General features: G+C 43.5%; 7 protein-coding genes, 2 long non-coding RNA genes, 1 other non-coding gene and 1 pseudogene across 20 annotated transcripts; 6 read left to right on the top strand and 5 right to left on the bottom strand.

Annotated features, from left to right (window-relative positions):
* Positions 1 to 1682: 1682 nt before the first annotated feature.
* Elapor1 (endosome-lysosome associated apoptosis and autophagy regulator 1) lies at positions 1683 to 85117 on the bottom strand. 2 transcript variants are annotated; one of them, XM_048443511.3, is made up of 22 exons: positions 84790 to 85117; positions 46898 to 47018; positions 44859 to 45051; positions 28248 to 28395; positions 27703 to 27783; positions 27124 to 27229; positions 26836 to 26985; positions 17801 to 17889; positions 17320 to 17497; positions 16568 to 16696; positions 15872 to 15962; positions 13972 to 14077; positions 13619 to 13756; positions 11995 to 12258; positions 9898 to 10071; positions 7622 to 7802; positions 6756 to 6852; positions 6174 to 6275; positions 4955 to 5081; positions 4698 to 4876; positions 3086 to 3251; positions 1683 to 1973 (listed from the first exon to the last, which is right to left on the bottom strand). In XM_048443511.3, exons 1-22 carry the CDS (start codon positions 84940 to 84942, stop codon positions 1905 to 1907), a joined length of 3042 nt encoding a protein of 1013 aa, XP_048299468.3. In that variant the 5' UTR covers positions 84943 to 85117; the 3' UTR covers positions 1683 to 1904. The 2 variants fall into 2 exon arrangements, with proteins under 2 accessions (XP_048299468.3, XP_085533944.2); XM_085677818.2 differs by lacking the exon at positions 46898 to 47018 and having other exon boundaries at positions 84790 to 84925.
* LOC125406510 (U6 spliceosomal RNA) lies at positions 8646 to 8741 on the top strand (annotated as a pseudogene).
* Positions 85118 to 85496: 379 nt separating the features above from the next.
* On the top strand, positions 85497 to 93378 carry Cfap276 (cilia and flagella associated protein 276). Of its 3 annotated transcripts, none has more exons than XM_085677819.2 (5): positions 85497 to 85821; positions 90769 to 90885; positions 92164 to 92279; positions 92694 to 92818; positions 93230 to 93378. In XM_085677819.2, exons 2-5 carry the CDS (start codon positions 90853 to 90855, stop codon positions 93298 to 93300), a joined length of 345 nt encoding a protein of 114 aa, XP_085533945.2. In that variant the 5' UTR covers positions 85497 to 85821; positions 90769 to 90852; the 3' UTR covers positions 93301 to 93378. The 3 variants fall into 3 exon arrangements, with proteins under 3 accessions (XP_085533945.2, XP_048299470.3, XP_087753754.1); XM_048443513.3 differs by lacking the exon at positions 85497 to 85821 and adding an exon at positions 85943 to 86134; XM_087897628.1 differs by lacking the exon at positions 85497 to 85821 and adding an exon at positions 86956 to 86975.
* A 15808-nt stretch (positions 93379 to 109186) lies between these two features.
* LOC125406507 (small Cajal body-specific RNA 2) lies at positions 109187 to 109608 on the bottom strand. Its single transcript, XR_007233928.2, has one exon.
* Positions 109609 to 111233: 1625 nt separating this feature from the next.
* Positions 111234 to 117567, bottom strand: Tmem167b (transmembrane protein 167B). 2 transcript variants are annotated; one of them, XM_048443516.3, is made up of 3 exons: positions 117409 to 117567; positions 115213 to 115401; positions 111234 to 113783 (listed from the first exon to the last, which is right to left on the bottom strand). In XM_048443516.3, the coding sequence occupies exons 1-3, from the start codon at positions 117416 to 117418 to the stop codon at positions 113617 to 113619; spliced, it is 366 nt and encodes a 121-aa protein (XP_048299473.1). In that variant the 5' UTR covers positions 117419 to 117567; the 3' UTR covers positions 111234 to 113616. The 2 variants fall into 2 exon arrangements, with proteins under 2 accessions (XP_048299473.1, XP_048299472.1); XM_048443515.3 differs by having other exon boundaries at positions 111234 to 113779; positions 115270 to 115401.
* A 13661-nt stretch (positions 117568 to 131228) lies between these two features.
* Taf13 (TATA-box binding protein associated factor 13) lies at positions 131229 to 143067 on the top strand. Its single transcript, XM_048443524.3, has 4 exons — positions 131229 to 131364; positions 132564 to 132642; positions 138549 to 138646; positions 142007 to 143067. Exons 1-4 carry the CDS (start codon positions 131338 to 131340, stop codon positions 142175 to 142177), a joined length of 375 nt encoding a protein of 124 aa, XP_048299481.1. The 5' UTR covers positions 131229 to 131337; the 3' UTR covers positions 142178 to 143067.
* Positions 143068 to 146203: 3136 nt separating this feature from the next.
* Positions 146204 to 154916, bottom strand: LOC148119376 (uncharacterized). The gene is made up of 2 exons (XR_015735329.1): positions 154801 to 154916; positions 146204 to 147818 (listed from the first exon to the last, which is right to left on the bottom strand). It is a non-coding gene; the product is annotated as an uncharacterized LOC148119376 (long non-coding RNA).
* Positions 154917 to 155113: 197 nt separating this feature from the next.
* On the top strand, positions 155114 to 204818 carry Wdr47 (WD repeat domain 47). Of its 5 annotated transcripts, XM_048443519.3 has the most exons (15): positions 155114 to 155280; positions 167753 to 167919; positions 170774 to 170857; positions 172204 to 172309; positions 177709 to 178511; positions 183201 to 183327; positions 184741 to 184919; positions 186484 to 186741; positions 189013 to 189088; positions 191180 to 191337; positions 194155 to 194324; positions 195199 to 195369; positions 195989 to 196120; positions 201572 to 201790; positions 203524 to 204818. In XM_048443519.3, the coding sequence occupies exons 2-15, from the start codon at positions 167762 to 167764 to the stop codon at positions 203664 to 203666; spliced, it is 2784 nt and encodes a 927-aa protein (XP_048299476.1). In that variant the 5' UTR covers positions 155114 to 155280; positions 167753 to 167761; the 3' UTR covers positions 203667 to 204818. The 5 variants fall into 5 exon arrangements, with proteins under 5 accessions (XP_048299476.1, XP_048299479.1, XP_048299480.1 ...); XM_048443522.3 differs by lacking the exon at positions 155114 to 155280 and having other exon boundaries at positions 172204 to 172288; positions 183204 to 183327; XM_048443523.3 differs by lacking the exon at positions 155114 to 155280 and having other exon boundaries at positions 172204 to 172288; positions 201572 to 201774.
* Positions 204819 to 215732: 10914 nt separating this feature from the next.
* Positions 215733 to 240873, top strand: Clcc1 (chloride channel CLIC like 1). 2 transcript variants are annotated; one of them, XM_048443528.3, is made up of 12 exons: positions 215733 to 215857; positions 223197 to 223335; positions 223749 to 223850; positions 225739 to 225846; positions 230646 to 230867; positions 231288 to 231428; positions 233448 to 233541; positions 235786 to 235883; positions 236246 to 236392; positions 237311 to 237652; positions 239098 to 239372; positions 240555 to 240873. In XM_048443528.3, exons 2-11 carry the CDS (start codon positions 223207 to 223209, stop codon positions 239344 to 239346), a joined length of 1632 nt encoding a protein of 543 aa, XP_048299485.3. In that variant the 5' UTR covers positions 215733 to 215857; positions 223197 to 223206; the 3' UTR covers positions 239347 to 239372; positions 240555 to 240873. The 2 variants fall into 2 exon arrangements, with proteins under 2 accessions (XP_048299485.3, XP_048299486.3); XM_048443529.3 differs by having other exon boundaries at positions 239098 to 239377.
* A 225-nt stretch (positions 240874 to 241098) lies between these two features.
* On the bottom strand, positions 241099 to 286203 carry Gpsm2 (G protein signaling modulator 2). Of its 2 annotated transcripts, XM_048443525.3 has the most exons (15): positions 285972 to 286203; positions 273814 to 274099; positions 263688 to 263909; positions 263017 to 263152; positions 262414 to 262556; positions 261393 to 261516; positions 261171 to 261286; positions 257570 to 257725; positions 257157 to 257265; positions 256503 to 256632; positions 250343 to 250413; positions 246376 to 246552; positions 243858 to 244011; positions 242595 to 242812; positions 241099 to 241814 (listed from the first exon to the last, which is right to left on the bottom strand). In XM_048443525.3, exons 2-15 carry the CDS (start codon positions 273867 to 273869, stop codon positions 241590 to 241592), a joined length of 2037 nt encoding a protein of 678 aa, XP_048299482.1. In that variant the 5' UTR covers positions 273870 to 274099; positions 285972 to 286203; the 3' UTR covers positions 241099 to 241589. The 2 variants fall into 2 exon arrangements, with proteins under 2 accessions (XP_048299482.1, XP_048299484.1); XM_048443527.3 differs by lacking the exon at positions 273814 to 274099.
* Positions 275301 to 277117, top strand: LOC125406491 (uncharacterized). Its single transcript, XR_007233923.3, has 3 exons — positions 275301 to 275565; positions 276479 to 276548; positions 276683 to 277117. It is a non-coding gene; the product is annotated as an uncharacterized LOC125406491 (long non-coding RNA).
* Positions 286204 to 287003: the final 800 nt, after the last annotated feature.

Raw genomic sequence — 287003 nt, 5'->3', positions numbered from 1 at the left:
TGACCCCTTCCTTCAGTGCTCATTGAATCAGTGTGGTCCCAGGACGCTTGGGTGGGGGCCCCACTCAATTCCAGACACCCAAATAAAGAAGCCCAAAGAGATGGGCCTTTTCCTACATCTTGAAGAGCAGTCTAAGTATCTCCTGTGATCTCCATGATAGGAAGCAGCCATTCCACAAGGAGCAGAAGCCCAAGGGGCTGCAGGAGACTGGCTGTGAGCTCATGGCCTGTGGGTACATATCCACGCAAGACTATCCCAGCATGGTCAAAGTCCTGAGATCACCCAATGAGGGACAGCTTGCAGGGTCAAAGGAAAGCTTCTACCTGCACCTGGTCACCGTGGATACCTTTGATGGTCAGAAGCCATGGCATAGCTTCATTTCTTTCTAACTCTTTGAAACCATCGCCAGGGCAGCCATGGATAACCAGACGAGCAAGCCACTTTGTGGCCGACAAACCACTTGGAAATGCTGCTCTGTTCTCGGCCAACTGCCTGTCCTTGGGGAAAGGGCGTTGGTGTAGGCCGTGGGGCAACTGGGACTCAACCAAGAGACGGTCATTCTGGTATGGGATGAAAGAGGTAGAATTCTCAGGAGTAAGAGGAAAAAGTTAGCTGAAGATTCTTCTAGATACTTCATCAGTTATAGCTGGAGTAAATGGGAGGAGGGGGGAGAGGAAACCACCCTACCTGTGAGTTGGTAGCTCTACTCACCTTTCAAATGAGTGTCACCAGAAATGGAAGCCAGGAGTCTTTTAGATTTTTAGCACACAAATGAAATGAGAACAGGACAGAGGCTTGGGGGTCACAAGTGCCCAGGTCAGATGCAGACCTTGTAACACGTCCCTGCTCTTCCTTCCTGAAAACTGGTCCGTATCTGCCTTACCTGCAGCCCCTTTCTGGTCAATCTAGAGGTTAGCAACTCTGTAACCTAGCAGACATCATGGCCATAGCTGATCCATGCCATTGTGTGCCCGAGTCCCTAGTGCTACCCCATTAAAACCCTGGTCTCCCGTGTTCTTTCCAAATAAGATGTTCCTTCTCATGATGCCCTAGGCCTCGAGGACTGAGGTGCTCTCAGATGGGCGTTTCCCAGTGGAGCCAACAGAAGATAAAGCTGGACTTACCTGGTTCTTTCCATGCCCTAAGGACATGGAAAGAACATTCTAAAACATCAGTTGTGGGAACAGGTCTACAAGGGCTTTGGGCAAGTTCTTGATAAATGATCTCCTCTGTCATTAGTGAAAATATTTATCATTTAAGAGAAGGAAATGAGGTTTCAGGTTATAAAACAGAACAAGCAAAACCCCTTCTTTCTTGCCTTTCTTTGTGGTTTTTTTTTCCAGTTTCTCGTGACACAGGCTTCAACTCACCTTGCCCTCCGACTGTCTGCGGCTCCCTGTACAAGCTCATTACACAGAAGGAATGAACCCAGGCTACTATGAAGACTGTCCATCAGTCCCCAGCCTCCCCTCATCCACAGCCTCTCTCCTAAAGAGACCGCGAGTCGAAGGCCTTTATCTGACCGAGAGAACTCTCAGCTGCTCCTGCCCTCAAACAGAAGGCCACAGGTCAATTCTATACATCAAGGAGAACTCTTTGCATTTGAGAGCTGTAGGAACTATGGGTGGATGAGTGTAACTCCGGTGGGTGGGCTGTTTTCGGAGACAAGATGCGAGCAAGGAAACCATACACAAAGTGTGGGTATATTTGGTCAGTTTGAGGCAAGCAGAGAGAAAGGTTTGGGCACTCTATAAAAAACAAGGGTCTGAAATCCAAACTTCTGATAAGGCCACAGTGAGGAGATTCCCAGCAGTGGGGAGTCCAGGATGCTGGCACCTAACTTGCCACAGGCCTGCAGGGTGGTGCGCCCAGGTGAGAGGCAGGCGAGGCAGGGCCTGCGCCTCTCACAGGTCCATGTCTGGGCCTCCTGAAGATGTCTTCAGCGGCACCGAGTCAAATCCGTCAGGAGTCCTCTGAAAGAGAGATGGGTGACAGGAGCTGGCTGCTGCACAGGGGCAAATTAGGGGACAAAGAGGAGAGCCGGAAACCAGGTGACAGAAGGAACCCTCCGGACTTCCCGCTCTCTGGGGCTTTGTGGGAACATAGGAACAGGCATGAGTCGTTCTCTGGTCCTGCTGCCTACAGGCTCAGGGAAGAAGAAGATCTTGGCTCCTGGTTTGCATCTTTGCTTAGTTCTAGAGATCCTAGACGGACCCAAGGGGTCTGTCTCCCTAACGCCTAGGCTTGCACTGGTTGGAAGGGAAAACCACGAAGAGCCAAGTGGGCCGCGGGAGTCACCCTGACAAGTCAGCGCAAAGGATTAGACGCAGGCATTGGACACCTACTGCCACCCCTTCTTCTACGCGCTTCCTGCCTCCTCCCGTCCTCTCTCACCCGTCCCACTCACACCTGTTTGAAAGACTCCCTTGTGCAGCAGTCAGGTGTGTGTTCGGCCCCGGAGGAACTGTTTGGGTGCCCTCTGCTGGCCCTACGCCCAGAGACGGTGGTGTCTATGTTGCGTTTATGAGCTTCACACTCACCAGACCCACCCACACAGAGCCAGCCAGCCCAGTTCAGAATTACATACCGGGCGCAGTTTAGACTTGGCTATGACTCAGCCCCTCAGGACGGGGCCCACACACTGTGGGGATAGCACCCTCCACTGGATAAAGGCTCTGAGAGCCTTGTTTCTATCAGAAATTGACTGAACCTGGAGACGGCCTCCCCTTCACTCAAAAAAAAAAAAAAAAAAAAACAACCAAAACCAACCTCTCCCCCCCTCTCATTGTGTGTGTGTGTGTAAAACACAGGGACTGTTCAATACTCCTTCTGGAAATTAAAAGGCCCTAACAATCTATCTCCTAGAATACACAGGAGGAACGAGCAGAGTGAAGCCCTGGCCCCAGGGAGGAGAGTATTGACATGTATACAGAAGGAAGAAGGTGGTGTTTTTTTTGGAGAGGCTAGGGCAGTGCTGGGAGCTGGGATCAGAGCATAGGTCTTAAATGGAGTGGGGCCACTCAGTGTCCCAGTGTCCTCTCTACCCCTCTAGCGGACCCCCAGTTCACTTCCAGCCCCTCTCTACCTTAGAGGTAAAGGATTTGATCTTCCCGAAGAGTGTCTTCTTGCTGGTAAAGATGAGATCGTCTTCCACGTCCTCTCCTTCCATGATGGCACAGCTGTCAGCTGCTGGCAGGTCGCAGTCTTTGAGGGTAGCATTCATGACCAGTTTGGAGTATTTGTATTCTAGTCTGTGAAACAAGGCAAGATACGGGAATGTAGGAGTGAGGGGAATGATTGGGCTACAAAATGATAGCCCCTCCCTCCCTCCCGTCATAGGTGAGGAGACGGAAGCCTTATGAAAGGGTGTGAAGGATATAGGTGAACAGAAGGAATCTCGGCTTTTTCTTTTTCTTCCTTTCTTTTCTTTTTTAAAGATTTATTTATTTATTATGTATACAACATTATGCCTCCATGTATGCCCGCACGCCAGAAGAGGGCGCCAGATCTCATTACAGATGGTTGTCAGCCACGATGTGGTTGCTGGGAATTGAACTCAGGACCTCTAGAAGAGCAGGCAGTGCTCTTAACCACTGAGCCATCTCTCCAGATCCCTTTCTTTTTCTTTTTTAGTTTTTAGAGACAAGATTTCTCTGTGTAGCTTTTGGAGCCTGTCCTGAAATTTGCTCTGTAAACCAGCTGGCCTCAAATTCACAGAGATCCACCTGCCTCTACCTCCCGAGTGATAGGATTAAGGGCGTGTACCACCACCACCACCTGACTTGGCTTATTCTTTAAGGCTGGCTGTTTCTCAAAACAGAAATATCGAAATTATAAAGTCATGCTTTGTTTATTTGTTTTTGGTTTTTATGAGACAAGGTTTCTTTTTTTTAAAAAAATATTTATCATGTATACAATATTCTGTCTGTGTGTATGCCTGCAGGCCAGAAGAGGGCACGAGACTCCATTACAGACGGTTGTGAGCCACCATGTGGTTGCTGGGAATTGAACTCAGGACCTTTGGAAGAGCAGGCAGTGCTCTTAACCACTGAGCCATCTCTCCAGCCTGAGAAAGGTTTCTTATAGCCCAGGCTGACCTGGGGAATTGATACATAGCTGGAGGATGACCCTAAACTCTGTCCTCTTGCCTCGACTTCCCAAGTGTTGGGATTAGCGGCGTGTAACTCTATATTTTTGCATTGCTAATAAACACAACAAATTAAAAACATTGTCCTTTTTTTTTGTTGGATTTTTGAATCCTGGTCTCTTGCATGCTAGGTAAGCACTGTCACTGATCTATAACCTCAGCCCAAGGATACTCCTCCCTTCCTTCCTTCCTTCCTTCCTTCCTTCCTTCTTTCCTTCCTTCCTTCCTATCTTTTTTCTTTTTGAGACAGAGTCTCATTATGCAAACCAGGCTGGCCTCAGACTCACAGAGATCTACTTGTCTCTGCCTCCTAAGCACAGGCATTAAAGACCTGCACCACCAGACCTGGCTTGGATTTTCTTTAGCGAATTTTAGATAGCCATCCCTGCTAGATGAAGGCCTACAACGGATGAGAGTCTTTAAAAGTCTCTGGCCAATCATAGGGTCAATCGCCAACTCCAAAGAAAATTCTCAGTAACATCCTCAGATGCTTTTCCTGCTCAAGGGTCCAACCCCGACGTCCCCCGGACTCCAACCCCCCACCATGTACTTTTGATTCTTCTTCCAAAAGTAGCAGGTCAGGACGGTGAGCAGGATGGCAGTGCAGGTGCCCGCAGAGATGCCCACTTTTAGCCAGAAATCTATTGTCTTGCAGATGGTGACTCTCTGCTCGGGCAGGGAGATGCCCCCGGAACACAGCTTTGGTTCCCGCCACATGTAGGTCGTCTTCTGTTGGGGAGAAAAACGGGAACCTCAGAACTCGCCATCTCTCCACTCCGGGATGTCCCCAAGCAGAGGGTGACATACCTGAATCCCAGCCACACAACTGCTCACAAAAGTGTGATAGTCAGAGGCTGAGCAGAGGGGACAAGCAGCCGCACTCTCCCATAGGAAGTGGAAGTTACAGCCGTCGCAGGTCCCATCGGAGCACATGCTAGCAAAGCAGATAGGAGATGGCGGCGTTGCCGCATGAGGGGTTGGTGGAAGGTCTGGTTGGATGCCCGTTTCACTTCTTGCCTAACTCATCTTCTCTCTCCCCCAAATCCTTCCCTCAACCTGCCCTTGACTCAGGTGTTCCCTCTTTCCCTCCTCCTTCCCTCCCTTCTTCCTGCCTCCCTTCCTTGCTCTCTTCTTTCTGAGACAGGGTCTCACTCTTTAGTTCAAGCAGGCCTTAAGCAATGCCGTGTCTTGGCCTCCCACATGCTGGAAATGTACGGATGAGCTACCATGGCCAGCTTGCGAGTTTGGTCTCCAGTTTCCCCACCTGCTTCTGCTGACATCAAATGAGCACTCAATTGGAGATGCCTGAGTCTAGCACACTCCCAACTCCTAAAAGCCTCCTGTCCTCCCCGTGGACATTTTACAGTAGCCACTTTCCTACAGCTCCCTGGCGGAGGGATTGTAGTTGAGATGGAGGCAATGCACTGGCCTAGACAAAATAAATAAATAAATAAAATAAAATAATAAAAAAAAGGGACCTCCTTCAGCGAAGGGAAGTCTATGGAGATCCTTCATATTTCTCCCTGCCCCAGCTCAAACCGGCCCCAGTAATATGCAAAAATGTCTTGGTCCCACGCCTGGTTCCTGGATAAGCTCTGTACTTTGCTGAGTGTGATATTCACATTGATAAGGAGCCTTTCTTTCTCCTTGCAGACCACCCAATGGTAAGGAAGCTCTTCTTCTCTGCTTCCACATCATCCGCAGATCAAACTACCCTGTCCCCTCCCCAGCTCTGAGACAAGGTCTCACCGTGTCACCCCAGTGACCTGAAATTTGATACGTAGATCAAGCTAGTGTCCAACTCAGAGATCCACCTGCCTCTGCCTCCCAAGTGCTGGGATTAAAGGCGTGTACCACCACCACACCTGGCTTATTTTTTGAGTTAAGATCTAGGGGCCATGACTGTGTCCCCAAGGGCCCATGAATGTCTCTACAATAATTTTTCCCCCTTTTAAATAATCTCCGGGCCTTGGGATGGAATGAGTCCAAGGCTGTGGCTTGTTTTGCCTCCCTGTCCAGGGATTACCTGGGGAGCCTCAGGGTGCCAGGAGCAGCTTTCATGGGGTTGCACCTGAGACGGATGGTAGTTGATCTTCCGGAACTGCAGGACTGGGTCACATCGTTGGATCTGCAGTGAAAGCCAACACCATGAGGGAAGGAACCATGCCACTGTAATTGGGGAGCCACAATACGGAGTCAACATGGGTGATCCTTCACTGGCCCAGTAAGACCTCAGGTGCTAGCTTGACAAACAGGGAAGGCCAAACTTTGGTCTTTATGTGGAGAGAGTGGGGACCAGGGAGATCTACTCAAGCAGGCAATGCATGGCTGGCCTAAGAAAGAAAAGGCTAGTGCATGCTGGGACCTCCTTCAGGAAGGGATGTCTGTGGAGACCCTCCATAATTCTTCCCGCCCCAGTGCATAATAACCCCAGTAAAATACGAAAGACCCAGGTCAAGTTACAGCCAGCATTTACTCTGATGACTGGTAGCCCTAGACCTCAGACCTGCTCAGACTTGACAAGTAGGAGGTGGATAGAGAGGGAGGGGTGCAGATTTGTGAGAGGGTCCAAGGTTTCACCGGCCTCAGCCTGGTCTCTCATCCTCACCTGAAAAAGAAGATCACGTCCGGGATTCCTGAGGTCTCTGGGCGGAAGAGTTCAGCTGGGGAGTCGATTCCTTCCAAAGTCATGTCTGTCGACACCCCTGTCAAATCAGAGCTTCCAATTAGCTCTCTCTTGTAGCATTAGCTGGCAACTACTTCGGTGCTCTCAAGGGCTGTCAACCACCAACCTGCATTTCATCATATCGCCGAGTAGCTCACATCAAAGTGAACCCAAGGCTAATCAGAGAGCCAGGGGCACGTGGAATGGAGTTGAGTTGAAAACAAAGGGCCATGTGCATTTCAGTCTGTCTGTCTCACATTCTCTAACACACACACATACACCCAGACAGAGACACACAAGCAAACACACATACACACATAGAGACATACAAACAAACATACACACATAGGGAGACACAGAAACAAACACACAGAGACACACACAGAGACATAAACAAACACACACACACAAAGAGAGACACACACTTTTACACAGACACACACACATAAAAACACAGAGAGTGATAGAGATACACATATATGCACAAACACACAGAGAGATACACACAGAGACATACACATACACAAACACAGACACAGAAAGACACACTCACACAAAGACATATGGACACACAAACGCAGACACACACAGAGAGAAAGAGAGACAAATAAGACACACATAGAGAGACACATAGAGAGACACAGACAGAGACACAGACACAGACAGAGACACAGACACATGGGCACGCAAACACAGACATACACAGAAACACATACACACAAACAGACTCAGAGATAGAGAGGCATACATATACACATGAACGCACACACAACCACACACACAGTTAAGCAAATCTGGAGGCTACTCACCAATAAGTCGGTCAGCAAGACTGACAGGCTGTGAAGACACCCCGGCCTTGTAGCCGGTCACCTCCGAGGGGATGATGACCACCTGGCAGACGTAGGCTGTGATGGACTTGGAGAAACCGGCCTCACCTTCTGGGATCCGGAGGTCAGTGACATTGTCTGTGCACACAGCCATTTTTTTCCCCTAGTAGGGAAATGTGGGGGAAAGTATATGGTCATAGGCAAGTACCAAAGGGGACCTTTTTAAAAACCACATAAGAGTTAAGCTTTCCCGTGAGGTGCTGCAGTAGAATGGCGCTAACGAGAAGACTGAAGGCGGGGAGGGGCTGGGGATGGTAAAGATACGGTCAATGTCCCAGTTTCTGGACACTAGTCACCTGTTTCCTTAGGTCACCTAGACTGTGGTGGCGGCAGCTGCTTTGGAGTGCTAACCAAATGGTTAAGAGTCCTTCTGTATCTAGGTCCATACTCTGCACAGAAGCTGAGCTATGTAACGATTCCTGAAGCCAGTGACATTTCCTGGACCATCTGGGATGACTGACATCCCCTTCCTGTCTCCCTTGGTGCTGTGCTTCAGCTGCTTGTCTTAGGAGCACTGTCTAGACAGAGACTCCCAGGGACTCAGACGGACCCTAGAACCTTGAGGCAGGACATCTAATCCCCCGACTTTTTTTTTTTTAATGAACTTTTGCTAAATAACCCAGTTGGATCTAGAACTAATGATCACCCTGTCTCAGGCTCCCCAAAAGGTGGGATTGCTAGACACTAAAGGCCTCAAAATGGTTAAGTCTGTGTCTTAACTGATAAACTTTTGGGGGGAGGGAGGTTCTGGGAGAATGAACCCAAGGTTAAGCCGTTCAGCTACGCAGCTACGTGCTCAACCTCTCCCTCTGTTCTGTGAAAGAGCAAAATAAAGCGAAACAAAACATGTATTGAGAGAATGAAATTGTTGCCTTCCTTCCTTCTGTCTCTCCCTTCTTCCCTCCCTCCCTTCTTTCTTTTCTTCCTTTTTTTTTTTTTGAACCGTGTACTACATAGCCTGACTTTGAAATCCAGATCCAGAAGATTAGCATGGCCCCTGTGCAAGGATGACACACAAATTCGCGAAGCGTTCCATATTTTTTTAAAAAAAAATTGAAAAAATTTATTTTAAAAAAAGAAAAAAAAATAATGATACATATAGAGAAACTAAGGGCAGCTTATTCTATCCAGCTTCCAGAAAACAACGTATTGCTACCAAAGACTGCTTCTTTAAGGCTTCTCTTCTGCCTTACGTTGTTTTAAAATTACATTTGTTCATTTAATTTGTGTGTGTGCACACGGACAGAAGTGGAAGTGTGAACCTGTGTGCATGTGTAGGGAGAGCAAATATCTTACAGGGCCTCTCCTTCCAACATATGGATCAAGGGGATCTCAGGATCTCTTTATGTTACCCAGGCTGACTTTCACTTCCTGGACTCAAATGACTCTCCTGCCTCAGCCTCTTGAATGGGTGGGACCACAAATGTGTGGCACCGTTTTTGACTCTGCCTAGTCCGATGTGGGGTGGTGGTGACAGACGGCTGTGTGTCCATGAGTGTGCGTCTGTGTCGATCTGCATGCTTCTGAGGCCAAAGTCAGGTGTCTTCCTCAGCCACGTGCCATCTTACTTCCTTGGTGTCTCGCTGAACCTGGAGCTCACCAGTTAGCTGGCTAGAAAGCCCCAGGCGTTTGTCTGTCTGCCCCCCAACACTGGGATTGTGGGCACAAGCCGCCTTGCCTGGCTTTGACGTGGTGCTCAGACTCTGAATTCGGGTCCTCTGTTTGCGTGGCCAGTGCCTTACCAACCGGGTCCCAGCCCTCCGCTTACTCTTGTGTACTGAGCGTGAGTATCCGTTATCAGAAATAACTGGAGGCTGGAAGGGTTTCTGCGGTAAAGCTTTTCCGGTTGTGTGATGGTTTCATAGACCCCAGCCAAGCATTCCCAGTCTAAAATTTAAAATGGGAAATGCTTCTAACATCTGAAAGTTTTTGAATATCTCTGAGGGAAGTTCAGGTAACAGTAAACAAAGATCTTACTTTTAAGACTTTTTTTTTTATTTCCCTAAGTATTTATTGCACATTTAATTTTAGGAATAAGAGCAATCCTCAGGGGGAGTTGCTGCTATTTAAACCTCCTTACTTCTCTCATCCCTCTGCTGCCTGGGGGATTCTATGTTTGTTTTTTTTTTTTCTCCTGCGCTCACCTCCGGCCTCCAACCCCCTTTCCGGTTCTCACGCCGCTAGCCCACACAGCTTACCTGGTTTCCACAGAGACTCAGAGTGAAATGATGGAAATACTTCAGCCCTTTCGAAGTGAAGCTCGGCGCTCCTGCCAGAGAGACAGTGCCTGACAGAGCAGAGAAGTTGTAGTTGAACGTCCTGGTGGGAGAGTTTCGGGTGAAGGTGCAGTCATTGTAGCAGAGGGAGTGGATCTGAGGGGAGAAGGGTCGGGTCAGCAGGCGGTCTGAAGCCTTCAGGGCTGCAGTGGGGTGCAGTGGAGTGTAACAGATCTCCCCAAGTTGCTCCAGACTGAGTGGAACAAAAGAGGAGGAAGGGAAGAAAGGGCTGCAGTGGACATTATTGGAACAGACGCTGAGAGGATCTACCCTGCCATTCAGTTAATGGCACATCTGAAAGGGGGTTTGTATACAATCGCCCATGGTGGCTGTCATGAAAGACGCTGACAGAACCACCAGCGTTAATATTCCACAAGGACGTCCCTATATAACATATACATATACATACATATATGTATATATATCTATATCTATATATAGATATATATACAAAGGATTTTGACAAAGACATCTGCCTGGCAACTGTCCACACAGCCTTGGACTAAAGCCACTTTTGTATTAATTATGGTGTCCAAGGATCCCTGTTCTAATATGTCTGACGATTTTCATTCAAGTTCATGAAATGTCCTCTTGTGTCAAAGTCTTTGAATAGACCTATGGTTTATTGTGGCGTATATATATTCCACTGCAGAATTCTGAGGTTCCCAGACCCCAGTATTCACTGGAGAACTTCTGAGTTTGTTTTTAATAGTGCTAGGAATTCACCCGAGAGCCTTGTGCAGGCTAGGCAAGTGCTCTTTGACCAAGCCTCTCTTGCAAGCAGAAGACAATGGGGCCCTAACAGAAATAAGGGTTCCAGAGGTTTCCATGTGCAGCACATACGTGGCCATTTAAAACACTGAGATTTGCTTCCTCTTTCTGGGATTCTCTGTAGGAAACTGAACTGTGGGAGGGGCTTTGCTTCCTGTTTCTTGTTGTGTGAATCTAATCCCCTAGGCCATTAGATGCAGCCTGACACACTGCCATTCCCTCCCTCAGCAGCAGGGGGAGCTCCTGGGGAAGAAAGCTAAGGAGACTGTTCAGGCACTCCTAAAAGGTCATCAGGGGTCTGTATGACAATCATACACACTTTGCAGATAAACGAAGCAGAAGGCCCTGGAATCTGAGGTCACCCTCGGGACTACACCGTGTTTGGAGTCAATCTAGAATACACAGGACCTGATCTCATAAATAAATAAACAAATTTAAAGAAATGAATAAAATCTCATGGGCGGCTACCTGGGGTGATCAGCAAAACACAAACTGGTTATGAGTGTTAACGCGTATCTAAGACCCTTTTAGTCACGGGTACTGTCTTTGGGGTTTTGTCATGTTTTAGGTTTTGGTGTTTTGAGACAGGATCTCGGTCTCCTGAGTTCTATGCTGGCCTCAAGGTTGCTATGTAGATAAGAGTAATCTTGAGCTCTACCCCGCAAGTGCTGGGATTACAGGTATGCGCCACCATCACGCCTGGCTCGTTCAGGTCTGTTGTGGACGTGAAACTTCAGGGGATGATAGCACTGTTTTGCCGCGCTAGATCTTTGCAGAGATCTAGCAGAGCAGAGCAAACCCTGCGTGGAGGCCAGCGATGCCAGTGTATATGTCCCTCAAAGGTTGGACTCACCTTCCCAAGAGAGAGGAGGTGGATTCCTGTGTGCACAGGCTGGATTGAACTAGGTTGAATTTGAGCCACAGACCCGGACCCCACTATTTCTTCCCTTCAGGTGTCTGCACAGAGGCCAAATAGCCCTCTGGATCCCAAGGTCACTAGCAAGCTCTCCACCAGCTGAAGATGAGACTTGTCTACTACAGAGGGAAGACGAGACCTCCTGCTATGAACTCACCACCCACGGCCGCACCTTGTTGGTGTCCTTCACAACAACCTGAGCGTGGGATGGGGCGGGTGTTGCTAGGGAGAGCATATGGGTATCAGGTCCCCCCCACCGAGAATCCCATCTAGAACCCAGCGCCCATCCAAGCAGAGGGCAAAGGTCACCGTGTGTGGCAGACCGCTGGTACCTTGTTGCTCTTGGTCCCGGACCTACAAGCCACACAGGCTTCTGCACCGTAAGGCTGGTGGGTTTTCAGGATGGTGTTGGGGGGGCAGAGGTGGCAGGTTCCAGAATCTCGGTCAATGTAGTGGCCAGCGGGACAAGAGGTACAGGAGGAGCCCACGTCAGAGGCTTCTAGGGCGCAGGGGCGGCAGTAGGCGGCCACGCCACCTATGACGTTGGTGACGTTGATGGAGTAGATCTTGGCAACATCGTTGGTGTACTTTCTGCCCTGGAGAGGAGAAAACAAAGGCTGAGGAAGGAGAGGCCTGAGCCAGCAGCAGCTATTCAAAGTGCAGAACCTTGATTTTATTTTTACTTATTTATTTGTGTGTACATGTATAAATGTGCATGTGAATGTGTGTTCACATGTGTGAATATGCATGTGGAAGCCAGAAGTAGACACAAGACCACCACCCTTCCTTTTTTCCTTCCTTCCTTCCTTCCTTCCTTTCTTCCTTCCTTCCTTCCTTCCTTCCTTCCTTCCTTCCTTCCTTCCTTCCTTCCTTCCTTTCTCTCTCTCTCCTTTCCTTCCTTCCTTCCCTCCCTCTCTCCCTCCCTCTCTCCATCCCTCCCTTTCTTTTTTGGTGTTTCTTTTCTTTTTTGGGGGGGGGATTGAGACAGGGTTTCTCTGTGTAACAGCTCTAACTGTCCTGGAACTCACTCTGTAGACCAGTCTGGCCTCGAACTCAGAGATATAGAGATCCTTGTGCTTCTGCCTCCCAAGTGCTGAATTAAAGGCATGACCACCACCGCCCAGCTGATACCGGACACTCTTTTACCATCCCCACCTTACTTTTTGAGACAGGGTCTCTCATTGAACTGTCTCATGTCCTGATTTTCACATAGGTGCTCGAGATCAAACATGGGTTCTTCAGGCTCATATGGCAAGAGCTTTTACTGACTGAGCCACGTCCCCAGCTCTTTTTAAGGCCTATCCCTTGACGCCTAAGAAGAACCTGAGAAGCATCTTTCTCACTTTATTTAGTGGTGATCCTTTGTATGCTAATGAAATTAGTAACATTAGAAATAGTGGATTTAACTTTAAAAAGACAATGGCTTTTTTTTTCTTCTTGGTTTATTGAGACAGGGTTTTTTTTGTTTTTTTTTTTTTTTTTTTTTTTTTTTTTTTTGTGTAGCCTTAGCTGTCCCGAAACTAGCTCTTGTAGATCAGGCTGGCCTCGAACTCATAGATATCTGCCTGCCTTTGCCTCCCAAGTGCTGGGATAAAAGGCATGCGCCACCACTGCCCCGAGAAGCCAGGTTTGGTAATCTAGCTCTGGGAAGGGTAAAACTGGAAGATTGAAAGTTTCAGGTCAGCCTGGGTTATGTACCAAGACGCTGTCTCAAAAATGAAAGAAAAGCAGGGGGGGTGTTTCTTAGAAATAGCTGCAGATCTGGCTTCACCCATGCTGGCGACTGCAAGGAAAGACAGATGATTGCAGGGATGCAATGCTACCTTCCCTGGGAACCACGTAGAGAAGGCTACAAGCCCTCAGCGGGCTACGCCAAGCCTTTTCAAAGCGCGTATGACCTCGTGCCGGGATCCCTCCTGTGCGCACAGTCTACCCCAGGGATGGAGAGGGACTCACAGTTTTGTGCAGAGTGGTCCTCTGGAAGGCCCATGTGAAGCTCACAGTAGCATTCTCCTTGATAATGTAGGTGTAGGACTGCTTGCCTTTGGGGCCTTTCCACGTCTCCACTGGAGTGTTGGTCCTAGAATTCATGCCCTGAGCCCAGGAGAGACAAGTGAGTAAGGTGTCATGGCTGCAGGAAGCAGGCACTACCCTGTGGGCTGTCACACTCGTCAGACCTGTTCTAAGTCACTCTGGGCTCGTGCTCGGCGGAATCACCATAATGCTTGCCCATCACATCGTCTTACCGCTAGGGCAAGCTGGGCCCACCCTCCGGCAGAAGCCCCCAGCTACTGAGAGAAGAAACATACCACCATGAAGTAGAGCTCACAGTTCACAGAGCACACGGTCTCGAAGACAAATGTGATCCTGGCCACCTCTTTGTTCTCTGTGTCGGCCATCACTGACTGGGGAGGTCTGTGGGACATCAACTACAGATCATCTCCGAGGCCAGGCAGAGCTACTTAAAGAGTCTAGACAGCAGAAAGGGTCAGTTGAGGGTTTGAGGGACCTGGGTGAAGAGTTGGAAAGATTGAGACCTAAGTCCAACTACGCCATCCAAGCTATCTGACCTTCACCTGGTCAATGCGTAGCTCCCTTGGCTAGGGAATGGAAGTGATAATTATCTTAATTTCTCGTTATAGTATCGCTGTCCAACAGTATTCAGGGTGGTAATGTACTTTATAAAATGCAGTAAGAACCATCCTACTCAATCTTCTTGCCTCAAGTAACAATGAACTCGAGAGATGGCTCAGTGGTTTAGAGCGCTTGTTACTCTTGCAGAGGACCCAGGTTCAAATCCCAGAACCCATGTAGTGGCTCACAAGCATACACAGCCCCAGTTCCAGGGCATCAAACTGACACACACAGGGTGTATATACACATCTATGCAAAACATCCATACACACAAAGCTTATTAAATTGTCTATTAAAATTTCACTAAAATGAACTGTAAGTGGTACTGTGGCCTTATTTTTCTCTTTAAAATTTTTTAAAGATTTATTTATTTTATGTATACGAGTATTGTGCCTGCATGGACGTCTGAATGACAGAAGAGGGCATCTGATCTTACTACAAATGATTGTGAGCCACCATGAGGGTGCTGGGACTTGAACTCAGGGCCTCTGGAAGAGCAGCCTGAGCCTTCTCTCCAGCCCTGCTGTGGCGTTATTTCTAAGTCTCTAAAACTATCACTGCTGTCGTGAGAAGGAAGGATTGATGTGGCCGGCCAGTGAGAGACGCTGGGCAGGTCCTGCATCAGTTTGCTTCACTGCTGTGGTAAATCACTGAACAGGAAGCACCTAAGGGAGGAAGGGCTTATCCCAGCTCACAGTTTAAGGGGATACAGTCCATGTGATGGGAAGCAGGGAAGCTGGAGCATGAGGTGACCAGGTGCGTCCAAAGTCAGGTAGCAGCAGATACACGTTGCTATTCCACTTATTTCCTCCTTCCTAGGCTGAGGCCTAGGACCCCGACCCACATAGACAGCTCTTCCTCCTTAGTCAGACCTCGACCCGCATAGACAGTAGTTCTTCCTCCTCAGTTAGACCCCAACCCACATAGACAGCTCTTCCTCCTTAGTTAGACCCTGACCCACATAGATAGCTCTTCCTCCTTAGTCAGACCCCAACCCACATAGACAGCTCTTTCTCCTTAGTTAGACCCCAACCCACATAGACAGTTCATCCTCCTTAGACCTTTCCAGAAATTCCCTTCTCAACATATGTAGAGATATGTCTCCTAGGTGATTCCAAATCTCAAGCCAACATTCAAAATTAACCATCACAGGCATGGGGGTGATCTACAGAGACTGCTCAGCGATTCGGGGTACTAGCTGCTCTTGCAGAGGACTGGGGTTCGATTCTGAGCACCTACATGGTGGCTTGCAGTTGTCTGTCACTTCAGCTCTAAAGAATCTAATGTCCCCTTCTGTCCTTTCATGGGGCATATACATACCCACTTCTCATGAGGGCATACACATACATGCAGGCAAACACTCGTATATGTACAAAATAAAAATGAATAAAAATTAACTAAGAACATGTCCTGGTGCACAGTTAACGTGGCCATGGTGTGCTCTTCTCTGTTCTGGATCGATACTTAAGTGAAACAAAACTCAAATCTGGAGGCCTCTCCACGTCAGACTCTCAAGGACGTGGGCTTTGGAAGAGGCTGGGTTGGCCTGGGCTCCCCTGGTTCTGTCGTCCTCACCTAAATCCTGGCACAACTAGAGTGAGAATCATGAAGTCGTTGTCTGAGGCTCCAACAGCTGTATAAATGTAGTCACCAGCCACCTCCCAGCCTGGAAAAGGAGAGGGAGGAGTCAATGCTCTCAGGTAGGGGGATAATGTGATAATAACACTGTCCTGCAAGGTATCCAGACCTGATGCTTATCCGGCAGCTAACTTACTACTAGCTTCCTTTCTTCTATCTTCTTTCTTCTCTCTTTCTCTCTTCCTCCCCAACCCCCTTTCTTTCTTCTCTCTAGATCAAATCTCACTCTGTAGTCCAGGCTATCCAGGACTTGTGGTAATACTGCTGCCTCACCCCCTTTTTCTTTCTTTTTTAATATTTTTGTTGTTTTGAGAAGGATTTCACACTAAGACCAGCCTGGAATTCACTATTGCCTTATATTTGCAGTAATGCTCCTGCCTCAGCCTCTTGAGTGCTGAGATTATAGGCCTGAGTCACCAAGACTGGCTTGTATATGCTTTTCCTAGCTCCTTTCTCTCTCTGAAACTAAATGATGGTGGCATGTCCGTGGAGGGAGTGGAACTTTCAAGGGAGTCATGATTCCCAGTGGGAGAGCAAAGAATGACAGCCCAGGGGACAGGGTGGGGGGTAGGCAGTCACGGGGTGACGGGGGAGAGGCAGTCACCGGGGTAAGTGTTGGGGGGAGGTAGTCACCGGTCAGGACTTTGTACTCGAAGTTGATTCCGCTGAGGACAGTAGTTTCCATGTTGGAGGGCAGCGTGTTCCACCACTTGTATTCAAATCCCACCGCAGGCTCAGTTCCCGCTGGGCAGCGGGTACAATCTAGGGGAAGCACAAGACTCGTTCAGTGGCTGAACCTGCTGCCAGACAGACAAGTGGCCGCCAAACAGTGGACGGCGCGGTGCTGCCGCCCCAAGTTAGGTCAGAGGTCCCCCAAACAACACGTTCAAATTAGACACGCTGACCAGAACTCCAGCGGTCCCTACTGACCAAACATTCGCTTTGATGCCCCTTTTAGCTCCCTCAGGTACATCCCAGGATTCCCATGTTGTCACCAAATGCATTTGTTCTCGCAGGTACACAGCCCTCCTCCTCCCCCAACTCCCTTGTGTCATGTAACTTATAGGTTGCCATTATGCCCAGTTGGTCGTCTTAGCCCCATGGACTCCCTAGTTAGTGTCTTTGCCGCATCCTGGACACCTCTCTTGTGAAGACTGAGACTCTCGAGGCCTGAGTCACACTCGCAGAGACAGTGAGGCAGAAGACAGGGCAATTGTTAGATCTGACCCTGACCTACAGATTCCTGAACCTGGTCCTCAGAACTGACCTGCCCTTCACTGCCTTCAGAGGATGGGCAGAGGGCACTCGGCTAGCTCCTCTGGGCACCACCAACCCCCAATATTAGGATGGAGAGGACGGAGGAAACAGAGCAAGGGTGCTGTTACCGGAGCCGTTGGAGTACGAGCCGTAGGGGCAGGGTTCGCAGGTGCTGTTGTTGGTTTTGAAGAAGCCTGGGTTGCAGGGCGGGCATTGGGTCTTCACACCAGAGGCGGGCAGCTTCACTGATCCCTCGAGGTCCTCACCACAGATTTTTGGCACGGCCCATTTGTACATGAGCTGTGTCTGCAAACATGAAGTAAGCAAGAGTCAACATGGGTGGGATTTAGGCCATGTTTCAAACCAGAACACAAGCAAAAGAAAACGGAGTGGGTTTGAAAAAGAACACGTGTCAATGCTGAGCGACACACGGACAGAAAGAGTGTCCGACCTGAACTTGAAGCCATGCCCTTTGGCCCCCCCACCAGCCTGGGTTCATCATGCAGGTTGGTGGGGGTTTCTCCAGTGTCAGTTTCACTGACCACTGGAGTTGGAACAGTGGTCAAGTCTAAGGACCAGGGAGCGGGGGGCTCCAAGTGTGCTACCCACCTCTCCATTAGCATCACAGGCTGTGTGGGTATAGAAATAATCCTTGTCTGTGCAGGCTGGGCGCACTTTGCAGGTGGAAGATCCTTTTTCTGAAGGACCAAAGGGAGAAAAAAAAATATTTCAAGTTAAAAAAAAAGTATTTCAAGTTATACAAGAGAGCAGCCCAGCTGTCTTACACAAACACCAGCCACTCGTGGCCACTGGCTAGTGACCCAGGCCATGGGTGTGTCACTACAAACTTCCAGAAAGGGTTCGCTTTCTGTTTTTATTGTTTATTGTTTGCCTCCTCCTCCTTCTTTTTTGGGGGGCGGGAGGGAAGGGGGTGGGATAGCCCGACCTGAAACTCACCCACTGTGAAGTCTAGGCTGGCCTCAGACTTGAAACAATTCTGCTTCAGCATCTTGCAGGGCTAGGATTGCAGGCATGAGCCACCGTGCCCAGCTAGGCCCTTTAAATTTTCGTCTTATGAAGTTTTTCCTTAAAGCTATTTTTCTGTGTCTGTGTGAGGGTGTTTGGCCTGCATGCGTGTCTGTGTACCACGCGTGTGCCTGTGCTCAAGGAGGTCAGAAGAGGGTGTCGGATCCCCACCATGTGGGTGCTGGGAATCAAACCTGGGTCCTTGGGAAGAGCAGTCGGTGATCTTAACCCCTGAACTCTCTCTCCAGGTCCTATCCTGAGACCTTGTCTGAGTGTTCTCTTAGTGTCTGACCAGCATGAAGAAGGCCTACTGTTACTTCCCCTTCTCCGTGAGACCACGCTACACAAATAAAGTTGGAATTTCCAAGACCTCAAGACAAAGGCACCTCTGACTTTCCTTGGCCTGGGCATCCTGGCTCTGACTTTCGCCTTGACCTGCTGAGAAACACTCAGATTCACCCTACACTGGCAGTCCTGGGAACTGAACCCAGGACCGTGCGTATTTTATCACTGAACCCCGTATTCTTAGCCATTTTATTGGGCTCTTTGTGTTCCCCTTATCATGATATAATGTTGCTTCAATACCATGAACCTCTGTATAAGAACTATTCCCATGAATTCTCCTTAAAGTAACAAATTTCGTATTTTGTTTTATTTTGAATTTAGAGACAAGGGTCCTAAAATGTAGCCCATTCTGGCTTGGAACTCATAAGCTTTATGCCTCAGGTGCTCGGAAAACAAGTATATGCCACACACCCAAGACAAAAAACCGTTTTGAAGCTGGGTAGACTGTTACACGCCTTTATTCCTAGCACTCAGAAGGCAGATGCAGACCAGTCTCTGAGTTTGAAGCTAGCCTGGTTTACATAGTGAGTTCCAGCTACGGCTACAAATGTCTCAAAAGCCCAAATAAATCCTTTTTGAAAAAAATTTAAGAAAAAAAAGATTGGAGATGGGAAGGAATATGATCAAAATATATTGTATGAATTTTTCCTAGAGAAACAAAGCTGTTTCTTTTACCAAGAAACATAGGTAAAATTCATGCAAATTTAAAATTTCTCATAGGATTTTCTTCCTAACAAAGAACACCAAGGATGGACAGATGGTCCAGTGGTTAAAGTGCTTACCACACGAGTGTCAGGGCTGGAGAGCTGATCCCCAGAACCTGTGTTAAATGGCAGGGAGGTGTGAGGACCCTCCTGTGGTTCCAGCACACAGCAGGCAGATAGAAGAGCTCAGAGCAATCTTGCTAGTGAGATACTGAGTCCGTATCTCTGGGTTCAGTTGAGGTACACTGTCTCAATGAACAACATTGGAAAGCAATGGAGGAAGACTCCCAATGTCAGACCTTGGGCCTCTACATGTAGGTACACACAAGCCCGTGAACCGGCATTCGCACATGCCTCCACACACATGCGAACACATAGACGTGTGCGCGCACACACACACACACACACACACGAGAGAAAAAAATGAGTAAAAACACACTGCCTATGGGATTCCCCATTGTAATTCCCCTAACTGCTGCATCCACCACTTCTAATATGAATGCTGTGTCCTCTGCAGAGAAGCAGTTCATAAGGGTGAGGCAGCCTCTCCTTCCGGATATTGAAAAAGGGCGCTTAAAAGAAATCCCATATTACTTGACAGGCACCATGGTGTCATCAAATGAGATTGCAAGCGAGGCAGGTCTAGGTTTGGATCCTGATTCGTTGTTTAGTAGCTGCGTTATGTTAGACAAATTACTTAACCTTTCTCAGCTCCCTCATCTGAGGAGGAGGAGTAACAGTGTCTACAGGGATGGAGCCAGCACATGCCTGGCCCGCTGTATGCAGATATTCCCAACGGCAGCTGAGGGGATGGCTCAGCAGTTCGAGCACTTGTTCTTTCAGAGACTAGAGTTCAGTTCTGCCCACACTGAGCAGGGAATAACTGCCTTCAACTCCAGTCACAGAGGATCTCCTCTGACCTCGCTGGGAACCTACATGTAGGTGCAGATACATCCCCAAACATACGCACACATACATATAAATAAACAATAAATATTTTTATATAAAAAAAGAAATGGCAGTCGCTATTATGGCCTGCAAGCCTGCACATGCTTTTTATTTAAGATCTGCGCATTAGGATAGTGCCAAGTGTGGGGCTGGAATTTCCACATAGGGCCTGAGAAAGCTGGAGAAAAAAGGGGGGGGGAGAGAAAACAAAAACAAAAACGGATACAGCACCTTTGAGAGGCGCTGCTGTTCACAGTTTCACAGTTAAGTGAAAAATGCTTATTGTATATAGTCTTACTATGTTAATGCTAAAACCTTTCTTTTTATTTAGCCAAAAAGGGAAAATGTTATGGAATATTTGTTTAACTATGGAAAGCTCTGTTGCTGTTTTACCTTGCCCCCCTAAGGCACCTGACTGATCTAATAAAAAGCTGAATGGCCAAAAGTGAGAGAGGCCTTCCCGGCAAGGAGAGTAAGAGGGGGAATTTAGGCTCTAAAAGGGGAAAGAAAGAAAAAGACACCCCAGGAAGACAGCAAGGGCCAGACAGGCAGGGAGGGAGCAGGAAATTAGGGCATACAGAATGAAAGCAAGGTAAAAAACCCTGAGGCAAAACATAGATTAATAGAAGCAGGTTAAATTAAGTTAAAAGAGCTAGTGGGTCAAGCTTAAGTTAACATCAAACATTCGTAATTAATAATAAGTCTCCGTGTCTTTCTTTGGGAGTTGGTTGGTGGTCCCCCCCAAAATTCCAACAAACCAGGAGATTGAGTAAGGGTTAGGAGCCTCTTCCCCACCTTCTAAAGAGGCCTCACTCCTCAGCTGGTCCCTTCCTTCTCCCAGACAACTTCCTGCATCAGAAACTCTGCAAAGGGTGCCTTGTTGGCCTGCACTGGGAGTTCCCCAGACTGAACATCTCCCCACCTCTTCTGTCCCTGTCTCATTAGGCAGAGCAAGAAGGAAGCAAGGGCTGGGAAACAGCTGGAATCTTCTCAGTTCATTTATTGGGTAAACAAGCAGGAGGCCCAATTCAGAGGCTGTTGACTGACTTGGCCAGGAGAGATTTGGGGGGAGGTGCTGAACGCGTGCCAGTTCCCAGGGCCTTGTGTATCAAGCCTGGCGGAGCACAGGGTAGAAGGTGTATCTGGCACAAAGACCTTTGTTCTGCTGGCTAAACATTTACTTAACCTGACACCCCAGGTCTGTTTTAGCAGAAATGGTCCAGCTGTTTACACACAGACCACTGAGAAAATGCCTTTCATAAATGATCAACCGAGTGCTGAGACAGACCTCACTTTCCTAGCTCAGGTTTAAACCAAGGGGTTTAAGTTGGGCACTAGTCAAGTGTGAAAAAGTCACCTAGATGCTTGGTCGGCTGAGGGAGTGCGCGTGGCTTGAGGGGCACTGCTCTTGGGGAAATGCAGGAAGCCTTTACCTCAGGGCTGGGGGTCCTCTTTCTGTGCCCCCCTTCTCCTGCCAATATTTCTACTCCACTTCCAGTATGGTGTTCTCTCTGGGACCCATTTTATGGAAGGAAAGCATTTCCTCAGCAGACACAGAACCCAAGGCACATTAAGGCTCAACTCCTACCAGCTCAGACTCTTGGCGGGCCCTTCTGGAAACTCACCTCTCATTTGTAAATGGGGAGCTCACTCCCATGTCAGGCTCTGAGTAATAAATGAGATACTGTCGCATTGAACTTCTATACACGTGACCTATTATTGTAAGCTGCGGTGAGAACATTTTCATACTAGAAGAGGCGGGTATGTGAACAGGCCTTCACGAAGCATGAATTAATAACATTAATGCTCAGGGGTCAAGGCGAGTAGGAGACTGCAGAGGGTAAAGGGGTCCCTACCACCAGACTGACAACCTGAGTCTGATTCCTGGGATCCATATATCAGGAGAGGATGGACTCCTTCCTGAAAGTTGTTCTCTGACCTCCACATGTGTGCAGAGGCATGCTCACATGTTCATGCACATGCCTCTCCCCGATAGATAGATAGATAGATAGATAGATAGATAGATAGATAGATAGATAGATAGGTAGATCAGTGCTTAGGGTTAGAACTCAGTAGAGGAGGGCCTGCCTAGTATGTACACAGTTCTGAGTTCTATCCCCAACATTACACGAAAAAATTGAAAAATAACAACTACACAGCACTCAGGAGGCAGAGGCAGGCAGATCATTGTGACTTCGAGGTCAGCCTGCTCTGCAGAGTGAGTTTCACAACAACCAAGGCTACACAGAGACATTCTGTCTTGAAAAACCAAAGAGAAAATAGCAATTACAAACTACTGGGCCCATTTCTAGATCCTTCCCTGTAGTAGCCAGTCCCCACACTATCACCATGAGGTAGATATGATTATTGTCACTTCTATCTTAGAGATAAAGAAATGGAGGCACAATTGCTTCTTGGGCTTCCACTAGGAATGCATATAGAAACTTCAGCAAAGATAAGCCACAGTCCCTAAATGTTGGGTGAGGAAGTATTGCTGTGATTTGTTTGATAAAGAGCTGAATGGTCAGTTGCTAGGCAGGAGAGCACGGGAGGGCTTTCCCGGGAGAGAGGAAAAGGAGGAGAAATTTAGACGCACAAGATTTGCGAGTGAGACGCAGGGAGAGCGGGATGTGCAGTGCAGACAGAGATGAGGTAACAAGCCATGCGGCAGAATAAAAATTAAAAAATATTCGTTAATTTAAGCTATAAGAACTAGTTAGGAACAAGACTAAGCTAAAGCCAAGCTTTCCTAATGAATAATAAGTCTCCTTATAATAATAATAGGTCTCCTAATAATAAGTCTCTTATTTGTGGGTTGACGGCCCTGATGAGAAAGTACCACCGCACCTAGGTGAGTGGTGAAGCTGAGATTTGAACCTAGTGAGTGTGTTCTGGAGACCCTGCCCTTAAACCTTATGGGCTTCGATTAGGAAGTGGACAGCTAGCATTTAACACAGCACAAAGGAGCTGACCGGGGCTATCATGCTAAATTACTCCATGAACCTTCTAGTTCGCTTATGTTCCCACCCCAAATATCTTGTCCCCATGAAACTGCAGATCTTGGCTCTTGTAAGATCTCGGCTAGTGAAGGCTGAGAGTCAACCACTTCTCTTTTTCTGCCTCCATGGCATGCTACACTCAGCGTTCCTAGCCTGATCCCCACTGCACCATGGAGAGTGAGCACATTCGTGTGTTTATATAGTCAGATTTCCACCTTTTGGTTCAACCTGGAGGACAGGCACCAAGGCCAGCCAAGGTGTGTGTGTGTGTGTGTGTGTGTGTGTGTGTGTGTATGTATGAGTGTAAATGTGTGTGCATGTGTGTGCGTGTGTGTATGTGCGTGAATGTATGTGCGTGTGTGTGTATGTGTGTGTGTATGTGTGGGGATTTGTGTGTGTATGAATGTGAATGTGTGTGCATGTGTGTGTATGTATGTGTGAGGATGTGTGTGTGTATGTGTGTGTGTATGTATGTGTGGGGATGTGTGTGTATGTGTGTGCGTGTGTGTATGTGTGTGTATGTATGTGTGGGGATGTGTGTGTGTATGAGTGTGAATGTGTGTGCATGTGTGTGTATGTATGTGTGAGGATGTGTGTGTATGTGTGTGTATGTATGTGTGGGGATGTGTGTGCATGTGTGTGTGTGGGTGTATGTGTGTGAATGTGTGTGCGTGTGTGTATGTGTGTGTATGTATGTGTGGGGATGTGTGTGTGTATGAGTGTGAATGTGTGTGCATGTGTGTGTGTGTATGTGTGTGAATGTGTGTGCGTGTGTGTATTGTGTGTATGTATGTGTGGGGATGTGTGTGTGTATGAGTGTGAATGTGTGTGCATGTGTGTGTATGTATGTGTGGGGATGTGTGTGTGTATGAGTGTGAATGTGTGTGCATGTGTGTGTATGTATGTGTAAGGATGTGTGTGCGTATGTGTGTGTGTATGTGTGTGTGTGAACTGGTCTTCAACCACTTTCCATGCACGTTTCATGTTGGGCTTGTCTTAGACTCTCCGCATCTTTCCCAGTAAACGTGACAGATGAGAAACTGGAGGCAGAAGACTAACTTTAAGAATTCAGCTCCTGGATTAACAATTTCAGGGCAGTTCTTGGACAGACATCAGCTTATACAGCATTTATCAAAACACGGTTTTCTACAACCACCTTGTCATTCAAACCGTTGCACAATTGCTGAGCTAGAAACCGAGCCAATGAGAGACCAACAAAGACACCATTGATAGAGGTGGAGAAGGGAAGAGGAATAAAAATTAAAGTGGAAAAACAGGAATTTAGATGTTTGGCTAGAAACTTCCTCCCAGATCTAAACTTTCTTGTCTGGCTGAAAAACTACACACAGTTGGCAAGATCTGTGCAGAAAAGTAGGGCTCTTATATCAGGAGCATAAAAGCAAGCAAGTCACAGGTCAGCGGCCGACCTGGGCTAACAACCACACATCTTACCACCTGTGGGACACATGGGGATGTCTATGGAGGGTGAGGAGCTATGCCAATGGCCTTGTGCTGGGCCTGGACATGTTTCTGTAGAAGGGGAAGAAAGAGTTGGGATAAGGGTTCTTAGGGGAAAGAGCAGACCAGACCCCTTCCCCTTCCTTCTTGTTTTACAGCCAGTTCTGGAGTTTAGACCTGGTATCCATCACTTTGGGCTGGGTAGGCAGAGTGCTCTTTGGTGATAGGACCTATTTTACAGCAGTGTTTTGACATATCCTTACGTGACCAGGTCTTGTCTTTTCCTTCTCTTAAAAAAAAAAGATTAAATTAAAAAAGATGTATGTTTGTGGGTTGGGATCAGTGATCAGGAAGACCAGAGGAGTGGTGTATCAGATTCCCTAGAGCTGGAATAACAGGTAGTTTTGAGCTGCCCCACACGGGTGTCAGGGGCTCTGGAAACCTAACTCAGGTCATATTCAGGAGCAGTACACACTTTGAACCATTGAGCCATCTCTCCAGCCCCAGGTCCTGTTTTTTCAAATCAGGATGTTTTTTGGAGGCTTCTCCCCCCCACTTTCCTTTAGATCAGTGAGACCCGTCTCAACAAAACAAAAGAAACTAGTGAAAAAGTCTGCCTGGTGTTCAGTGGATATCACTTAGACTGGCCAAAGATCCAAACTTCTTTTTTCAACCTTTGTTGCCAAAATGGTGACGATTGTGGCCTGATTTGATCACTCCACAAGGCAGGCATATATTGAAATATCACACTGTACTACACACATACTCTTAATCCCAAAGATTCAAGGAGAAAGAACACCGCCCCATCATCATGCCAAACTAATTAAAGCAAGCTTTTAAAAATTTGGGTACATGGGTTAAAATCCTAAGGTGGGTTTTAAGAAGTCAGCATTGGACATGGGCAAAATAATGATTATAGCTCAGGGGCAGGGGGTTTTCAGATGGGGAATTTGGTAGGCAAATAGGCAGAGTTACAGAAGCAGACTATAACATGGCGGTCATAACAACAGGTGGTCATAACAACCCTTTGATCAAAGGTATACTTGCAAGGTGGTCTAATAACTTTTGAAACAAAGATGTGGTTGTCATTTCCTGGATGAGGCAGTACAGAATCATTGCAGTTAAGGTTATAGGTGGGACAAAGCCCAATCTTTGAGAAACAGCAATTTAATCATGAACAGGAATGAACCTAGTTTATCTTTATTATAAGATGACTTTCAAGTCCAAGATGGAAGCAGGTTGGTTCATTGATACATATGTAAATATGTAATTACTACTTATCATCAAAAATAAAAATTGAATAGTTTTTTTAATATACCTATTAGGCATGGTGACTTTTGCCTATAATCTCAATACTAGAGAGGTAAAAGTAGATGGAACAGAAATTCAAAGGCAAGCTGGGCCTTGTGGCACACACCTTTAATACCTGCACTCAGGAGGTAGATGCAGGTGGATTTCTGTGTGTTTGAGGCCAGCATGGTCTTCAAAGTGAGTGCCAGGCAACCAGTGCTCCTGTCTCAAAAAAGGAAAAGAAAAAGAGAAAAGAAGGAAATTCAAATCTAACCTCTGCTACATACTGAGGTTTGAGGTTAAAGCCAGTATGGACTAAACAGACCCTGTCTTTCATGTGGGACTCCCCTCTGTATTCTGTGATTACCACTAATGAATAAAAAAAACTGCTTTGGACCTATAGCAAGGCAGAGCAGAGTTAGGCGGGGAAAACTAAACTGAATGCTGGGAGAAAGAAGGCAGAGTAGAGAGATGCCATGTAGCCACCAGAGGGGAAAGATGTGAGCTGCCAGGTGGAATCTTGCTGGTAGGCCACGACCCTCATGGTAAAATATAAAATGATGAAAATGGGTTAATTCTAGGTGTAAGAGCTAGTTAGCAATACACTTAAGCTATTGGCCAAACAGTATTGCAAATAATATAGCTTCTGTGTGGTTATTTTGGGAGTCTGGGAGGCCAGGAAATGAACAGGTGGCCTCCAACAATATATCTTAATACCCCCTTCCCTACCAAAGCAAGCAAGCAAACAACAACAACAAAATACAACAAAGAATTATTGTCTTCAGTAATAGGCCAGCAGGATGGGTCTCCTGCTTTCCTTTGCGTATTCACTGGTACCCACTCCTCCTCCGTATCCTGCTCCCCCAAACATCACCTGAGTATTTGTCAGGATCACATGGATGGCAAGAAGTTTCTCCTTTATTTGAGTAAGAGTTGACTGGACAAAGCTTGCAGAAAGAGGAGCCCTGTTTGGAGGCGTATGTGCCAGGCTTGCAGGGGAAACATTCCGAAGTGTAAGCCACACCTGGGGAGAAAGAATGGCATAGAAAATCAAGATTGATCCAAAACACTGAGGCCCTGGGGGCCAATGTTCACCCTTCCCTAGAAGCCAAGAGTCCAGGAAGCCAGCAGCAGACCCCAGATTTGAGCCTTTTCTCTGTACCTGTTATGGCAATGTTTCTCACAAGCACGGGCTTGGACACTTTGGACCACACTGAGAAAGCTGTGGTTCTCCAATAGAGGACATTATTGCCTCTGTTTAGCTCAACCTTAAAAAAAGACATAAGGTAGGTGTTAATTCGTCACAAAAAAAACGGGCACTGTTAATTTGCCTCACTGGTCTCTCGCTGAGTAGGCAGAGCCTATTCTGACCCTTTCCTTCCTCTTCCTCAGTGTGGCCTCTTGAGGCTTTGCCTTTCAAACCATCTCCCACACTTCTCTGGTTCTCCACATATGATCTTTGCAGCATATATACTACAAGCACCTCTTATAGGACCAGCGGGATTGACAGTAAGGGAGACTGGCATTCGATCATTCTCTGGTTTTACAGAAAACCCAGCCCCCAAGCTGGAAAGGTTTGGCTCCTGGGAATAAGTCAGAGGCGCAAACTGGCCACCCTATGGCCTAATCCATCAACTACAAGGAGAGGATGTCTCCTTCCATGGGCACTGGAGCAGAAGCTCCCCTTTAGGGCCCTCGGCCCCTCCTCCGGGATGGTGGGGGTGGCTGGTGTGGTACTCACACTGTGGAATTCCCATCCTTTCTCCGTAGTTTTCATCCACCTGGAGTCATCGGCATTGGGCTGGCACTGGTCATTCTGGACCTGAGGCAGAAGGGGTTTGGGATGAGAGGCTCGGCCTCCTGAGGAGATGAGGACCTCACTCCCTGCTTTCTGATGCTCTACAACACTGATCTCTGGGAGAGGGGCCGCCAGTTCCCAAACCAAGAACAGATAAGTAAGCTACACTCAACGATGTCTGAACATTGACCCCGGAGAAAGAATTTGCAGTTCAGTCACTTGCAAGTCATGACAAGTCTGAACAGGATGGAACGTCTAGGAAATCCACAAGCTCTGTCCTCACCACCTGTGTCCTTCGCCTTGTGCCTTTTCCCCTCAGCTCCCCAGGCCTCTGCCCGTTTTGCTCACAGCTTTCTCTAGAGTGAAAACCAAAACACTTCCCCAACATGGCTATACTTGTGATTGATTCCTATAAATGAATCTGAACCTCAGAGGTTCCTGACCTCTCTGGAAACCCTCTCCTCCCTTTCCCCAGGCTAGGTGCTTACAAAAAATTCAAAGATGATGCTGGAGTCCGGGTAGTAGTATTCAAAGTTAACCGTGCCGGACTGCTTTAGGTTGACGGCGTACATCAGAGTGGCTGTGCATTCGTCCGTGTTGGAGGCGATGTAGTCTCCTCGGGGAACCCACTTGGACCTGGGAAAGAACAAGGACTGAGAGTTACGGCAGCAGGACATCCCACAAGGCTTTGTGCCATGTGTTAGGTTCCATGTTCTCCTGTTAGGGATTCTGGGGATTTCCAGACTCAGGAGTCAAAAGCTGGAACTTGTACCTTGTAGTGGTTTGAATGAGCACGGTCCCCAGATGAAGGCGTAAGTCACAGACAATCCCACACCAGTTTGGAATTATGATTAATAGAATGGTTATTTATTCAAAGGGGAAAAAACTTACAGATTACCGTCCCAGACAACAGCCCCTCCGCGCGAACAGGAAAGGAGTCCAGGGGCCGGAAACGGAGCCGGAAGACAAAAGGAGAGTGGAGGACAGCCGCTGCTTTTTTTAAAGGGAGAGACCACGCCCCAATGGGCTGGTAACTCAGCGGCGATTGGCTGAAGGAGCTGAAGGAACTCCCACAGCATCTCCCCCTTTTGTTTAAGTAAGAGAGTTCTAAGCCTACTACGCAATTATATACAATAAGTACAAACCTACGAAATTATATACAATAAATACAAATATCCTATTCTAACTAGCTTAAGTCTTGTATAACAAATAACTTGGCCAAGTCATGAAAGGAAAGTAACTACATTTATATAATCTTCAATCCCATCGAAGATCTGAGAAGGGAAATAATGTTATCTGAGTAATTAGGAAGTGCAATCAAACAACTTCCAGAACATGTACCAAATCGCAGAGACAACTGGCTACCTGGACAAACACCCAAAGTCACATTTGCAGCGTTGAAGCAACCAACTTTGGCTAAGGCCTGATGTAACTGACATACCATTTTCAAAGGCAAGAAACTTCAAAACTATCTTACCCTGTCTTGGCAGGATATGACAGTCTTGTTTTATCCATTTACGGATATTCTGTAACTCTGTCAGTAGTTGAGGTATGAGCATTTCTTTACCCAAAGGCCAGTTCTGCCAAGAAGAAAGGCTCCAGGTGGAGTGTCTTTGGTGCTCAACATTCTCTCGGGCATAGATCAGTGTTGCCAGGAGTGATTGTGTCTCCCTACCATAGAACTCTGAATTAGATTAAAGGCCATTTTCTACAGCTCTTTGAAGAGGTTGAAGATTATCTATCTATACTGAATATAATCTCTATATATCTAAAGAACCTGATTAGTCTAATTATAAATGACAAACTTAGATGACTGTTGATCTATATAATTCTCAATATCTATCTAACTTAAAGACTGAGATAATAAACAAGTGTGCAATAAATGAGGACAATGAGACCTCCAAATATAAACAATGTGCAAGTATACATTGCAATATGGTAAATATATATCAATACATAAACAATATATAAGTATCTTAATCAGAGGTAGAAGTGTACAATGCAATATGGTAAATATACATATATCAATACAATATATATATACAAATACATAAAAATGTTTTAAACAGAAGTAGAAGCATGAAGCATGCATGCATAAAATAGTCAACATAATTTAACTTTGTATCAATATATAAGAATCGATACCAATATGTTTGTCTAAAAGCAATAACTCACAAGTACAAATCTATTTATCCCATAATCCAATTATCCCTCCTTTTTTTTTTTTTTTTTTTTAAGATTCCTGTGCTTATAAAATTCCTCCCCCAACCCTCAACCGTATACTAATTATAACCAACCCCTAAATGATGTCCCTAAACCCAAGGACAAACTTTATTGGGAGAGGGGACGTCGTTCTCTAGAATTACTTCCAGCTGTCATGGGGGCGACGTTCTTTCTGGGGGATCCTGTGAAAGTAAAATGATGGTTAAATTTCAAGATCAATGTCTTTTAAAATTGCAAATAGTCTCTGAGTATTTTGTGGAGGTCTGGCCAGAATGTTGTACAAGATGTGCACCATTTCAGCACGTTGGAACCGTCTTGTGCAGCTGGTACCCAAAACAGGTCTTGTAGTAGCGCTATCAGTATCATGACGTCATATCAACCAGGTGGAGTTGTTGTTATGGGGCCCCATCTTCTTCCTGGAAACTTCAAATGTCACTGTAGGAAAAACTCATTGTTCATTGTGGAAAACTTAAACATTAATTATATAGACATATACATGAATACCTATATTCAATGAGAGACATGATAGATATATTTAATGAAGGTATGATAGATATGAAGAAAAGTAAAGATGTTTTCTAAACTCATATTTCTTTCTGTCCCATATCATGGCTCTTGACATGAGACAGAAACTCCAGAAACTCTGGGTTTTTCTTTAAACAACAGGCTTGGAATTAGAGAGGGACTGAGCCAGAGTCCAACTCTAAAACCAGCTCTATAAATTTAGAAATATGATTTAGTATATGGTACTTACAGAACCTATTCAGTTTTCTTGATAGTCCCTATTGGGCCGTTATTTTCCATCTGTCAGTATTCAAATATCCAGGGTCCCTTGAACTTTTCAAAGATCAGTGTTTTCCTGTGGAGATAAGAACAGAACCCTGCCCCCATTCTATATGCTTTTCTTACCACCTGTATGGTTATCATCATTGTAGATGCTGTCATTTCTCCTTTCCAAGAGGTTTCTCCTCTTCAAATCGAACCTTTATTAATTTTGATGGTATCCACAATTTTTCTTCTCCTGTGGAAACAAGAGCAAAACCCCTTCCCCAACGTAGCACATCTCCTGGCTTCCATTGAGAGGTCAGCACGTCTTTGAAATAAACAGGTTGGTTTAGTTCAGAAGTTTTTTCCATTATCCAATGCCTCTCTGCTGCTGTTGTTCCTTTCTCATTAGCATTAAGAAAATTCAAGGTTAATAAAGCATTATGCAATCTATTTCTGGGGGTATCTTTCATCCCTTTCTGTTTGTTTAGCATATCCTTTATAGTACGATTTGATCTTTCTATAACTGCCTGACCTGTAGGATTATTTGGTATACCTGTAACGTGTTTTATATTATAATAAGCAAAGAAGCGTTTCATTTTCTTAGATACATATGCTGGACCATTGTCTGTCTTTATTTGTGCAGGTATACCCATGATGGCCATAACTTCCAATAAATGTGTGATTACCGAATCAGCCTTTTCTGAGCTCAGGGCAGTTGCCCATTGAAAACCTGAATACGTGTCTATGGTGTGGTGTACATATTTTAATTTACCAAATTCCATAAAGTGGAACACATCCATCTGCCAGATTTCATTCCTTTGAGTACCCTTTGGGTTACTCCCTGCAGGCAATGGTGTTTGATTATAGAAAGAACAAGTAGGACATCTCTTTATAATGTCCTTAGCTTGTTGCCATGTAATGGAAAACTCTTTCTTTAAGCCTTTACTATTGACATGATGTTTTTTATGAAATTCTGAGGCCTGCAGAACGCTTCCAATCAATAATTGGTCAATTTCAGCGTTACCTTGTGCTAGAGGCCCAGGCAGACCGGTATGGGACCGGATGTGTGTTATGTACATTGGACAAAGCCTATTCCTAATTATGTCCTGTACCTCGATAAACAATGAAGTCAACTCTGTGTCATCTGGTATGAATTCAGCGGTTTCAATATGCAAGATAACTCTTTCTGCATATTGTGAATCTGTAACTATATTAAGAGGTTCTTTAAAATCCCTTAGCACCATAAGAATGGCATATAATTCTGCCTTCTGGACAGAATTATAAGGGCTTTGTTCCACCTTACTCAATTCTTCTGATTTATAACCTGCTTTCCCTGATTTATTTGCATCGGTATAAAATGTCCGAGCTCCAGTTATTGGAGCATCACGTACAATTCTAGGAAGAATCCAAGAAGTTCTCTTTATGAGGTTAAGTCTATCACTTTTGGGATAGTTGCTGCTAATTTCTCCCAAAAAATTAGCACAAGCTCTTTGCCATGGTTCATTATCTTCCCATAACTTTCTTATTTCCTCAGTAGTAAAAGGCACTATAATTTCTGCTGGGTCTATACCTGCTAGTTGACGAAGTCTCAGTTTACCTTTTATAATTAATTCTGAAACCTTTTCTACATAAGTTTTTAATTTTTTACTTGGTTTATGAGGTATAAATATCCACTCTAAAATAATATCTTCCCTCTGCATTAAAATCCCTGTAGGAGAAATTCTGGAAGGCAGTATGACTAGGATGGAACTAAGATTCGGGTTGACCCTATCCACATGTGCCTCCTGTAATTTTTCCTCAATCATTGTCAGTTCCTTTTCTGCTTCAACTGTCAATTTTCTGGGACTATTCAAATCCTTATCACCATCTAAGGTTTTATTTAAATGAACTATTAGATCAGGTGTTATCCCAACAGCTGGTCGTAGACTGGAAATATCTCCTAACAATCTTTGGAAGTCATTAAGAGTCCGTAACCGGTCTCTCCTAATTTGTGCCTTTTGTGTTCGAATTTTCTCTAACCCTATTCTGTAGCCTAGGTAATTAATAGAATCTCCTCTTTGAATCTTTTCAGGGGCAATTTGTAATCCCCACCTAGGTAAAACTTTCTTTACTTCTTCAAACATACTTTCCAAAATATCTTTATTTGAATCAGATAATAAAATGTCATCCATGTAATGATAAATTATGGACTTGGGAAATTGCTTACGAATTATTTCCAGTGGCTTATTAACAAAATATTGACACAATGTGGGACTATTGAGCATCCCCTGTGGGAGGACAGTCCATTGATATCTCCTAGTAGGCTGAGAATTATTATAAGTAGGCACTGTGAAGGCAAATTTTTCTCTATCCTTTTTTTGCAAAGGTATAGTGAAAAAACAATCTTTCAAATCAATAACTATAAGAGGCCATCCTCTTGGTAATAGAGAAGGCAAAGGAATTCCAGATTGTAGCGGACCCATAGGCTGAATTACCTTGTTGACAGCTCTTAGATCTGTCACCATTCTCCATTTACCAGATTTCTTTTTTACAACAAACACAGGAGAATTCCAAGGGCTGGTTGATTCTTCAATATGGTTAGCATCTAGTTGCTCTTGTACCAGCTGTTCCAAAGCCTGTAACTTATCTTCAGCTAGAGGCCACTGCTTGATCCATATTGGCTTCTCAGTTAGCCATTTTAAAGGTAGGGCTGTTGGTACCTCTAAAGGTTTGCTATTGGCTGTGTGTTCTTGTACAGCCTGAATGGCTGGTGACCTTTTTCCATAATACCTCATTATATCCTTCCCAGAATTGTGAGTTCCTGGAACTACAGGAATGTTAATCTGGGTATTCCATTGCTGTAGCAGGTCACGGCCCCATAAATTTATTGCAATATTTGCTATATATGGCCTTAATCTTCCTATTTGCCCTTCAGGCCCTATGCATTCCACCCATCTTGTGCTTTGTTTTACACGAGATAGGGTTCCAATTCCCAGGAACTGAACATCTACCTCATGAAGAGGCCAATTCGGATGCCAGGATTCTGGAGTAATTATACTTACATCCGCACCTGTGTCTAATAAGCCTTCAATAAAAATGCCATTTATACAGACTCTTAGCTTTGGTCTTTGATCGTTAATATACGTTTGCCAAAATAAACGTTTACTCTGTCCTCCTGAATTTTTTGACTCATTCTCCACATGTAATTCATCATTTAGACCAGTATTACTTTTTACGGCAGACATTGGAGTTTTTAATTTTCTTGGTGAGACACATTTTCGACTGTAACTGGGAATGACTGGGCCACTTTTGGCTTGGGGGCCTGCGAGAGGCCCCTCAAGGAGTTTCCCGATGGTATCGGGTTGCCTTGTCTGTCTGTTGTTGACCTGCATTCGTTGGACCAATGTCGGCCTTTACCGCATCTTCTGCATATACCTGAAGGCTGAGATCTCCTACTTTTGTCATTCCCAGAGGAGATATTATTCCTAGGATTTCTTTGCCTGCAATCCCTTTTCAGATGTCCTAATTTACCACAATTAAAACACCTGGTAGTTTGATGTCTCCTCATAGCTTTGGAAATCGCTTCTCCTACCCAGGATTCATCGTTATAGCTAAACATCTCAACATTCATTGTATGCTGTATCCATTCTTCCATTGGTGCTGATCTAGATCTTAAAGGCCCAATTATCTTTTTACATTCAGTATTTGCATTTTCAAAAGCTAGAGATTCAAGAAGTATTCGTCTAGCTTCTGGGTCTGTTACCCCTATGTCCAGAGCCTTAATTAATCTTTGCACAAAGTCAGTAAAGGGTTCTCTCTGTCCCTGCCTAACCCTGGTATATGATTCGACCCTTTTTGCTGGATCTTGTATTCTATTCAAAGCATTCAAGGCTGCTTTGTGACATAAGGACAGCACTTCTTCATCATAAAGAGCTTGGACCTGTGGATCAGCATATGCTCCTACACCAAGAATTTGATCTTGGGAAACCTCCACACCTTTTGCTCTTCCTTGCCGTTCCATATGTTTGGATTCTTCTCTGAAATAAATTCCAAACATCAAGGAAGGCCCATCATCTAAAACTGCAGACACTAGCTGAGAGAAATCATGGGGGGTAGCTCTGACATTAGAAGCCCAAGTCCTTATCATTTCCTTAACAAATGCAGAGTGCAAGCCAAAGTTAACGACAGCTTGCTTAATTTCTTTTAAATCATTCATTGCTATTGGTGTCCATCTAGCTTCTTTAACTCCCTTTGAGCCTTTGGAAGTTAACCCTTTGTCAGAATAAATTACAGGGTATGTTGTTAGGACCCTGGGTAAGCCAGTTCTAACAACTGGTGGTGGCATTGTATCCTGTCCTTGTGCCTTCTTACTCTGTTCACCAGCTCCAATAGTTTCTTCAATCATTTCTAATCTTTTTATCATTGTATCCCTTAAATCCTGAATCTCCTGACCTACCCGTGTTTCTAGTAATTTCACTAAGGTATCAGTTTTTTGGTTCCCATTCTGGAGGTTCATTCTATCTGTTACCTTATCAAAACTTTGTGGTAACATCTGAACGTCAAATTCAACAGCCTGTACCCTTTCAGGTAACTTCCTAGTACCCTTGGACATGGAGTCAATTTTGTCTATCATAGTATCCACTTGTTCAGATAACCCCTGATTTTCAATAATTTTAATCCTTTCAACTAGTTGTTCAATATTAGTCCGTAAAAATCGTATCTTTCTTAATGATAAAATATTGAAAAGAAAACTGAAACCTAGCAACAAGTAAATTAATATATTCCCATAGTCATATAAACCTTGCATGACATAATCCATTGTATTAATAAAGAAAACAGTAAAATTGGCGTTGGAAACAAAAACTGCCATATTACCTCTTGTCTAGTTGGCGGCGCTGTTGCCAAGTTGCGACTAGAACCACTGCAAAGGTGACTTAAACAGGTCCTGTTTCAGTGTCTGCCTTAGTATTTGTTAAAAACTAGGAAATATAAGTTGCTCAAGAAAGAAAGTTTAATTAAATCAATTCCATACACGGAACCAGAAACCCAGAATCCAGGGGTAGAAAAGAGCAACCCGGAAGCCGCGTATGCCTCCACGTGACCGAGTCGTTCTGATTCACGCCACTAAAGCACCGCACTTACAAGGGAAATTTAAAAACAACTCAGAAAAGAGCAAACCAGGCAGGCAGAGACTGTCCCGAGCCTGTGGAGCTTGGGAGGCGTGGGGTTTAACTGAACTGCTGGCTCCACACACAGGGCACAGGCCGCAGCTGAGGGAGGTCTCGTGACTAGCCGAGCTGGTAGCAAGCAGTTGAGTGGGGGGGAAGGGGGGGTTCTACAACCAAACGTGGGGCGCCAGATGAAGGCGTAAGTCACAGACAATCCCACACCAGTTTGGAATTATGATTAATAGAATGGTTATTTATTCAAAGGGGAAAAAACTTACAGATTACCGTCCCAGACAACAGCCCCTCCGCGCGAACAGGAAAGGAGTCCAGGGGCCGGAAACGGAGCCGGAAGACAAAAGGAGAGTGGAGGACAGCCGCTGCTTTTTTTAAAGGGAGAGACCACGCCCCAATGGGCTGGTAACTCAGCGGCGATTGGCTGAAGGAGCTGAAGGAACTCCCACAGCACCCAGAGGCTCATATATTTGAATGCTTGGCCCTCAGTTAGTGGAGCTGTTCAGGAAGGATTAGGAGGTGTGGTTTTCTTGGAGGAGTGTGTCATGGGGGTGGGTTTTGAGGTTTCAAAAGCCCATGCCAGGCCAGTCTCTCCCTCCCTCTCCTCCCCTCTCTATCCCTCCCCTCTCTCTGCCTGTGGGTCAGGATATAAAGCTCTCAGTGCCCCAGTGCCATGCCTGCCTCTCACCATGATGGTCACGGACTAAACAAGCCCCCTGTTAAACAGCTTCTCTCTCTCTCTCTCTCTCTCTCTCTCTCTCTCTCTCTCTCTCTTTCTCTCTCTCTCCTTTGTTTTGTCTTTGTTTTTTGAGATAAGGTTTCCCTGTGTAACAGTCCTAGCTGTCCTGGAAGTAGTTCTTGTAGACCAGGCTGGCCTCGAACACACAGAGATCCACCTGCCTCTGCCTCCCGAGTGCTGGGATTAAAGGTGTGCGCCACCGCTGCCTGGCTCTAAATGTCTTCTCTTAAGAGTTGCTGTGGTCATGGTGTCTCTTCACAGCAATGGAACAGTGACTGATAAAGACCTGAACACACTCAGAGAACAGTAACAACAGGCCTCTGAGGCAGATCAAGGGCCCTAAGGCAAAGCCAACCAGAGGAAGACAGTGACGCTAGCTGGGTGTGGCTCCATGCTTCTCACAGCTGGACTGGAGGTGAGTGGCAGGTAAAGTCAGGCAGCTATGAGCTGCATGTTTTATATTCATGATTTATGCTCATCAGTAACAGGAAGAACGTTTTCCCCATTTAATAGATGAGAAAACCGAGGCTTGGAGAGTACCTTGACCAATACCATGAAGGCTTCAAGTGATAAGCCTGAGATTCAAATTAAAAACTGCTTAATCCCAAGGTAGTCAGAATCCATAAATATACTCGAGACCTCAGAAGCTCATCCAGGCTAATCCCACTCGTTTTTCCAGAAACATCACTTTTCAAGGCTACGTGCACACTGCTTTTCTCAGAAGGGCCTGGCAGGAAAACCGAAGGTGGTCAGTCTTGCCACGTTTGTTCCGGCTCACTCTGCCCACTGGCCCGACGGCTCCTCCCCACTCCCTACCACATTATCCTTTGAGTAGCCTTTATTTTGTCTCTGGCCCTGCATCCGACAGTCTCTCTCCACACCGTGGTTGGAGACATCCAGAAGGAAAACAAGAGCGAATCCCTTCAGTGGTCTGAACCCTGTGAGGATTCCCTGTTGTTCTTGGATTAGGGCATGCATTACTGGCCTACACATTATGGAATTTCTCTCAATTCCTAGGCCAAACTTTACCCCTGGGCTTGCCCTCATCCTCGAACAAGCTTCTTCCTCCTCTTTGGTTAATTCTTCCTCCAGTCTTACAGTAAATAATATGATAAATGATTAAATAAATGCCACTTAATGTTAAGAAATCAAAAAAGAATAAATAAAAAAAAAAAGAAAAGAAAAGCTGAGAGGTGGTGGTGCATGCCTTTGATTCCAGCACTCGGGAGGCAGAGGCAAGCAAAACTTTGATCTTTGTTGAGTTTGAAGCCAGCCTGGTCTACAGAGGACAGCTAGGGCTGTTACACAGAGAAACCTTGCTTTGAAAAACAAAAACAAAACAAAATAACAAAAAGGAAGTCATCCTTGTATCAAGCATAGCCGTATACACCTTTAATCCTGGTACTTCAGAGGCAGGGGAATCTCTGTGAATCCAAGGCCATCCTAGTCTACATAGTGAGTTCCAGGTAAACCAGGGAGATACAGCGATATGTGGTGCCCAAAAAAAAGAAGAGTCTTCCTTTAGTTTATCTGCTTCTGCAAGAACACCCTGAGCTTGGTCTGTTTCCTTTCCATAATTCCATTCTACCTTAAATTTTTTCATGTATTATCAACCACTTAGGAGCTATCATAGACAAAATAAGCACACATCTACCTACCACATGGCTCAAGAACTCCAACACAGTATAGCTTTCACAGTACTGGGAGGCGCCATGCAGGCTGGCGGGGGAGAAAAGTCAGCAGCGGTAGAGAGAGTCATGTGGATGTCCCATTTGGGGCGCCACTCTTGACCAGAGCAGCTTCCTTCTGCAGTGAGGAAGAATCTCAGAGACTCACAGCCATTAGCTAAAGGTGACGGCTGAATGCTCAGCCCTGAGGGAAACATCCACAAGACTTTCTCTACCCAGACTCAGGGAACTCTGTGGGAGCAGAGGCAAGCAAATAAGCAAGCAAGCAAACAAACAAATAAACACAACCCAGAGGATGGGGAGGGATGCCGTGAAAGGCTGTCTTTTGGACATGATATGTGTGTCAGTGTTGAACTCAAAACTCATGGTAGCTGTTCAAAAACAATCCAGTTGGGCAGTGGTGGCGCACGCCTTTAATCCCAGCACTCAGAAGGCAGAGGCAGGTGGATCTCTGTGAGTTCAAGCCCAGTCTGGTCTACAGAGCGAGTTCCAGGACAGTCTCCAAAGCAGCACAGAGAAACTCTGTCTCAAAAAACCAAAACCAAAACAGTTGGTATTATTATCAAAATGGAAAGAAACCAAATTCTTCCAAAATGACCCAGGTAACTTAAAAGTGTTGATTCTCTTGCCAAAAGAGACATTTAATACTGATGTACTCCATGGTATCAGCTATAAATAACTCTCGAGGTTTAATGAAAAATTAAAAGGAAACCCTAGGTGGGGTACATCTGCAAAATGCATGACAGTTCCGGTGTTTGATAGTTTGCCCCTGGTGAAGACACTTTATATTCATTAACAACGTGTTTGGTTGGTTTCTAGTGTCAGAGGCACCGCTCTAGACTCTTCTCGACCCCTCAATCAGTGCTGGGGATCTGAGATTGGATCCAAGGCCTTGAATGTGCTGGAGTGTGCACTACCACTGAGCTACACATTCAAAGCCTTTGTTTTCTTCCTAAAATCATTTTAGAAGGATTTATTCTTGTTTTATGTGTATGGGTGTTTTGCCTGCATGTACCGGGTGTTTTGCCTGCATGTACCACGTGCATGCCTGGTGCCCACAGAGATCAGAGAGGGCACTGGATTCCCTAGAACTAGAATTACAGATGGTTGTCAGCCACCATGTGGGCACTCAGAATCTAACCCAGTCTTCTGGAAGAGCAGTCAGTGCTTTTAAGTACTGAGCCGCCATCTCTCCAGCCCACCTTTGGTTCATTAAGACAAAGATACGCGATGTAGCCCAGGCCTGGAACTCTCTGTCCTCCTACCCCGAAGTCCCAAGTGCGGGGTTCAGAGGTATATGCCAGAACGCCTGGTCTCTTAGTTAAGGATTCCATTGCTGTGAAGAGACACCATGACCACGGCAACTCTTGTAAAGGAAAACATCTAACTTGAGCTGGTTTACAGTTTCAGAGGTGTAGTTCTTTCTCAGCGTGGCAAGAAGTATGTCTGCACGGTGCTGAAGAAGGAGCTGAGAGTCCTATATCCTGATTCGCAGGCAGCAGCAGGAGGCTGTGTCCCACACTGGGCACAGCTGGAGCATAGGAGACCTCAAAGCCCACTCCCACAGTGACACACTCCCTCCAACCAAGCCACACCTCCTACTAGTGCCGCTCCCTCCGGACCACGCAATCAAACACATGAGTCTATTGGGGCCATTCCTATTCAAACCAACACACTTGGGCTACAGCTTTTGCACATACACATTAAACTCTTGTTTAATCACTACTACACTCTTTAAGAATAGCCCTATTAGCTGGGCGTGGTGGTGCAGGCCTTTAATCCTAGAACTTGGGAGGCAGAGGCAGGCGAATCTCCGAGTTCAAGGCCAGCCTGAACTACAGTGTGAGTTCCAGGACAGCTAGGGTGACACAGAGAAAACTTGCCTCAAAAAACGCCACCACTACCACCACCAACAACAAGGACAGCACTCTTTTTAGCACCACCATTTGTTTTTGAGACAATCTCACTGTGTATCCCTGGTCTGCCTGGCACTAGTGTGGAAACCAGTCGGTCCTTGAACTCACAGAGGTCCACCTGCCTCTGCCTCTTGAGTCCTGTGATTAAAGGTGAGCACCATTGCACCGGGCTTTCCATCATTTTTAAGAAGAGGAAACTGAGTATAAGATTAGACTAACCATAGGCCAGTCAGCTGTGGTCTGCCTGCGTTTTCAGTGTTCACTGTGTTTAATGTCAACGTCTGCTTTTCTTTCATTCTTGTTCATGGTTACAGAACTTGGCTACTCTTTCCCACCCACTCACACCCAGCACCATACCCCACGCTGTGCTGATGGATGTGCTGCTTAGTTTTAAGAGCCAACTTGACAAACATAATATAGAATCACCTGGAAAAGACTCCGTTCTGCCTACATACATATTAGCACACTGTGTGTGCAGTGCCCTGGAAGCCAGAAGATGGCCCTGGTTCACTGGGTTACAGTTGTGAGCGCTCGTGTGGGTGCTGGGAACCGAACCCAGGCCCATTTGCAAGAACAGCAAGTGCTCTAAGCCACTAAGCCACCTCTCCAGCTCCAAGTCTTTTTTTTTAAAAAGATATATTTGTTTATTACGTATACAGTGTTCTGCTTGTATGTATACTTGCATGCCAGAAGAGGGCACCACATATCATTACAAATGGTTGTGAGCCACCGTGTGGTTGTTGGGAACTGAACTCAGAACCTCTGGAACAGCAGCCAGTGCTCTTAGTCTCTGAGCCATCTCTGCAGACCCCAGCTCCAAGTCTTAATGAGGAAGTGTCTCGGTCAGGCTGATCCTCGGGCATGTCTGTGGGAGATGATTGTTTACTAATGTAGAAGGACCAGATCGTTGTGAGCAGCACTGCTCCCTAGGCGGTGGGCCCTGCGCTGTGTAAGAGAGCCAAAAGCTAGCGAAGCGTGAGCAAGCGGGTGTTTGTTTCTCGCTGCTCTTGGCATGCTCTTGGCATGACTAGGTGTTTCAGGTTCCTATCGCCTTGCTTCTCAGAGACAGACGGCAGCCTGGAGCTGGGAGTAGAAACAAACATGTCTCCCCCGACCAAGTTGCCTTCTTTCAGGGCATTTTTAACACAACAACAGAACTGAACTAGATCAAACACTTCCTCTTTACTCTGATTCCCTCTAGCGACCTCGGTGTCTGATGACAGACTGTTTCCCATACCCCGGTCCTGGGACCTATACCCAGCATCCATGCATGACTCTTAAAACCTTGGGGATCCTGCGGACATGGCGACTGCACAGTTTCTCCTCTTCCTCGTGGTTAGTTCTGTGTCACTTTTGTGGCAAATGATGTGTTAGATGCTGGAGACACGGCCGGTGCTCTCCTGCTTAGGGCTTCTATTCTGTTCCTAGCTGGGGGGACAGAAACTTAACTAATACAATTAATCACATAGGAATAACTGTGCTAAGCATGGTAACAAGAATGACAAGGTGCCAGGGCAGGCTCCAAAGCTTAAAAAACAAAACAAAAACAAACAAACAAACAAACAAAAAATGACAAGTTGACACCAGAGTGTTTTAGGAGGCTCCTGATGCAGGGATGGTTTCTTTGAGGACATGACTTTTACTCTGAGAACTAAGAGCCAAGTAAGACAGTCGGGGACAGGCCTGTGGAAGGGCTACTCTAAGGTTTCAGGAGGAAAGCATCTGACCAGCTGGTGTGGCTGTGGCATGGCAGCAGCAGGGGAGATGTTTGGGAGACGCAGGCAAAATGGGCAGAGAACAGAGGAGAACAGCAGCCTGCCCGGGCTGTGGGAAAGGATTGGATCTCATCCCAAGAGCAATGGGTGGCTTCAACCCAGCGTTCATTCTGCTGGCTGCCGGGTGGAGTCATGACCAGGGCCTGGAGGAGGCAGAAAGGGGAAGCAGAAGAGCAACTGGGAGATTGCAGGGTGGATCAGGCAGGGGATGCTGGTCCAGTCAAATGGGAAGTAACGGGACTGCATACAGGAAAGCCAGAGCTAGGCTCATAGTATCAGCTCAATTAAAATCTCTCCAGGTGGCCATTTCTACTGAGAAGAAGTCCTCTCTCCCTCCTAGGGATGTCTCTGGATGCCTTAAGATTCAGGCTCCATGATGGTCTGTGCCTTGAGAACACGATCTGTAATTAACCTACGCACATCTTGCCTCAGTGAGAGATAATGATTCCCACCGCTCTCACTGCGGTCTCCAGGGAGGAGGAACCTTTCCTCTTCCAGGGCTGGGAAGTGATGGAGCGGATAGATGGATGATCCGCATCTCGTCCATCCCTGGTCAAACGACATTTGATATTCGGGCTTACACAGGACGGGCGCCAGATCGTTTTAACCCACGCAGCCTCTCCTTTCTCACTTGCATCTCTTCTAGCTCTATGTCTGCTCCCCCACACACATCAAGCTATCGCGATAGTGATTATGATATGTTAACTTGAACTCTAATGTTAAAATTGGATGACTTGCTGGGCATGGTGGCACATACCTTTAATCCTAGCATTTGGGAGGGAGGCAGAGGCAGGTGGAGCACTGTGAGTTTCCCGCCTGGTTTTCATAATGAGTTCCGGGCCAGTCAAGGTTTTAGAGAGACACTTTCTCAGTAAAAACATACAAATGAATAAAATGCAAGTGGATGATTAAATGTCTACCGTGTGGTTCAAACACTGGTCCTCCTGAGAGATTTAAGCACAGAAATGGGAGTTAGCATGGGTGAGGCCCCAGGTTCAACTCCCAGGACCACAAAAACAAACTTTGAAAAGAGGAATTCAAGCGTAACGCAATTCTTTGGTCCTGTTAGTACATTTACGTAGTGATATTTTGCTTATGTTTTAACAAATAAAGCTTGCCTGAAGATCAGAGTGCAGAGCTAAGTCACTAGAGACCAGGGAGTGGAGGCTCACACCTTTAACCCCAGGACTCCGGGGACAGAAGCAGAGGGATCTCTGTTAGCTCAAGATCAGCCTGCTACATGAGACTGAATCTGTCTAAAAGAGAAACAGAGTTCACGCAAAGGTGATCCCAGCACTTGGGATCCCATGTCTTTAATCCCAGCACTAGGGAGGTGGATACAGGAGTGATTTGGCTGGGCGGAGAGAGGAATATAAGGTGGGAGGAGACAAGAATTGTGCAGTCTGAGATTTGGTGGAGACAGACACAGTCTGAAGATGCAGCCCGAGGACAGGATTGCCCCTTCGGACTGAGCATTGATAGAGTTCTTTTACAGAACTCTCCGGTGGCTGGCTGCTCTGCTTCTCTGATCTTCAGCATTAACCCCTATATCAGACCCTGGGTTTTTATTGTTAAGACCAATTAGAATTCGTGCTATGCATTTACTTGCTTTGGTATAAGAGAACATTTGCTTTTCTGTCATATGTATTATCAGAATTGTTTGGTGTAGCTTTTTGTCCTGATGTTTTTCTCCCTGGAACCCACCACCACCTGGCACACAGTCATGTGATTTGAAGGCGGCAATGGGGAGCGGTAGAAACTTGGGACTGCGTCTGCGATCAGTCCCGCCAGTCTCGAGCTAGGAAACCAAGATGGAATGCTTAACCTCCAGGTTTTCACAATGCCAGTTTCACTGGGCTCCTGAGTAGGTTCAAGAAAAACCTTCTATGTAGGACATCCAGCCTACACCCGAGTCCCTAAAAGGCACATCTGGAATACATATTCAGCTGTCTAGTCCTGACCCCTTGGGGAGCGGGCACCGAGCTTTTCAATGACTGGCAAAGGTCTCCTTCTGAGCTGGTGATTCCTAGCAACTGGGATGTTGTGCGTCAAATGAGACTGGCCACGACAGACTCAAATCATTGAATCCTTGGTCCCTAGTTGGTGGAATTGTTTGAGAAGGATTGGGCAGTGTGGCTTTGTTGGAAGAGGTTTCAAAAGTCCAGTAGAGACCCAGTCTTGTGCTTGTGGATTAGGATGTAAGGTCTCAGCTACAGCTCCGGGGCCATGCTTTCCTGCCTGCTGCGTGGACTCACCCTCCGAAACGGTAAGCCAGCTCCCAATTAAAGGCTTTCTTTTATAAGTTGCCTTGGTCATGGTATCTCCTCACAGCAATAGAACAGTGACTAAGACATGAAGTCTCAAGGGAGTTAGAGGATCTCATTCATGATCCCTCCAAACCCACAACATGTCATACACAGTCAGTTTTAGATGCTTGGCACCAAAGCCAGCAAGACAGTCAATGCTTCATACATTGTGTTCTAATCCGGTTAATGAAGTTAATTTACTGACTCAACATTCCAAAGAGAAAATCCAATTGTGTTTTGCTTTAAACTTGCTGGTCCATTATGCACTTGTTGTTCCTCATCTACCTGCCTCTATTTCTTTAGGTGTTTTTCTCTCTCACAAAGGTCTGCCAGTCAGTGGTAAGCTTAGAATGGGTAAGGTTAGAATGGGTCAAAGGAGCGGTCACACCCATGAGTCCCCCATCCCTCACCCACCCCCAGGAAGTGTGGTGTCCTCCCACCTGCCTTAGGAGCAGCACACGACAGTGCCCAGGTTACCCCGCAGCCCCTTCCCCAGGAGACTTGGGTGCTGGCTCCCAGACTCACAAAGTGCAGTTCTCCGTGGACTCAGTGATGCTGTCATCGACTTCCAGGTTGGCCGAGAGGCTGGCAAAGCCGTGAGGCAGCTCATCCCACTCATCAAACCGGATGCCAGTGCCGAGGGAGTAGCGGCCCTCCGCGCAGGGCTTGCAGGACTGGTCCTTCATATCCAAAAACTCTCCGGCATTGCAAGAGAAAGCTGAAAAGTAGGGCAGGGACAAGGGAGGGGTGCTGAGGTCACTGTGGTCTCTGGGGGAGGGATGGGGCTGGAGGCAAGCTAGAGCCAGGACCACTGAAACCTAGGGCTAAGGGACGTTTTGTGTGATGATATTTATATGGAAAGACCACAAGAGTAAAGTCATAGAGACATAAGGCAGATTTGTGGTTACCATGGAGACTGAGGAGTGACTGCTGTTAAAAACTTTCTTTTCAGTCTCTAAATGCCCCAAAATGTGAGTGGTTAAGAGTTGCTGGGAACAGCTGGGTGGTGGTGGTGCATGCCTTTAATCCCAGCACTTGAGAGGCAGAGGTAGGTGGATTTCTGAGTTCTAAGACAGTCAGAGAAATCCTGTCTCAATAAACAAAACAAAACAAAACAAAAACAAGGGTTGCTGCAAAGATTCTAGCGGCCCTGAAATTTTCCAGATTAAGGGTGGGATTTATGGTCAGTAAGAGGAGGTATTGTAAGTTCAAGATCAGCCTTGTCCGCATAGCAAGTTGTAGGTCAGCCAAGCCTACTCAGAGGGCCTTTCTCAATTAAGAAAAATAAAACAACCTAGCCAAAGTAGTTGCGTCTCAATAAAGCCTATATTTTAAAAAAGAAAAAAATATTTTAAAGTCAGGCAAAGTGGTGACTCACCAGCAATCCTACCACTTGGGAAGGGAAGGTAGGAGTTCAAGGTCAGCCTCATCTATATGAGACCTGTGGAAAGAAAGAAGAAAGGGAGGAAGAGAAGGAGGAATAGAGGAAGGGAGGGAAAAAGGAAGGAGGGAAGAAAGAGGGAGGGAAGAAAAGAAGGAAGGAAGGAGAGGGGAAGGAGGGAGGGAGGAAGAAGGGAGGGAAAGAGGAAGGAAGGAAGGGAGGAAGGAAGGAAGGAAGGAAGGAAAGAAGGAAGGAAGAAAGGACGAAAGATTGGGCTAAACTGAGGTGGGAATTGAAAGTACTTAATCTCCTTTGCAACTTTTTCAATGATCTGTCATCTCTAATTTTTCTGTTTCCAGAAATCTGTTTCTGGAATTTATTGTTATGCCCTTTGCATTTCTAAAGGAACAGGACACAGGATATAGAAATCTGTGAGGAGTGAGTCTCAGAATTGGGATGGGAGCTGCAGTCACTGCCCTTCTGGTCACACTGCAAGGTTCTTGCTCCCTGAAGTGATGCCCAGTACATTAAAAACAAAAACAAAAGAAAAGAAAAAAAAAAACAGTATCTGTACAAGTTTATTTCTTCAGCTTCCTTTTCAAAAGAAAAGCAAATTGCAAGATTTCCCAGAAGACTGCTGAGGCTGGTAGGTGCAGATCAGAGAGAAATGCACAGACAGGCAGAATAGAAAAATGAAGGGTGTGGCACATGCACTGAGTGCCAGGCATTTAGAATTGTTTATATTGTACTCATTGGATCTAAATTAAAAAATAAAAGCAAATTCAGACACTCAGGTTGAATCTATTAAATAACATTTCTTTCTTTTTGTTCTTTTGTTTTGTGTGTGTGTGTTTTGTTTTTTGTTTTCTGGGGTTTTTTTTTTTTGGTATGGTTTTGTTTTTAGTTTTTTGAGACAAGGTCTCTCTCTCTATAGTCCTGGCTATCCTGGAGCTCACTGTGTAGACCAGGCTGGCCTCTAACTGAGATCCACCTGCCTCTACTTCCTAAGTGCTGGGCTTAAAGGCCTTTGCCACCACACCTGGCTAAATAAAATTTCTGCACCACGTTCCAGAAGGGTTGGCGGTGGACGAAAGATCTGGCATCTGTCCCATCAAGAACAGCCTGGCATGGAAGGCTAAGGGCTAAGGATCGGGGAGACCCTGGGACAGGAAGGGCTGCTTACAGCACTCGGTGCCCTTGACGGGGTCGGGGAGGCTGGTGCACAGGCCCGGGGTGTGTGGCACGGCGACCCTCCACCTGGAACCCATGCTGTCGCACGCCGTGTATTCAAAGTGGTACTCTGACTGCAAGGGAGACAGGAGCAGGCAGAAGGCCCATGGTCAGTGGCTAGACATCGACAGTTCCTGCCCGCTGTGGGGGCTACCGACACCCTGCATTACCATAACGGCCCAAGGACCCTGGCAAGGAGCAAGTTATCGTAGTACCCACAGATTAAAAAGCCCCTAGGAGAACTACAATAATTTCTCCCCCACCTCGCTGTGGTTTAGTCCCTTAGAAGTACATTTGTATGTGATTCTCTCTGATGTTGTATATATGTAATGTCCTGTGGAGGGGAGGGATGGCGTAACTAAAGAACGGACTAAGGCTGGCCATGTAACCCAGCTGGGGGAGTGCTTGTATAGCATGCTCAAAGCCCTCAGTTCAAGGGTTAGAAGTTCAAGGTCAGTTCCGGCTATCCCAGACTGTTCAGAAAACAAGACAGACGGACAACAACAAACCGCTAAAAATGGGCGTTTTTCTTGCCCCGACAGAAGAATTTAAGAACAAGAACATTCTAAATGAAGGGGCTGACCCATCAAAAAACAAACAAACAAAAAACAAAGCTTTATTTCTAGCTCTCCTTCTGCTCAAAAGATCAAAAGGAGTCTGAAAACTCTCATTGCACTGTATAAATACCATCTTTAGCCCAGCAGGTGATGTGCTGCGTCGTTCTCTCTCTCTCTCTCTCTCTTTCTCTCTCTCTCTCTCTCTCTCTCTCTCTCTCTCTCTCTCTCACACACACACACACACACACACACACACCTGTCCACACTTTCCCACACCAGGGCACTTGCTGTCCAGCCGCTTTCCCTGAAGTGGAACCCGGAAACAGCAGCATGGCCCACAAACCAAGCATGTAGTCCAACAACAAGAAGCACTACTCGAGCGAGGAGGCACAGCTGATGTGGCGAGCAGGACTCAGCGCTCAGCGCTCAGTTCTGGCCCTTCAAGCCTTCCTTTGAGCCACAGAACCGATTGCTGTCATTCTGAGAAGTGTTTCTCTGTCCTGGTTGCTTTTGTTCTGCCAAGTATTTCATGGTCCGCGCCTACAATTGATTGTTACTGTATCTACAAGCGAAGCAGAATGAATGTCCCCTTGCAGCCACACTGAAGCATGATCTGACAGCATGTATGACAGCAAGGAGCTGGGGCTGATCACGAGATAGTTGAGGTCTGCTAATCGGGCCTTTCAGAGCTTGACTTTGACAAAAAACACACTGTGCTATCTATCCTAAGATGCGTGACTTCCCCACTTAGCATCTATAAAATCCAAGTGTTGAGATGGCGAGGAACCCCTGTGTCGTATCTTAACGGTCTCAGAAGCAGCAGTATCTCAGGGTTGCTGGAATATGGTGAACTCAGTGCTTTCAATCCCGGGACTCCAGAAACTCAGCAGGAAGAAAGAACGATTGTAGCCTACGCCTTCCTTTTCTTCCTTTGTAAATATTTGCCAAATACATTTTGGCGGCCCAGCACACACAAATCCAAGCTGGACCAGCAGGACTTGGGTGGTAACCTGCACTCAGCACTTCCGGAAGAAGATACAGAACAGAAGGTCAGCGAATTTGTAACCGTGGTGCTTGTTTTCTCTGTTTGTTTGGGGTAGGGTCTCACACTGCCCGGGTTGGGTTTGGAACTGTGTGTATGTGGAGTTTGTTTTTGTTTGTATGAGAGCTCTGCTTGTCTGTCTGTCTGTCTGTCTGTCTGTCTGTCTATCCACCAAGCACATGCCTCATATCCACTGAGCCCAGAAGAAGGCATCAGGTCCTCTGGAATCAGCCTTACAGATGGGTGTGAGCCTGAGAATTGAACCTGGGTCCTTCAACAGAGCAGCAAGTGCTCTTAACTGCTGAACCATCTCTCTCCTGCCCTGAACGTTCTTTTTAAAAATTACACTGATTTGTTGAGTGCATATATGTGTGGGTGGCTGTGTGCGTGTGCTTGTGTATGTGTGTGTGTGTACGTTCATGCATGTGTGTACGTGTGTGCGAGCGGGTGTATGTGCTATGGGGTACATGTGGAGGTCAGAAGACAACTTCAAAAACTCAAGTTCTATTCTTCCCCCCTGTGGGCTGTCTTAGTTAGGGTTACAATTAGGGTCCTAAAACCCCGTGGCCCAAGCAGCTTTGGGAGGAAAGGGTTTATTTGGCTCACACATCCCTGTCGCAGTTCATCATTGAAGGAGTCAGGGCAGGAACTCAAACATGGCAGGAACCTGGAGGCAGGAGCTGATGCTGATGCCCTGGAGGAGAGCTGCTTACTGGCTTGCTCACCATGGTTTGTTCAGCCTGATTTCTTATAGAATCCAGGACCACCAGCCCAACGTGGTGGACTCATCCCTGCCCCTCAGTTGCTAATCAAGAAAATGCCCTATAGGCTTGCCTACAACCTGATCTTACGGAGGCATTTTCCTAATTGAGGTTCCTGCTCTCATAGGACTTTAGCTTGTGCCCAGCTGACATGAAACTATGCAGCACAGGGTCCCGGGGATCGAACTCAGGTTGTCAGGTTTGGCAGCAGGTGCCTCCTGGTGGCCCTACCCTTGGATATTTTACATAGCCAAGGATATCCACAAATTCCCAGATCTCCTTGCCTTCACCTCTCAGATGTTGAGATTTACAGATGTGCACCTCACCTCTGGAGCTTAATTTTATACCAGAATGTATGGCTTTGGATTTAAATGGCAGGTTCACCAAGGAGAGAAAGCCCATCAGGACAGTGAGGGTTTTGTGCCCGAGGTTATAATCTCTCTGGGCCTCCTTTTCTTCATGGTTTTAGCTGTTTCCTTGTCTCAGAGATAAATATCCTATTGTTGGCGGGGGGGGGGGGGGGGGAGATAGGCCAGCTAAACATAGCGTGATTTCAGTTCTAAAGAGGATACTTTCAAAGGGTCTTGTTGCAAGAATAGGGGTTAAGTGAGATCCACAGTATGCATATTCAATAGAGATTTGGCAGCGAGGCAGAAGGGATTCTATCTGTGAATCCGCTGGCCCTGGCCATTTGTGTGGCCGGCACAGTTCCCACCTCATTTGAGCTTCACAGCTCCCTAGGAGGCAGACAGAGCAGATGCTGTTTCCTTCATTGTCAAGTTGACTGTAGGTGGGATGGATTGACTAGCTTGTCCAAGGTCACACAACCTGTAAGTCACAACCTGAGCTGGAACTCAGACCGTCCCAGAAGGAATCCTCTCCCACTTTTATAGGCCTTACAAAACAAACACACACTGGGCCAAATTTCACAGCCAAGCCTAAAAGTTAAATACGATGCTATCAGTCATCCACGGAAGCCATGCTAGGTTCATTTCTGAGGCCCGAGAGCTGGTGTTAAAGTAGCTCATCTACTCAAACAGATCATTTTAATTCGCTCTAATTGCATTTGACCTTTTGAAGGCACACGGGGCCAAATCCGTCCCTTTGCACTGGCTTTCATTTGCTCTCTCCAGGTGCTGGGAGGCTAAGAGATTTTCTGGGAGAATGGCAGTTCTGAGTCTTCAAAAATTCCCTTTTAATATGTGTTAATTTTCTTCATGCCAACTGGGGAGAGATGCAGTGTCCAGAGTCGGCGGCTCTGCTGCAGCTTTGCAGACTGAACTGCGCTTTAAGATCACAGGGTGAGACGAGCTTAGATGGAGCTAGAGCAGGGAGTCCCTAGTGTGCGTCCTCAGTTCTGCCCAGTGTCCTGTGAGTACGTCAGCTCCCCGCGGTGTTAGTGACTTTTCTCGTTGGTATGGCCAAACAGCCAATGAAAAGCAACTGAAGGGAGCAAGAGCTGATTTGGGTTTGCGTTCTGAGGTTATGTAGTCCACTTGGGCGGGGAAGATGCGGCAGCAGGGAAGTGAGGCGGCTTGCTCCCACTTCAGTGGGCCTGAAAGCGGAGGAAAGGGAATGCCACCCCTCGTCTGGGCTGGTTTCTCTTTTTCCTTATTCAGTCAAGGACCCCAGTCTACGGACTGATGATGTCACATTCCGTGTGGGTCTTCCCTTCAGTTCATCCTTTCTAGATGTTTCTTCACAGACACACCATTCAGTGGTGTGCCTCGCTAATATCCTGGGCATTTCTTTTTAGATTTTTAAAAATATTATGTGCATAACTGTTTTGTCTTCTTGCATGTCTGCACCATGTGCAAGCCTGTGCCCAAAGAAGTGAGACAAAGACCTCAGTTCCCCTGGGACTGCAGTTCATGTGGGTGCTGGGAATCGAACCCAGGACCCCTGGGAGAGCAACAAGAGCTCTTAACTGCTGAACCGTCCCTCCAACCTCGTGTCCTAGGTATTCCTTAGTTCCATCAATTTGACACGATTCACCACTGAACCAACAATATCTCAATGACCCAATCATCTGCTTTTGAAAGTGTACAGTCAGCAGACTTCACAGATTAATACAGGACACACACACAGGAATCTGCCCAGCACACAATGTCTACTTCCTTCCACACACAGGTGTGACACATGTCTAAACTTCAATGTCAGGCACGACAGGGATTGGTTATTCCCTGTTCTTTGAGAATTAATGAAAACATTTAGAAACAAGGGCGGAGACCTTTAATCAATCCATGCCCCATCCCCCACCACCCAGCTAAGAAATGCTCCTGGGCCCTCATAAAAGAGGAGAGGAGGCCCTTCAAGCCGGAATTCATGTTGCCTAATGTTGGACTGTCTGTTGGTTGTACTGATCTTCAGCTTTAGAATTTAGTCACATAACATCTTTAGGCCTTGTCCAGGTATCAGATGCACTGACAGAAGAAAACATTGCCAGGTCAGGATGGAATTTGACGGGAATCTGTCCTCCCTGAGCTAGAGATGCCACTCAGTTGGTAACAGTTTTTGCTCTGGGATCCACCCCCAGTACAGCGTATACTGAGTGTGGTGATAAAAGTCTGTAATTCCAGAACTTGGGATGCAGAGACAGAAGGAGTATAAATTCAATGTCATCCTCAGCTACATAGGAATCTGAGGCCAGCCTGAGCTACACAAGACTCTAACGCAAACTAACAAAATCGGAAACCCGTTCTTTCCGTCTTCCCCTTTTCCTTTCAACTAGTGTATCTTACTTCTTCTTCTCTCTCTCCTTTTAGCACATGATGTTTCGGAGACTGTTGGTGATCTACAGATTGCATCCTTGCATGGTATTTGGTTGACAACCACAATGGGAGCTGGGGAAGGTAGATGCTGAAGAGCTGGTAACAGAAAGATACTGTTCACAGTGCAGGCAGTGGGGGGGCCCATAAGAGACCTGGCCTCTTTGAGCTGCCTTAAGTAAGAGGTAATCCTACTACCCCACTGCTGTTTCAGGACGCTCAGCTTCTCTAAGCTTCAATTGCTTCATGGAAAAACATGGAGAAATGACCTGGCGGGTAGGAGCACTAGTTGCTCTTCCACAGGATCTGGGTGTGATCCCCGGAACCCAGATGTAGCTTACAGCCATCTGTAACTCCAGCTCTAGAGGCTCAGAGCCCTTGCTCTGGTCTCTCCAGGCATCAGGCATAAAAGTGGCACAAAACACGCATACACATAAATAAACTAATGGCTAAGATGGTTACGTTTTGTTATGTGTAAAACGAAATGATTGCAGTGCTTTAAAATTACATTAAGTAATTAACTTATCTGTGTGACCAGTGTGCACACGCGTTAGAGGCCAGAGGATGACCTTCCTACCACCGTGTGGGTCCCAGGGATTGAACTCATGTCCTCAGGTTTGGCTGAAGGTACCTTTACCTGCTGAGCCAACACACCAGCCCTGTGCTGTAATTACAGTGGGAAAAAAGGTTTTGACTGTGTGTGGTAGCACACATCTATAATCTCAACCCTCGGGAAGCTGAGGCAAAAGGACTATAAATTCAAGACCAGTCTAAGCTATATGTTTTAAGGATTCAATTTCCAAAGGGTTATGCCATCAATCCTGGAGAACACACCCAGACTTCTGTTATTCTGTCAAATAGGCCTTCTCATGGAAACTTGATTTCCTGCAAGTCTAAATTCAAGAGACAGCGTCAATTGTTTTAGGGGGGAAAAATGTATTTTCAATTACCATTCAGTTGACTGAACTAAAAAAGTCACCAAGATTAAGCAGTGGAAGACAGCATCATGGCGTCCTACCGGCTGGTCCCCTGTCACAGGGTCTCCCTGAGGCTTACCCAATAGCTATTCACAGATTCATAAAGCATTTTGTTGTAACTGTGCAAAAAAAAAAATTAAGTGCTAAAAAAATGGTTTGTTTTCAGACATTCTGTTCCTCCTTTACAAATAAAATATTCAAACCCTGGCAATCTTGGTGATATGGAACATGTCAGGACTTCCACATTCTAGGGAGATACTCTCAGCATTAGGAGCCTTGAAGATCCTGGATCTGAAAGTGTCCCCGTTTCCACATCTCTGTGTTATGTGCTGATGAGAGCGAGGTGGGGAGGAGACAGATCATAAAATGCATACGAAGAACAAAGACATGAAACTGCCATTGCACATTCTTGTTTGCCCCCATTTTCCCAGCAGCGGCAAACAGGCCCCAGAGACACTTAGCTTTGCTGCTAAAAATGACACCTGCAATCGCAGACTAGAGGGGACAGATGGCCGGTGGAAACACCGAAGGGACAAGACTAGGTGACTCAGTGGCAGCACGGCATCCTATCCCAGTCTTCTTCCGGCCAGGGCATTCCTCCAGCCGCGCTGCCAAGGGTGCTGCTTCCAGATGGCCTGGTTTGGCAGCTGAATCAAAAGCAGGCAGGGGGTCTGGGGAGACAACTTAATCAGCCAAGTCTTTGGAGCGCAAGCATGGGGACCTCAGTTTAGTCCCAACAACACGCATCATCCAGGCACGGTGGCTTCTGCCTATCATCCCAGAACCGGGGAGCTGGAGTACAAGGGTCCCTGGGTTTTCCGGCTACTCCTCTAGATGAGTCAGTGAGCTCCAGCTTCTGTGAGAAACCCTTCTCAAACAAATGAGGTGGAGACAGACCAAGGAAGACATGCCAATGTCACTCTTTGGCCTCATACATGCACAGACATGTACATATGCATGTGTATACACATGTGCACACATGGTAGACAGACAAACAGGTAGATGATAGATAGAATGTAATGAAAATTTAAAAAATAGATCTGCTATAAGCCCATCCAGGAAAGAATAAGTCATCCAGCACCCAATTTTACTACGCTCCCTTATTTATGAACCTTTAGGCCAAGGTTGACTTCCGATTGGTCATAGCAAGAGAACTTACCCTGCTGGAGACCCAGAAGTGGGTTATCTATCAACGGGCCAAGTCCCCCACAAATGTGTGCTGTCTGCAGGGTGAAAAGTGGCCTGAGAGAATTAGTTTTAGTATTTCGCTGTATCTCTTTCCAGATTATTTTTCTGTGTATGCACATGCTGGGTGGGGCAGCTGGGGAGGTGGTGGTGGGGCTTGAACTCAGGAGTCTTGCCTATGCTCCACCCGGGAGCTGCATTTCCAGTCTTCTGCGCGAAGTTTCTAAAACCAAGTAAAGAACTGGGGCGTGGCTCCACGGCGGAGCAGATGGTGAGCCTGTCCAGACCTGGGCTTGTCCCTAGGATGGAGAACAGGTACAAAGAAAAGGTTGTGCACCATGCTGGTTTGAGCTGCGAATCTTTTGTTGGCTTTCAGGTTGTTTAGAATGCCTTCCCGTGCCTTTAATGATTGTGCCACGGCTTCTTTAACTGTTCTTCTATTGATGGATACTGGGTTTCATTCAAACTTTCTTTGTTTTATATTGAACTCCAATGATGTTTCCTGTGTCTCTCATGCTGTTTTCTTTGGGTGGATTCCCAGGAGTGGAACAATCAGGTTTAAGACAATCAGTTTCTTTAAGACTCTGGTTCAAGAAAAGAAGCATACAGAAGAGAAAAAACATTCCTGGTCTTTAAAAGTTTGTTGTTGTTGTTTATTGTTTTGTGAGACTGTCTTACGTAGCCCAGGCTAACCTTAAACTTGTGCTGGAGCTGAAGCTGTGAAAACTTAAGATTCACATTTATGTCTTTATAATTTTTTTTTTGAAACAAGGTCTTGCTATGTAGCCTAGGCTGGCATCAAACTCATCGAATGCCTACCTAGAGATAGAAGTATGAATGTATGCCACCATGCCAGGCTTTTATATATGATTTCCAAATATCAAAAATAGCACAGCGGGCCCTGTGTGCCCATTGTCCTGCTTTAATACGCCCCCCTTCCTGCCGTTCTTGCTTCCCCTACTGCCGATGAGCTTCTACTCGTCCTGTCCCCACTGGAGGCTCTCCTCCGAGCCTCCCGTTCATTTACAGGAAAATGGACACACGGCTGCGACCCGCACATCTCAGCCACGTCATTTTAGTGGACGAACGCCATTGGATGAACCATTAACAGCTTCTGAGAGGTTGCAGTGGACGAGGGCTAACTCCTGTCTCCCTGATCCCCAGGGAGAACCCAGAACCAGGCAGTAGGAGTCTTTGACTCCCAGTCACCCCAGGGAGCAGGCCGGCAGTGCCAGGGTTTGTCTCGGCTGGGAGGGGCGAGTCTCAAGAACAGGTTCTTAAGCAAACCTGAGTTTTAGCTATAGCCAACTGTGACTAATGCCTTGGGTTCTGGAGAAGGACATTTCCCACCCTCCCCCACGCACGGGCTCACCCCCCTTCTCCTCTCAGAGTCCCTGAAAAGCAGTTCCTCCGGAGATAATGTCTCCTTTTGGAGATTAAGCTGTTTCAGGTATCAAGTGCCAATGAGCTGGTGACACAGGTCAATGGGTAGTAGTGGTTTCTTGGCTCAGAAAGCACCCCTCTGAGCCTGGAGCAGAGCCCATGGGTTAACGCCAGGTGTGGGAAGCCTTTTGTCCCCCTCAGTCCCCCTCCCCCACCCTCTGTTAGGAGGACCTGCCCTTTACTTAGAAATAGGAATGAGCTCTACTCTGTTTATTCTCTGCTCAAAGAAATGGCACAGTTTGAACCCTCAGTCCCCATCCCGAGACTTCCAGGCACAGCCCTAGCTGGATGTTTCCGTGAGTGGGCATTCTTTATTCCTTTTGTGCTGGGATTTCTCAGCTTGAGTTGTGGTGCGTGCATGGGTTGAGGCTCTGGAGCGTGACACCCTTAACTCCCTTATCCGTTATAAAGTCAGTGCTGGGAGGAGCTTTCCCATTGCTCTCCAGCTTATCCAACTGGAAATGGGGGGGGGGGGTAAGCCATGTCTGCTCTTGCCTCCTGCCTACCCATCCTTATCCTTTCAGGACCACTGACACATCCATCCTGGCCTTCTGGTCCTCTGTCTGCTCATCAGAAAAGCCCTATACCCATCCTTGTCCTTTCAGGACCACTGACACATCAGCCCTGGCCTTCTGGTCCTCTGTCTGCTCATCAGAAAAGCCCTACATAGTGGTTGATAGACAGGTGACCTCTGCATCACCTCCCTCTTTCATACCCCAGTGTTCTAAGTATTAGCTGAAGGATTGGGCTCAGAGGAATGGATTCCCAGCACCCACATGGTGCCTCAAAATCATGTATAACTCCAGTTCTGGAGGTGGGGGGGGGGGGTCTGATGCCCTTCTGATCTCAGAGGGTGACAGTCACAAACATTGTACACAGAAATACACGCAGGCAAAATACCCACGTACATAAAATAAATAAAGGAATAAAAAATAACGATCTTTATCCCATTTGATAAACAAATTTCCCACAAGATAATGGTTTTTAGCGTGTGGTTTGCAGACGACTTTCTGTGTGCCCCACGATGCAGAATTAAGCCATCCATGTATGTTTTTCTGGGCAGTAGGTCTATCCTTTTCATTAACTTTATAACTGCTTCCTCTTTACCCAGAAAAACATGAAAACCCGTCACAGTGACTTAACAGTTTGAGGTCATTTAATATTTTACTAAATGAAGGCTATAATACGTCAAGAAATTTTCAGATTGTGCCCCAGAGCCCAAGGGTTTAGAAAGACTGCCCCATCAGAGGGAAGAAGAAAGCTGTCCTTTTAACAGAGTTCCATGCTTATACTTCCTCGGTGAAATTTTGTTTACACTGAAAGTTTCACTCTTCAGAACCATTAAGGCTGGTTAATGCCTGGGCTGGCCATGGACTCAGTTCTAACCCTCCTGGCTCCACTTCCCAAGTGTTGGGATTACAGGCACATACCACCCTGCCCATTTTTTCTTTCAGATTTATTTATTTATTATGTACACAACATTCTGCCTCCATGTATGCTCACACGCCAGAAGAGAGCGCCAGATCTTATTCCAGATGGTTGTGAGCCACCAAGTGGTTGCTCAGAATTGAACTCACAACCTCTGGAAGAGCAGCCCGTGCTCTTAACCACTGAGCCATCTCTCCAGCCCCCTGCCCGTTTCTTAATTCTATCTTACATTTCTATTTGTGTATACGTGTATATGCCTATGTGGGGTGGGGTGGGAGTGCCTATCTGCCATGTCATGCATACGGAGGTCAGAGAACTTGAGGAAGCCAGTTTCTCTCCTTCAACTGTGTGGGTCTCAGGGATTAAATTCAGACTCTCAGGCTTGGAAGCAAGAGCCTTTATCCTCTAAGCCTTGTCACTGGTCCCATGCTTGTTTTTTGTGGCGGGGGGTGGGGGTGGTGACGGTTTCAAGACAGGGTTTCTCTGTAGCTTTGGAGCCTGTCCTGGAACTAGCTCTTGTAGACCAGGCTGTCCTCAAACTCACAGAGATCCCCCTGCCTCTGCCTCCCGAGTACTGGGATTAAAGGCATGCGCCACCACCTCCCAGCCCACGCTTGGTTTTATGTGGTGCTGGATTGTTTCAAGCATGCTATGCAAGCATGCTACCAACTAAGCCTCATCTCATCCCAGAATACCTGAATCTTTCCTTGAACGTTGGGCACCAAGGGAGAGTCTCGGGGCTAAGGATGCCTTAGAGTTTTTCTCTGAGTGCCCCGGGTGACCAGTTGTTTCCTCCTCCCCTTAGAGTGGGCACCAGACCCAGCAGCCACCAGGCAACAGGCCTCAGGCTGCCTGGTCCCAGCCAGCTGTCCTCCACTATGTGAGGTTACCTAGCAACGTGGTGCCAGGAGTACTGGGAATCCCAGTCAAGGAGTCTAGGAGACTACTGGCCTCAAATTGCTGCTTCTTAGCAATGCTCCTTTCTACTCTTGACTTCCGGCTTCTCCTTTGACCCAAAACCAAAAGAGACCCCTGTCACTCATCCTAGGGACGCACTACACAAAGCAAGTATTGGGCTCCACCCTGCCCTGGGCCAGGCTGGATACTGTCCCCACTATCCGACTGTCTGTAACATGGACTGTCTGTTTGGTGCACAGCCTTGGCTCCTGGGAGACACTGAGCGGTCGTGTGAGGTAATGAGGCATTGATTGATGGGCAGTTGGCTGGGCAGTTGTCTGGGTCCTGGCACCCCATGCATCCTTAGCCCCCACAGCCCTCCTGAAGTCTTGCTAATTTTATTCCTGCTGTCTAGCTTTCCTATTGACAGTGACAGTCCCCTCACTTGGAACTCACTGAGCTGTATTGCTCCCTCAAATTCAGAATGATTTTTACCCCCTAGGACTTACTACCTTCAAACACATTTTATAACCTAGTTGTTCATTGCCTCGTCTTCATGCCAGATCAGCTGTGAGCTCCCCTGGACATGGCCGTGTATTTTGTTCATAGACGTAGCATGTGTCAGAATAGTGTCAGGCGTAGCAGCTGGCCATAGGATTTGTCAATGGCTGGACGACTGAACATCTCGAGCTATGCAGGGGGATGGAGCTGAAGCCCAGGGGTCTGGACCCTGCTCTTGGCCTACCAATCCACCCTGCAGGGTTGTGGGCATCAGAGCTCCCTGGTCTGCACATGGAGTACGTCACACTTTGCTAAGAGGACAAAACAATCCACCCCACACCCCCAGATCTGGGCGACAACACCCATCTCTCAGGATGATTGTAAGAACCTGTTCAGGAAAGGTCTTGGAGTCTGAGTCTGCACACAAAGCAGGTGCAGGGAGACGAAGCTCAGGGGTCGTAGAGTCCTTGCCCGCGCGGCATGTACAGCCTTAAGTTCACCCTTCCAGTACATAAAACAAAACCAAAAACCTGCCTATTGCTAGGACCTGCCAGAGGGGGTCCTTAGTGAGCACTCGGGCGTCTGGCATCCCTGCCAGAGAGCAGAAGCAAGTTAAGGAGCCCTTGGCATTGCGGCCCTTCGGCGATGACCTGCCTCGCTGCATCTCTGTGCCCTGACACGCCCGCCCGTTTAATCTGTCTTCTCATACATATGTAATAACACCTGTCCTTTCCCCCATGTTTTCCCCCCAACAACTCCCCTAAGCTAATCGCACAGAGACAAAGGCCGGCTGCTGACGTTCCTGACGCCCTGTAACTGCGGCCAGGTGTCAGGTGCAGGGGGCTTTTCAGGGTTGGCCATAAATATCCCTGGGCTTGAAAAGAAAGGCTTTATCACCAAGAAACAAAATGTCCCTTTAGATAATCCCACCGTTTTCTGATGGGTGGGAGGAGGGCGCACATCTGTCTAGGAGGCAGGGCTCTGTGAGACTGGATTTCAAAGATGCGTGTCGCTTGCTTTTTAATGAGAGCAACGTGTTCCATTAGATTGTTTTCACCCGGGCTCTTAGCCGAGCACGGGAAAACCAGGCCAAGGAGCGCCTCGCCCGTGCAAACCTGTCCGAGGACACAGCCCGTTTGTATGTCAGCTGTTTGAGACAGGACTTCAGCCTGGAGGACACACGTCTCCAGATATAAGTCAGCAGACAGGGTTTTAATTCCACTACAGGTATAAAGACCTCCCAGCCGCTATAGCTCCACAGTCTCCTATAAGCCTATTCTTCAGACTGTAGATCCTGGAGGACACCTGTATGTGCTTTCAAGAGTCCTACATTCTCAAAACTGTTAAAAAATTTTTTTTAATTAAAATTTAATTAATAAAAATTTAAAAAAATTTTAAAAATCAATCATGGGTTCTCAGGGCTGAGGATATAGCTTGGCAGATTGTTTGCCTGGAAGGAAGAAGGACCCAGGCTCAACCAAAGGTAAATAAGGAAAGATCAGAAGTTCAAGGTCACCTTGTATCACACTGGGAGTCTGAGGCCAGTCTGGGTGTGCTGGGTGTGCACACCTTTCATCCCAGCCCTCAGAGGGGCAGAGGCAGGTGGGTCTCTGTGACTTCCTGACAAGCCAGGACTAAGTAGTGAAACCTCGTCTCATAAACAAATGAAACAACAAAGCCCCAAATAAAACAATAATAAAAACAAACCCAACCGCAAGAAGCAGACAATTACAAGTTCTCAAAACTGAGAAGAAAATAGACTTTCTGGGTGCTCCCAAACTCCACCATCAACCTATCCAACCAAAGTGGACGAGGCGATGGTTGTTTCCTTACCTCTCCGATCCACTGTGCACCTCTTACGTTCCGTGGCTTTGGACAACTGTGTAAATGTTACGTGTCCGTTACATAGTATCACATACATGACACTGCGTTATACAGTGTGTCACTGTGCTGACTCTGCCCATCCCTTCCTCCCATTCCCTGACAGCCACCAGTCCCTCCTAGCATCATAGCTTTGCCTATTCTGGTCACAGAGATGGCGCCGCAGGGTGTAACCTTTCCAGAGAGGTTCCTCCACTCCACTGTGTGCGATCACATTCCCTCTGCGTCTTTTTACAGCCTGATAGGTCACCTTGGGGTAACTTAATATTCTGTGTCGTTTGTCATTTGTCCGAGGAACAAATTTGGATTTGATCCCTAGCGCCATATAAGCCAGACACCATGGTCACACACCTATAAATCTCAGCACTTGGGAGGTGGAGGCAGAAGGATCCCAAGGTCAAAGTCACCCTCTGCTATGTAGTGAGTCTGAGGACAGCCTGGGCTACATGAAACCCTATCTCCAAATTATTTTTCTTCATATAAACGTTCAAAAACTTCATTTATACTGTTTTTTAAAAAGCATATAATGCTTTCCACAGAGAGAAGATTCTTTAGCAGAATTTTTAGAGCTGGGAGAATGGGGGGATGGCGCTCCACTGAAGCAGCTTTTTACCAGCCTAGGCAGCAGCTGACCCCGAGCTGACCCTGCCTGCCCTGCTCTTCTCAGATGACTCTGGCTCACTGGGGTATCTTTAAAGGGAACATTGAAGAAACCCTAGCAAACTGATTGATGGGAGGCGACAGAGGCAGGGTCTCGGTCTAGCTCGCCTTATGAGGTTTTTATCTGAGCCTCACACACCTATGAAGAGTGAGCTCCATTCCGAATCTGAGGAGCTGAAGAGACACTTGTGTCTCTGGGTCCTATACAACAAAATCTGCGCTGGGGACTGCGGTGGGGTGGGGGGGGTGTCTCCATCATGTTTGTAAAAGAAGTTCAGAAAGAAAATCTGAGGCTGTTTGGTGGGCAACGTCATCCTCGGCCATTGCCAAGGGTCGTCCACTGAGATCTGGCCCAGCCTCCTGTGGGTCACCAGGAGAATGAGGTAGTTGAGCCTCCTGAGACGAGAGACTTCCTGGGACAGTTTTAATTGTCACCTTGACACAATCTGAAATCACCTGGGAAGAGAGCTTCAACAAAGAACTGTCTGGATCCCGTTGGCCTATAGGGATCTCTGTGGGAGATTGTCCTGGATCCCATTGGTCTACATTGATCTCTGTGGGAGATTGTCTAGTTAAGGGGTGATTGACGTGGGAAGGTGAGCCTGTGGGTGGTACCATCCGCTGATAGGTCCTAGACTGCCTAAGAGCAGAGAAAGCCATCTGGGAGGTCAGTAGGTATAAGCTCATTTCTCTCCATATAACTAGCTGTTTCAAGTTCCTGCCTGCTTGACTTCCAGGAAATGATGGGCTAGAACCTGAAACTGTCAGTCAAAACAAGCCCTGTCTTCCCTTGAGCCGCTTTGGGTCAGGGTGTTCCGTCACAGCGACAGAAATCAAAGTAGAGCACTTTCTCTGGTCAACCGCATCCAAAGGTAGACAGACCCCGCCTTTGCTTAAGCAGGTTCCGCTATGACCTGTGCCGAGATCCAGGTAGAGAGTTAGGCAGGCCTTCTGGGCTAGAGGAGAGTCCTGGAGTTTGACAAAGTTTCTGCACTCACAGAGTCTGTCAGTGTCTGGCCAAGCCAGAGAATCTAGTCTTCCTGTGTCCTAGCCAGAGTGATCTTCAATCTGGAAACACCTAAGAAACCGCGCGAGTCCACACACTGGTGAAGGCGAAAAGAAAGGACATATTTCTCATGCCGCGTTGGTGCTTTGACTCTGTTGCTATATGGAAATATTCCCTGCTTTAAAAATAAAAATAAAAATCAGATGTTTACCATTTACACCCCTCTCCCCCAGAGAGACTTGGGTTTCCAACTGGCTTTTGGTGAAGGTATCAGAAGAGAACACTGTATGCCACCCCACCCCCATTCTCTATGCCACCCCCATCGTCACCCCGACACCCAGCCCCACCTCAACTCTGCAGCACGCCCCGTTTACTCTCTCACTCCTCACATCCCACCAGCCCACATTGGCCCCTCCCACCAGCCCACACTGGCCCCATTCCCACCCTTCCTGATGCTGGCCCAGATACCTCAAGACAAGGAGAGTTCTGCCCTCCACAACACCCCAGCAGCAATAGACAGTGCCATATTGGCTTGCTGCTTCCGGGTCCATGCCTGCTTAAATAGAGGTGTCTTTGGCTCCTGTTTCTGATTGACAACCTCTGAACATCTGTGCTTGGCCTGCAGCAGACGCTCCACAGATATTTCGAAACATTTCTTATGGTTTTGGAACTGGCTGAGTTCTCTAACCCACTCTGACCCAGGGCCGACATCCCTGCTACACCGCAGATGGCAAAACTGCGGCTTCCGTGTCAGTGGTTCTCAACCTGCGGGTCGTGACCCCTACAGGGTCACATCCCAGATAGTCATATTATGATTCATAACAGTAGCAAAATTACAGCTATGAAGCAGCAACGAAATAATTTTATGGTTAGGGGTCATCACAGCATGAGGAACTGATTAAAGGGTCGCAGCTTTAGGAAGGTTGAGAACCACTGCTCTAAGGGATTAAAATATTTCGAGGACTGACCAGGGGTGCTGTTCAGAAACAGAGCACTTGCTCGGCCTATGGAAGGCCCTGAGTTAAATCCTCAGTACCACGAGAAATAATTAATTAATCCACTCCAAACAATAAGAAGATACATGGCAACTGGGCTAGAGAGGGGAGCTCAGCTGGTAAAGGCTGGCCTTGCAAACATGAAGACGGGAGTTAGCTTCACCTCAGAAGAGCTGAGTTTGGCAGCCTGTGCTGTTATCCCAGCCCCGGGGAGACAAAGACCGGTGGATCCCTGGTGCTGATGGCCAACCAGAGGCAGGTGGATCTTTGTGAGTTCAAGGCCAGTCTCAAAAGAAAAAGAAAGGAAGGAAGGAAGGAAAGAAGGAAGGAAGGAAGGAAGGAAGGAAGGAAGGAAGGAAGGAAGGAAGGAAGGAAATCATTTTGAGGACATGGTTGACCTCGTCACAATGTTCATGCATCAAGTTTTCTATCTAGACAAAGAAAAGCATGGTTCTTGGTCCTGCGCTGTGAAATTTAATGATGGCTTCTTAGATGGAAAAGAAGTAAAAAAACAACAAGATCAAAATAGAGGCAAGCATAGTGACCCGTGTGCCTGTAGCCCAAATATTCAGAGACGGAGGCAAGAGGACCTGGAATATTGTCTACTTGGAGTGGACAGTGGCATGGAGGGCGGGCACGGTCCTGCTTTTCTTTTGAGTATCGTATGCAGTTGCTCAAAACTTTCAGAAACTTTCCTTCCTCCCCTAGCCACTGTGTATGTGTCTTTAAAAATTAAATTGATTACATATATGTTGATTACATATGTGTACACACACACACACACACACACACAGAGAGAGCAGAGATGACCTTGAACTTCTAACCTTCCTGCCTCCACTTCCTAAGGCTGGGATCACAGGCGTGAGCCAAGACGCACAGTTTACGCAATGCCAGGATCTAACCCAGGGCTTTGTGTAGACTAGGCAAGCACTTAGCCAGCTACATCGCACGCCCAACCCCCGCAGTCGTTTTCACGCAGGAAATACATTACTCCTCTGTGTTCAGACGTTCTCACGCAAGCCCAGCTGGCCTCAGGCTTGATATGTAGTCTAGGCTGTCCTGAAATTCCTGATCCTCTTGCCTCTCCTTCCCAAGTGCTAGGACTACAGGGGTCACTATGCTGGATTTACCCTCCACTCCCCACCCCGTTCCCCCCCCCCCCCCAATAGCTAGAGATGAATCCAGTCTGCACCTTGGAAATGCTGCAGTTCTGCCTGAGCTACACCCTAGACCCCACACAGCACCATTCTTGAAACAGAGGAAAGGGAGACAAGAGAATCCTCAAACCAGAATTCCCTTCGGGCTCCTTCAGCTATGAATATGATGAGACCTCCTGGAAGGCAGCCCCGATGAGAGACGGGAATTCATCTTTTGCTCTTTAAACCGGGAGGAGAAAACTGGCTGGCCTGGCCTCTTACGGTAAGACTGCCAGGGTATGGGGCTGGAGAGATGGGAGGACCCGGGTTCGATTCCCGGTACCCTCTATGGTGGCTCACAACCAGCTGCAACTCCAGTTCTAGGGGATCTGAACCCCTCTTCTGGCGTCCTCAGGCACTGGCATGCATGCGATGCACAGACACACAAGCACACAAAACTCCCACACACAGAGAAACAGGTTTTAAAAGCAGGCAGTGAGGCAGCTTTTGGAGTGGCCGCAGCCTTCAGCCTGGTGTTGAGGAAGGGCTGGCTGGCCTCTGCAGAGATCAGCTACGTGACGGGGCAGCAGGTGCAGAACAGCCCAGCAGTCACCTGTCTTATCTGGGAGCAAACCTGTCGGGTCACACATGCCAGCTGCTCACCAGGCGGTTGCTCGCTTTGCGTTACACAGAGGGCTGGGCTCTGGGAGCCTTGGCAAGACTTTTTCATTTTTTTTTAGGAACCCAGGAGCATGTCATATACCAGGAAAGGCCTCTGCCACTGAACTGTATCCCCAACTGTTTTGTTTTGTTTTTTCTCCCTTCCTTCCTTTCTTTCTTTCTTTCTTTCTTTCTTTGTTTTGGTTTGATTTCTTGTTTTTTAAAGACAGGCTTTCACGTAGCCCAGGCTGGCCTTATGTTAGCAATGCAGCCAGGAATAACCTTAAACTCCTCACCTTCCCCAGACCGATGAGAGCTCAGATTATAGGGCACCTCTTTTTAGGTGGGTGTTGGAGCCCGGAAATCATGCCCTCTTGCTTGCATGGAAAGCTTTTACTGCTGGAGTCATCTCTCCTGCTCTTTTTCTCTCTTTAAGACCTCATTATTTATTTTTTTTAAGACAGGACGAGGGTATCTTCTGCACTACCGTGACTGGTAGGTACCCTGGAACTCAATCTGTAGACCAGGCTGGTCTCGAACTTGCAGCTATCCTGCCTCTGCCACCTGAGTGCTGGAATTACAAGTGTGGACCACCACCCTCACTCAAATAGCACCCTGACATGAGATCCTCGACCCCAAGCCCTTCTCAATTCACAGTCTTTGTGGCTTCTGCTACCAGGTAAAATGCTCCTTCTTCCCATGCTGAAATCGGTGAGCACACACCCCTGCTGCTCCCAGGTTCCCTTTCCACCACCAGGCAGCCCACCCATTCCCACCCTAACCCACTGAAGGTGCACTAGCACTTCCCACTTGGGTGGAGGGAGCAGAAGCGGCTTAGATCCAAGAATGAAATTTGGTGGAAAAAAAAAAAAACTAGGCAGGATGCCAAACACCCCTCATTTCCAGGACAGCTTCTGAGGATTGCTTCATGTTTCAGCCCTGGGAGGAAGGACAGAGACTGCCGCTCCTTTATTTTACAGCCACCATAAACAAGCCGCCTGGGCTTCCCTATGGCTCTGAGCAGGGCCTGCCAGCAGATGGTTAATAGATAGCAATGAAGCACCGGAGCCCTTTCTATCTAAATCTGAGACCGAAGAAATTATAGTGGTTTAAAAAAAATGCTCCATTTCTACAACTTCCAAAGTTCCGTTAAGAGGAGGCGTGTACTCGGATTCTGATAGGAACAAAGAAGTTTCTGCCTTGCTCATAGCTAATGGTGAAATTAGTAATTCTATTGTTGAAACGCTGATATGCTAATTCCATTGTTAAGGCATTGATATGCCACCCTGGTCTGCAAACTGAGTTCCGGGACAGCCAGGCCTACACTGCGTGTACGTCCGATGCCTATAGAGGGGAGAGCAGGGCATCAGATCCCCCTGGAACTCAAAATCTGGAGTTATGGATGATTGTGAGCCACCAGGTGGATGCTAGAAACCAAACTTGGGTCCTCTCTGTAAGCAACAGGGTCTTTTAACTGCTGCACCATCCCCTACTCCCCACCCCTTCTTCTGTGACATTCTCTTTCACACTCTAGTTTAAAGAAATGACTTTTCTGTTTATTCGCGTTAATGTTTTGTTCTTAGGGGTGTTCCTCCCTTAGACATCCCACCCTCAGTCTCAAGAGTTTTCTCTTTTCCTTAAGAAACCAACTTTGATGGAGCCCGGAGAGATGGCCTGACTGTTAAGAGGTCGTACTGTTCTTTCAGAGGACCGAGGTTTGGTTCCCAGCATCCACATGGCGGCTCACAACCTTCAGCAACTCCAGTTCAAGGGGTTTGGAAACCCTCTTCTGACCTGCAAGGGCTCCTCCTGTACATTTGTGGTACACGTAACATGGGATGCACATACAAGCACCTAGGCACACACATGCGCATCAGATAAAATAAGGGAGAAGTCTACATTGACTTTGCCCAAAGACATTTTTGTTAGTCTCTGTCTCTTTCTCTTTTTGGGTCTCGTGTCCTGGAACTTGCTATGTAGTCTAGAACAACCTTTGAACTCCTGATGCTTCTGCCCTGCCCTCACCACCACACCCAATTTACACGACACTGGGATGAACTCAGGGCTTTGCTGCTGATGGGCAAGCACTCTATATAAGTCCTATATAAGCAAGCACTCTATATGCCGAGTCCTATACCCCAGCCCTCATTTGCATTCTGCCCCTGGATAGTTCCCACACCTTAGGCTCGTATACCAGTGTTTCCACTAAAATTCTGGGCCACCTGGGACTTAGAGTGTAACCTTAGTTGAAACAGTGTCTTTGTAGATATAATTACTTAAATTGAAGCTATTTTAAATTAGGATAAGCCCAAATCTGTGGTGGTGCACACCTTTAATCCCAGCAATCGGGTAGCAGAGGCAGGAGGATCTCTGAGTTCGAGGCCAGCCTAGTCTACAGAGGGAGTTCCAGGACAGCCAGGGCTACACAGGGAAACTCTGTCTTGAATAAAGAGAATAAAATTAGGATGAGCCCTAAATTCAGTGCCTCATATTAGTTCCTGAGAAGACAGCAATACACATACAAGATTAATACCATGGCCTCAGAGAGGCTGCAAACCAAGGGACACCACGAGGGACAGTAACTACCAGAATCAGGGAAGAGGCAAGGGAGAATTCTTCCCTGTGGCACTCATGGGCACTCATGGGCAGCCTCCGCTGCCGTGTGGACTTGGACTTGTGACTTCTGGCTTCCGGTACTCAGAGAATTCCAGCTTTTTGTTTTGCTTTTTTTGTTGTTGTTGTTTTTCAGATAGGGTCTCACTATGTGGCTCTGGCTGGCCTGGAACTCTGTCTCCCCAGTGCTACGATTAAAGGCCTGTACCACCTTGCCTAGAAATTCCAGTTTTGTTTTTGAGACAAGGTCTCCCTAGGTAGATCAGGCTGGCCTCAGACTCACGGCTCTGCCTGCCTCTTCCTCCGGGAGTTCTGGAACTGATGGCATACACCTGGTTGTTTTAAGCCACCCGACTGATGGCATGCTGTCACAGTGCTAGAAACTGACTACAAAGGGACTGCCTGAGTCAATCACTGTGGGGTCGTGTTTTGTCCCTCTCACTCTTGCAAATACCTTTCAAAGGAAGCTCATCAGCTTCTTGGCTAGATGAACCCCTGATATGCTGCAACTTGCCTGAGTCTGGGAACCCGCTAGGCAGGGAGCTGACACTGGTCTCCAGTGGCTGCTTTGCCTGCTGCTGGCTCCTGTCTGACCCCATTCTGTCAAGCACTTCATTTCACTCCGTGGCTTCCTGCTACTGCCTGTTCCTTTCACGGTCGTGTATCTGCGGGTGTGGAGCTCATATCATCTCATGTTCGGTAAATAGCTTAGAGGCTGGTGTGGTGGAGCACACTTCAATCCCAGTGTGCCAAAGGCAGAGGCAGGTAGCACTCTGTGGGTTCAAAGCTAGCCTAGTCTACACAGTGAGCTCTAGGCCAGTCAAGGTTACATGGTGAGAGCCTGTCTCTAAAAACAAACAGAAAAATAAATAACTCGGTGCACACATTGGTTTAATTTTTGGAAGATTAAAGTTGTTAAATTATAAGAAGAAGCCAGTGAGTTGGCTAAGTGGGTGTTAAGCCTGACGACTGGGGTCCGAACCATAGGTTCTGTCTGTCTGCTCCTTATGGTGGAAGGAACAGACAGATTCCTGCAAGTTGTCCTCAGACCTCCACATTCATACTGTGACAAACTTGTACCCTCCCTGCAACTACACACGCGCGCGCACACACACACACACACACACACACACACACACACTACATAATTTTTAAAAATTAGACGTCGGAGAAAAGATTAAGTATTTTACAGAATAAGCAATGATAGCCCACAATTGGTATAGGAGGTCCTTCTTTCTATGTGTTGTTTGTGTTGGTTAATGAATAAAGAAACTGCCTTGGCCTAATAGGGCAGAATTTAGGTAGGCAAAGAAGACAGAACTGAATTCTGGGAGGAAGAAAGCAGAGTCAGGAGAAGCCACGGATCCTCTGCCTGAGAGGGATGCTGGTTAGAATCTCTGGTAAGCCACTGCCACGTGGCGATACACAGATTAATGGAGATGGGTTAAACTAATGTGTAAGAGTTAACCAATAAGAAGTTAGAGCTAATGGCCAAGCAATGTTTTAACTAATACAATTTCTGTGTGGTTATTTTGGGTGTAAGCTAGCCGGGTAGCTGGGACCAACAAGCAGCCCTCTCTCTCCCTGCAACACACCATTTCTAGAGAGAACCCGCTACTGACATTTTCAGTACTAAGTACTCTGATACATCTGTTCTCTGGAACCAGTTACTGATATGGAGAATATTTCTCAATAGTTCAAAGACGACAAAAAAAAAAAAATAAATCCAGAACCTGTATAGGTGGAGGATGAAAGCCACAAGCAAAGGGAAGGGAACATCAAGAGATCAGCTTTGCTGCTTGACTGGCAAGTGTAATACATCTCAGAGGGAGAGGCAGCTCCACCCCTGCACCAGATGTGTGGATCTGAAAGACTGTCCCAAGTTCACGGAATCAGCTCTCCTTAATCAAGGACAGCAGGCGTTGGTAGGGTACTCTTAAGGAACTCCAGCTGATGAATGTCCAAAATACTTTGTTTATGAAAGTTAAGTTCCCTTTCGGTAGCCCTGCTTGGCCTGAAATTTCCTATGTAGACCTGGCTGGCTCCTGCCTCCCTGGATCACAGGTCTGCTTCACCATGTCCCACTCTGCAAGTTCTTCGAGATTCTTTTCTACTGTCTGACAGTCTTCTTCGTGTTTTAACAGTTCACGGTGATGTGTTAGGAGAGATCTGCACTTCCTGATAATACAGTGACAGCAGAGGTTAATAACATACATATACATACGTGTGTGTGTGTAAATATGCACATGTGTATATATATACACAGTCTTCTTCGTGTTTTAACAGTTCACGGTGATGTCTTAGGCAAGATTGCACTTCCTGATAGTACAGTGACTGCAGAGGTTAATCATGTACATATACATACATGTGAAAATATGTACATGTTGTATATACACATATATATAATACTCTGACTTTTTTTCTCACAGAATGAGTCTTTTCTGGATCTCCCCTAATGTTCATAGCTCAGGTTCTCGATCCAACCAAGACTTTAAGAACCTGACAGTCCAGTACATGGCTCATGCTGGCAACACCAGCACATGGGAGGCAGAGTCGGGAGGATCATGCTGATATGAGGCCATCTTCATCTATTCAGCACGTTCCAAACCAATATAATGAGACCCTGTGTATGGTTGCAATCCCAGCACTTAGAGGTCAGAGACAGGCAGGTCCTGGACGCTGGTTCACCAGCTAGTCATTCTCCTGAAACAGAGTTTGTGCCCTCTGTGTCAGAAACGGACACACAGGGCATCTGCCCATATGTGCACAGTATGAGGAGTCTGACTCCTTAACGGACTTGACTCACTCACTATCCTAGAACGTGAATTGTGTTTTGATATCTCTCCCTTTTGTAGTGATTATGAGAGGAAATACTTAAAAGGAAGATCTAGCCCACCATGATTTGAGACAGAAAAGGGCTCATCTTACCTCACGATTGTGCTCATAAACATTCTTATGTCTTATTTAAAATCCATAATGCGCAGCCTACCAAGCTGCTCCCCATCTTGGGGCGCCCACTTCAATCTCTCTAGAGTCCCTGCTTTGCATCTCATGCTTTTTTCTAAATAAACTTATGCTCAAACTGTCTATGTCCCTTGACTGAACTTTTTAAAGATGAGAGCTGAGAGGATCCCCCACCACGCATGCCTTCTCAACATCCTCAGCATCCTGAAGGCACCCTGTAGATGATGTCCCTAGAACCAGCAGACCTGGTGACCTCCTTTGGCCTTAGGTTCTGCAGGTAAAAATTTCAGACGTGCAAGTAGGGTGGAGAGGTGGTTCAACAAGCAAAGACATCTGCAGCCAAGCCTGAAGATCTGAGTTGGGCCCCTGGGGCTCACACGGTGGAAGGAAAGAATGGACACTGTGGCACATGTACACACATACAAGCACACACACCAAAAAATAATACTAGTAAGTTGAAGTGTGTTGATGGCGTTTAAAAAAACCTTACATTTTAGAGTTCCCTAAAAGTGGAAGGAATGCCTTCTTTCACAGAGAGATTCCTAGGAACTCCTATTTACACTATGCCTGGCCCTGCCTTCACCTCTCACACCTGTGCCCAACACCCTTCGTTACTCCTCCCCTCACTAACAAGGAAGCATTAAGCAATTGTCTAAATTTGTCTTTTATCTGATAGCAGTAGTAAGATGCAGGTTTAGAAAACCATTCCCCTGAGCCGACACAAGATGGCTCAGCGTGTAGAGGCCCTTGCTGCCACATAGGAAGACCTAAGCTTGATCCCTGAGACCCACATGGTAGAAAGAGCCAACTCTCACAAGTTAGCACCTGACCTCCACACATGCACCATAGCGTGGGGTGCATACGTGCACAAACGCACAGGCACATGCGCGCGCACACACACAAATAAAAGTAGAAAGCCGAGAGCCTCGACCTACTTCCTTTTCATGATGCAGAGTCACCTAGGTCTTTAAAAAAGGCACTTAATGATCCATGACAAGCGGAAGGGTAAAGAAGAGATGAGAGCCGCACATCAGACTTCTGAGAAAGCGGCGTGTGAAGATGTACCTGTCTCTAGCAGCTGTCAAGCCCTGACTATAATGATCTGTTCTGTTCTTTAATCTGGAACACCACATAGGAGGTGCCTAAGAAAGAAATACAGCGGAATAGTACAGATCAAGCAAAACCTAGGAGCTTGACATACTCTTGGTTTTTTTTTTTTTCCTTTAAATTAAAAAATTTAGCCACTGCCTAACTTCCTTGATTTAGACAACCGGTAGCCTGATAAAGCCGCCTGGCCCTCCAGCTCTGCCCACCATGCCTCAGTAACTCCCTGGGGTCAGCGAGCGCCGCTGGCTGCTCTCACAGCCAACGCCTCCCGCGAGCCTGCCAGGGAGAAGGCTAATGATGTCTTTGAAAGCCAGTGCTGCTCACTAGACACTAGACGCCTACAGAAACGTGAAGCACACACTTTGACATGGTAGTTTTCTTTTCAAGAATTTATTCCAGAGATAGACAAATCTCCATCAACCTGGAAGGGGATAATTCCTGGAGCGTAGTTACACATAGTTACACACGACTGGAATCGACCATGAGACGCTAGCTTCAACACATTGTGATACATACATCCGGGCACAGGCCTGGGAGACGGCTCGCCTGTCAAACTGCTTGCTTTGCAAGCCTGATAACCCAGGTTCAATTCACGGAGCCTAGGTGAAGGTGGGAGGCAGGCACCAGCTCCACAAAGTGGCTCTCTGGTGGCCGGATATACATCATACACATACAGTAAGATCTACCAGAATGAAAACAATAAAATATAAATAGGACACAAATTCCAATGCAATTTTTATAGACTTTTTTTTTTTAAAGGACATCTGTTCTTCTTTGGGAACAAAGTATTTCAAGAAGAATGTCATGTGGAAATGTTGACAGAGGTTTGTCTTTGGGGACTTGTAGACCCAAGGGAAACTGGAAACCTCCTCTTTGCTGTTTGGACTGTTTGACTTCGGGGCAAGGACCGGCAGACAGCGTGATGGCTAAGCACCCAGCTGCCTGAGATCCTGCCCTTTCACTAGCTGACTATCTTCATACAGGCTAATATCTTTTTGTACCTCAATTTCATCATCTACAAAATAGGGGCTAATTCGGGAAAAGAAAGTGAAGCACCTACTTATGTGACAAGCTTTGGAAGTAGAGAATGCATGAAGTATACAAAGATATTAGCCCATAGATAGCTTGCATTCTGATCAGAAAAGGTAAATAGTTAAACTATAAGCGTGAGTCGAGGTGGCTCAGCAAGTGAAGGCACTTGCCGCACACCTGACAACACGGGTTCAAGTCCTGGGACTCACATGGTCCGGGAAGAAGGGAACTGATTTCCACAAGCTGTCTTCTGACCGCCACCGCGCTCTGTGTTATGCACACACTCACACACACACACATAAAATTGTTTTAAAGAAAAATAGGTCTGAAGAGACAGCTCAGTGGTTGAGAGCACTTATTCTTACAGAGGATACGGGTTCAGTTCCACCATCCACACAGGGACTCACAACCATCTGTAACTCCCGTTCCAGGGGACCCCGTGCCACCTTCTGGGTTTGGATGATTTTTGTAGTGAAAGAGGAAGTGACAAGCACCCCCATCTTAGGTTAAAATCTCACATTTTTAGTTTATAAACTCCAACTTGAGAAAAGATGAGGCTATACAAGGTTAACGGTAAATCAAATTTATGTAATTTCTCCCAAAGAGAAACTGAGGAATATTGAGCGATATAAACAATATGATCCATTCTTTGACTAGGGGATCCCCGTTTCTAGGAAGAAATGACACCCTGGGTGTGCTGGTACACACCTGTAATCCCAGCAGGTGGAGGCTGCGGCACACGATGAGCAGTTTGAGGCTAGCCTGGGCTATCTAGTGAACCCTGGCCTCGCAAAAGAAAGGAAGGGGGTGAGGGAAGGGAAGTAGAGGGGAGAGGAGGGACGGGAGCTAAGTTAACTGAATGGCAATGAAGCAAACACTGAAAAGGTGTATTATAGTGTTTATTTTGGTATTGGAATTTGATGGGTGGGGCTGGAAGAAGGACGACAAGTTCATCATCAATCCAGGCTACCATGCTGGTCAGTTTTTGTCAACCTGACAGAAACTAGAGTCACCTGGGAACCTCATCTGAGAAGCCACCTCCATGAAATTGGCCTCTGGACAATGTCTGCAGCACACTTTCCTGATTGATGACTGATGTATGGAGCACTCAGCCCACTGTGGATGGTGCTACCTCTGGGCAGGTGGTCTTGGGCTGTATAAGCAAGCCGAATGAGACATGGAGAGGAAGGAGCGTTTCTTCATGGTTCCTGTTCCTCTGAGTTCCTCCTGCCTTGCGTTCCTGCCTCAGTTTCCCTTGGTGGTGAAATAAGCTACAGGCTAAAATAAATCCTTTCCTCCTAAGTTGCTTTTAGCTATTTAAAAAATTACTCTCAAATTCATTTTATGTCTGTGTGTATGTATGTTTGGGTATGAGCCACACGCATGCTCTCTCTCTGTCTGGAACTCTGGGACCATAGTATAAGCGGGTCTGAGCTAGCCTACTGAAAAGTGAAAAAACAAGGAGAGGCTCACAGGCGTCCCACTAACAGCCAGCCAACTGTCAGTCATCTGGACGAGGTAACCTAGATTAGCGAGCTTGCCACCCCCCGGCCGACCATAGTCATATACAGGAGCCCAGCAGTGAGCAGCCATCCAGCCAGACTTCACAGTCCACCCAGAGAAACTCCAGAGTTCTGAGCCAAACAGTGGCTATTCCTTTAAACCGCTAGGTCTAAGGGGGGCTTTCGGCATGGCAAAAGCTAACTGGCATAGGTTCTTTTCCTCTCCCTCCTCCCCGCCCCCCCCCCCCCCGTCTTATTCTTCTTTCTATGACTGAAAAGTTATCGAAGCCAAAGCTACATTTGCATTGAAAAGGTAAGGGTCCAGCTAGAGATACACTTCGAGATACAGCATGCTTGAGGCCCTATATTCCATTCACAGGACAGGGAAAAATGGGGCGGGGGTGGCGGGGAAAAGGTCCTGTAACAGCAAGGATCCCTTCATTGTTGATCCACATTTGTGAACGTTATCCCTCCGTCGGACTACAGCGTGCTTTTTAATACTCTTTCTTTCCCCAGAGACACTCCCCCCCCCCAGTGTATTAAGACAGTATCAAGTCCCATGCCCATCTTTTTCCCTTCACTGCTAGGAATTGAACCCAGGGTCTTTCACATGCTAAGCAAGTGCACTGTCAACTGAGCTATACCCCAGCCCTTGTTTAGTTGAGACAAAATATTGCTCTATAGCTCAGTCTGGAGTCTGGCCGTGTACTCAATATTGTAGCCCAAGCATGACCTTAAACTAGTAGTGATCTTCCTGCATCTGCCTCCTAAATGTTAGGACTACATTCTTGCTTTGGGGATTAGGGATCAACATATGAATTTTAATCACTTATTCTCTGAAATAACTGACAAAGAAATCATACTCCGTTCCTTCTCTTGGGAGAACAGTTTAGCGTCGTCCAACGGTGACTCTGCATATAGCCCATGGCCCAGCACCTGACTTCTGTAGGCTCACAGCTTTGACAAACGTGCTGTATCTGTCTCCTATCAGATTTCCAATGGCAGCGTCGTTTAAAATAGCAAAATGCTGGCGATCCAAGCATCTCTCAACAGGAAAATTAACTTTTAAAATTATGACAATTTTGTTGTTGTTGTTTTGTTTTTCGAAGACAGGGTCTCTCTATTTAACAGCCCTAGCTGTCCTGGAACTCACTCTGTAGACCAGGCTGGCCTTGAACTCACAGAGATTTGCCTGCCTCTACCACCCGAGTGCTGGGATTAAAGGAGTATGCCTCCATCGCCCTGCTAAATTGTGACCTATTTATATAAAGAAGTATTTTATGACAATGAAAATGAAAAGATATTAAAAGACCACATAAAAATACAATAATCGTGTACTATATAATTAACAAATAATATAACTATACAAACTGTAATAATTAGTGATAATAATAATGGAAATGGATGGATAATAATTATGTATGATATGTAACATTAATATACTAGAAAAGCAAATCATGCATTTTTATGAAAGTGAAAAGTAGAACTAAGTAAGGTTTTGTTTAGGGGAACATACATGTGAAGAAGAGAGATTAAAAAAGGAAAGGAAAGGAAAGGAAGCAGAGAACTAACTCTTGGGACAGCAGTGAGGGCTGGGGCTGGGGTTGCAGCCAGTCTCCAGGGGAAATCTGAAGGGGACTAGGAAAGAAATCAGGGAAATCAGCAGAGGGTTGTCCCGCCTGCCTGAGAAGTAGCCAGGAGGCCGATGCAGCTGGAGAGAAAGGAGGAAGAGGGGCCGCCTGTGTTCAGGGCCTTGCAGACACTTAAGAAGTTGGTTCTCATTCTAACAAGGAAACTTTAAAAAGATTTATTTTTATGATGCGTATATGGGTGTTTTGTTTGCATGCATGTCTGTGCACCACATGTGTGCCTGGTACCACTGGGGACCACAAGAGCACATCAAGTCCCCTAGAGCTGCCCTGTGAGAGCTAGGAATTGAACCCCAGTGAGCAGCCAGTGCTCCTAACTGCTGAGGCATCTCTCTGCTCTGACAAGGCAGCTTTCAAAGGCTTGAGCAGACGAGGACAGGAATCAAGCTCATGTTTGGTAAGTTTACTCAGCGAGTTAAACAAGAAGCCATTGTGGAAGGAAAGCAGCTATGTAGGAGGCTTGGGGAAGGCGTCTTGGGCAGGGTAGCAGTGGACGAGCGTGAAGCCATCATATTCTGAGTATATTTTGAAGACAGAGTTGGAAAAAAGTTTTCTGACAAATTCTGTTAGAGGAAGGAGAAAGAAAGGAGTCAAGACTTGTGGCCTGAACAGCTAAAAGGAAGGGGTTGCTGGGAGCAAAGGTGAGAGAGCTTCTCTGAGGAGCAGGTATGTTAACGACGCTGAGGACAAGGGGTCTGGACATGATGAACACGAGCTGTCAATCAAATGAGGACTTACGGAGATCACAGATGCAGCTGGATATACAAGTCCAGAGTTCAGAGGCAAGGTCTAGACTAGAGGAATGAATTCAGGAGCCATTAATACATACACAGTCTTTCACACCATGCTCCTGTTTGAGATCGCCTAGGGAGTAAAACTGGAAAAGACTGGGTAGAGAGAGATGGAAGGGTGGAGAGGGTCGATGGTCGATGGGTTCGATGGCCGACTTCTGGGAACTCAGAGATTTACAGCTCAAGAAAACGAGGGGGCTAAGATCAAAGTGAAGGGAAGAAGCCACCAGGGAGGCAGAAACCAAGAAAAACCTCTAGCAGGGCTGGTGCCCTGAAACCAGGGGAATGGTGCAGAGGCAGCCCGCGAAGCCGTCAGGGCTCTCGGTGTGGTCGATGAAGACCGTTGCAAACAGAGACGTGACCAAAGATGGGATAAGTGCTCTTTTCTGGAAAGCAGTGGGGGTGGAAATTAGTGTGGGGTGTGCTCAATAAAGGAGAGAGGTCTAGAGACACTGATCTTAGACAAGGTTTTCCAAGGGGAGGTAGCAAGCTCCGCAGCTATATAGACACACAGTTCCGCAGAGTGGCTGCTGAGAGGCAGTCAAGAGAAGTCTGTTTTTCCTGGGAATCAAAGTTATTCTAGGTCAGTATTCTACCAATGAACTACATCCCCAACCTGATCTTTTCCTTTTCTTCTCTACCTTTTCTTTCTTTCTATTTCCTTTCTTCTTTCATCTTTTCTTTCTTTAACAAGGTCTGGCTGTGTAGCTGGTCTGGCCTCGACTTGTAGAAAAACAACCCTCTTGCCTCAGTCTTCCTAGTACTGGGATTGAAGACTTAAGCCACCATGCCTGTCTTTATTCTAATTTTTTGTTTTGTTTTGTTTTTGTCTTTGAGACAGGGTTTCTCTGTGTAGCCCTGGCTGTTCTGGAACTCACACAGTAGACCAGGATGGCCTCAAACTCAAGAGATTCTCCTGCCTTTGCCTCCTGAGTTCTGAGATTAAAGGTGGGTGCCACCACTACCAGGCCTTTAAAATTCTATTACTTATTTTTATCTGTATGTCAGTCTTTACACCACAAGTATGCAGTGTCCACGAAGGCTAGAAGAGGGTATCAGATCCTGTAGGGCTGGAGTTACAGGAGGTTATGAGCTGCCATGTGGGTGCTGGGAACTGAAGACAGATCCTCTGGAAGAGCAGTCAGTGCTCTTAACCTCTGAGTCATCTCTCCACCCCCATGATTAAATGTTTATTGGTGTATATTCATTATATAGGGTTTTTTTAGTAGTTAAATAAAATAATGATACATTTGGAAGTTGACGAGAACTGTTTCGGGTGGATGTGGTGATACATGCTCCAACTCCAGCACTGGGGAAGCTAGTACGAGCATCTTGAGTTCTAAAATTAGCCCAGGCCACATAGCAACACTGTCTGAAAATAAATAAATAAAAGATTCGATGAAGGAGAGAAACGCATGACTCCGGAGTGAGGGAGAACAGCTGACTTGTATTAGAAGGCAAGAGGGACAGTCACAGTGAGAATCTGGCATTAGAGACTGGCCAGGCAAGTTCCTCCAGTTTGTCACCAACGTGATGTCACTTAGGACAATCTAATGACCCTGTAAAGTCTGCTAAAAGTAGCTCATAAACGACTAACAAGCACATTACTGGCATGCAATAGTTTTTGCCAAATACTTTTTGCAAATGATCTTGCTTAATCCTCCCAGCAATTACGAAAAGGCAAGAACCAAGTTACTTCCATCTTCCGGACAAAGAGGTGAAGGAAGGCAAGAGGTGACTGTCTTGCCCGAGGTTATGTGACTGAAGTGGGAGAAGGGGCCTGGATCTATACACAGACCTGCTATCTCCAGGCCAGCAAAGTCCCATAGAAATGCCAGCCTCGCTCCAAAGCTACAGAGAAACCCTGTCTTGTCTCAGAAATGTAAAAAAAGAATGAAAAAGTTGAAATTAATTTTAATAATGTTACATTTAGATACTATCTAGATCATATCAACTTATAGTCATTATAAATTATTGAGATGCTCTTCTTGCACTCAGTCTTCAAATTTGACAGGCATAAAAATCTAGCTCATTGTCAGCCTGGTCTACGGAGTGAGTTCCAGGATAGCCAGAGCTACATAGTGAGACCCTGTCTCGAAACAACAACACAAACAACAAAATAACTAATTAATAAATAATTAACACAAAATACAGCTCAATTCAGCACCAAGTCTGCATTGAAAATGTTTGATCTCTGTGTTGACTTTATAAAAATTGCAGTTTAAAAAAATACATTCATTTACCCAAGTTATCCTAAGCTAGTTAAAAGGTTTTCAGTAGTTGAATATCTACCTTTCATTGGATTAAAATAAGATTAATAATCTCATTCCTCAGGGTCCTAGACACACTTGTGGCCAGTTGCCCCCTACAGCTGGTGGCCGTGAGGACAGAACTAATCTCCAGTCCTCCTGACTCTTTGCCAAGCTCCACCAACCCTCCCCGGGACACCTTTCCCATCTATTTCCCTCTCCTTGTTTTTTGAAATGTGCTTGTTCTGTCTTCAGATAGGGTTTAACTCTGTAGCCAAGGTGTCCCAATGTGGCCCAGGCTCATTTGGAATGAGGCGGCTGGTTCCTCTGTCCCCCTTTCTAGGGTTACCCACACAGCCGCCACACTCATTGCTTTTTGCGGTTGGCTTTCAAGTCAAGCCATTTCTTTAGGTCTTAATGACTTTTATTTTATTTTACTTTACTTTTATGTGTGTGGGCATTTTGCCTGCATGAATGTCTGTGAACCAAGTGTGTTCCTAGTGTCTGTGGAGACCAGAAGAGGCCATTGGATCTCCTTCAGCTGGAGTTACCGATGGCTGTGAACCACCATGTGAGTGCTGGGGATTGAACCCTAGCCCTCTGAAGACCAGCAGCTCTTAACTACTGAGCCCTCTCTCCAGCTCCGGCCCTTAACAATTTATTTTTTATTATAAGACAGCGGTGATTTTACTTCCTCTAACGTGGCTATACCCACCAACATTTATTGCATACTTTGCCCGATAAGCCAGACACGTGGCAATACACAATTGATAAAACTGGGTTAATTTAGAACATAAGAACTAGCTAGTAATACTCTTGGAAGCTATTGGCCAAGCGGTGCTTTAAATAATATAGTTTCTGTGTAATTATTTCTGATCTGAGTGGCTGGGAACGAACGAGCAGCCTTCGCCAACTCTCTCTCTCTCCTCTCCTCTCCTCTCCTCTCCTTTTCTTTCTTTCTTTTTTTTTTTTGTTGTTGTTGCTGTTTCATTGTTTTGTTTTTCAAGACTTGGTCTCACTATGTAGCTCTGGCTGTACTGGAACTCGCTCTGTAGACCAGGCTGGCCTCAAACTCACAGAGATCCGCCTGCCTCTACCTCCCCAGTGTGCTGGGATTAAAAGCCTGTGCCACCACCCCAGGCCACAGGATACTTCCTGGAAGTTCTGAGGTGCTGGGTGCTCTCTCCACCTGCCCAGGGCCCTACCGAGCTCTAGCCTCCAGGAGAGAAAATAAAAGCCCAGAAGCTTCCATTGATTGTACTGGGAAGCGATGTGGTAAGAACTCTGGACACCTTGATCCTCTAGAAGCTCATAAGGAAACGGGTGCTGAGAAAAGGAACCAGTCACCCTGCTCCCCAAGGCTGGGCCTTCTTTCTGTGCTTCGGCTAGCAACCGCCATTCCCTTACTCCAAAGTCCAGGGAAAAATCTGAACTTGTTCCTCAACAGTGCCTACACCTTTGATCCTTTCCATCCTCCAGATTCTCCCGTCAGTCTGTCTGTGACCGTGAGGACTTTCCATTTATCACACAGACACTAACCTGACACAGTCCCTTCCATGACTCAGGTAAAGCCTAAAGCCTGAGTTGGCTTCCTCACTTCTGCTCTGAGCTTTTATCCAACTCAACCATGTTCTTTTCATTTCTTCTCTCTCCTCTCTCTCTTTCTCTCTCTCTCTCTCTCTCTCTCTCTCTCTCTCTCTCTCTCTCTCTCTGTGTGTGTGTGTGTGTGTTCTTTTATTTTCTAAACAAGGTCTCACGTAGCCCAGGTTAGACTTGAATTTTCTGTGTAGCCCAGGATGACCCTGAATTCCTTCTCTCTCCACCTCCAGAGTGTTAAGAATGACAGGAGAGGGTGGCGCTGGAGAGATGGCTCATTGTTGTTTTTTTTTTAAAGATTTATTTATTATGTATACAACATTCTGCCTCCGTGTATACTTGTACCCCAGAAGAGGGCACCTGATCTCATTATAGATGGCTGTGAGCCACCATGTGGTTGCTGGGAATTGAACTCAGGACCTCTGGAAGAGGCTCTTAACCTCTGAGCCATCTCTCCAGCCCGAGATGGCTCATTGTTTAAGGGCACATATCGCTCTTGCAGAGCACCCAAACTGAGCTCCCAAGCATGCCCTGTGATTCTAGTTCCAGGGAGATGTGACACTCCTAGGCTCTATGGGAACCTGCACTTACATGCACAGACCCCCACACAGACACACAAAAACACTTTATTTTAAAGAGTGAATTACAGGAGTGTATGAGCCACTTATACCTGGTTTATATAATGTTGGGTTCGAATCCAGGCCAGGCAAACACTCTAGCAGCTGGAATATAGCCCTAACCCTCAACAATATCCCTGCTTATAACCCCTGAGTAGGCCGTCATCCTGGCCAGAAATCCTTCATGGACTCTCTACTTGGTTTCTAACATTCTGACATTATCTCCTATTCTCCCCACATCATCGATTCACGTTGAACTTTCTTCGGGTTCCTCCCTCTATCTAGAAAGCACTCTGCCTCCATGTCTGCCCAGCCAGACAACTGATTACTCTAGAGGCCGGCCAAGTACCAATGATCCAGGTCAGGTTTTTTCCTTTCTCTTCTACTCGCCTCTGTCTCGCCACTCCATTGACCTGACCATATATTAACCTCACTCAGGTCAATGTTCATGCATTGTTATTATTTGTGTGCAAGACTTGTTTTGCCTCCCAGCGTTTCTTCCGGGCCTATGGTACCCTGGGGGTAGTTCTTTGACACGCACCGTCTACTTCGATTCACCCCCCACAATAGCCCTGGGAGATGGACAGGACTCCCTCCATTTTATAGGGCAGGAATCTGAGGCCGTCGGAAGTTAATGATCTTGATTCCTTACTAAATAGCACAGTCGTCACTCAACGAATTTTATTCCAATCTGTGTCTGCCAGGTTCCTAGGACCCCCTGGGCCTTGCAGTATGGATTGGGAAGTCCCTCTGGAGGCAATTAGCACAGCTGCCTCAGGACTAGGCAGACCGTGTCAAAGGCAGTTTTCTCCCCTCCTTTGATTTAGATTTGTCGTACTATGAAAAAAAAAAAATGTCTGGCTCCCAGCCAGCACTTAGCCTGGGCCAGCCCAGGGCTAAAGAAGTGATTCACGTGGACAAACATCAACCAGGATGTTTAGTTCCACTGGTGACCCTGACTGTTGTAAAACTGTGACAGAAGGTGCCAAGCCCAGCACAGGTCCAGCGGTTTCCCAGCCCAGTGCTCTGCCACCTCAATAAAACCCTCGAGCCAAGTCTCCCTCCTTCCTGCTTCAATCCAGCAGGAGCTCTCAGCTTTTATAGAGGGCCCGGGACAGCATTACCGTCCCTAGGATCAGCGTTGGTGTGATAAAAGGCCCTGGCATTAATAACCGACACAGGCTCTTGGGAAATTCATAGGAAAATCAAGACCTGAAAAGAGCAAGTCTCCCGTGAACTAGGTTTTCACCTGTTAGGGTTGGAAACCCTCAAACTAGCTGGATCAGTTCGTATTGCCTAATGAAGAACTCCACAATAATGGACTCATTCTTTTCCTCATTATTTTTGGAGTTAAGGGTGTTTAGAGGCTGTTTGCTCAAGGAGAAGGTAAACAGAGCTTGCTGATTCCCATGGCCAACGAGCATGCCTCCAAAGCCATTCCAACCTGGCAAGAGGCATGGATCTAATCAAAGACTCTGAGCCAAGAAGTGGGGGTGAACTAGTTCTATTTTGTATTTGAGATATATATATATATATATATATTTATTTCGGTACTCAAGACAGTCCCCTCTGAGGTTGGCGTGATCAAAATGTCTATTCCATGTTTCCAAAACCTGTGGAGTGTTGAACACCGATCCACCGCCTTCAGCTCACTCAATCTTAAGCAAATAGTGGTTGTTTAAACATGTCTAAAGACACAGTTTGCACACAAGGAGAGCTCTTAAGTGGATAGCCTTCCCTCCCTCTCCACCAAGATGACGTAAGTGTTCAAAGCCTTCGGTGTCTCATAAGGTCCACAGTGGACAAACGTCTAGTGACAGCCAGCAGTCGAATGGTAGAATCCATATCTTCCTCAAAGAGAATGACAGGGTTTAATTCTTCGGCAAGGGAGTTAGACCACAGGCCACCAAGGCCAGTGAACCAAAGCCAGTGTCACTGGGAAGATCATCGTGTTCCTGGTCATCTTTAAAACACATCATGAAGTGACTTGGTAAAAATACAGATGGCCCGGGCCAGGGTATTACTGGGACTAGTAAGAGTTCTTAGAAGCCCACCGACAGGTCATTTTCCAGTTTTTGTTGTTTTCTCCCGTAGATGTTTTTTATGATATTTGTATTAATATGAGTATACACGTTCCAAATGTGGTTTTGACATTTAGCATTATTTCAAACCTCTCACATTTTGCATAGATAAATTTTATTCTGCCTTCCCCAATATAGCTCTTGTGGAGCCTGCCTCTCACTGTGTAGCTGAGGAGGAACTTGAATTTCTGATCCCACTGCCTCTACCTCGCAAGTGCCGAGATTACAGATGTGAGCTGCTATGCCTTGTTTATTCAGCATCAGGGAATCAAACCTAGGACTTCGTAGATGGCTAGACAAGCATTCGACATGCTATGCAAAATGCGGGCGGTTTGAAAACATGTCAAAAGTGTAACAACGTCTAGAAAAACATAGCAAATGTTTTGAGAGGTTAAAATAATCCTTATAGTTACATCTCAGCCATGGGGGTCACTTCAGTTGGTTTTTTTTTTTTTTAATTTTCTGGGTGAGTGCTTGCCTGCCTGCCTGCATGCAAGTAAGTGTACCACATGCATGCAAGTGCCCTCAGAGACCAAAAGAGGGTGTCAGGTCCCCTAGAACTGGAATTACAGATAGCCACATGGGTGCTGGAGACTGAGCCCAGATCCACTACAAAAGCAGCATGTTCTCCTAGCCACTGAGCCATCTCTCCATCCCTGGGTCACTTTAAATATTAATGAATCTAACTTTATTCATGTAGAAATCCCCCTTGCTTCTTTTATGATTTGTTATGTTTGTAGACAGGCTAGTGCTTAGAGCCTCCACATAATAATACTTCTCCTCATGGGACTGGACCAGCATTGTTAGTGAGCATTGGTGACTTAAGGGGTTATTTTAACCCCTCAAAACTTTAGCTGGCTTTGACATTTAGCATTATTTCAAACCTCTCACATTTTGCATAGATAAATTTTATTCTGCCTTCCCCAATATAGCTCTTGTAAATATTTTATTGTTGACTCTACCATATGTGCTTAAGTCACTTGGAGCAAAAACCAAATATTATTTTGCTAATACAGAAACTATCGAGTTTTGCTATTCCCAATGTCATATACCTCCCTCCCCCAAAACAATTTTCAAAAAGCATTTTTGTTGTTGTTAAAAGACATTCACTTCCCACTGCCTGGATTATGTTGCTAACGTTTTAGAGACACCTTGAAAAAGACTCATGGCATATGTTAGCAGAAGTTCAGAGGGAAGGGTGAGAGAAAACACGTAAAACGTGCTAAACACTGAACATAGCTACAAGGAAACAGGCAAGGCGTGCCAGCAGGACCACTGTTAGCAGCCTGAGGGCAATTGGGCGTTAACACCAAGGGCATATTCCCAAGCTTCCCACCCTCAACCCCAAGGTTCCTGAGACCAGTCTCTACCTTCCCCAACTTTCTCCTTATCCTTCCTTCTTTCTGTTTGGCCTCTCAGTGTTTTTGACCACTTTTTAGGTAATTTCACCCTTACTGGAATGCCTGTCTTCTTTCTCTTTATTTCTGGGAACTGACACTCCATTGGTCCTTACTTGCTGAGCCAGAGCCGAGAGCTCGTGAGGGTGATCTATTTTACCTTCAATGGGCTGGTCTCCCCCATGACAACACCAGCCTGCTTCCTTCCCCCCCAACCCCTACTTCTCATCCCTGGAGAAATTTGAACTCTGTGGCCCCTGAAACTATGCCTGGATCCCCAAGGTCTCCATCTGGACTAAGCCTTTTTTGACCAAAGTGAGATCAGGTCAAGGAGGTGGAGTGAACAGTACCTCTTTGCAGGCGTGAAGCTCGGGTCCGGTTCCCAGGGTCACCTGGAAGGTGGTCCCAGCCCAGAGCAACAGCCACAGAAGCCGGGATGTGCGCCTTTCACTTCTTCCTCCGCCTCTGGCAGAGGGATGAGGATTGAGACCAGGCTCAGCCATAGCGCTGTCCTGAGCCAGCGGCAGTAGCGGCTCAGGTGCTGCGGTGGCTGCTTATGCTGGCAGAAGGAGGAAAAAAAAGAGGAGGGAGGTACACAGGGGGAGGATGCAAGGGGCTGGACTCGCTTCAGTCACCTCCCTGCGGCTACGCCAAGGCCGCCCATCCTTCCTCCTCCCTCGGTCCTCTCCTCCTCCTATCCATGTCGCCTTGACAACCGCATCCTCTTCGCTCAGCGCGGGTGGGGCAGGGACCACGCGCGCCTCTGCCGCTCACCTGCCGGTATCCATGGCAGCCGCCACCGCTGGCGCGCGGCGTGGGAGTGCGCGCGCCAGGGTTTGCAACTAACCCAACAGTCTTACGTAAAGCTCGCTGTAGAAGAACTCCCCCCCCCCCCCAAAAAAAATGTCAGCAGTTCATTTCGCCCCTATTGCTCTTCCAGGTCAGGGGTTATTTCTAAACATCTTATTTTGTAAACGTGGCGTGTGAAATGATAAAGGGAAGACAGACGTCATCACGCCCTTCCAGGGATCGTCTCCTAGAGTGGCCCCAGCACTAAGTGCAAAAGCCACTTCCACGCTTCCACCCCGCCAAATCCATCCATGTTTTCACAACCGGGTCGATAAGCAACCCTGACGTCTGCATAGTTAAACAGCAAGGAGAGTGACCTAACCGACAATTTTCCAATCAGGACACGTGAGATCTTTGGGTTTCTGGTATTCTCGTACTCTCATTTGCTTTGAAAATAGGGAAGCTTTCTTTTAGGCGAGGGTGAGAAGGAAACCTTTGAGTCATCCTAAAGGACTTCTTTCGTCAGCTTTTGCGGAACTCCCGTGCTGTGGGAGGCCGGCGTTTTCCTACAGAGGCTCCAGAGTGCGATCCAGGTCAGCTTTCCTTGGTAATTCACAACCTCCTCTCAAGGAGACTTCTGAGTTGAACCGCCAGGTGGCGCATCTCTCGAAGGGAATACGTCTCTGTCATAAATGCAGGGTAGTTGCCTGGCAACCAAAAACTGAGTGTTCCAAACAATTGGGACCGGGGATCCTCTAGGAGCCAGGTGGTGCTACGGCTGCCCTAATCTCCTGAAACTAATTCTGCGTCTTTGGGTCTTTAAGTATGCCTCACACTCAGGAATCTTTCTCGCACCTTGCGTTAAGTGACGAAGACACACACTTGGGAAATCTGCGGGCATCTAAGGTACTGAGGTTTCCTCAGAAATTCCCTGTGGGGTCCCCAGTAGACTCCTGGTAACCTAACTCTGGTGAGACAACCTAGTATCAGAGGAATCTGGTTTCTGTCTGTCTTCTTGGTCCACTATTCGGGTCTGCTAACATTTCAGAAGTGGTTTTGAGCAGAGGGAAGTGTGACGGGAAAGCTAAGTTCCACCAAATTACTATTTTCTTCTTGCTTTGAGATCTGTACTCCAAAGACAGATGAGATGTGGAATAGATGAGACTCCTCTGAGAGACGCCAGGTCACACTTCAAGCAAGTCTTCACGATACCTCTGTCCTCTAGTTAATGCAAGAACACATCTGTATATGTGTGTGTTTAATTTAATTGTGTTTAGTGCTCTGGAAATACACGCCATATTTTTCCTAGTTTAAGTATTGGGGATATTTGAAAAGGTGCACAATAAAGTGAATTAAGTGGTAATTTGAGCTTGATAATAATCTAAAGAGCTTCCTTCTATTTGTTCCTTGTTATTTATATGCCAGACACTCTGCTAAACTCTAAGGGCATGTAGTCTAAAATCAGATATAGTTACTGTCCAGTTAGTTTAGTAGGAAAGACAGGCCAGCAACAGCATCAGTAAAGATGCTTAGACAAGCCAAGCATATGCCTATAATCCCAGCAGTTGGGAGGCGGAGACGGGAGAACCAGGAATTCTATGCCTGTCTGAGCTCTAAGAACCTGATTCCAGCAACCCACACACATACCAAACACAAACCATGTGCTTCCCGCAGGGGCACACGTCCTGTGAAGGAGTCACAGGGAGAATGCCCTAAGAGTAGGAACTTGAAGGTTTTCTCAGAAGAGGTGAGTGCCATCTTGTGTGTGTGTGTGTGTGTGTGTGTGTGTGTGAAGTTAGGAAGAAGGAAAGGGAAAATCAGATACTTAGGGGAAAGGAGGCAGTAGGTGCGTATGCCTGGGAAGGAGAGACAGAGTGGTCTGGGAAGCTGCGAATCCAGAAAAGGTAAGTGTTGTTGTGAAACAGAGACACCAGACCTTGTGGCTGAGTGTTGTGAACGTTGCCTCAGAGGGCTAGGAATCAGCCTGGGGGTGTTGGGAATCATGGGATTTCAAGCTCTGGAGCGTCGTGGTCAGAGTGTGTAAGAAATCATACACAGCTCTGCACACGTCTTTCAGTAAGTGTGTGTTAAATGAATATAAGCAAAATGGGGGACTTATAGCCACAGCATAGCAGGTTCAAGACCAGCCTAGATGATATGAGATACTATCTTAAAAATTAAAACTGGGGACCTATGTGGGTGAATTTGATTGATGGGGGGCAGGTGCCGTTAACATTTTTTAAAAGATTTATTTATTATGTATATAGTATTCTGTCTGCATGAATGCCTGTAGGCCAGAAGAGGGCACTATATCTCATTATATGATGGTTGTGAGCCACCATGTGGTTGCTAGGAATTGGACTCAGGACCTCAGGAATAACAGCCAGTGCTCTTAATGTCTGAGTCATCTCTCCAGCCCTACCACTAACATTTAGAGTGGTCTTAAGAATATTGTGTGCTCACCTCCATAAGTTAGTAGTGACTAAGTCATGTCACTGCTGATAGAAATATACTTTGGTCACATCCTTGACTACTGTGTAAATAGAGTATAGCCATAGTGAAAGTGAAGTCCAGAGTCTCAAGATAGCTGGCTGGGGTTTGCCCAGATGCCCAACAAAGTGAGTCGGCAGAAAGTTGCCTGCACATTTACTGTGGCCCTGATAGCCACAGTACCCGAGTTAAAGAACCAGCCCAGGTACCTGTGCACAGGATAAATTGGGCTAGACATGCACAGCCAACTAATATCCTGTCATAAAGAACATTTATATTTTTTGGGGAGATGGGTACAACATAATAAGGGGGACAAGGCAGATGCAGAGAGGCAGATGTGGTGTATGCAAGATCTAGTTTAAAATGAAAGACGTGAGACTGGAGTAGCTGTGTGGTAGAGCATTTGTCCAGCATGAGTTTGATTCTCAAAGCCAGTGTGGGGGATGGAACATGAAAATAGAGAGGAGACTGTTTGGAAAAGGAACAAGAAAGAATAATGGGGGGTAAATGTGGTCACAGTTTTGAGCAGGCATTAAAATATCATGATGAGGGCAGGAGAGATGGCTTAGCGATTAAGAACACTGGCAGCCCTTTCAGAGGTCCTAAATTCATTCCCAGCAACCACATGGTGGTTAACAACCATCTATAATGGGATCTGATGCTCTCTGGCATGCAGGCATTCATGCATACAGAGTACACACACACATGCACACACACACACACATATAATGATGAAGTCTGTTTCCTATGGTTAGTATGTGCTGATAATAAAAGACTAAATTTATTAATGTACAGAGACTGCTTTCATGTATGTCTGTCACAGAACTGGTGATCAATGAATACAGGCTCTTCTGGTCCTTAAAAAGAAAGAAAGAAACCACGCACAGAAGTGGACTGGGTACGACGGGGGTGAGACAGAAGTGTCCCAGCTCAGCAAGTGCAGCAATCCTGCAGAGTGGCCGACAGCAGTGTCGTGGCGCTAAGATGCATGTTTGAGAGGGACGGAAAGGGCAGAGCAGTGGGCTTTGATAAATAACTTGAGACGGGCCAAAGAAAATGGATAAATATAAGATAGACTCCTGGGTTCTGAGGGCTTAACTAACACGGTCACTGAGGTGGAGCCTCCCAAGGAAGCAGGTTTGGGGAGAAAGGTGTTGACATCAGGCATGCAGCTTCTGTGGTGCCTGTGACATCTTTAAACAATTTTGCTGTTGGCAGGCTGGAGAAGTCAGGGTTGAAGATGTACGTCTGGGAGCTACAGGGCCGGTGTGCTGTTTGAAATTGTGGTAGAAAAGGTCCTGGGAATTTAAGAATAAAACAAGAAGGGACACGCCCAGAAGAAGAAGAAAGATGTAATAGTCAGAGACCAGAGTTAAACCAGAAGGAACTGACATCAGAAGATGGAGAAGTATTTGTGGGGATTCAGGGTGGTGTGGGATGTTCTTTTGTATATGTGTTGCTTTTTATTGGTTGATGAATAAAGCTATTTGGGCCAATAGCAGGGTAAAGCCAGGAAGGAAATCCAAAGAGAGAGAGAGAAAGAGAGAGAGAGAGAGAGAGAGAGAGAGAGAGAATAGGCAGAGTCAAGGAGATGCCATGTAGCTGTCTAAGGAGAAAAATGCCAAAACAGAACCTTTCCTGGTAAGCCACAGCTTCATGCCAATACATAAATTAAAAAGAAGTGGGCTAATTCAAGATGTAAGAGCTTGCTAGAAATATGTCTGAGTCATTGGCTGAACAGTATTATAACTGATACAGTTTCTGTGTGATTTATTTGGGTCTGAGTGGCTGGGAAACGAAAGGGCAGTCTCTACTTACACAGAGTTACAGTGCCAGAAATCTCAGAAATCAAATAAGGTCAGGGTTGGGAAAGATCTTTCTAGTAGCCACAGAGATCACAGCTCAACAGCCAGGACAGTTTCAGTGGGCACTGGAAGAGAGGTCACACTACAATGGTTGGAGACATGAGCAGTGACAAAGGGAAGATAGTAATTGTTGATCATGAAGAAGTGCAGTTTTGTGAAGAGGTGACAATGTGGCAGACATACCTTGATAAAGGGATAGTAGAGATGTTGGTGCCAGATGAGGGTGTGGAAAATGGTACAGAGAAGGGACCAGCATAGAACCAAACTGGACCCTCTGAATGTGGGTGACAGTTGTATGGTTAGGGCAGACTGCTTGTTCTGTCTTTTGGAGTCCATTCTCCTTGGAGAGATACCTTGCTCAGCCTAGATATAGTGGGGAGGACCTTGGTCCTGTCTCAAAACAATGTGCTAGACTTTGTTGACTCCCCATGGGAAGCCTTAGCCTCTCTGAGGAGTGGATGGGGAGTAGGGTAGGGGGTAGGCGGAGAGGACAGGAGGAGGGGAGGGAGTAGGAACTGAGATTGGTATGTAAAATGAGAAAAGATAGTTTTTTAAAAAAATAATTTTAAAAAAATATAAAAAGAGGGGGCTGGAGAGATGGCTCAGAGGTTAAGAGCACTGACTGCTCTTCCAGAGGTCCTGAGTTCAATTCCCAGCAACCACATGGTGGCTCACAGCCATCTGTAATGGGGTCTGGTGCTCTCTTCTGGCCAGTAAGCATACAGACAGACAGAACACTGTATCCATAATAAATTTTAAAAAAAATGTAAAAAGAAAAAGAAAAACATTTCATCTTTTCTCCAAACTTGGAACATCTAAATATGAGCATGTATATCTTTCTGACCTGTTTCCCGAGCCTCCTCCCCTACTCCCAGCATCCTGACCCACCAACTTCTGTTTCTCTGGTCCGTTTCAATCATTTCTCACCCAGAATGCTTAGGGAGTCCCCGCCCCAGTTATCATGCCTCTCTTTGTAGCTGTCCTGAGATTCAAGTAAAATGGGATGGAGCACGGTGATGAACGTGACCCACGCTGCATCCGCAGGGCCTCAGGTGAAGCATGGTGATGAACGTGACCCACGCTGCATCAGCAGGGCCTCAGGTGGAGCACGGCGATGAACATGACCCATGTTGCATCACCAAGGCCTCCTGTAACCAAATCCTGCATGTTGTTTCTCTTTTGCAGAAACTGCCATTTAACTGCCCAACTCACCTTGCTCAGCAGCAGGAACCCTGGAATCGGCTCAGCTCAACTCCCACGGTTACCTCCATGAGGCGAGATGCCTACTATTTTGATCCAAAGGTACTTAGCATTGAAATACTATTTCTTTTTGCATCCACTTAGGGCTCAATATGTACCTTCTATTTTGTTTTAATTTATTAGTTAACTAATTTGTTTCAGACAGAACCTTGCTACATAGTCAAAGCTGACCTCAAACTTAGTATTTAGCCCAGACTGTCCTTCTGTCCCAGACTCTCATTCCTTCTGATCCAGCCCACTGAGTATTAGAATAATGGGCTTATACCAGCATACCTGGCATTAATATCCTTTCCTTTTCTTTCTTTCATTTTTTTTCTTTTTTCTTTTTTTTTTCTTTTTGGTTTTTCAAGACAGGGTTTCTCTGTGGCTTTGAAGACTGTCCTGGAACTAGCTCTTGTAGACCAGGCTGGCCTTGAACTCACAGAGATCTGCCTGCCTCTGCCTCCCAAGTCCTGGGATTAAAGGTGTGTACCACCACCGCCCGGCTTATCCTTTTCTTTTCTTCCTTCCTTCCTTCCTTCCTTCCTCCCTCCCTCCCTCCCTCCCTCCCTCCCTCCCTCCCTCCCTCCCTCTCTCTCTCTTTCTTTCTTTCTTTCTTCTTCAAGACAGGATTTCTCTGTGTAACAGCCCTGACTGTCCTGGAACTCCCTTTGTAGACCAGGCCAGGCTGGCCTCAAACTCAGAGATTCGCCTGCCTCTGCCTCCCGAGTGCTGGAATTAAAGGTATGTGCCACCACCACCTGACATTAATATTCTTTTTTTTAAGATAGTCTGAGATGCCTCAGCCTCTTTCCTTTTGTTCCCAATTCAAGATCTTACCAAATCCAAAGCCAAACGAAGTCACAAAGTTTGCTCCAAATTATTTTTATCAAATTTCTTATCACACATTGTAGTAAATCAAAGACTGAGCCGGATGGTGGTGGTGTACATACACGAATCTCTCTGAGTTCGAGGTCAGCCTGGTCTACGAAACGAGTTCCAGGATAGCCAGGACTACATAGAGAAAACCTGCCTTGAAAAACAAAAGCAAAAATAAACCAAAAAACCAAAAAAGCTGAATATAACCATAAATGAGATAAGGTTTGTCAAACCCAAAGACCGTTTTTCCATCTTGCCAGTGATCTTACCATTCTTAGCCTAACCATGGAAGACCATTCCTATGGACAAGAATCACCAAGTCATCACCGTGTACAAGGCAGTGTTAGGTGCTGCTGGGTTCCTGCTCTTCTGGATACAATCTGAATAGAATAGGGAAATACAATCTGACTAGGGTCAAGGCACAAAACGGCCAAGTTAACTGTGGGAGGACTGTCTCTGTAGATACCAAAGGATGACCTGGATTTCCGCTTAGCAGCCTTGTATGACCACCACACTGGGGCATTCAAGAACAAAACCGAGACACTGTTACACCAGGAGACCATCCAGGACATCAGTGGGTAAGTGACAGCAGCGGTCGCTCCCATTCTAGGAACGCCACCATCAATTACGGAAGGTAAAATGGTATGTGGCAATATGAACAAGTACATAGTTGTTTTTTTTTTTTATCTGCAGAATCGTTTGCTTTTTGCTTTGTCTTAAACGTGCTGGGGATCAGACTTAGAATTCCATGCATACTAGGCAAGCACTGTACCACCGAGCTGCATCCTTAGGCCTCATTCCTGTATTCATTTTCTAAAATGGGCGGAACTCCTCATGTGGATAGCTCATCTGGATAAACCGACATATGCTTTCATAATTCTAGACTGTAAATAGGTCTTGAACTTGAAATCTTATGAAATTACCTTTCCCTCTCGCCGTTTCCTGTCTGGTTGACGTCACCCTCCTCTGCTGTCTTCCCCACCGTCTTCTAGACGCAAGAGCCAGGTTCCTGGAGAATGTTTCCACTCTCCTCCGGCTCCCATCACTTCCCGAGCTAACATCAGACACTGGATCAACCCTAAGAGAGAATCCATCCACAGCATCCAGGGATCCATAGGTGAGGGTCAGAAGACAAGGCGGCACACGGGGAGTGGGGTGGGGGGGCAATCTCTCTGAGCCACCAGGAATCGGGGCCACTGGCTGGCAGGAAGCTTAGAGACTAGGGAAGATGAGAATTAGTGATGGAGCCGTCACCTGTTAGACTAATACTATGGGACATGCTGACCATAGAACTAGGGATTCAGGCTTTTAGATTAGGCCTCGGTGACATTTTGAGCAGGGCAGACACAGGAAGGGAATTTGGGAACAAAGGCCTTCGTTAACTTCCATCAGTCCATCGTATGCCAATTTCCCCTCTTTACGAGAATCTTCTCGCGGCACCAATAAATGCATTGATTAAAGGATTTAAAAGGGGGGTGGGGGCAAAGGTTCTGAAATTCCCACTCACCCCGTCCTCTTTTCTCCACAGTGTCTCCTCACACTGCAGCCACCAACGGAGGTTACTCCCGAAAAAATGATGGTGGCTTCTTCTCCACCTAGTGATGACAACTGGGCTAGTTTCATCACGGTGGAACACCCAGCTGTCCTTCTTCATTAAATAGGTTTGTTCAAGGTAAAGCCTGAAGTGTCTGCTGCCCGCACTACGTTTTGACCACTCTTAAAATGAGGAAAGCTCCCCAGTTCTAGAATCGAGTCCTGTTGCAACTTAGGACAGAACAACACTGATTTGGAAGGGACACAAGTATTTAGTTTGCAAGTTTATAAACTAAAGTCACAGCCCCGCAGAACCAGTCAGTGCATCCGACACTAAGTGTCAGGGAAACAGGACATAGCCGTGGTCTGCTCTCAGAATGAGCAAGTTATCACTATTCTGAATCACCCTGTAGCTATCTGCTAAAGCTACATTAGCAGACTTTAGACTCTTGAGTTTACTCATCGGCTTTTCCCTGGTCCTACTCTTTGCCATCCTCCAGTCTCGTCTCTCTACTGCCTGGAAGTCAATTCTCTTTTCTGTGTTGATTTTGCCTGTGGCATATAGCGCCAATCCTCACGAGCATTGTTCACAAATGTAGTGTTTGGATTTCAAGGTACCTAAAATTTGATGCATTAGCTTGGTTTCTAGTCTTACAAGTCACGGGGCTGGGGAAATGGCTCAGTGGATGAAGTGTTTGCTGGGGTCCCCAGCACATGTCTGTCACTCCACTGCTGTGGGGGCAACGGTGTGGGGAGAAAGGCAGAGCCGAGGGCTTGCCAACCAGCCAATCTGGCTGAATCTGTTGAGTTTCTGGTCATGTCAGAGCCCCGGTCTCAAACAAACAAGACACCCAACTTCAACCTCTGGTCTCTCAGGTGCACACAGAGGCATATGAATCCACACAAATATGCACACACAGAGACACACACACAAAGAGAGAGAGAAAACACAAGTCACTCATAAGAACCTGTTGTCACAAAAAAAAAAAAAAAAACCTGGGGTGCTGGAGAGATGGCTCAGAGGTTAAGAGCATTGCCTGCTCTTCCAAAGGTTCTGAGTTCAATTCCCAGCAACCACATGGTGGCTCACAACCATCTGTAATGGGGTCTGGTGCCCTCTTCTGGACTGCAGGCATACACACTGACAGAATATTGTATACAGAATAAATAAATAAATAAATATTTTTTAAAAAAAAACCTGAACAAAAGTGGCCTGATGAACTTTTGAATATTGTACTATACGGTACATGCTGTGATGTGCACCTATAATCCCTGCACTGGGCAGATAGAGAGACAGAGGAACTGCTAGTCCAAGGCCAGCTGGGCTACATAGACACTGTCTCAAAAAATGTCTTAAAGAAACAAAAGAACAGGGCTGGAGAGATGGCTCAGAGGTTAAGAGCACTGACTGTTCTTCCAGAGGTCCTGAGTTCAATTCCCAGCAACCACATGGTGGCTCACAGCCATCTGTAATGAGATCTGGGGCCCTCCTCTGGCATGCAAGCATACATGGAAGGAATGTTGTATACATAATAAATAAATAATTTTTTTTAAAAAAGAAAGAAACAAAAGAACAGGTTACTACATAGTTCTATTTCTGATTGTCTGACAACATTGTTTCATTTGTGACTCAAATACAAAGGGGAACCCTTTCAGGAACTGTCTGTCATATCCCTTTCTGTTCAAACTTCTAGCCTTGAGTCTCGTCTGCACTTGGGAGGCTGAGGAAGGAATAGCAGGAATTCATGGTCATCCTTGGCTGTATAGTGAGTTCAAGGCTAGCCTGACATACCTCTGATATGATGCTCTGTCTCAAATAAAATAAAATAAAATAAAAGCTTAACATTCTGAAATTTTGAACTAGAACAAATTCTTAAAATTTCGTTTTTCAGGGCAGCATTCTCCTGATACCAAAACCAGATAAAGACACACATACACTTATATACTCACACACACACACACACACACACTCACACTTACACACTCAAACACAAATACATTTCAACAATATTACACACACTTATTTACACACATTTAAAAGTAGAAAAAATGAAAGGTTTCTGTTTGTAATAAATGTTATGGTGGCTTGAGTAAGAAGGGGCTGGGCTAAAGGTGCCCCACCTCTCCCGGCTAGGCTCATGTATTTGAGTATTTGTTTCCCAGCTGGTGGGCTGTTTGGAAAAGATGAGGAGGTCTGGCCTTGTTGAAGAAAGTGCACCACTGTGGGGTAGGCTTTAAGGTTTCAAAAGCCCACACCAGACCTCGTCTCATCTCTCTTTCTGTCTCTAACTTGTGGATCTGATGCAAGGTCTCAGCGTTGCTCCAGCACCATGCCTGCTTGCCTGCTGCCACAGTCCCTGGCAGGATGGTCATGGACTAATTGTAAGCAAAATTCCAATTAAAAGATTTCTTTAAAAAGTTGACTTGGGGGCTGGAGAGATGGCTCAGAGGGTAAGAGCACTGGCTGCTCTTCCAGAGGTCCCGAGTTCAATTCCCAGCAACTACATGGTGGCTCACAACCATCTGCAATGAGATCTGGTGCCTTCCTTGCCAGCAGTACATTGTATGCTTAATAAGTAAATAAATAAATAAATAAATAGAAAAAGTTGACTTGGAGTCGGGCAGTAGTGGCTCATGCCTTTAATTCCAGTATTTGGGAGGCAGAGATAGGCATATCTCTGTGAGTTCAGGCCCAGCCTGGTCTACAAAATGAGTTCCAGGATAGCCAGAACTGCTATATAGAGAAACCCTGTTTCAAAAAAACCAAATTGGAGACAGCTGCAAGCTTTCCCCCTGATATGTGGGACTAGGCAAAGACATCTGTTCTCATCTCTTGTATTCAGTACAACGCTGAAGTCCCAGCCAGAAAAAGGCAAGAGAAATGAAGAGCATCTGAACTGGAGGGGAGGAAATCCCACTGTCAGTGTGTGTAGATGGCATGATCTCATGATCTTACAGGTAGAAAGGCCTAAAAATTTCACCAAAATCTACTAAAGTCAGTAAGTTCAATACAGTTTCAGGATAACATTGACAAAGGCTTCTGTCCTACCCGGGTCCCATGGCAGTTCAGTCCCAAAGAAATATACAGAGACTTACATTAATTATAAACTGGTTGGCCTATTAGCTCAGGCTTCTTATTAACTAATTATTACATCTTACATTAACCCATAATTCTTGTCTGTGTTAGCCATGTGACTTGTTACAAAGCTACCAAGTAAAGCATTCTCATCTTGCTTCCTCTGTGTCTGAGTGACTGCAGACTGAGCCTTTCCTCTTCCCAGAATTCTCCTGTTCTGGTCACCGTGCCTATACTTCCTGCCTGGCTACTGGTCAATCAGTATTTTATTAAACCTATACAAGTGACAAATCTTTACAGAGTACAAGACCATCATTCCACAGCAGGATAAAAGTCAACATGCAAGCCTGTAATCCCAGCTTCTTGGATTGAGGCAGAATAATTATAATTTCAAAGCTTTCCTAGGTTATAAATGAGTTCGGGCTAATCTGAGAAAAGAGATCTTGTCTCAAAATAAGTAAAGAGGGTTATGGACATAGCTCATTGGGAGCATGTATAAGGAATGTTCAATCCTCAGTACAGGAGAAAAACAAAACAAAAACCTCAGAACCATTTCTGCATATCATTAGGAAATTATGTGAACAAGAAATTAAGAAAGCAACCTTATTCGTGATCAATTTAAACCACGATGTGAATGATCTCTACAGTAAAAACTATAAACACTGAGAGAAATTGCAAAAGACAGACACACACACATGTCGTGTGTCACAGCACAGGTGTGTGGGTTCACAGGGGTCCATGAAATGAAAACTCAGGGACACCTTGAGAATGAATTTAGCCTTTAGGCCGCAGGGGACTCAGCCACTGTGGACTGAAGCGCTTTCCCTCAGCCCTTCGGCAACTTTATTTTCCCTATGTTTACACTTTAGTTAGTAGATTTCCATATCTCAGAACAAACTGAATGAAGCTTCCAAAAACAGAATGTCAAGTGCAAATACCTGATCCATGAGATACCATGGCTTTCGGGGTTTCCACTTAATCAGGTTTTGTATTGACTTTGTATCCATTGGAAACTCTCAGACAAGATTCACATAGGGCAACCAAAGGTATCTGTAACACAAAGGATGGAATAGTGGCTGGGTACTAACTCCTGAGCTAAGACAGGTATGGCCCAGAGGGGGTAGCTTGCTAACCCTCTGGCACCAGCCCAGCAAGACTCTCTGTTACACACACATACAAAGAAATCTGTGTTTGTGCATTGGAAGAATCAACACTGTTAAAATATCCAAAGCATTCTGCAGAGTCAATGTAATCCCTATCAAAACACTAATGACATTCTCCACAGACTTGGAAAAGACAATGCTGTGATTCATATGTAACTAGATAAAAGAAAAACAACCTCCAAGTAAGGATGAGATGTCTCAGGATCAACTTGCCTTACAAAAAAGGGACCCAAATTCATTCCCCAAACTCACATTCATAAAGCTGAGGAGGGGAAGCTGGAGAGGTGGTTCAGGGGTTAAGAGCAGTAGATGCTTGTAGCCGTATGTTTCTCTCCAGCCCACCAGTTTCCAAATACCACGCGGAGGCTTGATATTACTTCCAAATGCTCAGCCAATAGCCCAGACCTCTTACTAACTAGCTCTTACATGTTACTTTAACCAATATTCCTTATTTATGCTCTGCCATGTGCAGTACTTTTATTAGCATGGCATGTTCATCTCCTGCTCCCTCTGCATCTGATTGGTGACTCCAGAATCACCCTCCTTCCCATCATTCTCAGTTTGGTTTTCCTGCCTGGCTACCGGCCTATCAGCTTTTTAATAACCAGTGAGAGTAATACATATTCACTGTGTACAGGATTATTCCACAGCAGTGGCTCCTCCAGAGAGGACCAGGGTTTGATTCCCAGCACCCACATGACAGTTAACAGTTGTAATTCCTGTTCAAGGGTATCTGACACCCTGTCCTGGACTCGGTGGACACCATGCATCCATGTAATACCCAGACATACATGCAGGCAAAACACTCATACACATAAATATAACTTTTAAACAAAAGAAGCCAGGCATGGTGGCTCAAGCCTTTAATTCTAGGACTCAGAAGGCAGAGGCAATTGGATCTCCAAGTTTGAGGCCTGGTCTACAGAGTGAGTTCCAGGGCAGCCAGGGCTACACAGAGAACTCCTCTCAAAGAAACAAAACAAAACAAAAAAAGAGTGGATTGTGCTTCTGGCCACCATACACACGTGCACATCCACCCATACATGCACCTGCACGCATGCATTACATCCTCTGTAGGGGAGTGGAAGTGTTACAGCTCTGGAGCTGAAAAGATATTCTGACCTATCAGAAGCCTAGCTGTACTTACAGCTGAAATAGGACAGACAGCTCTGGGGGCTGAAACACCAATAGGACAGCTCAGTCTAGAGGAAAAGGCGTCCCGACTTGTCCGGAAGTCGGGCTACCTAAAGCTGGGGTGTGGTGGGTGATGGTCTCCCTGCAGGATATAGCAATCCTGTTCCTTTCCTGGAGAGAGCCACTACACAGCTGAGCTCTGCTCTGTTCCCCTAAGGGAAAGTCCTAGCAGCGCTATCTGCTCCTCTTCCTCCCCCCTCCCAATTGATCATCGACAAAGAAAGCTGCTAAGAAGCACATTTTGAGCCACTGCGGTGGTGCACAACTTTAACCCCAGCGCTGGGGGCAGAGGCAGGCAGATTTCTGTGAGTTCTAGGCCATAGCGACAGAATGAGACACTGTCTAAAAATTAAACAAAACTCCTGTGCTCCTTAACTTCTTGTCAGCTTGACACACACTAGAATCATCTAGAACGAGAGAACCTCAATCGAGAAAATGCCTTCATTAGACTAGTGCACTGTAGACAAGTCTGTAGGGCTTTCATTTTATTTTCACCTACCTTCTTCCCTTTCTTCCCTTCCTTCCTTCCTTCCTTCCTTCCTTCCTTCCTTCCTTCCTTCCTTCCTTCATTTTTGAGACAGGTCTCTCTAGCACCTCTGACTGTCTGGAGGTCTTGCTGTGCAGACCAGGCTAATTTCGAACTCACAGATATTCAACTAACTCTACTTCCAGAGTGCTGGAATTAAAAGCATGTGATATCATGCCCGATGAGTAGGACATTTTCTTGATTATTGATATGGGAAAGCACAGTCTATTGTGGGCAGTGCCACTTCTGGGTAGGTGGCCCTGGGAAGTATGAGGAAGGTAGCTGAATGTATGCCTGGAGAATAAGCTAGTAAACACATTTTCATTATTGTGGTATATTATTTGTGTTTTAATAAATAAAGCGTGCCTGAAGACCCATTCAGAACATTCCTCCCTTTGGGATTGTGCAAAAGGTGTGGCAAACGCAGGCATTGGACTAATGAATGTAAGTCAACAAAGGAAACTCCATGAGGGACCTCTTGTGGGCCCCTATGCCAAATCCAGTTCAGTCATTTCCTGCCATCATAGAGGAACCTCCTTCCCTGAGCAATTAAAGAACCTAATACCTGTTGTAAGAAACCATGCTTAGAGATATAGAAGAGAGAACAAAAAATTCAGGAGAGACCATAAAGCAAATATTTTCACAAACGTCTATAAATCAACAAAGACCAAAATTAAAAATACCAATAAATGTTGTCATTGAAGCTCTAGTAGACACAGGTGTGAATGAACAATAATTTCATCAAAATCTTGGCATCCAAAAATGACCTCTTCAGAATGTAAATGTTCAGTTTTAGGGATCAGAACTTCATCTCAGATAAAGCAGAGCATGAGATGGGTCGAATGTATGGGGCCAGAAGGACAGAGAGGACTATTAAAACCATATGTGGCTAACACAGCAATGAATTTGTGGTGATGTGATTTGTTACAGCAATGTAATACTCAGACTAACATTCCCAATCTTAGAAACAAACCATAAATTAATATATGTTTCTGAGAAAAATATTACAAGATATTATAAACAACAGTCACCCACCATTCAGAATGTACAAGAACAGGACCCAACAGCTGCTGATATTTCAAAGGCACCAACAGCCCTACCTTTAAAATGGTTGACAGACAAACCTGTATGGGTTGTGCAATGGCCTTTAACAACAGAGAAACTGCAGGCTTTAGAATAGCTGGCACAGGAGCAACTAAATGTTCAGCATATTAAAGAACCAACAACCCTCCCTGGGGATTCTCCTGCATTTGTTGTTAAAAATATGGAAAATGGAGAAAGGTGACAGATCCAAGGGCTGTTATTAAGGGGATGCAGCCAATGGGCTCTCTACAGTCTGGAATTCTTTTGTCTTCTCTATTGCCTAAAGGATGGCCTCTTATAGTTATTGATTTAAAAGATTGTTTCTTCACTATACCTTTAAAAGAAAAAGACAGAGAAAAATTTGCCTTCACAGTGCCTACTTACAATAATTCTCAGCCTCCTAAGGGATATCAATGGAAGATTCTTCCACAGAGGGTGTTAAATGGCCCTACTATGTGCCCGTATTTTGTATGACAGCCATTGGAAATCATACGTAAGCAATTTCCTCGATCTATAGTTTTACCACCACATGGACAACATTTTACTATCTGATTCATATGTAGATCGTTTCAGAATGTCTGAGGAAGTAAAGAAAATTTTGCCTTCTTGGGGATTACAAACTGCTTCTGAAAAAAAATACAAAGAGGAGATTCTATTAATTACTTAGGCTATAAAATAGGTTTACAAAAAATTAAACCCCAAAAAGTGTAAATTAGGAGAGATCAATTGCAGACTCTTAATGGCTTCCAAAGATTGTTAGGAGACATTTTCTATCTATGGCACACTATTGGGATAAAACCTAATGAATTGATTAATTTAAACAAAATCTTAAATGGTGACAAGGACTTAATAGTCCCAGGAAATTACCAACTGAATCTGAGAGAATTGGCTTTGACTGAAGAGAAATTACAGAAGGCACATCTGAATCTTTTTTTTTTTTTTGGTGGTTTTTTTTTTGTTTTTGTTTTGTTTTTGTTTTTGTTTTTTTGAGACAGGGTTTCTCTGTAGCTTTGGTGCCTGTCCTAGAACTTGCTCTGTAGACCAGGCTGACCTCAAACTCATAGAGATCTGCCTTCCTCTTCCTCCTGGGATTAAAGGTGTGTGCCATCACCACCCAGTGTGGATCAGAATCTTAACTGCATTCTGGTCAAAATACCCTCCAAATATTCCCCTACCGGAATTTTAACACAGGGAAGATATTGTCTTTGAATGGATCTTTTTACCACATAAACTGAGTAAAACATTAAAAACTTATATGGAAAAGGTCTCTGATTTAATTCTAAAAGGAAAATTGAGACTTCATCAATTAACAGGAACAGACTCAGCAGAAATTATAGTACTTTTTAATAATGATGAAATTGACAAATTATGGGAAGAAAGTGAACCCTGACAAAGAGCTTGTAGTAATTTTTTGAGAGAGATTAGCAACAACTATCCCAAAAGAAAGAGAATTCAACTTATGAAGTGAACTAACTGGATCCTTCCTCACATTATATGGGATGCACCAATAACTGGAGCCCCTATATTCTCTACTAATGCAAATAAATCAGGAAAGGCAGGTTACAAATCAGAAAATTTAAGAGTGAATCAAAGCCCTTATGATTCTGTCCAAAAGTCAGAATTATATGCAATTCTCAAGGTACTAAAGGATTTTAAAGAACCTAGTTACCAATTTGCAATGTGCAGAGCTGTTTTGCATATTGAAAACACTAAATTTATACCAGATGTTAAAGAATTGACTTTATTATTTATTTAGTTACAAGATACAATCAGGAATAGGAATGATTCCATATACACAACACACATCCCATCCCATGCAGGTCTTCCAGGTCCTCTAGCACAAGAGGACAGAAATCAATCAATATTTGATTGGAAATGTGCTGAAGGTCTCAGAATTTCATAAAAAAAACCATCATGTCTATAGTAATGGTTTTTAAAAAAGGACTTTTCCATCACATGGCAACAAGTAAAGAAAATTATAGGGAAATGTCCTACTTGTTTTTTATACAACCAAACACCACTACCTGCAGGAAGTAACCCAAAGGGTACTCAAAGGAATGCCATCTGGCAGATAGATGTGTTCCATTTTGTATAATTTGGAAAACTAAAATATGTATACCACACCATTGATACCTATTCAGGTTTGCAATGAACAACTGCTTTGAGTTTGGAAAAGGCTATTTGGTGGATTTGCTAGAAGTGGGAACAAATAAAGACAGATAATGGTCCAGCATATGTCGCCAAGAAAATAAAACAGTTTTTTTGCTTATTATAATATAAAGCACATTGCAGGCATACCACACAATTCTACAGGGCAGGCCATTATAGAAAGATCAAATTGAACTCTTAAGGATATGTTGGCTGAGGCAGTGGTGCCACATGCCTTTAATTCCAGCACTCAGGAGGCAGAGGCAGGTGGATCTCTGTGAGTTCGAGGACAACATGGTCTACAAGAGCTAGTTCTGGTACAGGCTCCAAAGCTACACAGAGAAACCCTGTCTCAAAAAGACAAAAAAACAAAAACAAAAAAATGATATGCTAAATAAACAGAAAGGGATGATAAATACACCCAGAACAGATTGCATAATGCTTTATTAACTTTGAATTTTCTAAATGCTAATGAGAAAGGAAAAACAGCTGCAGAGAGACACTGGATAGTAGGAAAAAACTATGGTATTAAATCAGCCAATATACTTTAAAGATGTACTGATTCAGAATGGCAAACAGGATATGTGTAACTTTTTGGAAGGGATTTTGCTTTCATTTCCACAGGAGAAGAAAAAATGGATTCCATCAAATTGATAAAGGTTCGATTTGAACAAGAGACACCTCTGAATTAGAAGAAATGATAGTTCATCAAACATCATGTTCATTTCATCTAAACTAACCTATAAAACTAACAAATGATTTTCATTTGACCAGACATAACTTGCCAAAAGAGGATCTCCCAAAATGAGGGTTGGGGAAGGCTTTTATTTCTGACTTTTCAGGGGAATAAAGGTATCCAGCTAAGGAACCTGAAGACTGCAGTACAAATGAGACATCTGAAGAAAAAGGACAAGTCATCTAGAAAAAAATGTGTCAAGAAAAAGAGTAAATTGGCCTATTGGTATATCACTTTCCAACAGGATAGAATTTCACAAATCTTCACAAATGTTTGTTTCTGTTATTCTCTACAGACATATAATGCAAATGGTCCTTTTGTAGTCACAGTTCAATTTGAGATTAAAGCTGGCTTTGGAATTGTAGTGTGGCTCTTTCCTTCTCTAAACCCAAGCATGCTTATTAAAGTGAAATCAAAATCTTTGCATCATTTTAGAATAGCCACTGATATGGGACGGAAGAAAAACAAATATTTAAGGATTACTTTATTGCCACTAATCTCATAATCCTTTGGTTTTATATTGACTCTGACAGCTTTTCTTAAAGTATAAACTTTATAAGATTAATATAATATATATATATACATATATATTCTAAGGTTTTTGTCATGATGTTAATGATCATATAGAGTACTAAATCTAGAAAAAGGTTTCGTCTACCTTCCTATACATGGTTTCGAATTTGAGTCTCTATCTGCGTGAACCATGAGCAGGACTAACAGTGACCTTCGAAGTCTCCAAAAGGAGGATGGGGCCCCACAAAGACAATCCCTTCAGGACTATGATAACACCACTAAGCTTAAAAACACTACCTAAAGATTGGCTTTGGATTACAAACTGCTCAGAACAATTTTGAAGTGGCTACTTGAGATGATCCAGCCTCACTGACTACTTTAGCCAGAACTTGAGGCAAGCCCTAAACTTTTTCATTATACAGAGACTGGACAACAAATGATACAATTGCCTCTCCCAGAACTTAACAACCCATCTTTTTTTTTCAGGATCCCCTAAAGAATCCATTGCCCCTAGGCATTAGGAAGTAAATTTTAGAACACAATGCCCACATTACCAAGAGGTGGGGTGGGTGGCTTTTGGTCTTTCATTGAGTTATGGATATTTGTCATTGTTTAGGAGGATTGGTTACCAGTTGTTATTGGTAATGGTCAGGAAAAAGGCTAAACAAGGATATTAGATTAAAGGTTCTTGTTTTGAAAAGAAAAAGGGAAAAAAGAAAAAAGGGATATAGATAAGATAAAAAGGTAAATTATTCAATCTACTTTTAAAAAGCAACAACTTGTTTTAAATGTTTTTCACTGGGTTAGACTTTTGTATATTGTTTACAAATTTTGTGTATCTATACAAATTTGAGGTTAATTTTGCTAGAACATGCTACACATACATTGCTACTCTTTTGTTTGTTTGTTTTTGTTTTTGTTTTTGTTTTTAGAGGCAGGGTTTCTCTGAAGCTTTGGAGCATGTCCTGGAACTAACTCTTGTAGACCAGGCTGACCTCAAACTCAGAGATTCAACTGCCTCTGCCTTCTGAGTGCTGGGATTAAAGGTGTGCACCACCACCACACGGCACATTTCTACTCTTGTTCAAGGTATTGTACCTGTACAATTTACATTTAACATTACAATATTACATTAACAATATTACATTTAACAATGTAATGCAAACTTCTAGTCCTTGAAAATTATTTTATCAACTGTTTAGAATAATAAGGAAATGCAGGTTAGTAGTTAATCACCTATTATAATCAAACTTGTAGTTACATTCGGTATGTTTTCAAGGTCAAACCAAGTTATATATTAGATAGACAGGCCATCTTCAAACACTTCATAGAGCTACAGAATATAGCACTTAAGATGTTTTAATATAATAGTTTTTGTTTGTTTGTTTTTTATGACAATGAGACACATCTGCTCCTGGCAGCACCAATCTACTTCAGAGAAAATAGTGGGCATCAAAGAAACTCCACATGGAGTTTACTTTCTTTGTGGCAAAAGTGAGATACTGGGCAAGAAAATGCCCTTGCCTCAACTGCTGACAGTATACCAATTGGATAAGCAAAACCCAAAAGAGAGTGACCTGCTAAACACTGTCAAGACAAGGCAGGCCAGCCCTTCAGAATATCCTGCTTCACAGAAAAGTCTATCGGATATGCTAGGCCTGTAGGCCAAAGATGGATGCCCCAGCATTGCAGAGAAACTTTTGGTGACCATCTGGCAGCCAGCTGTTTTTCTTATTACATTTTTTAGAAATCACTTGCTTGAACTTTGTGCTTGCTTCATTAATATTTTCTTCTAAGGTCTCTAAGGTAGTTGAAGACTAAATAGTTATATAGTTTTCCTTGTTTACCAGATTCAGAAAAGAAACTCACTAAAGAGGTATAAAGTGTAAAAGGTTGAGAGACATTAAAAGATAATTTGATAATGCACATTAGAATAGAAAGTGAATTAGGTACAATTCACCAAGATAGAATAGATAGGGAGTATTTTCTCTGAATTTGTCAAATGCAAATGGACTAGGCATCATTGATGTATTCATTGCCTGTATATATTGTATATAGTTATTGTACTAATTGTATATAGTTTTTCTTATATTAGTTATAGCCTTTTTTATTTGAGACAAAAAGGGGAATATAGTGATATATTATTTGTGTTTTTTTATAAAGTACTATTGCCTTCAGAGTGGACTTTTTGTATCTTTTTTTTACTTTATTTTATTTATCTATCTATCTATCTATTTATTTATTTATTTATTATGTATACAATATTCTGTCTGTGTATATGTCTGCAAGCCAGAAGAGGGCACCAGATCTCATTACAGATGGCTGTGAGCCACCATGTGGTTGCTGGGAATTGAACTCAGGACCTTTGGAAGAACAGGCAATGCTCTTAACCTCTGAGCCATCTCTCCAGCCCTATTATTTGTGTTTTAATAAATAAAGCTTGCCTGAAGATCAGAGGACTAAGTAGCCTAGTCAGCCATACAGGCCAGACACCTTTAATCCCAGGGTCGGGAGATAGAGGGATTTGGATCTCTGTGAGTTCAAGGCCACCCTGGGCTACATAAGATTGAATCTGTCTAAAAGAGAACAGATGATCCCAGCACTTGGGATCACATGCCTTTAATCCCAGCACTGGGAGGTGGAGACAGAGCAATATGGCTGGGTGGAGAGATGAATATAAAGGGGAAGGGACAGGAACTCTGTGGAGCGTGAAGCTTGAGGATTCGTGGAGACCTTTATCTTGCCCCTTCTGTCTGAAGATTTAGTAGAGGTAAAAGGTTTCTCTGGTGGTTGTCTGCTTTGCTTTTCTGATCGTCAGGTTGACACATCATGGTCTCTACTTCAGTTCCTACCTTCAGGTTTGTGCTTTAGCTCTTGTTGTGACTTCCCTCATTAATATGCTGTGATTTGGAAGTCTAAGTTTCCTCCCCATTTTGCTTTTGGTCATGGTGTTTATCATACCACTAGAAAGCAATATAAGACAACATGCAACTGGCCAATGGGTATACGAAAGATTGATCTCACTGTCACAGAAGTGCAAATCAAATCCACCATCAGTTATCATCCTCTTTAGTTAGAATGGGATTAAGACAACCATAGGTTGCAAGTACTGGTACAAGGTCTGGGAATGTGGCTCAATAGGTAGCGTGCTTTGTCCAACATGCATTAAACTCTGGGGTTGATTTCCAGCACTCAGTAAAAACTAGGGGTGATGAATGTGCATGCTTGTAATCAGATCATTTGGTGGTACACACCTTTAATCCCATCGCTTGGAAGGCAGAGGGGGCTCATCTCTGAGTTCAAGGCCAGACTGGTCTACATGGTGAATTCCAGGCTAGTCAAGGCTGTAATAGTCAGATCTGTTTCAAAAAATAAGAAAAGAAAGAATACAATTATCACCTAGGACCGGCAGCATTCTTGTAGTCCTAGCTACTATTGGGATTCCAGGACAGGACTGCTTTAGCCCGGCAGCATCGAGATCTTGTCTCAAAACCAAACCAAACCAAACCATAGGAGCCACCCAGCGAGCGTATTGTGCACCAATGAAAATGAAATCAGTATTCTGGAGAGACATGTGCACTTTCATACTCCCATCTTTACAGTAGCAGAATTCACAATAGCTGAGAAATGTCAGTAAATGAATAAAAAGACCATTATATGGGCTGAGATGGTTCAGTGGGTGAAAACACTTGCTGTCAAGCCTGGTAACCCAGGTTGATCCCTGGAGCCCGCATGGTGAAGAGAAATTACTTCCATAGCTATCCTGTGGGCTTCACATGCCCAGAAGCACTTGTGCACACATACAATCACCATAAATAAATAAACAAAAAGATGAACAACTAGGAATTGCTCAGCAGTAGAAATGCTTGCAAATGCGGTGAAGAAAATGCGTCTATGTACACAACTGCCTTAGGATCTCTATTGGTTTGATGAGACACGATGGCCAAAGCAAATAGGGGAGGAAAGGGTTTCTTTGGCTTATCCTTCCACATGGTAGTCAGTCACTGAAGGAAGTTAATTCAGGAACTCAAACAGGGCAGGAGCCTGGAGGCAGGAACTGATGTAGAGGCCATGGAGTCTGCTGCTTACTGACTTGTTTGCTCAGTCTGCTTTCTTATAGAATCCAGGACCAGTTGCCCAGAGGTGGTCTCATCCACAATGGAGCAGGTCCTCCCCATCAATCGCTAAGTAAGAAAATGCCCAGTTGAGGAAATACTTCCACAAGATTGGTTTGAGTTTCTTTTCTCTCAGATGAACCTAGCTTGTGTACTTGACACAAAAGTAGCCAGCACCGTAGAGAAGTATGCATCCGCGGAAAAAGGATGGAATCCTGTTATGCAACATATCTGGAACTGGGGGGGCATTAAATAAGGAGACACACAGAAAACCATACACATAATCTTCCTCATGTGGGATCTAAACAAGTTGCTCTCTTTCAGGTTGATAGTCTAAGAGTGATGACCAGAGTCAGGGAGAATAGTGGATGGGGGAAAGATTGGCCAATTGCTATCTGTCAGAAGTAATGATGTTCTACTGCAAGGTGAGGGGATGCAAAAAATAATGCATCCTATATGTAAAACACGTGAGTGCACACGATAGGTACCTTTGCCCTAATGTAGGCATTACACGATGCGCAAAGGTACTAATAATCACTAAGTAAGCACGCTGTATCTGTCAATTAAAATTACTTTAGAGCTAGGGCAGTGGTTCAGTAGATAAAGTATTTGTGAAAGTAAAGTGAGGATCAGAGTCCCGATTCTCCAAATCCACATAAAAGCCGGTGGTTGCACCTGTAATCCTGGATGGGTGCATGTGTGTATGCAAATGGCTAGTTAAGACAAAGTTCCTCATTCTGAGGATCTGCCTCAGAAAATGCAGCGGGGGTGGGGTAGGGGGATCACCCAGGAGGAACTAAAGCCAACTTCAGGCCTCCACAAGCATCTGCACATGTGTCCCCCACACACTACTAAGTGCCCATACTCTCACGAACACAATACACACACATATTCAAGGTTTTGTTGTTGTTTTGTCTTGGCTCAACATATTTGAGCCTGGGAATTGCAGGGAGGCAGTTGAAGATCATCTTCAGCTACAAACCAAGTTCACCAGTTTCATAAAGATAAGGGACGTTGCCTTAAGATAAAACAAAACATCCACCCTTAAGCCTCAAACCCTAGACACTCCATTCTAATTCACTATATATGGAGTGAGTCCCTGGATCCTTCAGTTTCTAAGTTAATGTTCTCTAACCGACACATTCCTCAGCAGAGGCTGAGCAGTGGTAGCCTTTAGCCCTAGGTGGAACGCTATTGATAAAAGCCCAGCTTAAACGGGACGGGGGTGGGGGGGAGGGCGGGGAAGGACTGCAGCAGAAACAAAGGCCTCCATCTCTCCATCTGCAAGTGGCAGCATGACGTCTGCTCTGGGCGCTTTCACACCCCGGGTCTCTGAACGTCAGCAAACTAGGCCGCAGATGTGAACGGGGGTTGGGCAGCCGTGTCCTGGGGTCGGGCTCAGATCAGAATCGCCTCGGTAATCAGTGGCCGGGACAGACCCGGCCTCGTCTATCTGATCAATTCATCACTTCTGAGCGCCGGGCCCGCAGGACCGATCCCGAGACCTCGGGAACCTCGGCACTGCCACCGCCCAGAGGGGCCTCACTGCACAGCGCCCCGCAGAGGGGGCTTCGCAGGAGGGCTGCTTTTCATTTCGGGACTGCCCGGCGGGGCGGGGGTCACGACCCGATCAAATAAGATCAAGGTGTAGGCGGGGGAGGGGCGCGGGGCGGACACACTTACTCGCCTCGCACACCCCAGGCGCGCACACACACTCCCACATTCACACTCGCACTCAGCCCACACGCACCATGCACGAAACACCACACCACACTAAACATACTCCGTCCAGGACCCCGGCCATGCTCCCACTCGCGAGGAAACGGAAGCTTCACTCTCTTTTAAACGCTCTGCCCTGTCTCAAAGGATTCTGGGAGGAGCCACAGAGTGGTATGGCAGCGCCTTCAAATCATGTTTACCCAGAGCACTCTCTTCTGCCTCCGTGTGGCTGGGAGGTCCCAGAACAGAAGGACTGATTTCCATAAACAGAATTGGGTTTAGTGGTATTTTGTTTATAAAAGTCTTAAGTAGCCCAATCTGGTGTCCGACTCAAGATCCTTCTGCTTCAGACTCCGGGTGTTGCGATTACAAGCCGACAGAAAGCCCGACTTCTTTACTATATACCAGTTTATATAAAATATAATTGTTTATATCCTTGTCTAGTTTTTCTTTGATTTTTTTTCTTTGCCCAAAATTTAAAAGTATCCAATTTCTAGCTATGAAAATGATCCAGTCGCAGGCTTATATGTGAATGGCCTTATTTACCGTGGATTTAGCAATCCTAGATTATTACTAGCAAAAGCATTCTGCGAACACTCTTCCAGGCGTGCTTTCTCGCTGACAATAAACATCATTTATCACATGTACTGGCAGAGTGAGATCAGTGTGTCATGGTGCACGTGTCGAGGTCAAAGGACAAGTTGCAAAGAGTCGTTTTTCTAACATGTGAGTCCTGAAATCAAATTCAGTCTGACAGATTTGGTAAGCAGGCGCCTTTACCCGCAGAACCACCTAGTAAGCCAATAAGTATCATTTAATCAAAGGATATTTGAGTACTTAAAGAAACCGAGTATCTGTAAAATGGAGACATGTACGACCGAATAACCCTAGCTTCACTTAGAATCTCCTCGCTGCCCAAAACGGTGCCGAGCATCATATTGCAGAGCCTTCATTTACATTCAATCCATTAAAATAGATCTGACTTCGTGCAAGGCACAGTGGTGTATGTCTTTAACCCCAGCACATGAGAGGCAGAAGCAGGTCAAATCTCTGAGTTCAAGGCCAGTCTAGTCTACGTACTAAGTTACTGGAAAGCCGGGGGTACATACTCAGACCCAACTAGATAAAAATAAATCTGATTTTCAAATTCTACGAGTGAAATGACAATTAGGTAGATGTGCTGTCACCACAGACAGCATGTTAATATTTCATTGCCTCCCCTGTCCTTTTCCAATAAGGGCGGGGTGTGTGACAAACTAGAGGAATTTTAGCCATTAGTAGAAAATTATTTCTGAAGCTGTAATTCATACTTGTGCCAGTCCTTACTTGGCACTTTCAACAGACATGGAGGAAAGTACCCAAAACATGCTCCAGAATCCATTGGCTCAGTATTTTCTAAGGGCCTGAGTGGTTAACCCGGAAACCTTTTAGAATGAATTTCGCCAATAACAGCACTTGTCTCTAATGGCGGGCCTGCTGGGTAAGTGTATTAGAGGAGCTACCTGCCTCATTTAATAGATTTCATCTTTGACTTGCTATATTCCGCTCCCCCAGGAGAAAGCTTGGCCGACATATCTTCTGAACTGTAACAAGTATCCAGCAACCTTCACAAGGAACTCATCCGAGGACAACATTCATGCAGGTGAGCCAACACGCCACGCTATGGGAAGAACCCAAGGAAGTGCTGAGCAGGTCAGTAAACACACACGACAAAGCAGACCACAGCCACAGGGAAAAAGGTTTATTTTCAAGGACTGTGCCAACAATGGTGAATAAAAAATGGTATTTCAACTATAAAAAGGAGCTTATTTCATTTGATCCTGGTGCACAGGGTTCGTGGTAATGAACCTGAATCTGAGGCAATATTGCTACCCTCATACCTCCACCCCTAGAGGACTTTCCCTAGAGGAACAATTTGTCAGTTTTTGAGACACATCAGTCTAAATAATAAGTACAGCAGGTTCCTATGTACTTGCTTACATAAAGTCAAGAGTTAAGAAGTAAAACAGGCTATTTGCTTCTTCATGTACTTTTTGGAACATTCTGGTAAAAAAAAAAATCTTAAAATCTACCAACTCAGGCATTTAGGCCAAGAGGACCCATGAAAGAGACTCAGAATGAAAGCTGTCTAAGAAATGAAGCCGCTCTACAGACCACCGTTGGAGACATCAGCCCTACTAGTGAAAACAGGTCATCAAAAACAAAGTGCTGAACCTGCTTCCCACGGGACACCCAGTGAGTGGGTCATCAGGTCCCCAACTCACACTCAGGCTCTATCTCTCCAGATCCATCAGATTTCGTCTTTCTCCTGTGAACAATCCTCAGGAATGACCACGGAAACAGCAATCACTGCAATCTGCCCCGTGGACCAGTTCTTGGAGAGAGATGCGCACGCATACAGTGCTTTATACTGCTACAATCAAAGCACTCAGAGGCACTGGAACCTAAGCTTCCAGCAGCCTTTGTCCTTGTAGCGTATGCAGATAAGAGAACTTAACTGGGAGTGAGCCACAGCGCTTGTCCTAAAGCTTTACCATGGACAATTCAACTGGAAAGCCTGTGTATACCCTGGTGTATTATCATTAATATTAGACCTACTTTTTTTTTAAAGATTGTTGTAGACTTTACAGCTAACAGCTGATTCTTTTGCAGGCACACAGAGGAAGGAACGGAGCAGTCTTCCCTTCAAATGTTGAGCCGTCTAACGTCATCTGTTCAGGAGTCCACACCCAGGAAAAGTCCTGAATACTCAGCTGGAAAGCTCCGTTTCCTTTACTCATTTGATTAATGGATTCTATGAGCTGTCCAATATGTTAATATCGTGACCCCTCTCATTTCAATTTCTCATGGTCTTATAGGAAATACAACAGTGAAATACTGCAGTATGAAGAAAATCGAGAGCTGGCAGGGAACAACTAAAAACTGCTGTAACCCAGATTAAAGAACAGGCTTGCGTCTTTTATAACATGACAGAATTCCCATCTATATATGCTTTCATTACAGTAAATTCTTATACTAAATGAATTTACTAGTATATGAATTGTTATACTAATTTACTTATCTCTTCTACCAGAATTCCAAATATATTAATTAATTATTCATCCAATAGTTCCCTCCCCTGGCATTGGTACTTAAAACCGAGTAACAGTACTTAGCACTATGTAATTTAAAAAGCTTTAGGAAATAGCAAGAGTTGGTTCACTTTCTGCTATCAGTTGGTCAAGTGGAGTTATCTTTGGGGACACTGGCAAGCAGCAAATGCTTTCTGGTCTCAGACACTGCTTCTAGTCTCCAACTCGATAACCCTGGATTGCACACACGCTCAGATTCTCTTAGGAAAACCCTCAAGTTACAAGCATGTGGCAATCTGTGCTCTCTACACTGAGATTCATGCTCTCTTAAGCTCCCAGATGGTCATAGAAAAAACACATTTCAAACCATTTCCTGGCCTTTCATAACTCCTATTTCTCACCCAGCCCAGTCCCACCCTCCCTCCCCAATTCACCAGATCCAAATTAGCCAATAAAAAAGTGAAGCCTTAAAAATTATCTTCTGGCATATACCTTTAATCCCAGCACTCAGGAGACAGAGGTAGGCAGATCTCTGTGAGTTTGAGGCCAGCCTGGTCTACATAGAGAGCTTGACGACAGCCAGGGCTATGCAAGGACCCAGTTTCAAAAAAAAATAAAAACAAACAAAAAAACCCCAAATGTCTCCCCTTCCAGGAAGTCTGAATACAGCCTGTATCCTTATATCCTTCCCTAATAAGCCTCAGTTTTAAAAGGTAGCAAAATAGATGACCAGTTGTTGGTTGTTTTTTTTTAGTGTTGGGGATCAAACCCAGGATCCTGACAATGCTAAGCAAATGTTCTACCATTGAACCCCAGGTTTTTTAAGCAGAAGGTACATAATCATATATCCAAGGGGTGTGATTTATCTGGAGATATATGCTTGCTGCTGAGGGCTGATTAACAGAGAGGTCAAGAAAAGTTGGCTTTCTGGAGTCCCCTGGAGCAAAAATAATGTTCGTGACCATGAGTTCCCCCACATATGGCAGACAGATGCTGCAGTGTCATCTTAGGGACACTGATGATTCTAGTTGAACTCTCCTACACTGGGTCCAGGTTTCCGGCAAGTTCTTCATCTTTATCCCCTTGGTTGGTAGTTGATGAGTGGGATACTTGGGAATTCATTTGATAAACAGGACGTAAAAGGCCATTACAATGCAGGCAATTGCAACAGCAGCATGCAGCCGGGTCCCAATCACAGCAGCTAGAAGACAGAAGTACAGAGATGTTACATGCTGCTCCTTACAAAACCCTTGCTTTTCAGAAGTTTCCAGAGTCTTGGAATGTTCTTAAATGATATATTATGCTCTAGGTTCTACGTGATTGCTTATCCCCTTGATCCTTCTTATTTTTTGAGCTGGAATCTCACCATGTAGCCCTGGCTGGCCTTGAATTTATAGGTAGAACAAGAATGTCTTTAAACGCATAGGAAACTACCTGCTTGTCTGCCTTGGCCTCCCAAATGCTAGGATTAAAGGTGTGTGCTGCCATGCCTGGCCTCTCTAATTCTTTTTGAGTCAAAAGTTCACTATGCAGCCAGGTGGTGGTGGCACACACCCTTAATCCCAGCATTTAGGAGGCAAAGGTAGGCATATCTCTGTGAGTTCGAGGCCAGCCTGGTCTACAAGAGCTAGTTCCAGGACAAGCTCCAAAGCTACAGAGAAACCCTGTCTCGGAAAAAAAAAAAAAAATTCACTATGCAATCTAGGCTGGATTTGAGGATTTGAACGCCTGAATGCTAGAATTACAGGTATGTAGCACCATGCCTGTCCCTATTTTACCCTACTTTAAAAACATAGTTCCATAGGATTTCTGATGAAGGTGCTCAAAATAACAAAGTTAATATATGTATATGAATTCTTTGAGCTAAAAGTTAAGGTTCCAATGTGTTCTGCTTAAAAAAAAAATCTGAGGATAGGCTGCAGATGTTGGCTCAGTGATTAAGAGCACCTGTTGTTCTTTCAAAGGACCTGGGTTTGACTCTCAGCACCCATAGGGAGGCTCACCACTTCCTCAGGCACCAGGCATGTACGTGGTACACAGACATACATGCAGGCAAATTATTCATCTGAATAAAATAAATCTTAAAAAAATTTTTTTAAAGCGATGGAAAAATATTCTTCCTGCTAGGAGGAATTTCAGCCTCCTATATAAAATTATATAACTTGTAACATATCCCCACCTCACCCAAAAAAACAGAATATTACTCTGTCGCTCACACTGGCTTCTTGGCCTCCCAAGTAACTGGGACTATAAGCATGTACCACAATTGGCATTGTAGACTTTTACTTAATCCTAGAATACCAAAACTACCTAGACAGTAAAATAAACAAGTATGCCTTAAGTAACCGCAAATTTAAAATTTACTTCTTCCCTCAAATGCAGAAATGACTATTTTATATTATTAACAGATACTGGGCAGAGCACTATTCACACAAGCGTGAGGACCTGAGTTAAAACCCCAGAAGCCACAGAAAGCTGGCCAGAGTCACACATATCTGTACTCTCAGTTCTGGGCAACTCATGGAGGGCTCACAGGCTGGCTAGCCAGGTGTGCAGAGCAGCAAACACACACCCACAGCACATCATACTAAAGATGAACGAAAACATAACTCTGGCCACGTGCCTTCTAGTTTATAGAACCACACTGCCGAGAAACCTCTTTCTCCTCTCTGTGTCCAGATAAAACCTTACCTTTGTAAAACACACCCCAAACTCCCTTCTTCTCTGAGAGCAGCCAGGTTTTGAGACGAGGAACTTTCTTGAAGTAGGCACAGGTGCAAACAAAGAGCAAACCAAACACCAGAATCCCGTCCAAGGAGTACACTGTCACACGAAGAAGAAGAAAAGGTCGTTGGTGCTGCTCTCTCTGGTTTGGGGGAGGGGAGCCTGCCCAGAGCTCAGTGCTGAGATCACCTCAACAGGAAGGGTCCGACACCCAGCACGACTTCCCCAACTTGCTTGTAAACAGCCTCTTCACCACTTTACTGCCCCAGCCTCAGGACAAACAAAAAACGGGCGTATTTGTGCAGACTCTTGGGAGTAACTGGTGCTTACATGAGGTTTTAAGGATCTTGAGAGTCTGAGCATAAAGATTTACACATGTTCTTGGTATAAATCACTCATCTGATGAAGGAAAGTTCAATCTTAAGCCAAGTTTTTCGGATCTGCATCTTTCGATAAAGCATGTGAGGGCAGACCATAAAGCTTAGTGGAAATTCCAAGAGTTCGACTTCACATGGCTACACTTTTGCTATACTCAGTTGAGACATCAAGCATGTGTCACCATTTACAGATCAGATTACTGCCAGAACAAAATGTGTGCATAAGGAGAAAAAAGATAAGAAAAACTGACATCCAAAAAGTGCATCCACAATGAGGCACTGCTGTGATATTGGCATTAGAAAGCTCAGCCTAAGCCACAAAGGGAGACCGTGTCCTACAGATGTGTAGGCAGGGCTGACCTTAAACCTGCCCGCTTCCCTCTTGCCAATGCCAGGCTTAGAGGCATGCCACATACATCGTGTGAAGTCCAGTCTCAAAACAACCACAACAAAAACGTGTTCGATGCTTAGACACCATGGGAAGCTTTTAGTTCTGTTTCATGTGTTATATAGGTAAGCAAAATGAATTACATAAAAGTAAATTTTATCCACTACAACAGAATGTGTTTCCTAGTTCACATTATGTCTTCCTCTGGGTGATGTTCCTTTTCTAACTCTGTGTACTGTGGTAAGACTGACTACCCAGAAAGCTTCAAATGGATATTACATACAACCAGTGTCTGCCAGCTCCTCCCAGTTCTGGACCACACTGTCTGTCTTCCTCTTCCTCCAGGGAAAGTATTTCACAGCTAGTTCCAGAACATCAGTACATTCACAGTTGTCATGGACATCTTGATGTGCTACTCTTTTGCTGCTTGTTGACAACTGTTCTTGTAGACAATGCCAAAATTCACAAGGACGTGACATTTGAGTCTTCCGTGTCAAGTCTGTGAGAAATGCTTTCCTGAGCTCCTCCAATTTTATATATATATATATATATATATGTGTGTGTGTGTGTGTGTGTGTGTGTGTGCATATATATATATATATATATATATATATATATATATATATATACACATATGCTTTCTAACTTCTGTTCCTGCAAGACTGACTCTAAAGGTCTTAATTCCTCCTCTAGAACTTGGAAGGCATGACTATAAAATCGTTTGAAGCAGCCTGGAAAAGTTAAGCGAGCTAAACAGGGGGGCAAGTGTACCATCAGTAACAAAAGGCGGCTTCTAAATCCACCCTTTGCGACATAAGCCAGAAGCTCCAGATGGAACCACCCAGCTAGGACTTTAAAACCAAACAAGTGACGGCTTTTTGTCACAAAAACAAACATACAAAAAACTTTGGGGATTGTCTACATTCACCTCCCCCGCAAAGTGAGGGTTTTGATACCATTTCTAGGTCCTCTCAACCAGCCTATTGTCCGAAAGTAGGAGACTTTAGGGAACATGATGATACCCTCTGTTCCCTGGAGACTAACAGCACTAATTCTATGGTGACCGACCTCCCCAGTGGCCAGAACAACTTCTAGGAAAGAGAGAAAGGATAATAATCAAAAAGTCAGATGTGGGCTCTAGGCAGTGCTGGGGAACACTGATGGGCGTGAGAAGAGGGAATCTGCGAGAAGCATCTCAGACAGGAGTTAGGGGCTCCCCAAGGCCCAGGGGGGCTGGGCTGGGAGGGGGCGGGGGGAACGGCCACGTCAGTCTAGCCCCGCCCGCCACGTTTGTTCCCCCGTCTTCTACCGCCACCCTTCGCTCCGGCCTCTAGCTCTCACCGTTCGTCATGGCGGTAGGGCCCGGCCGGGATGAGAGTCCGGGTACAGCAGTAGCGGCGGCGAAGGCGGGGGCTCCCGGCTCCCACTTTGACACTTCCCGATCCGGGCCTGGGTGACGGGAACGAGCCGTAGTACGCAAGCGCAAGGGCCGAGAGAAGAACGCCGAACTCAATCAGACATAACTAGCAGATAGTCGAGCTAAGGACCCTCCTATCGTCGTGTCGGCGTCCCTGCCTAGCATGAGGCGGGCGTGGCCTGCGAAGCTTCCTTTGTGGTCTTGGCAACCATCTGTCTGCAGCTTGCGTCTGTCAGGCTGGACGGACTGGACAGTTCCGTGTGTTTGAAAAATAAAGGCTGGAGGATTTCCGCTGTGGCTGCTGCTTTGTGTGTGTTTATGAGTGTGAGAGCAACAGCCTGCCTACAATCCGGGCAGAGCAACTATGCTCTTTTTCCATCGCGCAGTGTGCTAGAACATGTTCTCCGCCGCGTATCTTCTTGAGAACAAGACTTTCAGGACCAAGTGATTCCTGACCAAGAAACAAAAGAAAACCATCCCTTTTCTTCCAACACATGTAGGTGACAACTGGTAATGAAATCAGGTACAGTTTCACGAGGACACCGGAAAGCAGACTGGTGGCTCACGTCTGTAGACTACAGCAGGGTCACTTCATCTTACCATAGTAAGCTGGAAACAGCACCGCTGTCAGGAGGGTGGGCCTATCTTCTTGGGGATACAGTTTTTTGTTCGTTGTTTTGCTTCTATGCTCTGCAGTAGTACTGTGTTCTGTAATATCTGAAACCCAACGAGGAAGTATGAGGACGGAGGGGGACGCAGCAGTTACCCAGGCTTCTGGGGCTGCCCTTGTTGGGTGGCTTCTCCTGGCGAAAATCTAGCCAAACCGCGTCTGAATTTTGTAGACGAAATAAGGAACTTCACAACAAAAACCCCGTATTTCACTCCGTTGTCAGAAGCGTTCAGGCGATTTCCTGTTTGTTAGGATGGGTTTTTCTTTTTCTTAAACTATCAGGATAGTTTCCTTTATCTCCTCCATTTAAGTCACGCTGGGGTCACCTCAGGCACTTTATTCAGAAATCTGCCCTGTCATGGCTTCACTGAGGATATTTTGACAAGATGATGAAAGGCATCAGTCTAATGATGGAGTGGGTACCGGAGACAAAGCTGTAGGTTCCACTTTGTAAGCTGGAGCCTTTAATTATAGACAATTCAGTCTGCTTTATTAGAGTCTGGGTGAAAGTGATGCACTAAATCATGAGAGTGGTTGTCAAAAAAAACCTAAGAATTCTGTTCATTCCTGCTACAGTGCCATCTGCTGGCTGTGAACTGTCTGGTTACCTAGAAGAAAACTCAGGTTTGAAATGGAGTGAAGAGGAGAGGGAAACCATCATTAGCAACGACCACTATAACAAAGTTTAATGTAGGAAAGACTCTTAAGAAAACACAGATAAATTAAGAAATTACAGTATCAAAAAATAAAAGATACGTAGGAAAAACTAAGCTAAGCCAGACAATCACTCAGATTACATATGCGTGGGCATACACACAGGGCATTCCACAAACTAAAACAGGACTGTCGAGGTAGCTAAGAGCATCTGTTGCTCTTGCTAAAGACCTGAGTTAGGTCCACAACTGTCTGGTCCTCTAGTTTCAGGAGAGCCAGTTAGTTACAGAATATGCCTTCCTAGCCAAAAATCCCTTCTCACACTTAGAGATGAATGAAGAAAAGCTCTATACTAAAGTGCCTGGCCGACTGTGGTTAAAGCCCAAGTTAGAGTGGGCCTTGACAGAAGAGTTTACTGACTCATATATACAATAAGCTTATACATTCCACAGTGTCACCTTAAGTCTCTTTCAGGGCCCAGCCCCAGGTTACACTTTGATCAATTTGAACAGAGACAGGATACTACAAGTCTGGCTTCTTAGGAACATAAGAGATTTACAAAGCAGAAATATTACCTATTTCCAGAATTATTTTAAGTATAGCAGTGTTGTTCTTTTTTGAATGGCTGTTACCCAGAGTCATCCTGTCCACCTGGCAAAACTATGTCTTTCCTGTTAAGAACACAGGGGACTTAATTGCAGAGCAGGATTTGATGATGACTGTTCCCTAAGATGCCCTCTTGAGTTCCCCTCTGAGGAGTATGTCTAATGGCAGATATGACCGAATAGCAGCGGGTCAGTCCTGGTGAGGAAACATTCACATCAGGGCATCCTAAATTTCACTTGTCTAAGAGGCCTGGTTAGCATGCTACTTATCTTTGGGTATTTTGAAGGCACTGTTCCTTTAACTATGTCCACTTGTGTGGCCTACTGTCTCCTAAGCAAATCTATCACTAAGTCCTTTATAACATCAATTTTATTACTTCAAGTAATCCCAGCATTTAGCAGGCAGATAAGGCAATCTTTGTCAATTCAGGACCAGTCTGGTCTACATAGCAAATTCTGGGCCAACCAAGGCTGTGTAGACTTCAACTCAACAAAATTAACACACACACACACACACACACACACACATACACACACACACACACACACACACACACACACACACACACACACGCCAAGCCCAAAGGAAACTCCAATTTCCCGAAAGGCAGTCCAAATATCTAGAAATGAACTCAACCTGGACTATAGGAGATTTCTGACAGCTAGATAAAAGCCATCACTCCTCAGGAACTTGTAAAGCCAGTTACTGTCTGTCAAAGGCAGTCACTTCCTAGCAATCAATGCACGCGCTGGTCTCCAGGCTCCTACAGCAGCACAGTTCCTGTTACAGCATCCTAGACCTGCTTGCCTCCTCTGCCACTCTAAACTCCCTTCAGCTCAGAGCTTCCCTCCTGACAGCTACTCAGCCTTCTTGAAACCCGGCTATTTTCCCTGTGCCCCCTTCCGTTCCTGCTCCTGCTATTTTCACAGGTTTTCTCTTCTCTCTCCCACTTCCCTAGCACTGGCCATGCCCAGTCTGCGGGCAGTATTCTGCCTACTGCTTTCTCTCTCTGCTTGGGCTCTGATAAATGCCTCTGGCTGTTCTCTCTCATATCTACAATAAAACTTCCTATACCTGGAGCGATCATGTCATCAGCTTATGCATATATGTTGTTTTCTCTGCTGTAAAATTTTATTAACATGGTATAACCTTTCTAGGGCTATTGGATTAAGTGAACTACTGTTTACAACAATAGTTGATATAAAGCATTACTCTATCAAGACTAGCTACCGTAGCTGGGCAGTGGAGGCACAGGCCTGTAATCCAAGCACTTGGGAGGCAGAGGCAGGTGGATCTTTGAGTTTGAGGCCAGCCTGGTCTACAGAGCAAGTTCCAGGACAGCCATGGCCACACAGAGAAATCCTGTCTCAAAAACAAAAACGAAAAACAAAAAAATCAAAAACAAATGGACAAAAACATCACTGATGTTCATTTGTGTAAAAGATATTTACCAGTATTTATGATGTGCGGGGCATTTGTTAGGATTTGCAGAGATAGCGGCAAAAATAAGTCCCTGCTCCCAAGAGAACAAAGCCTATTAGGTAAGACAGCTGAATACACAAATTTAAGAGTATACAGTCATTGTACATCTGACATTGTTTTTGGTTTTGTGAAGTATCTATGGAATATTTTTAAATGAGAAATCAAATGAGAGTATGACAGAAGGAGCGTGAGTGAGAGCCTGTGGGTAGCTGGGATCTGGACCTAGGTCTCTGCAGCACTGAAGCTGCCTTCACTTGTTATCATGGCCTCAGAGTTCAGTGCTTTCCGTCCATGCTGATCTGTGGTGATTTTTATCCCAAGCATTGTTTCTGTCTCCCTGGAAAGCCCCACAGCCTTGGTGCCATCCATCCCTGCCGACATATTTCACATCAGGCTGAAGTCTGGGTCACTGGCCCTCAGAGCTCAAATGCAAGGAATAAATAGAGCCCCGCTGAACGGGGCGCCTCAATTCACACCCCTTCATCAGTTCATTTCAGCTGACACCAGAGAGCTGGCAGTTCTGGCCAAAGGCCTGTCAGCCCAGAACAGTGGCCTGTTTGTTACGACTGCTGTAGTCATTGTGGCGAACACCAATCAGTCTTGGGGACCATGACCGGAGCATTCTGGTTTAACCAAAGAATAAGTTCAGTCCTGAAGGCATAGCTTGCAACAATAGCTTCATTTGAATGAAACCCATTTGAAAAGGGACGTCAAACAGGCATTCCCTACGCTAGACACATTTGTTTCCAGACTTCTAAGAGTAAGGAATGTGCCAGCCATAGGGAGGGAGTCAAGATGAATGAGAAACAGACTCCGTTCTTAGTGAGTTTACAATTTAGTAGAAACAGATAAGCTGCCTATAGAAATAGCCAGAAAAATGAGGCAGAAAGTGAGAATTGTCAAAGAAAAATTAAAACTAAGTGCTGTGGAAGGATAAAGGAGAAACTGCTCTCAGTCAGAGAAGGTTTATCAAAGAGCAGCCATCTCCTGGGCCTGAGGAGCAGGCGGTGTCACCATAGGAGGAAAGACTTTCCAGCGGGGAAGGCTGGTGGTCGAAGGCTGGCGAGGGCTGAGGCACAAGGCACTTGCTTTCTTTACTACCTAACCCCACGCACCTCTCAGGCCTTGGCTGAATCTCCACCTGCTCAAAGAAGGCTTCCTCTGACTTTGGATGGCCTTCCCCAACAGGCGCTTTTAAAGTGCATGCTATCAGATTCCTTTGCCTGCCATGCTGGAAGGCTTGCTTGCATTGTTTGTCAGTTATTGGTGCTGAATATTTGGCTTGTCAGTTATTTATTGCAGGGCCTGGGAAATGACCCAACAGTAAGGAGGTGCTTGCTGCCGAGGTTGACTGCGCGAGTTCAATCCCTGGAATCTGCATGGTAGAAGGAGGGTACCAATTCCTGCATATTGTCCATTATCAGTCACACAAGTACCATGACACATATGTAGAGATACACACAATAAAGAAACATGTAAACCATTGCATGAATAATTGAACATGGTCATGGAGAACTGGAATGCCAGAATTTGGGAAGAATGGTTTGTGACAGACGTTTCCTGGGGAGGCACCACACACACACTTACACACATCTTTTGGGTCAGAAAGGGAGCCAGCGACAAACCAAAGTAATGATGGCACTAACGTCTAAGCTGGTAAACTGACTGACCTTTTGCTGTGGTTACTAACAGGATTTGGATGAGGGTCACGCATGAGGGTCAGGATGACTCAAAAGCAGCTGCATCACACAAAAGCCACCTCAACACTGATGGGGACTCAGGAAGGCTGCCCCCTGCAGCTGTCCGCACAGCTGGCAGGGAGCTGGATTGTCTGAGTCTCTCTTCTCTTCATCGTGGGCTGGTCAGAGACCCGCCCCCGCCCCCCAGCAGTATTCATTTTAAGCTGCTGGAGCCAGTCACCCAGCATCATCGAAGTTCCTGTTCTCCCAGATATGTGAGATGTGAGCCTCTCTCCCTCCTGTGTGGAGTATTTCAATTCAGAGAAAACGGTCAAACAAGGAAGTGCAATAGTTGTCAGCCATGGCCACTCATTTTCAGAGGTCACTCATTTTGGCTAAACAATGACAATTCCTGAAACTAAAGTAACTAATTTGTCTAGCTTCTTGCTCTCTAAGCCCTGTCCATCCTCAGTAATGGCTGCCCATGAGACATCGCCCTTTCAACCCTAACTTGACTCTGGAGTGCACTCTGAACTTCTTGTAGAAGCACACTGTAATGGTAAAAATAAAATGGCACCATTCCCCAAGGGGCAGCAGGTCCCAGGAAGGGAGTAGCATGGGGGTGGGGGGGTGGGTGAGGGGTGAGATACCTCGGCGGCCTCGGTGGGTGTGAGACAAAGATGAATAGACACGCCACGAAGAGAGACAGTTTGGGTATATTCAGTGGGTTATGGAGGGGAAAGGGAAAGGAGGGAAGGGAGAAGAAGGGAGATGAGGAGAGAGAAAGAGAGAGGGGGGAGAAGCTACCTCTTTAGGAGAGAGCCAGAAAGGAGAGAGCTTGCAGGCTGGAAAAGGAAGATCCACCTGCCTCAGTGGAAGGGGAGTGGGAGTGGGCGGGGCTTGTCTCTTAAAGGGACAGGACAGACTATTACACGCACGGGGCTTTCTACTCAGCTTTATGTCTGCTCTGCTCATTACACTCCATTTTTTTCCACTTTATGTTTTGGGGTTTAGGTTCAGAGGGTTGAATGATATCCATGCTTCATAGTTCATGGCTTGCTAGCCTAAGTGATCCTTTCACAGTACTTTGTGAACTTTTAAGTGGTCCTCCCACAGTCCTTTGCGAGTTTAAGTGGTCCTCCCACAATCCTTTGCTCTTCCCTTATTCCTTTAGGCCCTATTCCCACCTTTCCCATACATTCGGTGTCTCATACATTTTTTTTGTTTGTTTGTTTTGTTTTGTTTGAGACAGGGTCTCCCTATGTAGCTCTGGTTGTCCTGGAATTCACTATGTAGAACAGACTGGCCTCAAACTCGTAGAGAGCATCTGTCTCTACCTTTCAAGTTCCGGGATTAAAGGCGTGTGACACCATGACTGACTGTGTTGCTCCCTTTTATAGGTTCCTGTAAAAGATATGGTTTTTGTATCTTTAATTTACACAAATGGTGTTTAGATTTCATTGTGTTTCATGCTGTTTTTCTTAGCATAGCTCATAAGCCTGCTCGTGTTGCTAGTCTGTTATTTCTGATCACTTTACAGTACTTTACAGTATGTATTTTTACTTCCATGATATTCTGATAATGGATACTGAATATTTTATGACTGACTCCCTGGTCAAGCTCCACCACTGCCTAAAAAGGCATTCTCAATCTTGTCAGGCTTTTCTTTCCTTTTTTAAAGATTTATTTATTTATTATGCATACAGTGTTCTGTCTGTCTATATGCTTGCAGGCCAGAAGAGGACACCAGATCTTATTACAGATGGCTGTGAGCCACCATGCAGTTCAGGACCTCTGGAAGAGCAGTCAATGCTCTTAACCCCTGGACTATCTCTCCACACCCCCCTTGTCAGGCTTTTCAATCTTTATTTTTTTTTTCAAATGGGTATGGTGAGGGGTAGGAGCTTTGCACTCTGCTTCCCTTTCCTTCCTTCCTTCCTTCCTTCCTTCCTTCCTTCCTTCCTTCCTTCCTTCCTTCCTTTCTTCTTTCCTTCCTTCCTTTCTAGGTTTATTTATTATATATACAGTGTTCTGTCTGCATGTCTGCCTGCAAGCCAGAAGAGGGCACCAGATCTTATTACAAATGGCTATGTGCCACAAAATTGAACTCAGGATCTCTGGAAAAGCAGTTAGTGTTCTTAACCTCTGAGCCAACTCTCCAGCCCCCGCTTTTTTTTTCTTTGACTTTATTTTTTGATGTGTGTTTATGGTGGGTGCATATGTGTGTGTGTGTGTGTGTGTGTGTGTGGCTATGCTTATTAGGAAGGCCTGTCTTGTTCTCCACATTATCCCTTTGGATCTGGGTCTGTTAATGCCCCGGGAGGCAGGCTGGCAGCTAGAAGCCCCAGTGACTCTCCTGTCTCTCCCCTACAGTGCTAGGGCTACAAGGGCATGCAGCTATGTTTGCACTTTCGTGGGCACTAGGAGCGGCCGAGGTCCTCACGCCAGTACAGCGAGCATGCTTACCCACTTACCACCTGTCCAGCTCCCGCTTTTTTCATTTTAAAATTAATACTGCTGATGCAAAACCGTAGATCTTAAAGAGAATAAAGGATGGCTTATTTTTGAGCCAAAGTGACAATCGCCTGGGAATACGGATTCAGTTTGCTCCTGTATCAGTTACTTTTCTGTTGCTGTGAGAAAACACCATATCTTATAGAAGACAACTTAGAGATGAAGGGACCAGGGCCTATACCCAATCACTTCAAGTACTTAACCACAGATAGAATTCCCCTAAGCAGGCTTCAAATGAAGGGGATGCCTCACCCTCCCTTGAGTTAAAGCCTATTTTTGGTAGGCCCCAACATGCTGGTTTTTTCTCGAGAATAAAGCTGCTCTCTGCAATTGCATAGGGGTGTCTTCCGGTAATCTGGAGCAACTTAAGGACCCTACGAGGAAGAGTTTGCTTTCGCTTACTGTTTCGGAGGGATAAGAGTCCATCATGGTGGAACAGAGATATCGATCGTAACAAGCAACAGGCATGGTGGCAGGAACAGGAAGCTGAGAGATCATATCTGGAACAACAAGCAGAAATCTGAGAAAGAAACCTGGGTGGCAAGGGACTTTCACCTCTCAAAGCCTGCCTGCAGTGATGACTTCCTCCAGCAAGGTCACGCTTTCTAAAGCTTCTCAGACAACATTAACTGGGGGCCAAGTGTACAAATGCCTGAGGCTATGAGGGACATTTCTTATTTAAGCCATCACAGCTACAAAACCCAAGTGCTATCGTGGAAGTGGTTGTGCGAGATTTTATTAGTGATGACGAATCAAATGAAGTCATAAATTCAGGAATTTACCAAATGTATTGGTGGGGACTAGAGGTAAGGAGGTCACAGCAAAGGAGGTGTTATCTAAGCCTCCTCTGAGATTGAAATATTCCAAGTTCCTTAAGCAGGAAGGGCAACATAGCATCAGGAAGTCCCTGCAACTGACCAGATGCACTAGACCTATCCCTGCCAGAGTAAACAACAGAAGCTGAGAGTCTCTGAAGAGAGAAGCTGAGCAACAAAGAAGACTCTCACACTAGCAAAGCTGCAAAGTAGACCCTGAGACCAGAGCAGCTGCCGAGAAGAAGCAAAAACAAGCCGAGCTACCTGGTAGAGGTTTAGACCAGTTCAGACACCTGGAAAGGACACTCTCCAATTGGTTGATCTGCCTGCAGGCTGTCCAGCATGCTTCCAGTTCCCAGCTCTGTGAGGTGCATCTGTGCTGGGGTGGGCTTTGGTGACACAGCTGTCTTTGACTCACTTCTGCTCCTCTAAGTAACCCCTCACCCATATTCCAATAACACCGATGAAGCTCTCATAGGTTCCCCAAGTTGGACCTTGGTGGTATCTGTACTTTGCTCTCTTGTGAGTTCCCTATCTGGGGTGAGTAGATAATGTATGTTCAGTCTCCCCAGGAAATTTTTTTTTGGTCACACAACAGCAGTGAAAAATATGACATGTTTCAGAGGCCATGTATTGACATTCTTAGCTCTTAGACTGGTAGAAACTAATGGTTTGGTAAGAATATATTTTAAAGGTTTTTGTTAGGCCAATAACTGACTGTCAAAAGAATAAAGGGCACTGGAGATGTAACTTGGTTGGTAGAGTGCTTGGCTTAGCATATACAGAACTCTGCATTTGACTCCCTAGTCCTGCATAAACTGGGCATCATGGTGCATACTATAATCTTACCACGCAATGAAGGAACACTCGCCTGCTTGAACATGTGGCTCTGGCAGGCCTTGCCCTTCTCCCCATTCCCTCTGTCTTGGTAGAAACCGCTAGATTACATTCCTAAAGCTAACCACTAAGGCCTATTCCCTTATTCCACTTCTTCCTCCTGAGGTTCACTACCAAAGTCCAGCAATCAAAAGCCCATTTTGGTTCACCTAACCAATATGCTCGATTAAAAATTAACAAAAATTAACACCTCACCCTAACACCGTGTTTCTCCTTTAGACCACCATTTGCCCATGTGCCATGTCTGTCTCCCTTCTATCCAGAGGCAGCCCTTTGTCCCTTCAGGACAAATACCCGCGACCCCTTCCCCTTCTCCCTCATCCTCTATCTCCTTTACCACGGCATCTGAGCCCTTTCTAACACAGACCTCCCCTTTTCTTCCTCTTAAAAATCATACCTGCAAGGTCATTTCCTGCTGTTTTCTGCTTGAGTCAGAAAGCAGCCACTTCAACTTTTCTTCCCTGCTTAATAAAGGCCCTCTGTGAAAAGTGGTGTTTGGGTGTGCTTTGTTCTTAATCCTGAGTCCAGGAGAAAGCTCCTGCTGTTTGGGAGGGTGGAGGGGAGGGCCGGGAGATCTCCTTCACTCAAGAGATGGAAGTTGGAGGCTAGAGGATCAGAAATTTGAGATCAACCTCAGATATATAGTGAGTTTCAGACAAGCTTGGAATATGTAAGGTCTCAAACAAAACAAAAAACTGCAGTGTGATTCAAAGGGACTAAACACAGTCCAAGATAATTTGGCTTTGACTTGCAATGTTTTTTCTTATTGTTTTGCCTTTTGAGACAGGATCTCTCTATGGAGGTGTAGACCAGGCTTCCCTCAAACTCTCAGAGACTTGCCTACTTCTGTATCCAGAGTGTTAGGAGTATTTCCTAGCCACCTCTCTGCCAATCAAACCAGATTAGACAGAATAAAAAAATGTCCACTGGGGCTGGAGAGATGGCTCAGCGGTTAAGAGCATTGCCTGCTCTTCCAAAGGTCCTGAGTTCAATTCCCAGCAACCACATGGTGGTTCACAACCATCTGAAATGAGATCTGATGCCCTCTTCTGGCCTGCAGGCAGACACACAGACAGAATATTGTATACATAATAAATGAATAATAATAATAAAAAAATGTCCACTGTTGGGTCCTGGGGGGTCGCGCAAAGATGAGAACACCACCAAGTCTAATAAACCAGAAGCAAACTTTATTCCAGAAACCAGACAGATCCTAGGATAACCAGAAGCAAACTTAAAAATAAAAAAATAAAAAAATAAAAATAAAACACCGTGGGGCACAGAAGCTTATCAGCTAGCTGAGACCACAGCCAGAGATGATGTTTGTTAGGCTGTGGCAAAAGGCTGGTTTTTGAACCTACTTTTTATAGTAGGAGCACCAGGCATTATCTCTGAACAAAAGAATTTTTACAACCTTTCCCTGACCCTTGGGTTGGTCAGCGGAGACCCTAAAGAGGGGAGTGAGTGCTAATGTCAATGGGTAATTAGGCAGCCATCATGAAATATGTTTTAGGGGAGACTACAACGAAAATCACTAATTGCGAGAAAACAGATATTTTTAGCAATTCATCAGAAAAGGGGCTGCTTGTAACACTAGAAGGTTAATAAATTAGAATTAACTGGTTCTTGGGCTGAAAACTTAGAAGAAAAGCCTTTCACACTGTTTCCAGGTAAATCTTCAGATACTGACTGCCATACTTTTATAACCTCCATTATCAGAGCTCATTAATTAAACCTTTGTATTTATCCACTGTCTCCTGGTACCTCCGGGTGTAAACCGGAGTCTTAAGCCTCTCCTCTGGTGTCGCCAGTTTCCCATAACAGAGACAGTGTCTAACCCAGAGGTCACATATCTCTGTCTCCTAAAGGTTAACTCAGCTTACATCTGCCATTTATCAAGGATGGTCAGGACACTGCTCTTAATTTGTAGAGAGACACTCTGGCCTTGTAAATAAAACAGCCAGTTGTAAAATGACCTACGCTTCCCAAGCATCTGAGAAAATAACTCACTGTGAATGAATGATCCTTGATCTGCTGAGAAAGCTGCTGACAGTCTGTTCTCATTCTCCTAGACTTATAACTTTATATTTCTTTATTTCTACATTTTTATTTTCTTATGCCTGGACTCTTCACACGTTTAATGAATGCTGCACTTCTTGGGTGGCCGGGAGCATGAAGGGGGAGACAGAGGGAGAGCACATGCAAAACCCAAAACCATGTGTTTCTACTCTGAGCTGCTGCCTAAATATCCTGTGGGAGTGGTCCTGACCACCCCCCCCCAAGGGGTCAGCGCTTGGCAGGCTGGGAGTTGGAGTCCGGACCAATGCATCTCCCAGGCCAGGGGCTGCGGTGACACTCCCAACTTAATATTACACATAGTGCTGGGATTAAAGGCATGTTTCACCATGCCAGGCTCGGGCCTTGTAGAATCTTTAATACTGGTGCAGTTCCCCTGCCTCCATAACCAATTTACAGTGAATATCCATTGTACAAAATGTTTCATAATGATATTTTTATACAAGCATATCATGTACTTTAAGCATATGGTCACCCCCTCTCCTATTTCCTCCTCCTGCAACAGTCCTTCTTAAATAACAAGTGTTTTCTTCACTGTTCTGAGATTAAATTCATCGATAATGTAATATAATGTGGTACCTGGCTTCTGGGAGCCCCAGTGAACTTCCCTTCTCATATTTTTGTCCTGTAATCCCTCTCCTTGATCGTGGGCTGCACTCATTGACTCAAATCTACAGAACAGAACAGGAATGATGAGATATCACTTCCAAAATTAGGTGAAAAAAATAAAAGCATGGCTTCTTTCTTCCCAGTGTTCTTTTTGAGTTCCCTAATTTGTCTGCTCTGAGGGAAACCAACTGCCTTCCATATTGTAGGTTCCTTATGGAAGGACTGTGTGGTAGTTTGAAAGAAAATGGCCACCAAAGGGAGTGGCATTATTAGGAGGTCTGGCCTTGTTGGAGGAAGTGTGCCACTGTCGGGGTGGGCTTTGAGGTTGCAAACACTCAGGATACCACCCAGGGTGTCAGTTGGCTGTTGCCTGTAAGATGCAGCACTCTCAGCTCTAGGACCACATCTGACTGCATGCTGCCATGATCCCCGACACGATGGTAAAGGGCTGAACCTCTAAAACTGTAAGTGAGCCCCCTCAATTAAATGTTTTCTTTATAAAAGTTGCCTGAGTATCCTGGGTTTTTGCTTTTCCAAATGAAATTGAGTACCATTTTTTCGAGGTGTTCGAAGAATTTTGCTGGGATTTAGATGAGCATTTTTTTTTAATTTTAAAGACATGGTATCATTATGTAGCCATTGGCTTGACTGGAACTCATGGAGATCTTCCTGCCTCTGCCTCTGGAGGCTGGGACTATAGGCGTGCATCACCGCATTCAGCTTTTTTTTTGTTTGTTTTTTTTTCGAGACAGGGTTTCTCTGTTGCTTTGGAGCCTATCCTGGAACTAGCTCTTGTAGACCAGGCTGGCCTCGAACTCACAGAGATCTGCCTGCCCCTGCCTCCGGAGTACGCCACCATGGCCCAGGTTCAGCTCTTTTGTAATTTAAATTTTTTTTTATTTATTATTGTAGCCAGAGGACAACCTTGTGTAATCAGTTTTCTCTCCTTTCATCTCCCCTCCCCCCCAACAGGGTTTCTCTATAGCTTTGGTGCCTGTCCTGGAACTAACTCTTGTAGACCAGACTGGCCTCGAATTCATGGAGCTCTGCATGCCTCTGCTCCCTGAGTGCTGGGATTGAAGGCGGGTACCACCACCGGCTTCACCTTACATCTTTTATACAAGTTCCAAGGATTGAATCTGGTCCTGAGGCTTACTCCGCTAGAGCTTTTACTGGCTGAGTCATCTCTCCGGCCCTTCTTTTTTAATAATAGTAATAATAATAATAAATTATTATATATTTTTAAAAAGTTATGTGTACTAACGGGGGCTGGAGAGACGGTTCTGTGGTTAAGATTCCAGAGACCTGGGATTGATTCCTAGCACCCACAATCTTTAACCCCGGTCCCCGGGAAATCGGGTGCCCTCTTCTGGCTTCTTTAGCTCTGCACACATACAGGCGAAACACGCGTACACATGAAGATTATATTTAAAAACGCTGTATGACAGATTGTGTGGCTTGCGTACTTGAGTGCATCAGCCCCGGAAGGTAAAATCCATCGGTTTCTCCGGAGCTGGAATTACAAGCATGTACAAACCTCCACGCGTACGTACAAATCTGAGACGCAGGCTCACGTAGCCTAGACTGCTCTCGAATCCGAGAGCCTCTGGCCTCACCCTCCGCGTGCAGGACGGCATCCCACACCCGGCTTCTTACTGTTTAATTCCTTCTTCTGGAGTCCACGCCTACGAGCGCGTCACGGCTTTTTAGCCAGTGTGGAGGACGGGCGGAGGAGAACGAGGCGCGTTTGTGCCGACGCAGCGCCCGCCTGGCCGGAAGTGACGCACCGGATCTTATAAAAAGCCGCTAGCGGTCCGCGGGCGGCGCTCAGGAGGCTGGCGGGCAGCTAGGATGGCAGATGAGGAGGAAGACCCCACCGTGAGTGAGCGTCTCTGTCACAGCCTGTGTCCTCACTCCCTCGGACTCCCTGGTGGAGGCCGCCTGAACCTCACGTTCCGCAGGGAATCCAGCCGAGAGTGTGGGGGCCTCGCAGTGTTTGCCTCAGATTTACCTTAGTCGTGGGACCGGCAAGATGGGAAGGAGTGGGAAGGGGGCTTGACTTCCCTTTGATCTGTGCCTGCCAGATACTTCGAAGACACCAGGAGGGTTATGGGAGATCAGAGCTAATACTGCGGGACCAGCAGCCCAGCTGCTAACAAAACTAGTGAGAAACAGAAAAAACAATGTAAAGCCAGGAAGCCTGAAGTCCAAACTCATTTTTCTCGATGAGAGAGTTACTTAACTTCAGACATCGGTTTTCTTGTCATGAGTTAGGATCAGGCCCACTTAAGGAAAGTTTTTAGCCCTGTATTGGTAGGTCCTTAGTAGGTGTTGATTCCGATGACAGCAGAGAGTAGACTTCAGATCAGTAGCAGGTCTTTTACTGCAGTATTGCCTAATAGTCAGACAACTAAAAACAAAACCCAGAACCCAAGGTCATTAGAACTTTTACACACGTAAGGTGTAGTGTTAGGGGCCATAGTAGAAGCCTTTCTGCGGGACTTGAGAATTGGACCAGGTCTTAAGGACCTTTTGATGTTAAGTTTCATGATTCTGTGCTGTTTGGTTTAGTTTATTACTATTGATACCAGAAAGGGATACTCAACTGGGTGTGATGGTGCACACCTTGAATTCCACCACTCAGGAGGCAGAGGCAAGTGGATCTCTGAGATCCAGGCAGACGGGTACATAGTGAGACCTTGTCTCAAAAAAAAAAATTAAAAATAACACCCTAGAGAGATAGTTTAGTGGTTAAGAATACTTCCTGTCACATCTGGCAATCTACAGTCACCTATAGATACAGCTCCAGTAGACTGAACACCCCCTATTTTGGCCTCTGGTCACCAATAGGCACATGGTCAATGTAGGCACACACAATACACATAAATGGTGTCTTTCCAAAAAAAAAAAAAAGACAAAAATGGTGCTGAGGTGCAGTTCAGTAGTTGAGCATCTGTTTAGACTTGAGCCCTTAGGTTCAATTCATAGGCCACACCAAAGGAGAGAAGGGAAACTCAGTGGACTATCAATTGCAGGACAGTCATTTGACATGTCTTTATGTGTTTTTAAACTTCTAGTTTGAGGAGGAAAATGAAGAAATTGGAGGAGGAGCAGAAGGTGGACAGGGGAAGAGAAAGAGACTTTTCTCCAAAGAATGTAAGTTGTACTTTGCAATGCTTTTATCGTAGATAGTGAAAGCTTTTGAACACGTCCTTTTAAAGTAGATGTATTTTTCTGCATATTCTGCCTAAAGGGAGAGTGTTCTCAGACTTGCCTATAAAGTTCCCTGTTTATTGTTGTTTTGCTTGTTTTTTCAAAAGATAGTCTATATACCCTTGGCTACTCTGGTGCTCACCGTGTAGCCCAAGCTAGTTTTGGATTGGTAGCAATCCTCCTGCCTTAAGCTCTCAAGTACTGGGCTTACAGGTATGTACCCCTATGCCCAGCATAACTTTATTTTTGAATCATATGTACTAATTTTCTCTGTGTATGTCATATAAGATGATGAATGTGGTTGAGATCACCTTTTGGGGGGGGGCAGGATTTTATTTTTTGTTTTGTTTGGAGACAGGGTTTTTTTTGTGTGCCCCCCCCCCCCCCCGGCCCTGCCCTGGAACTCGCTCTGTAGACGAGGCTGCCCTCAAACTCAGATCTCAAACTCAGCTTCTGCCTCCTGGGTGCTGAGATTAAAGATGTGGGCCACCACCACCCAGCTGAAGTAGGGTGTTCTGTTTAGGTTTTTTTTTTTTTTAATGAGACAGGATTTTCCAGTAGCTAGGGAGCCAGTCCTGGAACTTGCTCCAAAGACCAGGCTTGACCTTGAACTCACAGAGACCCACCTGCCTCTGCTTCCCAAGTGCTGGGTGGGATTAAAGGTGTGCCCCACCACTGCCCAGCCTTGATGTAGGGTTTTATGTCTAAACTTGGTATATAGTTGAGTATGATTTTGAACTTCTTTTTATTTTTTCTTTCTTTCTTTCTTTCTTTCTTTCTTTCTTTCTTTCTTTCTTTCTTTCTTTCTTTTTTTTTGAACCTGTCCTTGAACTAGCTCTTGTAGACCAGGATGGCCTCAAACTCACAGAGATCTGCCTGTCTCTGCCTCCTGAGGTCTTGGATTAAAGGCGTGCACCACCACCACTGCCCCATTAAAGATTTATTTATTTATTTTGTATACAGTGTTTCTGTCTGCATGCATGCCTGCAGGGCATAACAGGGCACCGATCTCATGATAAATAGTTGTGAACCACCATATGGTTGCTGGGAATTGAACTCAGGACCTCTGGAAGAACAGCCATTGCTCTTAACCTCTGAGCCATCTCTCCAGTCCCGACTTTGAACTTCTGATCCTCCTGCTTTACTTTCCTGGTGCTAGACTCAGAGACTTGTGTCCTGAGTCCCAGTTCATGCCTTGCTGAGAACTGAACCTAGGCTTTGTGTGTGTTAGGCTGGCACTCAGCTGCTAACTGAGGTGCATCCTGAACACCACCACCACCCTTTGCCTGTTTTGGTTCATTTTTTATTGCTGTGGTCCCTTTTGTTTTGTTTTTAGCAGGGTCTCATGTATCCCAGACAGGCTTTGCATTACGTAGCTGAGGATCACCATGAAGTTGTCTTCCTCTTATATCCACTTCTCAAGTGATGTACGTTGAGGCTTTGGGCTAAGGCAGTAAACAGGCAGAAGGTGATGAAGTGTGCAGAACTAACAGTGACTGGAGATTGTAATGTACTAGGCTTCTGTCTTACTCCTTCAGCAGACAAGGTAGGCCCTTTGGGGCAGCAGCAAGGTTAGCTGTTTCTCCTTGTTATGGCCCATACTGACTTCTGAAAGGCACCAAGAGAATGTACTCTGCATCTCCATGCCGAGAAGCTCAGCAACATAAGATTTATGCCTGAATGCAGTAGTATCTAGAAATACTTGAAACTGCAAGATGAGCTTTCAGCTGTAAACCCTTCCCCAGGCACACGCCGTGCTCGTAGCCGTACTCCAGCTCTTGGGAGAGGAGGGTTTGGAGTTCAGTGTCATCTGCAGCTGCATAGTGTGCTGGAAGCCAGCTTGTGCTACATGAGAGCCTGTCTCGAAACAATGAAATTCTTTCCAGTATCTTCATTTTTTGTTTATAAGCCTGACCACTTCCTATTCTATCTCTGTGATGCTAACTGCATGATTCGTGTGTGGTTTTACTTCATGTCATGAGAAGATAAGAAAAGGGCCCTTAAACAGAGACAGGCAGATCTCTGTGAGTTTGAGACCAGCCTGGTCTACAGAGCAAGTTCCAGGACAGGTTCCAAGCTACAAGAGAGAAATCCTGTCTTGAAAAAAAAAAAAAATCCTTACACCAAAGCACTCTAGCCTAGCATTCTAGAACTGGTACTTAAAGACTTAGTGTTCTCCTTCAAACTTTTAGTTCAGCTTCAATTGCTTTAACCTTGTGATGACAAAAATTTTATTAATTATAATAGAATTACATCATTTCCCCTTTCCTTTTCCTCCTTCCAAACGCTCCCATATGCCCTCCCATATACTCTTTTCTCTCAAGTTCACACTCCTAAATGTGTTAGTACAACTTGCTTTGTCTGTATGGTATTAGTTGTATGTGTGATTTCAGGGCTGACCATTGGTCTTGGATAACCAGTTGATGTGCTCATTTCTGGGAAGACTGTTCCTCCCTTTCTTTAGTTGCCTGTAGTTATTCAAGAAGAGTTGAGCCCTCCTGAGTGTCCCCCACTCCACATTATCGGGTTTTGTGGTCCTTGTTTGCTTATTCCTTTGTTTTTTGAGAAGGTGTGTTATAGCCTAGGCTTCCCTTGTAAATGAAGATGACCTTGAACTTCTGATCCTGCCTTCACTTCCCAAGAACTGAGATTACAGGGATGTGCTGCCACAACCAGTTTTCAATACTGGGAATCCAACTCAGAACCTTGAGCATGCTGGCAGAAACCCTCCTGACTGAGCCACATCCCCAATTCTGCAGATTTCCTTTTGGTGTGGCAACACAGTTTCAAAGCATCCACTGCCGTTTTTCTGTGCCCTTACTTTTGATCAAATACAGCCAACTTCTGAACATGTGCATCTTATATAATGCCAGTTTTCTGTTCCTAATGAAGTAGGTGAATTATACCCATCAAGATGTTTGTGACGTGTCTTCCCCAAATATTTAAGGAAAAAACAACTTACAGTGGGAAATTATAACAGGTATCAGTTTAGCTAATGGTCAAAGTTAGCATCATGGGTGATGTATTGGCATGTACCTCTGACATGAGAGATCCTTCCTAATAGTGTAAAAGTATTCCAGCCTCGGTATAATCCTGGGGTCTCAAAAGACAGGGAAGAGTTAAGGGGCTGTCACCAGTTGTCTGGAGAAAACTACAGAGGTGTGACAAGGAAGTAAGGTGGGGTCTGGAGTTGAGCCACAGGGCATGTGGCTCAGTGGTAAGCGCATCTTCCCAGCACGTTCGAAGCTCTGGTGCAGGGTGGGGTAGACATAAGGGTACTGAACAGAAAGTGGACCTCAGAAAAATAAGTACAATCTGAACAAGGTACTTGTACTAATGTTGGTTTCTTAGTATGAATATTTGTTGTATAAATGCTATGAGTGGAAGCTAGATATTGGGCATATAGAAACTCTCCTACTTTTATAACTCATTTGTAAGCTTAAAATTGTCTCTTAAAAAGGCAAGTTTTCAAAATAGAATTTAAAAAGAAAGTGAAAATATTTATATTCTCCTGTATTTGTTTTCTTCCTTCTGTGTTGGGACCTACAGTCTCTTGGCATTTTGAACACAAGAGATCACTGTACTCCAGGCTGGCTGCCAAGTCACCCCTTTCTTTTCTTACTTTTGGTTGCCTCTGCCAGTTTTGCTTCTAAATAGGAATTATTCTAAGGCTGAATATATGAAACATATCTATAACCCCAATCCTCTGGAGGATTATGAATTTGTGCTACATGGAGAAACACTGCCTCAGCACCTCCCAAGCAGTTAATGAAATATTGTTAACAGTAACAAAATGAATGTAAAAGGAATTACAATGTAAAAGAAATTACAAATGTGCCTATTTCTTTTTTTTAGAAGTGTGATCTAAGTTCTTTTTAAAAATATCTATATATAGTTGGTCATGGTAGTACTTGCCTTTAATCCCACCACTAGGGAAGGCTGTCCAGGTCTACTTAGTTCCAGGTCAGCCAGAGCTGCATAATGACACTGTTCTTTATTTTATTTATTATAATTATTTTTTTTTGTCTGTGTAACAGTTCTGACTGTCCTGGAACTCTATTTGTAGACCATACTGGCCTTGAACTCATAGAAATCCACCTGCTTCTACTGAGATTATAGGTGTGCACTACCACAGCTGGCTGAATCTGTCTTTTTTAAAGTTTTAATTATTATTATTGGAATTATTATTATTATATGTTCATTGGTGTATTATGAGTATGCATGTCCTATGATGCATAGGAAAGCAGTGGACAACTTTGTGAAGTTCATTCTCTCTTTCCATCTTTACATGGGTTCCAGGGATTGAATTTAGGTCTTCAACTTCCTCTTTATTTAAAAAAAAAAAAACTATTTATTTACTTCTTATGTATGCAATGTTCTGCCTGCAGGTATGCCTGCAGGACAGAAGAGGGGACCAGATCTCATTACAGATGGTTGTGAGCCACCATGAGGTTACTGGGAATTAAACTCAGGTCCTCTGGAAGAGCAGCCTGTGCTCTTAACTACTGCGCCATCTCTCTAGCCCCATATACCCCTTGAAAACCTAATCAAAATTACAGTTCTTCCCAGAAAATGTATATGTACAGGAATGTGTGAAGCCTGTCTGTGAAAGGAATTGGACTATATCAACCATAGGTTATACGTCCTTAGGAGTCCTGTCTGCTCTAAGCTACAAAGAAGAGCATTGCTAACTGTGTTAGATCAGCTGGGTCACATTTAAGGTTTGTTTTTTAACTAGCTATGTGACCTTAGGGTGAGTCACTTCACTTGGTGCCCTAGTTTTCTCACCCATAGAATGGGGGTGAATTAGAGGCTTGCATAAGAATTGAATTATATATGAAAAGCCTTGAAATAGTATCTGGCCTATAGGAAATACTAAACAAGTTTTTAGCTATTTGCAGTTATTTTTAATACTCTGAATTAGACTTTTCTTCTCTTGTATATTCTGTTCTTTCAGATGAAGCCTGAAAGGGCTTCAGCCTGCTTCTTTTTTCTTTGGCTTTTCTGAGACAGGGTTTCTCTGTGTAGTCCTGGTTGTCCTGGGATTCACTCTATAGGCCAGGCTGTCCTCTAACTCAGAGATCCTCCTTCTACCTCCCGAATGCTGGGATTAAAGGCATGTGCTATCCCAACCATCTTCAGCCTGTTTGTTATAAGAAGGTAATTGAAACACTTATCTCATGCCCTTTATGGTAATTTTGAAGACCTTCTGCCTTCTCTTTTCCCATGCCCACACTTCATCACTTTCAGGAAAGACTAATCTTTCAGACAAGGTGTGGTGGCACCCGCCTTTAATCCTAGCACTTGGGAGTCAGAGGCAGGCAGATCTCTGTGAGTCTGAGGCCAGCCTGGTCCGAAGAGCAAGTTCTAGGACAGCCAGAGCATAAAAAGAAAAGGAAAGAAAGGAAGGCTACACTGTCGCTGGCTTTGTCCATACTATATTTAAAGGTGTTCTTGTGATGGCTAATGAGTGGGTGGTAGAGATTAGACAAATAACAATATTAGGGTTTAGTAGCTTAGGAAGAAGGGAGGTTTCTGGAGGCTAAATAGTAAGTCTGGCCATAAGACTGCATAGACCTTTTATACCAAAATCCATTACTTGGAGAGACAATTGAAGTATTTTGTTGTTTGAAACAAACTTAGTATGTAGATCATCCTGGACCTGAACTCAGATTCACTTGTCTCTGATTCCTGACTACTGGGATTAGAAAGCCATGTACTACCTCACCCGGCTATAATTATGTTATCAAACTGTTGTTTATAGTTTGGTTTAATTCTAGTTGTTATTGGAAAGATACTGATGAAATTAGTCAGTCTCTGAGTAAACCAAAGCTCTTGTTCTTTCACAGTACGGTGTATGATGTATGGGTTTGGGGATGACCAGAATCCTTACACTGAGTCGGTGGATATTCTTGAAGACCTTGTCATTGAGTTCATTACTGAAATGGTAAGACAGCTGTGTAACTGTTATTTTTTTTAATTTTGTAACTGTTTTAGTTAATTGAAGATTTGAAATTCTAAGCTTTAACACTAAAACTTTTGAAATAAGCTATCCATTTGAGTACCTACTTTGTGCAAGTTCATGGCTTCTATTGTCATTAATTTAAGTTGCCATTAATAACAGAGATTGCATAAATGTATTCCAGCACTTCTGAACTTTATTTGCTTTTTGATTTATTTCATTTTATTTATATGGGTGTTTTGCCTACAACTATGTCTGTGTACCATGTGTGTGTCTGGTGTTCTTGGAGGCCAGAAGAGAGGGTTGGATTCCCTGAACTTGGAGATGGTTGTGAGCTGCCATGTGAGTGCTGGGAATTGAACTCCGGTCCTCTGGAAGAACAGCACTGAGCAATTTCTCTAGCTTCTGAGTTTTATTTGTTAAAACATAAAATGAAAAAATATTGCCCATAATCTCATACAGCCTAACTTCTTTCCCTTCCAGTATTTATTTTAAAGTATGTACAGTTTACATACTTTATCTTCGAGGTTTTTGTTGTTGTTTTGTTTTGTTTTTTATCTTTGGGAACACTCTCCAAAGACAAAAAAGAAAAGAAAAATAAAATTAAGTTCCATAATGTTTTCGACAATAGTGATTATAATGACATTCATTTTACTCTTAAATGTTTTATAATATGTGTTTCATGTGTTTTAATCTTAATTATTTTAGTAGCCATATAAATTCATATGAATTTTCCCCCTTGAGACAGGGTGTCATGTATTTCGGGCTGACTTCACTGTGTACCTAAAGGCTACTCTGAAGCTTTGATCCTCCTGCCCCGATTCCTGAGCAGGGAATACAGGCTGTCAGGCCCATTAGTTTTCGCTGCTGGTGACCAAACCCAGGCCTTTGTGCACGCTAGGCAAACTATCAAACTGAGCTTCAACTGCTTTACCATATTTGGTTATCATACTGAATGTGGTTACCCATAACCTTATTGTATAAGTCACTTACAGGTAGTTGTAGTAGGAGGCCACTTGTTCATTTCTGGCTTCCCAGACCCGAAATAACTACACAGAAACTGTATTAATTAAATCACTGCTTGACCTATTAGCTCTAGCTTCTTATTGGCTAGCTCTTACATCTTGAGTTAACCCATTTTTATTATTTTATACCACGAGGCTCATGGTTCCTACACATCTGTCCCCAGTGGTGGCTACGTGGCTTCTCCTTGGCTCCACACACCCTTTCTCTATATGATTTCTATCCTGACTATATTCTGTTAAGCCATTGGCCGAAACCAGCTTCTTTATTCATTAACCAATAAAAGTAACACATATACAGAAGGATTTCCCACACCAGGTAGTTTTGTTCTGTGGTATTGGTGTTTGAACTCAGGGCCCCTTGAATGCACTATGACCAAGTTATGTCTCCAACCTTGCGTCTGACATCTTGGATGACCACTTTCATGGATCTCTTCCTTTTCTTTGTTTGGATATATAAGCAGGGATAGGGTTACTGAATTTGGTTGTATTTAGTTCTTATGAGTGTTCACCCTTTATTTTGGATTATTTCTTTACTACAGAAAAAAAGTGAAAAAATTCTTAGCAAGGGCTAAGGCTGAGCTTGGTGAAGAACACTTGCCTCGTGTGTTTAAGGGCCTGGGTTTAATATAGCACCGAAGGAAAACATTGGCAGTTGTAGTAATAGATCATGCCCTTAGCATGTGCGAGGCCCTGGGTTCAGTCCCCAGCACCATATTAAATGGCAGAGTCTGACATAGTGGATCAGACCTGTAATCCCAGAATTCCAGAGGCAGACAGGATCACTACAAGTTTAACAAAAAAAAATCTAACCTGGTCTATGTATATAGCAAGTTCTAGACCATCCAGAGCTACATAATGAGACTGTCTAAAAAGAGTAAAATAAAATGGAATGAAACAAACAAACAAACAAAATCCCAAGCACTAACAAAACAGCCAGGTATGAGAGGATTTAATCTCAGCATGCTAAGCATTCAGGAGGCTGAGGCAGGAGGATACCAGTTTCAAGACCAGCCTCTACTACATAGCAAGACTTTTCTCAATAAACAAAAACAAAGCTGGGCAGTATGCTAAATGCTTGTAATCCCAGAACTTGAAGCCGAGGCAGGAGGATCGCCTCAATTAAGACTAGCCGAGGCTTGTCTAAAAGATGAACCTTAAGGAATCAGACAAGTAGGCCTGAGTTCAGGGCCAGGCTGGTCTACATAGTGAGTTCCAGGTTCTATGGTGAGACCATGTCTCAAAAACAAAAGAACAGCAAATGTTACAATTGTGTCTCCAAGTGTGGATTGTGGTATTAAAGGTCTAAGCAGTGTTATGACCAGTCTTACTATTTACCTCCAGAAATCTCCCTTCCTTCCAAGCTACTAAACCCCAGTGTTACTATTTGCTTAATCTCTATTACACACTCACTAGCACCCAGAACACCTTTAACAAGACCACCCCTCCCCAGCAAAACAAACTCTACCTGTATCACAAAACAGAGTGGACGTATCTCAAAATTTGGTAGATTTTGTTGTTGGTTTTGGTATTATTTGCTTATTTATTTATGAAGCAGGGTCATACTATGTAACCCTGTCTGATTTGGAGCTTGCTATATAAACCAGTAATTTGCTATATAAATGTTTATATAAGCCAGGCTGGCATTGAACTCACAGAGGTCTGCCTGTCTCTACCTCCCAAGTGCGGGGTTTAAAGGTGTACATCACCTTGTTCAGCTCACTTTGGTAGTTGTAGTGTCCTTATTGTAAAAATAAATAAATAAATAAGCTCATAAAGGAAATACTTCTGTGTAATAGAAAAGGGACAAGGAGAGCTGGAGAGATGGCACAGCCATTAAGAGCACTTAACTGTTCTTCCAGAGGTCCTGAATTCATTCCTAGCAACTACATGGTGGTTCACAACCCTTTGTAATAGGATCAGACTACTGTTGTGCATCAAGATGGAGCACTCTCATACATAAAGTACATGAATACATAAAAAAAGAAAAGGGACATACAGATGGTTCACAAATAAGTAGCTATAATTAGAAAATTCTCACCCTCACCAGCATGTTTATAGCAAATTAAAACACAAAAGTATTTGATTTTTAAAACTGAATGTAGGGGGCTGGTGAGATGGCTTAGTGGTTTAAGAGCATTGCCTGCTCTTCCAAAGGTCCTGAGTTCAATTCCCAGCAACCACATGATGGCTCACAACCATCTGTAATGAGGTCTGGTGCCCTCTTCTGGCCTGCAGACACACACACAGACAGAATATTGTATCCATAATAAATAAAGAAATAAATATTTAAAAAAAAACTGAATGTATTTCCTTGTCATAGACTCACAAGGCAATGTCAATCGGAAGACAGGGTCGAGTGCAAGTTGAAGATATTGTCTTCCTGATTCGAAAGGACCCAAGGAAGTTTGCGAGAGTTAAAGACTTACTTACTATGAATGAAGAATTGAAACGGGCTAGAAAAGCTTTTGACGAAGCCAACTATGGATCTTGACACCGTTCGTAATATCTGAAATTTTGTTATTTTATTTGGAAACCATACATTATAACTTGTCTACAGTAATACGATAGCTAGGCATGCAATGAAAGAGGTCTTCAGTTTTCGCTTTGTAACTTGAGCCTTTCATTGCCTGCCTTTATATTTGAATTCTTCACCGGGATTCAGTGACTCCTGGAAGTATCGCCAGTTGTGCGTTTCCATCTGAAAAGGCAGCGTGTCGTGGACTTGTGTATGCCAATCTCTGTGCCATAGCCGCATAGTGTGCAATCTAAACGTCCTTCTGGCTATGAAGGTTGAGACTCATGCTTTATGTATTTCAAGTTTTTATGGCAGTGGTGGGAGAAGTTCTTAGAGAATGAACTGGTTTGTGTTTCTTTTAAGGAACTAAGTTCTTGTAAGAATATTTATTTGTTTTAATATTCTTTTCTGAAGAACTTTTTTTTTTTAAGAAACTACTATTTGTTAAGTGTTAGTGGACCTCATCTTCCTTGGTGACAGAAAAGTTTCTAAAAATAAGTGCTTTCAGTAGCAGGGATGGCAAAGCTTATAAACCTGGGGTCAGGACAGATATTTTGGGTAGTGTTCTATTGACATAAATGTGATTACTGTTATTGTAAAAATGTATAGTTGATTTAACCAGTATGTGTCTGTGCAAGCATTTTCATAGGTAAGGATATGCAGGCTTTGTGTGTATTTAGCTTATTGCATTAAATTATTATTTTATTTAGCTTATAATAAGGATTTAAATTTCATTTAAAGAGGTTACTGAATGTTACTATGTGAAACTTACTGGTGCTTCTTAACATCACTAAATCAGTACTTGGGGAAATACCTGTTTAATCTGTTCATACAAGGAATAAAGGATGAAGAATTAAACACATAAATACTTGTTTGTGATTTATTTGTCTATTATTTATTTTTATTTTTTAGTGACAGGGTTTCTCTGTAGTCTGTCCTGTCCTGGAACTTGCTTTGTAGACCAGGCTGGCCTCGAACTCTCAGAGATCCGCCTGCCTCTGCTTCCTGAGTGCTGGGATTAAAGGCGCGCACCTCCACATGACTGAGTTTGTGATTTGTATCCCCCTCCCATGATATTGCATCCATTACTGTATGACAGTCCTAGCTGTTTTATCTTGTCATAACATAAAGCCTTTTCTATCTTATTGTTATACTACACCTCAGTTGATGATGAGATAGCTGGCCTGATTATTTTATTTAAAAAAATCAATCGAAGGGGTTGGACAGATCAGAAATTAAGAGCACTGGCTACTTTTTCCAGAGGTACTCTGGTTTAATTCCCAGCACTTACATGGTGCCTCACAACCATCTAACTCCAGTTCCAGGGGATTCAGGTTCTGGCCTTCTCAGGTGCCAGACAGACAAGTGGTATACAGACATGCATGCAGGCAGAATATTCCTAAACATAAATTTACAAACAGCAACTGAAGAGCTATTCAGTCTACTTAAATAAAAAATGACGTTTGAGAGCTGACTAGAAGAAACAGTGAGTAAATGGACTTGCTGCCAATCCTGACGACCGGACTTTGACCCCTAGGACCAGGGGTAAAAGGAGGAGCCAACTTCTGCCTTTGGGTTGGCATCTGCTCACACACTCTTTTTGGTATGCTCATGTTTCTCTACCCCACATAGACAAAATAAATGTAATTTTAAAAATTAAAAGAGCATGGCAGTGGAATAATACTTGTCTTGATTTGGGGGGAAAGGGTTGAGGCAGGGTCTCTATATATAGCCCTGGTTTTCCTAGAATTTGCTATGAAGACCAGGATTGCCTTGAACTTATAGAGGTTTACGTGTCTTTGCTTCCCCAGTGCTGGGAGTAAAGGCATGTGTAACCATTTCCAGCCATCTGTCGCTATTTCTGCTAATCAGGGCCTGTTCTATTCTGAAAAATGTACTAAAGAATTTATACTGAGTACTATTCAATTTTATCTACTTTGTTCAGAAAAGTTCCCTGCCTCAACGTCCCAGTTGTTTTAAATGCCTTACTTTTCTACTAATGACCCAGGCCCATGTGACAATTTTACTGTTTATATATAACATATAATTTAAAATAGCACGTGCGCGCACACACACACACACACACACATACACACACTTGTGTATCTATGTGTAGGTATATACACAGAAGTACATGTGCCCAAGGAGACCAGCAGAGGATTCAGATCCCCAGGAGCTGGAGTTACCAGATGTGAAGCCTGGGAATCAAGTTTTGGTCATTGCAAGCAGTGTGCACTCGAAACTGCTGAACTGATTCAGTCCTGGTTGGGATGGTGTTGTTGTTGTTTGTTTTAGGGGAAAGGAGACATGTAGTGATATTTTGTTTGTGTTTTAAAAAATAAGGCTTGCCTGAAGATTAGAGTGCAGAACTAAGCCACTAGAGGTCAAAAGATTATGACTCAACCTTTAATCCCAGTACTTGGGAGTCCCACACCTTTAACCCCAGCACTAGGGAGGTTGAGACAGGAAGGGATCTGGCTGGGAGGCGCGAGGAATGTAAGGAAGGGGGAGACAGGAGCTCAGTGTAGTCTGAGGTTTGGTAGAGACAAGTGCAGTCTGGAGATGCAGTCTGAGGATAGGATCGTCCCTTTGGTCTGAGCATTGGTAGAGGTGAAAGAATTCTCTAGAGGCTGGTGCCCTGCTTCTCTAATCTTCAGCTTTAACCCCTATATCTAACTCTGGGTTTTTATTATGCCAATTAGAATCCGTGCTACAGAGATGTTTGGAGATGGTCCCTTATAGTGAAGGCTGGCCTTGAACCGCCTCACCGAGCAACTGAACTTCCGTCCTCGAGCATCCACCTGCCAAATGCTAGGATTACATTTACCGCTGTCACTGTGTGCATTTGCTTTGTTTTTAATCTCAAGACTTTTTAAGGTGCCAAGTGATAGAATATAAAATTAATATAAAGCCAGGTGGTGGTGGCACACACCTTTAATCCCAGCGCTTGGGAGGTAGAGGCAGGCAGATCCCTGAGTTCAAGACCAGCCTGGTCTACAAGAACTAGTTTCAGGACAGGCTCCAAAGATACAGACAAATCCTGTCTTGAAAAAACCAAAAATATGGGCTGGAGAGATGGCTCAGAGGTTAAGAGCATTGCCTGCTCTTCCAAAGGTCCTGTGTACAATTCCCAGCAACCACATGGTGGCTCACAGCCACCATGTAATGGGGTCTGGAGCCAATCTCCCGTTCCTTTTTACTTTCCAGGCCTACTCTATGCCTTTTGGGGTGAGGGAGTAGCAGCAGGGATCTCATGTATCTCATGTTGGTGATCCTCCTGCCTCCATCTCCAGAGGTCCAGATTATATGTGTGCATTGCACTAGGTTTATAAAGTGCTGAGGACCAAGCCCAGGGCTTTATGCATGACAGGTGAGCACTCTATCCACTGAGGAACAGCTTCACCTCAGAATGGGAGGAGGTGAGAGCCAAAACAATTCTCTTACTTGAAATTTTCTGTAGTAATGTTTCTGCTCCTGTTCTATTGCTGTGAAGAGACACCAAGACCAAGGCAACTTTTTAAATATTAATTTTTTTTTCAAGACAGGGTTTCTGTGTGACAGTTCTAGTTGTCCTGGAACTCCAGGCTCACCTTGAACTCACAGAAATCCTCCTGTCTCTGCCTCCTAAGTGCTGGGACTACAGATGTGCACCACCACCACCCAGCTTTATCATGGCAGTTTCAAAGATAAAAGTATTTAATTAGGGGCTAGCTTATAGCTCCAGAGGGTAAAGTAAGTCCATGACCATCATGGTGACGAGCAGGGCAGCAGGCAGGTAGGTAGGCTTGGTGTTACTGCAGTAGTCAAAAGCTTATATGAGATCTGAAAGGTTGAGGGGAGGGCGCTGGGGACTGGGCCACCCGCAATGACACACCTCCTCCAACATAGCCACACCTCTGTAGCTGGAAGTTCTTTGTGTCTTCCCTGGTCCCACTGGACCGGTTTCTTTCCTGCCTGTTGGTCCCCGCAACCACTTATGAAATAATCACTCAGAGGCAAATATTAAATATAATTGCTTGGCTGATGACTTGGCCTATTACTGACTAACTCTCTCTTATAAATTTACCCATTTCTACTGATCAGTGTGTCACCACGTGGCCGTGGAGTTATCTCTGTTCTGGATCTTTCTCCTTGTGCTGCTGCTGGCATCTTTCTTCTTTGGCAGCTGGTTTACATTCCTCTCGATCCCGCCCTTCTCCTGTGTATCTATTTGGATTTCCCGCCTAGCTATATTCTGTCTTGCCATAGGCCAAAGCAGCTTTAATTATCAACCAATGGGAACAACATACATTCACAGTGTACAGAACACCCCCCCCCCCCTTCAAGCCTCCTAGTCCTTCTCAAAACAATTCCACTAACTGGGACCAAATAATCAAATGGGAGCCTATGGGAGCCATTATCATTAACGCCACCACAACTAGGAAGTGCAACAGCTTCCTCGTTCTGAAGTTGTTAAAGATAGAACCCTAGAACTGTTACCCATATTCTTGATTCTTCTTAAGTCTTTGAGTCCAGTCAAGCCTGAGGTCAGTTCCATCCTTTCTTTCCTGTGTTTCAACTAAATAAGCCAGTAAATTCCTTTTCTGTTTATACTAGTTTTTTTGTTGTTTTGCTTTTTATTTTTTCTTTTTTTAATATTTATTTATTTATTATGTATACAATATTCTGTCTGTGTGTATGTCTGAACCCATGATTGGACTCAAGGATCCTCCTGCTTCAGTCTCCTGCATCCTGGGGAAGGGGATGTTACACAGAGTTTATTAATTGTGAGTTCTTATAGTAAGGCATGATAGCTACCTTCCAACATCTAGAATAGACACTATGTGTAACAATTTCAGTAAAATTAAACAAAATTGGAAATGGAGTTTTTCAGTTGCCCTTGATGTATCCTCAGCCCCATGACAGTGACCAGTGTAGCACTGAACAGAGCTGATCCATTTTCACTGAGGTTTTTTTTTTTTTTTTTTTTTTTGAACAATGATGATTAGAGGGCACAGGTGCCCTCAGGTCTTTGGTTTTGCATATATATATAGTCAGAATAGAATAACAGAATGAGCCTCGGCCTCAACAAATAACCAACTCTTTGCCAACTTGTCTCTTGAGAGTAGTATTGAACCAACTTCCATTAGCAAATGGTGGACACATCCATCTCCCAGAGTGGAGCCACGTAAGACGTGCTCAGGAGAGTGACAGAAGGAAGTGAATACCTGCTCACAAATGTTAAGACTTGTCTTCTTGCCTCTAGGCAGACACAAAGACACAGAAGCAGTCTGCAGGGTAAATCTAATGAGGGAAGTGACAGGCGTGCACATCCAGAGCATCAGATGGAGACAGATGGAGCAGCTCCCCGGGTCTGAGCAGCGCAGAGGTGTGGACTGCCCAGGAAATGCCTGCAGATAATTTGTCTCGCTGCTGGCGCTGGAAATTTGGCTTGATCTTCATGTCCCTTCACAAGGCTCATTCATAGTGTCTGCTTGTCACTTTAAGATGACATTGTATATCTAACTTATTTAAATGTTGAGTGTAGAGGTCACCGTGTCCCACTGTAATGATGGACTGTATGTATCCCTTCAACTCCTGATCCAAAATAAAGCTTTGTAAGTTGCTTTTGGAAACCCTGTCTCAGAAAACAAAAGCAAGAAACAAGACAAAAACAAAAAAATAAGTTGCTTTTGTTAGGTATTTGGTCACACTGTTTAAAAAAAAAAGCAGCAAATACAACATGTGAACTTACAGCATCTACTCAGAGTCCACAGGAAGTTCTAAGTGGCTTTAGGCTCATTCCTTATTTTTTTTTATGTTTGCCTGTGTGCATGCATTACATGGCACTCATGTCGGGATCAGAGGACAGCTTGTGGGAGTTGGGTCTTTCCTCCACCAAGTGGGTTCCTGAGGTCAAACTTAGGCCGCCAGGTTTGGTTGTAGGTGCTTTAGTTCACAGAGCCCTCTTATTGACCCTAGAACATTTTTTATTTCACAAAATTACCTTTATTAGTGCTCAAATGTTAATATAAATAAAACCATCTTTCTTATTTGAAATAATGATATGCTTTTAAAACTAGATGTAACCATGCATGTATAATGTAAGCTTTGTTAAGGAGCCTTGGTAGATCCATGTGACTCTGTTTCTTTGTTTGGGGGAGGTTGGGGAGGAAAGAGTTAAGACAGGGTCTCATGTAGCCCGGGTTATTATTGTAGAACTCCCTATGTTGAAGAAGCTGGCTTTGAACTTCTGATCCTCCTGTCTCCTGCTACTGGGAATTTAGATGGGGGCTACCACATCTGGCTCTGGATTTAATCCTTGAACCTGTTTATAAGAAGAAGCAGTGACCAGCCGGAGAGACGGCTCATGGGGTAGAGTGCCAGACTGCTCCGCCCGAGGACCCGAGTTCGATTCCCAGCCCAGAGCAAGTAGTTCCTTATACCGCCTGTCAGCGCCCCCCCCCCACCGGCCTGCAGAATGCCCACACACAGGCTTCCACCATCCACCGTAGATCCGCCTAGAGTAGTAGGCAAAAAAAAAAAAAAAAAAAAAAAAAAAAAAGAAGCAGTGATAGTAGTAAAATTCTTTCTCCCAAGGCCAGGATGCTGCTGACCCTAAAGCACAAAACTCTGGTGTGTTTATGCTCTGGTAACCTGAGTGGCCCCTCTCAACCAAGTTCCCTTATTCCCACTGAACTCTCTCTGAACACCTTGGATTAAAATTTCCCTGTTTAGGTTTGTGTTCAGATTCCTTTGTGACATGGGGTGAGGGACCAAAAGCTCCTATTTGCTTTTTTTAGAAATGTGATTTAAGAATCATATTTAAAAGCATCCACCTTAGCCTGTAGACATTTAAGTCATAGGGCGCCATGAGTCATTTTGTCATGTTAGAACCTGCGCTTCCAAACGATGCCTGGCCTAGTTTCTGAATCACAGTAGGCATTCAGGTAATATTTAGTGAGCAGCTGAGGCGGCACCTCTGGATCTAAGGACAGTCCGTCTAAGAAAGCTTTGTCTTCTCTAAACAGGTTGCTGCTATGCAGCTAGTGGAGTGAAAGCCAAAAAGATCTAATCTTAACACTGGCTGAGTATAGAAGGAAAGGAGATCCCTTAGGCCACCAGATATTAAGGTCAGACAGTAAGAGCTGATGTTTCATTAGGAAGCAAAAACATAAATTTGTTGGGAGCTGCAGATCCCTGGCCCCTTGACTTTCTTTGCTTGCTTTCGACCCTGTGGCTGCAGTTGCTCTGCGCTTGATGAGTCTGCAGCTAAAAGATCCTGAGAGCGGGGCGTGGCTAAGGGTCCCTATATAAGCTGCCCCTGAGCACAGTGAAGTGGGTATTGGCATTCTTGTACCAAGGATGGCCCGTGTCCCCGTCTGTCTGTCTGTCTGTCTGTCTGTGCGTGTGTTTTTCAGTCTCCAAGCTTAGTTCCCTGCACACGTACCACCTTGTAGTGGCAGGGGTACTACAGGGACCTCCGGCTTTTACCTAAATTGTCAACATGTTGTCAACGTATGAGTGGTAAGGTGTACCAGCTGCTTACTCCAGTCTGGTCCATTTCTTACTTGTCCCTCCTTTCCCCAGAAGGATAATAAATAGTATGTATTTGCTTCTAACAGTGCTCTTTCTTACTGAAAATTTAGATGTATACTGTAGTACTATGTCAGAGTATGGGGGACATAACATACCTAAAACAAAATCCTCCTTTCCCCCCTACCTCATCAGAGTAAGGTTCACCTTCTTTAATCTAAAATGTCGGGTTGATACAAGGAAGTAGGGTGGGAAATAAGGTTTTAAGAGTTAGATGTTACTGTCTAGGCGTCTTGATCATGTTTGTTTTTCTCAGCCAATTAAAGAAATAAAAGGCAGGGGAAAAAATCTCAGATATAACACACAGCAGTAGGCACAAACTATTAAAAGTGAATACACATATACAGCAAGCACACAGAGAGACTCCCCACAGAGCAGAGGGGGATTCAGGAGCTGAAGGCCCTTTTTCCTATGGAGTACTGGGAATTTGCAGTGCTTTGGTGGTGTTCTGGAATAGGTGCCCTTGTCCTAATTTTGAATTGGCCATTTTAAACAAAGAGGAGCTTCTAGGCCTCCAGCTGCAGACAAATATGTATTACAATAGTATGGGGCAGGTTCTTTCCCTTAATTTGAGGTTCGGTTGGTCATTGAGACAAAGATTTCCAGAGCTTCAGGACCACTCCCTCAGGACTGACCTTGAACATATCTGACCAGTCCAGACCGGTGAGCTGGGGGATGGAGCCTTGCCTGTGGGAGTAAAGGCCCTCTGGGCTTTGGAAGAGGGCAGGAGCTTCCTGAGGACCCAAACCAACCTAGTACCAGAAAGACAGGATGTTGTTTTCCTTCCACCACATTTCTGACTCTGCTCACACTTATCTGATTGGACATGGTTGGTGTCTTTCTAGATCTCACTGAAGATTTAAATAGTTAGATGCTGTTGCTACTGACAGGCAAAATTTAGGTGTGGCTGAAACTGCCCAGTGCAAGCCAACCATCCTGGCAAAATAGTGAGGCTATTTCCAGGATTTACCATTCTGTCACTTGTTAGGTTCAAACATTCCACATAGCATTTTTTTTTTTTAGACATGAGGACTTTAGGTAATGTCAGATTGTTGATAAGTATTTTGAAAATTCCCAGTTGTGGGTTTCTCTGCCAATGCAATAAACCAAATCCGCCAAATTAATAAGACCAAGTTTAATAAACAGAGCAGAGCAACTCCTCGGTGACTCTCAGGGGAGGCAGGTCTAGGGGCTGGGTCTTTAGTACCCTGTAGGCATGGTCCAGAGCATCTCAGGGGGAGGAGCTGCTGTTTGGAGGCCTTTCTGAAGGCAGGGTCTGGAGAGGGGGAGGGACGGAGGGGGAGCGTCCACCTAAACAACTGTGTTTGTATTTCTTTTCCCAATTCTTCCGTCACTGAGAAGGTTCATAATCAATGTTAGCAGAGTTGTTCGGGTCAGAACCTGGGGCCTGGCAACCCTAATAACCTAAGTCGTTACCTATCCTCAGTATGCCACTTCAATATGCTCATTAAATGGACAAGTAATAGTGAGAAGCGGAGAAAGACCACATTCAATGTCACCATGTTAGGGAGAAGGACAGAGTCCGGTGGCCCTCCAAGTCTGTCTTCAGGGTACTGACATGAAGTTTAGGTTTGAGCAGAGGGCCTCTGCTCCCAGGCAGTCTAACCAGTTTTCAACACTGTGTGAAATCTCTTTCCTGCAAAGTCTTCCTCTGGATGGCACCAACTTCAGCCTTTTCCTGCTCCCAGCTTTGAGATCTCCCTCAGCCCCGGAAATTCCAATGTCCTAGGGACTAGTCTCTCAAAAGTCTGGTAACTGAGAGGAGGGCACACATTTCTCTTCAGAATAGTTTCATTGCTGCCAGGCTTGTAGTTGAATAAGAATGGTCCCATCTGCTCATATATTTGAATGCTTAGTCCCCAGGGAGTGGCACTATTAGGATGGAAAAGATTAGGAAGTGAGGATTTGTTGGAGGAAGTGTGTCACTGAAGGGTGGGTTTCGAGGTTTTAAAAGCCTACACCAGGCCCAGAGCCTCTCTCTTCGATTGTGGATCAGCACGCAGTTCTCCTCTACTGCCCCAGTGTCTGTCTGCCTGCTGCGGTGCTCCCTGCCGTGACAATAATGGACTCTGAAACTGTAAACCAGCCCCCAATTAAATGCCTTTCCTTATAATAGTTGCCTTAGTCATGGTGTCCCTTTACATCAATAGACTAGTGATTAAGATACTTGTTATATGATTTTCTTCCAGGAAATGTGAGAAATTGATAGGTGAACTGAGAAATTGATGTTTTGAAGTTCAGATTTTTAAAAATTTCCCCCCTGAAATTAAAAATGTTCTCCCTATGACTTTTCCTTTAAACTCTGTCTTACCTTTTCAGTTTTCCCTTCTCCTCCTTTTTTCATGTGTGCTATATATACATGGGGAGCTAGAAGTTGACACTGGGTGTCTTCATCCTATTTATCAAGGCAAGGTCTCTCCTTAAACCCAGACCTTGACAGTTAGTCAGCTTGTGTTCCTCACCCCCATGGTCTCATCTCTGCCTCTAGATCTCTGGAATTACAGGCAGCCACCAGTCCTGCATAGGTGCTGAAGATCCAAACCCTGATCTTCACAATTGCATGACAAGCACTGTCCACAGACCCATCTCTCCAGTGCCATTTTATTTTGATACAGGGTAGGGCTTTACTATGTAGCTGAGCTGAGGCTGGCCTCCAACATGCAATACTGTTGATCCTGCTGAATTAAAGGGATGCACCAACATGCCTGGCCTTGAACAAGCCACAGCATTCACATGGTGATCAGAGAACAACTTGCAGGAGTTTGTTCTCTCCTATCATATGACTACCAGAGAGTAAACCCAGACCATCAGTGTGGGACCCTGTCCTCCCTGATCCTTGAGACCAAAATACTGGATGCAAATAATGTTTACGCTAACCAGCTAAGCTTCCTGCTAGTTCTGTCCTTGGTTCTGCTACAGCCTGGTACATTAGCCTGAGGGATCTATTTTACTTTAAAATGGCAATTTCTCAACCTGCCTCAAAGAAGCTCAGGCGCCAAGGCCCATCTAACCTGTCTGACATTGCCTTGAACCCTCGACCACCTGCCTGGGGAAAAACTCCCACAGAGGCCAGTTTCCCCAGCCCCCTCTGGGTGGGAGGAGTTTTCCTTTACTGGGGCCTGTGATCCCCTCCTCCTGCTCCTGGATGGGAGGAGGCTTTGCCCTTTCGATCCCTCTAGCCCACAGGTATAAATACCTGACTTGAGTTTAATAAAGGGCCATTTACTCTGGTAAATGAGCAAAGGTCTCTTTTTGTGTGTGCCTCTTTTAACCCTCAGGACAATCGTCCATTCTCGTGGGCCCGAGTTCGGGAAAGCGCGCGCCTGAATCGGGTGTGGTTATCCACTGGAAAGAGGACTCTAACACATCAGCTCGGTGGCATTGGCTTGACTTGCTGAGCCATCTTTTTCTTGGAGAAAAGATGGAGCCTTATGTAGCCCAGGATGACCCAGAACTCTGTATAACTGAGGATAACATTGAACTCAGTCCTCCAGTCTCTGCTTCTCAAGTGCTGTGATTCATCTGGCTTTTTTTTTTAAACTGGATAATTTTTATTTTTAGATGGGAGGGGTCTCACTTTGTACCCCTAACTAACTGTAAACCAGGCTGGCCAAATCTCACAGAGATTGGCTCACCTCTGCTTTCCGAGTGTTGGACACCTGGCTGGACAAAATTATGCCAAGGGTGTCTTCTATCTATATTGTTACAATCCTGAAGCTTTAATTCAGCTCCGTGAGCATCACATATTTGGGAGAACACCACTACACAAGTATTGTAGGAGCGAGGCTCCCGCTGTAAGTAAAAGGGCAGGAAAACAGTGACCCTGAGAAGTGCTTCAAGGAAGGATTAGCTTTACATATTAAGAAACTGGAAGGGGGCCAGGAGGTGGTGGCATACACCTTTAATCCCAGCCCTCGGAGACAGAGACAGGCAGATCTCTGTGAGTTTGAGGCCAGTCTGGTCTACAAGTTAGCTCCAGGACAGGCTCCAAAGCTACACAGAGAAACCCTGTCTTGAAAAAAAACAAAACAAAAATAAATAAAAGAAACTGGAAGGGGACAGACAAGCCGCTAAGATTTCATGGAAAGAGGTAGAGTATGGAAAAGAGGAAGGAAGCAAGATTTATTTAATTTAACCTTTATTAATAAATTATTGGCTGGGCAGTGGTGGTGCATGCCTTTAATCCCAGCACTCGGGAGGCAGAAGCACTCGAAAAAAAATCATATATATATATATATATAAAATAGAATAACAGTGGAAGTCATAATATATATGTATATATGGCATATATGTGTAATACATATATATAAAGTAGAATAACAGTGGAAGTCATAATATATATGTATATATGATATGTATGATATCATATATATATATATTAGAAGTGCACAGAGGTCTTCTACATCTGGAAATGTCAGACCTGTTGTGTAGTTACTTTTTATTGCTGTGTCAAATCACTGTGACCAAGGCACCTTTAAAAAGAAAGCATTTAATTTTGGGCTCAGGGTTCCAGAGAGTAAGTCATGACATCGTGGCAGGCTGTATGTAGCTAAGAGGTTTACATCTGATTCACAAGCACCAGACATAAAACTAGGAATGGTCTGGGCTTTTGAACCCTCAAAGTCCACCCGCCAGGGACACACCTCCTCCAAGCAGTCCACCCCTCCTAACCCAGTGGTTATCAACCTTACTAAAGCTGTGATCTGTTAATACCTTCCTCATGCTGTGATGACCCCCAACCATAACATTATTTTCATTGCTACTTCATAAGTTTGCTACTGTTATGAGTCATAATGCAAATGCAGGAGATCTGATATGAGACCCCTGTAAAAGAGTCCTTCCACCCCCAGATTGCGAACCACTTCCCAAACAGTCCACCAACAGAGGACCAAGCATTCAAATATATGAGTCTATGGGGGTAATTCTCATTCACACCACCACACCTATTCACGCTATTTTGGGACACAGCGTCACCCGATGGTTCTGGGCCTGCATCCTCTTACCGGCACCTCCAAATCCTTAAGGGCATAGAAGTTGAAAGCCAGGAGCTTCCCGGCGGCCCAATCTCAGTTCCTGCCCCTCCGCGTTAGGCCCCGCCCGCAGGCCCCGCCCTATCCTCCCGGGCCAGCCCAGCCGAGTCTCTTCTGCGCAGGCACCTGCCTAGCCGCCCCGCGAGGAGAGGAGGGGTCCTGAGACGGCCCCGGGGACGGGCAGTGATTGGCTGCAGCTGGCGGCTGGAGCCCTGCTCCAGCGGCGCTTGACAACCGCAGTCTGCGGAGCTGAGCGGTCGGAGGCGGGATTGGGGCGGACGCGACGGAGACCGGCTGCCGAGCTGATGGATTGACGTGCGGGCTGCTCAGCCCCGACCGCCGCCCTCGCGCTCGCGCCTCAGCCGGGGGATCGGCTGCCTCGCGGCTCCGGCCGCCGGCCTCTCTACCGCGTTTCCCTCCGCCGCTTCTGCCGGCTCCGCCCGGAGCCCTCAGGTGAGTGGATTCCAGAAGGCGGGGGCGGGCCGCCGGGCTCCGTGGGTTGCCATGGTCACCCATCGCCACCTGTCACGAGCCTGATGAGGCGCAGACCCCCACGGCCCCCTGGTTGGTGGTCGCGGCCGGGAGGGGTGTCTGGGGTAGGCTTGGGTGGCGACGGCGAGTAGATGGGTCGCGGGTGAGGCCCGGGTGGCCAGGGGACAGGACCTGGGACCCGCCAGGCCGTCTCTCCAGGCCGCCGCTCCTGGACCACACCTTCCTCTCGTTGCCAGCCCGATTCCGGCGGCGGAGCGATGCGCCTCGCCCTGGCATAGGGTACCCACCTCGCAGCCGCTGCTGAGGGGCGCGAGGCGGGCTGACTGCGCTGCATCTGCCTGGCCCCTGGGCTGGGCTGGAACGAGACCGAGGGCTGCGCTCTTGTCCCTTTCCCGGCTCGGCGAATGGTAGGGAGTGGCGGGACTCGGGGGAAGACACGGGGGGGGGGGGGTGTTCTGGTTTGCCCTTTCTGACGTCAGTGGTCTCTAGGAGCAGGCCTTCGGGGGTCTGGGAGGGTGGGGACAGGGGCATCGTCTGAATTTCGATCGCGGGTTATGCTGCGGGGGGGGGGGCGCCTGCGTAAAAGACACCGGAGCGGGGTTGTGGAACTCAAAGGATTAAGCCTCTTAGCTGTATTGGGGAGAAAAAGATTGGGACTCTAGCTCTGGGACGACGCCTTTGGCAAAGGAGTAGGGACCAAGGTAGGCAGGGCTAGTGTGTGACCTGATGATTTTTCCCTATACATCCAGCCATGCAATTAGCAACTGCGAATGATGTCTGAGGGGAGCTTCTGGTTTCCTTTTTTTTGGCAACTTGGTTCTCACTGCATAATGAAAGGAGAAGTCTTTGTTCCACCCAGATTCATCGGTTGAAATCCTGACACTTATTTTCCCCCTTTGTTGTAGAGTTCATAGAATGCTATAAAAAAGTTAATGACACAGAAATTAACATACAGGTTTCAAAGGGCTGTAAATCTTTTTCACAGAAAATGCAGGCTCAGTTTTTTTTTTTGGTTTTGTTTTTTGTCTCAAGTGTTGGCATATGTTCTTTACATTTTACTAGAAAGGAGAACCGCCGAGGAGCCAATTTTCCTTTATATGACACATTCTGGAGGTCTCATTATAAGGGAGATGTAATGAGTCATTGTACATTAAGATTTGTGGGAAGATACATTGCTTTCAACAACAAAATCACACGTAAATGGGAAAGACAACTAAATAACCCGTAGGTAAAGCACCCAAAGCGTAAATTCCTTGCATTGGGGTGCCATTATTGTGTGTGTGTGTGACATTTAACTTATTTCCCACCCTGCTACTTCCTAGTTTTGTCCCTTTTTATGAAAATCAGTAGTAGGAATGTATCATAGGAGAACAAGAGCGTTAACCAATATTTCCAGTTACATAATTGTGCAGTCTCTTTTGCTGTTCGTGAAATAATTTGTCACTGAATGGACACCATATGACTTGGTTAGTATGTGCTACAGTTTGAAAAACATTTCAAAATAAGAAAAATGTCCAGTTTTTCTTGGCAGTTCAGGTCCCTAGAAATCATATTGCCTGGATTTAGGCTTCTCTTTCTTTGCTACTGTAATTACAGTCTTGGAAGAGATATGTATCCTATCACTGACCTTGTTTTCTTTCTTGTTCTGTAAAATAGGAATAACACCTGGTGTTGGAGTCTGAGTGGGACTTGATGTTGAGAACAGTTCACTTGCAAGCACTTGAGACAACATTAAGGCATCTGTTGACCACCTCTTATTAGAGGGGACACAGACAAGGATCATTACCATTTTCTCTGTAACCTTTTTAACATTTCTAGTCCTAGGACCTTATTTATTACAGGGGCTAAAAGGAATTATGGGAACACTTGAGGTGTATTCCCATTCTTGGTAGAGTTTTAAAAATTTTTTTTCTTGCTTATATGATGATGTAGGTGAAAGAGGGTATTTTCTTCTTGTATGTAAGGGTTAGTGATGCTTTCTTGCAAATCAGGCTGTTACTAATAACTTGAGTTATGTTTGGCACTGGATAATCCTCACTGTGATTCACCAGTTATTGACTAATGAAGACATAGCTTTATTCCCTCAGACTTAAGTTTTTCAAATTCAGGTGTTGACACCATTTCAGCTTGGGCGTGTAGTTCAGTGACAGATACTGTTATAGTTTCCATAAACCCTGGGCTTGATCCCCAGAACAACAGAAATGAAGTTAAGGATGAATAAGCTTCAGTATCCAAGAAACTGATCTGTAGGCATGCAAGTGGCGCAAGAAATAGTCCTGAATTTTCTGTGAAGAGTTGATGTGTTTGTGCAAAACAAAGACACAGCGGGAAGGCAATATTAACACTAATTTCTATGATAACATTCAGAGATTTCAAAGTAGATTTCCCATGGAGTTCACTGATGCCAAGTAAACTCTCAGCTGAGTTTAGTTTCTTCTGTCTTTTAAGTATAAAAGTTTAAGAAGCTTAGTTAATGAATAGCTAGTTCTCACATAGCCCAGGAAAAAAGTCAGATTTCAGTTTTGTTATTTTTAAGGTTTTGAAAGTTTGACTGATACTAGGTTCACCATCACTTAAATTCTAATTTTCCTTTCTTTTTTAAAGCCCTGTAAAAAGTTAAGAGTAATGTAATGGGAAATGTACAGATTGGTCAGTGGTTCTCAACCTACAGGTCTCGACCCCTTTGAGGGGTTCGTGTGACCCTTTCACAGGGGTCACATATCAGATATCCTGCATATCAGATGCTTACGTTAAGATTCATAACAGTAAAAAATTACATTGTGAAGTAGCAATGAAAATAATTTTATGGTTGGGGTCACCAGAATGTGAGGAACTGTATTAAGGGGTCACAGCGTTAGGAAAGTTGGGAGCTACTGGTTTAGACAGACTGGCTTGTTTCATCTGGGCCATGTACTTATTTTCTCTGAACCTCTAAGCATTTAAGTGTAATCCCCTGTAAAATGATGATCACAGGGGCATGAGAACTAATATAGCTAGATAGTGTATGGAAGTATCTATCACAAGACTTTCTGTAAATAAACGTTAGTACCTTTTCACTTACTCTGCGTAGTTTCAAAGACTAGTAGTTTGGGGCTGGAGAGATGGTTCTGTGGCTAAGAGCACTGGCTGCCCTTTCAGAGGACCTGGCTTCAAGTCCCAGCACACATATAGTGTTTTACAACCATCTATACCTCCAGTCCTGGGGATATAACACCCTCTTCTTCTCTGTAGGCATTAGGTGCCTGAGTGGCGCACAGACACACATGCAGGCAAAACACTCATTCATTAAGTAATAAAATACAAAATTTAAAAAGAATATTTTTATTCTCATATATAAAAAAAAATTTATACCCATGTACTCTGTACTTCATGTTCTTTATAAAATATCACACTGAGCTGGGTGGTGGTGGCTCATGCCTATAATCAGGAGGCAGAGGCAGGCGGATCTCTGTAAGTTGGAGGCCAGCCTGGTCTACAGAGTGAGTTTCAGGATGGTCTCCAAAGCTACACAGAGAAACCCTGTCTGGAAAACAAAACAAAACAAAATAAAAAATCACTGTTTTAAAACCAAGTGTGCATGTGTTTGTGTGTGTTTTATTTTCATGTTCACCATAGTGACTTAACATTGTATCTGATGTATGCAGACTGGTGTTAACATGTAAAAAATGCTTAAATATATGTTTAAAACTTTCAGTTACGTTTATTTACTTACTTATTTTGTGTGCATGCACAGTGTATGTGCAAGGGACAAATTGAAGAAGTTGGCTCCCTCTTTCCATAATATGGGTCCTGGAATCAAACTCAGGTCATTGAGCTTGGTGGCAATTACTGAGGCAACTCGCAGGTACTAGTTAAATGTTTTTGTTCTAAATATTTATTTAATTAGCCTGGTGTGGTGGCACATGCCTTTAATTCCGGCACACTGGAGGCAGAGGCAGGCTGATCTCTGTGAGTTCAGGGCCAACCTGTCTACAAAGTGAGTTCTAGGACAGTCAGAGCTACAAAAGAAAAAAAAAGTAAGAGAGAAGAGAGAGGGAGTGTCTGTGTGTGTGTGTGTGTATGTGTATTTGTGTAGGGGTGTGTGCTTCTTAGGGCTGGTACCCAGGGAGACCAGAGGTTTGGGGAGGGGATTGTTGGGGATTTAGCTCAGTGTTAGAGCACTTATCTAGCAAGCTCAAGGCCCGGAATTCTGTCCTCAACTCTGGAAAAAGAAAAAGAAAAGAAAAAAATGGGAGGTGGGTATGGTGGCACACATCTGTAATCCAGGCCTTGGGCGGTGGAGTCAGGAAGATTATTAGTTCAGAGCCAGCTTCTGCTACAGCAACTTTGAGTTAGACATGGTGCCTAAATGCCTGTAATTCCAGCACTTGGGAGGCGGTGGATTACTGTGAGTTTGGAGTAGCATGGTCTACATAACAAGTTCCAGGACAACCTAGACTACAGTAATGCCTCAAAGTGTGTGTGTGGGGGGGGAGGCTTGGTGATGAAATTTTAGGTGATGCGAAAAGTGGATCACAAATAAGTGGTGACATTAGGCAGTTTTTCTGGTGCATTCATTGTAAAATGGCCTCAGTTGTGAGACGTGTTAGTTTACTGTATATAGTTACTGACCAGACCGTACCCAAAATACTGTGTTCTAATCCATGTGCTTTAATTAAGACAGATATTCGCATGTATTTAGGGGAGCATCTTCCAGTAGGGAGGGGATGTGAAGAATGGTTTTGTAAGGCTCTATTAACAATATACATAAGATCTAAGAATAGTACCCAGTGTTTATATATTGTAAACTAAACAGTTAATCTTGTTTTGGGGATTCTGCTTTAGTTTGCAGCTCAATAATAGAACAGAACCTTTGTGATCTAATTTAAAACTTTTTTGTTTGTAAATTTTTTAGCTTAATTTTATTTAAAAATTTTAAGGGTTTAGTTTTACTTTTATTCCTGTGTGTTTGTGTACACGTGCACACACATGCTATAGGTGCCTTTTGAGGGTTTTGGATCCCTGGGAGCAGGAGTTCAAGCATGTTGTAACTCATTGGATATGGGTGCAGAAACTGATCTTGGGTCTTCTGCAAGAGTGGTAGTGCTTTAAACTGCTGAATTATCTCTTCAGCTCCAAATTTTTAATTTTAATTAAAACTTTTAATTAAAAGTTGTTTTCTTATCAGAAACCCACTGTCAGGGTGCATACTTTTATCTGCAGTACTCAGGAGGCTGAGGCAAGAGGATCTCAAGTCTGAAACCAGCCTGAGCTAAGATGATGATCTTTTGAAATGTAGCCTTTCTGTGTTCAGAAATTCTGCCTGGAATTGCTGCGGTTTGAGCATATAGTCCTGCCTCAGCTTCTCAAGTGTGTGCAACACCATAGTCGTACGCCATATGTATGCAGTTGCCTGCAGAAACCAGGGAAGAAGTGGGATACTCTGCAGCTGGAGTCAGGTGGTTGTGAGCTGCTGGTGTGGGTACTGGGGCTGGGGCTCTCTGGAAGAGTAACAAGCTCTCTTAACTACTGAACCTTCTTTCTAGCCTCACATTTAAATTTTTTGAATGTATTTTTTTTGTTTGTTTTTGTTTTTCAAGACAGGGTTTTTCTGTTTACTTTTGGAGCCTGCCCTGGAACTCATTCTGTAGACCAGGCTGACCTCAAACTCAAGGAGATCCACCTGCCTCTGCCTCCCGAGTACTGGGATTAAAGGTGTGCACCACCACTGCTTGGCTAATATTTGTAATGGTACAAAATTCAAAAGATTTAACAAGGTATATCATAAAAAGTCATCTAGCCATTCCTATTACCTATCTAGGTCTTTGGGAAACAACCATTATTGCCAGTTCCTTGTATTTTTTTTTTTTTGAGAGACATTTTAGGTATATGTATACGCTAACTTTATTTCTGTAGCTACTTAAAGTAGCACCAGGCTTTAAACATCGTTTGTCTCGCTATGTCCCCAGTTGTCTGTAGTCATGTCTGTCCCTGATTCCCCCACCCCACCCCACCCCAGCTTTATCCCACTGTTGTGATTCAGGAGTGTCCACTGTGCCGGGGTATAATATGTTTCTTCTTGTTTTAGCTTTTAAAAGTTTATTCTCTGCTGTGTGTTGTGTATTTGTGTGTGCACACCGTTGTATACATGTGGAGGTCAGAGAATAACCTATGGGGGTAGGCTTTCTCCTTCTAAGATGTGGATTCCCATGGATCAAACTTAGGGTTTCAGGTTTCGTGGTTAGTGCCTTTAGGTACTGAGACAGTTCTCTGGTCCCCTTTTTATATTTTGAGGAGCCCATACTGGCCTTGAACTTGCTCTGTAGCCAAGGATGGCCCACCCAGTCTTCCTTCCTCTTCCTTCTGAGGGCTGTAGTTGCAGGTTTGCATCACCATGCCTGGCTTCTGTGGTCCAGTGCTTCTTGCATGGTAGCTAAACCCTTTATGTTCATACCTTCAGCGCCACAGTCTGTTTCTGTGGGTCACCATCATCCACAGTTCTGGAAGGTAAGAGAGTCGGTGATCAGAAGATGGTTGTCAGCATTAAGAGAGGACACGCGTTTATAGGTGACTAGCAGAATGATGGAGCTTTGTAGTTAGAAGGAAAGCTTCATATGATAAATTATTTAAAGAGACCTGGAGAGATGATTCCGAGGTTAAAAGCTCTCACTGGCTGCTCTTCCAGAGGCTGTGAGTTCAATTCCCTGCAACCACAATGTGACTCTCTTTAATGACATCTGGTGCCCTCTTCTGGCGCATAGGCATGCATGCATGCAGAACACTGCATACATAAATAAATCTTTAAAAAATTACTTAAAGAATATCTATTTTCTTTTATTTAACTGACTTTATAAACTCAAAATTTCTGATTATTCCAGACTTTATAGTATCCACCAGAATATGTGCTTCCTCTTTCTAAAATATGAGTTGAAGTAAATCACAAAAATTAAATGCAAGTAACAGAAAGGAAACTGTAAGCACTTTTTTTTTAAAACTATCCTAATTTCTTAACTTCAGAATCTTTCTTAGCTGCCCGTGTTTTCCTTCTTTCCAATTCTGTATTTTAAGTAAGCAACGTCATTGCAAAGGAACAGTTAAGTCATTTCTATTTTTATTTGGTTAGAAAGCTAGCCCTGATTTTTTTTCTTTTGACACATTGTCTTGCTGTGTAGTCCGAGTTTGACTTAGACAAACTAGATAACTCAGGCTGACCTCAAATTCTCAGTAGTCCTGCTGTGGCCTCTTGAGTGCTGAGTTTACTGTAGTATGTTACTGCTTGCAGCTAGTTTTTCATGAAAATTTTTTTGTTTTGGATTTTGACAGGGTTTCTCTGAGTAGCTTTGGAGCCCGTCCTGGAACTCACTCTGTGGATCAGACTGGTCTTGAACTCAGAGATTCTCCTGCCTCTGCTGCCTGAGTGCCGGGATTAAAGGCCTGTGCCACCACCACTCAGTGAGAATTTTCTTTATATATAAACTACATTTCTGTTATTATTTTAATCTGTTAATGTTAACCTTTAATCTTAGATTTCTTTTTTTAACGATTTTTTAAGTTTTTTAAAATTTCATTTTGCATTCCAACCACAGTTCTCCCTCCCATCCCCCCTGCCACCTCCTCCAGCACCCCCCCCCCATCCACTCCTCCCGAAGGGTAAGGGCTCCCATGGGGAGTCAACAAAACCTGGCCCATTAAGTGAAGGGAGGACCAGGCGCTTCCGCCTGCATTAAGGTTGAGCATGGCATCCCACTGTAGGGAATGGGCTCCAGACAAGCTATCTCATGCACCATGGAGAGAGATCCTGGTCCTACTTCCAGGGACCCCTCAGATAGACTAAGTTATATAACTGTCTCCCATATGCAGAGGGCCTATAATCTTAGATTTATAAAACTAATTTTATATCAAACTTTTTTCTTTTGCCTGTATTCTGTGTTTATGGGTATTTTGTGTTTATGGGTGTAGTACGTGAAGAAGCTAGAAAATGGCATCAGATCCCCTGGGACTGGAGTTAGAGAGGGTTATGAGTGCCATGTGGATGTCTGATGCCAGATGTGAACACCTGGAAGAACAGATAGTTGGTTTTTGTTTTTTTTCTGTTGGTGGTGGGTTTTTTCCCCCCATTTTTTCCTCCCTTCCTCCCTTCCTCCCTCCCTTCCTTCCTTTCTCCCCCCACTTCCTCCCTCCCTTCCTTCTTTTTGTTGTTTTGAAACAGGGTCTCTCTATGTGGTTCAAGCTTTTGTTGAGCTCACTGTGTAAACCAGGCTGGCCTTGAACTCATAAAGACCTGCCTTCTGAGTGCTGGGGTAAACTAATACACACAGCTGAGCCAGTGCACTTTTTTTTTTTATTTTGGTTTTTCAAGACAGGGTTTCTTCTCTATGTAGCTTTGGAGCCTGTCCTGGCACTCGCTCTTTAGACCAGGCTGGCCTCAAACTCAACAGAGATCCTCTTGCTTCTGTCTCCCGAGTGCTGGGATTAAAGACATGTGCCATCACTACCCATGTCGGTGTTCTTAATCACTGTGTGACCTCTTCAGCCCCTCTTCTCTTATATTAAAAAAATTGTTACCTAGTTTAGTTATTGAATATAAGTAAAAATTTACCTCTCAAAAGAAAATCCCTAAGAAACACAGAATTATATGTTGTGATTTCAAAAGAGCTACCATTTATTAATGGATATGCGGGCATTGAAACCCCCCCCCCATTTCAGTGGAATATATCCTATTGTTGTTCCTTTGTGAATTCTTTTCAGTAAGTGTTCTCAGCAACCATAGGCTGGGAAGCCTACCTAAGATGCTTTTAGAATTGACTTTTACAAAATTGCTGTGTCAAGGGACCAGAATGGCATTAAAAAACAAACAAAAAAAAATTAGTGAAGTTGGAAACAAAACTAACTTCTTATGGCCTTAGAAGTGTATGTTATGTATGTGTGTATGTATGAATAAATGCATGTATATTTGTGTTTTGTTTTTAGTTTTCGTTTTTGGTTTTTGTTTGTTTTCAAAACAGGGTTTCTCTGTGAAACACTCCTGACTGTCCTGGAATTCACTCTGTAGACCAGGCTGGGCCTGAACTCACAGAGATCCACCTGCCCCTCTGCCTCCCAAGTGCTGGAATTAAAGGTGTGCGCCACCATTGCCTGACTTGTTTTTTGTTTTTCAAGACAGGGTTTCTCTGTGTAGCCTTGACTGCCCTAGAACTCTGCATAGACCAGGCTGACTTCAAACTTAGAGATCCGCCTGCTTCTGCCTCCCAAGTGCTGGGATTAAAGGCATGAGTCACCACTGCTTAACATTTTTTACATCTCAAGTTTGTTTAACTAGCATTAGTTGAACAAATGTGATGTTGTGTCCTGTTCCGTCCTGTGTGTGTTGTGGTTGTGTGCCTCCCTCCCTCATGACGATTTCCATGATGGATCCAAGGGATCTCATGTCCTCCTCTGGTGTCCTTAGGTACTGCATGCACATGGTGCACAGATATATAAGCAGGCAAAAACCATACACATAAATAAGTCCAGCATGGTGGAGCATGCATTTAATTCCAGCACTCAGGAGGTCGAGGCAGGTGGATCTCTGTGAGCTAGAGTCCAGTCTGGTCCATGAAAAGAGTTGCAGGTTTGCCAGGGGCTATTTTTTTTTTTTTAGTTAAGTGATTATCTTAACACACTCTTCTCCTTATCCATGCAGCTTCTCTCTATAACAGACAGTATGCTGTTTGATGATGAGAACATTCTAGTTGGCTGTACATTTGCCTTTCTCTTCATGAAGAAATAGAGAAGAATTAACAGATTGAGAAAGAGCAGAACTGGATTATCTACAAGCTTGTGCTTATGTTTCTGTGAGCTTGGTTAGAATGACTTGGTCCTATGAGAAAGAATGCTTCCTGATAGTCCTGTTAGTTATCAGGACTAGTTCTTGCAGCTAGTCCATTAGCATGGTAATCTTGCATTGCTCTGAGGAAATTTTTACATATATTTATTTTATTTTGTGTCTCTGTGAGTCAATGCATGTCATAGAATGTGCAAGTCAGAGGACAACTTGCCAGAAGTCTCTTCTCTCCTTTCACTGTGTATGTCCTGGGCATTGAACTTAGGTTGTCAGCCTGGACAGCAAGGACCTTTACCTGCTGAGCCAAATTGACAGCCCTGTTATGAGTTTGTTTGTTTTCTTTAATAGAGATATTTTATTTTTTTATTCCCAAATTGTAGTTATGATCCGGGATCTTGTTTCTGGAGCTGGATAACTCTGGTCTCACTCATCAGCATGCTACGCTGCTCCCTTTTCAGACACACAGAGGCCATCCAAAACCTTTCTGATGGCCTGTTCTTAACTGTTGTGACTTGTTGGTTCAAAGCCATGGAGTTGAAATAAATTTAATATCATTTCCTTCAAGGATTATCTAGGCTTGAGAAACAGAACATATTTTTCACCCAAGATATTTCAGATTTCAACCAGAGACCCATTCTCCTGGATAATAACAGTGCTGGGCAAGTGAGCATGTGCAGACCTCATTTTGTAATGGAAGCTCAGCATAACACTCTTGGTCCTGTTCTGAACATGACCACAGATAGTTCAGACAGTAGCCATTCATCAACCCAGAACCTCTTCTTTTTCTTTCCAAGGAAACTCAGCTTGATGTTGATGTGATTGAAGTCATTCTGAGGGGTTCCTCTAGGGCCTTTTACAATAACTACGCCCCTTCAGTGTGATGTCACATTTTCTGGAATGTGGACAGTCTGATTGCTGAGAATGCGCTTCATTTTCACTGTAGATGAGGCAAAGAGAGAGCTACTTTTGTCCATGTTCTTGTAATCTGTCAGGGTGTTTCCTATGTGTTTTAACATTTGAAAAGTACAGTTGTATACAGCTTGTACAAAATGAGAGGATCTAATGGTTCTTTCAGTCCTCTGAGTTGTAAATCTTTCTGATTTCATAGCCTGTGTATTCAGTTGTATCTCTACAGATCATAGGTAAGTGTTAGGAAGAGGAATTTTATTTTATTTTTTCCTCTTGAGAACAGTTTTTTTTTCCATGAAATATTCTGTTCACAGTTTCCTCTCCCACATATCCCAGATTCTTTCCACCTCCCTACACACTCAACTCCATACCTCCTTTATTTCCCTCTCTCTGAGAAAACAGGCAAATTTAAAAAAATCAAAAATTTTAAAAAATGAAAATGTGCAAGAAACACACACAAACAAAATCCATAAAAACACAAAATTGGAAACCATAATACACAAGCAAAAAACCAGTAAGATTTTAAAAAAATGCCCAAACAAAGCAATATGAGACAAAAAAATTCTACAGAAATATCATTGAGTTTGTTTTGTGTTGGTCATCTATTGCTGGGCTTGGGACTGCCCTTAAGTGTGGTTTATATACCCGGTGAAACTCCCTTTGCAAGCAGTTGTCAATTGGAGGTAGGTTCTTGGTTAGGGATAGGAGTCCTTGTCCATGTCCCCCTCTGAGCACTGGGACCCCATCTGTCTTGGGCGTGTGCAGGCCCAGTGCATGCTGCCTTTGGGTTCATATGTGCGTCGGTACTGTTATGTCTGGAAGGCACTGTTTCCTGTGGCGTCTTCTTCCGCTCTGGCTCTTAGAATTGTTCAGCCTCCTCTTTGATAGTTCTGTGATTCCTGAAGGGGAGAGGTTTGATGAAGTTTCTCATTTGTGACTGAGTGCTCTTTGCACATTGTTGAGCTGTGGGTCTCTGTATTAGTTCCCATCTGCTGCAAGAGGAAACTTCTCTGATGATGACTGAGCCAGATGCTGATCTATAGGTACAGCAGAGTATTGTTAGGGGTTATCTTATTGCCATTTTCTTTAACATAACAATAGTGTTTGGTTTTCCTTTAGACCCATGACTGATCTAATCTGAGTTGAAGGAATTTTAAAGTGTTGAAGTATAATTGATACTACCAGTACAGCACTGATGTTACCAATAAATTGCATGTTTCAGTTGAACCTTACTATGTTTAACTCCAAAATGATTCATGAGTGACCAGTGTTTGATCCACAGACTGCATGTTTCCTAGGATGTATATGAATTTAACCCAGTGAAAAATTGTAAACTTAGTTAGAATTATGATTTTTGTTATTGTTACTAACTCAATTGGGGAAGAGGAAGTATCCTTGAGATGGACTTTGTAGGTGACAGCATTGTGGCACAGTGTCTTGAATGTTAGACACTCCTGATATTGTTACTGCTGGATTATTCTGAGATGCCTCAGACCTCATCATTTAATCTGTCATCACTCCAATGTGTACTTCTCACAGATTAGTACTTTTAAAATATCTGAGCTATAATTTTTAACACATTAAAGAATGGCTCAGTTTTAATAGTTAATTTTACTTTGAAATACATGTACTAAAAATTCCCAAGTGACATTGTCATTTCTAGGCGACTAAACCTACACATAAAACAGTAGGACTAAATTTTTGTTGTTTTCTTTTATTTAGGCTAGCAATATGACGGCGGAAGAGACCGTGAATGTGAAGGAGGTGGAAATCATTAAGCTGATTTTGGACTTCTTGAATTCAAAGAAGCTTCACATTAGTATGCTGGCCCTTGAGAAGGAAAGTGGAGTTATAAATGGCCTATTTTCAGATGATATGCTTTTCCTGAGGTATGTTACATTATTACTACGAGGCTTACATGTAGCTCTTCCAAAGAAGAGGATTAATATGGTGGTATGTGTAATATGCTCATAAAAGACTGTAAATATAATTGAATAATTGGTTTTTGTTTCATGATGGAATATTCACAGTGTACAGTAATAGATCTGTAGGATGTTTTTAGTGGTAAGATGCTTAGTCTTTGGAGTCACAGTGTTAAAGTATCATAGCAATTTAAAAAGTACTCATGCCTTTAATCCCAGCACTCAGGAGGCAGAGGCAGGCGGATCTCTGTGAGTTCGAGGCCAGCCTGGTCTACAAGAGCTAGTTCCAGGACAGGCTCCAAAAGCTGCAGAGAAACCTGTCTCGAAAAACCAAAAAAAAAAAAAAAAAAAAAAGTACTCAAGAATTCCAAAGCACTGGAAAGGTAAACATTTCTAAATATGCATAAGGAGTACATGGTAACAAATGCCATAAAATAAATTATAGAAATATATTCATTATTAAAAATAAAGAAAATTTACCACTACCTAGGAACAATTGTGATTCATATATATGTATATATTTATACACACATATATTTTAATATATAGTTAAGATTTATGTGTATTTGTGTTATGCCTGAATGTGTGTCTGTACACCATGTTCATGTTTGGTACCTGTGAAGGCTAGCAGGTGTCAGATCCCCGGACCTGAAGGTAAGATGGTTGTTAGCTGCCGCGTAGGCGCTGGGAATTGAACCCTGGTCCTCCAGAAGATCAGGCAGTGCTTTTAACCACTGAATGATCTCCCAGCCCCTCTTGTGGATATTTTTTTAAAATAGAAATTTTTGGGGTATTGTAGTGTATGTCTTCAGTCCCAGCACCTGAGAGGTAAGGCAGGCAGATTTCTGTGAGTTCCAGGCTAGGTTGGTCTACATTACTGGTTCTCAACCTTCCTAATACTGCAACCTTTTATTACAGTTTCTCATGTTGTAGTGACTCCCAACCATAATATTATTTTTGTTGTTACTACATAACTGTAATTTTGCTACTGTTTTGAATCATAATGTAAATATCTGATGTGCAGGATACCTGATATGTGACCCCAAAGAGGTTGAGACCCACAGATTGAGAACCACTGATTTATATAGTGAGTTCCAGGCCAACCAGAGCTACATAGCAAGACTGTCAAAAACAAAATAATTTTGTTGTATCACAAGAATTCTCTGTGATTTCAAATATATATGTTAAAACTTTTCAGTTTAGTCTCTTAATGCTTCACCCATTTTTATATCATTGTTTCTAATTTTCTTTTTCTTTTTTAAAAATATTTATATATTTATTATGTATACAATATTCTGTCTGTGTGTATGTCTGCAGGCCAGAAGAGGGCACCAGACCTCATTACAGATGGTTGTGAGCCACCATGTGGTTGCTGGGAATTGAACTCAGAACCTTTGGAAGAGCAGGCAATGCTCTTAACCACTGAGCCATCTCTCCAGCCCTCTAATTTTCTTAAATACTCTATTGAACAGTTTTTATATATGGAACATATATGGAACTTCCTGTACTTTGAATTATTTTCCTAGGAAACAATTTTTAGCAGGAGGGATTTTCAAGGCAAGGGGAATTGCCATTTTTGCTACAGTGGAAAACTGAATATATCCCAACCTGGCTTGGATGGAAAAGAAAATACCAAGTTCTCAGATAGAAATATATTTTATTTTAATGATTCCAAATATTCTTGAGAAGGACTGTGCATTCTTGAAAGAAATACACTGTTCCGAATTCATGAACATGGAGCTGAAAGGAGAACCAAAGGTTTGTTATATGAGCTGTGGCGTATTAAACTTGTACTTCCCGCACCCATGTTGTGGTCCTTTTAGCCTCAGGGACCTTCACAGTACTGGAGTTAGGAACCAGTTCTGAGACTGTGCTCTTTCACCCTTGTCTTCCTTTTCCTCCTCCTCCTCTTATTTTGAGACAGGGTTTTTCTATATGTCCTTGACTGTCCTGTGACTCGCTCTGTAGACCAGGATGTCCTCAAACTCAGAGATTCACCTGCCTCTGCCTCCCAAGTGCTGGAATTAAAGACTTGCTCCACCATACCTGGCTTGCCATTGTCTTTCAAGTGTTGATACCTCTGGAACTTAGTACTGCTCTCCAGGAGCCTGCTGGCTTGTGATAGAATTTTACTGACCTGAGGTGCAATTCAGCGTGTCCCATCCCATCCCGTCGTGTCCCCCCCCCCATGGCCTGCAGAATGACCCGCGCGTGCACACGCACAGTTTCAGTTTCTCTGTGTAGAGTAGTAGGAAAAAAACCAAAAACCAAAAAAAAAATTTACAGGATAGAAAGTTTTTATTAAATTAATGTATTCATCTTAAAGATCTAACCTTTGAAATTGTGACCTTTCTCCCTTTTTAAGATTAAAACATTCCTTTAACCCAAAGAGAGACATACATAGATCTAATCTACATGGGTAGTAGAAAAAGACAAGATCTCCTGAGTAAATTGGGAGCGTGGAGACCTTGGTTGAGGGGGAGGGGAGAGCCAGGGCGGGGAGCAGAGAAAAATGGAGAGCTCAATAAAAATCAATAAAAAACCAATTTCTTTATAAAACTACTGTGACATGTATTGATTGGTTATTAGTAGTTTTTAAGTAAAATGTTGGTAGTCTTATAAAAGTCCTTCCCATCCTTTTTATAAATTTACTGTTATCATAAATCCAATATTGAGACTTTTGTTGTAAAAGAATACTCTAATGTTTGAGGAATCAGGTTAATGTCATTATTTGCTTTAATGTCTGTCTGTTTTGTCATCTGCTCTGTCAGCTGTTAGTGTGACCTGAATTGATTAGCATTCTGGGTTTTTCTTTATTTAGGCAGCTAATTCTCGATGGTCAATGGGATGAAGTTCTTCAGTTCATTCAGCCTCTAGAATGTATGGAAAAATTTGATAAAAAAAGGTAGGATTTTATTTTAAACTTTTTAGTGTCTTGTCATTGGTAGCAGCCTGGCAGAACAACAAACACATTTAATGTAGCCTTCCTATGAAGCAGCACATACTACATCCATAGGATACATTACATAGGTACAGTTCTTGAAGTCTTTGCAAGTCTGAAGTGCAGAGTTACTTAGTTGGTAGTATGTATGCAAAGAGATATCAGCACAGGCTTCAAGGATGTCTTCCTGCTCCCTCTTGGCCTTCATTGTTCAATGAGCAATCAGCAGTAATTTGGGCCCTTATTCTCTTACTGTAACCATGTGTGTGTGTGGTGCCTCTGGAGGTCAGAAGAGGGAGCCAGATCCCCTGAAACTGGAATTAGAAAAGTTGTGAGTGTCTATGTAATTTCTGGGAGCTCTACCTAGGTCCTTTACAAGAACAGCAAGTGCTCCTAACTACTGAGCTATCTCTCCCGAGCCCAGTTTTACTTAAAGTAACTTCTAAGTTCATTTATCAGATTCTAGAAAATTATGGTTTTTAGGTTTTTTTTATTTATTTATTATGTATACAATATTCTGTCTGTGTATATGTCTGCAGGCCAGAAGAGGGCACCAAACCTCATTACAGATGGTTGTGAGCCACCATGTGGTTGCTGGGAATTGAACTCAGGACCTTTGGAAGAGCAGGCAATGCTCTTAACCACTGAGCCATCTCTCCAGCCCCCTTTAGGTTTATTTTTAAAATAATAATTGATGCCTTTTAAAACATGTGCTTTCCATAGTGCACACGTGGAGAGCAGAGGATGATTTATAACAATGGATTTTATCTTTCCACCGTGTTGGGGTTTGGGGCTCAGACTTAGGTCTTCAGGTGTGTTAGCAAGCACCATTACCTGTGGAGCCATCTCGATGGCCCAATTTGATCATTTGTAAAACAAAATGGCTAGAGTGTTGCTCTAGCTCAGTGATAGAATGTGTGCCTGGTACTGGGAAGTGGTGGCACACGCCTTTAGTCCTAGCACTCCTAGGCAGAGGCAGGAGGATTTCTGTGAGTTCGAGGACAGACCGGTCTACAAAGCAAGGTTCAGGACAGTTAGGGCTACACAGAGAAACCTTGTCTCAAAAAACACAAACAAACAAGCAAACAAAAAAAGATTGTGTACCGGGCATATGCAGAGTCCTGGGTTTAGTCTGCAGTCCTGCAGGAATCAAACTTTGCCTGTTGTGTTTCGGACGCTGAGGTTTCTTCAAGATAGTATCTTTTCATGTTCCTCCTTATCTACCCTCCTGAGTCAGAATTTGCAGATGTATGCTACTGTGGATGAGATCATTCAATTTTTTAATCATTTTAATGTTTCCTCTTTCTTAGGTTTCGTTATATTATCCTCAAGCAGAAGTTTCTAGAAGCTTTGTGTGTTAACAATGCAATGTCTGCAGAAGATGAGCCCCAGCATGTAAGATTTTTATTCCTGAAGGTTTGCGCCCTAGTCTTGCTTTCAGTTATTTTATTCACTAAGCCAGAAGATTATTATCATGAGTTTTCAAAGTTTTATGAGCTGTGATGAAGCAAGATCTATAGTTTTGCAATTGTGGTCCTATTAATCTATAGTCCTTTTAAACTTGCTCCATGATTTAAACCAAGGTGCTGTAGGACCACTTTGAGAGTATATTTGTCTCCTTTCAGGCAGGTTAGACCAGATTTGTGTATGTATGGGTGTGAGGTGTACCCATGTGTGTACACACGGAGGCAGAGTGCTCCCAAGGGTGTCCTCAGTTACCCTCTGCTGGGGAAGGGTTATAGAGCCACCTCTCTGTGCACTCTCTCCTTTAAAGAGAAGGGCTCTGAGATTGGTTCCCAACATCTACGTGATGGCTCGTGGCCATCTGCAACTCCAGTTCCAGGGGATTCAACATTCTCTTCTGGCCTCCCAGGGCACTGAGCACACATGTGGTACACATACATGCATTCAGGCAAAACACTCATGCACCTAAAAGAAAGAAAAAAGACAGGTTCCCATGTAGCCCAGGTTGTCTTTGAGAAAGCTTATAGAAGAGAAAGACCTTAAACTTCTGTAAGATCCTCCTGTCTAATATACAACAAGCCAACAGCCAACGTCAAACTAAATGGAGAGAAACTCACAGCGATCCCACTAACAGGAACAAGACAAGGTTCCTGTTCCACTCTCTCCATATCTATTCAATCTAGTTCTTGAGGTCCTAGCTAGAGCAATAAGACACCAAAAGGAGATCAAGGGGGATACAAATCAGAAAAGAAGAAGTCAAACTCTCACTGTTTGCTGATGATATGATAGTTTACATAAGCAACCTCAAAAATTCTACCAAGGAGCTTCTACCACTCATAAACACTTTCAGTAATGTAGCAGAATACAAGATTAACTCAAAAAAAGAAATCAGCCTTCCTATACACAGGTGATAAATGGGCTGAGAAACAAACATCATCCTTCACAATAGCCACAAATAGCATAAAATATCTCAGAATAACTCTAACCAAACAAGTGTAAGACTTGTATGACAAGAACTTTTAATCTTTGAAGAAAGAAATTGAAGAAGACACCAGAAAGTGGAAAGATCTCACATGATCTTGGGTAGTTAGAATTAACATAGTAAAAATGGCAATCTTAAAAAAAAAACAACCTATATATTCAATGCAATGCCCATCAAAATTGCAGCAAAATTCTTCACAGACCTCGAAAGACTCAACTTCATATGGAAAAGCAAAAAACCCAGGGTAACCAAAACAATCCTGTACAATAAAAGAACTTCTGGAGGCATCACAATCCCTGACTTCAAACTCTAGCTACAGTACTGAAAGCAGCCTGGTATTGGCATAAGAACAGACAGGAGGACCAATGGAACCGAATAAAAGATCCGGATATCAATCTACACATCTTCAAACACCTGATTTTTGACAAAGAAGCAAAAAATATCAAATGGAAAAAAGAAAGCATATTTAACAAATGGTGCTGGCATAACTAGATATCAACATGTAGAAGAATGAAAATAGACCCATATCTATCACCATGCACAAACTCAAGTCCAAATGGATCAAAGACTTCAACATAAAGCCAGCTACACTGAACCTTATAGAAGGTGGGAAGTACACTTGAACACATTGGCACAGGAGACTACTTCCTAAATATAACCCCAGTAGCACAGACACTGAGAGAAAGTATTAATAAATGGGGCCTCCAGAAACTGAAAAGCTTCTGTAAAGCAAAGGACACGGTCAACAAGACAAAACAACAGCCTACAGAATGGGAAAAGATCTTCACCAACCCCACATCAGACAGAGGTCTGATCTCCAAAATATACAAAGAACTCAAGAAATTGGTCATCAAAAGACAAATAATCCAATTAAAAAATGGAGTACAGACCTAAACAGAGAATTCTCTACAGAAGAATCTAAAATGGTTGAAAGACACTTAAGGACATGTTCAGCATCCTTAGTCATCAGAGAAATGCAAATCAAAACAACTCTGAGATTCCATCTTACACCTGAAAGAATGGCCAAGATTAAAAACACTGAGAACTTATGTTGAAGAGACTGTGGGTTAAACGGAACACTCCTGCACTGCTAGTGGGAATGCAAGCTGGTACAGCCCCTTTGGATGTCAGTGTGGCGATTTCTCAGAAAATTAGGAAACAACCTTCCTCAAGACCCAGCAGTACTACTTTTGGGTATATATCTAAAGGATGCTCAACCATGCCACAAAGACATGTGCTCAGCTATGTTTATTTATAGCAGCATTGTTTGTTATAGCCAGAACTTGGAAACAACCTAAATGCCTCTCGACCAAAGAATGGATAAGGAAAATGTGGTACATTTACACAATGGAGTACTACACAGCAGAAAAAAATAATGACATCTTGAAATTTGCAGGCAAATGGATGAAATTAGAAAACATCATTTTGAGTGAGGTAATCCAGACCCAGAAAGACAATTATCATGTGTACTCACTCATAGGTGGTTTTTAAACAGAAAGCAAAGAAAACCAGCCTACAAATCACAATCCCAGAGAACTTAGACAACAGTGCGGACACTAAGAGAGACTTAAATAGATCTAATCTACATAGGAAGTGGAAAAAGACAAGATCTGAATAAATTGGGAGCATGGGGACCTTGGGAGAGCAACCCTTTCCCAAGGGAAGGGGAGAGATAGGGAGGGGAGAAGAGAAAAATGTAGAGCTCAATAAAAATCAATAAAAAAAAAGATCCCTCCTGCCTCTGCCCCTGATGCTTCTCATTTTTATGTATAGGATTAATTAAATCTTGGCTAAATATTTTATATTGCAGGATGTAGCACATCTTCAACATTTTCAGAGTTCATCAGTTTTTTAAAATCTTTGTTATTTATTTTATTGGGGGCATCATACACTCCATGGTGAAAGTATGTGGAGGTTGGACAGCTTGCAGGACTCTTTTTCTACCATCTGGGTTCCAGGGATCAAACTGAGGTTGTTTATTTGTTTGTTTGAGACAGAGTCTCACTTTGTAGCTCTGGCTGGCTTGCAGCTCACTATATAAACTAGGCTGTCCTCGAACTCCAGAAATCTGCTTGCCTCTGCCTCCCTAGTGGACATGACTTTAATCCCATGCTCTGCCCCGAGCTGACTTTCAACTGATGATCAGTCTCCTAAATGCCGAGTTTATGGGCAGCAACTTCATGCCCTGGCTTCCAGGTTTTTTTTTTTTTTTTAATGAAATGCTTGGTTTTATGACTTAAGTTCAATACTATATAATATATTTGGATTAAAAAGTTAATTAAAAGTTAAATTTAAAAAGTTTGTTATTTTAGTACAGGGATTAAACCCAGTGTCTCACGTGTCTCAGGCAAGCACTGTACCAACTGAACTGTATCTCAAACCCTAGGAAGTTTCATCTGTTTATTTTTGAGTGAATCGTATGTGTGCATGCATGCGTGTATGTATGTGCACACATGTGCATATCAGAGCATTGTTGTAAGCATGGGATGTCTGAGAAATATTTTGTGTCTTTCCTCTTCTTCTGCTGTAGGTTCTATGGATTTAACATAGGCTATTAGACTTGTGTGGAAAGTGCTTTTCTCCCCTGAGCCATTTTGTCAGCCAGAAAGTTACTTTAAAGAATTATTTTTATTTATGTGTAGATACATTTATCTGTGTGTGGTTATGTGCATATGTATGCAGATAGCTGTGAAGGCCAGAAATGAGTATTGGATTCCTTAGAGATGGAGTTGTAAGTGGTTGTGAACTGCTAGACATGGATTCTCGGGTCAAAACTCAGATCCTGTGAAGAGCAATACACACTTTTAACCACTAAGCCATCTCTCCAGCCTCTCTCTCTCTCTCTCTCTCTCTCTCTCTCTCTCTCTCTCTCTCTCTGTGTGTGTGTGTGTGTGTGTGTGTGTGCATGCACGCGCTTGCATATAGACACCTGATCAATCCACATGTGTGGATATCAGAAGATAATTTTAATCAGTTCTTTCCTTTCAGTGTGTGGATCTGGGGATTAAACTGAAAGTTGTCAATCTTGACAGCAATCCCTTTCTTTACCCACTGAGCCATCTTGCTGGCCTAGTTCTGAACTCAGGTCCTTATGCCTGTGTAGCAAGTGCTTTATCCCTGAGCTATACCTACAACAAATTATGGGGAAAACAGGTGCTCAGATCGTAGCTTAACCGAAAGGATATTACAGTGGGAATTTTTGCCAGATAATGATGTTCACAAGTAGGAAAAAACATTGGAACAAGTTAAAAAACCTCAACTTATTATTTTAAGTTTGTCACTAACCAGTTGATTAAATCTGTATCCTAATTTCTCCCATATGTAAGATAGGCCAGAGTAGTTCAATTCTATCAGGTGTGTTTAACCTTTTGACATTGGGACATGATGTTATCATCTACAATGTTTACACTCAAGAACTGCGCAGTTTACTTGAAATTTTAAAAAAGCCCTCAGTGTTTTAAGTCAGTTTATATTTAGTTGTTACTGGTTTTTGTTTTTATTTTTTAGAGACAGAGTTTCTCTGTGTAACAGCCCTGACTGTTCTGGAAGTCACTTTGTAGACCAGACTGGCCTGAACTCACAAGAAATCTGCCTGCCTCTGCCTCCTGAGTGCTAGGATTAAAGGCAAGTTTACATTTTTGAGTTAGGCCGTATTCGTAGCTAACCTGGGTCACACACTTCCCCAAAGCCCACAAGCTGGACATTCCCACAAGTACTGAGTGTGCGCTTTGTTGTCAGTGTCTCATCTCAGCTTCTTTTGTTCTGTTTCTGATGTCTTTGTAGTAATCAACTGTAAATGTTTCCTTTTGTGAATTTTGCTTTCTGTCCTCATAATAATTTATTCTAAGACATGTTGATACTGAGAAAATGGCTTTTGCATTTGGGACAAACCAAACCAATTTGTCAAACAAACTATTGACATTGTTTGGTTTTTACTTTTAGCTGAGCTGACGTTGTTTGGTTTTTACTTTTAGCTGAGCGTGGTGGCTTTCAACAATGATCACAGTGTTCATAAGACTGAGACAGGAGACGCTTGAGTTCAAGGCCAGCCCGAGTTATGTGGAGGCCCTGTATCTAACCATAGGAACAAAATGAAAGTAAATTAAACAACAGTTGGAAATTAGAATTTTAAATCTGAATTGATTTTAGAATATTAATTTTGTAGGTAAAATTTTAATTTAGTAATTAATCAAATTCTTCATTTTTTAAGTTGTGAAACATCATCAATTAAAATTTTTTACATGTTCTACAAATTGTATCTATGTTCTCTGGCACAAAAATTTATCTTTTATGCTCTCAGCTTTCACATTTCATTTAAGGTGATCAGTTGCCTTTTATCTCTTTTTAAGTCAGCCTTTGTATTTTTTAGTTGGAATTTACCATGCAAGAAGCTGTCCAGTGTCTGCATGCGCTAGAGGAGTACTGCCCTTCTAAAGATGATTACAGCAAGCTCTGTCTGCTCCTCACTCTGCCTCGCCTGACCAATCACGCTGAATTTAAGGACTGGAATCCCAGCACTGCACGAGTTCATTGCTTTGAAGAGGTCTGTGTCATGGTCGCAGAGTTCATCCCTGCTGACAGGAAGCTAAGCGAGGCTGGTTTTAAAGCCAGTAACAATCGCTTATTCCAGCTCGTAATGAAGGGCTTACTTTATGAATGCTGTGTAGAGTTTTGTCAGAGTAAAGCAACGGGTGAAGAAATTACAGAAAGTGAAGTACTTCTTGGCATTGACCTCTTATGTGGCAACGGTTGTGATGATTTAGATCTGAGTTTATTATCTTGGCTTCAGAATCTCCCTTCTTCAGTCTTTTCTTGTGCATTTGAACAGAAAATGCTTAATATTCATGTTGACAAACTCCTGAAACCTACGAAAGCTGCGTATGCTGATCTCTTGACTCCTCTTATCAGCAAACTTTCTCCCTACCCGTCATCACCAATGAGAAGACCTCAGTCAGCTGATGCCTATATGACTCGCTCCCTGAACCCTGCCCTAGATGGCCTTACATGTGGATTAACCAGTCACGATAAGAGAATCTCAGACCTTGGGAACAAAACTTCTCCAATGTCACACTCTTTTGCTAACTTCCATTATCCAGGAGTACAGAACCTTAGCAGAAGCCTCATGCTTGAGAATACAGAATGCCACAGTATCTATGAAGAGTCTCCTGAACGGTAGGTGTTTGCTCATCAAAACTAGGAAATCGCCAGTTCTGAGTAGTCTGTAGTGTGTATGCAAATGTTATTGGTGTTCAGCACTTTATAGTTTTAAGAATTTTAAGTTTACATTTAAAGTTAACTTATAAAGTAGTGGGTTTCATGGTAGCACACATATTTATATATACATACTATTATTACTTTGTTCTGATTTGTCTCCTTCTCTGTGCCCTCATCTCCTGCCCACTTCTGACTGGCTCCTCCTCTTCCCTCAGATAGACCCCTGTACTTTTTTGTGCACATGTGTTCCATTTCTCTCTCTTTTCTCCCTTTCCTTAAGATACCTTCCTTCCCTGTCTAGTTGCATGGCCTAAACATACATCATATTCATAAATATAATTGTAAATATAGGTCCTTCATATGATAGGAAATGAGGTATTTGTCTTTCTGGTCTGGTTTATTTCATCTAATACAATCATTTCCTGTGTATCCATTTTCATACAGAGGTCATTATTTCATTTTTCTTTATGATGGGTTAAAATCTCATTGTGAACTCCAACCTGCCAGGCAAGATGTGCTCATTGGTGCACTAATGGCAAGACTGTTTTGGGGACAACCAATTGCTTTCTGACTAGATTATAGACCCTTTATATTGGAGGGAATACATGCCTGGTACTAAGACTATGACTGGGAAGGTTCTAGGCCCTAGAGGAGAGTATATTACAGGTGTTTTGTTAAATGGACATCCAGGGAAAATGCCCTCTACATATTTATATTTACACTCATAGAAGAGTGCTGCTCTTAGCATGGTTCAGGAAAGCTTTTTTTTTTTTTTTTTTTTTTTAAGCAGAGGATGACAGTTATATAGCCAAAGTACTGAGAATAAATGGTTGTTGAGTGCTTAGTTCTAAAGGAAACATCTATACCTCCTTCAGGGCCCAGGAAACATCAGCAAAGGTGTGTGGGGGGATGAGTTATTAAGTTAAGGGTGGAGAGGAGCATCTTGAAACACTGTTCTGGAAGTGGCATGACCATGCCAGTCACCAGCTCATAGCAGTTGTGACTTCCTGCACAAAAAGAGACCTGGGATTAGGAGGGGGACTGGTTGAGGAGAAGCAAGTCAGCAGGAGAGGGAAAGGAATAAGAGGTAATTGGGGCTGAAATGATCACTGCATTCTATATAACATTATCAGAAATAAAAATTATCAAAATTGTATTATATAATGTAAAGGAATAAATAAAATGGCCATAAAACATCCCACTATGTGTGTGCTGCATGTTTTCTTCATCCACTTGTTTGCTGGTAGTCACCCAGGTCTGTTCATTTCCTCACTGTTGTGAATTGTACAGTTGTGTAGAAACATGGCTGGCTGTGTAGGTATCTCTGTGATGTGTGGACTAGGGACTTTTGGTATAGCCTCGTGAGAGTAGTATGACTGGGTTACCTGGTAGTTATTGTTCTAGTTTTTTGAGAAAACTCCATTTTGATTCCCGTAGTGGCCACACAAGTTCATATTCTCACCAACAATGAATTGTGGGCTCTTCCTTCCCCACTTCCATGTCAGCTTTAGTCATTATTTGTTTTCTTGATGATAGCTGTTCTAACTGGAGATGAGGTGGAATCTCAAACAGTTTTAATTTGCATTTCCCTGATGATTAAGGACATTGAACACTTTGTCTAATATTTATTGACTATTTGAATGTCTTGTTTTAAGAATTATCTGTTCAGTTATTAGCTAATTTATTGATTTGATGAGACTTCTTTAGTATTTAATTTTTGCAGCACCTTCTATATTCTAGATATTATTCCCTTTGATTTATAGTTAGAATAACTTTCTACCAATCTCTATGCTCTGCAGAAGCCATTTAATTTCATGTAACCTCCTTTTTCTAGTTCTTGGTATGATTTTCTGTGTGGTTAGAGTCCTTTCAAAAGTCTTTGCTCCTGTATATATCATGTTATGTTTTTTGCCTATTTGTTTTCCTTTAAATGTTTCAAATAGTATATAAGGGCTTTGATCCACTTTGATTTGGTCTTTGTGCAGTATGAGACGTGGATTTAGTTGTAACATGAAGGGCCAGCTTGTTGGGGTTTCTGTCCCACCCAGTACCCCATAACCGGCAAGCCCCAAAGAAAATCACACACAGGACTCCATAAGATTATAAACTGATTGGCCCATTAGCTCAGGTTTCTTGTTAACTCTTATAGCTTATATTAACCCATTATTCTGATCTGTGTTAGCCATATGGCTTGGTACCTTTTTCAGCTGTCATCTCACATGTTGCTTCTTCGGTGGCCTGGGCAGGAATAGCGGAGGGAGCTTCCTGCTTCCCAGAATTCTCTTGTTCTCATTGCATCACCTCCACTTCCTGTCTGGTTTTCCCACCTATACTTCCTGCCTGGCCAATCAGCATTTATTTAAAATATGATTGATATATTACAGACAATTCTCCTGCACCATTTAGTTACACTCATCTACATGTGGAAATCCAGTTTCCTCAATGCCATTGATACAGAGGATGTCTTTTCTCCAACATAATGTTGGCACCTTTGCCAGAAATTAGGTAGCTGTAGCTATGTGGGTTTATTTCTGGGTCTTCTGTTCTGTTTTCTGTGTCTAGTTTCATGCTGATAGCCTGCTTTTGTTGTTGTTGTTTTGTTTTCTTTTGTTTTCTTTTCGAGACATGGTTTCCCTGTAGTTTTTGGAACTAGCTCTTGTAGACCAGGTTGGCCTCGAACTCGCGGAGATCCTCCTGCCTCTGCCTCTCGAGTGCTGGGATTAAAGGCGTGCGCCACCACCGCCTGGCAGCATGCTTTTTTTTTTTTAAATCATAGTTCTCTGTGTGGGGGCACTTACTTAATCATGATTGTTAGTAATTTATAGAAGTATGGTAATGAATATACTTATACATGCACACTTAGTAGTTGGAAGGACAAGCTCCTAGGCAGAGGTTGCCTTTGTGACAATGACTATCTAATGTTGCCTTCCTGATCCCTATAACTGTGTTTCAATATATCCTTATGTATGTTGCCTAGAGAGATCAGTACTGTGTAATTCAACTTCTGTAGTTGTTTCCATGGTGTTTTGTAGCATCAGGTAAATCTGTGTATGTGTCTGATATTCAACATCTTCAGATGACGTTTTTCTCCTCTTCTTTTCTTCCTTCCCTCCTTCCCTCCCTCCCTCCCTCTTTCTTTTGTTTTCTTTTTTCTTTCTCTTTCTTTTTATTTTGAAACAAGGTTATGTAGCTTTGGCTGGCCTGGAACTAACTCACTATGTAGAGCAGGCTATCTTCACACTCATGGAGACCAAGCCTCTGCCTCTTAAGTGCTGGGATTAGAGGTGTGCATCACCACACCTGGGTCACTGTTAACGTTATTTGAGATTTATGAAAAACAGTGATTATCTATCTATCTATCTATCTATCTATCTATCTATCTATCTATCTATCTATCTATTTTTGGTTTTTTGAGACAGGGTTTCTCTGTAGCATTGGAGCCTGTCCTGGAACTAGCTCTTGTAGAAAAGGATGGCCTCAAACTCACAGAGATTGCCTGCCTCCTGAGTGCTGAGATTAAAGGCGTGAGTCACCACCACCCCACACAGTTAGTGTTTTAAAAGAATATTAGGAACAATCTGACATAAAATTCTCAAATTATTTCAGTAAAAAAGATACTAAAAATGTGGAAAGATAGGCTAGGTATGATGGTACGCACCTGGAATCCCAGCACTTGGGAGGCAGAGGCAGGTAAATCTCTGAGTTTGAGGCCAGCCTAATCTACACAGCAGGTTTCAGGATGCACAGGGCTATGCAGAGAAACCCTGTCCCAAAAAATATAAATAAAAAATAAAAGAGTCTTAAGTAATTTTTTAAAGAAGTGAAAAGATCTGTTTTGCTTTTATGTTCAGTGTAAATAAGCCAAAAAGAAGTCTCTTACTAAAATCAAAAGTCTTACAACTCTAAAGAAACATATGAGAGGGAAAACAAATATTTGAGCAACAAAACCACAGTTCATATTTCATAAAGAGAATATAGGTATGAAAGCCTCCAGCCTGTCTAGTTTGTAGATATATCTGGACCACAAAGAATAAAAATGAATTTCCCGAAAACACATACTACTGATAATAGGTTAGAGACTCTGCTTCCGGAGTAAACGTTTGTTCTATCTGGGCATGACAGTACATGCCTGCAGCAGTGGTGTGGGGAACTGAGGATCATGGCAGTACATGCCTGCAGCAGTGGTGTGGGGAGCTGAGGATCATGGCAGTACATGCCTGCAGCAGTGGTGTGGGGAACTGAGGATCATGGCAGTACACGCCTGCAGCTGTGGTGTGGGGAGCTGAGGATCATGGCAGTACATGCCTGCAGCAGTGGTGTGGGGAGCTGAGGATCATGGCAGTACATGCCTGCAGCAGTGGTGTGGGGAGCTGAGGATCATGGCAGTACATGCCTGCAGCAGTGGTGTGGGGAGCTGAGGATCTCTTGAGCTTAGAAGTTTGAGATCACACAGCAAGGCCCTGTCTCAGAAACAAACACATCCTCTCTAAGCATGTTCTATATTTTGAAAACATTTTATATAGTTAAGAAAGATACCTATTTTGTATAATTAATAAACAATAAATCCTTAATACTCTTTTTAATGCAAGAAAAATTCCTCTAAAATGCATTTTAACCCCATCTCTGCTTTTTCTATTTTTTTGGAAGAAGCGATACACCCGTTGAGGCCCAGCAGCCTGTCAATAGTGAACCCACGTGCCAGGGTTCAGGTTTTGAAAAAGAGCCTGCAAATGGAGCACAAAATTCAGTACCAGCTAAACAAGAAAAAAACGAGGTAATATTTCCTGAGTGTAATGTGCCTCAAAGTTGTTCTCTTTGTTAAAGCTAATAGAACTTCTTATATAAAATGTAAAAGACTTATATTTTAGATATTCTGATTATTGGCTCATTTTTTGGTTTCTCTCCAAAGAATTTATAGTATGTTTAATTGCCATTATGTATTTTATAAGTAGAGGAATTTATTAAAAATCTAAAATGTCACATATTTCATGACCCAAATAATTGAATTTACAGTAAATTTTCATTTAAAAGACATATATTCTTTATTTTATTTGTATTTAATGAACAATAAAAATGTATAATAGTGATACTTTTATCTAAATCTAAGATTCCATCTTTTATGTGTTTCTGACAGAAAATTGTACTATGACGTAGAACAGAGATTTATGTACGGTTCCACTTACAAGAGGCGTTAAGTTTTTCTTTTTTTTAATATTTTTTATGGTTTATTTAACTTTTATTTTATGTGCATTGGTGTGAAGTGTCAGATCCCCTGGAACTGAATCTTCAGACAGTTGTGAGCTGCCATGTGAGTGCTGGGAATTGAACCCGGATCCTCTGGAAGAGCAGTCAGTCTTTTAACCACTGAGTCATCTCTCCAGCCCCTAAGCTTCTCTTTTAAAAAAATTTAATTATTGGATTGGTGTATGTGTGTGTGTATGTGTGTATGTCAGAGGAGGCTCTTGTGGGAGTTAGTTCTCCCAACACTTGGGTTGTCAGACTTGGACAGTGGGCATCTTTACCCGTTTGCCTATCTCTCTAGCCCCTGCACTTTAGAAGAATGAATGGGAAGTATTGAGCTTGCTGAACTTAAAACTGGTTTTTACTCGTTAAAGAACATTTGGAACCTAGTTTTTAGGCAAATACATGTTTCTATTTATAGAAATCTATTACATGCTTTTTTTTGATTTTTCAGTTTTTCGAGACAGGGTTTCTCTATGTAACAGTCTTGGCTGTCCTGAAACTCTCTTTGTAGAGTAGGCTGGCCTTGAACTCACAGAGATCTACCTGCCTCTGTTTCCCAAGTGCTGGGATTAAAGGCATGTGCCACCTCCGTCTGGCTAAGGTTAATATTTACTGAGTAGTAATATAGTTTTTCAAGGCATTTAATTTAAGTAATACCAAATTTATCAGTATCTACATGTGTATTCTCTGACTGTGTACCTGTTATAACCATCAGTTGCATGTCAACTTTGGACTAGTCAGGAACATACAGTAACCAGTTTTTTCTTTTTCAGTTGATGTTAGAGAGTAAAGGAACTGATAATCTGTGACTGTTAGTTTTCAAAGAGCAGTGTAATTTTTAAATTGTTTTAGTTGTAACTTTATTCAGCATTTATAGATGATATTGTAAAAACATAATTCAGTAATGGTCTGTTGTATGTATTGTTTTTCTAATATTTTTAAGCTTCGAGATTCCACTGAACAATTTCAAGAGTATTACAGGCAAAGACTGCGCTATCAGCAGCACTTAGAGCAGAAGGAGCAGCAGAGGCAGATATACCAGCAGATGTTACTTGAAGGAGGTGTGAACCAAGAGGACGGCCCTGACCAGCAGCAGAATCTCACAGAACAATTCCTTAACAGGTCTGTTGATCCTCACTGTAAACACAAGATTCGTGTGGAACAGTTTACAGCAGGCAGTACCTGCTGGGGCTGGAGGGAAGGCACATGCTGCTGCTTACAGAAGACCAGGTCCAGTTCCAGCACCCACATGGTGGCTCAGAAGGCTCCCCACCAGCGTTAACTCCCTTCTGACCTATTTGGGCACCAAATACACATGTGGCATACATACATACATGCAGGCAAACCCATAAAATAAATCTTTAAAAAGCTTGCAGTAACTGCTACTTTCTATGTAGTTTGAAATTTTCAAGATTTTAAAAATGTTTTATGTAATGTAGAATTACATAATGTCTTTCAGTTACAAAATCCAAATTTGTCTTTCTTCCCCAAGTAACTACAGTTGCAGTGTGGTGGTTCAGCCCATGGGCTAGGTGGATCCCATTTTACCCAAGGTAGATTAGGATATAGACGTTACTTTGTTTCTTTTCTATTGTTTTTAAATGTTGATATTTTATTCGGTGTTTTGTCTCTATGTATGTCTGTGTACCATGCATGTGCCTGGTGTTCACAGAGGCCAGAAGTCATCAGATCCCCTGGACCCACCTTGTGGGTGCTGGGAATTGAACCCAGCCCTCTGGAAAAGCAGCAGTGATCTTAACTGCTGAGCCGTTTCTCCAGCCCATACTTAGTTTCTGTCTGCTCATCCATTTTCCCTGGGTACCATGAAAGTAAATGAATTCATCTGGTTATGTGTTGTGAGCACTCTACTTTGGTTGTCATTTTATAGTTATTAGTTTTAAACCTTCAGATTCAGCCAGTCAAAGTGACATGTTTTTAATAGCTGTAGCTATTTGAGAGGCCAAGGTAGGATACTCACTTGAGCCTAGGACTTAAGGTTGGAACAGCCTGGCCAATAAAATGAGACTATCTTTAAAAAAAGAAAAAGAGGGGCTGGAGAGATGGCTCAGTGGTTAAGAGCATTGCCTGCTCTTCCAGAGGTCCTGAGTTCAATTCCCAGCAACCACATGGTGGCTCACAACCATCTGTAATGAGGTCTGGTGCCCTCTTCTGGCCTGCAGACATACACACAGACAGAATATTGTATACATAATAAATAAATAAATAAATAAATAAAAAATAAAAAAAGAAAAAAAAAGAAAAAGAAAAAGAGAAAAAACAAGACAACTTGTAGATTCCAATCAATATTACTTTCTTTTTAAAGTAAATTATCTTCTTTTTTTGTTTGTTTTTGTTTTTGTTTTTGTTTTTCAAATTACGATTTCTCTGTGTAGCTCTGGCTATCCTGGAACTCACTCTGTATAGCAGACTGGCCTTGAACTCAGAGATCCTCCTGCCTATGCCTCCTGAGTGCTGGGATTAAAGGTGTCCCCACCTTTACCTGACATTGGACTATCTTTTTTAGTGTCTTGGTTATGTCTTAAATTGATGGAGATTATATTTAAAATAAAATTTCCCCTAGATTATATATGTGCATGTGTTTGTCTTTTCAAGCTTTTAGTCTTATATAAGGGATGTTTTAAACTATACTTTTATTTTAAACTATTTGTGTTGTTATTTTTTGTAGGTCTATTCAAAAGCTTGGTGAATTAAATATTGGAATGGATAATCTTGGTAATGAGGTACCAGTGCCCAACCAGCAGTGTACTGGGAGCAAAAGCAGCGAATCCAATAGTTCTTCTGTGACTAGTTTTAGTACGCCACCCCAGGATTCCAGTCAGAGGTTGATCCACGATACTTCACATATTCACACGAGCACTCCTCGTAATCCTGGATCAACCAATCACATCCCCTTTCTTGAAGAGTCACCCTGTGGAAGTCAGAAGTAAGTGCTTGAGTGTAAAGTCTGAAATGATACCTTCTTACTGTGGTGATAGAAACATAAGCTTGGCCTTCTCCTTAGAGCTAAGAACTCACTAGCTCCCGATTTCTCTCTGATCTGCTGCCATTTATCTGTTTTAATCTCTCTATATTCTCCTTTCCTGTCTGTTTTCCTTCTGTTTCCTTGCCAGTAGCAAGACAGTTCCGTGGTTTTTTGTTTTTTGTTTTTTTTTTATAAACCATCTTATTGAGAGAGTCTGTAGTTTTAGGCTTTATCTTGATTTTTTCCCCCTTGTTTTTTGACATTTTTCAACAGATAAGCTCATAGACCTTTAGCTACAAGAGGGTGTTTTTACAAAATGTTAGAGTGATTCTAGAAGGACAATTTTGGCAACTGTGAAAAAAATTATAGCAGCTAAAGACTTTGCATATGTTTTCACCAGTCAGAACATTTTTATCTTTCTATCACTAGTGAACAAGTGTTAATTAATGCAGTGAGAATAGTCAAGGGGCATTTTCTTGCATTACCGTAAAACACTTCTCAAGTAGGTTAATTTAAAAATGTATAACTTCTTTGACACTTATGTACTTGTAGGAATTAGCCTTGTAGGAATTGTCATATTTTACTTTTGTGACTGGGCTACTGGTTTCCAGGCTGTTACACAAATGTTCTTGAGTAGAGATAGGAATTAAAGTTGTGCTTTATTCAGAGGGCCTGAGGTCTGAGAAGACAGCAAGTTAACACCCTGAGCTCTACATATATCATTGCACACACCATAAGTGAATGTAAGAAACAAAACTATTTCATTAGGGTAAAAAACACCCAATAATTTGTCTCTTTTCCCTCTGGGTAATAGCTCCAGCATTATATCATTCTTGCTTTACGCCATTATTTAAAAAAAAAAAATAAACAAAAACCAGACCTAGAGAATCCTAGGACTTTCCGAATCCTTATCTTCCTGGGTTGTTCTTTTCATTTTCCCTGAGTTGGATCCTCTGTAGCTTTCATGTAGTTCTTTGAAAAAGGATATATGTTAGAAGTAAAATTTCTCTGACCTTGCATATCTGTTCATGTTACTATATTTCCCAGTGTTGGTGTAGAATTTGGGATGATAACTATTCTTCTTCTTCCTCTTCCACCTCCTCCTCCTCTTCCTTCTTTCTTTCTTCTTTCAAGACATGGTTTCTCTGTGTGACAGCTTTGGCTCTCTTGGAACTTACTCTATAGACCAGGCTGACCTCAAAACAGCTCTGCCTGCCTTTGCCTCCTGAGTGCTGGGATTAAAGGCATGCGTCATCACTGCCCGGAGGTAACCATTTTTCAGTGTTCAGAGCTCTGTAATGTGACCTTTCAGTTTCAGTGCTCTTATGAAGAATTCTGATGTCCTTTTGATTCTTGATCCTTTGTGTAAGGCCTGTTGCTTTTTCCACTCTGAAATTTTTAGGTCCCTTTTTCCCCCGTGTTCTGTAGTTTTGTTCTGTTGAATTCCCCCATGGGTCTTTTAAAACTAGAAACTTAAGATTTAGGAAGTTAGAAAAAGTGCTCAGTAATGTCCTCATCTCTATTTTCTATTGATTTTTCCCCCTGATGTAATGTTTGGATTAAGAGTTCTCATTCTCTAAAAATTTACTTTAAAAAAGTACTGCATTTTTTTCTGAGATGAAATCCTCTTGTCTGTAAAGAGTGTAATTATGTTTTTAGTATTGGGACTTTGTTCTTTGAAGCTTTTCTCTTTGCTCACTAGCTTTAGTCCCTTACTTCTTTGAGGATTTGGAAGCCTCTGAGTGTAATTCCTGAGGGTTTCTTTAAGCTTATTAGACAACAACTGTGTGTGTTGGTGGTTCACGTGTCTTTGGCTTACAAAACAAGGAGTAATTGGAAATACTCTTCTAGGAAGAGATAGCTATCAGTTTTGGTTATTTTTTGTTGTCTTATATTTTTTATCCAAGGTCAGATAATTTTCCTAAAGAGCAGTTTCCAGGCTTCTGCTTGGGGTAGACTTTAGCATTGAGAAGGACCATGGGGCAAGCAGAGAGAGGCTCTCGGCCCTTCACTGTACAGGGTGGGAGCATGACCTTCTTCCAGCAGGGCATCTCACCTCACTCCACAGCTCTCCCTGGTGTCAGCCCAGCCACCAGGGTCTCCATACAGTAGCTTTGAACAGAGCCACTGAAGATTGCTTGCTAAACAGTAAAATAAAGATAAAAGGTTAAATTAACTTAGTTTCTGTTTTGATTTTTAGAGTAAACTTTATTTGAAATTCTGTTCCCACAGCTCATCAGAACATTCTGTCATTAAGCCATCTCTTGGAGATTCTTCAGGGAATCTATCAAGATCAAAAGGGGACGAGGTAATGTTTTGGAGAAGTTTCTTTCTGTGTGTATTGCAAAGATTTTTTTCCCTGAGGCAGAGTCTTGTGTGTAGCTCTAACTGACCTGGAAATTGCTGTGTAGGCCAGGCTAGCCTCAAGCCCACAGAAATCTGCCTACCTCTGCCTGCCGTGTGCGAGGATTAAAGATGTGCGCCATCTTGCCCTGCTGCAAAAGATTTTTAATTCAAAGAAAAGCTATAGAAATGATCATTATTAATCTCAAAGTAGTGAGATAGATCTCACTGCACTAAATGGAGAGTTTGCCTTAGGAAAAACATGTGGGATGGCTGGCTCAGTGAGGAATGGTGCTTATCACCCAGCCTGAAGAGCTGAGTTCAGTCCACAGGACCCACATGGTGGGAACAGAGAACTGACTCCCGGAAGTTGTCTTCTGGCCTCCGCATGCTTATGTGCACCCACATACACAGTTAACTTAAAAATGAAAACACATTTGTAAGTATTCATATTAATGGCCTAGTGGTGACCTTGAATTTTCTCACTGAGACTGCTACTCTTTGAATTTTATGGTGGCTTTGTTTACATATTATTGGTGTTTCTCTTAGGCCTTTCATCTCAATGTGTTTTGTGTTTTGGAATCAGGTATCCTTTTCTTACTATTCTTTTTCTAGCTCAGAAATTAGCCTCATAAATTAAGATATTTTCCAGATGCCTATAGGGCAAACAGGAAACAAATGAAGAGTGATCACCATTTTCCTAAGTGCCCAGGAATATTTGCTCATTGTACAAAGAAATGCACGATGCCAGTGTTTCCAGTTTCTTTGATCCCAAGAAAAGCTAGCATTTGTTTTTATATGAAGTCTCCTATTAAGCATATTGCTGCATTTAAAAAAAACGTAAAACTTATTGTGGTACAAATAAAATCAACTAACATTATTTCTGCTATAAAGAAATTCTTAATGTTTAGAAGGGTGTTAACCAACCATCCTCCATTTTCTCCTATCTCCTGCATACTACTCATTGACACGTCCATTTCCTGAACATGGACTAAAGTCCGTATGAATAACAGAATTCAGTTAGATAAGAAAAATGTGTGTGGTGTTAGTTTTGTCTTTGCTTCCCTAAGGAGGGTGCATTGTTTGAATGCACGAAAGCTTGGGTAGCAAGAGGGAAAGTCCCTTCACTGCTCACTGTGATTCTTCTTAACTGTGACCAGAGCTGAAGCGATTTGCGTTTTTGTGTCCTTGTCATTGCCATTTCTCAAAGACAAGATTACGTTCAGGCCGTTGGCTTTGCCATCTGGAGATCCACGCTCCTGGTAGTGCTGTTTCAAAGGACAAAACAGCAGGAGCTATGGACATTTTTGTCTAGGAGGCTTCAGCTCTCCTCTCTGGGAGAGTGCTGTGGATAGACTGACACTTTAAATAAACACAAATCTCAAATATTTTGATTAAAATCATTTTTGTAGTTTTAAAAGGACATTCTACAGTTTTAGTTTGAAATGCTGAAATATTAATTGCCAGTAGTGAGTTGTCTTTTTTTAACTATAAGTGGGTTAAATTAATAATAGCCTTTTATATTTCTTTTTTTCTTCCTGAGAGAGTAATCTGATTGTGTTGCCTCTCCGGTCTAGAGCTACTTCTCAGTTTCTCAACTAGCAGCTCATGAATTTCCTATTAGAACACAAATGGCACTGTTGTTTTCCTAGAACTGCATATGTGAGTTTCGCCCTTGACAGTTAAAGAGAGCTTAATATGGGACTATATATTCTAATGTTAGAATTTGTTTGCCTGAGGAGGTCAGAAGAGGACATCAGTTCCCCCTGAACTGGAGGTATACATGGTGCTGAACTACTGCCTTGTGGGTACTCGGAACTGAACCTGGGTCCTCTGTAAGAGCAACAAGTGCTCTTAACTGCTGAGCTGTCTCTTCAGACCCTGTATTTTGTCCTAGTCTGACCTTTGTTTAGTAATATCTGTCACCTAAAAGATTACTGGTAGTTACTATGAAATGATCAAACTGGAATAATATGGTTGAAATGAATTAGAGTGGATGAAGGTGACTCAGATTTGTTTTTCCATATATTGACTTTTATATCCATTCTTTCCATAGGATGACAAATCAAAAAAGCAGTTTGTTTGTATTAATACTCTAGAAGACACACAAGCCGTGAGAGCAGTGGCTTTTCATCCAAGTGGTAGTTTATATGCTGTTGGCTCAAACTCAAAAACCCTGAGAGTGTGTGCCTATCCTGAAAAAATTGACCCAAGGTAAGAATTGCATTGTTCCACTTGCCTCCATTTTCAGTTAGCTATATTGGTTGCTGAAATATTAATTGCTGGAGATGATAGTGAGTTGTCTGTTTTTAACTATAAGTGGGTTAAATTTATAATAGCCTTTTATATCTCTTTTTCTTCCTGAGAGAGGAATCTGATTGTGTTGCCTCTCCGGTCTAGGGCTGCTCCTCCCCAGTTTCTCTGTATTTTCTTTCTTTCTTTTCTTTTTTTCTTCCTCCCCCCGCTTTTGGATTTTTGAGACAGGATTTCTTTGTGTAATAGCTCTGACTGACCTGGAACTTGCTTTGTAGACTGGGCTGGCCTTGAACTCACAGAGATCCACCTGCCTCTGCCTCCTGAGTGCTGGGATTAAAGACGTGCGCCACCGCCTCTCAGCTGGTTGCTTTTTCATATTTGTCATTTATTAATGTTTCTGTTCTCCCTTTTCTTCTGTTAAAGATTTATTAATCAGTGCCTTCATTATTAACTTATCACCTATCATATTTTTGATTATGACATTTTGAATTAGTCTTTCTTATTTCTATGACATCTTTTTTATCTTCAGGGTTCTTATAGTCTATTTAATTATGCAAAACAAAAATTAGGTAGGTTATGGCTCATTACAGACTGAAAAACTAGACTTTTTATTCCCTATTGAAGCAGCATTTCACTTGTAGCCTAGGTTGGCCTTGAACCCCAGATCCTTCTGCCTCTTTCTCCTTTGCCACCATTCCCTGTATTACTTTTCCTATAGTTTCAGAGGAGTTTAGGTTAAACTATAGCAATTGCTGATATTTGGCCATTTAAAACCTCCAAGAAGTAAGATTTCATTTGGTTAACATAACAATAATTTTTATCCTCTTGTTCTAGCAAATTATAGGATTTGAAAACCAGGTATATATTCTAAAAGATTTGTCATGAAAATGCTAATATCCATTATTTATAGCTTTGTAGTGGTTTATTTGCCTATGTTGTACAAGGCACTGGACTGAGTTCAGTCCCCAACTTTGGAGAAAATTAGTTTTTGTTTTAGATGTAACTTCACAGGAATCTAGATTAGAACTTTTTTGTCAGTTTTTTTGTTTTGTTTTTGTTTTTGTTAAATTAAGTCTGCTATGAGTAAACTAACATTATAGGCCTAGGAGGTGGCTCAGCAGTTAAGAGCACTGGCTTCTGTTTCAGAGGACCTGGGTTGAGTACCAGGTTCCATGTTGACTCATAACCATCTGTAACTCCAGGAGAACCAATATGCTGGGACATAAGACACAGACATAAGGCATAAACATACATGCAGTCAAAACATTCATACACATAAAATAAAAAACAAGCATTATAAAGATTATGAGATAATTTGGTAATTTTTTCTGGTGATGGAAATAAAGTTGTATTAATACTCTAGAAGACACACAAGCTTTTAGAACAGTGACTTTTTATCCAAGTGGTAGTTTATATACTATTGGTACTGAATCTATATATCTGAATAATAATTTTGACTTTTCCCCTATGGAATCATTTAAAGACATAGATAGGAGGTGTAAAGATAGTTCAGTGGTTGAGAGCACTTGATGCTCTTTCAGAGAACCAGCATTCAGTTCCTGGCTCTCATCAGGTGATTCACAACCGTCTGTTAACTTCAATCTCAGGGGGTCTGATACCCTGTTCTTTTTTGCCTCCAAGGGCACCTGAGTTCACATAGGCAAACATACGTGCAGACACACACTTGTAGACATAAATTAATAAAAAAAAGATTAGGGAAAGGAATCATAGAGCCCCTGTTAGTTCACAGTGTTAAAATATTTTGTTGCTCATTGTATGAGTAAATAGAGTGGATTTTGTATGTTTGTAAGTGCAGCACATGGTGCAGTGCCTACAGGGGCCCGAAAGGGTGTCAGATCCTGGAACTGGAGTCACAAGCAGTTGTGAGCAGTCACGTGTGTACTGGCAGCTGAACCCAGGTCCTCCACAAGAACAGCAAATACTCATAACCACTGAACTGTCTCTCCAGCTCTGCATTACTAAGTAGAAATACTTGAAAAGGAGAAAGCAAAATGTTAGGTCAGGGAGTGGATAGCAGTAGTTATGGTGGCCCAGCCCAGACTTGTCTGTAGAGTTGATACGATGGTTTGTCCCTGTTCCGCTCTGAGCAGCCCTTCTGACCTGTATTTTCTTTCCCCTGCAGCTGTTCTCTGACTTTTACTTTGTTGGGGAAAAAAATCTTCCTATCTTTTAGAACTCAAAACTTTATTCTATCCCATAATGACTTACATGTAGTGGTCATGACATTATCTACGCTAACTAGATTTTTAAACTCTGGAAAGAGATCTTGTCTTTTTTATTTTTATCCATTTTCACCTTTTCTTAAATTGAGCCACATTGTTTATTACTTTTAATAAATATTGTATGTTCCTAGTTTGTATTAGCTTTCTTTTGTTTATTTTTTCTTGGAAAAACTTCATGAAAAATGAATAAATGGAGATTAAAAAACCATATATCCTATTTATTATGTGATCTGAAATGAGAGATTTGTATAATAGTTATAATTTTACTATTTTGGTTTAAAATATGGTTTATATTATTTTCTTTTATGATTTTAGAAATCTGATAATCTACTGTAAGTTGGATGTGGTGATTTAACATCAGCATTCTTGAGTCTGAGACAGGAGGATTATTGAGTTGGAAATCCAACCTCTCCCCAAATAAAACTTTGCTGCTGGATAGTCTTCTCTTCCTTCCCTTATAATAGAGAATTTCATGTTAACTAGTTTTAAAAATCCAGAAGTTTAAATATCTTTATGTACTTTCTCTCTTCAGTGCACATGACATGCCTAAGCAGCCAGTGGTGCGATTTAAGAGAAACAAACATCATAAAGGATCCATTTACTGTGTGGCTTGGAGTCCTTGTGGACAGTTATTAGCAACTGGATCAAATGACAAATACGTAAAAGTGCTGCCCTTCAATGCCGAGACTTGTAATGCAACAGGTAGGGCCCGAGTGTGCAGCTGTGCGCTTGCCCTGCCGTGTCTTCCTGTTGTTACTAGTGAAATCTCAGAACATCATCTTGAGGAATTCATTTTTGTGTTCTGATTATTCCACTGCAGTGAGGCATTATTCTTTTAAATAAAAGTCTTATATATAGCCAAATGGCATATGAATTTTAGAAAAACATTAAGGTGAAAATAATTTTTTCTGGACTAGGGGTGTAGCTGAGTGGTAGGCCACTTGTACAGTGTACAGAAGTATTCGCACACACACACACACACACAGACACACGAGACAGTGACAGAAACAGAGACAGAGAACCTTCAAATAACTACCATAATTGAACTAATGGATATTTTCTAGAGTTTATCTGTCTTTTTTGTTTGAAATAAAAGACAGGGAGGTATTGGGTGGTGGTTGCACATGCTTTTAATCCTTGCTCTCAGGAGGCAGAAACAGGAGGATCTCCACGAGTCCGAGGCCAGCCTGGTCAACATGAGCAGGTTCCAGGACAGCCACGACAGTTTCACAGAGAAACTAGAACCAGAACAGAACAAAGGACAGGGAGGCAATGAACTTTCTGTAGCTCTGCCTTAAGGACAGTAGTTACTAAATCAGTATATTGATTTCTTGAAGTTTCATGTTCAATAAAGGAGTTATGTCAATCCCTAAGTTAAAGTATAAACCATAGTACACTATTTTGAAGATGAGTTTTTTAGGTTGGCTTACAAGATGATGGATTTCACTGTGGTGTGTCATGCTTTGCTCTGACGCTGCTGTATTATCCTTGGCCAGTGCTTAGGCAGCTTTAGCATCTTCCTCACACAGTAAGTTGAGCAGCATTTTTTTGTTTTTAATTCTTACTGCTGTTTCAGGACCAGATCTGGAATTTAGCATGCATGATGGGACAATCCGAGACTTGGCATTTATGGAAGGCCCGGAAAGTGGTGGAGCTATTTTAATAAGTGCTGGGGCAGGAGATTGTAACATTTACACAACAGATTGTCAAAGAGGACAGGGTCTCCATGCTTTGAGTGGACACACTGGTACGTAATGATCACGCTGTGGGCTCTTTCCTTTTGCTCAGCCTGTGCTGTGTACTGTTTTCAGTGGTGGGTAGAGCTCTTCATAATGGGTCTTTCTGACATCGATTTTTATTTCAAAGACCTCCATTGTGAGTTTTGGATATCAGAGTAGTAGTATTATCTACTTATTCATCACAGAATTCCTGTAGTTTAATCTTCACAGCCATTATGTGATGTAAGAAGTTTTATTCCTCTTTATATATGAAGACAGTGGGGCAGAAAGGGTAAAGTCAGGAAGTGGCAGATCAAAGATATGATTCTATATCCATTTCATTCAAGGCTAGTAATCTAACACCACGGAATAACTGCCTATGTTTTATTCATGAAAAAGTTACCATTATTTCAAGTGACAAAATTTGTGTGTATTAATTATTACATTTTGAAATACAGAAATGACTTATTCTACTAATGGAGTCACCAAAGAAAGAATGAATTTGTTCAGAGTGGTTCTGATGTATGTTTTAATGAATTTTTAAAAGTTAATCTCTGTGCCATTTGGTTAGCCAGTAATGAGGAGGACTTGCTTTGAGACATGTTGTGGAAAGGCCCTTTCTCACTTAACTGTTATGGTCTTTTATAGGGCATATTTTAGCACTTTATACCTGGAGTGGCTGGATGATTGCATCTGGTTCCCAGGATAAGACTGTTAGATTCTGGGATCTTCGAGTACCAAGCTGTGTTCGTGTGGTTGGCACAACATTCCATGGAACTGGTAGGTTTTTCATAGATATGAAGTTCTATGAGAAAGGAACTTCATAAATTATGCTAGTGTCTGCTTTCCTACCCCCTCCCCCCATCTTCATGTGAAAAGGGAAACTAGGGCTGGGAATGTAGCTTTGCTGATACAGTGCTGGACCAGTTAATGGGAGCTCTGAGTTTAATTCTTAGTACCAAATAAACTGGGTCAACTGAGCTACAAGAGACCCAAAAAACAAACAAACAAAAAAACAAAAACAAAAAAAGAAAAGGATATCTGGGGTGGGGGTTGTGAGGGAAATTGACTTTGTATTTTATTGATTAGTTACAATTCTTCTAGAATTCATTCATATGTTACCATATTTGTAAACCAATACTAGATTAAATATTGTGTTCCAAATTGGTCTCTTAGGGCAATTTTAGAAAAAAAATATATATTTGTTTATTTATTATATATGTGATGTATGTAGTATATACACCCAACAGTGTTCATTGTGTATGCAGCGGCAGAAGAGAACTTGTGGGAGACCATTCTCCCCCTCTGTGTGTGTGCTCCAGAGGTTGACCTGAGTTCCGGACTTGAGTGCAGTGCCTTAACTGCTAAGCCATACCCCTACCCAGATCTCAGATATCTAACATTTTTTAATTAGTTAACTTATTTATGTGCAGTCACATGCTCACATGAGGTCAGTAGATAACTTGTGGGAGTCATTCTGTCCTTTCACCACCTGGATCATGAAGATTGACCCCAGGTCATCAGGCTTGACACCAAGTGACCATTACCTAATCGGATCATCCCACTGGCCCTAAAGAACTCTAGATCTTCAAAATGATTTTTCAAAGATTTATTTTTATTTTATGTGCATGGGTGTGTTGCCTGCCTGTATGTCTGTGCACCATGTGCTTACATTGTCTGTGGCGGTCAGGAGAGGATTTTTGGATCCCCTGAAATTGAAGTTACAGAAGGTTTTGAAGCTACCATGTAGGAACTGGGAATCAAACCCTTGTTTTCTGTAAAAGCATTAAGTGCTCTTAACTACTGAGCCATCTCCCCACCCCCTCTCTGTCGGGGTCCAGTGCCAGCCCGAACCCTGTATTGTTTCTTCAGTCCAGAGGGGAGGCATGGATTAAAGACACAACTCACATGTTTTTAATCAGGAGGGAGATACTCAGTGATCCCTCATGAAATCCTGAGTTCACATCCTGAAAATTCCTCTAGTTTATTCTCCAAACAGCCTTATATAAACTTAGGGGAAATTCATTAGCATTCTGTTTTCTAGGTAACCAGGGAACGTCTCTGGCCATGTTCACACCTTTGACCACACCTTTCTCTGCCCATTTTGTCACATCTCCTATCTTCCTGCTCTGTATGCCAGCTCTGTCAAGTAGACCGAATTGACATCTCTTCTCCAAATTACAAAGAAGGGATCAAAACAACTTTAGCATATCCTGACCCTTTGTTAGGGAAGTGACCACCTCCTGGGTGGCAGGTACAAACTATGGCCTGAGATTCTGGTCACCATACCATATAGAAATATGGGCCTACACCTCTCCCTGCTGATGTAGGTTGACCTTCTGTATGCTGTAAATATGTTTTATTACCATTGATTAATAAAGAAGTTGCTTTGGCCTATGGCAGTACAGACTATAGATAGAAGGGAAAGCAAAGCTGAATATTGGGGGAAAGAAGGCAGAGTCAGAGATGTGAGCAGCTGCTGGAGAAGCAAGATGTGAGGTAACAAGCCATGAGCCTCGTGGTAAAGTATAAACTGACAGAAATGAGATAATTTAAGTTGTAAGAGCTAGTTAATAATTAGTCTGAGCTAATAGGCCAAACAGTACGTAATTAATATTAAGCCTCTAAGTGGTTATTTTTAAAGCAGCTGCAGGATCAGGCAGGACGAGAAACCTCCAGTTACACCCTGTCTCTATTATTTTCTCTCTTACTGAAACTCTTGACTTCAGTTTTTAAAGGAAAGCCTCTTCTTTCCTTTTAAAGGCTGTGCTGTGCTGTTTTTAATATATTGTACCTCTTCTTTCTAATGCTCCTTTCTTCTCATGAACCTCATTTCCTGAAGAATGTTCATGTGCTGGCTCCTTTTTGTGTCTAGCTTTGTCTTTTATTTCACAGTGTTCTTACCTAGTGTGGGCTCAGGGGGCTGTTTTGGCTAAATGGAGTGTTCTGAGATGCCTGTTAAGTCTGTTTTTACTCCTTAGCAGTGGTTCTCAACCTTCCTAATGCTGCAACCCTTTAATACAGTTCAAGTTGTGGTAACCCCAACCATAAAATTATTTCATTGTTACTTCATAATGTAATTTTGCTACAGTCATGAATTGTAATGTAAATGTCTTATACGCAGGATATTGATATGTGATCCCTGTGGGTTGCAGCTTACAGGTTGAGAACGACTGCTCTATGGGGTAGTTCAACTCTAATGTTCTCATTGTCTTCTTATTTGGATGATCTGTCTAGAGATGAGTATGGTATTGAAATTACCCACTGTTTTTCTATCAAGACTTATTTAAACTTTAAAAAGCCATTGGTATTTGTTTTATGAAAAGTTGGTATATATATCTTCTTGGTGAATTGTTAACCTTTTAAAATACATAGTGGCCTTCTTTCGGTCTCTTGACCCTCGAAGGCCTGATGCTAGTGACCTACTTCTGCCTGCCAGGATCCACCTCCTAAATATTCATAGCCTCCACAAATCCCTTCCTGCAGTGGAGGAAAAGTATTTAAAATACGAAGTTGTAGGGGGCAATCTCAGATTCAAACCTGATCTGGCATCTTGCATCCTTACAGTCTCAGTTCAAAATATTTTCTTTCCTTTCATGTAGCATCCCAAGATTTCCTGTGATCTCACGTTTCTGCAGCCGGAGGTGCTCTTCCTTTTGTCTTCTCTTCATCAGGCTTTGATTTATTTTAAGATTTATTTACAGCTGGTAGTGGTGCTGCCCGCCTTCCGCCTTTAACCCCAGCACTTGGGAGGCAGAGGTGGGGGGTTCCCTATGAGTTCCAGGCCAGCCAGGTCTAAAGAGCAAGTTTCAGAATAAGGCTCCAAAACTACATAGAGAAACCCTGTCTCAAACAGACTTCATTACAGATGGTTGTGAGCCACTATGTGGTTGCTGGGAATTGCACTCAGGACCTTAACCTCTAGGCTGTCTCTCCAGCCCAGGCTTTTCTTATCTTTAGATTTCATCCAGCATTGCCTTACCACCATTTGACTGCCCTCATTCCAAACTCAACACTGTTCGGTCACAAACTCTTAATATCTACTTAAAATAATGTTTTTGCTTATCTTCTCTAATAGAGGTTAAATGGTCATACCTGTTTCATGTTCCAGAGTAGACGGATCACCTATTGTAAAGTGCCTAGCCCAAGAGACAACTGAATATTAATAGTCAGCTTTTTTTTTCAAAGTTTATTAAATTATAAAAGTTTCCATTTCCGCCCCCCTCCCAACACCCTCCCACTCCCCCCACTCCCTCTCCTCCTTCCTCTCCATCCCTAAGAGCAGTCAGGGTTTCCTGCCCTGTGGGAAGTTCCTCCCCCCTCCCTCCAGGTCCAGGAAGGTGAGTGTCCAAACAGACTGGATCCCAAAAAATCCAGTATATGCAGAGGAAACAAGTCCCAGTGTCATTGTCAGTGGCTTTTCAGAAAGACTCCGGGCCAGCCACATTCAGAGAATCCGGCCTCATTCAGAGAATCTGGTTGGATCACATGCTCGTTCAGTCCCAGTCCAACTGGCCTTGGTGAACTCTCATTAGATCAGTCCCCTTGTATCAGTGGGTGTTCGCACCCCTCACGGTCCTGATTTCCTTTTTCATGTCCTTCCTCCTTCTGCTCCTCATTTGGACCTGGGGGGGCTCAGTCCGGTGCAGGACACTATTCTGGGGAAGGCTGTTTTATTTGACCTCTCGGACTCTTTTGTACTGATTTTTAGATCTACTCAGTTATCTGTTAGTATTGTTTATCCTTTATTTTTTAGTTCAGCCCTGAGTCCCTCATTATTTGGTTATTCTGCCTTGTCTTCCTTAATAATCTATGTTAGTTGCTTGTACACTTTCTCGTAGGTTAATCTTGTACCATGTAGCCCTCTTGCTTACAAACTTACAGAGATGCTTCAGCTTCAAACCTGCAGCTTAGAATGCAAGGCTCAACCGCCTCTCATGGCTGCCTTTCCTACTTGAACCTCTCAGCTTTTATGTGCGTTCATTTAATGTTTTCTTATGTAATTCTTCCAGACCATGATTCTTTTTTCTTATCAAAGTTTCAAGGAAATATAATCTTAGTTTACAAAGGTGTGTTTACTTCATATACATAGATACCATTATTTATACTGTCTACTGTTTTTCATGATTATATCCTCTTTTTCCTGTGAAGTTTCCACAGACTACTTGAACTACTTGGGTATTAAGCACAACTCTTCAATCTCACTTTCATGATTAATTTTCTTTAAGAAGAAAAATCAAATCTTTTCCTTAACCAGAAAAACTAAATTCTAAATATTAAAATTTTCTTAGATACAGTTGAGTTTTGGCAGATCCACAAACTATCATTAGCATTTAATTTTTTGTTCTGTTTTGTTTTGTTTTTTTGAGGCAGAGGCAGGGTTTCTCTGTAACTTTGAATCCTGTCCTGGAACTAGCTCTTGTAGACCAGGCTGGCCTCGAACTCACAGAGATCTGCCTTCTTCTGTCTCCCGAGTGCTGGGGTTAAAGGCGTGCACCACCACCGCCTGGCAGCATTTAATTTTTTAAGCCATCTTTTTGTGCTTGCTTAGGGTCAGGAATGCCCTATTGAAAATATATGGCAAAGTTAAGGCTATATCCTTCAGACTCAGAACTTTTTTTTTAATTTATTTAATTTTAAACACATTGGTGTGACAGTGTTAGATTTCTGATCCAAACTGAGTTACAGACAGTTGTGAGCTGCCATGGGTGCTGGGAGTGTTTGAACCCGGATCCTCTGGAAAGGCAGCTGGTGCTTTTAACCATTGAACCATCTCTCCAACCCCCAGACTCAGAACTTAATTTCTGTTGTTAATAAATCATAGATTGCCTTGGGATATTTTTTACACTGTTGCTTTACAGTAAAATTTGTTAGTGGGTTTTCTTGTTCCCTCAGCTAGATACTCTAAGCTGAAGATAAAGGGTATTTTTAGGTCTTGCCTAGTAGTGATCACATGGGGCATGAAATGTGTTTTCTATCACTGTTTCCCAATGTTATGCTGGGGGAGGGGTTTTCAACTCAGAAGGAACAGGTTCTCATATCTAAAAATGATACAGTGGTTATTAGTTAATTTGGATTTTTCCTTATATAATACATTCCTTATCAAATCAATGTAATAGTGTTGACAAGTTACATCAGATCATTAGTGTATGGTTCGGTGAACATAAAACGCTACATTGTGTCATAAGTGTATTGATTTTTTGTGTTGCAATTTTCATTTCTCAACTGTAGGCAGTGCGGTGGCATCTGTGGCTGTGGATCCCAGTGGTCGTCTCTTAGCCACAGGTCAAGAGGACTCCAGCTGCATGCTGTATGACATAAGAGGAGGCAGAATGGTCCAGAGTTACCACCCTCATTCCAGTGATGTGCGCTCTGTGCGCTTCTCTCCTGGAGCTCACTACTTGCTAACAGGCTCTTACGATATGAAAATAAAGGTGACAGACCTACAAGGTGATGAGATTGGCTTCCCTTTGTTTTTAGTCTTCTCTTCTGTTGGGAAGAGACTTTTCTCTAGTTTGATATGATTGACTAACATTTTTAAGCTTTAATGTTATAGTTATTGAGAAGAATGAAGTAAGATTTCTTATAGTAAATTATTAAGTAAATGGAGTGAGATTTTATTTAATAAAACACATTTTATTTTGTTTATTTGGTACAATGACTTATTCTGTGATATAAATGATGGATTTATATGCTCCTTAGCATCCTTAAAAATATTGTACAATTTATATAATTAGTCTTTCAGTGTCCAGTTTTATCTTTAAACATTCTTTAACTAAATGTTTTCTGTATAGCAACTAGGAACATCTTAATGGAGGTTCTATTTTAGAGGCCAGTGAAAAATAAATTAATGTCATTTTTTTTTAGATCCTGGCCAGTGCTATTAAAGAGCTATTAGCTAGTAGGAGATAGTGACTGTAGTTAGGGATGGCTGTTTTAGACAGGAGATGCCGTCTGCCTGGAGGCCTGAATCATGAATATAAGCTATCCCAAGGTCCTCGTGAAGAGCATAACGCATGCAAGGATGCTCAGGCGGGGCAGATAGAAGTGGTCATGAGTCTGCAGAAAGCCAAGGCTGGAATTGAGTGAATCCTGGGAAAGAGATACAAAAGTCTAATTTTGAGGCAAAGTTTATTGGCACAAAAGGTCTGTTTTTAATACAAAAATCAAGAGAAGGGTCAGTTTCCCATGTGCTGTCTGTCCTCCACATGCATCCTCCACATTGTCAGTTTCCCCGCCAGAATAGTACATAAGTCATAATCTGAATCCTTCAGAAAATCATCAATCAAGAAGTAATCTGATCTAATTCCATTCCTAGTAATTTGATTCCTCAGCTGAGTGTGTGTCAGTAGGACAGGGATAGAGGTGCGGACTTGGAGAAGCTGCTGGAGCCTGAGGACAGGGCCGTCTGCGAGTGAGGCAGAAGGGAAAGAAGTAACTGAATTTAAGGGTGTTTTAATTCAGATTAGATTTAGGGAGTAAGAGAACAAGGAGTCAGTGGTGCTCCCGATTTCTAATATAAGCAGACAGTGCCACTAGTGAGAAGAGGTACATGGGTAGGGCAGAACAAATCTGGACAAGAAAACAAAAGAATTTGATTTTAGACAATTTAAATTTAAGACGGGTGCCAAGTAGGTTTTAAATGATTATTTAAAGGCTGGATGTGGTGACACACGCCTTTAATCCCAGCACTCAGGAGGCAGAGGCAGGAGGCAGATCTCTGTGAGTTTGAGGCTAGCCTGGTCTACAGAGTAAGTTTCAGGACAAACAGGGCTACACAGGGAAACCCTGTCTCAAAAAAAAAAAAAAAAAAAAAATTGGTTCCTAATCTGAAGTTTGGGTTTGGGGATGAAGTGAGTATGGATCCTAGGCTTATAAACACACAGGTTAGGTGGGATTTCAGAGGAGGAAAGACAGAAGAGGTCTGCCAGATGACTCCAGGACCCCTCAGACTTTGAATCAGGAAAGGAAGAAAAATCGTCGAAGGCCTTGAGCGAGATCAGCAGCTTTGGAGGGAAGAGTGCAGCCATGAGTGTTGCTCTGCGTTTGTTACCAAACCCTGACGTCTATCTCTGCCTAGGCCTTTCCTGCTGTAGCACCCCCAGGGTAGCAGGAAGTCCGTACAATCTGTGGGTCTACTTATTTCTTCCTTGTAAGCCAATGTCTCTTCTTTCTCAATTTAGGGGACCTCACCAAGCAGCTTCCTCTTATGGTGGTGGGGGAGCACAAGGACAAAGTGATCCAGTGCAGATGGCACACCCAGGATCTTTCCTTCCTGTCATCGTCTGCAGACAGAACTGTGACCCTCTGGACTTACAGTGGCTAGAGGCCACCCCACGTCAGTCTATGCAGTGAAAGCACAGACTCGAGACTACTGAATTGTGAGGACTATATGCTTGAAGAACGTAGACTTTCCAGAAAGACTTTACACAAGGAAGCCCCTTGTTACCATGTCCTGTGGACAGAAGGTGTTGGGTGGTGGTTTTCAGTCTTCCATGTGTGTTCATGCTGCTGTGTAGTCTCCTTGCCAAAGCCTGCAGAAGAGCTCTTACGTTGGTTTGCACGCCAAGTCAAGGTACAGGATGTGTTTATGGTTTATTATTAAATGCACTCTTGGGTTTTGCCCAGATAACAGTTTTATACAATACACTGACATGGAATTAATATTTAAGTAATTGTTACATATAATACACCCAAGTTCTCCCCAGATGAAACATAGGTGTTCAGAAGTTACTTTGCTCTTGTCACAATCCCAAATTGTATCACGTGTCTTCTAGAGGTCAGAATTTGTTAAATCTCTAAAATTTTACATGATTGCCTTTACATAGGGATCATTATTGGAGTTCACAGATGAAAGGAAAACTGCTTCTCAGTGCATTCTACAGCAACCATTTCTTTTCCTTAACCCAGGGTCTGGTTGCTAATTTGCCACATTATTTTGTTTCCGACTAAAAAGCAACTATTTTGCTTTGGAAATTTGTTGATTCCAATTTTTTGAATGCACAAGATACCTCCCTCCCAAGTGGTACTGTAGAAGCAGAGCAGCCTCAGCTGTGAGGACGATATCTGACGGTAGGGTTAATTACTGGGTAGCATTTTCCTCTTCAAAATTAAAGTCTTTGCCATGACCCTAGCATGGCTTGAAAAACTGTCTGCATGATAATTTAAAGTGGGGAACTGAAACTTTGCACTCCAGAAACTAACTTGGATTTTTCTTGCACAGTTTTGTGTAATGAAGAATAATGATTTTATTTGTACAGTACTATAGATCCTAACATTTTATGTATCTTTATTTTCATATTGTTCAGTATTTTACTTTAAGTTATTAAATAGGCTATTTTATTTATTTCACCTGCAATTGTATTGACCTGTCTGTTCACCATATGTAGCAAGCATTTTAAATCTATAGTTCAAATGGGAAGGGCAGTAGAAGTGTAACTGTGCTTTTATTTCAATAAAGACCTCTTGACACCTACAACTCTATCGGTTTCCCACGGTCTAAGTCTGTGGCACTCCATTCAGAGTGCCGCTTCCAGGTTCCTTGCAGCAGGTAGGTCCAAGGAAAGAAAGTTGCTGGAGGAGTGGACCTGTGCCCTCCCCTAGCCTTTTCCTAAAGCTCGTCTACTAACGTGCTCTGTAGCCCCTTGTAGCATAGGGGCCGGCTTGCTGGGGTTTCCGTCCCGCCCAGTACCCCACAGCCGGCAAATCCCAAAGAGAAATCACACATAAGACTCCATAAGATTATAAACTGATTGGCCTATTAGGTCAGGCTACTTATTAGTTCTTATGACTTATCTTAACCCATTATTCTGATCTATGTTAGCCACACGGGCTCAGTAGTTTTCTCAGTGTGACAGCTTACATGTTGCCTCTTCGGTGGTCTGCACAGGAGTGGCTGAGGGAGCTTTCTCCTCCCTAACCTTATCTTATTCTCATTGCCCCACCTCTACTTCCTGTCTGATTGACCCGCCTATACTTCCTGCCTGGCCAATCAGCGTTTTATTAAAATACATGATTGACAGAATACAGATAATTCTCCCACACCATTTCCCTCTTTAAAAAAAAAAAAAAAAAAAAAACAAAGGAAAATACCCATAGTCCGTTTGTTGGGAATGTGGGCATAGTATTTCAGGCTACTTCCTGCTGGTTGGGGGCGCTGATGATCTTATGGGGACCTAAAGGAAGTTTAGAGTTATAATCAAGTCCTGACTGGAGTATCCTGTGAGTCCTGATCATCTCAGGCAGCATCTTGAATCCATTCTGGATGTAGAATTCAGACATCTGGGCCATCTGTTCCTGTCGGAGATTGCTCAGGTGGCCTTCCTTGATCATACTGGATTTTTCTTAACTCAGAATGAATCTACAACCTCTCATTTTCTGTGGAAACAAAAAAGCAAAATCTCTTCTCCAAAGTAACAAACCTTTTGACTTCAGTTTTGAAGCCAAGGTATTTTCAAAATACCTATCTTGGGTTAATTCAGCAGTATTTATAAACAACAGTTCTTTAGCAGCTGTTGCTCCTTCCTCAGCATTCAAACAATTCAAAGAGAGCATAATAACATACGGTATCAAGATTCTCTGTTTATTTTCCATCTTTATTTTAACCTCTATTTCTTTTATTTTTACTTTTACTTTTTGAGACAGGTTCTCTATATATCTTTGTCCTGGAATAATGCTGTAGACCAGGCTGTCCTTGAACTCACAGAGAGTTCCTCTGTCTCTGCCTCCCCAGTGATGGGCTCAAAGGTGTATGCAACCACACCTTGAACTCAGATCTGTCTGTGTCTGCCTCCCAGGCATTGGGATTAAAGGCGTGTACTACCACACCTTGAGTTCACAGAGGTCAATCTCTACCTCTGTCCCTTGAAGTCACAGAGGTCAACATACCTCTGCCTCCCAGGCATTGAGATTAAAGGTGTGTACCACCACACCCTGAAGTCACAGAGGTCAATCTACCTCTGTCTCCCAAGTGTTGGGATTAAAGATGTGTACCACCATACCCAACTACTTTCTTTCTTCCTTTTTTTTAAAGAACTTTAACTTTTAGACTGCATATATTTTTAACACACTGTAAAACATTTAGAGGTTTTCTTCATCTTTGAATCTCTCTTTACTGTATATCTCTCTTTTTCTGACCCCCATGAGTCTTTAAGGAGAGGATTAAAGCCATGGCTTTGACGGCTAGATCCAGCCCATTTCTTAACTTTCCAGCCTCATGGCTGAGATAACAGCCAGAGCTGTGTTCATTGTCACAACTCTATGGCGTTTCAAGGTCCTTGCTAGCAAGCAAGCTGCATCATTCTGCTCACAGACCACACTCAGTCAGACTGCCTGCCTGAAAGAGTCAGAGTTTACCCTGGCAGGACAGCCGGCATTTTAAAACAGCGCAGCTTTTTTCCTGCTATGGATGAAAGCCGAAAAGCATGCATTCAGCTTTTCATCAACAGCGTTTAAGTGTCTCGTGGCAGAACCTCTTAATGAGCTGCAGGGTTTTGCAGCTAAGGCTGAGTCAGGAAGCCTCTCAGATGAGTGCGCTTGCTTGCCTCTTGCAAGCAGAGCAGACCCGAGAAATTGCTGCTACCAACAAAACATGCTTTATTCTTTCCCAAGCTTTCTCGAGCTTTCTGTGGATTCAGTTATCCACGTGGGCGCCATATGTAGTATGTCGGGCCGGCTTGTTAGGGTTTCTGTTCCGCCCAGTACCCCACAGCTGGCAAGCCCAAAGAAAATCACACACAAGACTCTAAGGTTATAAAGTGATTGGCCCATTAGGTCAGGCTTCTTGTTAACTCTTATAACTTATGTTACCCCATTATCCTTATCTACGTTGGCACATGGCTCCGTACCTTTCTCAGCTGGGCAAGTTACATGCTGCCTCTTCAGTGGTCTGCACAGGAGTGGCTGAGGGAGCTTTCTCCTCCTTAGCCTTATCCTATTCTCATTGCCCCACCTCTACTTCCTGTCTGGTTGACCCGCCTATACTTCCTGCCTGGCCAATCAGCGTTTTATTAAAATACATGATTGACAGAATACAGATAATTCTCCCACACCAGCCCCTAGCAACAGATCGCACTTCTCTGCCCCTCCATCCTTTTGCTGTTCACCCTTCAGGTGTTCAGGGATTGAATCCAAGACTTTGCACACGCTAAGCAGTCAGTCTACTCCTGAGCTGCATCCCCACTTTCTCTTGTGACTTTTAGTTAACAGAGCCTGTCACAAGGGCTGGAGCATAGTTCAGTAGTAAAGCACTTGCCAGGGCATGCAGAAGGCCCCGAGTTCAGTCCTCAGCACTGTAAAACACATAAAAATCAGTACCTAGTAGGGTGCACACATTCTAACCCAGCTCCAGTTGGGTTTGGAAGCTTTTGAATGTTTAACAGCTTTGCCCTCACACAAGCAGAGGGGAACACTGTAAAAACCAACATCATCTTAAAATTAAATCTCCTTAGTTTAGTTTAATGCACAATTTCACAAATTTTAGGATTTCTGTTTTCATTTTGTTTTGAGATGATCTCACTCTTAGCTCTGGCTGGTCTGGACCTCACAGATCTTCTTTCACCCCAAGTGCTGGGATCAAGTGTGCACCACAGAAGGGCACTGGTGGTGCACGCCTTTAATCCCAGCATTCGGGAGGCAGAGGCAGGAAGATTTGAGGCCAGCCTGATCTACAGAGCAAGTTCCAGGACAGGCACCAAAGCTACATAGAGAAACCCTTCTCGAAAAAAACAAAAAACAAACAAAAAAAGTGTGCGATACCATAGGCAGATAGGGCGTCACACACCTCTAATCCCAGCACTTGAGAGGACAGGCAGAGGGACCTCTGTGAGTTTGAGGCCAGCCTGGTCTACATAGGGCATTCCACAATAGCCAAGGCTGTTAACACAGGGAAATGCTGTCTCAGAGAAAGTATGCACCACCATTGCAGGCTCTGTTTTAGGATTTTTTTAATGGTCATTTTTGGATAAGTTTAGGGCAGGGGAAGGCCAAAAACAACAACAACAACAAAAAAACAACAAACAATGTTTTCATTTGGCTTTTGGCAAAAGTTAAGCTAAGAGTATAATGATGCTGCCCCCATTTCCAAAATCAAACTCGGTTTCCTCTTTCTTGTACAGCAAACTGTTTTGACCAAACTGAGTGAAAGTGAGTTTGCTTTCCAGAAATCAACATTTCAAAGAAGACACAACTTTCTCTCCATGGTGTGTAGAGTGGTGTGTGATGCACAGTGAGCGCAGGGTGGATTTGAGTACACCCAGTTTGTTCTTTCATTTGTCTGTGGTTCGCACCAGGTCACCGAGTAGAAGTTGGCTCTTACACGTAGCCTCTCTTGTTCACTGATGAGCTAGGCATTCTGCCCTGCTGTCCCACACCCAGGAGAAGTATCACTTAGCAAGAATACATCATAGACCAAGGTGTCACTGTGGGGCCCTGTGATTTTTCTCAGCAGGTTCTTCTACTAGAAGTTTGAGTGGGGCACCTCCATGGCCGCAGCCCGCCCTTTGTTCTATGTGGAGACCTCCATAAATGAACTCTGCATTTTTGGAGCAGATTTTTCATGGTTCCTATTAGCTGCTTTTCCTAAAGGTAAAATTATTCATTTATCATGGAAGACATTATAAAAGTTACAAATGAGGAATAGGGAGCTTCCCTGGACATCAACTCCAGGACCTCCATGTATACAGCTACCCAGTCACTCTAGGGCAGTTAATTCTTTTCTCTTTATTCTCCCGTCTTTCCCTTCCTTTCCACTTCTTCCTTCTCATAAAAATTGTCTATATTTATAGGATACCATGAACTTTTCAACTCCTTTGTATATTTTCTTCCAACTTTTTGAGATGGCACATTATGTACCCTAGTAGATAATAAAATATCCAAATTTTATAAATATATCCCTGTTAAGTTTCATGGTAGTAGATGTGCATGGTGTTGCATTCCTGTATAGCAACTGGAGTTCCTGAGACCGGCTCAAAAGATTTATATTCGAATATATAAATATAGAGTTAGGGATATAGCTCAGTGGAGAGCTCTTCCTAACAGTGTAGCTCCATGGCAGAGCTCTTCCTGATGTTTGAGTCTCTAGGTTTGCTTTTCAACACTACTCACCATGCCTCCCTAAGTTTACGAAATGCTGTATCCTACTTTAATCACTGTTGAGAAGAAAGCTTTCAGGACTTTCAAGTGAGATATGAAATTCACTTCTCTTTAACATTTTATTAATTTATACATACACATAGGTGTGGTGTGGAGCAATCGTCTATATTCTGTCAATTATATTTTAAATAAATGCTGATTGGCCAGTAGTCAGGCAGGAAGTATAGGCAGGAAAACCAGACAGGAAGTAGAGGCAGGTCAATGAGAGCAGGAGAATTCTGGGAAGAAGGAAGCCCATTCCTCTGCAGTTGTGACCCTGCTACAGAAGAAAGATGTGACTGCCTTGCTGAAAAAGGTACTGAGCACGTGGCTAACATAGACAAGAATAATGGGCTAATATATGTTATAAGAGTTAATAAGGGGCTGGAGAGATGGCTCAGCGGTTAAGAGCACTGACTGCTCTTCCAGAGGACCCGGGTTCAATTCCCAGCACCCACATGGCAGCTCACAACTGTCTGAAAACCCAGTTCCGGGGGATCTGACACCTTCACACCAATGCACATAAAATAAAGCTAAATAAACCATAAAAAAATATTAAAAAAAAAAGAGTTAATAAGAAGCCTGAGCTAACGGGCCAATCAGTTTATAAGTAATATAGAACTCTGTGTGATTTCTTTGGGACATAACAATTGCGGGAACCAGACAAAGATATATAGAAACCCTGGACAACATAGGTGTGTATATGTGTCTCTCTGTGTGCACTGAGACACGAATAGGAAGGTCAGGTCAGCTTCTAGGATTTAGTTTTCTCCTTCTACCATATTGGTCCGAAGGGTCAAACTCAAGTCATCAGGACTGGCAGCAAGCTTTTTACCTGCTGAGCCACTCACAGGCTCAAATTCCATTGCTTTCACTGCATGGTCTTATAATAAAGCACCAGAAATGACTTTTAGTAACTGTTTAGATAACTGTGTTCATTCCCTGTATCTCCACACTGTCTTCTCCATGGGGCTGAGTAGATTCTGAGCTGCATACACAAAGGAAATGCCAAGACCCAAGTCTCTGCTCCTCCAGCTCCTCTCAGGACATGAGGAAGGAGTTTTGAGTAAAAGGTGGTCCTGGACTTCCAGTCTAATTCAAATTTCCCCCTTCTCTTCATTTTTCTTTTCTCCATAAAAAAATATGTAGCTCTCCTCAAAAAATATAAGCCCCAAAGATAGAGTAAACAGTGAAAGGAAGCCTCTGAGACGTGAGAAAATGCCCACAAATCTTTAAGGATATACCATTGTTATCAACAGGTGGTGGTGCATACCTTTAATCCCAGCACTCAGAAGGCAGGCGAAGGGATCTCTGTGAGCTCCAGGACAACCAGGACTGCACAGAGAATACATGTCTCAAAAAACAAAACAAATATATGTACTTGTCTATTTAATATATCTGGACATGGCAGTTGAGAGGCTGAGGCAGGAGAATAGCTACAAATTCAAGGCCAGTCTGGGCTACATAGTAAATCTCAGGCCTTCCTGGCTTGAGATAGAGACCCTGTCCCAAACACACAGACATAGGATTACTAAAATGTTCAAAACCAACAAACCAAACAAAAACCCTGATTAGAAAGTAAGGGATGTGAATAGTCCTTCACCAGAGAAGTCAATGGAAAGGTTGTCTCCTGGAGATCGTATATATTCCTATATACCTAGCCACTTGGGAGGCAGCACAAGAGTCTGAGGCCAGCCTGGGCAGCATGACACTATCTCCCACTACTGCCACCAAAAAAGATTCAAACACAGTTGAGGATGCAGGCATTCTCCTTGCACACACTTGTGATTATAAAATGCTCTATAGAAAGCTTGGCAGTTCCCACAAAGTTAAAACAAGAGCCAGGTGTGTTGGCTCATGCCCGCAATCCCAACTATGGTAGTTGGAGGCTGTTGGGGGCTACACAGTAAGACCCTCTTAGAAAATACAGAATGAAATAAATAAAATTACCGCTCAGCAATCCTACATTTAAGCATCCATCACTTGTTAGAGCCCATGTGGCTCCAACACAGATAATTATTTTCCCTAAATGGACTGGTACGGAGGCGCAAGGAATAGCCAGACACAGCTTACACCATTATTACGGAAAAGGGCATCTCAGCCTTCTTCCTCCTGAAGATCTCCTCGCGTTTATTCTCCAAACATCTTTTATACCAAAACATAAACTGGGTGGGAAAATACATCATCATACTGTCTCCTAGGTAACCAGGTGAATGGCCTTTTGTCACGTCTGCATCTGTCTGCTGAGTATGCTAGCTGTCATGTACGCTTGGATTAGCATCTCTATAAGGCATCCTCCAAATTACAAAGAAAAGGAGCAGCAAACATCCTGACCTTTGTCAGGCAGAGACAGCCTGTCTGCAGGGCTATGTGATCACTTCAGATCGGCCCAATGGCTTCAGAGCCTGGCTGCCACACCATAAAGAAATATGGGCCTACAATTACTGCGGGTGGAAAGATGGCTCGGTGGTTAAGAGCTCTAGTTGCTCTTGCAGAAGACTAGGTTTGATTCCCAGCACCCATATGGTGGTTCACAACTGATAAACTCAGATCCAGGGGATCCAGTAGGCACACATGATACACATACATGCAGGCAGGCAAAATATTCATTCATATGAAACAAATCTTCAATAATAGTATGTGTTACTGGAGTTTTAGGAGCAGAGTCAGGCTCCAAGTCCCGACATGCCAGGTTCAGGCACCTTAGGTTTCCATCAAAGATGACAAAGGATGGAACAGAGATTTAACCAACTATGTTTGGATGAATAGTGTGGTAGTGTCAACTCAATGAATTGAGCATGCCTCTAGGTTAACAGAGGTAGGAAAACCCCCTTAATTGTGGGCAGCCCCATTTCATGGGCTGGTGTCTTGTACTGAATAACATTCCTAAATCGCTCACTCTCTGGTTTCTGATCAAGGATATAATGTGACTAATTTCTTCAAGTTCCAGCTGCCATGACTTCCTGTCATCATGGACTCCTCCCCCAAACTATGAGCCCAAATAAGCCAGTTTTTCCTTGAGATGGCAATGCAGGCACATTTGATCACAGCAACTGGAAATGCAAATAATGGAGACTGATGAAGGAGTTCAGAGGTTCACAATCCCTATATCCAAGGATAACTTTGAACTCCTCATCTATGTTTACACGTCAGCATCCACAATTAAGCTTGTTGGGTCACATGCGAGCACACATACAAAGATGTGGAAGTAAATGGGGGGGAGGACTTGATGTGAAGAATGAGATCTGAAGGAGGGGAAGGGGACAAAAGAGGGCTATGGTAAGTGGGTTTGGTCAAATACTGGTGTGGAAGGTCCTTCTGTGTTGTTTTTATTGGTTAACGAATAAAGTACTGGCCTGGCCATTACTGGCATAGGAGAAGGAAGGCGGAATTAGAGAGAAGCAATGGATCCTCCTCCAGAGACAGACGCTGGAAACATTACCCAGTAAGCCACTGCTTGTGGCGATACACAGATTAATAGAGATGGGTTAGTTTAGAATATGAATTAGCCAGAAATGCGCTTAAGCTATTGGCCAAACAGTATTGCAAATAATACAGTTTCTGTGTGATTATTTCATGGCTGGGTGACCGGTTCAACTAGCAGCCCCATCCTCCTACAGAATACATTATAAACATGTATGAAAATAAAATGTAACCAGTATCCATAATTAATACATACGAATGAAAAGAGTGAGGGATACAGATATGTGAGTTTATTTAGGGTTGCTTATTACATGAGCATAAGTGAGGGGTTATTTACAGGAGCATGGATGGGCAACTTACCAGTTGCTACACCACTGAAGAAAACACCTCTTCTCCCCAGCGATCATCAACTGCCCATAGCTCCTCAGGGAAGAGCGGGGCCTCATGAGCCTTTTGCCATGTTCACAATAATGAAAAGACAGGTACTGTCTTGAACAGGTCTTGTGTAGCTAACTATAACTACTAGGGATCATGACTGCAATGAGGTGTCAAGCTAGGGAGACAACATTCCACAACACTCCTACCCTTCTTCTGGCTCTTAGATTCTACCACACCCCTCCTGTGATGTTTCCTGAGCCTTGGAAGGAGTGCTATAGATACCCCATTTAGGGCTGAACATTCAAGCCACTTATTCTCAGCACTTTGATGCCGCGCCAGCACAGCCTGGATGCCGTGTTCCAGTGAAGGACGTCAAGATTAATGAAACAACGCACTCTGGATGTTGCAGAATCAGAAGCCCTTTATTGTACATCACCAAGGGGGTTTTATACCTAACCCAGACAAGTGGGTCAATAGGATGGAGACCTCATTGCCTGATCCTCGGGTTAGGGCCAAGGCGATGCGTACTCAGGAAGCAGGGTTGGTAAACAACTCTGAGGGTAAGGAACTTGTAAGTTTCTCAGAAACCCAGAACAACAAGGGCATGAAAGGTCACCAATAGGGGAGGTGAGTAGGAAGGCCCAGGACTCCATTAGGTCCCAACACCTTGAGTCGTTTGGAGTCTCTGTATAGCCACTGCTACTGCAAAATGAAGCTTCTTTGAGGAAAGCTGAAAGCAGTACTGATCTATAGGTATAAACGGCAGTATTTGGAAAGCTGTTTGCACAACGCATCTATCCAGCAAAACAATCTTCACAGTCACAAACTAGTAGACCTAGTTTGACTGTGCCAGGCATGAATTCTGTCCTGTGGAGTGAGCCTCAAATCAAATCACAAACGGGTTGGCTACCCACTTAACAACTTGCCACTATTGCCAAAGTAGACACACCTTGTCTGGGAGGTCCCAGCAAGGCAAGCCTGCTGCTGATGTCTCCCGAGCAGCCTATAGCGCCCTCTGGTGCTATGAAAGTTAAGGAACCCAGAGTAAGCTTCCAGCTGAGTTCCAGTTTAATTTATGCATGTGATTTCTCCAGTAATAGGATCTTACTGACTCGATCTGGTGGGCAACCAGCAAGAGAAGCAAAGGCTGGAGAGATGGCTTAGCTGTTAAAAGAACACACTGCGCTTCTGGAGGACCCACGTTTGGTTCCCAGCACCTGCATTTGGTGACTCACACTCTACCTCCAAGGTGTCAGCTGAGGTGTCGCTGGCCTCTGCCGGCACCGGAACTCACATGCACAGACACACATAGTCAAAAATCAATCTTGGGGTCAGAGAGATGACTCAGCGTGTTAGGATCACGTGCTGCTTTTGCAGAGGACCTGACTTTGAGTCCCAGCACCCACATGGTGATTCACAAATGTCCATAACTCCATTTCCACGGCATCTGACTCCCTTGAATGGTCTCTGTGGTATGAGACACACAGAGAACACATAATACATACAGGCAAAGCACTCATACATAACTAAATCTAAAAATAGTAAAAACAAAAAAAAATCTTAAAAAGTTGTTGTAAACAACATACATGTACCCAAGAATACCGAACTATATGCCAGCAGTAACTCCTTGCCAGTTAATTTCTGTATCCACTTCTGGGATGGGTTCCTCTTTGGTGAGTTTTTTGATGTTGCAAGGCCAGAAGTTGAAGATAAACAGAAAACAAACCTTACATCCCAAAGTCCTATAGTATGCCAACTCCCGTTTGTCTACCTCAATGTAGTACCACAGTTATTCATTACCTTCCACTTAGAAAGTTATTCTTGGGGCTGGAGTCTTGGCTCAACGGTTAATAGTTCTGGCAGCTCTTCCAGAGGACCCAGGTTCAATTCCCAGCACCCACATGACAACTCAACAGTGTGTAACTCCAGTCCCAGAGGATCTGGCTCTCTAACACATACATACAGGCAGGGGGGGGGAAAAAAGAAGAAAAAAAAAGCACATAAAATAAAATATCTTTTTTTTTTTTGAGACAGGGTTTCTCTGTAGCTTTGGAGCTGTTCTGGAACTCGTTCTGTAGACTAGGCTGGTCTCGAACTCACAGCGATCCACCTGCCTCTGTCTCCGGAGTGCTGGGTTTAAAGGCGTGCACCTCTCTTATCTCTACCTCCCGGCAAAATAAAAAAAAAAAAAACTTAAGAAAAGAAAATCATCCTCCAAGTAGATTTGGTTTTATTGCAAACACTATACCGTCGAACATATAAAAACAAGCTAACAGTAAGAAAATATACTTCGTATTTCTTTAGCGCATTTGGGATCCTTCAGGTCGAATTCCCCTGGATAGAATTGGTGGTTGAGTAATTGAAAAGCCCTGTCTTCGGAGCAGAGGAGCGAGGCTCGGCCCCGCCCCTAGGCTCAGCCAATCAGCGGCGCGCGCGGGAAGGCCGCACAGCCGCGGGCCGAGCGAGTCGATGAGTCGGTGCTGGAATCGGGCGCGAGCGCGCAGCGTCTGAGATCGGGCGGGTCGCCGTCTTCCGCGTCCGGGCTGGCGGCGGTCGCTGTGGGAAGGCAGGCGGGACGCCCTCGAAGTGAGTGGGTGCGCTCAGGCGTGTCGGGGTGACCCGCGGGGCTGCGTGGGAGGTGGTGCGGGGCGGGCTGGCGGCGGGGCCTGGGCCTGTGGCGAGCCCCTGCCCCGTGTTAAGCGGGCAGATAGCGCCCGCCAGTCATCTCCTTGCCTCACCTTCCGTTGCCCTGTGAATGCTGAGCGGCCTAGGGAAGAGCGCTCTTGGATCTTGTTATTTCTGAAAACGAGGCATAACCTGCAACAAATATTGGCGGCCAGGAAGCAGGTGTATTCGTTGTAGTTAATGGTGTAAAACTCCAAATCTAATTCGAGCCTATGAAGTTAGGAGATGCCTTAAGCCTGTGTGTTTATGACTGGCTGCGAAAACAAGCCAGGTGTTCTCCGTGACACTGAAGTGTTTCTAATGTGTGCCCAGACAAGCGATTCGCCGCATCGTCTGGGCACACATTAGAAATACAAATTCTCAGCCGGGTGAGGTGGTGCCCTCGAGAGGCACAGGCAGGTGGATCTCTGTGAGTTCGAAGCCAGCCTGGTCTACAGAGTGAGTTCCAGGACAGACAACCAGGGCTACACGGTTTCGAAAAACCAAAAAGAAAAGTGGTGAAAGTGTTAGAAACAGACTAGTGCCCTCTAGTAGAATAACACAGGTTCTTTCAATAAACTAAAGCGACATACGATGTTTTTGTGGTGTTTTGCTTTTTTGAGGCAGCCTCTTTATAATATAGTTCAGGTTGGCCCTAGGTCAGAACTTTGCTTTTAAAATAAGTTCGCAGCAGGTTTAGATGCATCTTTGGAGGAAGTGCAAGATCAGTTCTAAGTTTTGGTTTGGTTTTGGTTTTGGTTTTTCGAGACAGGGTTTCTCTGTGTAGCTTTGGAGCCTGTCCTGAAACTCGCTCTGTAGACCAATCTGGCCTGGAACTCACAGATCACCTGCCTCTGCCTTCCCAGTGCTGGCTGGCATTAAAGGCGTGTGCTACCACTGCCCGGCCAAGGTCTAAGTATTTTTTTTTTTCTCAAAGAGTTCTAGTGAAGCACGATTAATAAAAACCCAGAAAAAGATAGCAAAAGAAAAAAAATAAGAAAAAAAAACCCCAGATACAGATAGATATTGAAGTTCAACCTGAAGACCAGAAAAGCAAAGCAGCCTGCCACTGGCTCTTAACCTTGACCTCAGTCCGACAATGGTGATCCTGCCTCCAGGACATCTCACAATGAGAACTGTCTTCTCCCGTTTTATATTCCTCTCTAGTTCGGGGATTAAGTGTGTGCACCACTACCTGGTTTTTATGGCAAGCTAATGTGGCTACTGGGATTCAAGAAAGGTGAATGTCGTTACTGTCTGGTCTGTAAGGCTGGCCGGTGTGACTGTTTTGCTTTTCTGATTCTCGGGCAAGATTTATTAAAATACAAACGAAGCCTGGCGGTGGTGGTGCACACATTTAATCCCAGCACTCCGGAAGGCAGAGGCAGTCGGATCTCTGTGAGTTTGAGGCCAGCCTGGTCTACAAGAGCCAGTTGCAGGACAGGCTCCAAAGTCACAGAGAAACCCTGTCTCAAAAAAACAAAATAAATAAATAAATAAGTAAATAAATACAAATGAAACGCCACTATACTCTGGCCTTAAATTAGTGACCACAATACTCTGGGAGGAGTCCTTGAATTCCTGAATTCCCAGCTAGTTGTGTTGTTTTCTTTCACATCCCTCCCCCTCTTTTGATTTCCCATCATTCTGCGGTGGTATCTGACCCTCTGGTTCCCCATTCTTTGAATCATGCTGTAGTCAGGTTAACTCTGCACCTGCTGGTCATTATTGGAGAAAGTGACGCTTGTCAGACTTTCAGTCACCTTCCTTTATATAATATCCTCTGCTTTGTAGAGTGGTATATTATTTGTGTTTTAATATATAAAGCTGCCTGAAGATCAGCGGGCAAAGCAGCCATACTAGTCAGCCATACAGGCCAGGGAGTGGTGGCACACACCTTTGGTTAAAGGACTCAGAAGACAGAGGCAGATGGATCTCTGTGAGTTCAAGGCCACCCTGGGCTACACAAGATTGAATCTGTCTAAAAGAGACACAGCCCGCACAAAGGTGATCCCAGCACTTGGGATCCCACACCTTTAATCCCAGCACTAGGGAGGTGGAGACAGGAGCGATATAGGGAAGAGACAGGAACTCAGGTTGGAGTTTGAGGTTGGTGGAGCATCCCTTTGTTTGCCTGAGCCTTGGTAGAGGTAAGATCTCTCTAGTGGCTTGACTGCTTTGCATTTCTGGTCTTCAGGTTGAAACCCCCAATATCTGTCTCTGGGTTTTTATTATTCGTGCTGTAGCTTATGTTTTCTAAATCTCCTTTACCTCCATCCTCACCTCCCTGTTTATCTGAGAAAGTTTGTCTTCCTTCTCATTCTTTCTATTAATGAAGTATGTGGTGTTCACGAAAGGGGTACAGAGTACCTTTCCTGTGTCCTTGATTTTATAAACTCCTGTCTTTTCAGAGTCTCAATTCAGTTTATATGCTCTCACCTACTTCTTAACTCTTTAGAATTAGGTGTATCCCTTTTACTCTTTTTTTAGTAAATGGTTAACTAATCTAATAACCTTTTCTCAGGCTTTACTGAATTTCTTTGAAGTGCCAAATATGACTAATACTTCTTTCTGCCAAGCCCTTTCTTGGTTTCTTTTTCAGAGAGAGAGAGAGAGAGAGATTGAGAGATTGAGGTTCCCCTTTATTTTTATTTTATGTTTATGAGCATTTTTGCCTGTATGCATGTCTGTGTACCATGTACATGCTGTGCCTGCAGAGGCTGGAAGAGGGTGTCACATCCTCTGGAACTGGATTTACAGCCAGTTCTGAGCTGCCATGTCGGTGCTGGGAGTGGAGCTCTGGGTTCTCTGGAAAAGCAGCCAGTGTTTCTAACCCCGGAGCCATCTCTCCAGCTCTTTTCTTGCTGTCTTCACTTTGCTTTGTTTTTTCTTTCTTGCCTATTACTCTAGTTAAGTCTCCACATTCTTCTACATGTAATTCTTCTAAGGCTCTATTCTTATTTTTTTTTAAGAAATAAAACACAATTTTTCTCTCTCCAGAATATGAGATGGTATTAATATTTAGTTTTTATATTTTCAAACATAAAAATATATTTCTGTGTTTGGTTCATTCCTGTGATCATCATAAGGAGCCTATGGATTGTAGACTTCCGGTCTTTTCTGTCTAAAGAATTCTGTATTGGTTTTCTAGGACTGGCACAATAATCATAAACTGGGCAGCTGAGGTAACAGACCAATTTTCTGATGGTTCTGTAGGCCAAGGAGACTGAGATGAAGGGGTGGCCCGGATGGTGTCTTCAGAGGCCTCTTGGCTTTTGTTGCATGACTTTTTCTGACAAGATTACTTTTTTAAATCTTTATTTATTTTATGTATGAGTGCTCAGTCTGCATTTATGCCTGCATACCAGAAGAGGGCATCAGCTCCCATTGTAGACAGATAGTTGTGAGCCACCATGTGTTTGCTGGGAATTGAACTCAGGACCTTGGGAAGAGCAGCCAGTGCTCTTAACTGCCGAGTCATCTCTCCAGCTCCCTGTCAAGACTATTTGTATTCATCCCTGATAAAGAGAGCAATGACAGACAAAAACAGTTCCATCCAAGTCTAGCTTAGTGACTAAAGAATTTATTGGGGTTACTTACGTATGGGTGACTGACTGGGGCAGCTGTGTCTATAGAAGGACAAGGTACACTATACCAGCGGTGAGGAGGCCCTTGGAGGAACCTGTGTTACTGAAGAGCCTCTTCCCCCAGCAATTGTTAACCACTTTTGGGGAGAGGCTTCATCACGCTTGTAAGGCTGCCTGGCGCCCTGGAAGAGAATGTTTCAGTGGAGAGGAGGGAGCTTACATAATGATTATGAACGGCCTGTGTCTTCACATTGTCTTACTATAATTTGTCTATATCCAAATTTCTTCTTCCTGGGGGATCCAGTTCCACTGTTTTGTTTTTAGACAGGGTCCCACTATGTAGCTCTCTGGCTGTCCTGAAATTCACTTTGTAGACTAGTCTGGCCTCAGATTCACAGATTTCCTGCCTCTCCCTGAGTGCTGGGATTAAAGACATTTACTACTATGCTTCCTTTTAAAATTTTATGTGCATGAGTAAGCCTGCATGTATGTCTATGTAACATGTGTGTCTAGTGCCTGCAGAGGCTAGAAGAAGGTGTTGGATCCTTTGGATTACAGGTGGTGGTTTGAGCTGACGCATGGGTGCTATTATTAAACCTGGCTCTTCCAAAAGACAACCAGTGCCCTAAGCCATCTGTGCAAGCTCCTGCTCCCCACTCTTATTTTCAGATAGGGTCTCACATGTAGTCCAGCCTTTGCCTCTCCAGTGCTGGGATTAAAGTGCTGAGACTAAATATATATACCGCCATGCCTGGTTCTCGTCTCATTTTTCATCTTAGAAGAAAACTGTTCAATGTTTAGTATTAAATTTGGTGCTTGCTTATAGTAGACACTTAGATAAAGTAGCTCCTCTGAATTCTGGAGCACTTGTTTTCCACAGGTGGGGTCGTCATCACTGCCAAGCGCCTCATCTCTCTATCCCACTGTTCATCCTTGGCTCACAGTTTCTGAAGTGTGTACTTTGCTCTTCCTTGTCGTGCACTACTAGATGGTACCCTGGACTTCAAGTTCTTCTGGGACGTCTCTGTGGAGTTTCCTAATCAGATGGGCTTCCTCCGTTCTCTGAACTTTGACTCCTTGAGTCCTCTGCGCTTGCTTTCTAGCATTTATTGAGTGAAATGCCAGCCACAAGGCTAGGTGCTGGGCCTTCGTCAGATGGATGGGGAACTGGGAAGGTGCGTTTAGGTGTGGGTAAGACACTTCCCCACTCCCTTTCACAGAGGTGTTCACACAGTGCTGTGGTTTTCTACCTGGGCTGCACACTGAAATCACCAAATCCCTTTGCTTGGGCTTCAGTCCCGGAGATGCTGGAAAGTGGCCAGGGCTGTGGGCATTTTAGAGCCCTTTGGGTGGTCAGTGTGTAGCCATAATTGAGGGGCCCTTTGCTGAAGGGAGAGACAGACCAGTCTAGGGTCCAGTTCACTGTGTTTTGCTAGAATAATGAACAAGGTATCAGGAAAGCACAGACAAGTGTTTAATTTAGGACAGGCTTGCTGCATTTCAAGGGCTCAGTATCCTTCTGTGGCTAGTGGCTACCAAATCGGACAGTAGAATGCTTAAGCAGGTATTTTTCTCTGAATAATTTGAAGTTCTGTCACCTTACTTGAGTCTATTAAAAATTTTTTATCTTTTTATTTTTTTACAAGTATATGTCATGTGGGTGTATATGCATGTGTATGAGGATGCCTGCAGAATCTAAAGGAGTAGCTTGGATCCCCTGAAGTTAAGTTACAGGCATTTGTGAGCCACCCAATGCAGATGCTGAGAATTGAACTCAGATCTTCTGGAGTTATAGCAAGTGCTCTTGGCCCGTGGGCCTCTCACTAGACCCTCATTTGAGTCTTAATTCCATACCTTTTGAAACTATTTGTTTAAAAAAAAAAACAAAAATTATTTGCTAAAAATAATTGGGGAAGGGTTGACAAGATGGCTCAGCTGGTAAAGGCCCTTTCTGATAAGTTTAAGAGGACCTGAGTTCAGATCTCAAAACCCACGTGATGGAAAGAGAAAACCAACTCTTGTAGGCTGTCCTGTGACCTTCACATGTGTTCTGTGGCACATATGTAACCCCCCACTCCCGATAAATAATGCTTTTAAATTAGTGAAGCAGGTCTGATTAAAATACTTCGGAAAATTGTTCAGTGGGTGAAGTGCTTGCTGCTCACACATGAAGATCTGAGTTTAGATCCACAGGATTCATGTAAAAAGCCAGGCCCAGAGGCATATGCCTGTAACTCAAGCACTGGGTCAGGAGTTGGGGACAAGAGGCTCGCTGTGGTTCATTGACTAGAGTCTAAACTGATGAGCCCCTGTCTTCACACTGAAGTGGAAAGCAGTAGAGGGTGCCGTATGCCGGTCTCTGCCTCAGCATGTACACAGGTGTGTGGGTATGATGTGTATGTGGGCACTTGTGCCATGATGCTCATATGGGTTCAGAGGACAGGGTTCAGAGGGGATTTGCTCTCTCCTTCCACTTTACATTCTTGGGTTTGGACTCAAGTTGCCAGGCTTGTGTGGCATGGTCTTTCCTGCTGAGCTATCTCACCAGCATGACTTTTGAACTATATGATCAGGTAATACTCCACTCCATGAGACAGAATAAGTGTTCTCCATTCATTTAAAATTACAGTTTGGTCCCATGTAAAAGCTGGATGCAGTGACATGCTTTTGTAATCCCAGTGCTGTAACAATGGGCAGAACTGGCCAGAGTTCATGGGCTAGCTAGACAGATAAGCATCACAGTGGCAGGAACAAGAGAAACCCTGCCTCAGCAAGGTGGAAGGCAAGGTCAGACCCTCAAATAGTTGTCCTTAGACACACACACACACACACACACACACACACACACACGAATACAGAAATAAATTCAGAACCTAAGTGCCATGATGTCAGCTGGCCTCAAACTCACAGAGATCCGCCTGCCTCTGCTTCCTAAGTGCTGGGACTAAAGGTGTGCGCCACCACTGTCCAGCTGTCTGACTAGTTTCTTGTAACACATTTTAAAAAGTTTCATTTATGTTGTAGAATAGCATCAGCAATCCGTTGTCTTTATGCCTGAATATTGTTGTGTATGGCTATACTGCATTTTATTTACCCATTTTGTAGTTGATAGACTTTGGGCTCTTTCCTATTTTTTGACTAGTTTGAAAATTTATGTGCCCTTTCTCATACAAGTTTTTATGTGGTCATGTATCTTTTGGATCTAGAAGAACTAGGAGTAAAATGACAGCACCGTGTAAAATGCCTGTATTTTAGTGAGACTGCTTTGTGTGCGTGTGTGTGTGTGTGTGTGTGTGTACATATATATGTGTATACATATTTCGATGTGAATATTATTTTATTGTATTTTTAAAAAGTACTGTATCGTGCCCCAGCCTGGCTTCAAAGTTAGTATGTAGCTAAGGAAGATCTTAAACTCGGGGTCCTCCGGCATCTGCCTTGAGGGTTGCAGGTATACACTATGATACCTGGCTTATGAGGTGCTGGGAATTGAACCCAGGGCCTTGTATGTGATAGCCAAGTGCTTTAACTGCTACTCTCCAAGCCATCTTACGGGTTTGTTTTTAAATGTGTGTCCATTCTTTATGTTCTTTATTCAGAAACTGCTAACTCTTGAAGTAATTTTTATTATAATTATTTAAAAACTAGGTTTTTTTCTTTTCTGTTTTTAAAAGCCTACTCAGGATGCTGTGTGTGCTGCTCCTTTGTGAATGTCTTTTGCTGATAACTGGTCACGCTCATGATGACGACTGGATTGACCCCACAGATATGCTTAATTATGACGCTGCTTCAGGAACCATGAGAAAGTCTCAGGTATTTGTGCTTTAAATACACTGATAAGACCTTATCTGCCATGATGGGAATAGTCCGGTTTTGTTGTTGTTTTATGCAGAGCTATAAGAGTTATATAAATGATCAATAGTTATGCAAGGTACTTTCTTGATATTTCCTCTCCTCTTTTTTTTTTCCATGCTGGGGCTTGGACCTAGGGCCTTCAGGTGATAGCCAAGCATTCACCCATCTGGTTATTTCTGTTTGAATTTGAATATAAATGCCCATCAAGGAGTAAACCGGTTTAGTTTTGATTCTTACTTCTTGGTGGTTTGATGCAAGTGAAGAATTTAAGAAGCAAAGTCATAAAACAATAGTCATGCTTTAAGTCTTTATTCACTGGGGCCTGTCTATACAACTGAAGCTTAAAGAATAAAATTTCTGCTTTGATTCAGATGAAATATGGTACAGCCGAGAAAAAGGAAGCAATCCCTGACGTGCCGAATGCTGAGGAATTGTCAGACTGCTTGCACAGACTGGATTCTTTAACTCACAAGGTTGGATTTTTTTTTTCATTCACAAGTTAACTATTTGTTTTAGTTACTTTGCTGGCTAGTTTTCTGCTAGCTTGACATAAGCTGGGGTCATCTGAGAGGAAGGAACCTCATTAAGAAGATGCCTCCATAAGATGGGACTGTAGGCGAGCCTGTAGGGCATTTTCTTAATTAGTGATAGATGGGGGAGGGCACAGCCCATTGTTGTGGGGGGGGCACCCCTGGGTTGGTGGTCGTAGGTTCTGAGGAAAGCAGGTGGAGTGAGCCAATAAACAACCTCTCCATGGCCTCTGCCTCAGCTCTTGCTTCCCGGTTCCTGCCCTGCTGGAGTTCCTGTTCTGACGTCCTTCACTGATGGTCAGTGCTGTGGAGCCAGATAACCCTTTGCTTCCATCATGCTGTTTTGTCACAGTAGTGTTAACACTAAGACAGTTACGTGGTCTTTTTGTCTTTGTTATTTTTTATATTTGTAATGTTTCTATGTTCTATACAATTGTATATTTTTATCAGTATAATTTAGTTACATCTTGTCTTATAAAATAGTACTTATTATTTTCGTAATAACATTTATTGTAATTGTTTGTGAGAGTATAAACTTGTTGGTAGAGGAATAGCTTTTCTCTTGATTGTTATCACTGCCTCCTGCTGCAGTGGAACAGGTGAGCAGATGAGGAACTGGCTTATTGAAGGCTGTGACAGTTCTCCCAGATGTGAACAGTGCCTGTAATTTAGTGTGGGAACTCTTCTTTTCAAGCTATTTAACAATTTGTCTTGTTTTGTTTAGTGGTTTTGGAGACAGGGTTTCTCTGTGTACCTTTGGAGCCTTTCCTGTCCTGGAACTCAGTGTGTAGACCAGGGTGACCTTGATGTCGCAGAGATCCACCTGCCTCTGCCTCCGGAGTGCTACCGCCCAGCCCCCCACCCCTTTTTTAATGTAGAGTTTATCTAAAAGGAAATAGGATGTTAAGGGGTTTGAGTATTTTCTCTGGTCAGGGGGTAACTACTCGGTTGGCTGTACAGACAGTGAAATGGGAGGGTGGAAAGGGCCTGGAGTAGGGAGGGAGGGTATCATGTGGTCACTGAGGGTGCGGAGAAGAGAGGTGAGGATCGGGGCAGTGAGGAGACAGAGAATGGGCGCTGTGGCCATCTTGTGAGACAGTAAGAGTGTTAACTGAGGTCCACGTGTGTCCCGGTCAAGCACTGTGCCCTTTCTTTAAGCATACTTAAAGTAAATCCTATACATTGTCAGACAAAAAATAACAGCCAGGTGTTTCTCTTCATTCTGAGAGCATCACCAGGCCAGAAAGTAGTTGGTTTTGTTAGTTAGTTTGTTTTACCTTTGGGGGGCCTGCCATCCAGCTCCCAAATAAATACGTAGACGCTTACTCTTACTTACAAATGTCCGGCCTTAGCTTGGCTTGTTTCTAACTTACATTATCCCATTTCTCTTTAATCATGTTTTGTTTGCCTCTGGGCTTTTATCTTTCTTTATTCTATAGCTCTTTCTTCCCTTCTTACTCTGTGGCTGGCTGTGTGGCTGAGTAGCTGGCACCTGACATCTTCTCCTCCTCTTGCTCCTTCTCTCTCATCTCTCAAGCCTAGATTTCTTCTTCTATTTATTCTCTCTGCCTGGCAACCCCGCCTATCCCTCTCTCCTGCCTAGCTACTTACTGTTCAGCTCTTTATTAGACCAGTCAGATGTTTTAGTCCAGCAGAGTACACAGCTTTACAGAGTTAAACAAAACATAGAAGAATACAACACATCTTTGCATCATTAAACAAATATTCCATAGCATAAACAACTGTAACACATATTCAATTAATATTCCACAACACTAGAACTTAACCCTCTCATTAGCCTTTGATGCTTGACTTTATTGTATGATTACAGGTGGAGAACTGTGAGAAGAAGAAAATGAAAGATTATGAAAGTCAAAGCAATCCTGTGTTTAGGAGATACCTAAATAAGATTTTAATTGAAGCCGGCAAGCTTGGACTTGTAAGTATTTGAGGACATGATACTGATCCGTAGCAGATACTTTGTTTCACATCATGTAAGACGTTGTGCCATGCACGTGACACATCTGTCGTGTTAGCACTCAGGAGGTTGAGGCAGGAGAATTTCTAGTTCTGGCCCAGTCTGACCTCCCCCCCCCCAAAAAAAAAGGGGGGATGAGTAATAGAGCCTCATTGTGCTTTAGTAGAAAATAACCTGCTTCACCCTTTCCTCAAACACTGTTTGTACAAGGCTATGGAAGCATCCATCTTGACAGTGGGGCTGGTGGAGGTGAGCAGTGCAGAAGGTGCTGTTTTCCCTGAGACCTCTGAGGACTAGCTCCAGCAACTGCACTGCTGTCCACTAGGGGCAGAATCTCGTCCTAACCTTTCTTCTCATTTTCCCATTCCCGTGAGGACAAGAAAAGTGTGTTTTCAGTGTCTTTCTCTTTGCTGGTTACTGTGGTAGGTCTTACTTTTGGAATTGTGTATCATGTGATATGTTACTTAGGATGGTGGGGTCCTTGTGTTATTTCGCAGTGCTGGAGAGCAAACCCAGGGCCTTGCACGTACTAAGCCATAGTGCTCCCATAGAGTAACCCTAGCTCCAGCTTTCCATATAGTTTGCTTATTACTTCATCCTTTTTTAGAGTCACTGTTTCAGTTTAGGAAATCAACACATGATGAAGACTTATAATTTTGTATCTTATATCATACTTGTAACGCTCATTTTTACACATTCTTAGCCGGAAGGTTGAGAAGTGTATCCAAAGCTTATCTGTAAGTGCATGAGGTATTTTTTCTGTGTTGTTTATGCCCCCAGAATTGGTCTCGAGGTTGGAGGCAGACTTTTGTTTGGTCTGGCCATGCATTCCAGCCACGAAAAGCAGCTCACAGGTTTAATTTTTTTTTCTTTTTTGAGATAAAGTCCTATGTAGTCCATAAAAATATGAAATATACGTGTCATCCTTTTGAAGGGGTTGTACAAATCACTGTATCGTTCCAGCGGTAGTATATGGGCAGACAAATGGAGCACAGGAAATTTCCTGTTTTAAAAAAAAAAAAAAGGCAGTTTTTTTCTCAGTATAACAAAATACCTGAGAAAGGACCCTTAGTTAATAGTGTTTGCCAGGGGTTCCATTCCTAGGCCCCCATAAACCAGGCCTTGGTGTATATGCTGCAGTCCCCGAGTCTTAGAGGTATTTGATCAGAATTTCAGTCTTCCTTGGCTACTTAGTAAGTTCAAGGCCAGTATGGCATACACAAGACCCTCTCTCAAACAAAAATCCAAAACAACAACAAAAAATAAATTAAAAAAAAAAAGGAAAAAATAAGGTTTGTTTGGACAAACCTTTCATGATTTGGACATTCCAGTGTAAGACTTGGCCTTTAGATACAGCAGATACTCATGTCTGGAAGCCTGTGGTGGAATATCCTTTTCGTGTCGTGGCTAGGAAGCAAAATGGAAAGAGAAAGGAACATCCGCCCCACTAAAGTCCCACCTCCTAAATGTTTGACCACGTGGCTATAGTGCTACCCTGGGCATCAAACCTTTAGCATGTGAACCTTTGGGCAACATTGAACATTCAGACTGTAAAGCCTGGGTGTACTGGACATGCCTATAATTCCTGTGCTCAGGAGTCTAACACAGAAGGACCACTGCTTTGAGGCTGTCTTGGGAGTCATAATAAGATTCTGTCTCAAAAATCAAACTAAAATCCAAATTATGTATCAACTGGTCAATGAATGTCAGTGTTTACAGTGAACTTGCACTGATAAAAAGATCGTTTTCTATTTCAAGGAAACACATTTTTATTTTTAAATAATTTTAAAAATGTTTCTTATTTTTAAATTTTAGGCTATCTGACAATAGTGTCAGCAAATGGACTCATAAATTGAATCATAAAGATGCAGAGTCTGTCCTTATTTTTTGCAGTTTCCATGTTTGTGAATTTACCTATTCATTAAAATTTGTCATATCAAAATCAATCCTTCGTGATTTTTAAAAATTATCATTTTTAAGGTGTGTATATATGTATATACATGCATGTATGTTCACAATGGAAAGGACAGAGATCAATTTGGGGTGTCTTCCAAATCACTTTCCATCCTATTTTTTGAGGCAAAGTTTCTAACTGAACTGGAGCTCACCAATTGGGCAAGATTGGCTGACCAGGAAGCCCCAGGGATCTTCCTGTGTCTGTGTTCTCAGGGGTACGACTGTGGGTTTTCATCCCCACAACTGGCTTTTAATGTGGGTGCTGGTGATCCAAACTCAGGTTCTCGTTCATGCAGAGAAAGCTCTTTCCACCTGAGCCTTCTCGCCATCCCCTGCTTGAGCTATTTTCGTGGTCATTCTTGTACATGTGCCAATTGCTTGATAACTTTCATCATATCTTGATTCCCTAAACTGAAAGAGTGATTCTAAAAAAAAGATGGATGGGTGGGTGGGTGGGTGGGTGGATGGATGGATGGATGGATGGATGGATGAATAGATAGATAGATAGATACATTAAAAAAAAAACCTAGAAAATTGGAGCTAGGGTTACTGCCCAGCGGTAACACTATGGCCTAGCATGTCCAAGGCCCTGGGTTTAGTGAGGCAGAACAAGGCAACAAAACTCACTACTTTGTTTCAGGTCTGTAGATCATTATTTTTATCCTGGCCGTTTAATGTGGCCTATTACATGCTACATTTTGCACACTTTGGGGTAGGAAGGGATTTCTTTTTGTTTTGTTTTGTTTTTTGTTTTTTAAAAATATTTATTTATTATGTATACAATATTCTGTCTGTGTGTGTGCCTGCAGGCCAGAAGAAGGCACCAGACCCCATTACAGATGGTTGTGAGCCACCATGTGGTTGCTGGGAATTGAACTCAGGACCTTTGGAAGAGCAGGCAATGCTCTTAACCTCTGAGCCATCTCTCCAGCCCCCAGGGATTTCTTTGTTTAAAGTAATTACATCATTTGGAATGTCTCCGAAATGTGAAATGCTGTCTATTGTCCCTGCATGCAAAAAGCCTATGATGTGCTCTACAAGAAAAGCATGTTATGTAAACTTCATCTGGGCATGAATAATAGGACTCTTGGCATTGTGTTTAGTGGTAATGAGTCACTGATACTTCTAATTAAGGCGTCAACAGAAACAAAGTTATATATTGATCAGTTGATAAGTGTTCAGAGACCAGGGCAGAGGTTTCTGTCCTGCCTAGGCCCACAGCCATTCAATATGAAAGAGACACACAGACGCCTACATTAATTAAACTAACTCTTACATCTTAACCCATAATTCTTGTCTGTGTTAGCCATGTGGCTTGGTACCTTTTATCAGTGAGGCGTTCTTATCTTGCTTTGTCTGCATCTGGGTGATGACTGCAGGCTGAACCTTTTTTCTTCCCAAAATTCTCCTATTCTGGTCACCCCACGTATACTTCCTGCCTGGCTACTGGCCAGCCAATGTTTTATTAAACCTATACAAGTGACAAATCTTTACAGGGTACAAGACCATTGCCCCACAGTACTTCTGCTTTTTTTTTTCAAAACAGGAACTCTGAATCTCATCTCCTCTGTTAAAATTTTTTTCCTGACCACTATCCACAACAACTTGTAACCAACACTCTAAACAAAGACAGACATTCATAATCTATTTTTTGGGGGAATGTGGGTATAATTTTATAGTCTACTTTCTGCTGATTGGGAGCACTGATAATCTTATGGGGACCTAAAAAAAATTAGGATTGCGGTCAAGTCCTGACTGGAGTATTCTGTGAGGCTTGATCATCTCAGTCAGCAGCCTTGAGGCTGTTCTGGATGTAGAACTCAGAGGAAACTCCAACAGAGATCTCTGAAATGCTGGATCATCTGGGCCATCTGCTCCTATCAGAGATTTTTCAGGAGGTCTTTCTTGGTCAAACTTGATTTTTCTTAGCCCAGAATGAATTCCCAGCCCCCCCAATTCCTGTGGAAACAAAAGCAAAACCTCTTCTCCAAAGAGATATATCTTTTGACTTAAATTTTGAAGTCAGGGCATTTTCAAAATAATTCTGTTGGATTAATCCAGCAGCATTTATAATCAAATGTCTTTTAGCAGCTATGGCTCTTTCCTCAGCCGTCAAACAATTCAAAGACAACACAGTAACATTCAGCATCCAGATTCTCTGTGTATTTTCCATCTTTATGTGGCTTTATTTTAAACTCTGTTTCTTTTATTTTTATTTTTAATTTTTGGTTCCTGTTTCCTGCTCGTACAAAGGACTGTTGATCTGTGAGTCCACCCCTAAATAAAGAACCCTTTTTTATACTCAATTCTGAGCTAGTGTGGGACTGCTCTGTAGAGGTGCATGGGGACCTAGCCCTGTGCTGCTTGTAGGACTGTGTAGAGCCTGTGCACTTCACACAGTGAGACTGACTCTTTGGGAAACGTCTGATGTCTTTGTTTTTAGGATTCTGCAATGTTTTAGTGCTTCTTACATATATTTGGATTTGATGCTAGCCTTTGAGGATAAGTATATATTATACTTATGAAATACTACAGATTAATATACTTTTTTAAAGCAGTGCTGGCACGTAGAACTATTTACACCTTATTATATTGAGTTCTAAAGTATTTTATTTTTTGAGATAAGCTCTCTGTATGTAGCCCAGGCTAACCCTGAACGCGAAGTTCTTTGCAACATCCTCCTGTGAGAGGTGGAATTGCAGGTGTATGAAGTCATATTTGGCCTAGATTGGTTTTAATGTTTCGTTGAACCAGGTAATAACACAGTCATTTTTCTGTTGTTTGTGCTGTGGTGACTGACGCAGCCTGATGAGAACAAAGCTGATGTGCGCTATGACGCTGAGATTCTCCTTACACGACAAACACTACTGGATATACAGAAGTTCCTCAGCGGGGAGGAGTGGAAGCCAGGAGCCTTGGATGACGCATTAAGTGATATTTTAGTCAATTTTAAGTGCCATGATTCAGAAGCGTGGAAGTGGCGATTTGAAGACTATTTTGGAGTGGATGCATATAATGCGTTTATGGTAAGATGCCATGAGGGTAGTAGCATAGAAGAAGCTTCCGCTGGAAAAACCCTTCCGAAACTCCAGCATAATTGAGAACCTGTTTTTAGTTCCTCAATACAGGGACAAATAAGCAGTGAAATTGTACAAATAACTTTGAGTCTCGTTCTTTTAAGGGTGTTTAAAAATGCCATTCATTTATTTTGTATGCATGATATGTCTGTGTGTGAGTGTGTGCAGAGGACAACTTGTAGGGTTCGGTCCTCTGTTTCTGCTGTGTGCCCTGGGGTTGGACGCAGCTCCTCAGGACTGATGGCAGTGCATTAACCCGCTGAGCTGCCTTCATGGCCAAGTCTAGCCTTTTTTTAAAAAACTGATATTTGGTGTTTTTTGGTGGGGAAGACCACTTAGCAGTGACTGATTCACATTTCTGTTTCCAAGGTACTCTTGTGTCTGCTCTGCATTGTGCTGTTGGTGGCTACAGAACTGTGGACATGTATTCGCTGGTACACACAGTTGAGACGCATTTTTATTATCATTTTTCTCCTCAGTGTGGTATGGAATTGGGTGTATCTATATAAGGTATTAAATAAGTTTGTTTTCCTATTGTTATTTTTTGTTTCCATTTTTGTTTTTTAGTTAAATGTAAATTCATAGTAACCAGAGACTATAATATACTCTTAGAGCAATCTTGCCTCAGATATGGTTGAAGACAGTGGTTGGATTATCAGTAGTGGGAATAAATAGATTGGTAATTATCAGCCACGTGGGGTTTAGGGCATCTGATCATTTAGTGAAGAAAAGTGGCTCTACTTTTTATTATCACCGAACAAAATGGCTATAGTTTAGAAACGTGTAATTTGGGAAATTAACTTATATTTGTTAGAAATAGCCGGGGGGGGGCATACACCTTTAATCCCAGCACTCAGGAGGCAGAGGCAGGCAGATCTCCGTGAGTTCTAGGCCAGCCTGTTCTATAAGAGCTAGTTCCAGGATAGGCTTCAAAGCTACAGAGAAACCCTGTCTCAATAATAATAATAATAACAACAACAACAATAACAACCAAGAAAACAAAGAAAGAAGAGAAATGACACCAAAATTATGATAGAAAATGTTACCTCTAAAAATTAGGCTTTTTGAATATAAAAGTTAGGTATGGTCACTATGGAGAAATTAGAAAACAAAGATACAGGTAAACTATTTTTTAAAATTTACTTACAGTCTTATTACCTGTGAATAAGTGTATTTTTATCCATTTTTACTTTTTTGAGAGAGGGTCTTGATAATGTATCACAGGTGCTGGGATTAAAGGCATATGTCATGACATTTGGCCTGTTGGTATTTTTGAGGTATTTTTTCCCAACATTTTAATTATCTTTCACAATGAGAGTAAGATTGCAGAAATTTGAAAGGACTGTTGTTAGCAGCACAGTCTAGTCTAACCACTGAAGAGCCGTTCTAATCTCAGTCTTCCGACAGAGGGAATCAGGATCTTCAGTGAGTTCTGATGAAATCAGATTCTGTGGTCCTGAAACAAATCACCTACATGTTAAGCACATAGGCCTTGGTGGAAGACAAGGTGCTTGCCGGGTGTTGATTACCTCAGTGAGCTCCCTGGGGTGGGGCTTCATGAAGACTCTGCTCCTGCTCCTAGATGGAAACCCCTCACAGACAGCACCGCATGTAAACTGTGTCCACCCTCTCAATGATGTGAGCTCATCTGTGGGAGTGCTGTGCACAGAGCTGTGCGTGCTTAATACCCATGCAGTTTGTCAGCCATTTATTGGATACTAACCATCTATGTTAAACCTACCCAGAGCAAAGCACCATTTTATCATTAACTGTAGAACAATTTGAATTCTTCATGTTTTCAGTCATGGCATGAACTATATGTGAACTCCTTTTCAAAACTATCTTGCCAGGCAGTGGTGGCACATGCCTTTTAATCATTTGGGAGGCAGAGGCAGGCGGATCTCTGAGATTGAGGCCAGCCTGGTCTACAGAGTTTTAGGACTTCCAGGGCTACACAGAGAAACTCTGCCTTGAAAAACAACAACAACAAAAAGTCTTGTAAAAAATAGTTTTCTTTCGTCATAATTGTGTACAAAGATGGTGTAAAGCCTTGAGATTGGTTTTCTGGCTGGTTATGGTAATGCACACCTGTAACCCAGTGCTTGGGTTGTGGAAGCAGGAGGGTCAAGGGTTCAAGGTTATCTTCAGCTACCTGGGCTGTAAAAGACCTTGTCTCAAAAACAAAACAAAACAAACAAACAAACAAAAACAACAACAAAAAACAAGGGGAGAAAACGCGTGCTTTTCCGTGAGCTGAAAACAACCTGTCTTTTAAAATGTTTTTCTGAATTTAGTTGTCATATGGTCGTGCAAGTCTTTAGTCCCAGCATTAGTGAGGCAGACAGAAGGACAGTCTGTCTACAGAGTGAGTTTCAAGGTTGCCAGGGAGACCCTGTCTTAGAAAACTTTAAAAACCTAAAAACCACAACCCACCAAAGCCTTGCTTGGATAAATGGCAGAGAAAACGTGGGGTACATTTTGTTGTTTGCAGACCCTCACAGTCAGCATTCTTTCCCCCCGTCTGGCCAGGTAACTTTTGCTGAGCATCAGGCTAATGTTGCCAAGATGGCGCCATTGAACAATGTGTGTGCTGAGAAGATGGACTGGGCTGGAAGTCTCTGGGGTAAGCGGTGTTCATTCATCACTATTTTAAGTAGAATTTCTGGGAATGAAGGAGAAAACAAACCCACCGATAATGACAAAGTGATGGCATGCAAGAGGAGGCTTCCCGTGGCTGTCTTTACTGTAAGCATATACACACGGGCGCTCGCAGCGGGACCTAGGAGTGTGATGACAGAATCCAGAGACTCACAGGTTTGAGCCAAGCTTCAGCAACTTAGCAAAGGGATGGGATGTATCTGTGTTAGAATCTCGCCCACCTTATGACCTACCCCCAGGTTTTATTCCCTTTTCAAAAACAAACAAAAAAAAAGAAAACAAACATAGCCATACATTCTTAAGTTTAAAAAGCAGTGACTTACTGAATTCATCTCAACGCACAGGAAAGACGGCAGCTGTGTCTGCGTGGTCGTTAGACTAGATTAGATCCGAGGCTGCTGTTTTATCTTCTAGTCCACAGCATTTTCTAGGTCCTCAAGGAGATAAAATTAGAGCTATTTTAGCTGTACTCTTAGACTGACATAAACTATTTTATAACTTTCCTACGGTTTACTTTTCTGTTTTGTTTTGTTTTGTTGGTTTTTTTTTGAGACAGGGTTTCTCTGTAGTTTGAACCTGCCCTAGAACTAGTGATTGGAGACCAGGCTGGCCTCGAACTCAGAGATCCGCCTGCCTCTGCCTCCCAAGTGCTGGAATTAAAGGCGTGCGCCACCACTGCCCTGCTAGTTTTTGTTTTTTAACTAAGTGAAATTTTGTTTTTTATCCTTCCAGATTTTTAACAGTTCTCACTAGTATTGACCACTGTACCTGCTGAAATCTGGTCTGGAATGGTTTAATGTTCAAAGGGACTTTATAAACACAAGTCTGTACTGACTGACACAGGATAGATTATATAAGTAGGCCCCAGAATTAACTTAAAGTTTTTTAGATTTATTTTTAATGTGTTCAGTGTTTCTCCTACATGTATTTTGTGGACCGCATGTGTGTGGTCCCGAGGAGGTCGGAAGAATGCTGCTGTTACTTTACTCTTTTTACTCCTTTAGCTTGGGGCCATCACCCAACAAATAAATCACACATGGAATCTTACTCCTTTTTATAAATACCTGGCCTTAGCACCTTGTTTCTAGCCACCTTTTCTTATCTTAAATCATCCCATCTATCTTTTGCCTCTGGGCTCTTACCGTTCTCTGTTTCTGTATTCCTTTCTCTGTTTCTGTATACCTTTCTGACTGGCTGTGTGGCTGGGTTGCTGACCCCTGGTGTCGTCCTCCTCTTGTTCTCTTGTTCCTTCCTCTTCTTCCAGATTTCTTCTATTTATTCTCTGCCCACCAGCCCCACCTGTCCTTTCTCCTGCCTCGCTGTTGTCTGTTCAGATCTTTATTAGGCCAATCAGGTGTTTTAGACAGGCAACGAATCACAGCTTCACAGAGTTAAACAAACAGCATAAAAGAATGCAACACACCTTTGCATCATTAAACAAATATTCCACAGTATAAACAAACGTTAACACATCTTAAAATAATATTCCACAACAGAAGAAGGCTTCAGATCTCCTAGAACTGGAGTTAATGGATGATTGTAGCCACCATGTGGGTGCTGGGAACTGAATCTGGTGTTATGCAAGAGCTACAGGTACCCTCACCCTTATCCTGCTCCGGTCCCCTGTCACCCCCCTTTTTAAGTTGTGGGATTAAAACTTGGGTTCTTGGCTTCAGGAGACAATACACCTCTTTTAATGCAGGCCAGTTTCCAAACGTGCATAAGACTGTTTTAGCTATTCTTAATTAAGAGCCTATTCTGTCTTAACAATTTTGTCAGAGTTGACTTTTTAAAGTGAAATTTTTTTGAGCTAGAGATTAGTAGGTATTCCCCCCCCCCCCCCCCCCGTTACAGCGTTTCACACAGCTATGGCAGTGCCCTGTAGCAGGAGTGCGCTAACCCACTAGTCTTACACTTCGCAGTTCTACTTACGTTTATTTGTGTGCATAAAAACAACTAATTCTTCACTTTTTGGAAATCTATAAAGTAGACCTTTTTTGTCTCCATAAGATTTGTTGAATTTGAATGGATTTTGAAAGTATGATTTTAGACTTGATATGAAATAATTAACATTACAGAGAGTCTATTTAAAATATAAAATAACTCAAAAATTTACTGGTGGGTGGGCAAGAATGGTTAAAATCAAAGTAATTTCATTTGTGAAAAATACAGCTTTGTTTTTCTTTGTTTTGTCTGTTTCTCTATGTAGAATGGTTTAGAAGTTCATGGACCTATAAGGATGACTCGTGCCAAAAGTACTATGAGCTCTTACTAGTCAACCCTATTTTGTTGGTTCCGCCAACAAAGGTATAGAATATATTTGTAATAATTACAGTATCACAAACTCTTTGTCTGCATAAAGGATTGATAGGGTTAATAATAAACCATTGTCCTAGGAGAAAAGTACTTTCATTAAATATTGGTTTTCAAATGTAGGTGGGCATGGTGGCATACCCGTAATCCTAGCACTTCGGAGGCAGGGGGGAGGATGGATGTCACGGCCTGGTTAGATCGTGGTTTAAGCTGTATGAGAGACCCGTGCTCAGAGCACACGTATGCATACATAGGAATGCACATTTTAATTTGTAATTTGAGCCTTAGTGCATGGTGAAGTTTTGAATGTGGATATCTCAGCGTTTTGAAGAAGTTGCTCTGATCTTTGGTTTTAGGCTCTGGCAATTACATTCACTAACTTCGTAACAGAACCATTAAAGCACATTGGAAAAGGAACTGGTGAATTTATTAAAGCACTCATGAAGGAGATTCCAGTGTTACTGCAGATTCCGGTGCTGGTGATTATGGCATTGGCCGTCCTGGTTAGTACATTAGCACAATTGCTGGTAGTTAACAAGCATGTGATGTTTGACAGAGAAGGCAGTTTGAAACTACTGGATTAATATACTGTGCTCAGAGGTGTAAGGTGATTTTTAATAAGTTGAGATAGTATATATTCTTCTAACCAGTAGTTCTTGGGTTTGTAGGCACTACAGCAATGATTTAGAATAGTCCTTTTTAGCTTTAACTTGAATACACAGGAAGTTGGCTGACTGCCTCCTCTGTAGAGAAATGAGGCTTTAATCCCAGTCTGAGTTTTGCAGCACAGAACAGAACAGAAAGGGTTGGAGGAATGGCTGTGTGCACTGGAAATCAGTTTGGGTCAGGGAGTCCACGAGTAGATACTTACTAAAAATAGTGCTTGTGCTTCTCCCGTAGTTAGTTCAGCATCTTGTTGCTTATGGCCATGACCTTCCCAAAGAACTTGCTATTTTAATCAAAAATGAAAACTCCCCAGGGATTTGGAATTACAATGTTGTGTGCACTGACTGAATTGTTCTCTTTGGGGTTTTGCCTTGGTGCATGATTGATTATGAAATTCAATAATTAATAATTTTATCATTTTCCCTAAATGAATATGGATAGAAATAAGAGCAATAACCAGGCTTTTAAATTGAAATTTCTAGAATTTTCTAATTAAATTTGTAGGTCTAAAAATACTCTTATGTATTTAGAGTGTGTCAAGTTGATTGAAATATTTACTTAATATTGTTTTTTTATACATTGTATTGGCTACTTTGGCCTATTAATCCAAAGAAGAAGTTTTTAATCAAAGAGTGAAATTTACATTTTTATGTCCACAAATACTAAGACAGCTTTGTTAAACCCTGAATAAAATAGCTCCTACTTGATTACCTATCCATCACTAAATCCTCAGAATGTATTTCTTTTCTTTACAGAGCTTCTGCTACGGTGCTGGAAAGTCAGTTCCTATGCTGCGACTCTTGGGTGGTCCTGAAAGAGAACCTCCCCGGGCACTTGAGCCAGGCGACAGGCAACAGCAGAAGCAACTTGACTATAGATTCCATGGTGGAGCAGGTGATGCAGAATTCTGTTATAGGGGCCACGCTGACTCCACCGAGCAAGGCCCTTATTACATGACACATGCATGTAACAGAGATGGTTTGAGACAGAGACACGTTGATATGAGATTTCACACTGGCAACAAGAGTCCTGAAGTGCTCCGGGCATATGATTTACCTGACACAGAGGCACAAGAGCATCCAGAAGTGGTACCCAGCGTAAGTCTGTGTATTCTGCTGCCTGTTCACTCTAGGCCCAAGAGCTCCTTACAGATTTGTGTTGGTCTTTACCCCGTCAGTTCAGTCACCAGTGCAATGATTGTTATCCTCATTTGTCACCAGTCCAGCATCCTCAGAAAATGAGATTTACTTTATGTTAAATACCATTTAACTATATTCTTTACAACAGGTGGTATTTCCTATGAAACCAACAAGCGAGTCTGACTGGAATTTCTGCTTTTGACATGATCAGAGAGGGTCTCCCAGAGGGCTAAGTGTGCTAGGGGACTGGCTGGCTGCAGAGCTCTGGTGGCCCAGCCTGGGAGAGAGGGCTGGGCAGGGATCAGAAAGAAGTCCTCCCTGCTTTTCCTTTCTCTTAACAGAATCCCTATTGATTCTATAGTATAAAAGAAAGTGTAGTAGCACGGTTGGCTGGCCTGGACGTTTTATCTGCAGGATGATGAGTTCTTCAGCAGTCCTGGGTATTGAACCTGGGCTCTCATATGCTAAGCCACTGAACTACATTTTTGGTATTACTGTTGGTGTTTTTGAAGGGTCATTTCCATTTCTGCCCAAGATAGGAATTGGTATTGTCGTTTGCAATGTTTGAGTTTCAACTAGAAACCGTTGAGAAAGCTGTAAGTACAAGAGACTCTAGAAATGACAGAAATAGCATTGGGTTCTTTTATGGATGTTAATGTAGCTAAATAACCCGAGACTGTTCCTTCCGGCTTTTATAACTGTTGATCACCTGCCACTCATTCTAAGCCCCTCTAGTGGTTTCCCAGCTGGCAGGGAAAGCCGTCTACCACAGTGGTCCTGGGAACTCCCTGCTCTGCCGTGCCCCACATGTAACCCCCTTACCAATCATTCCCTGCTCTCTTAGCTCATTGAACCTTGGTGACAGGGTCGTGTTTTTGTTGTTCAGTTTAAAATGCTGTGCATGCGTGCACACACTCTTCAGCGTTTACTCATGTCATCTTAATTTAATCTGCCATCTGATCATGATCCATCTAGCACCAACCTCATTTTTTTTTTCTATGTAACCTGTACTTCAAATGTAATACTCTTGTACGCTGGATGATTCATCCCTACCCAAGTGTGGGTTCCTATGGGAGCAGATTTTGTGTTTTGCTTCTTCTATATTCCCAGCACCTAGAACTTAAAACAGGCTCACATGAGATTAATCTCACCAGGCTGGAAGAGACATCGTTACTGGTAGCCAACCCTTTAGACCTCCTAAGCAGGGTTTGTAGACTACCTACAAGACGTTAAGTGTCCCCATCCTTCCATACAGTTCTGTGAGGCTTAACTGCTTCAATTATGATGCAGCTCTAGAATCAGGATTTTAAAGTGTTTGGAGCACACTACAATAGATTTGGATAAGAACTGGCAATGAATCTTTTGTATTTTAAGTAGTTAAAATATAATTCTGTATTTTAAAGCATAAATCATCCATTGTGAATACAAACCTCAAAGAGATTGGTGGACTCCCAGGAGAAAGCACCCCAACAGAACACAGCCAGTCTGCCAAGACTGTCTCTGGCCAAGGTGCACGGACAGCAGAAGTCTCACCCACAGCAGAGAAGGCCCTAGTGATGCTAGATTCTGCGTGCAGCCCACAGGGAGGTGCGACACACAGCCCAGGAACCGCAACATGTGTGACTGATCCTGTCAGCAGCCCATGTGGCTAAGGAACATGAAGTCATCTTTGAAATCTGTAAAGTATTAACTCTTCATTCTTCCCTAAAAATGTTATTTGCTGCAAAGCTGCCAACTTTAATATTACAGACCATCAGTATCTCTTACCTGTTAAGATGTCTCATAATTCTAGAACAGGGTTTTGTATATTTTCAGATGAATGCTATGGCAAATATAATTAATAAGTAAGTAAAGTTTAACTGGCATTTAGAAGAAGCAAGTAATCAAAGTGTGTGTTAGCTGGTGGAGGGTCCTGTGAAACCTAGTTAACAGAGTAATTGGTTTGATTTAGTCAGTGTTTGCATTGCAAAGGGTGTTTAATGCAGGCTGGCAACTGCTGCAGCCCCAGAGTACATATGACTGTGTCAACCCAACTATTTAGAACAATGTGACTCTCTGGTTACTAGGCCTGCTTGTCATACATTTTACATTAGGTCTCACTAAGACAACCCTGAGGGTGGTCTGATGCTATCAGTCTCTCACTTCATCAGCGACTTGAGAATGGCTTTATTTTTCACCATGAAGTGCTGGTTTTATAAAGACCCAGTTTCCATGTTGAGAACCTAGCAATTGATGCTATTCAGTTTTTATTATGGCAAACCATCTTGTCTAGGCTAAATGCAATTCTAGTTTTCAAAGAGCTTACATAGAAAATAAGATGTATTAACTGTGGGCAGATTGTCAATCAACACTTTAAGTCAACATTTTGTGATTTTAAAATACATTCTCCATTTTAAAAAAGCAATTTCTGTATTTTGTACAAGTCCCTAGTTAGCAGTCTTTGAACTCAGGTGTCCTTTGTCGTAACCATATCCACAGTGCACATTTTATTCAGCTGCTTTCCTAACATCGACATCACTCAGGAATTAAGGCTTGAAATGATCAGGCAGGCTGTTTCAGCAAGGATACTCAGAACAACTGACTTTGATTTCTTTACACAAATGTATGCTATTCCTTTTTTTATACTTAGGTATATATTTAGACTCTGAACATCTGTACAGAAGTTATCTTTGTGGTCTGGATCATCCACCCTAACTGGTAAACACACTCCCAAGGTGGGAAGTGTGCTCTGGTGGAATTCTGAGGAGAAATAACTCCTGGAACAGATGTTCCTGAGAGGAGGGGCACTACTGTTGGCAGTACTATTGCTTTTAATCCAGAAACAACATTTACAATCTCATCTTTGTACTTCTCATTGCAGACAACTGTTTGGGAGTGGAATCTACTTTGACAGCCAGCAAAGCAACATGCTGTTCTTGAATGGTTACAGTCATTCAGGGAGACTTGACTAAAACAAGTGAACATATCAAGGCCAGCTTATTGCAGAAAAGAGAGAAGGCTTGTTTCAGTTGACTAGCAAGTATTTGTCATGGAGACTAAAGCATATTGTAACTGACTTTTAAGAAAGTAACAACAGGGTAGGTAGCTGTTAAAAACACTTTTTAAAATGGAATAATGTTGATTCTTACAGGGTCTTAATAGCCACTGTAAACACAAAATAAACACTTATTTTTACATTAGTTTGATATGGTGTGCTGTCTTTGCTTTCTTAATGAATAAATGATCTTCACAACATCATTGTCATGTAAACTCACGTTAATACCTTGGCTGAGCAAGGTCTAATGGTGGCTGAGAGCCTCACCAGTGAGTTTGCGTATGTTTTCTGCTTATATAGTTCACACACGATTTTCTGGTTTTCCCAACAGTCTTACATAGCAGTATTATGGAATAAGAGAGACAAAGCATGCTAAATAAAAGTAGTTTTATTTCTTATCCCCCCACTGGCTTTGCCTAAAAATATATTGAATATAGTTTTCTTAAACTAAAATTTTATGACTGTTTTTCATCTTTTTTACATAGGACATTTACATTATTTCAATAAACAATGCAGTCCACTATATTCAAGGGTAAGTATAAAAAAAGTCATTGTCAACTCAATCTTTAAAAAAATGACCTCAGTAAGAGGACTGAATTCTAATGTAGGGATCATTTAACTTCCTAGTTCACAAACGCTAGTCAAGAAATCTAACGGTAAATTGCTGGAGCACCTACAGGACATTCTGCCCTGAAACAAGAATGTCAGTCCCTGAGTACTTCAGCATTTACACCCTAAAAACATGTTAACTACCACAGTACTGTCGTTTCCTCCTCTGGAAAAAGGTGGATCTCCCTGCAGTGTTCCGAAGGGAGCTAGTCTTAGTAGAAAATACCACAACAGCATCTAGTGGTTTGGTAGTTACTTTCCTGAATGCTTAAATTCCAGCAAAGCATTATTTTGCAAAAGTTCCTTTAGTCCAAATTCAGTGTCTCTGTTTGGATCTCTCTGTAAAAGAACTCTTTGTTCATCCATTCTTTTAGCTTGAGAGCGTAAAATGAGGCTAAAAAAGTCTTCATCGGGGACGGTTGGCCCCTTGGTGGCAGCAGGTGGTGGAGCACATCTCTGATCATCTAATCTGGACCCCTAAGGATGGAGAGGAATGAAAACATAATGACCAGGGAGAACAGTGCCAGGCTGTGCGTTTGTCAGTCACTAGTTAGCTCTATAAGCATTCCTTTCGGCTTTTTCAGACACTTGGCTTCAGACCAGACACTTGATAGAATGGGAATATAGTATATTATGTAGAAATGGACTTCACAAGTACATTATATCATACTATTACAACTGGTCACAAGTAGTTTGATGCTAAAATGCAAGGTGAACTGTCCAAAAGTCCCGATAATAGTTGCAGGACTGGAATCTTATCAGTAATAACTGCCCAGTCTTTACATTATATAACATTTCTAGAATGACCTAGGCCAAGGGCCAACAAACTATAATTACTAACTACAGTTACCATATTATATTTTTGAAATATAATTTTGTGCCTACTTTTGACGCTGTTTGCACAAATGGTTTAAATGGCAACCCAGAAGGGTTTTCAACTGTGTACAGAACAGATGTCCCCAGTCACTCCGCATCCTGATCACCACTGCCCCTTCATCCTCTTCACACCAAGTACCATTGCCTATCTGTACCATTGTCTGTCTGTCTCTCTCTAGCATAATATACACACTTGGCCTCTGTCTTCCCAATAAGATGCAGGACCCTGCAAAAGCAAGAGCATGCTTGATATCCCAAACTGCCTGTAACATCAGTGGTGTTCAGAATGTAGGCAAGTACATCCTCAGCCCTTCACAAGAATTTGAATACTGCCCAAGCTGCTTGAGCTGTTCTACAGATGGAGTGTGTGTGTACACGTACTTGACACTTTACAAGGATGTCGAAGAAGTCCTCATCGGGTTCATTCTTGTCATTTGTTACCAGGCGCTCAAGTACAGACTGATTGTTGTTTTTTGTCAGACGGAGCCCTGGCAAATTACTGAAACTGGCTCTCTGGTCATCCAGACGGCGGCTCTGTGAGCTGGCAAGAAGATCTAAGAACTCGTCTGTGTTGGGGGACACCACAGGAACAGATGGTGCTGTGGGCAGGCAGGAAAGAGAAACGCGTAAATGTTAAATGCTGAAAACCTGTATACACACCGTCTTCGCCACCTTGCTCTCCTGCAGGGCAGGGTGCTGTTGCTGCCGTGGCCTTTCCCAGGGCTTCAGCTTCGCCCAAAATAACTGAGGAAATCATTTAGTGAACTAAAGAGATGAAAGACTGGTCAATCTTTTATATATAAAATTTATTATGTATACAGTATTCTGTATGCATGTATGCCTGCAGGCCAGAAGAGGGCACCAGATCTCATTACAGATGGTTGTGAGCCACCATGTGGTTGGTTGCTGGGAATTGAACTCAGAACCTTTGGAAGAACAGGCAATGCTCTTAATCACTGAACCATCTCTCCAGCCCCTATTTTTTGTTTTTTGAGATAGGGTTTCTCTGTATAGCCCTAGCTGTATCCTGGAACTCACTCTGTAGACCAGGCTGGTCTCGAACTCACAGAGATCCATCCGTCTGCCTCTACTCCTGAGTGGTGGGACCAAAGGCGAACACTATCACCTCTCGGCTGAGACTGGCCAATATTCATTTATGTGGTAGAAATAATCTTTTAGTAGCAAAATATGAGTGATGTATTTTAGACTTCTAAATTTTAGATATGAAAATATATGCCTTATTTGTATATACTGTATAAATAACTGCCTTGTATGTGTGTGTGATGCTGCAGACAAAAGGGCCTACTGCTTACCAGACAGATGCTCTACCACTTAGCAGCAGCCTTTTTTCTTGAGTCAGGGAGGGCTTCACTATCTAATAAGCCCAGGCTGGCTTGGAATTCACTTTAATATCCTGTCTCAGTGCCTCATGCTAGGAATATGGGATCTCTTACTGTGTTTATACAACAAGAAGTATGAGAAATGACAGCACCAAAGACAACTATTAAAACTGGGGAAAAGCAGGCATCGATGGTGCCTGTAATCCCTGCACTTGGGAGGGAAGCCGGAGGATCGGGACTTCAAAGCCAGCCTTGGCTATGCCCCAGGTGAATGACGGAAACTGAAAGAGCAGAGGAGCCTTACCTTTCACCACCCTGGGGGTGGCAGCCGCTGCTGCTGGGGGTGCTGCACGGCAGTTCTCCTGGAGGCAGCACCTCTGGTCATCCATCCTGTTGCTCTGAAATCGCCGTAGTAAGTCAAAGAACCCTTCGTCTCCAATACTGTCTGCACTGATTTTCTAAAACAGAAAGTCTAGTGTGCTTAATTGTTCCTCCCCTGTCCTCAGGTCATCCGTGAACATCAGGATGTAATCAGTTGCGAAAGGGAAAGGATAGATATTAAAAACAAAAACTGGCCTTTTATTTTCAAAAAGAATTCGAGTGGCAATGTTGGTAATAAAGTGCTCCCATACTGACCCCACAAGAATCACTTATTTAATTTGTAACTTTTAATTCCTGTATTTCTTAGGCCAAAGTAATATGTCTGAAGCTTGGCTTGGACACTCAACTATGATCCTAGCTTCTTACAAACTGAGGCTGGAAGATCACAAAGTGAAGGGCAAGTCTGGCCAACTCAGGGAGAGTGTCCCAAATAAAATCTAACACAAGTTCTGGAGATGCAGCTGTAGCTCCATGGTGGATTACACAGCTTGTTCAAGGCCCTAGATTTAATCTCTGCTACAAGAATAAAACGCCTCAGTCTTGAGCAAGATGCTCCAGACACCACTCGGTGCAGTCAACCAGCTGGTGGTAGGGCTATGACCTGAGAAATGCAGACCTAGGTGGGTGGAGCCACTGCATGCCTAAGCTACATGGCAGAGTGCAGACTGCCTGTGTGTATGTGGTCTCGTCAGAAAAAATGCCACTCTGCTGTGTTAGCAATAGAGTCAGCCCAGGCGCAATGATTCCATAATAGGATTTAAGTAAGTTAATTTTTGTAAACTATCTAACAAGAAAGGCAAGTGTATTTTCCTAACATGACAATCTCCACAGTGTTTTCTATGCAGGGACACCAGAGCTAGGCATTAAACGCATAAATCCTTATTAAAAGTCCCTGGAAAAAACTTCAATTAAGTGTTTGAAGGAAGGAGGGGTTTGGAGTCTCCAAACCTGAATAGTGTATGTGGTCTCATGTATTTATATTGGCTCTTTTAAAAATGAACAGGCATTTGCCAGTTGGAGATGTTCTGTATTGATAAATATGGTTCCAAAGGTTTGTTCACAGGACAATGGACAGAAAGGCAGAGGTGGGGTTAAGAAAGCATCTGCCTTTGTAGGCAAAATACTAAGTTCTGAACTTCAGTGGCCGTGCAGCTAGCGATAGGCAGTTCTGTACAGATGCCTCATGATCCAAGCAGCAAAAAGGAAAGCAGAAGGAGATGAAGTCGTGTGTCTAATCTACAAGTCTAGAGAAGAGACTGTCAGTATCAGATGAAGACTGGGGAGGAGGGAATTTTCTAGAAGTGAAATACAGATCTGAAGAACAAAATGATGAGGTGTGGGGAAGACAGGAAAGGGAAGCTAGAGGAACACCTGGCTCTCTGTGGGGACAGCACAGGACACCCTATAGATGAGACGGAAAAACAGGTGAGGCAGGAGGTAAGCTGGATCAGATGTCTGGAAATGAAGTGCTTCCAAACTATAGTCGTACGTTATCACCAAGACCTTGTTCTAGGTGCAAAGGGCCTGTAATTTACAATTCTGAACATCAAAAACAGCATGAGGACTAGGCATGGTGAGGAAGACCTTGTCTCAAGAAGTTCAAAATGGAAACAAAAACAAAAAAAAACTAATTCACAGTAGGTTTCAAAAGTACACAGATTTTAGCTCGGTTCAGGTGTCTGCGGAAGATAGCCTGGAGCCCTAGTTCTGCTGCATCCCTGGCCCGTCTGTACAAAGCCCAGTAATTCTTCCTTTTGTTAGCCAAAAACCAAAGAAGGGTATGCAGTCATCAGTGGAATTTTGATAAAAACAAACAAACAAACAAACAAACAGATTTTTTTTTTTTAAAAAAAAAAAAAGATCTTCATTGACTGAAGATGGGACTTGGTGATCTATCAGGATACAGAGGAACTGGCTAGAGAGTTCTTTGATACTGATCAAAAGCCTACAGTGTCTTTATTCTAGAGTAAGTTAATTTCAATAATCTGGTATACTTTCTTAATGAGAGCGCAGTTATGGTTTCAGTAATAGGATGAGATAAAAGCTGATGCTACTAAATACTTTTTTTCTGTCTATTTAAAAATCCATGAAGATAAAAATCCACTGGCTTCTGTTTCACTAGGTCTAGTGCTGTGAAATTGACTAATTTATTAAAAATAAAACCCTTGAATACCCGAATTTGTTCTGGCTTCAAACACAAGTTAGTCTTATTAGCAAACAACAGTAAAATAAACAGTGCTTTTGCGATAGTGACTTAAATAGTAATAACTACTGTCCAGAACAATGGAGCAATTTATGTCCAGAGCAGGACATAACCAGGAAGACAGAGACACATCCTCTGACTAATACATGTATTACTTGTTTATCAACGATTCAGTGTGAATACAAGAAAACTAAAGTATTACAAGTGGGCATTTAACATACGTCCTCCCGGGTGATACCTTCTGAGGATGTGGGGCGCGGTGGTCGATGGAGTTGCTGGCGTCCTGAAGAACTTTAGTGCTGGCGCTGCCTTTGAACTTCTTCCCCTTCAGTCTGCTGACGAACAGCAGCTTTGCAGAAGGCTTGGCAAGAAGAGGCTTTTGTTTAGCAAGAAGTTCACTGCTCCAGTTTGGGACCTGTAAGTTGTAAGTGGAAATCAAGACATGAAAACCCCAGTTCCCAGCTTCTCACGACCAGTGTGGGAGAACTAGAGATCCTGGCTGGCGTTTTTGTTACCTATGTTTTGTTTTCAGACAAGGGGTCTCATTATGTAGCCTTACTGGAACTCACTTTGGCCATGAGCCTTCTGCCTCAGCCTCACAAATGTTTGATGAACCCATTCAACAAATTCAACAACATATACCATATAGCATCCTGTAAACGTTTTATGAACACTAGAGTTAAAAAACGCAGTTTACCCAAATCCTTTGAAAATACATTTTGAATGGTCAGAGAAGACCATTATTCTGGTTGTAAATCACATAAAAATCTGTTATAGCTAGAAACTTGTGAGGATATGTAGAATTTTTAATTAAAAATTAGGATCTAAAGTTTATAATACAAATAATTTGTTGATAAAACTAATGATTTCACTAATACGAAATAAATTCTTGGTAGACAGAAAACACACATACTGCCCCACCTCTCTCTCACACAATGAAAAATTTTTTTTTAAAGAACTAATTCCTCTAGAAACTTTTAAATTACATTTGTTTACTGAGTAATGTCACGACACACGTAGAGGTCAGGGGACAACTATACATTTGTTTACTGTGTTTGTCATGACATACACGCACAGATCTGGGGACAACTTGTGGGAGACAACCTGCCTCTAGGTTGTGATGCCGAGTGGCAGGCACCTTTATACAATGAGCCATCTCACAGGCCCACATTTTGAAACATCTTGTTAAAATTTAAAAACGATCTTAGATATGGACCTTTAGAGGCTATATGCAGAAAGTATCAATGATTTATAAACCATATGCCAGTTACAACAGCAGAGGAAAAGGGCAACTTAAGGGCATGCAAAGGTGGACGTTTCCCCCGTGCTGGCCTCCAGCTTCAGTTCTGCTTCAGCCTCCACGCTAGGGGTGCAGATACAGCCTGCTGTGCTAGGGTGCAGACGCAGCCTGCTGTGCTAGGGGTGCAGACGCAGCCTGCTGTGCTAGGGGTGCAGACGCAGCCTGCTGTGCTAGGGGTGCAGACGCAGCCTGCTGTGCTAGGGGTGCAGACGCAGCCTGCTGTGCTAGAGGTGCAGACGCATGCTACTGTGCCCGACTGAAAGATGTTCCTGATGTATGACTGCTGTATAGGAAACAGCATCTATAATATTCAAATAAATATTGGACAGTTATTAATATCTGAAGTTACTATAGGGATAGGAGATTACTGATTCTTTTGATTCTTATAATTTTTAAAAGTTGCTATAATGAATCTGTTTTATAAGAAAGTACTTTATAATCCTGCAGAAGAAGAGGAGAAAGGAGTATAGGAGCCAGAGGAGTCAAGGGCATCATGGGACAGCGCACACGATCACCTAACCTGGCCTCATCGGGACGCGTAGAGACTGACAAGGAGCCTGCATGAGACTGACCTAGGCACTCTGCACATATGTTACAGTTGTGGAGCTTGGTCCTCTTAGGGGACTCCTAACATCGGTAACAAGGGCTGTCTCTGATTCTTTTACAGGCTTTTGGGACGCTTCTCCGCATCCTTCCCTAGCCTTAATATGTAGGGGAGTGCTTAGTCTTCCTGTAACTTGATATGCCATGTTTTATTGATACTCATAGGAGACCTACCCTTTCCTGGATGGAGAAAGAAGAGAAGGGGATTGAGGGTGGGGTGGGGGAAAGGAACTGGAGAGGGAGGGAAGTATTGGGGGGGAGGCTGCAGCCAGGATGTAAATAGAAAAAAAAACAAGTACTTTGTAATAAAGGCAACAGAGGCCTATTCCAACCATGTGAATTAAGCTGAATGAGAGAGGAAATAGCCTTGACTTGTCCTCTATGACAGCCTTCCAGTAAGAATCTCTTCTCTGCACCTGCTGTCAAAAAAATATGCTGGGCAGTGGTGGTGTGCACATTTAATCCCAGCACACGGGGGAGGAGGCAGAGGCAGGTGGATTTCTGTGAGTTTCAAGGTCAGCCTGGTCTAGAGTGAGTTCTAGGACAGCCAGAGCTACACAGAGAAACCCTGTTTTCAAAAAACAAAAACACAGGAAGGATGCATCTTGAATAAAAGGTCCTGCAGTACTAGTACTTGCTGCTTGAGTCTTCAGAACCACAAAAAAGTCAGCAATAGTGATATCTGTAATCACAGATCTCCCCAGGGATGAGGGGATGGTGGGAGCACATGACAATCAGCCAGAAGCTTGTGGACCAGCTAGCTTGGCTATTCTGTGCAGAAACGGGAGGAAGAGAGGGAAAGAGGGTGCAGTAGAGGAGATATGTCTCAAAATGCAAGGTGGGGGCTGGTAGCATGGCTCAGAAGGTAAAGCTGATTGCTGCCAAGGCTAATGACTGAGTTTGATCCCTGGGCCCACACGGTGAAGGGGGAGAACCAACTCATACAAGTTGTCTTCCGACTTCTACCTGTGCACCCACTGGCACACATAAATGTTTTCTTTATTAAAAGGTGGAAGAATAAAGTAGTTCCCTGACTTCTATACATGTGGCCTGGGGACACATACATGTTCACATACAAATAACTTTGCAATGATGTTGCCATGTAATTGAATGACAAGAAGTATTGTTTTTGCTTTTAATCAATCTGGCATCCTTTCAATGAAGAACTTTGAGGGGGAGGTTTGAGACAGGGTTTCTCTGTGTAGCTCTGGAGTCTGTCCTCCTGAAACTTACTCTGTAGGCCAGGCTGACCTCAAACTCACAGAGATCTGCCTGCCTCTGCTTCCTGAGTGCTGAAATTAAAGACATGTGCCACCACTACCTGGCTAAAACCTTTTTTTTAACAAGGCAAACATCTCAAAATAGCCAATATACATATATACACGTGTGATTAATAATATTACACACACATATGTATATATACACATATGTATATATCTCACATGACAGCATGCTGTATTCACTCCTTTTGCATTGGTCTTTTCTGGTTCTATTTAAAAGTGAAAGTGATATCCACATAGGACAAGGCTGATGTGGGATGCCCTTCTGTATGCTATGAATATGTTTTATTACCATTGGGTAATAAAGAAGCTGCTTTGACTTATGGCAGGGCAGAATATAGCTAGGCAGGAAATCCAAATAGATACAGGCAGAAACAAGGTGGTATGGGACAGATGCCAGCAGCCACAGGAGAAGCAAGATGAGGGGTAAAAAGCCAGGAGCCTCATGGTAACATAAAGAACTGTAGGAAGATAAGGCTTACAAAAGGCTGAGAGATGAGCCAACCTGCAGTCGGCCTGAGGGCCAAGCAACAAGTGCTGTCAGAGCCCCTGATCGGGCCTCATTATTACCAATAATGAGGGGTGGCCATGCAATGTCAGTGGATGGCAACGCAGTCTGGATGCTGGGTGGAGAGCATACAAGGCTCTCCCCATTACTGAGTAAACGCATCTGCCATTGGCCTTTCACCTGACTCCCAGTGTCTATGCCATTGACACCATGCCTTCTCACCCGCTCTCCCGAGGGAGCCATTAGGACCCAGCAACATCAGGCGCCCAAGCAAGGACTTGAACCCTGAACCCTCAGATAGAAATGGGTTAATTTGAGTTGTAACAGCTAGTTAATAATAAGCCTGAGCTAATAGACCAAACAGTTTATAATTAATATTAAGCCTCAGAGTGGATATTTGGGAACTGGTGGGTGGGAGAGAAACCTCCAGTTACACAAGGCTTAACCTCTTTTACTTAAAAATTACTGAAATAGTGTTACAGTTCATGGAAATTTAAACCATAAACCTGCCAACCTTTTCTGGTGTTAACTTCATAAGTTCCATATTTTCCATACTGTGTCTTCGTCCCAGCTTGGAGCGTGCACCTTTGTAAAAAAATAAAAATTAAAAAAAATAATTCAAACAAACCAGGGAGCCCTTCAGAACACAAACTTGGCATCGCTACATGATTCCACTCTCACATCTGATCCACCAGTCCTCATGGAAGGAGCAAAATGTTTAAAAAGAGTAATTATTTTTCACACGACATAAAAATAGAGTCCCTTTAAAACGCTTTGATGTCAGAAGCCACACTCTGGCTGCAAGCTAACCAGTGGTTTCTAACATCACCCCTTGATTTAGAAAAGGCATTTTATAATAACTGGTTCATATTCCCTGTGATGCTGCAAAGAAACCCAAACATGTTGTGGTCTAAGTGAGTAAAATCACGGGAAAGTGAAGGCCTTCAGTCTTGAGAGAATTAAAAATAACACTCTGGTTCCACACAGTTTCCCCAAGTTTCTATTTCCAGACAGGTTCACTGTCAGGACACAAGCCAAAGAGAAGCCGAGATTCTCAAAACCAGCTTTTGTTCATATTGTTCAATATTAAGTAGAGTTTCTGTAACCAAACAAGCCTTTAAAAATTAAGTCATATTTTTTCTCATAACTTATTTTATGTATATGGGTGTCTTGCTACATGCATATCTGTACCACGTGAATGAACCCCTGGTTGATTTTTCATTATTTAAAGAATATGTTATTAGTGGCTGTGATCAGAACCATGTAGATGAAACTTTTCATATTTCCCGAGAGCAGGAAGTTCAAGAACAGAGCGTGTTGTGATTAACAGCACTGATTACTCTGGGTTCTGTAGCCGCTCATGCTCCGTACATGTTTGCTTTAAACACTTTCCCGGATGTTTTGTTTTGAGGAGTTTCGAAACTTTATTCATGAGTGAAGCTGGTCTGTAAGTTACCTTCTAGTATTGTTTATTTCTAGTTTAGGTATCAGGGTTATATGATTCTCAAGCTGATGAACTTTCCCAGTTTTTCAGTTATCTGGAAAATGCAGTGTTTATATAGATGGTCCCTGGCTTATGAGACACTGTGAACATTCAGCAGAAACTGTTTACTGAGTTTGGATGGTCGATCCTTCAGTCCTCCATCCCCCGTCCCCCCGGGCATCTGAGCAGGATATTCTCATGGTCTGGGCAGTTACAGGGATGCAACTTCCAGATCATCACGGAAGTCCACCACCCAGGTGGTATATTGTTTAGCTTGGACGTTTAGTTCTGTTTGGTAAGTCAGACACATTAAATGCATTTTTGACTTATGAAAATTTTAACTTAGAATGGGCTCATGTTAGAGAGTGCAACCCCATCAAAAGGTGAGGAAACTGTGAGCTTCCATGTTTCCTAATGGGAAGACTTTTAATACCTGACCTAATATCTTTATGATTTGTTATGTTTCCATAAATAGGTATTTCTCCTAGGTTTTGAAATAGATTCCTCTAAAATTATACTAAGCCATTCACCTTTTCAATCTGTACATCTATTTTGAGTGTTCCCTTCTCTCTTTTTCAATTTCTCTTTATAAAAATAATCTTGTAGATTTGCTCACCTTTTAACTTTAAAGAAAATCTCCATTGCATTTTGTCCGAATATACACATACATGCACACACAAAGTTTTAAAAAAATCCTTTTAAATACAAATTTTGCTGAAGAACCAATACAGTTAACATGCCACAAAAACTGAAATATGAAGGGGTAGAGATGCTCCAGTGGTTGAGAGCACTTCCTGTTTATGCAGAGGGACCTGAATTCAGTTCCACATCCACATGGTGGCTCACAACCACTGTAATTCCAGTGTTAGGGACCCCAATGCCCTCTTCTGACCTTCTTAGTCACCAGGCACACATGTGGGCAAACATACATGCAGACAAAACATCCAAACACATAAAAAATTTCATTGAAATACTATATTTTCACTGTAATTTCGACGTTATATTTAATCTTATTTAAGAATTCCTCAGAGATTCAACACAATGCCCATCAAAATCCCAGCAAAATTCTTCAAACACCTCGAAAGACAACTTTATATGGAAAAGCAAAAAACCCATGGTAGCCAAAACAATCCTGTCCAATAAAAGAACTTCTGGAGGCATCACATTCCCTGACTTCAAACTCTACTACAGAGCTACAGGACTGAAAACAGCCTGGTATTGGCATAAGAACAGACAGGAGGACCAATGGAACTGAACAGAAGACCCAGATATCAATCCACACATCTTCGAACGCCTGATCTTTGACAAGGGAGCAAAAAATATCAAATGGAAAAAAGAAAGCATATTTAACAAGTGGTGCTGGCATAACTGGATATCAATATGTAGAAGAATGAAAATAGATCCACATCTATCACCATGCACAAAATTCAAGTACAAATGGATCAAAAACCTCAACATAAAGCTAGCCACACTGAACCTTACAGAACAGAAAGTGGGAAGTACACTTGAACGCATTGGCACAGGGACCCACTGCCTAAATAGAAGCCCAGCAGAATAGATACTAAGAGAAACAATTAATAAATGGGACCTCCTGAAACTGAAAAGCTTTTGTAAAGCAAAGGACATGGTCAACAATACAAAACAACAGCCTACAGAATTGGAAAAGATCTTCACCAACCCCACATCAGACAGAGGTCTAATCTCCAAAATATACAAAGAACTCAAGAAACTGGACACCAAAAGAACAAATAATCCAATTAAAAAAAAAATGGAGTACAGACCTAAACAGAGAACTCTCAACAGAGGAATCTAAAATGGCTGAAAGACACTTAAGGAAATGTTCAACATCCTTAGTCATCAGAGAAATGCAAATCAAAACAACTCTGAGATTTCATCTTACACATGTAAGAATGGCCAAGATCAAAAATACTGATGACAACTTACGCTGGAGAGGTTGTGGGGAAAAGGGAACACTCCTGCATTGCTGGTGGGAGCGCAAGCTGGTACAGCCCCTTTGGATATCAGTGTGGCGACTTCTCAGAAAATTAGAAAACAACCTTCCTCAAGACTCAGCAATACCACTTTTGGGTATATATCCAAAGGATGCTCAATCGTGCCACAAGGACATGTGCTCAACTATGTTCATAGCAGCATTGTGTGTCATAGTCAGAACCTGGAAACAACCTAAATGCCCCTTGACTGAAGAATGGATAAGGAAAATATGGTACATTTACACAATGGAGTACTACACAGCAAAAACAAAAAACAAACAAACAAACAAAAACGACATCTTGAATTCTGCAGGAAAATGGATGGAGCTAGAAAACATTATTTTGAGTGAGGTAACCCAAACCAGAAAGACAATTATCACATGTACTTACTAATAAGTGGTTTTTAAAAATAAAGAAAGCCAGCCTACAAACCACAATCCCAGAGAACTTAGACAACAATGAGGACACTAAGAGAGACTTACATAGATCTAATCTACATGGGAAGTAGAAAGTAGAAAAAGACAAGATCTCCTGAGTAAATTGGGAGCATGGGGACCTTGGGGAAAGGCTAAGGGTAGGAGGGGAGAGGCAGGGAAGGAAGCAGAGAAAAATGTAGAGTTCAATAAATGAAAAAAGAATTCCTCAACCTACAAGTTATTTAGAAGTATGCTTTTAAGTTTTCAAATGGATGCTCTGTGTTACTGTGTGTGTGTGTGTGTGTGTGTGTGTATGTGTGTGTGTGTGTGTGTGTGTGTGTGTAAAACAGTACATGGGGCTTGGTCCTTGTGCATGCTATGGGCAGGTGTTCTGTCACTAAGGACACCACAGTCCTCTTTAGGCCAGCATCACTGAGTTGCCCAGCCTGGCCTTAGATTAGTAGTAGGATTTACAGGTGTGTGTCACTAGGTCCAGACTTCTATGCTACTTTTTCTTGATACTAATTTCCAACTTAATTGCACTGTGCTGAGGACAGGCTATCTATGAGCTACAGAGCCTCTGAAATTTTTATTTCCTATATTGGATTTAATGTTAATTACAAGGGTTTAGGGTTAAATTTTGATTACAAGCTGTGAAATGATTGGCATCATGTTTTTCACTTCTTAAAAAAGATTTTATTTTCATGCATCTGCATGTGTGTCCTGGTTATGTATCTGTGAGTGCAGGTACCCTCAGAGGCCAGAAGAGGGCTCTGGATGTCATGTAAGTACTGGGAATGGAACAGGATCCTCTGGAAGAGCAGCCAGTGCTTTTGACTGCTGAGCCACTTCTCCAGACCCAAGAATTTTCCTACCTTTCTAAAAAGTTCTATTGAAGGCACTGAACTAGGACATGGACCAGAACGAAAAAAGATAAATCTGTTCCAGCGGTAGATGGTGAACAGAGAGGGAGGCAGAGAAAGGGGAGCCGAGCCCTGGGCATTAGGGATGTACCGGATGGGGATGAAGAGCAGAGGTGGGAGTGGACAGCCAGGGTGTGTACCCTGGAGTGCAGGGGACACTGCAGGTGGAGTGACCAGCTGCAGGAAATACTGCCGAGGAAGCGTGTGACCTTGAAAAGAGGTGCCAGCATGAGAGCTAGCATGCAGCGCTGGTGAGTGGGTTCCGATGGCAAGAGGATGCAGAGGGTCTGGAGCTAGGGCTCATGATGACATGTGGCAGTTTTAAAAGATGGGAATTCTTACAACACACCGACTTACATGTTAAACACTGGGAAATTTTATCGTTACACCTGGTTACAAAGCACACTGCAACTTATTACACATACCCCCACTTCAGAATCTTTTATGAAATGTTCTTTGCTATCCTGAGATTATCAGGACAGACTTCCCGTCATTATCTCTGAGTTTAGTGAGGAAAACTCCAATGACAAAGCTAATTTCTTCACCGACTTTCAAGTATGAAATGTTGTGTCAATGTTTTCCAAACCAAGAATTTCAGTTTTTAATTTTGTGTGTGGGTGTTCTGTCTGCACATGTCTGTGCGTCACTTCTGTGCCTGGGGCTGAAGGCCAGAGGAGGGGAACAGATAGATCCCTTGGAACTAGAGTTACATTATGAGCTGCCGTGTCAGTGCTGGGATTTGAACTCAGGACCTCTGGGAAAGCATCCAGTGCTCTTAACTGCTGAGCCATCTCTCCAGCCTGCAACTGTGAATTTAAGCTTAGGAACAAATATATTTTTTAAATGTACATTTATTTATTATTGGGGTGGGGCACACAAGCGCCATAGTGCCAGAGGATAACTTTAGAGTTGGTTCTCACTTTCTACTATGTGGGTTCTGGGGCTTGAACTGAGGTCACAAGGCTTGTTAGCGGATGCTTTACCCATTGAGTCATGTCTGTGGTTCGTGAAACCAAGTTAAAAATGTATTTCTGAGTCACATACAGGTAGAAGATTTCCTGTGTTTTCAGATTTGAAAGAAGAGACAACCATCCCAAGCTATTTCATCATAAGTGAAATGGGGGAGAGACAGAACTTAACTAAGAATCAGATATAGTGTAACTATTACAAATATAAAGGGATAGACAAAGTGTTTTCATTCTAGTATCTTATTTATAGATTTCTGAATTAACCTATAGGTTAATCTAACAGCATTTGAGTATTTTTTTTTTAACTAAAGAAAAGACTTACACCTTCATCATTCCTATGTTCACAATAAGAATTATAAAGTGCCATGTTCTGTGTTTATGGGTTAACCGAACTGTGCAAAGCCACAAAAAGTGGAGAAGTTACACTTCCACCACATGTGGTCTCCGAGTACAGCAGACACGCATCATTAGCGATTTAAAAGATCCTTTCTTTTCCTAAATGCAAAGTAACTCTTAAGCATAAGAAGTGGGGTTGTGAGGCTGGAGAGATGGCTCAACGGTTAAGAGCATTGCCTGCTCTTCCAAAGGTCCTGAGTTCAATTCCCAGCAACCACATGGTGGCTCACAACCATCTGTAATGAGGTCTGGTGCCCTCTGCTGGCCTTCAGGCATACATGTAGACAGAATATTGTATACATAATAAATAAATAAATTTTTTTTTTTTAAAAAAAGAAGAAGTGGGGTTGTGTTGTTTTTCGTTTGGTTTGGTTTGGTTTTTCGAAACAGAATTTCTCTGTGTAGCTTTGAAATCTATCCTGGAGCTCACTCTGTAGACCAGGTTGGCCTTGAACTCACAGAGATCAGAAGTGGGGATTTTGAAAGCTGTTACTCACCATGTAAGCTGCCATCAAGTTCAATATTTTCAGACATCATGGAATTATTTGTGCTGTAGCTCAGACCAAGAACCATCTGCAGGTCTGAGAGGTTCAGCCGCGCGGTCAGTTCACCGCTTTTGTCCCCAACCTGTTAGAGTGACACAGAGAAATGGTGAGCCATCAGCTCAAAGTGCGCGTGCGTGTATGTGCGTGTGTACGTGTGAGTATATGCGTGCGTGTGCTAACAATTCCCCACCTGTAACCACAGCGTTTCTATGTTAGAGTGACACAGAGAAATGCTGAGCGTCCGTTCAGTGTGCGTGCATGCAAGCGTGTTGAGTGCATGTGTTAACCATTCCCATGGAATCTATTACCATTACACATGAGAGAAATGAAGCTCAGAAATGGTATCCAAGCTCAAAGAGCCATCAGGTGTAACAAGAGCCAGTCCTTTTTCTTTAAAAAACCATGATATTTCTCTACACGGGTAAGAAGATGGAATGTTCTGGCAACATCCCACACGCCCCAGCTCATCTTACTATCTCCCCAGATGAAGGCCACACAGCCACCTATCTGTTTGCACAGCTGTAAGAATGCTCTGGAAAACACCCGCACTGCCTCCCTGATCTGTAAGCGACAGCAGGGCAGGCAGTGGTCTCTTCCGTCTCATACCTCTCTTGAAATGTCCAAGTGCTTTTCAGCAAAGTGCATTGCTTGATCATGATTTCCTAGAGCCGTGTATGCATTTCCTAAACTCCAACACGCTCGTCCTTCGCCAATTCTAAAATGTAATTAAAAATTCATTATCTGAAACGAAACGAGGTCCTTGTACAGAATAAACACAACCAAGCAATAATTCAAGGATTAAAGCATGCTTCGGATTTACTTAACCTTTCAGATATAGCAAGGAGGATTCCAGACAGAGAAACGGGAATACTTGATACCAAACTCCAAGTCTATTAAAACAAGGCAACAGTATGCCGTGGCCAGACCTTTAATTCCAGCACTTGGGAGGCAGAGGCATAAAGCCGGAATTCAATAATGCATCTGCAGTTGCCCTAACTCAGGGTCAGGGTATGACTTACCTGTCCTTGAGCTCCTGAGCAATGGCTAAGTGCTTTAGATGATACTCGATGGCCTTCTCGTAGTCCTGCAGCAAAGTGTACGTGTTCCCGAGACTGTAGCAGGACTGAGCTTCCACAGCTCTGTCCTTAAGCTGCCGGGCCAGCAGCAGTGTCTTCCTAAGAGAAACCAATTCGCATAAAGCTCATTTGAAATCCTGGTTCTAAAAGATTCATAATACTGACGTTTCCCATCTCTGTTGCTTTCTGCTGCCTTTTAAATAAGTCTGTTTGAGAGTTCAGTTTATCTTCCCGTTACTTTAGAAAAAGTGAAAAGCTGTTTTAAAGTGTAAAAACATGTATTCAGACTTGGAGTCCGAATAGCTCACCAAAATACAGCCGTGCTGAAGCATGAGATCAAATGCCTCTGGGGAGCAGAAGTATGTCAAGTATGAAGACGCTCTCTCCCCTTTGTGCTGGCGGTAACTCACATGTGTTCATGCACTAGCTGTCTTGTGATTATATATGTGCATGTGCGTCACGTGGAGGCCCAGAGTTGCCATCAAGCTGGTGTCTTCCTCATCAGTCTATGATTTGAGACGGGGTCGCTCACTGACATGGCCAGGCTGGCTGCCCAGTGAGCCTGGGGATCTTTATCCTTGCATCTCTACCCCAAGCACTTGAATTACAGGTAACACCATGGTGCCTAACTTTTGAGGTAGGTGCAGGGGCTCGAACTCAAGTCCTCATATTTGTATTGTGAGTACTTTGCCAGTGAAGCCATCTCCCTAACCCCAGCATCTGTCTTTAATCCTACCGCTATCTTTACCTCTGTCAACACTTATAATATTTAGGGAAAGTCCTTAAATGCGGGTTTAGAGTACTATGAATCACAGTACTGATTCATAAAAAATACCAAGCATTTTATTTAACATGACACAAATTCTACCTAACACATGCGGCATACTGTCAGCAAGAAGCTGGCGTAACAGGCTAGAGCACGGTCCTGGAAACAGCACTGTCTGATTCAGACCCTACCCTTGCTCGCTGTGTGTTCGAGGACAAGCTACACAAGCCTCCTATGGGTTTTCTCACATATATATAAAACAGCTGGGAGAAATACCTCACAAGGCTCTGAGAAAGCTGAGACGGATCGTGATGTATGTAAATTGCATCAGTGTTAAGCCTACAGACGCCTTTGGATTCAATAATCTAAATGACCCTTTCCCAGAATTTCTGCCCAAAGCACAATCACTTCACACCACTCATAACTACTTCAAAATTGAAATATGATAATAAGATAGGTCTTTTCAAAAACACAGATTTGAAGCTATATACGTAACGATGGTAACTCCAGAGCTGCTGCCCTCAGTTTCATGCTTACTCTAGTGGCTGGGCCTCACAGGCAGTTTTGAGACCTCAGGACTCACGGCTGTCTCTGCTCCACCATTACTGTTTGCAAATGATCAGAAGTCTTTCTAGGAGCAAATTCAGTTACTTAGGTCTGTTTGCCAAGCCGCTGCTTTGTGTCCTGAAAAGCATGGGTCACATACTTTTCCACGGGCTTGAAGACAATTCTGAAGGCGTGTTCCAAAAGTATCACTCGCCTGTGTTTTTGGAACAGAGGTTCTAGTCTGCTTGCTGTGGGGAGTAAGCCGTAACAGCAAACTCGCAACTTCTTTAGTCAAAAAGCCACCAACCAATTTGTAGCAGAACTTTTTAAAACTTAATGCAGGCACAACATTTAATAGCAAAGACTTTTCTGTATTCGTGACTTTAATATATATGAAACTTGACAGTTAAAATCAACATGTATGTTATACTGCTCACATGACATACTAGGAAGGAAACGTCATAGCTAGTTAATTCAGTGTTTCTCAACCTGCGGGTCATGGCCCCTTTGGTGGGGGGGTCAGTGACTGTTTCACAGGGATTGCTTATGAGACATCCCGCGTATCAGATATTTACATCATGATCCTAATAGCAGCAAAATTACAGTTATGAAGTAGCAATAAAATAATTTGATAGTTGGGGGTCACCACAATGATGACAAACTGTATTAATATTAAAGGGCTGCAGCATTAGAAAGGTTGAGAACCACTGAGCTAATCAATAATCAACCAATAAATATTAACTGCCAGTAGACGTTTAAAGAAAGACAGCACCATTTAATGTTTTAGATGAACCAAAGCAACCTTAGTTTTTTCTTTCCTGTTTTTGAGACAGGTCTCACTGTGTACCTCAGACTGGCCTGAAACTCACTTTGTAGACCAGGTTTGTATCAAATTCACAGAAATTCACTGCCTTCACCTTCTGAGTGCTGGGAGTAAGGGCATGTGCCACACACCCAGATTTTTCTTTGTGGAGTAACAAAAGCAGAGAAAATGTATTAAGAGAAAGGTACTCCTAAGGATGGGTTGGATTAGTGACCTGGGAAAGGCATACACCAAAGAGCCAGCACCGGGCAGGAGAGACAGCTCAGTGGTTAAAAGCACTGACTACTCTTCCAGAGGACCCAGGTTCAATTCCCAGCACCCACACGGCAGCTCACAGCTGTCTGTCATTCCACTTCCAGCGGACCTGACACCCATGGCAAAACACTAATGTATATAAAATTTAAAAAAAATTAAAGATTCCTTTTTAAAAAGCCAATATTGTTTTTGTTGTTGATTTGAGACAAACTATCTGAATCCTGTATACAGGAATCTCTGAAGTGTCAGCACAAACCAATCCCTGCGTGTCTGGTTCAGTCTGAATGAGTGTTCGAAGCCCACCAAGTGGAGAAAACCCTCAGTCCAGAAGGCGCAGAGCAGAGCAGACGACCTGAAGCTGGTCAGACCTTGCTACCATCGACTCCAGCCTACTGGTGGGCTAGAGGGGCCCTGACTCAGAAGTTCAATCTGGCAATGCTGCAGGCAGATGAGCAGAGCCTCAGCTTTGGTGGTGTCGACGCTGGGCAGAAGGAAGGGAGAACTGCTGGCTGGATGGGTGGGGCAGGAGGGGAAGATTCAGTGGCCATTGGTGGAGATTAACACCATTTGTGTGTGTGTGTGTGTGTGTGTGTGTGTGTGTGTGTGTGTGAAAACTTTAATAGTCTTCCGATAAGACCTAGTTTTGTTACCAAACTTCCTTTTGGCCTCTCTTGCCACTTGTAATTGGGTGAGATAAAGCACACACCCCACATGTTCATAAAGGCCTTTAGAAGTTTCTAACTTTAAGCGAAAGGTAATAAAAAGCATAAAGGAAGTCGTATTGCTGCTACTAAGTATCAGGTAAAAGGCCACACTTCACCACCTGTGCTGGCAACGACAGCACTCGGGAGGCTGAGACAGGAGGACTACAAATTCAAGGCCACCAGTCGAAACTCCCAGAAAAAAAAAAATAAAAAAACTTGAGTACAATGTTTCCTGAGCGCTGTGTACCAGGTAAGTTCTTAACACACTCGGTTCTCGCAACATCCCCAAATCCAGATCCTGATGCCCACCACAGATGAGGAGACAGCCTGGGAGCCTAGGCCTGGCCGCTGGCACGTGTCAACAGCCAGGTCTCACCCCCAAAGCCACTGTGATTTTACAGGATACGTAAGGACTCGCTCTACATTGATTCACAAAGATATCTGACTAACCGGTAGTATTCGGAAGCGGTTTCGAATTCCCCCAGGAAGATGTATGCGTTTCCGAGGTTACTGTAGGCTCTCCTTTCAGCCGCTTTATCTCCGAACTCTTTCGCAATAAGGAGCCGCTGGAACATAAAGCCTTCATCAGAGACACGAGAGAGCTGAAGACCGCCCAGTCACTGCCCTCCACTCCGAGGAGGAAATGGTCCGGCTCCAAGGCCTTCTGTTTACCTGCTCATGGGCTATAACTGCATCCCTGAAGTTGCCAAGGAGGTAGTGGGTGTTGCCGAGATTCCCAAAGGCCCGTCCTTGCGCTGCTCGGTCACCGAGAGCAGTTACTAACGACAGGTTTTCCCTTAGTGATGACAAAAAGCGGTGAGTGTAAGTTTGAGGGAAAGTTCTTAGTTGACTTGCAGACAGGTTTTATTATTTTTTTCATAGCTGGGGTTTGAACCCAGGGCCTAGGGCATGCTAGGCGAGTGCTGGCCACTGAGCTATACTACAGCCCCAGAGTTAATTTACTCATCAGAAAAAAAGCCAGCTTATAGTTCTAATGACAGTATCTTAAAGGCACGTTCTGAGCGGGGCAGTAACGATGGCGGAATTCTTCATTCACTGAACCAGCCGGCTGGAGGCCTTTATTCAGAGTCAGCAAGAGATGATCATGGAGCCCTACAGCTAGGCAATTGTTGAAATTCTACTGACCAAACACTAAATTTACCTCAAATAAATTAAACTAAGCATTGGTATTTCTTGCTTTCACCACTAAGGGGTACTGGTCTGCAGTTTAAGTGAAGAGCAGATTTCTGCGCTACTATAGCATTTCAGCAGCTAATGTTTCCAGTGCTTAGTTTTCAAGTTAGCCTACCTTTTTTGGTTTTTTTTTTTTTGTTGTTGTTGTTGTTTTGTTTAAGATAGGATCTCAATATGTCACCCTGATCTCAGAATGTAGAGCAGGTTACTTCCAAACTGGGAGGTCGGCCATGTGCTACCACAGCCAGTTAATTAGCTCACAGTTTCTACATATTTCTTCTTTTGTTGTTGTTTCTTTTGAGACAGGGTTTCTCTGTAGTCCTGGCTGCCCTGGAACTCACTCAGTAGACCAGGTTCGCTTCCAACTCACAGAGATCCTCCTGCCTCTGCTTCAGGAGTGCTGGGATTAAAGGTGTGCACCACTGTTGGGCTATTTCTGCATCTTTGACAAACTGGGGAACCGGAGGCCCAGGCCCACAGCCCCACCGCGTGTACTCACTCGTAGAGATCCACAGCTGCCTGCAAGGCATTCCTCACTTCTTCTGGAAACTCTCCGACGTCCTGGGGCCCGGGGCAACCAAAACTCTTCCCTTTGGCATGATACACGTTTCCAAGATTGTAGAGCGCTCGCGCTTCTCCCACCTGCGTGGAGACGTCAACAAAGCTGACGTTCTAAGACAGGCCAGGGTTTCTACTGCTTATCCCATGTATTTACTTAATGTGTTATCATCGTGTGTGTGCATGATGCGTGTGGTGGTGCATGTGGTGGTGCGCTCCCTCCACCCTCCTGCAGGTCCCCGGGACTGAAGTCAAAGTGCCCTTACCCACTGAGCCACCTTGCCCCTCCCCATTTGTTTATAATATCCTCAATCCTGTTGTCAAGGAAACCAAGCACCCAATGCCCATCCACAGAGAATCAAACACATCATTCCATTCCACTCACAAAGAAGGACCTTTTGCTTTTTGCTTTTTCTATTTTAAAAACTCTTTGTTTATCTTTTGTCTATGAATATTTGACTTTACAGATAAACTATGGAAGTAGTATTAGAACACAAAACTCTTTCGAGGAAATAACCATCACCTGGCCTACCATCTTTCTCACCTTGTCGTTGAGTTCTCTGGAGATATCCAGGTGTCGCTGGCAGCACACGATCGCTTCATCAAAATTCCCAAGCACTTTTAAGGTGTTTCCAAGATTGCCACTGGCTTTAGCCTCCCCCAGCTGGTCTCCAATAGTCCTAAGACACAAATTTGAAAACTGAATGATGTTAAAACTATTTTCAAAAATGAAGATACAGTCGGGCAGTGGTGGCGCATGCTTTTAATCCCAGCACTTGGGAAGCAGAGCCAGGTGGATCTCTGAGTTTAAGGCCAGCCTGTTGTACACAGTGAGCTCCATCCAGGACAGCCAGGGCTGTTTCACAGAGAAACCCTGTCTTAAACAAACAAACAAACAAACACTTAAAATAAATTAAGACACAAAGAAGTCAAAGAACAGTTTCTCTAGAGGACAAATTGCACAGCTAAGATGAAATTCATTAACCTTGAAACCTACTTTAAATAATAAAAAAGCTCTTCTCTAGTTAATCTTCATCCATTTAATTAAGTTCGAGAGCTGCTTCATTACTGTTCAATTGAACTGTTTTGCCTAAACATTCATTTTCAAATAGAAGCCATGAAATACACTGTTGATTTTTAAGTGAATGGGAGTTTGGCTTGGGTTTTTTTAAGCAAGTCAAGGTAGAGAGGGAGAATGTCCAAGGCTGGCGTTACCTGGCGAGCGTCAGGTCATGGTGATGGTACTCCAGCGCTTTGGCGTAGTCATGTAAGTAGAAGTAAGCGTTGCCCAGCTGGCTGTAAATAGCACTGAGGGTTTTGAGGTCCTCGGTCCCAACTTGAACTGCAGCTTCAAAAAATGACACGCCAGCGCGGCAGTCCCCCGATTTACACAGGCGCTCCCCTTCCAAGGCCAGCTCAAGGCAAGAAGCTTCCATTCTGCAAATTATATAGGACAGACACTTAGAGCATTACAACTACATCAGTGATCTTAACTCCCAGTCGTATAAACGAGGACTTTGTGACTACTCTTGATCAGACGGGTGCTTAGTTGAATTACATACACATTACTGACAAAACAGTAAATGCTTAATTGAAGCAACAGCTAATTTGCCTGCTCAAATTTCTCTGAGCCTCAGAGATCTCTGAGATGGGGTAGCTAAATATCGTATATGGAGTTTATTATAAGTGGCCCGCCCAGAGTAACAACCCACTTTACCAGTGAGGCTATCTTAAGTAGTGCTTCCATCTACCCACCCACCGTTCCGTCTGCCTTTCCCAGTCTCATCTCTCTCTCTCTCTCTTTCTCTCTCTCTTTCTCTCTCTCTCTCTCTTTCTCTCTCTCTCTCTCTCTCTCTCTCTCTCTCTCTCACACACACACACACACACACACTCCCTTTTCATTTCTTACCAGCACACAAGCAATTATCATCTAAAAGAATAAAGGAACAAAATATCTTGATTCACCAGAGAACTAAAGATCAAGAAGCTTTCCTGGAAAGCAATTAATTTAGATGGAGATGGAGGGCTGAGCTGATACAGCAGGGGGTGGAGGGCTGAGCTGGTACAGCACCTGCCTTGTCAGCATAAAAACCTGATTTCATTTCCCAGACCCATGTAAAAATGCCAGGTCTGGCACATGCTTGTCATCCCAGCACTGGAGAGGCAAGGGTCCACAGGCGTGCTGGCCAGCCAGCCTAGGTGACCTTTAGAGCAGTGAAAAACTGTCAGAGGAGATGTATGGTCTTCCTGCGAAGGACATGCCAGGCTGCCCTTACAGCCACACATTTAAATGTGTTTGTAAAAGTAGACTATAACCTGCTGGAACTAGAAAAAGTATGGACTAAGATCAACTAGGAGCCAACAGCAAAGCTTCGAAGCAGACTCCTGAATTAGAACAGGCAGGTTTGTCCAGCAACTGTAACAGGTAATTCTCAATTCTACACTCAGGCAGCTTTCTCTTTAACAATTTAAAATACTTAGCCAATGTCTATTGCTTGTTCTATGACAGTAACTTTACCTTCCATGTATGAACTTAGAAAAGCGATCCAAGTCAATATAACCAAGGCTAACATGTTTCAACAGTACATGGAACCAATGGGACCAGGGAGGAAGAACTAAGTACACGGAAAGATGAAATCAGTCTAATCAGAAACGGAACCAGCTATACCGTTCTACAGTTTACTTATGTTCTCACAATTTCTCACAGATACACAAGGCACTTTACACCGCTTACCCTCTCTTACACTCTCCCTGTACTGCCAAGCCTTTCTTCTTCCCAGCAAGGAGCCCTCTTAGCTTCCTGGGTAAGTGTAACACTTACAATGGATGGATGTGTGTAGGGTGCTGGTGCCTGCCTGAGTCATTCACTTCAAGTGGGCAACTCACCAGTGGCTACAACACTGGGAATATGACTCCCTGTCTCCTAGCAACTATTAACTGTCTACAGCTCTTCAGGAGAAGGTGGGGTCTTATGAGCCCCTCCCCCACCCACGATGGAATGTTGACGGGCCCCAGTCTTGTACAGGTATTTGGTCAGCTACTATTTATCCATTTTTTCCCCCTAATTTTTTTCTTTCTTGAATCAGCCTCACTATGTAGCCATGCTGGCCTTGAACTGGCGATCCTCCTGCCTCAGGCTCCAGAGTGCTGGGATCACAGGCAGGCACCCCACAGCAGCTGGTTACATTTCTTTATCCACAGGGTTGAAATGAACAAAACTCTTCTTGTCTTTCACAAGTGAAAACTTCCCTTTCCATGGAAGCTGCTAGACGAGGCATCTGAACCTGTTTGTCTTTGTCTGAATACCGGAACCAGTGGCCGCCTAAGAACTACCAGCAGGAAACAATAGGAAAAGAGAAAAGTGTGTTTGTGTGTGTGTGTGTGTGTGTGTGTGTATGTATGTATGTATGTATACATACATATGCATATAAAATCTTCCTACTAAAACTTTAACCTGAACACTCTTGTGTAAGAAATATCTAACAAGCATTTTCCCTTCTAGGAATAGAACTTCAGAGTACAGTTCCACAATTTCACAAGATGTCTATACAAGGAGATTTATAGCAATAAAACACTGCTATGACAAGTATGGCTGGAGAGATGGCTCAGTGGATAAGAGCACTGGCTGCTCTTCTAGAGGACTTGGGTTTGATTTCCAGTATCTACATGGTGGCTCACAACCATCTGTAATTCCAGTCCCAGGGAATCCAATACCTTCTTCTGGCCTTCTTGGGTACTAGGCCCATGTGGTACACGGACATATCGACAGACACAACACTCATACTCAAAATAACAAAATTTTAAAAATAATAAAAAAATATATGCAGCCAAGCATGGCACATAATTCCACAGAGGGAGAGAGAGTAGGGAAATGATCAGACAGCGGTGCTCTCAATTCGGGGTGACTGGGTTACACAGGACATCAGAACAAGCAGAATTATTCATAAAGAAGGCATTTACAAACAGGATCTATGTGTGTTTGCCTGCATCCATGTAAAGCAAACATATAAAGTAAGTATCACCAGTACGAACACATGGCCTTCTGGATTTCTAAGTTTATTCGTACAACTTGACATCACCAATCCAAATGACATATAACACATAACAAAATTTATTTTGTGTGTATGGGTGTGTTCTGTCTGCTCTACATGATGACAAAACGATACCATAAGAGTTACACATGTATGTGTGCATGTATGTGAAGCTTTGTTTGCCTGTGTGGACAGTTGGCAAGGTCAGAGACCAAAGTCAAGGGTCTTCTTGTCGCTCTCCACGGTACCTTTGAGACTGTCTGCCTGTGAACCCGGAGCTCACCAATTTGGTTCTGTCTGGCTGGAGGCTACAAGCGTGCTACCACACCCGGCTGATACACTGCATGGGTGCTGAGATCGGGATTCAGGCCCTCATGAACCCGCCTTATCCACTGAGACATCCCCCAGCCCAAGTTACATACTTTTGGAAAGACATTTTATGTACTTATCACCAGAAACCATAATAGTCAGCTGGAACCCCGCTGACCTACCTCACTGTCCTCTGAGACCGTAAGTGAGAATGTTCATAGGAAAAACTAAGTTATTACAGTAACAATGTCTGAGCTAAAACTCAAAACTATCTAGGGGACTGTCAATGCAGACATACTATGACTCTACTATATAGTATGAAGAAACAAGTTAATATTACAACAAAATCCCTAAACTCCAATCAAATATTTGGAATTGTAAAATATAGCAAGTTAAGCTTATGCATTTTTAGAAGATCATCAAATGACAAGAAATTTTCCTATCCTCTCTGTCACCGTGAGAGAACAGAATGACTTCATCTGTTTATAGCTGGGGTGAAGACAAGGCACATACTCAGAAGCAGGAAACAGGCCAGGGCAATTCCTCTCTGCCAGGGCTTCTTCAGTCGCTCCTGGCAGCCTGTCTAGATGCACAAAGAAACTGCTTTGAATAAATGTAAGCAGAGCAAACCAGACAGTTTATGTCAACTGTCAACTTGACAGGATCGCCTTGAGAAAAGTTTCTCAGTGTGTCTGTGAAGGGTTTCTACATGAACTGGGGTGCATTCTCCCTGAAGGGAAACAGCACCTTGTGTCTCTGTGAAGGGTTTCTACATTAACTGGGGTGCACTCTCCCTGACCGGGATCAGCACCTTATGGTGACTGTGAAGGGTTTCTACATGAACTGGGGTGCACTGTCCCTGACTGGAATCAGCACTTTTCACAGGCAGGAGTCCTGGACTGAATAAAACTGAAAGGGATCTGAATACCAGAGTCACTGCTTTCTACATCCTGAGTGTGGACAGACGGTGACCACTGTCTGCGCGGCCATGCCTTCCCTGCCCTGAGGGACTGTACCCTCAACCTGGAAGCAAAATAAACCCTCCCTTCCTCAAGTCTAGGTCGGGCATTTTGTAATCAGCAACTAACTAACACAAATATGTCAGGTATAATTCCTCTTCTGCACAAGTCTGGTATTTCGATGCCAAACTTTTTTTTTTCTCACATCTACAATAGACTTTGAAATTTAACATCTTCATCACCTCCTTAATTTTGATTTCTTACATTCAAATTATATCAGTCAAAGCAGAACAGGATTAAAACCTTGAAGCTGCACTTTAAAATGTCCAATAATACTGATTATGTCCAAATCTGACTCCTCAAAAGGTTTCTCAGGATAGATGATGATGGGAGCTGGGACTTAAGACCTCAATCCAGAAGAACTGTCCACCACCTCCTTTCATAAAGCCTAGTTCCGCCTTTTGATGTACTCTCCTCGGGCACGGACCTTTCCACCACAGTCCTGGCTCCTATAAGCCGTCTGCACCTTACTTATTAACAGGTCGAGTTCTACTTTATTTGTGGAAGAAAAAGCACTGCAAACTTACTAGGATTCACAGTTTAATTAAACTTTTTTAAGATTTATTCATTTTATGTGTGTTTTGCCTGCATGTCTGTTTGAGCATCACATGTGTGCTGGATGCCAGAGGAGGTCAGAAGAGGGCTTCAGATCCCTTAGGGTTGAAGTTATGAAGAGGTGTGAACCACCACCAGGGTGCTGGGAAAGGAACCCAGGTCCTCGGCAGCTTAATGATCACATGGCAGAAAAGCTAAGGACATAAATTGGTTTTTTTTTTTTTTGTTGTTTGTTTGTTTCCTAATCTAGTATTCCTTATTACCCAAAACTATCTTAAGAAAATAACAGTATTATTATTGCTATTTTTTGAGACAGGGTTTCATATATCCCAGATTCGTGACTCTGCGGTAAGAAAGGACGACCTTGTGTTTCTAGTCTTCCTGTTTCCACCTACTGAGTATTGAGATTACAGCTGGGTGAGTCACCATACCTGGCTTATGCGCTGCTGGGGTTCATTCAGGTTAGGCATGCAAGAGTATTCGACCAACTGAGCTACCTCCTCGGCCTCAGGAAGGAATATTAGCAATTACATTTCTCTAGCAAAACTGAATTCAATACCAAATTATATTTCACTGTTTGTGTCTGTCATGTGTATGGGCTCTGTGTATGCGCAGGGGCCCGAGGACAACTTCCATGCTGCTCCTCGGGAGCCATTCACTTTTTATTTTGAGAAGGGCTCTAACTGGCCTGGAACCTACTGAGTAGGCTGGACTGGCTACCAGTGACTTCCAGAAATCCGAGTTTCTGCCTCCACAGCAATGTGCCACTGCGCCTGGCTTTTGTTTGAGTTTTTGCTGCTGTTTTGTTTCTTCATGTGAGTTCTAGGGATTAAACTCAGGCCCACTGAAGGTAAGCAAGCGGGACCCTCCCCACCTCAGCCAGTCCCTAAATTATATCTTTTTTATTTATAGGTGTGTTTGGTGTATGTATGATATGCATGTTTGTGTGTTCAGAGGTCAATGAAGACATGGTGTGTTCTGAGATATCACTCTCAGGCTTATCCCCATGAGACAGGGTCTTTCATGGCCAGTAAGTTCCAGGGATCCACATGTCTCTACCTCATCCCAGCAACAGGGTTACACACATGGCCACTCCTGGCCTTCATGTGAGTGCTGGATCTGAACTCAGGTCCTCCTACCTAGGCAGCAAACACTCTTACCCACTGAGACATCTCCCCAGTCCTATTTTACTCTCTTTTTAAGAAATACTTGCTTTTATTTGTATTCATGTATGCCTCCCGCGCCCCCAACCCCCTGCCGTGTGTGTGTGTGTGTGTGTGTGTGTGTGTGTGCCCTCAGAGGCCAGAAGAAAGCATCAGATCCCCTGGAGCTGGATGAACTTGCAGGTGGTTGTGAGTCTGACATGGATGCTGGGAATCAAACTTGAGTCCTCTGTAAGGGCAGAAAGCGTTCTTAATTGCTGAGCCATCTCTCCAGCTTGTGGTTACTTCTTTTACTTGAATGTTGCCATCTCATTTTTTGTAATATCTAAGTACTGAAATATTTATTATTTGTGTGACAAGGACAAAGGAGGGCAGGTCCTAAAGAGATACAGAACTGAAAAGCTAGTGTAACGAATATAATGTACCCATTTTTCAGCTTCACAATCACCAGCGCAATCAACGCTTCAGCTCTACTCCTAAGCTCACTCCAGCCCCAGGTTATCCTGAAGAAAATTCCAGAATGCACATAATTTCACTAACAAATATTTAGTATGTATTGCTAAAGAGTATTTTTTAACATCATTAAGATTAAGTACTTGGAAGAATGAGGTAAGGTTACCTGAGCTCAGGAGTTTGAGACTAACCTGGGCACATAGTAAGACCCTGACTCAAAACCGAGAAAGAGAGATTATTTTATCATACCTAAAACTCTCTAAAGTCAATCAGAATTTTAGAAATGTGTTCAATTCTGTTGTTAGCATTCATGTTCCTAAACAAGTGTAAAGTATTTCCTGATGTCCCCCAGGAGGAAGCTTTTTCTGTTATCAAGGGAAACACTCCAAAGTTGCTGTCACTGAACTACAGAGATTCCTATAGACGAGGAATTCCACAGCGAAGGAACCAGATGGATAAGACATGGCGTGCTAAGTATTTACTACAGAGGTACCTAGACTGGGCCAACCTAACACAGTACATCACATCACGTCCTGAAGCTGCACCCAAGGCTACCCTCTACAGAATGCCATTAGAGCACGGACGGAGCCAGGCGTGCCCGGTATGTTTACTACTGTGACAAGTCTTTCCCTGGGGAAGTCCTATAGCAATGTGCAACCAGGTCTGACCTGTCACGGAAAAGGAAGAAAGCTAAGATCTCCCTACAGGCAGGGATCCGATCTTTTCCTCCTCATCTGCAGTTCTTATACTGTTCCACAGGGCATAGCACTCACAAGGATCAAAAGACAGATAATGTGTTCCCGGTTCATCTGATGGTTATGCTCTACAAGGTTCAACAGGCATGCATACCAAACAAACACCAAGCAACTGTGCTGCCCTGAGGCGCTAACAATCAGAGAAACAGGGGAGAGGTAAAGAAGGGCAAACAGCCCTTCCACCTAATGACAGTTTGTGCTAAGACGGCAATGTGTGCAGGTCACGATTTGAGCAAAACTAACAAGCTTAGGAAAGGCTTCTATCAGGGTCTCTGGGCTAACTCTCAGGCATGAGTAGAATGAGCTAAACCAAGGCAGTAGGACGGGGATCCAAGTCACCATGCACATGGCCAAGCAAAAACACCGAGACACCGAGCAGCACAATGGAAGCGGAAGCGTATGACACAGGCGCAAAGGCAGAAGGTGGAGCGGCTTACACTTGTGCTCATCTAGGCATCTAGGGGCCACCCGGGACTGCACGGTTAGCTCTGTTTTCATTGAGCCCCCAGTGGGTTCAATTTAAATTTAAATTTAAATTGATTTAAGGTGATTCCTGGAAGGTAAGTGTGGGTAATGTGGGGAGGAAAGAGGGAAGACGCTGGGAACCTAATCCACTTCAGGGTGGGAAAGATGCAGATGGGCAGATGAATCTACGGAACACTCAAGAGATCACGTGGCAGAGCTTCCCACAGGCCGTGAAAAGTACGAGAAGTAACCTTTCAGGTCTGAGGTCTAGATGGGAGTACTTTATAGTGAATGCTTGGCCAAGGTTGAATGCTGTCCATTCTCCTTTATTTGAAAATATTCTTGCTTTTTTGAGACAAAGTCTTACTCTGTAGCCTAAACTAGAAACCAGTATGTAGCTCAGGCTGGCTGGACTCACAGCAAAACTCCCACTTCAGTCCCGAGTGCTGAGATTACAGGTATGAGCCACCATGCCTCAACTTCAAGAAAAGAACATTTACTTACTATGTATGTATGTGTGCATGCACACACTTGCATACATGTATCACTGCATGCCAGTGAGGCTAACTCCTGAGAGTCAGCTCTTTCTCGACTTTCACGGCATACCATGGGGTTAAACTGCATACCACGGGATTAAATTGCATACCACGGTATTAAACTGCACACCACGGGATTAAACTGCATACCATGGGATTAAACTGTATACCACGGGATTAAACTGCATACCACGGGATTAAACTGTATACCACGGGATTAAACTGCATACCACGGGATTAAACTGCATACCATGGGATTAAACTGCACACCACGGGATTAAACTGCACACCACGGGATTAAACTGCACATCACGGGATTAAACTGCACACCACGGCGACTCAGGCTGCCAGTTTATGTTTCAAGTGCCTCTTCTACTGACTGATCTCAGCAGCCTGAGGGTTTTTTTTTTTTAAATTTATAATAAAAATGTCCTTAGTAGGCTGGGAGGCAGTCTGGTTAGAAAAGCGTATGCATAAGAACATGAGTTCTAGGCCTGTAAGGTGGCCCAGTGGGTGACGGTGGTTATCACCAAGCCCAGCGACCTGAGCTTCATCTCAGAATCCACACCTGTGAAAGGAGAGAACCAATTCACACAAACTGTCTTCTGACTTCCAAATGTACACTATGGCAAGCACACCCCTGTCCCCAAGACACACACACACACACACACACACACACACACAGAGAGCACATAAACAAACAAACAAATAGATGTATTTTTCAAATTAATAAACCACGAAGAGTTATAGCCTAGAACTACATTTAAATGCCAGGTGTTGTGCCACATTCTTGTAATCCCAGAGCTAGGAAGCAGAGTTAGACGGATCCCTAGGCCTGCTGATCAGCCAACCCCTTCTGGAAAGTTCCAGGCCAGTCAAAGATCCTGTCTTTAAAAAAGGTAGATGGCACCTGAAGAATGACACTGAAGCTGTCCTCTGGCCTCCACAGTCATGCAACACACATGTATGCACACACAGGAGAGAGAGAAAGAGAGAGAGGAGGGAAAGAGGGAAGGAGGGAGGAAAGAAGGGACCCTAACTTTATATAACCTTCCTTGGCACTACACCCTAACACGAGCCATCTACTTCACAGTATAAAGCTCCTATTAAACGCGGGTTAAGAAAGGGAGGACTTAGTAACAAACACCTCACATGGGAGAGTCTGAGTGCTGAGACCATTAGCTCAGCTGCAAAGCACTTGCCTGCCATACACAAGGCCGCGGATTCAATCCCCAGTAGGAGAGAAACAGACAATGATTGGAATTCTGCTCATCACTAGGAACTTCTGGTATCTTTCATCCACACATTTTGAGAAAGAATCTACTGTTACATCTGAGTAATTGTTTTATGGTTGGACCAGAACTTCTAGAATAAATGTCAAATAACAGAAATATGCTTGCTTTGCTCCTATTCTATCAGACGTTCCATTAGTATTTTATTATTAACTACTAAGCTGGCTGTTGATTGGTCACATTTAGAAAGCACCTACTCGGGCTGGAGAGATAGCTCAGAGGTTAAGAGCATTGCCTGCTTTTCCAAAGGTCCTGAGTTCAATTCCCAGCAACCACATGGTGGCTCACAACCATCTCTAATGGGGTCTGGTGCCCTCTTCTGGCTTGCAGACATACACACAGACAGAATATTGTATACATAATAAATAAATAAAAATAAATATTTAAAAAAAAAAAGAAAGCACCTACTCTGGCCTGTCTGCTCTGAAAGGCCAACTAGAAAAGACAGCTCGTCCAACCATTACCCACGACAGTCTTAAGACAGATTCCATTTTCCTATTTCTAATGCACAAGTTACAAAATATAAAGCAGCTATTTACAAGTTCTCACAGAGAATATCAATAAATTTCAGTACATATGGTCTCTACCGCCATCTTCCCACAAAGGTATACAGAAACTTACTGCCACCACAAAACTGCATGCAGAATACACAAAATTTAGTTGGTATATTTTGAGAATTTTGAAACTGAAAATTGAAATGGACAAGAACTAAATACATGTCTACATAGAGAAGAGCCACACACTCAGAGAGCAGCAGTCTTACCTGTAGCGAACATGAAAAGAATGGTCTTCCCTCATGCTTAGCAAATTTCCCTCCATCGAGTCACATTATAAGATGAGAAACGTGAAATTACTGTCTCCTGTCCAGTTCAGGTCTTTAGAGCGCAGAGGAGTTTGCAGACCGTCCGGTTAGTACATTAATGAGTCGGTTAATACATCCTAAGCTCCTGCTTCTTCTTTATTAATAATGAAAGGAGGTCAATGTCAGGCAGCTTAAAGGTGCACGTGTGTCCCAAATCCTTGCGCCTCTGGCCCTTTCAGCAACATTTCTGCAAAAGGAACACAAGGTGCTTTGCTGGAAGACCTCTTTCCAAAGATTAACCTGCAGCCACTTGAGCTGGACACGATCACACAGCTAATGCCATCGACCGCGGGTCCGGCCAGCCACTGCAGACAGAGCTGACAGTGGACGGCTGGACTGCCACCGCGGAGACTAGCAACAAGGATGTGACTCTAAGAGGTTTGCCTGAGAACTGCACTTCAAATTTAACACTGCTTGGAAGTATAATCATCTTACGGAATTATTACTAGCAATCGGGCAAAAGCAATCTATCAGATCAATACTTTAAAATAAAATCATGATACTTTGAGCTCTTAAAAAGCTGCTATAAACAAATCAAGAGTCCAACACCTATCTAAATAAGCCAACTAAACTCTATCAACCTCTTTTCAAAGATGATTCCACACTGGTAATTAAACTATGTTTGCATTCATTTGCTCTAAGCATATTTAAGTTCTTTAAAACAGTTGCATTAATATCAAGTAGGTACAAAAAGAATTTAGGAAATATACATAAAAAAAAGAAAGAATGAGAACCAAATATTTAATTAACACAACGTACAACGTGCACCCCCACCACCCTGAGACTCTCTTGGATACCCCAACTTCTCCATGCGTTCATGTCCTCTGTCAGAGGTCTCTAAATGGACTCATCATTCCCTTGCTTAACAACTTCACCTCAAGTGTGCACACAGTCCTAAGCAACACAGCTTTTCGCTTTCTACAGTTTTTGCTCAACATTATTTCTGAGATTCACTTAAATCATTGCTGCCTGTGCACATTTTTAATCTCCATTTCACTCTCCACTATATAGCAAGTGTATTTTTCAATTTTCTGTGGATAGGCATTTGTATTGTAAACATTTATACTCCTATTCTTGCTATTATTAACTAAACGAACTGCCACAAAGACTGGTATTCATAATCTGATGCACTAGTTAGGCAGCAGGGCAGATGTAGGTAGAAGAATAAACAAATAGAAGAAAAGGTTGTGTGCGAGAAGGAAGCCGAAGAGCGGCTCTAACGGCCGGAACAGGAGCACCAGAAGGAAAGCGCAGATACAATCTAAAGGACAAAGGCTGAGCAGTTTTCAAACTTAAAGGCACCAATCGGCAGACAGAAGCAGCACAAGTCCCAACACAGAGAAGGTCCACGCCCAGACACAGCCCAGAAATGAGCACATCAGATGAAACTACAGCCTTTATGGCAGAAATCAGGAAACAAATAAGCAAAGATGCAACTGTAAAGTCTTGAGTTTCAGCGTTGTCAGCAAGCCTGTACACTGAGACTGCCCAACATTTCACGACGTTTGCAAGGCGAATAGCTGCTGCCTGTTCCCTGTCCTACTGCAAGGCTGTCTCCTATTTTAAGCGCTCTTCATTTCTGCACCTTTGTCTGGGCTTTTCTTCACGCCGCCATCTACAATAAAGCCTAATTTGTCTTCCATCTAACACCCTGTAAGTGTCATCGCTACAGCACAGTCCGACTGTAAATAATGAACAAGCCTTGCTCTGTCGAGGATGCTGTTTGGGGGGGGGGGGGAGATCAGCCTTGAGAGACTGTCAAGGCTGCCTAGAGGAAATGAGCTTTTCACATAAACCACCAGCTTGGCATATAAGGAACATACAATACTGCTCTTCCTATTCCTTCTCTCGCCCAATAAAGGAAGCAATAACTTACGGGTGAAAAGATAAGTTGCAGCTATTAACCCAACAACCCTCTTCCTCTTGCCCTGCCCCCCTCAATTCCATTGTGTACTTTTCTCCCTTTTAAAAACATGACTGAATTAGTGTAGGCACTCAGAACAATCACTCCGAAGGGCAGCTAGACGACACAAGCATCTAAAATGGCAACCAGACAGTCTTCTGCTATTCACTATGACATTTGGCCTATCATTCACAAAAGAGGTGCAAGGAAAGGTATTAGAATTTGTCCTACTTAAAATTAAGGTGTGTTTAAATATCTTCCTCTATGAGATAATCGAATTCCAACTTTTACTAAAATATGAGCGCCATACTGTAAAAATATAAGATGTTTACATGTTTAATTAGCAAACATATACATATGAAGTTGCAAAAAGACCTTATCCGGGGCAGGAGAGATGGCTCAGCGGTTAAGAGCACTGACTGCTCTTCCCGAGGACCCAGGCTCAATTCCCAGCACCCACATGGTAGCTCACAACTGTCTGAAAATCCAGTTCCAGGGGATCTGACACCTTCACATCAATGCACATAAAATAAAGTTAAATAAACCATAAAGAAATTTAAAAAAAAAAGACCTTCTCCGATAAAAACTGTGAACAAAAACTACATCAATTGATTCAGTGACTGGTGAACTGATTTGGTTTTTTGCTTGTTTTTTCCACTCTAGGAACTCATGTAGCCCAGGTTAGCATATTCCTGATTCTCCTGCTTCCAATTCCAAAGTCCCGGGAGTAAAGGTAGGTATGCCCCACCACATAGAACTCCAAAGGAAACTGTCAACATGGTTTTAGTATTCTCAAATTTATTCCCCCAAAATTTACTCTCTGCAACAATGGGGTAGCATTTTATTCTCTCTTCTCTTTCAACACAGGTCCTCAACATGCCACACAAGTGTTCCTGCATCTGACGTTTTAAAACTGCTCATTGGGCAGACAAGCGATTCTTGACTCAAGATTCCCCGCTTAACTAACTTTGTAACAATGCGCTCACTCTGTTCCGCATGGCTAACAAATGGTAACTTTGCAACAATGTGCTCACTCTGTTCCGTACTGCACAGCTAACAAATGGTTCATGTCCAGCACATTTGTGTGTATGCATATTTATATACAGAAATACTAGTAGGATATGTATGTTATAAATACATATATAGAGCAACATTAATTACATTCACATTATTAAATTGTTCATTAGAGTAAGTTTTTTGTCTTTTTGTTGTTGCTGTTTTTCAAGACAGGGTTTCCCTACGTAGCTTTTGAGTCTGTCGTGGAACTTTCTCTGTAGACCAGGCTGGCCTCAAACTCACAAACTCACCTGCCTCTGCCTCTCGAGTGCTGGGATTAAAGGCTTGCACCACCATGGCCCGGCTAGACTGATTTTAGTGACAGAAACTGCAAATGAAAATGAGAGCTCAGAGAGACCAGTGAGAAGTGGTCAAGTTTGTCTCGACTTCCAGTAAGACCACAGCTAATAATTTGCAAGATGCATTTATTCCCCAACGCATCTCCCAACAACGCTCCAAAAACCAAGGTCGGCAGCGGTGGTGGCAGGGGTAGCATTCTTGTGTCTGACCATAAAGAAATAAAGACAACGTAGTATTTCCCCATATCCCAGAACTGGCCGAAGCACACAGGAAGAAGTGGCATAGAACTCTTGGATTAGAAAGTCACACAGGAAAACTCCCTAGTGGACTTCAGGTATTGTCTACGGCGCAACGAGTGCAGACTGGAAATCCTGCCCCAGGTTCACTCCACTGACAGAGAGCTCTCAAACTACACCATGGGGAAGAGGAGCACATAGCTACATTTTCCACTTCTACGAATTTATCTAAAGTATTTGCTACTGACTCCAACTTAGATGACAGTAACTTTTAATCTGTTTCTCTGAAAGGTCTACATAAATGCAACTGGAAAGATGGCCTGCTGGTTACCAGCACCTGTTGCTCTTGCAGAGGACCCGGGTTCCATTCCCAGGACCCTCATGGCTCAAAACCACCTGCAGCTCCAGTTCCAAAGTATCTGATGGCTTCTTCTGGTTTCTGCAGGTACCAGACATGCCTGCAGTGCACATACCTACATGCAAACAAAACACTCATGGACATACGTAAATCTAAAACAAGATGTACACAGATTGGCAACACTCACCAGGTAAGCTATCTTTCTTCCCTCCACCCCAGGTCATCTAAACTCTTTACATCTTTTGGATCCTATTAGTTCTCTCTAAGGTACAATGAATATGCAAATTCCTTAAATCTACTTAGTTATAATATTTCATGTTAAATACAGCAGCCTTTCATCAACATGAGCAGGAATAAGAAAGAAGACACAAGAACAACTCAAAGCAAGGCCCTGTTATATTAGAATTCAGAGTGCAGGTGCTAGTAACGCAGGCACTATGGTGGTAACTATGGTAACTACGGAGAAAGTAAAGCAGGATGCCAAAACAGCCACCTCTAGAGAAACCCTATCCTAGGTAAACTGGTTATTTTGAGTCTAATTATGTGCCTGTAAGTGGAGTCTAATTCCACTCCCAGACCTCGGTGCTGAGGACTGAGTCTGCAGCCTAAGGCAGGCTAAGTAAGTGCTCTGTAAGTGCTAAGTGGAGCTACATCCTCAGCTCCTCAACGTCTACTTCTACTCCAACTCTATTCCAAAGGTAAGTGGAAACCAGCTAGCAAGTATAAGGAATAAAACACACGAAATTAAGAGGACAGTAAGTGTAGGAAGTTGATTTGTCCCCCCCCCCCACACACACACGGCTAGAGAAAAGGCTCAGCACTTATGAACCTATACTGTTCTTGCGGAAATGATACAAGTATGAGTCCCAGCATGCACATAGGGGCTTACAACCACTTATAACTCTGGCTCTAGGACAGTGGTGCTCAACCTTCCTGCTGCTGCAACCCTTTAACACAGCTCCTCCTGTTGTGGTGAACCCGACCATAATAAAGTTAATTTTGTTGCTACTTCATAACTGTAATTTAGCTACTGTGACAAATTGTAATGTAAGTATCTGTGTTTTCTGATGATCTTAGGTGACCCACATGAAAAGGGGTCACAACCCACAGGTTGAGAACCACAGCTGTAGGAGATCTGAAACCTGACCTCTAAGAGCACCTGTAGTCACACGCACACATGATTAAAAACGAAATAAATCTTAAACTCTCTGAATTAAAAAAACTGTAAAACAAAAGAATGGGTTGTTAATATAGGGGAACATAAGAAGGATATTTGCCGGGGCTGGAGAAATGGCTCAGAGGTTAAGATCACTGGCTGCTCTTCCAGAGTTTCTGAGTTCAATTCCCAGCAATTACATGGTGGCTCACAAACCATCTGTAATGAGATCTGGTGTCCTCTTCTGGCAGAACAATGTATACATAGAAGAAGAAAGAAGAAGGGAGAAGAGGAGGAGAAGGAGGAGGAGAGCCAAGGCAATAGTTAGAGATTCCAAATGAACACACCAGACAAAAGAATATCTGAAGTTAATTCATTTAATCTTATCCAACAGGCCAAAAAGCATTGGAATTAATTCAAATGCATCTAAAATTAATTCATATTAGTCATGATAAAGAATACATGAAAGTAAGACCATAATCCCAAACTATTTTTAATGATTTACTTTTATCATTTTTACTTATGCATGTGTGTGAGTGTGCACAGTTGCTGTCAGAGGCCAGAAAAGGGCATTAGATCCCCTGGCACAGGCTGGATACAGGTTGTTGTGAACCAGCCAATGTGGGTGACAGGAGCTGAACTCTGGTCCTCTGGAAGAAGAGCAAACACTCTTAACTGCTGAGTCACCTCTCCACCCTCCTCAAACACTTTTTATTCTTGGATATCTCAAGGGCCCTAGAACCACTCCACTTTGATACTAAGGGATAACTGTATAACCTTCTTTTCTTGGTCGGACAAACATTTCTATTTTTTCCATCATATAAAGTTAAAAGGAATCCAGCTGCCTGAACTGCCAAAACCCACACATAAAATTTCAAAGTAAAGGGACACAGAACACCTGCAATCTAACAGAAAGAGGTCTAAGCATGTCAAGCCTTTTCACCCAAGCACTATCACCAGTGGGAAGGAGGCCCGTGTCGGAGTCAAACGCCGCATGTGAGGTCGAGTTTCCTAGCATCTCTACAAAGCACTACAGATGTAATTTTCTGCATGGCACCATTTTAGCATCCTAGGGTTTGGCAGCACTTAGGTCAGAAAAAAGTTAAAGACCCACCTGGGACAATAAAGCTCCACTTTTGTATCATACATGGAGTCAACCTAAATTATTCTGACAAAGAATAATCAAAAGCTGCTGTCTTTTGACTACAATCTTTAGCCATTGTAACAATTTAATTGAGGGTGAACTATTTACTTAAAATCCTCAATGCCAAAGGAAGGTTGTTTTAGCAAGATTGCTAGTCTTCGTCATTTTTTTCTCTGACACAGTAGTTACTGAATTAAAAATCCTGCACCAAAAGATTGGTGTTTATTTTTATGTGTAAATGTCATATGGTTGTGTGCACATATGAATGCAGAATTGTGTACTCTCACATGCATGTGTAAAGGCCACAGGTCATGATGGATTATCTTCCTCTGTTGTTCTCCATTTTAAATTTTTGAGACAGGGTCTCTCACTGAACGTCAATCCTGCCAACTCAGCGAGACTGGTTTACTGGGCAAACCCCCATGACCTGCCCCACAGTGCAGATTATGGACACACAGCCCCACAACCCTATTTTGTTTTGTTTATTTGCAGCAGAGGGGGGAGCAGGGGGAGGGAATTGAGACAGGATTTTCTGTCACCCAGGCTACCCTTGAACCCCGATCTTCTTCCCTCCTACTCCCATGGGACTGGAGCACAGGCGTGTGTCACCAGGATTTGTTTCCAACACGACTACTGACAAATATTTAAAGTTACAGTGTGTTAGGGCTGGGGGTTGTTAGTTCAGTAAAAGAACACCCAGCCACCACTCATGATAAATTGTGTCTGATTCTCAGCACTGACTGTGGGATCAAAGACTATGAAACATGTTCAAATAAAAGAAAAAGGCTTTATACTAAATATGTTCATGACAGCAAAACTAATACTTTCCCATTAGTTGGTTTTATTTCTCATCATATTGAACTCCAGAATTTTTCATTTCTACCAAAACTATTTCAAATGGACATTATCTTTTAACTCCATTGGAGAGGGAAGTTTCTGTCCTGCCCGGTCCTGTAGCCATCAGTCCCCCCCCCCCAAAAAAAGGCTAATATTAATTATAAACTGTTTGGCCTATTAGCTCAGGCTTATTATTAACTAGGTCTTACAACTTAAATTAACCCATAATTCTTGTCTATGTTTGACTGTGTGGCTTGGTATCTTTTCTCAGTGCAGCATTCTCATCTTGCTTCCTCTGTGTCTGGCTTGTGACTGACTCTCTGCCTTTCCTCTTTCTAAAATTCTTAGTCTAGTTACCTGACTACACTTCCTGCCTGGCTACTGGCCAACCAGTGTTTTATTAAACTAATATGAGTGATAAATCTTTACAGTGTACAAGAGCACTCCATCAGTAAAATTAACAAACTTTCAAAGTATTGGGGATTTGTTTATTTTGTTGTTGTTGTTTTCTGAGACAGGGTCTTTCTATGTAGCTCTGGTTGTCCTGGAACTTGCTGTGTAGATGAAGCTGGCCTTGAACTCAGAGATCTGCCTGCCTCTGCCTCCTAAGCGCTAGGAATAAAGGAATGTGTCACTGCATCCAGCACTTTCAATGAGTTGTAATGGCTTGAACAAAAATGATCTCTAGATAATTATGATTCATACTTAAATTGGATACACTGATGTAAAAGTCAGCTGTAGAGAAAATGAGAATGGAAATAAAGGCCATTTATTAAAAGGGAAGACATTCGAGGCTGGTCGGTGGTGGCACACACCTTTAATCCCAGCACTTGGGAGGCAGAGGTAGGCAGATCTCTGTGAGTTTGAGGCCAGCCTGATCTGGTCTACATAGTGAGTTTCAGAACAGACAGGGCTACACAGAGAAACTCTGTCTCAGAAAAAAAGAAAGAAAGAAACAGAGAGAGAGAGAGAGAGAGAGAGAGAGAGAGAGGATGAAAGAATGAAAGGAAGAATGAAAGGAAGAAAGAAAGGAAGAAAGAAAGGAAGAAAGAAAGAAAGAAAGAAAGAAAGGGCATTTGTGTAAATGGGAGTGGGCTTGAGAGCTAGAAAAAGAAAGGCATACATTCAAAAGTACCTTGCTGCATTGAGTCCTGGTCCTTCACAGGTATTTACATAACATCATCAGAAAATTCAGTAACATTTTAGACATTCTAAACTTTTTTAAAAGATCTATTATTATGTATACAGTGTTCTGCCTGCACCAGATCTCATTATAGATGGTTGTGAGCCACCATGTGGTTTAAGGAACTGAACTCAGGACCTCTGGAAGAGCAGTTAGTGTTCTTAACCTCTGAGTCATCTCTCCAACCTAAACACAATTTCTAAAAAGAAAAAAAAAGAACATATATGTTTATGTCATCAACTTTTCCTATCTAGTTTTTTGTTAGTATAAATAAAGGTGTTAAAATTTTACCTTTTTAGAGATCACACAAATTACTGAACAAACATTATATAATTAAGAGCTCAAGAAATAAATGTAAAATAGTCTCATGACACTGCTACAGAGAAAGAGGCAACAATTATAGTCAACGGTGGAAGGCATACAACTGAGAAAAACCTTAAAAACATGACCCACAGCCATGGATGACCACAGAAATTCTCTCACCCGTGACCTTCCTTTTCAGTTCAATACCTACAGTCAATGGCAGTCTGAAACTATTAAGTGCTAAATTCCAGAAAGCACATAACTCATAAGGCTTTACATATGAGCCATTCTGAGACGCAAGATGAAATTCACTAGCTCTACCAAGAAAGCAAATCATCGCTGTGTCCACTGTATCCACGCTGTGTGTTACCACCCCGCCAGTCATTTACCAGCAACTATCCTGACCAGTAAAGGTCACAGTATTGCAGTCTTATTCACGTGATCTTTATTGTACTTATTAATGGCTTCAAAGCACGAGAGCAGAGACGCTTACGACTTTGTTACAATACACTGCTACAACTGCTGTTTATTATTAGTTATTAATTACTTCAACTATTGATCATAAATTGTTACATGTATGTTTATACAGGAAAAGGCTGGTGGGGCATTACTCAAGATTTCAAGACTGGGGGTCCTAAAGGTATCCCCAGTGGATCCAACAGGCTACTGGACCAATGCTGGTCAGCTGTCAACTTTTCTCCATCAGCACATATCCATAACAATTTACAAACTGAACAGCAAGGTGGATGAGAACTGGTCCTTCCTCAGTCAACAGCACTAGATCAGTCCTCTTACAAAGGCAACTTCAGCTTCAGATATATTTTAGAGCAAAAATGAATCCTAAATGCAAAACATTACACTCAACAAAAGGGCCCCAGAAAGTCTGAGTTTAGAATTTTTTGTAGGAAAATATATATAAATCATGATCTTGTATGTAAAACAAGTTATTTATCTTCTATGGAAGGAAATGTTTCTATTCAGTTTAAATGTATAAGGTTATATGAGAAGAATTCTAATTAAAAAGGACCCCCCCCCCAAAAAAAAACCCTCTGTGGAAGCAAGGAAATTTGTAGTCCAGACCCTGGAGGATGTTAGAACTTATTAGGTAAACAGAAGCAAGGCATTCTATTTAAGGGAAGCTCCTCGAGCAAAAGCAAAGCACACTGTCATGAGTGAGATTCTCAGAAGGTAGGACAGGACCAAATTATGAGACTTCACTAACTGGCTGACACACGTATTTGGCAGTGTATTTCTGCAATGGGGAACCTCATAGGGTTTTTGTTTCTGTTTTTCAACAACAACAACAACAAAATAGCAAAATTCGATGTCAGGGAGAGAAACCAATAGCATTGTATGGAGTAGGATGAGAAGAAAGAGGAAAAAAAAGACTACAAAACCTGAATCAGAAGTCTCTCTGGTCATCTCAGAACACCAACTACATTATCTGTGCATAACAGATGTCCAACCATCTTCCTTGGATTTCTTGTCTGAGAAGATGACAAAAACTAGGAGGCAGCAAAGAATTCACTAATGCTGGGATAGGGGGTGCAGCTCAGAGCAAGTGGAAGCAAGAACCGGGGTTCAACCCCCAGCATTTTGAAAGACAAGAAAGAATTCTGTAACAATGCATAAACAAGAGTTAAATACATTCCTCCGTTACAGTGAAGACTATAGTTATATTCATGAAAAAATTAAAATTTTACTTAAGTTTTTAGAAAGGTCAAAAGCAATGGGAAGTGTAACCTGATTTAGAAGGCTATAAAAGCAAGCAATAGTTAGGAGGGTAGAAATATTCCTTCACACTTCACAACAAAACACGGAACTTAGAGGCGGTTTTAATTAGAATAATGTGCCACAAGTGGGAGGGAGACGTGGGGATTTAAATGCATTACACACAGCTGGCGCTTTCAGACGGGGCAGCAGCTTCAATCCTGCCAGTAACTTATTAATTACACAATCTTAAAATAAATACCCACAGTCTGGTGGTTTTTTTTTTTTGGTAAATCTTGGAATAGTTTATGGATAAGAAAAGGCGAAGGCTGGGAATATGGCTCAGTTTTGCTTAGCACACGCCTGCCCTGGGTTTGACTCTAAGTATGAAGGGTTGCTTCACAGCACCGGTCAAGGTCAAACTCGGTGAGACCCTGTCTCAAAATGAGAGAGAGAAAGAGAAAGAAGGGGAAGAAGGGGGGGGGAGGGAGGGAAAAAAAAGTAAGTCAGTAATTTTGCCACAGGTGTAATTTGTGTACAGCTGTAATCCAGCTACTGGGGAGGCTGAGACAGGAGGATTCCAAGTTGCAGGACAACCCTGGAAACCTAGCAACATTATCTTAAATAAATTAACAAGCTGGGAAGTACTTGAGTGACAGAACTCTTGTCTGGTGTTCACGTGGCTCAGGGCTCAAACTCAAGCATAGAGGCAGAGGGAGCCACATTCAAAACGACTCTATTCCATTCCTTTTCATAATTAGCCTCGTATTAAATCTCAAATTTACAAGAAAACACATTTGTAATAGTGTATGAGCTGACTTAATAAAAATTCAGTTTTGTGGGGGGGGGGGACATACTTCCACAATATCCCACATTTTCTGAGTTCACAGCCAGTCCAATTCTTGAACTATAAGTTAGAAGTAGCTTGTAAGAGGGACCTATGAATGCCTTGTAGGAACAGTCAGGCATCTCTGAGCCCCCACCCTCCTCACGCAGTCAAACGACAGCGATCTTCGCTTTTGTACTTCAGGATAACGAGCGGCGCTCTAGCATGTAGAAACCCCACACAAAAGTGTTCGTTCTTCTTCATCCAAAGCAATCACGATGATTACTAACATGCCGGGAAATTTTCAGTGTAACCTTCCAAAGCAGCAGCCTGAAACTTCAGCTCCGTTGTTAACAGGCACTTTCAGAACAAACCACTCGAATCAATACGCGCCCCCGAAAGTCAAGAACGTACCTCTTCTAATCCTACAGTACTGTTAAATTATGCATTGAGGCAAATAAAAATTTCCACCCTTACTCGTTTCAACAGAGCTCAAATGATATTAGTAAAAATTACTTAACTGTTTACCATTAAAATACAAGGAAACTGAGTTGTCCACTTTTCATTTGAAGATAAGTTTACAGATTTCAGGGAAAGGTCTCGCAACATTTTACACCTGATTTAAAATTGTTAGCAAGGCTCTATCAAGTTCACCTGCCAGTAGAAAACAGACAGGTTGAGTTCCAAAAGTTCACGAGTTTAAATATGATTTGAAAAAAAAAACTGTCTGGTTTGGGGAGCAGGGGCCGGCGACGCGCCTCGGATTCGATCCCACCGGGATAAGGCTTTGTACCCACTGTCTGTTACACTCGGAAAACGCGTGAAGTCGCTGCATCCCAGCAAACATTTGCAAGATCTGCAGAAACCTCTCCCCATTCTCCCCTCATTTAGAGGAAACCAGTCAAGCGCTGGTGCGGGTGCGAAGTCCCCCGCCGAGCCCTGAGGTCCCGATGTCACCCGAGCCGGTGGAGCTCAGGTGGCCCGAGACCCCGCCACACGCCCCCCGCCTCCACGCCCATCTCGGTCGCCCCCTCAGGCTCCGCTCACCTCCCTCCGGGCAGCGGCTCCGGGGAACGCGATGCCGCTGCAGGGCTGAGTGCCTCTGGCCGCAGACCGGGGACCACGGCGCTTCCCCCGGGCGGGTCCCCGCGGCGACGCCGAGCCAAGCAGGGGCACCGCGGGAGGCCGGCGCGCGCCCCCGGCGCCCGCCCCCGGCAGGTCACGTGGGCCAGAGCTTCGGACGCCCCCCTGGCCTCTCCGGGCGTCCCACCGCCAGCCAGCAGCCCTCAGCGCCTGTGCTCCTCTGCGCCTGCGCCGAGCTCCAGGCTCTCCCATTCAAACCGACAACGCCCCGCGTCTTTTGGACCGGCCAATGGCGACGGCGGGGCGGGGCTAGGCGAGCGGGGGCGGGGCTAAGTGAGTTGGGGTTCCCTCCACCTAAAGACCTGCGAGCTTGTCTCTCTCTCTGTGGGCCTTGGTCCTCTTAATGCTTCTGACCGATCCTCCGCCACCAACTGGAAGTTTATTGTTCTCGAATTTCTCCTTCAGACGCCGAAAAGTGAAGCAATAACATCAGAGTTCAGGCCGGGTCTAGTTCAGACTTCGAACGCTGGAACCCCGCGGCCAGTGCCTCTTGCCCTGCAGGCTCAGTCCCGCCCAGGGAAAGTCTTCCAAGAGGCAGATGTGAGAAAGAAAGAGGCCTGTGTGAAAGGAACAGAGGGTCCGGTGTGAACGTCTGAACAAGGAGCCTCAGTTCTTGAGGCTGTGTCACAATCCTGGCGTTTCCAGCTGTTCGAAAAGCAAACTTCTTTTGAAGGCAGGATCGCTGGTTCCCAGGGGAAACAGAGTGGCTAGCTGAATCAACTTCGGCAGCTACATCGCCATTCTATTCACGCCTGCAAGTCAAGTTCACCAGAAAATAGATCTTACTTTGCTCTCTGGTGTGAAGCTGATGACTTTAGCTACGTTATATAGCCATTAGTTATTTTTCCGCTGGGATGAAGTTTTAATGTTTTACTGGGTTAGACAGGTGTTAGAGAAATCCTAATTTCAGTATCTCTCTGGTGATGGTCATGAGCA

The sequence above is a fragment of the Myodes glareolus genome, chromosome 17 (assembly GCF_982192425.1).
Source record: "Myodes glareolus chromosome 17, mMyoGla1.1, whole genome shotgun sequence".
Lineage (NCBI taxonomy): Eukaryota > Metazoa > Chordata > Mammalia > Rodentia > Cricetidae > Myodes > Myodes glareolus.
Note: the sequence above shows the minus strand (reverse complement) of the source record. Positions and strands in the feature narration are given on the sequence as shown.

What these genes read in the sequence shown, in the direction of transcription:
- Elapor1 (XM_048443511.3), bottom strand. Translation starts at nt 84,942, where the DNA reads ATGGCTGAGCCTGGTCTCAATCCTCATCCCTCTGCCAGAGGCGGAGGA. An exon ending in AGCTTCACGCCTGCAAAGAG is followed by an intron (nt 47,019 to 84,789) that starts GTACTGTTCACT and finishes TCTCCCTTGCAG; the next exon opens with TCAGAGTACCACTTTGAATA. An exon ending in GGCACCCTGAGGCTCCCCAG is followed by an intron (nt 5,082 to 6,173) that starts GTAATCCCTGGA and finishes CTGCTTTGCTAG; the next exon opens with CATGTGCTCCGATGGGACCT.
- Cfap276 (XM_048443513.3), top strand. Translation starts at nt 86,054, where the DNA reads ATGCCTCACACTCAGGAATCTTTCTCGCACCTTGCGTTAAGTGACGAA. An exon ending in CCTACTATTTTGATCCAAAG is followed by an intron (nt 90,886 to 92,163) that starts GTACTTAGCATT and finishes CTGTCTCTGTAG; the next exon opens with ATACCAAAGGATGACCTGGA. An exon ending in ACCATCCAGGACATCAGTGG is followed by an intron (nt 92,280 to 92,693) that starts GTAAGTGACAGC and finishes ACCGTCTTCTAG; the next exon opens with ACGCAAGAGCCAGGTTCCTG.
- Tmem167b (XM_048443516.3), bottom strand. An exon ending in TTCTCGGCAGTGTGGTTCTA is followed by an intron (nt 113,784 to 115,212) that starts TAAACTAGAAGG and finishes TACTTCTGTCTT; the next exon opens with CTAGCTGCTGTGATTGGGAC.
- Taf13 (XM_048443524.3), top strand. Translation starts at nt 131,338, where the DNA reads ATGGCAGATGAGGAGGAAGACCCCACC. An exon ending in GAGACTTTTCTCCAAAGAAT is followed by an intron (nt 132,643 to 138,548) that starts GTAAGTTGTACT and finishes GTTCTTTCACAG; the next exon opens with TACGGTGTATGATGTATGGG. An exon ending in TTGAGTTCATTACTGAAATG is followed by an intron (nt 138,647 to 142,006) that starts GTAAGACAGCTG and finishes TCCTTGTCATAG; the next exon opens with ACTCACAAGGCAATGTCAAT.
- Wdr47 (XM_048443519.3), top strand. Translation starts at nt 167,762, where the DNA reads ATGACGGCGGAAGAGACCGTGAATGTGAAGGAGGTGGAAATCATTAAG. An exon ending in CTAAACAAGAAAAAAACGAG is followed by an intron (nt 183,328 to 184,740) that starts GTAATATTTCCT and finishes AATATTTTTAAG; the next exon opens with CTTCGAGATTCCACTGAACA. An exon ending in CCTGAAAAAATTGACCCAAG is followed by an intron (nt 191,338 to 194,154) that starts GTAAGAATTGCA and finishes TTCTCTCTTCAG; the next exon opens with TGCACATGACATGCCTAAGC.
- Clcc1 (XM_048443528.3), top strand. Translation starts at nt 223,207, where the DNA reads ATGCTGTGTGTGCTGCTCCTTTGTGAATGTCTTTTGCTGATAACTGGT. An exon ending in GAACCATGAGAAAGTCTCAG is followed by an intron (nt 223,336 to 223,748) that starts GTATTTGTGCTT and finishes GCTTTGATTCAG; the next exon opens with ATGAAATATGGTACAGCCGA. An exon ending in ATCCAGAAGTGGTACCCAGC is followed by an intron (nt 237,653 to 239,097) that starts GTAAGTCTGTGT and finishes TGTATTTTAAAG; the next exon opens with CATAAATCATCCATTGTGAA.
- Gpsm2 (XM_048443525.3), bottom strand. Translation starts at nt 273,869, where the DNA reads ATGGAGGGAAATTTGCTAAGCATGAGGGAAGACCATTCTTTTCATGTT. An exon ending in ACTTGGACATTTCAAGAGAG is followed by an intron (nt 256,633 to 257,156) that starts GTATGAGACGGA and finishes TCACTCTAACAG; the next exon opens with GTTGGGGACAAAAGCGGTGA. An exon ending in CACCCCCAGGGTGGTGAAAG is followed by an intron (nt 242,813 to 243,857) that starts GTAAGGCTCCTC and finishes GCCTGCCCACAG; the next exon opens with CACCATCTGTTCCTGTGGTG.